Source organism: Carettochelys insculpta, chromosome 6, assembly GCF_033958435.1.
Source record: "Carettochelys insculpta isolate YL-2023 chromosome 6, ASM3395843v1, whole genome shotgun sequence".
NCBI classification, from domain to species: Eukaryota; Metazoa; Chordata; order Testudines; family Carettochelyidae; genus Carettochelys; species Carettochelys insculpta.
This window is the reverse complement of record NC_134142.1, coordinates 118,502,268-118,786,953: the sequence shown is the minus strand read 5'-3', so window position 1 is coordinate 118,786,953 and position 284,686 is coordinate 118,502,268. Positions and strand designations below refer to the sequence as shown.

At 53.9% G+C, this 284,686-nt stretch overlaps 2 protein-coding genes across 7 annotated transcripts; one reads left to right on the top strand and one right to left on the bottom strand.

Moving 5' to 3' along the window:
• The first annotated feature begins 87,894 nt into the window (after positions 1 to 87,894).
• Positions 87,895 to 242,945, top strand: SYT7 (synaptotagmin 7). 6 transcript variants are annotated; one of them, XM_074996028.1, is made up of 13 exons: positions 87,895 to 88,146; positions 166,979 to 167,082; positions 177,156 to 177,235; positions 183,375 to 183,506; positions 184,543 to 184,758; positions 189,568 to 189,936; positions 199,377 to 199,499; positions 209,311 to 209,446; positions 223,384 to 223,654; positions 226,017 to 226,186; positions 226,943 to 227,057; positions 227,527 to 227,726; positions 241,948 to 242,945. In XM_074996028.1, the coding sequence occupies exons 1-13, from the start codon at positions 88,116 to 88,118 to the stop codon at positions 242,050 to 242,052; spliced, it is 2,052 nt and encodes a 683-aa protein (XP_074852129.1). In that variant the 5' UTR covers positions 87,895 to 88,115; the 3' UTR covers positions 242,053 to 242,945. The 6 variants fall into 6 exon arrangements, with proteins under 6 accessions (XP_074852129.1, XP_074852127.1, XP_074852128.1 ...); XM_074996026.1 differs by lacking the exon at positions 199,377 to 199,499 and having other exon boundaries at positions 241,948 to 242,753; XM_074996027.1 differs by lacking the exon at positions 184,543 to 184,758 and having other exon boundaries at positions 241,948 to 242,752.
• A 24,073-nt stretch (positions 242,946 to 267,018) lies between these two features.
• LRRC10B (leucine rich repeat containing 10B) lies at positions 267,019 to 269,432 on the bottom strand. The gene has a single exon (XM_074996025.1). It carries the CDS (start codon positions 268,983 to 268,985, stop codon positions 268,107 to 268,109), a length of 879 nt encoding a protein of 292 aa, XP_074852126.1. The 5' UTR covers positions 268,986 to 269,432; the 3' UTR covers positions 267,019 to 268,106.
• Between the last annotated feature and the right edge of the window lie 15,254 nt (positions 269,433 to 284,686).

The window sequence follows — 284,686 nt, the reverse complement described above, 5'->3', positions numbered from 1 at the left end:
CTGGGTGTGGAACAGGGTTATTTTAACTGGAGTGTTTGCTGTTGTTTCTTGTGTGCTACAAGGCACTCTTTGGCTAAATAGAATAGCTCTTTTAATACATTAATGCCAAGGTAACATTCACATTTACTGTCCAGCACCACCTGCTGGAAAGCTATGTGGAATTTTCTTTCCTCCTGCGAATGCTGAAAAACAATTGTAAACTAGGTTATTGGCCTACTTCAAAAGCAAGGAGTGTAATTGCCATACACCTTCCATTTATGTCTGTGGCAGATATGCACTCATGGTGGCCTGTCCCTAGGAACAGCAGAGGAGTTTGTCCTTCATTTTGTCAGACCTCTGACTTGCTTGCTGATGCATAATAGTTCTTAAGGGAGGGGGACACTTAGAACCTGTGGAAAATCAATAGAATTGGGGTATCTAGTTCCCCATCTGTGCCTTTGAAGATCTTCCTCTTAATGCATATGGATTCTAGTATAACTCTATGAAATTTTTGAATAGCTGTTTCTGTCCTTGGTCCTTCCTATCCTTGTGCTTCTGTTTCTTAAAACAATCTCATTCCTGATATAAACAGAGGCACCTTTAGAGCACAGTTCTCCTCAGTCAGCCCTCTAATTAAATCTTGATCAGTCTAAATTTAGCATCTGAGATTCCTGTTGTGTGCCACCTGGAAAGTGCAGCCCATGGGAACCAGAATCATGCCCTCAGGATCTAGCCTGTTCTAGAAGCCCTGACTTTCCCAACAAGACTTAAAACAGTTGTAGGGGAGCTGCCTGTGGTCTGATCAGCAGTGCCAGGCAGCCCAGAATCTCTGTCATGGAATGCTCTAAACAAGGCAATTTCACAGATCATTTTGTTGGTGGCCCCAGAGCGAAGCCACCAATTTCAGCAGGTGGCCATTCTGACAATCTTTCCTAAGATATTTAATTAACCTTAGGAAAAACAAATAAATATGCACATATACATGTCCAAATCATTCTCATTTATTCATGTAGGTTTTTATTGTAGACTCAATAACAAAAAATGTACAATTGTCTCTATTCTTTATTAAACTTAAATAGAATAGAAACTAATACTGTGGTTTGACTGTTCTTGTGGGTGTAGTTGTTTCTTTTGCTTTTTTCTGTTGCTTCTCTTTAGACTTGCTAGCTAGTAAGTCTGTTTCTATGAAAAGTGGTTTTTATATGTTGTTCAAACTGCTTTCCCCTCCCCACCCAAATCACCACCCGAGATGCTGGGATTGCATGAAATGCCCATGGTGGACAAATTTGAAAAAAGCTGGACTACGCAGGCATTCTTCCTCCAGAATGCCTCCTGCACAGGGACTGGCAAAGGGGTGTAATGTACAGCTGCTTGCATCAGCTCTACCATGGGTCTGCAGCACCAGAATTTTCCTCTGGTCTCTTTGCATCAGGGCTAAGGTCAGGGACAAAGCCTATTGCAGAGTCTCACATGGCTTGTATATTTACCACCTGTAGCTGACATCATTCAGTGGCATTTCCCTGGGATTTCTAACTGCTGTGCTGTGGGTGTGTTTTCAGAGACACACAGCTGGGTTTGCAATTTAGTTTAAAAAAAAAAAACAATTTTACTCGAACAAATGTTCAGAAGCAGACATTATTACCCAAGGTTTTTGCCTCTGAACATCTGATTGGAGTGTAGCTCTACATGCTCAGACAGCGCATTCATTTAAAAACGGCCCTAGCTGGGGATTGTTGTCTCTACAGGTCCTTTTACGTGTGACAAGTAGAAAGCGACGTAACACCTGTTACTAGGGCTGCTAGGTACATTATCTTGTTAATGTCTCTAAAGCACTTTGCTTGAGAACAGAGTTGGGGAAGCTTCCTCTTCTTGAGGATCATATCTGTATACATTTTATATGTCCACACCAATGTTTCCTCTGAGTTTTTCATCTGTGTGTGGATTAAGTTTTGTTGTGTGCACTGCAGCATGTGTTGATGTGCACCATCAATAGAAACACATGCTGTGCGCAGCTGGGGGGCACTTTGCTTATCAGTTGGGGAGCATTTGAAACTCTCCCGGGTCAGCTGCCCACAGTTTACAGAGAATACTGATCCACACTGTACCCATACCCAATGCTGCAATTTCACAGCAGCAGCTTTATAGAGAATACTTGGTTCCAAACACAATGAATAGTAACAGAGAAATGGTCGTGTTAGTCTATATTCTATCAAAACGAAAAAGCCGTCCAGTAGCACTTTAAAGACTAACAAAATAATTGATTAGGTGGTGAGCTTTTGTGGGACAGACCCACTCCTTCAGACCACAGCCAGACCAGAACAGACTCAATATGTAAGGCACAGAGTGCCAAAAATAGTCATCAAGGTTGAACAAATCAGAAAAATTGTAATCAAGGTGGGCAAATCAGAAGAGAAGAGGGGCGGTAGGAGGGGGGGAAGTCAAGAGTCAGATAAAACAAAGTATGTAAAAGAGTCCTTATAAAGGGCTAGTATCAGAGAGGTGGCCATGTTAGTCTGTAGCTTTGAGAACAACAAGAAGTCTTGTGGCACCTTATAGACTCTGACAAAGGCTCACATCCCCCTGTCTGATTTGACTTGTTTTTTCCTCTTTTGATAAGTGCTGTTGATTCTGGGCCATTTCCACCTTGCTGAATAGACCTTATCAGCTCTGGCCCTCCCTCTTACTGGGACCCCATTCTTTAAATACTCCTCTGAAACCACCCCCACTCATGCATCTGATGAAGCAGGTCTTTGCCCTCAAAAGCTTATGCTCCAAAATATCTGTTAGCCTATAAGGTGCCACAAGAGTTCTTGTTATTCCATAAAGAGCTAGGTAATTGCCGTCCTTGTTTAAACCACATGTTAATGTGTCGAATTTGAATATAAAAGAGAGCTTGGCACTCTCTCTTTGTAGGCGATTCTTAAGATTCCTTTTCAGTAAAACACAGACTTTCAGGTCATTAACAGAATGGCCCACTCCATTAAAGTGCTGGCTGACAGGCTTGTGAGTTAAGAGCTTTTTGATGTCTGAGCTCTGTAACTTTGTTCTCACCCACAATTGGTTCCAAACACAAAATTGTTTCCCCACTGATATTGCTGGCTAACTATTCGTGCTGCTTTGTGTGAAGTATTCAGCATTTAGTTAAATAGATTGTCAGAGCTCCCAACCTGGGACATGCACAATGCCACAGGTCAGTCAGATATTTTCATACTGCATCCTCGATTTTCAAACTTGTTCACCTATTTCCAAACTTTTTTGACCAAGACCAATTTTCCCTATAACCTGCACTTGGTAATTCAGAACAATGCTTACTACTAAGAATTCTATACACATAAACAGATCTCTCAGCTGTTTTTCTATATCTGTGCCAAACAAATACTGAAGCCAAGTCTCGCAGACTTACTATAAATTCAGGCTGCGTTTTCCCCAAGTGCTGGCCAGCATCAGAGACGCTACCTTTTCCGCTATTTCTTGCAGGGGAATAGCAGACTGACTCTAATGAGAATATTAAACACAGTTTTGCTGGGTTTTTTTCTGTCCCGCTAATTCCTTTTAGCAGAACAAAGCACATTTTGTCTAAGACTCAGTGACAGGTGATCTTTCTTTCTTAGAGGCACTTTGATCTTGTGACTAACGGCCTGGAATGTGCTTCAGGTGATCTGCATTCAAGCCCTGGTTCTGCAGAAGACATCTTCTGTGACCTTGGGCAAGTCCCTTAGTCTCACTGTACCTCACTCTTCCATCTGCAAAATGGGGATACTGCTGTCTTCTTTCTGCCTGGTCTATTCAGAGCATAAACTGCTTCAGGATAGGGACTGGGTGTTGAAATGTGTACATACAGCACCTGGCACAATGAGCCCCCAAACTCACTTTGAATACTAATAGAAGCAATACAGTAGACCCTCGATTTGTGCAAGAATTACATTCCTGGGAAACCAGGCGAAATTTGAAATTCACACAAGTCGAGGGCAGTGAGGACTGCAGCTCAGCCCCAGCAGTCGCTGCTGCAACTGGGGGGGCAGGGGATCCCCCTATGAAGGGGGAAGAGAGGTAGTGGAGTAATTTGCTCTGCCAGCTCTCTTCTCCCTTCACAGGGGATTGCCTCCCCACATGACACAGTGGCTGCTCCCTGGGGCTGGAGATTCCTGGGATCCCCCTCCAGTCATGCAAATATGACATACATCACACATGTCGAATGTGCATATCTTCGGGGTTACTGTAATAACTGAAAGCAATATGGCTCTTTTCATCAGTGCTTAGAGCATTGGCCTTGTAAACCCAGGGTTGCGAGTACAATTCTTGAGGGGACCTCTCAAGGTTCTGGGGCAGGTTAGAGTTAAAAAAAAACCGTGGCAGATCCTGCTGTGAGCACAGGGGACTGGACTTGACCGCTCAAAGTCCAGTCCAGTTCTATGAGATATGTATGTACGTATTCTTGTTAAGTTACTATGGGCTCGGGACCCTAGGAGGACCCAGAGACTACGGTTACATGAGCGAGTTTTGCTGACAAAACTGGTGGAACGTCGACACACAAAATGTGTCAACACTTTGTTGACAAAACTCGGCACTTTCACTGGCAGCGTTCTGCCTCTCAGTCATGAGGCATAATGCTGTTGTCAACAGCTTCTGTCTACAAAAAAGAGTTGTGTGGATGCTTTTGGGGTTGGGGGTGGGGCCTCCTCTCAAGAGACAGAGCATCCAGAACAATGGGCAGCCCTGTTTGCTGTGTTTCCAGGTGCCTGTTTTGTCAAGACAGCAGCACGGCAGTCCAGCTGCTGTGTTGACAGAGTGGAGCGCTTGTCCGATTGGCCTTTCTTTGTGGCCGCATTCTGTTGACAGAAGTTTTGTCAAGAAATCGCTTCCAACAGTGACGTCTGTGAACAGCTTGATGTAGTGTAACCATAGCCAGATAGTACAAGTAATATGTTCTCTCCTAAAATCTATTTGTTTCTTTGATATTGTAACAAAACTGTTGCCAACTTTAGTGCCATGTGGTGTATTCTGCACTGGAGTAAAAGACCCACAAGCCACAGCTAGTCTGGTTCATAGGGGTCAGGCTGCTGGGCTAAAATTTGCTTTGCAGATGTTTGGGCCTGGCTCTGGGATTCTTCCTCCTTCCTGGGTCCCAGAGTTTAGTTTCTACCTTGAACCTCTACATAGCAATTTTACAGCCTGAGCACCCTGAATGTGAATCAGCTGCCCCAGGCCAGCTACACATGTTTAATTACTGTGTAGACAGATAGTTAAAATCCCAGACTCCCAAAAGTCATGTGATTGCACGAGACTCTCAGCTTCATTTTTAAGACAGCGTGACGACATCTACACTACACTAAGAAGAACTTCTTTAGAAAGAACGCATCCGCACACTAAAAACCAGATCAAAAGAGTCATCTGCTCTTTCGAAAGCGTGCATCCACACATCCCCTGCTCTTTTGAAAGCACGGGCCAGGGATGGAAAAATCAGGCGCCATGAGGGCTGCTGTTTCGAAAAAAAGGGCCCCCACAGAGCATCGACACACATTTTCTTTCTAAAGAAGCTTTTGAAAGAAGGCGCTCTTCCAGAAATGGGAGTGGAAGAGTTCTTTCAAAAGGAGTGCCGCTTTCGACAATGCTTTGTGTGTGTAAATGCTCTGCTGGATATTTAAAAAGAGCGCCTTCTTTCAACAAATATTTCAGAAAAACTTTCTAGTGTAGATGCAGCCTACGTGTCTATCCCTCAGGTTTGCAGTGAACAGCTTAAAAACATGAACGGTAAAGCCAATGATCACCCACAATTTATTTATTTTTTAAAGGGTCATGGTTTTATTAAAGCTAGCTGTTGGTGATACTGAAAACCCCTGTGACTTCATTAAAGCACCTGCCAAACTTACTACTGAAACACTCAATTTTCTTCCTCTGCTTTATTCCTGTCAGCTATTTACTATGTCTTCTTGTCATCCCCCCGCCTCCCCTTCCCCGCATCTTCTCCTTTATACCATCACCTTCATCTTCAACACTAAAGCATTGTTGGGAGTAATAGTTATAGCCAGAGATGAGACAGGTCATTAAACGGCGGCTTTATGACAGGGGGATGAATTCAGCTGACCTAGTCTCAAAGCTCCAGAAAACTCTTTCAGGCTTATTCAGCAGGAAATCACCCAGACAAACTCTAGCAAAGATATTAAGTCAAAAGAACTGACATAATCAGAAGACTCATTGGCTGATCAGAAATCCTAAGGACAGGGTTCTGTCACCTGCCAGTTTCTGATTACTCCTTAACTCTTTTTCACAGGCGTCACCACACACAGGCAAAATGTAACAGGTCTCCCCTACTTTGCCTATCTTGGTTCTCACTTTGGGAATTGTGGGTGGTATCAAAGAGGGTTCACAGAACCAGTTATTCCACTTTTCTACCTACAAAGTCTAAATTACTGCTGTGTCAGGTGGAGGAAAAGAACAAAATAAAAGCAATAAAAATAAAGTCTCTTTGGGAGAGTACAGTGTGTGTTACTCCTCTGTACCATGCAGCATCGGCTGTGCCATGTACATTTCCCAGAAGTGTAAAGGGGTAATGCACAAATGAAATCACCAGCTACATACACCTTGCAAAGGATGGCTTCTTGAGCATGCTTTATCAGCCTCTTGCAATCAGCCAAGCGTGATTAAGAGCATCAAGCAGAACCAGTGCGACTGGGAAATTCCTTACCGCTAAACACATTGCCACCCAGTCTTCCTTGGTGCTGGGGGAGGGCTATGTAGGAAGCTATTTTGCATTTATTTCTGGAGATTTGTTTATTGTGTCAAAAATAAAATAGTCACTGTATACCAAAATATTCTCAAATCAATAATTACTCGACTCCATCTCTTGTAATAGGCACCTTTCCCAAGGTCACTAATGGGTCCAGCAGGGCTGTTAATTATTGCCCCCTCCCCAGCATGTTAGTTATACGTAGCCCATCAAAACCACACCCCCAGAATCTTAACATCTAGGCAGCACATCCCAGGGGTAGGAAAAGGGGATGTTATGTTTCTATGTAAAGTATCTGAACAACAGTGACAAACGAGAAGGGCTCTGTGACAGCCAAACCCAGGAGGAGGAGGAGGAGGAGGAGAGAGAAAAGTGACAGAGGGTTTGACAGTCAAGCTCTGCTTTAGATGCCTAACCAAAGAGAAGAAAAGGACAAATTGTTGCTAAGCGAAATGGGACAGATGGTTGAAACAAACAACTTACTGACTCTGGAGGACTTAAAACTCTCCAGGAAAACAGGAGAAAAACCAGGCAACAAAGGAAAAATCCATAATTCTTGTTCCACTGTCTAAATGTCATGACAGATGGTTTCCAAGCATGCAAGGGTAAAAAGCAATCAGAGGGGAGACAGTTGGACTTAATACTCCAGCACACCTCTGGTTGTCTCTCTGTGCATCATCTTCCTCCCTTCCATTGACTTCTCTCCCTTTTCCTCCCACTCTTCTTCTCTTACTATATCACCATTACACTCTTTTCACCATTTTATCTCCTGTTTCCCAAACGGACCACGGCAAACACTACTGCCAGAGCCAGCTCACTGCCTCTTGAGCTGCTGTGTAGCATTTTCCTTTGCACTCTGTCAAGTATGCAAGTCACATTTGAGCTGTGTAATATCATGGCTCTGGGACGTGGAGCGGCTCGGTAACGTCAGCTCTGGAATTCAGAGTGTGGTTTCGGGATACAGTAGGACTGTTTGAGATGATGATTGGAATTCAGAGCGGCTGTAATACCATAGCTCTAGACATATTGTCCCTGTGGGGTGGGGTGGGGAATTCATTTACACCTCCTGCTGACATTTAAAGCCATCTGATCCTTTTGGCTTCTGTCCTCATGACAGTGCCAGGTCTTGCCTGGCTCAGAAGTCTCTGACTTGGAGAACTGTTTGCAGAAAAGCCAAGGGGTCCCTGAACCCTCTGCCTCAGAGCAAAGGGAATGAGTGAGAGGGCCAGGAAGGCTGGGGGTAGAACACCTGCCAAGAATTTGCCAAATCCATGCACAGCAATAAACAGTCTCTGAAGGAGGGAGCTGCAAAACTTCGCCAGCAGGGGAAGGCAGAGTTCCTAAAGCAAGATACACAACATCAGTGCAGTATCCAAAATCATCTTTGGACTGAGAGTTTTGTTTCGTTTTTCTGAAGCACAGTCTTGTGGATGGAGCATGAGAGTGGGTCAGGAAACCTGCACTCTCTCCCCAGCTCCACCACTGGCTTCCTGCATGACCTTGAGCCACCCACTTTTCCTCCTCTTCACACCCCAGCCTTTGTCTGTCTTGCCTGTTTAAATGATAAAGTTTCGCTGGCAGAGCGCTCTCAACACTGAAGAGATCTAGAAGATCTAAGCTCAAGTTTGGAAGGGGATCTGGAGGCAATGACCCCATTTCCTTCTTTCAGACCGCTTTAAAGGTTCCCTTGACACCAGATCCTTGGAGAAGCTTCCCCCAGGACCTTCAGAGATGACGCCAACATTGAGTGAATGCTTAAGTGATCAGCTCCAAGAGCTTTTGTTTCCACTGAAATAGCGAGCACGTGCCCAGGGGAGAATGCTGCATGGCAGTCGCTGAACTTTGGCCAGGTTACTCCACGGCAACAGAGAGCACTTGCTCTTGCCATCGGAGTGCTCTGGGGATAGTGCTGCATGGCACTCACATACTCCCTCACGCACAGGTCTAGGCTGTGTCAGAAGACGGTGCTATGAACATTTCTCCTTCATCAGGAACACCAGCCAGCAAGCCTGGGACCAGGTCAGTCGCTTCACAGGAACCGATCCCCTGATGCCCAATAAAGGGACAAAGCATCAAGGTGTTAAGCTTTTTCTACCGCAGCTGGTTGTGGAAGGCTCTGTTGGATCTGACACGTGGCCGGAGAGATTCACTGTCTCTCAGGCCAAGTTGGATGAGCTGGAGGTGGGGAAGGGGATTTGTCATCTTGTGAGGTGATGTGTATCAGGTCATTGCTGTAACATTATAGGGTGACAGCGGACACCAGGTGGTGTTACAAGGTTTGTTTAACTGGCTCTGTGGGCAGCTAGATCTTGGAGAAATATTTATTTTTGGTGCACTTTTCAGCAGCTGTGTGTGTCACCAGACCGACTCTTAGGTGCCCAGCTCCTGCTTACCAGACATACCTGCACCAGCAAACAAAAATGGTTACTGAAGTTGTCCATGCCATTACCTTGGCTGCCCATGTGCCGCTCTCATGGAGACACCTTGGTGGATCACAGGAGGAGGAGAAATCATGAGCAAGTCTTGTCATGTTATTTCCAGGCAGGAGCAAATTTCCCACCAAGCCCTTGTAGATAGCGAGAATATTGGAACTTCCTTTAAACTCTCGCTTTTTTCTTTGTGTTTAGCCATCAGAGCAGATCCGGCTCAGGTTCATGTGAGCTGGCGTGCAGCCAGGCACAGATTCTGCCTCCTGGCAAGTCAGCCAAGAGAGGTTTCCACAGAAGAAGTAGGCAGCAACCCACCTCTTCAAGGCTCTCAGGACAGCTGTAGGGCCAGATCCTCAGCTGGTGTATGTCAAAGGGCCAATGAGTGCGATATTTCTTGACTCGGGAGTTCTCCCACAGTTGTCTGGCCACCCACCAGTCAGATGGAGGTAGTGCTTCCTGCTCCTCTATGGGATGAGTCCCCCAATGGCACGTGGTGTCAGACTGGCAGAGGAGAGGTGTAATTTACACTGTCCTGCACCAGCCGCAATGAATCTGGCCTGACATCCCCGAGGGCTGGCTGCTTATTGCAGGACTCTGACTTTCAGCATGGCTAACGTCTGCCCCAGGATGCTTGTGTGTGTCTAGCTTCCCCCCTGCTTCCCAGCAGGGATGCAGATGCCTGTCTTTGGCATCCACTTTCTGCGGAAAGAACATGACTCGGAGACTCGTTTTTTCCACAGTGCGACCCACTTAAAGGCGCCAAGCGCTGGCCTGGCAATGGGTGCCTGGCCCAGGGCCACTTGGTTGCCAAGGAACCTCAGCTGCCTCCAGAACACAGAGGCTGTTACAAGGAGCTCAGCAGAGAACAAGACCCTTTGCTGGAGACTGCTGTGTTGACAGAAATCCAGGAGGAGACAAAGAGCGATGAGCTTCCCCGAGGGCTCAGAGCAGCAGACAAGCCAGATTATGGTGGCCATCCACCTCCTCGACCACCGCAATGCCGGCAACTGAGCACATTCCTCATCCTCACGTTGGGCTTTCTGGACATCCTGCGTAAGCCCTAGTGTATCGGAAGGGCCAGGCTGGTTTTCCAGACACACACGCACACGTGCCCTCCTTAGACTCTTTGCCCCTGACAGGGCTTTTCTGGGGCATCTTCATGGCACGGGACGGTATTGTCTTGACGGATGGATGGCAGAGCAGATAAAACAGTGCACCAAGTAGAGGGCAAGTGTGCGCTTCATATTTCACACGTACACCCCCTCCCCACCCCCCCACACATATGGGATGACTCAAGGGATTGGTAATAGGGCACAGAGCCTTCACCTAGCCCTGATTGGTAGTGACCAACATTCACAGCCGTCCGTTGGCTGTTCAACAGCTGACAGGAAACGTGGATGATCCTGGCCTAATTCACAACGGGCAGGCAACCCGCTGGCCCAGCTGGCTCCCTTGTTGGCTGCCAAAGATCACACAGGCCTGGAGACAATGTGCCCCGATCCACCATAGCTGCAGGATGGGAGGGCCGCCAGTGCTGGTCTGGAGACAGACAAAGAGCGCCTGTCTCCAGGGAGGCTCAGTCAGCCCCTTTCACAACCCTTTATTTGAAATCAGCACATCAATATTTTCAAAGTCTGCAGCAAGACAGTCTCTGCCCAGGCAGCCCACTGTGCAGACACAACTGCAGCTGCTCACTTGAGCCCTGCAACTCCCGTCTGCTGTGACCCAGATTAATTAGAGAGAGGTAAAAATGGGAACCTCCCATGTCAGAAGCAGCCAGCAGAGAACCAAATGCAGGGGAAGAGGGTAAACCTCAGTTCCTCACAAACCCAAGGCCTCAGCAGATGGCTTTCTTCCTTCTGCGTGCATCTCCTACGTGCTTTGTATGATGAACCCCATGCTGCTGTGTCTGGGCCCAGCCCTCCTTACCTAGGAGGGCTCCCCCTTTCCTGGGGGAACCCTGCTTAGCTAACCTCTCTAGTACAGTACTTTCCCACAATACCAATTGCTCAGGACACTGCAGCTGGAAGGTACATTCTTTCTCTGGAGTGATGAGCAATCAATTACCCACCGCCCCTTCTCTGACAAGCACTGCCTGGAGCTCCGCACTGGGGCTGCCAGCTGGCGGGAATTTGGCCCAGCAGTTCTGATTTTGACAAGGCCATCCTGCAAATGAGGACAGCAAGATGTTCCAGGCCTGATTTTCAAGAGCAGGTCCGCATAATTACTCATCCTATCCTGCCTGCCCCAGCCTGTGTGAAAATTATTGCAATCAGCCAGGCTAATCTGTATGCGCTTGGCCCGTTAAGCAGCTGCCTGGCCACTTGCAAAACTGGCGTGGCTGCATGAGTGGCCGGCTCATGGTTATCTGGGTAGCATGCTGTGTGGTTGTGACGCTGCGACATTGCTGGGTGCCTTCCGACAACCAATGTGGCTGCAGTGCCGTGCAATGGTCCTGCCTTGGGACAGAGCACAACACAATGCTGCAATGGCAAGTGGGTGCCACGCAGACCGTGGGGTCACTCAGATTGTTCCCCCAGGAGAGAGCCCCAAGTTCTTTGCTGTAGGAGGAATCTGGCAGTTACCGCTGAAGCTAAAATGGTTAGCAAGAGAAAGAGTGTGCACACACTGCCCCGGGGGTTGCTTGCACTGGTGCGTCTTGCATCCTTGAGTGGAAACTGGACCTACACCAGAGTCTCCTGGAAACTGGCCTGTCCTGGGCCTTGGGTTCCTTATCAGTGACACTGAGTTATTCAGCAGAACGGTCTGTGCCAGTTCCACTCCAGACCCTAGCTGCCAGTAATCCGCCTCCGCCTCCCGCTTCCTTTCCTTCTGTCCCTGCCCTTCTGCCCCTCCTGGACCGCTGCACAGCCAGCCGTAGCAGTGTCACGATCACCCTTTCCTGAGGGGTTAATCAAAAGGGGGACAGCCTGGGGCAGGAAGAACCCCATGCCTGGAGAACAGCCGGGTGTGCTGACTTTGCCCATGAGAGGGATGCCTTCACATCACTACGTATTGCTCCTGATAGGAGTCCTCTCAGCTAGGCCTGATTAAACCCTCCCCAACAGCATTGATCTGCTTTGTTCCCATTGGTAGAACCAACCCTTGCAAAGAAAGCTGCTGTATCTCTGGTGGGTTCCAGGATGCAGCATGGATCCCTAAACACTGGGGTTACAAGTGGATCCTGTCCACAAGGGCAAAACCAAAGGGTACTGTGTCAGCTGGGAGACAGCCGGCTGTACCATCCGCATAGCGGTAGTGCAGGGGGAAGGGGACCTTTCCTTGGTGTGGGAGAAGGTGACATGGTTGCAGAGGAGGTAGCAAAGGGAATGCCCAATGCAATGATCCTATAGGGGTTCAGACCCCTGAGAAGGAGAGAAAAGATGGTCCAGAGGCTAGAGGGACTGCTGCCCCCAATTTCCTGCTTCACTATAGACTGGCTCTGTGACCTTGGGCAAGCCACTTAGGCACAGATGCACTGGTGAGAGTTAGCCACCTTTGAGGAGCTGAGCCTTAGCCTCTGTGCCTCAGTTACCCCATCTGGATAATGGGTATACTAGGGCTACCCCATGCTTTTTTTGTGCCAGTACCTGCTTGGCAGCACCAGCCATAGGATTGACTATGGGGACAGGGAGCTGGCTGAGTATCGGTGCCCCTTTTTTTTTACAAAGAAAGCGCTGGTGCTGCCCTACTTCCCTGGGGTGGGGGAAAGCAGTTCTCAAAACTATAGACGAAGTGCAAGTCACCACAGGACCAGATCTTCTCCTTTCTGTGGTGTAAGCCAGTGCAGTTCTGCTGATGGAGCTATGCTGATTTATACGAGTTGGGGATCTGGCCTTTAGTACCAAGAGTAACTGGAGGTTATGAGATAAAGGTATCCTCTCCTAGCCTCTATATCAGCAACCTAATCAAACCCACCACCCTGCCAGTGCCCAGCGATAAGGGAAAGCTTTGCTGTTGGGCCAAACGGAAAATAGCTTTTCACTGTGATTAACTTATCACCTTCTCACAGTACCCAAGTACGTGTGTGGGAGGTAGTGGAGAAAGGAGGGCCTGGCACCCCAGGGGTGCAGGAGACCCTCTGGGCCCAGCTAGTTTCACCCAGCATTACTTGCAACCAATGCCAGCCCTGGAAGGAGAAAAAAGAAAGCAGCAAGGCTCAGTGCAAGGTTGACTCTCAGGGACATGGGAGGAGTTCCATGGAGGAGCCATGGAGGAGCATGTAAGCCTCTCCCTCCGGGAGAAGGGCGGAACCCTCTGAGAGACTGTAGCTAAGGGAGAATTAGGACTGTTGGGACGTGCCCCAAACATAAGGAACAGTAAAGTTCAGGGTCCCTTGGCCAGGGCCACAGGTAGCCTGCCTGCTGTCCCCACTCCGGCCTGCCTACCTGGCCATCTAGCCACTAGGCTACTGTGTCCAACTTCGGAACCACAGTCCACACCCTCACTACCAGATCCAATACTACCGTATGTAATGTATGCTGGCCTCTTGCAAAGGTCCACATAAAGCGGGCTGCTGAGATCAGAAAGTGAAGCATTCCAACACCAGGGAGTACCGGAGGGTGCTACACCCTTTTCACACTGCTCATTTGGGCCCATGCTGCCTTAGGGTATAACCAGATCTCTTTGTTACTTCCTCAGCCATATTATGCAGCTTTTCCTGCCACCTCCGAGGTGAGCCTGGCCTTCTTGTAGTGGTTATTTGACTCTTCTAGGCACGCTCTGATTTCACCACCCTGATGAGCCACTTTGTCTTTTCTTTTGGTGGAAGGTTTATATGAGATGTTCTCTCCCTGTAAGGACTGTGTTTCAGGAATGGATGATAACAAAACTAACACACATTGGCTACGTCTACACGTGAAGCCAACATCGAAATAGGCTATTTCGATGAATAACGTCTACACGTCCTCCAGGGCTGGCAACGTCGATGTTCAACTTCGATGTTGCGCGGCACCACATCGAAATAGGCGCTGCAAGGGTACATCTACACGCCAAAGTAGCACACATCGAAATAAGGGTGCCAGGCACAGCTGCAGACAGGGTCACAGGGCGGACTCACCAGCAAGCCGTCCCCTTAAAGGGCCCCTCCCAGACACAGTTGCACTAAACAACACAAGATACACAGAGCTGACAACTGGTTGCAGACCCTGTGCCTGCAGCATAGATCCCCAGCTGCCGCAGAAGCAGCCAGAAGCCCTGGGCTAAGGGCTGCTGCCCACGGTGACCATAGAGCCCCACAGGGGCTGGAGAGAGAGCATCTCTCAACCCCCCAGCTGATAGCCACCATGGAGGACCCAGCAATTTCGACGTTGCGGGACGCGGATCGTCTACACAGTCCCTACTTTGACGTTGAACGTCGAAGTAGGGCGCTATTCTGATCCCCTCATGAGGTTAGTGACTTCAACGTCTCGCCGCCTAACGTCGAAGTTAACTTCGAAATAGCGCCCGACGCGTGTAGCCGCGACGGGCGCTATTTCGAAGTTGGTGCCACTACTTCGAAGTAGCGTGCACGTGTAGACACAGCTATTCAGTGGCATCCAGCAGCCTGGTCAGGATCAGGGCCCCATTGTGTTAGGTGCTCCACACCCTCCTGGTCCCCGACGTTCCAGACAATGACAAACCCTCTCTAACTGGCAAGCGATAAGCTAGTTTCTGAGGCTACCCTACACACTGACATCCCGGCTGCCTTGCCTAGGTGCAGTGACGGGGCTGAGACAGTTAACTCAGTTTAGCTAATTTAGCTGCTAACGTGGGTGACCCAGATCTGCCAGTGCATTTTTGCTCTTGCTCTGTTGTCTGCTTAATCCATGGGACATTGGCTAAGTACACTGCCTTTCCATGGAAATGACTCAGCCTCAGCGCAGCAAATACTCCCCACAGGGCTCTGAGGCTGTAGACAACGGAGAATGCTGCTCACTGCCCTGCCCTGCTGCTCTCTCCATTGGCAGGGGGACCTTCCCCCTCCCATCTCCCTTCCATCTCCGGGCTTCTAATGGGTGTGGTGAAGGGACTGGGTCCCCTCATTTGCCCCCTCTCCTTTGGATAGCTGCACGCTGCTCAACCAGCTCCTCTGCTGGGCTCCCTCTCGCGGCTGCAGGTGGGGTGTACAGTTCAGCATTGCAGCCGGCAGGGAGCTCATGCCAGGCCTTGCTGCAGCCCCGGTGCTCCCCAAAAGCCACCCGCAGATGTCAGACCTCTCTCATTCCCCCACCGGCCCAGGGAAAAAGAATGTGGTTCACTGGCCCATGTAGTGGCACCTAGGCTCACACAGAGAAAGAGTGAGTTTCCTCTGTGGCCTTAGCTGAGCAGCAGCTGGCTTTTAGCTCAAAGTATTGCAGCTCCTGCATTAAGCTCCAGAGGTCCCAGGTTCAAGTCTGTTGTGGATGGTTGCACGGGGCAAACTCAAAGGACAGGGGCTGGGGAGGCTGGGCAGCTAGAGACAGAGCTTCTGGAGGCTATGACGTCAGACACAGCTGTTCCCCGGGCAGGTGGGGGAATGAATGAGGTCTGACATCACTTGCTAGGGACCGGAGCTGCTGGGGCAAAGGTCCGGGCCATCTGGCAGGACAATGCGGGGGTGGATCCTGTTCTTCCTTCCCGTCAGCGGGCAGGCAAGCAGAGAGGAGCAAAAGTGGCTGGGAAGCAGGGTCGGGACTTTGGCCTCTCTACTTTAACAAAAATCATCCAGCAAGCTCGGCAAAGCGAACCTGGTGGATCTAATCCCCCCTGTATAGCAGCAGTTGGGGCCTCTGCTTTCGGGAACGCTGACTTCCGTTTGGCCCCCTCCCGAAGCCAGGTGCATCACATCTGCATCCCAGGCACCATGCTGTCGGGGCAACGGGGGCTCTACCTGTTACAGGAGTGAGGCCAAAGTCCCTACGCTGCTTCCAGCCCTGCATTCTCCTGCTAGATGGCCCAGACCTCTGCCCCAGCTCTGGGTCTCCTGTGCCTCACTGTTCATACCAGGGGCACATACACACTTTCCTCAGGAGCTGCATTGCCAGGACACCCCCAGCCATCCGCCTCCTCAGGGGTGGAGGTTCTGGCTATGTCCACCAGTGGCTTTATGCAGGAACTGGAGCAGACTCAGGCAGGACTCACTTGTGGGGCGTCATGCCCCCAAGCCTCCCTTTTCAGCTCCCTGGGGGGGTTCCAGAAGGACTGTGGGGGGGGCATGCAAGAAACGCAGGAGCGGGAAAGGCAGCTGGGCCCCCCCAGCTGAGGCGGGGGAAAGGGAAGAGATTCAGGTAGAAAAACCTGGTGCTTCCAGCACTGTACCAGCAGCCTCAGCAGCGGGGGTTTGCTGCTGCTTTGTGAGGCCTGCCTCCCCGGGGATGGCACAGCTCACTTCCCCAGAGGTCAGTCCCTCTGGGGCCAGGTGGAGGAAGGAGGCAAGTGGGACGGGGTTCTATAAAAAGCTCCTCGCTGCTGCTTTTGTGTGATGCTGTATTGATTTTTCCGTGCGTCTCTGGAGTGGTTCTGTGAGGTAGAAGAGGCGGTGGGGGAGGCGGGGTGATCTCACCAGCACCGTGCCCGCTCCAGCCTCTGCTTCACCTGCCCTACGCTGGCTAGGGACACCTAGGATTTCACTGGCCAGCAGAGAACGCCTGCACTCAGCCTGCCTGGGAGGAGAGCCGTGTGGGGAGGAGGGACTCAGACCTTAGCAAGGCTCCTCCATGTCCAGCATCAGCAGCTGCTGCTTCTGCCTCAGTTTCTCCTCCATCTGGTCCCAGCTCTGCTGTGACCCAGCCTGGCTGGTAAATCACCTCCTTCAGGAATATAGCGGCAACTGGGCACCCAACAGCCCCCGCCCTTCCAAGTAGCTTCCCAGCCAGCTTTTTACACTCCACACAGCTGGAGAGGCCCCAGAATGGAGCTGGAAGGTCCCCTGGGGAAGGGGGCAGGTTAAGCTGCCACCTGTATTCTTTTTACCTCTTCTCGTTATTCTCTTCTCAATTACAGAGCTTGCCCAGTGGGGCGGGGTGGGGGAAATAATTGTCCAGTTTCAGATTGTTTCCCCTTTAGACTCAGCTTTTGCTAGCAAGAAGAACTGCCACCAGCCGAAGCGATTTTCCACTCTCCGCTCCTATCTTACGCACGCACGCCCTGCCGCCAGCCCGCGACTGCAGCCTGAAATCATATTTCATGCATTAAGTTAATGTCTTCCTGAAAGCAACCAGAAATCTTACCCAAGTGACGCAACCCAGGCAGGGTTATTTGGGGGCATAACTCAGTTTGCTTATAAAGTGGTCTGCCCTGGCCATGCAGTCGCAGGAAATGAACCTGTAGCTCAGGACGCATCCTCTGTCAGATCCCCAGCCACAGGGCAATGGGAGTCATGAGCAGCTGTGGTCATGAACCAGCTGCTGCCTTCGTTCTGATCTGCACTGGCTGGCTGGTTCTCCACACGGTGCTGGAGGTGGGTGCCTTGAGGCGTTATGCAATAGACGGCATGTTCCCAGTACGCACCCCAGCACCACCCTCTGAGTTTCACAAGCAGTAAAGCCAGCCCTAAAGCCTCCCCATTTTGGTTTTGCCCACAGGGCAGCACTGCAGTCTGGAAAGAGACAAAGCCTCTCTTTGCTGTGCAAGGTCTTGCTCACTGATCAGACTCTTTCCAGCCCACTGTTGCCTGGCTCCTGAACTGAGTGGGGTTGGGTGGGGGCTCTGCTTTGGCTTGCGGCCCTGTGCCTTTCCACCACCAGGTGCTGGAAGCCTTGGGGGCTGAGCATTTGCCATGTATTGTTTGATCTGAAGTGCATGGAGTGCCACCACGCAGCATCTGACAGCCATGGAGACCAACGTTCCCTCGCTTCTTTTCCCCTATGTGAGGTTTTTTTGCCATCCAGGTGCGGAATAAATTTGTATGTGCGCCAAGGCAGGTGTGAATGTGCACCACCAGTAGAAACAAACCAAACGAAACAAAACACCAAGCTGCAGGGTGGCATTTGAAACTCTCCTGCATGGCCACACAAGCACATGGCTTGCACAGAACACTGACGGAGACCAACAGCCTCTAACCCTTCCTCCTTCAGCCTTGGCAGTTCTGCAACAGGCTGACCCTGGTGACGTCCTCTATGGGCTGCTGGCAGCCAGGTCCGATCGGTGCTGCGATCAGGGCCGACGGCCGTATTGATGCCTCCAAACAGAGAAGAGGCTTTGGTAGCAAAAAGCCCTTGTGCCTCCCTATGTGCCCCATGGAGCTCAGCTGGGCTGCAGTGATGAATTCAGCCCAGTGGGCCTCTGCACTCCATGTAGAGGATACCTCTAGGTCTGCATGGGGAGTCTGGTCTCTCTGGCTTGTTCTATCTTGGCCTCTCTGCTGAGCCTGCCCAGGGAAGGGGCCCACCTGGTATCCATGTGGCACCATTGCTCTGATCGTCCCAGGGCATCGGCTCCTTAGGTCACCCTCTGTCTCAAGTCCCTGCTGCTCCCTGGACCTCATTGCCCTTGCCGACTGAGGCTGGTTCCTCAGAGCCACTGCTGGCAGCTCAGGTGAGGGCTGGGTATGCCAGGGAGACTACAAGCTCAGCTCTTAGAAAGGCAATGGCTCTGGGCAAGAGGAGGGTCTCAGCTGCCCCTATGGGGCTGTCCCTGAGAGTCCTGCCCACAGGTCCTGTGTGCAACGAGGTTGCCCAGTGTGTGTGGGGAGGGCGAGCATGTAAATAAAGGCTGTCTCGTATGCAGCTGCACAAGCGCGCTTGATGAACAGCTGCAGGGGACCCTGGCTTTGCATTTGGCAATAGTCTTTCCCCAGAGGTCGGCTCGGGTGTTTGCCCTCCCCACAGGCCAGACGCCAGCCTGGTGGCAATTTCTCCTGGGCCCAGAGGGACTTAGGCCGAGTCTGTTGGTCTCCTGTCACTTCTCCCTCCCAGCGATGCCAGGCTGTGAAGGGGAGCAGACCTTGGGGGTTCGGAGCTGGCATGGGGAGCTTCGCCTTAAAGACCCATCCCGCGGCTGGTCCCAGTGAGTCCTGAGGTATTTCTTGTGCTGTCCTGGTGTCTCTTCCCGTCCCCCTCTGGGGCTCATTGCCCACTTGTTCCCTCACAGCGAGGGCACAAGCACAGCACAGCAATGCCTGGCACAAGCAATGGCGAGGACCTGGGCAGAGCTCCTTCCCCAGGGAGAGGTGTCCGGGCGCCCCCCTCCTTTGCTAAGGGGGCACCAGCGGCAGTCCGAAGGAATTGGGGAGAAGGCCTGCGGGGCAACAGGGAGGGCCGGAGATGGTGTACATTGGCACAGCTCTGGAGGAGTCAACAAAGCGAAGCTGACTGGCACCAGCTGGGATCCGGCCCTTAGAGCCCTGTATTAAAATGGTTGGTCCCTTACAGTTTGGTTGCACTGTCACCCCTCACGGCATCCCCAGCCCTCACATGCCGGATGCGAGCTCACCCCCGCCTTCACACGGCCAGCCCCCTCCTGTTTGTCTCCAACACCCATCGTTCTCCTCTCCACCCCCTGCCAGCTCTCATGCCCCCTCGCACCCTGGGCAGTCAGGGTGTTGCATCCAGCGCTGGGCTGGCCATTGGCATGCGGGGTTGTGGGTGAGGGCTGCTTTAATCAGCCACTCGGGGCATCACCCCATTCAGTCACATTCCACATGTGGCACATTGCAGGTGGCCAGTCCTCCTGCTACGCCGCCTGGGGAAAGCCCCTCCAAACTCAGGCCTTCTCGCGGCAGACTGCAGTGACTCCGGCACCCCCATTCTTCACATTAGCTGCTGAGCTTGGCCAAGGAGAAGGAGCTCCTGGGCCAGGGACGGAAGCGCAGACAGATGCCCCTCTGAGAGGGGCTCCTTCCGTCAAGCCCATGGAGGGACTTCTGCAGGGCAGGAGTTGGGCAGAAGAGAGGTCACCTGTTGACTCCTGGGAAGGAGCCTGAGCCTGGATGGACATGGAACAGCCTGGGCCTGGCGGAGCAGGGCTGCAGCTGGCTCATTCTTCTGAAAGCCGTTTCTTTGCCCCAGGACTCAGCCGCCCCACCCAGATCTGGGTCCTCCCAAGTTCCACACCTCCCTGGACAGCCATTCCGCTGGCAGATCAGCCCCCTCGCTATCCGGCTGAGCCCCCGGGTCTCGCTTCCACTCCCCAGCGAGGCGGTAGGCTCCCTTCCAAGTGAGGCACGCCGGACCAGCCCGCAGGCGGCTGTGAGTGGTTCCCTGTCCTGCTGCACTGCGCTGCCCTGCCGGCATCTCTGGTGCTAGGCCCACACCCCAAGGATCCTGCGGGAATCAGTCCTGGGTCCTGTTGGTGGCAGCCGGAAGTTCCCTAATGTGCCCGCCAGAGGGAGCTTTCAGACTGTTCCTACCGCTCGGCGTAGCATCCTCAGTTCTGCCAGCCAAAGATGTGCTGGTACGGCTGCTGGTGCTCTCTCCCGGCTGCACTTTCAGGGGGTGCTGGCCATGCATGGCGCTGGGGCTACCTAAGGGCCTCTTTGGATCCCTTCACATGCATGGAAGGCGCAAGCAGAGCTCCCAGCAGAGGTGGCAGAGGGGGTCGCTCCCAGCAACAGGCGCGTGACAGACCTGCACTTTGTAGAGCTCTGGGCGAGGGGGCACCTGAAGGCTCAGTCCCGCGTTCCAGGTACTCACTCTAAAACCTCTCCCTCGCTAGGGTTGCCAGATTTTTGGAAAACTTATGCGGAACAGGCTGCCTGTACTGCATAAGATTTCCAAACACTGGGGTGGGGGTGGGTGGGCAGCCCTGTGGCTGGGAGCTGGCTGGGGTGTAGAACCCTGGCTGGTGGCACCAGCCACGGGACCCTGGGCAGGGAGCATGGTGGGGGGCCCACAGCCCCACAGCTGGAAGCCAGCTGGAGCATGGAACCCTCGCTGGCAGTGCCAGCCTCCCCAGACGGCGAGCCCCAGATTTCGATTGGCTGTCCTGCAGGACATTTTTGTGTAAATGCAGGGTGTGGGACTGTCGATTGAAATCCAGGACTGTCCTGCAGATTGCAGGACATCTGGCAACCCTATCCCTGTCCATCAAATTTCCATGTCTGATCATCATACACAGGCCTCCCTGGGATTTCCCTCCCAGCACTATTGCTTGCATTGCCATAGTGCAGAGTTTCCTAATTTTATTTGGCCACAGAACCCTTTCAAACTAAAAAGAATTTTGCAGAACCCCTAATAACAGTCATCTATGGAGCCGAAAAAGTGAACCCCAAATAAGTAAAGATAATAATAAACAAACGCTAACCAAGGTTGTGAGATCAACATTTAATTGACTTGCACATATTTAAAAACAAAAATCACATTTCATGTGTACAAAAAATAAAGCTCAAAAACTAAGATGCATTATATCGGCCATTTTCAGTGTGAAGAGTGATTCTTCTGCTCTCCTTGGCAAATTCTTTTTGTATTTGGTACAATACTGAAAAGTTGGATTTGCATGTCTGCTGCAGCATTCAGTCAATTTCTGTGTTTTGTTTTTCTTGCTGCGTAATTCGAGAACCCCAATATGACGGCGCATTATCGGATGCTTTCAGAATCAGGAGCGGCGTCAAACAAGGATGCATGCTTGCTCCGACATTGTTCGGGATCTTCTTCGCACTCCTCCTGAAGCATGCCTTTGGATCTTCAACAGAGGGCATCTTGCTGCACACAAGATCTGATGGGAAACTGTTTAACCTTGCAAGGCTGAAAGCTAAGTCTAAGGTGCAAGAAGTCCTCATCAGAGACATGCTGTTCGCAGATGATGCTGCTGTAGTGTCTCACACAGAAGACCAGCTTCAAAAACTGCTGGATCAGTTCTCCAAAGCATGCAAGGACTTTGGGCTTCCCATCAGCCTAAAGAAGACAAACGTACTCGGTCAGGATGTTGCTGAATCCCCATCAATCAGCATTGACAACTATACATTAGAGGTCGTCCACGAGTTCATTTACCTCGGGTCCACCATCACTGACACCCTGTCGTTGGACACTGAGCTAAATAGGAGGATTGGAAAAGCAGCCACAACTCTGTCCAGACTCAGCAAGAGAGTGTGGAATAACAACAAGCTGAACACTCACACCAAAATGCAAGTCTACAGAGCCTGCATCCTCAGCACCCTCCTTTATGGCAGCGAGACTTGGACCCTGTATGCGCGCCAGGAAAAGAGGCTGAATGTCTTCCACTTGCGCTGCCTCAGGCGCATCCTTGGAATATCATGGAAGGACAGAGTGACCAACACCGCCGTCCTCGAGCTGGAATCCCAACCATGCACACCCTCCTCAGGCAGCGTCGACTCCGCTGGCTTGGCCACGTCCACAGGATGAATGATGGAAGGATTCCAAAAGACATCCTGAATGGTGAGCTAGCCTCTGGCAAAAGACCTCCCGGATGCCCCCAGTTGCGCTACAAAGATGTCTGCAAGAGAGACCTCAGAGAGGTAGACATCGAGCTGGACAACTGGGAAGAACTAGCAGATGACCGCAGCAGATGGAGGCAGGGGTTACACAAGGCTCTTCAGAAGGGCGAGATGAAGATCAGACAGCTAGCAGAGGAGAAGCGAGCGCACAGAAAGCACAATAAGGACTTGCCAGACACCCACCACATCTGCAAGAGATGCAGCAAGGACTGTCACTCTCGTGTGGGTCTTCATAGTCACAACAGACGCTGTAAATGAAGTCCTCAATTGAAACTTTAAAGGGCGCGATCCACAGTCCATACAGACTGAAGGATGCCTACTACTACTACTACTAATTTGAGAACCTGCTCGTGCACAAGTATGTGCTGGCGAAGGTAACAACCGACGAACTGCACATCCTGACAAAGCTGAATATTCTTGATGTAAACCTCCCTGAAGTGACCCACGCTCCCTGCGAGTGAGTACGGGGATGTACGGTGGTATATAACAGACGATGGTACCACTGACTGCACGTGCAGGGCTGACTAGTGACATCATCGTCCCTCCTCTCTGGCTAAGCTGGCATGGCACAGGGACACTTATTGTGGCAAACAAATAAAAATTGTTTATGGTAAAATTCATAAATGCTTAAATATGAATTATTGTTTTAATTATAAAATGGTAGTACAATGGAGTTTTCTTGCGGAACCCTTATTATTTCCACTTCGCAGAACCCCAGGGTTCCACCGAACCCCAGTTGGGAAACATTGCCCTAGCACCTACTAGTATTAAGCAACAAAGTCTGGACCCTGCGGCAAACCCCTAGAGATCCTGGGGTTGGACCAGGGTGGAGTGACTGGGCTTGGCCCCTCTATCTTGCTCCTTTGTAGCAACAGAATATCAAGAGAAGCCTCAGCAGGGGATGACACCTCCTCCATAGAACTCAGCCAGGGCTCCTTCTGAATCAGCTCTGCCAGCAGAAGGTGAAAGGCGACAGCCTGATCACTAGATCCAGTGGGCATGAGGCTGTCCTGCTCATGCTCTCCATTCAGAAGCCACTTTGTACTGTTTGTGTGTTCCCAGTGAACCTGTCTACTGGCATTCATCTGCATCACTCTCCTAATATTGCTATGAGTCTCATGAGACTTTTCATTAGCCTTTTTAAACCCCAGCTTCTGGAGTAAGGTGATTCAGTGTGAAGCTCAGCTTCCCTCTTAAAAGCCAGGAAAAAGGACCCAACGTTTATTTTGTGACAAAAATCTCAGGACCTGGGGGCAGCTGCCTCCAGACATTCGACCTGAGCCTGGAACGTTGGACAGACAACACTGAGAGTCAGGCTGAGCACTCAGCCCATTCGATGCTCCTACACACAGAGTAACTAGCATGCTCACTCCCATCTCTGCCAGTGAGGTCCCTCACAAGACAGAGGCCTGGCTTGGAGCAGGCAGATGCATCTTTTGGCACCAAACTATTGCCATTGCTGCTCTCTGAGCACCAGTTCCCTACAACGGTGGGCTAAGCAAATGTCCTCTGTGACCCTCAAGACTGTGCTTATGGGACCTGCATTCAAAGCAGTTCCCAGGCTCAGTCCCTCAGGGCTCCTCAACTCACCCTTCTAGGGTGGGATCGGCCCTGCTTGGGATGTTACAGACCCCGCTCAGCCAGCCCAGGGGGGAAGAGAGCAAAGGGAGAGGCACAGAGAGGGGCGCACGTGAGCTAAGATGCGAAAGGAAGTAGAGTATATGGAGAATGAGGAGATAGTTCCATGCCCTGCCTGCCCCCCGCCACCCATATTTCAGGGCAGCTGAACCTCCGCTGCAACTACCCACCAGTTGCAGAGATACCCCCGATTCCTGGGCTTCAGTACTAAGCATGAAATGTCTTGAAATGTGGAGAACTAAGTTTTCATGAACATCCTTAAATCTGCCCTGACCGCTGCTATGCTCCACATGTCCCTGTCAGGTGTGGAGATGATGTAGAACAGCGCCTGTGTCAGGCATTTCAAATGTGTCTGAGCTCTATCGGCCGCATGTCTTACCCCTGCCCCCCACCATGGGCTCTGAGCCAGTCCTCGCCATGGGATGGGGAAGGGGATGAGTCTGTCCTGGAGGTGATGGTGCAGGCCACTGTCGTCTGCCACTAGAATCTGTACAATGGGCAGAATGCTAGGGCGGGAGCCACAGACTCTGCACTTCCATGGGCTTTTGACCAGACCAGCAATGGAAAGCTGGCTGGACCTGGGCCGGCCTCGCGCACAGAGAATGAAGGAGAGAAGAGAATGAAGGCTACGTCTACCCTACCCTGGAAGATTGAACTGCTCAGGGTCAATCTTCTAGGGTTTGCTTTTGTGTGTCTAATATGAATGTGCAAAATCGACCTCTTGGGGGTCGCAGTCGACCTCTGTACTCCTAACAGGTCAACGGGAAAAAGTCTCCCGTCGATCTTCTTCCCTATGGACAGCCAAGTTAGCCGAGTGCAGACAAGTCGATTTTAGCTATGCAATTGCCGTAGCTAGAATTGCGTATATGTGGGTGACTTACTTTGTTTAGTGTAGACATAGCCTAAGCCTAACCCAGAGTGTGCCTCTCTGTCTCCCTCTGGTGGTTGGTTTATGATTTGGCTGTTCTCTCCCCAGGATGAAGCTGGTCCTTTGGCAAAGCCATAGAAGTTAATTCTTTTCGTTCCAGAGGCCCTGGCTTGAGTCCCTGAGGCAGAAAGAGGCAAGGTCATTACCTAAGCACATGGTGTCTGTGTGCCACCTGGAGAAAGCAGGGAAGCGGGAGCAGGTTGGGGAGATAGACAGGTGTGAACCTCTCTGTTGGCAGGGCCCATGGAGTCGTGTCCATGCTTTCATTGCCCTGTGCTCATTTCCCTTGGGATTTAGTGCAATGCACGTATGTGGCACACTCAGGACATGGGAGAGTGGATGGTCCCAGCCTGAGGAGCCTCAGACCGGGGACAGCCAGACAGAAGGCTGGGGGGAGAACAACCAGAGGGATTTTCTCTTTGGGTCAACTTCATTTGCTAGAGGCAGCAGGGAAGAAGTGGGTCTCTGAGGGTCTAGTGGGGCAAGTGCCCACTACTGCAAAGAAAGGGTTAAGGCAGGCTGGAGGGAGCATGCGCAGCTCCCCCAGCCAATGAGTGAAAGGCTTCTGGCGGGAACCAATCAGAGGGCAACTTGCCAGAGTATATAAGGAGCTGCTCCAGGGAAGGGGCAGGATCAGTCCTGACTTAGAGCAGCACCTCAGTAGAGTGGAGCTAGGTAGGCTCGTGGGGCTAAGGAGAGGCTCCAGCCTGATGCCTGCCAGACTTCTGGCCCCAAAATAGAGACCTGGAAAGTATAAGGGGACCACAGGAGAAGTGGCCAAGGGAGCAAGGCAGTGAAGAGGAGAGAAGAGGAGGGCAGGATAAGGCTGCTGCCCTTGGGTCCCCGGGCCAGGACTCAGAGTAGTGGCAGGCCTGAGTCCCTCTCCTTGTACTGCACCTTGCCATGCCAGAATGGCTCTAATAGACAGTAGTCCCACCCTGAGGTGAGGGGCAGGACCATGGCTGCAGCAGGCCAGGGTGGTGGGTGGCCTGGATTGAAGCAGGAAAAAGAATCCTGCGGAAGGGGGTGAGGGACTAGTAGGGTGGATACTAGGTAGCAACGCAGGCCCAGAGAGGAGCTGGGGAAGGGAGCAGTGGTGGACAAAGCATCAGCCAGAAGGAGGCGCCCTGCTGAGGCAAACAAGCTAATTCCCAGATCAACCAGTAGGAGGCGCTGTGGCAGTGAGTTGACCCTGTTATGAGGGGGTGGTGAAGGGAAGAGTCGGGGGGGGGGGGTCTCCTGAATGAGCTGGGCGGAGGTATCATAACGTGCATGAGGAGGCCATGGAGCAGGCAGCAGAGGGCGACCGAGCAAAAGACAAGAGTCCAATACCTCCCACCTCAATCCCAATCTCACCCTGGGGTTGGGGCCAGTTATGGAGTTTCAGCAGGGCTGAATCGGGAGAATTGCTCCTGCAGGCAGTGCGACCCTTTGGGGAGGGACCTCTGGCTGCCAGTCCGGGGAGCCAGCTTGGCTCTGCCGCCAGCTCCTGTCCCCACCGGCAGGGTGGTAGCGAGAGCACCGTGTGGGATGGCCTGGGGCCATGCGGCTGTTGTCTGGTGCGTGGGCACCTCTCTGCAGAGCCGTGCGTTCCAGATCCACCGCGCTGCTTGGCAGGCGGAGGGAACGGGGCTAATTACCTTTGTCACCAGCCTCTCTCGCTACCTAAAGTGAACCAGCAGCGTATAATCTGTCCTGTCAGCCTGGAGTCTGGGCCCGGTGAGGAGCCCGCCCCCTGCACCCCCACATGCGTCTATTCACTGGGCTGCCAGGGCCCAATGCCGCTCGCTGACAACAAATATTACGCCAGGCAAGGAAGGCAAAAGTCGATCGGAGTCGGATGGGTGCGGTAGTTCGCAGGGGTAACTGTCCATTCCAAGGCAGGTCTGATGGAGATCAGTGGGCTCCCTGCAGCAGCAGCCCTTGCAGGGGGTGCACACAGGGATCTGCTATGGTCTGCCCTCAGCACCTTGGGGTGCAAGCCCACATGTATGGGCACCTGCAGGGCTCCTGACGGCCCTGCAAAAGGTTTCTGAGGAGTGGGAGAGCTCAAAAGAGACATCTAGGCGCCTCCTCAATGCTCTCTCCGATGCTCCTCAGCTGGCCCAGCCATCTGAACACCTGGGCTGCCGCTGCACTCCTGTACTGGTCAGGGAATGCAGACTTGAATTTTAGCTGCAGCCAAGTGTGGCTGCATGCCTGTTCCAAGGGCCTTCTAGCCCAAGGGAAGGCCAGGCTGGTTTCTTCCACCTCCCAAAGGAGGTACAAACACCAGCCCCAAGAGGCTCAGGTACCTTCCCTCTGAGCAGCTGGATAAAAAGAGGGCAGGGGATAAACACTCACAGAAGAAATGTGTTGACTCCTAAGGCTGCCCCCTATGGAGTGTTATGCAGCACCGTGGAAGTATCTCACGGTGTGTCTCCTCCCCACGGGAGCCCCAGCACTGCCACACTGTGGGGTACCCAGGAGATGGGGGTTACAGTGAGAACCCTGTAAATCCAGAGATAACTACATTCTGGCCACCGGGATCTGCACACGTGGAGGGGGATGCAGATATCCGTTGCTCCTTCTTGCCAACATGGATACCAATTTTGTACCTAGAATCTTGCAAACGCGCAAATACATGTTTTATTTCCCCCACTCCTTTCTGCAGGGGCCAGTTTTGTACCCACGCAGGGCTCTAGTTACACAGCCTCAGCACCACCCCCCTTGAGAGCCTTATGGAGCAGTCTTCCACCCCCCAGCAGTACCCCCTCGCAACACCCAGCACAGCATTGTCCTGTTGTGCTCTGGTCTCCTCCCTGACAGCCGGCCGGAGGAATTATCCTTCTGCAGCGCTGGGTCCCAGTTGGCTGTGTCTTCGGCGGGCAGGGAGGGGCCCTCCTGCAGCATTCAGCAGGGCGTGGGGAGGGAGCTGCCAGAGTCAGACAGCAGCCCGTCTCCCTGCCTCTGGGGGCGTCTGATTTCTGCCAAACCGTTCTAAATGCGGCTCGGGGCTCTGGGCCGGTGGGAGGATTTGCGTCAGCGGGTGACAGTTATAGCTGGGAGAGTGGCAAGGGGGGATCCTAGCATGGGAACCAGCTGCGGCTCCAGTCAGGTGTGGAGAAGGCTCCCGCTCCCGCCGGCTGGGGGCTGCAGTCCATGCTGCCTGCTGCATGATGCGAAGGGCAGGGAGTCCCATCCCTTCATGCAGAGGCTCCATTCCCTCTTAGCCCAACAAGTGTCCACCATCCCCTGCAAGGCCTGAGTTACCGCCTCGTTCTAGAAGGGAGGCTGCGAGGCAGGAGCCGGGAGGGTGGCAGGGTCTGCTTTGAGCGTGTGTCACGGAGTGCAAGGGTCACCGGGCCTTGCATTCCCCCCTCTGCAGGCAGCTGTGGCTCATTCAGCAGGTAAAACAGGTTTATTAAATGACAGGGACACAGTGCAGACCAGACTTATCAGCACCGAAACAGAAGTCGTCGGTACAATCCATCTTCGGGAGTGGGGGCCAGGCGGGGGCCCTCAAGCTGGGGCCCTGCGCCTTGTGGGGAGGGATAGCTCAGTGGCTTGAATATTGGCCTGCAAGCACAGGGCTGTGAGCTTGATCCTTTAGGGGCCACTTAGGGATCTGGGGCAAATAGATTTGGGGGTGGTGGGGGGTCCTTGGTCCTGCCAAGGAGGGAAGGTATTGGACTCAACGGCCTCCAGCAGTCCCTTCCAGCTCTGTGAGATGTGGAATTCCTTCCTCCTGCTCCAGCCAGATGAACCTGCCCACTTCCAATTCAAACCAGCCAGGCCCCTGCTTTGTCCTGTCTCCCAGGGAAGAAAGATGCCACCTGGTGGCCTAGCTTAGGAGGAGCAGAAGCCCCATTGTCTATGTGACAGAAGTCATCACACTGAAACTCCCATTACTGCTATGCCCTGATGCTGTGCTTAGGGAAACTGAGGTACCCACCTGCTGTCAATACGGGGCCTCAGGAAACACATGTAACAACCAGGAGAATAAAGTCCTCACACATGCCACTTCATCGCATCCAATTTCCAGCTCATGTCTGCGTCCCTCTGCTCCTGCTGGGGGGCTGCCAGACTTGTTCTAGAGCACTGGCTCTCCATCTTCCCAGATTGCTGCACCCCCTTCAGGAGTCTGATTTGTCTTGTGTAAACCTTGCCCCCCGCACGCCATGCCGAGTTACACCTCACCTCCAAGCTGCTTGCTTACACAAACAGATACAAATGTCCCAAAGCATCGCAGCACGCAAGTACTGAAAAATGGCTCCTGTCCTCATTTGTACCATATAATTATAAAATAAATCAATTGGAATATAAATATTGTACTTGCATTTCAGTGTGCCGTGTACAGAGCAGCATAAACAAATCAATGTCTATGAAATTGGAGTTTGTACTGACACTGCTAGTGATTTCTGTGTAGCCTGTGGCAAAACTAGGCAAATATCTAGCAGAGTTGACAGAAGACGGGGTCCATGTAGCCCTGCCTGAGAACCACTTCCCTAGACAAGTGGCTTTCCAGGTAGAATTTTCACACACATCCATCAGAACCCCAGTGATCACTGCTCTTAGGGACTGTCATGTGATTTGGGAAGTGGGGAATCCATTAGATACACCACCGAGATCTCCCAAGATGGTCCCTTACAAAGACTTCTGAGGATCCAGCTTTCCTGAGCCTAGACACAATGCAGAGCCTCTTCAGGGGGCTGCCCATGAGTTTATCTAACTGAGCTGGGCTTTGCCTTCAGTTCCACATAGACATATTGGATTTCCACTGTCCCATCGCCCCGTAGCTGGGGGTTGCCTTAGAACCTCATCCGCGACACGTACAATGTGGTGCCCACGTGCCCAGCTCATCCTGTCCTTCTGCTCCCAAAAAGTTCCCCTGGTGCACAGAGGTGCATAGAAATTTCAGGGCATCCTGGATCAGTCCCGCACATACAGCTTAACCCCACCCCAAGTGCCCAGAAATCCAGATCACTTTAGCCTGGAAAATACTCTGTGGTGGAGTTCCATACAGTTGTCCTGCACCTGTTTGAATCCTGGTGCTCCCAAAGACAGCCCCCATGGAGATACAGACTCTGAACGGGCAGATGGAAGGCCTGGATTCTACCTGCCTCTACCGCTGATTCCATGAGCTTTGTCAATTCAATCCCTCCGCGCCTCCAGTTCCCCACCTGCATAACAGGGTCAATGATTCATGCCCACCTTTGCAACTTATTAGCCAGAGCTAATCAGTAGCATCAGAGCCCCAGCTAACCCACAACAGAATGAGCTGAGTCTGTTCTAACCTCTGTTTCCAACCACTCAGATCTTTCTGAAACAGCAGCCCTTTGGGCCTGACATTTTCCAGCCTGGGCCATGTCCAAAGATTACATATTTTGCAGGGAGGAAGGCAGCAAAGGGGAAATGGCTTAGCAAAATTCTTGCAGCTGTTTGGGCTTAAGGAAAGCTTAGAGAAAAGGAATTTACTATGGTTGGTTGAAAATTCTGTCCAGAAAAATGGTTTTCAACAACACATTATTCATGGAAACTCTCTGCTCTCCACAAATAAATAAATAAATATTTCAGGGGAAAATACCCAAGGTCCCCAGAATCAAAATATCTTTTATCTGGATGTAAAGAACAAGAAGTCCTGTGGCACCTTATAGACTAACAGATATTTTGGAGCATAAGCTTTCATGGGCAGATGCATCTGACGAAGCAGGTCTTTGCCCACGAAAGCTTATGCTCCAAAATATCTGATAGTCTATAAGGTGCCACAGGACTTCTTGTTGTTTTTGAAGCTACAGACTAGCTTGGCTACCTCTGATACTTATCTGGCTATATTTCTGCTGTACCCCATAGGAGCTGTAGCTGGGTTGACTCATTTTGATCTGGGTGCTATACTCTGTATTTGGACTACATCTCCCATGAAGCACCATGGCCAGATACCCCCATGATGCAACCACCCTGCCTCATCACAAGGGGAGTTTGTAGTGCATCCTGGGATATGCAGTGTGAGGCCAGGATGCTGCAGTATAGGGGGGAATCAGAAGTCATGAACTATCCGAACTACAACTCCCATGAAGCAAGGCCCCAAAATTTCCAAATTGTTCCTTTTCAGTTTTCGGGGTAAACATTTTGATATTTGAACAGTCTTTGAAAAAACCTGATATTTTCTGGCTACTTTCTTTTTCCATTGTATTACAAAAAAGTTTTCATTACTTTAATTTCAGAAAGGAAATGGGAGGACAAAATGTGGGAGCAGTTACAGCTGAGGAAGACACTGGTAGCCCACAATAAATCAAGAAGCCTTTGTTGTCCTCCTGCCTGCTTGTTTGCTTCAGACAGAAAGCACTAGTTTCCTTAGAATTTGTACACATAGCTGTTGGACTTCCCTCATCTAAGACCTTTTGCCTTGACAGCTAAGTTACTAACAGATGTATTGTGCGCTATTGTCATTAGTTCTATTGGGCTGAAGCCAAGAGGCCTGAGTCAGGAAAGGGATCCTTGTGCTGGGTGCTGTACTCACACGACAACCCCTCACCCAGAGATCTGATCATCTACAAGAGACACAAACATTTTGATAGGAGTCACACCCTGCAGAGGTGGTATATAAAAAACATACACCAAAAAAAGGATTTAAAAAAAAAAACAACTAGGTACATTCGAGGAGGTTCGGTCCCTCAATGGCTATTAGCCAGGATGAGTAGGAATGGTGCCCTAGCCTCTGTTTGTCAGAGGCTGGAAATGGATGACAGGAGATGGCTCACTCAATGATTATCTGTTTTGCTCACTCCCTTTGGGGCATCTGCCACTGGCCACTGGCAGAAGACAGGACAGCAGTCTAGATGGACCTTGGGTCTGACCCAGGGTGGCTGTTCTTATGTTCCTAAGAAAAGCACTCCCCATCGGTCAGTGGTATATGCCCCAATACCTCACAGCCTTCAACGTATTTAGCTTCACAATGCCCTTATGGGGTACTATCTCCTTTCCTCAGACAGGGAACCCAAGCTCCTGCAGGGACCCAACAGCAGAGTCAGAGAGACCCCAGGTCTCCTTCGTCACAGGCTAGCACCCTCACTACTGGAGTAGCCGGCTCTCTGCAGAGCAAGCCCTTCAGAATCAATTTTGCTTTACGTGACAGGAAACAACGAAACACAAGTAAACCTGCGGTGGCAGGTGTGTGGGTGTGTGCGTAACATGTCACATCAGCTGTCTCGCAGAACACATCCTTGTCGGAAGCATAACTGTGCAGAACAGAAAGCCAACCTGTAGCAGTTCTGAAGCCGTCCGCACAGCACAACTTATTATAGGGGCAAATGCGTGCAATGGCACGTTCTGCCATGCAGGAGATGTGGACACCCTGTTGTTTTCCTCAGGTGCTATTAACTGTTTATTACGTTTTTAATAAAGGAGGAGTTGTTGATATTACTAAGACAAATGATGGTCTCGGACAAGAGCTGAGTTCCGTGGTGCTGCACAAGCATAACAAGAGACAGTCCTGGCCCTCCAAAATTCACATTCTCATCCAGACAGACATTCACCCTTTCTTAGAGAGCTGAAGGCCCTGCCCCCCAAGGGCTTCTGCTCTAGTTAGGCAAAGGGAGCATGAGGGGAGGGATAACTCAGTGGTTTGAGTGTGGGCCTGCTAAACCCAGATTGTGAGCTCAGCCCTTGAGGGAGCCATTTAGGGATTTGGGACAAATAAATTGAAAAAAAAATCTGTTAGGGATGGTGGTAGGTCTTGCTGTGCATGCAGGGGACTGGACTTGATGACCTCTGAAGGTCCCTTCCAATTCTATGAGGTAATTATATCTCCATATGTACTACTATTGCCAGAGGGAGAAATGAGTACAGGGAAAATCAGTCACTTCTCTACAGTCAGACAAGAAACAGGGGAGCAAGTGAAGCAATGAATCCCCAGCTTGTTTAACCACAAGGCCATCTTTCCCCCTGGAGAGGGGGTGAACAATCTCAGTAGGTGGGAGGCTTAGCATTTTTTTTTAACTGCAGGGCTAAGTGAGCTCTTCAGAGCCACCAAGTCCTTCCTCTGGAGCTGTCATCCACCTCTCTAATTTCACTGGACATGGTCTTCACTTTGGTTTCCATCAGGACAGGAGTATTTGGCCAGAATGGAGTCCTTGCAGGAACTGGAGGGAGCAGGAACCGGAGGGACCATATCTTAACCTGGCTGGCAGCCTCCTTTCCTGCCTCAGTGAAAACCTCCGCACTTATCAGGGAAGGTGGGGGTGAACACCTGACAGACAGGAGCGTGTACTTTAAATGAGTCCAATTTATCGATGTGCGACTGTATTTTTCCTCATGCTATTTTGCCTTGTTGTGTTCAGCTACAGAAAATGTGGAGAAGCAGACCTGTTCTCCACAGCTACTCCAAGCTGGTGTGTCTCAACCTTTCTTTATAAAGTATCCCTTTTTTAAAAAAAGTTATAAGTACCCCCAGATTCTCTCACGTATCCCAAAGGGTACATCTACCACCGGTTGTGAAACATGGTCCTAAAGTAATCTGAGGTTTGGAAACAAGAGCCATTCAGCCTTTCCAGATTACTGTCCCCTTTTCAGGCATCAGATTTGTTTTCCATAGCACCAAGTTACACCTCACCTAAAAACAACTGACTTACAAAAACATGCAAAATATCACAGAATGAAATGGAAAATATCTCTTGTTTCAATCTCTCCCCAGCCTGACTGGTTGCTCAGTTGTTTGTTCCTGGCCTTCCACTGTGTTTGCATCTCCCAGTTCCTCCTCCAAGCTTACAAGCAGCAAGTTTATATTCAGTAAGAGTTGCTGTGTTTTATGTATTTCAGTCTGGCACGGTCTGGCTGCTTGGGTGAAACTTCTTTGTAGTCTGGTTTTGTGCTATTCTTTCCCACATGATAGCAGACAGCCTTCTCAGTGCTAAGTCCAGCATCTAGTGCGTAGCTCAATTTTTGGCGAAGTTTTTTTCTCCTTTGCTTTTACAAGCCAGCACTGGTGAGCCTTGTTCGTGATGCCATCTAGAAGCAGGGCACGGTTTGTTAAGTATTTGCTTCCTTCATACCTGGTTGTAGAGAGAGTATATGCAGCATTGGTTGCAACAGCATCAGAAGGTGGGTTGTTGGGTGTTTCCACAAGCAGTTCTCTTCTGGAGAGTCCTAGTTTGGGACATGTGAAATATTAGCTAAAAGAACAGCAAATGTAGGATGGGTTTCTGTTCCAGACTTTGCTCTTTTAGAAGATGTGTGGAACAGCACTTAATAGTTTTAGGAGTGGTCTAATCAGGGGACCGTAGTTGTCCAATATATTTTTATGGCATAGAACAGTGCTTCTCTACCTTTTTTTTTATAAAGCACCCCTTTAAAAAATTATAAGTACCCCCAGACTTCTCACACATACCCCTAAGGGTACGCCTAGCACCGGTTGAGAAACACGTTCCTAAAGTAATCTGAGGTTTTGGAACAGGTGCCATTCAGCTTTTCCAGATTGCTGTACCCTTTTCAGGAGTCAGACTTGTTTTGCATATCACCAAGTTACACCCCACTTAAAAACTACTTACTTACAAAAACATGCAAAATATCACAGAAGAAATATCACAGAAGTCTACTACTGAAAACTTGCTGACTTTCTATCATCATATTATCAAATAAATGAATTGAAATAGAAATATTGTACTTACATTTCAGCCTAACACATATGAAGCTGTAGAAACAAGTCGCTGTTGGAATGAACTTTTAGATTGTACTGGCTTCACTAGCGTTTTTTATGTAGCCTGTTGTAAAACTGTACAAATATCTAGATGAGATGATGTATCCCCTGGAAGACCTCAGTGGTACCCCCAAGGGTACACTTACCCCTGGTTGAGAAACACTGCTTTAAGCTCCTCCACCAGCAAGTTATTGGGTTGCTAAAACCCTAGCCTAGTGCTTAGGAGGCCTAGGTTCCAGTCTTACCTGAGCCCCTCTGAAGTTACTTAGCCTGCCATTGCGAAGTCACTTGGTCTGCCTAAGCCTTGATCCCCCATCTGGGGATAATAAATCCCTCTCATCGACTTAGATTGTTAAAAAAGGAACAAAGACTGATTGTAATGATGACTCAGAGGAGTATCCGTGTTAGTCCATAGCTTCACGAACAACAAGTTGTCTTGTAGCACCTTAGAAACCAACACATTTATTTACTGGAAACGCCAGAAGATACCATTGCCCGCGCAACCAGAGTTCAGCCCTCTTGGGGCATTGTGATCCAGTATACAACTGCATGGTCACTAGAAGTTTTCACCCAGGAGCTCTGCCTCATTCAGGGCTGGGTGCAGCGGCTCCAGCGAGAACGGGGCTGCTTTGGAAGAGGAAATGCAGCAGCCGAAGGGACAGGACTTTTGTGACTTACTTCAGATTCCACAAGGCATCAAGCCCTGAGGGGACTCAGATCCAAGGCCCACCTGAACATCAAGCTCAAGAGAACTTGTCTGAAGGAAGTCAGAGGCGTTAGTAAAATAGCAGCTAGTGCCTGTCAGCATCTTCTGCCTGGCAGAGGTGGGGAATGTATGGCAGCTTTCACTTCTGGATAGCTGAGTACAATCTAGATGTGTCACACATCTGCGTGTGCTTTTTCTTAAGTAGCTTCCCAGAGGAACGCCAATAACTTGTAACCCAAAACAGCTGCACTTTTACTCAAGTAACTTTTTACTCAAGTAACTGCTGCCTGGGAAGGAGGAGGGCAAATCTGCACAGAAGAGAAAAGCAGCACAGTAGAGGACAGGGATCAGGAGTATTTACGAGGGCCAATGTTTGAGATCCAGGACACCATCTTTAGGAAGCTAAACCCAAGGTCTGTGTTCAGATGTGCTGGGCGCTCAGCTCCAGTGGAAGCCAGCAGGAGCTCAGCACCCAAGATCGTCAGCTCTTTTCTTTTGATACCCAAGGGGGATGCAGGCAGCTGATTTCAGGCAGCCAGTTATGGAAAATGATTCCCGCCTAAGTGAAACATCATCGAGTATTGTGGTGGTTAATTGGCTGACAGAGATTAAGGCCAGAAGGGACCAGGAAGTCATCTAGCCTGACCTGTGTAACACAGTCCGTGCAACGTCACCCGGCCGCTCCTGCCATGGAGGGATTGTTTTTTTCTCTGCTTTCTAAGAGCCTCTGTCGAGCCTGAGAGCTGATGGCCATATGGTGCTCCACGTGTGCTAAGCCGTGAGACGCAACAGAGATTGCTTGGGGAAAGGTAGGAGGAATTAAAAACCAAGGGGGGGAAAATTACTAGACGTCTGCTCCAGGCCCGAGGGGCTGGAGAAGAGAGAGAATGCCAGCATCCAGATGCAGCTCTCAAGATCCTCAAAACCTGCGTACCAAAAGCTCCTGCAGGGTTTTAAGTAGCCAGGTGTCTGGTGGGCAACATGGGCAGCCAATGGAGGACAGCTGAGCTGAGGATCTGGCAAGAGGCTCTGACATTAGGGCACCCCTCCTAGACCAGCTGGTGGAAGTCGGGAGACCGTCACTGTTCTAACCATTGCCGTTAAAGGCCCCTCTGCCACACAACAAGCTCACGCCGTGCAGCACAGCAAGAGGATGGGTTTCTCTGGAAGGCACTAGAGCCCAGGAGTGTTAAGTGAGCAGGATACCATGGGAAGAGGTGTCAGAGAGAGATGCCTGGAGTGTGGCACACAAGCAACCACCTGCCTAGGCTTCGCTCCCTGCAGGGAGCGGCATTCACTTCTGCTGGGCCATCTCTTGGCAGGGAAATGCCACAGCCACACCAGGCCCATGTGACCTTCACCCCACACGGAGTGCAGCACGGACCTCGATAAGCGTTCTCCTGCCATCCAGGTGCTCTGTCCCTGCAGCCTGGACTGGTCCCTATGCTGGCCAGAGCACTAGCACCCAGTCAGAGCGGCTTGAGTCTCCCCAGGGACAGGGGCTGCCCTACATCCCTGACTCATGGAGTTCCTGGAGAGATCTGCACAATTGCCATGGCAGAGGAGAACCCTGACCTCCCACCCCCCAACCTGCCACCTTTGTCCAGTCCCACCCTGAACACCCCGGCCATGGGAGACTGTGCCTGACTAAGGCAGCAGTAGTCAGCTGTCTGCTTGTGCCCAAAAGTTCCCTTTCTGCAGCTATCCCCCAGGAGGGAGCTGCGGCCACAGAGCAACACCGAACAGAGCCCAGAGCAGGGGTCCCAGCAGGGGAGTGGGTCACCTGGAGGACACAGCTTGTGCTGCACAACAGGAAACAGAAGGGCACTGGCCCACGGGAGCCTTTCCTTGCAAACACCCACCAGCGGTAGGTGGTTAGGTGGCTGCTTTGCTGTCCCAGTAGCTCAGACAAATCCTTTTGCAGCTCACACACCAAACACTCATTGCATCAGAGCAGTTCTGAGCCTAGCAGCCTTCCCACCAGCGCGGGAACCCAAGCTCCCTTTCTAGACCTTCTACTACGACAGACAGAAGTCCCACAACTCCTTGGGATTTTCCAGAGGCATTGCCCACTTCTCACATCTGCAAACAGCTGTGCCTCCTGTACAGCATGGAGTGGTGTAACCCAATCTTTCTCTACCTTTTTTTATACAGGCACGCCTACCTCCAGGTGAGAAATTGATTCTGAGGTCTTGAAACAAGTGCTATTCAACCTCTCCAGATTATCCCTTTGAGGAGTCGGCTTTGTTTTGTATAGCACCAAGTTACACCTCACTTAAAAGCTACTTACTTACAAAAACCTGCAAAATGTCACAGACCACTGCTGAAACTTGCTGACTTTCTACCACCTTATTATCAAAGAAATTAATTGGAACAGAAGTACTGCACTTTAATTTCTATGTAAGGTATACGAAGCAGTAGAAACAAGTCATTGTCTGAATGAACTTTTCGATTATGCTGACTTTACTAGTGGTTTTTTAAGGAACCTGTTGTAAAACTAGGCAAATATGTAGATGAACTGGTGTACCCCCAGGGTACATGTACCCCTGGATGAGAAACATTGGCTTAGCCCAGCGTCCTTAGCAGGGGCGCCCATCACTGACACAGTGAAGAAGCCTGAGTAATAGGAAAGTTTGTTTGTAATGTCCCAGTCTGATCTCTTCCGCGCTCCAGTGGCTGGGATAATGCACCAGTGCTCATTCCCCCTCCATCTCACAGTCCCAGCTGCATGGGAGAAACCTCTGGTGGCCTGCTGCCAGGTCAAGCAATCCTCCTGAAATGCACAGGGGCCTCACGGGATCAGCACAAACCTGAGGGCTCACGGACAGGGTGGTAGAGGAGCCTTCCTTGTGTAGTACCCAGAGGCACCGAGACCTCCTCTGGGGTGAGTGAAGTCACTGCTCTACAGCCTCCACTGAGAGACAGCTGGCATTTAGCTCAGGTGGTAGAGCCCAGGGCTTTAGCCCCTATAATCATAGGTTCAATCCCTGGTGCTGGCGACCCAGGTCTGTCAGTGTTACCATTGGTGCATTGGCTGGCAAGAAATGCTGGAAGGTCTGAGAAGCTTCCTCAGCCCAGGGAAGCATGTGTACCCAAAGGCACTGAGACCCCCTATGAGGGAGAGTGAAGTCTCTGCCCTACAGCTTTAGCTGAGAGCCAAAGTAGAGCATGGGGCTCTATGATTGCAGGTTCAGTCCCTGGTGCTGGTAACCTGGGTCTGTTGGCCTTACACTTGGTTGAGCCCTTAGTTCCTGAATGTTAACACCCCTCCCCAGGCATATACCAGTCAGAGCCCTTCTCCCTTAGGCAAGCCCAGATGAGGGAGCATGACAGCCTCATGAGTAAATATACCCCCAGCTCTGTGTGCCACTTGTGCTGCAGGCTCTCAGACCCAAGCAGAACCCCCTCAAGGTGAAAGCATGGGCGCAGCCGGTACTTGTGAGAGGCCCCAGGGGCTGGCTGTGAGCAGTTCTGCAGGGACCCCTTGCTCAGCCAGGAGCTGTTTTAATGGGGACGCAGTGAGAGCTCTGACACAGCTGAGCAGCCAGGGAGAGAGAATACAGAGCAAGGCAGGGCAAAGAGAAGGGAAGAGGCCCCAATGGGGAGATCAGTTTGACCGGAATGGGAGCTCACCTGCCCAGGGGTGAGGGACAGACCCTAGCCTGGCTCAGAGGAACAGGGGATGGGTTGAGAGGCCTGTCCTAGGAATCTGTGACTCCCAGACACCCATCATGGCAAGGGGGGAGGCAGGGCACTCCTTTCTGATCCCGCCACCGGTGCCAGTTCCTGGCTGCTGCACGGGGCTGTTGTTTCCAGCTGGCGGCTCGCCCCTGTCTCTTGCTGTTCCAGGACTCCGAGCCCTGCCTCTGTCTGCAGGGCCTTGGCGTGGTTGCAGCAGGGAGGCGGCGCGGCTGCCATTTCCCGGCCAGAGAAATTAGCCTATGCCCCAGCGTGGGTGGGCAGGACACTCATCCGCTTCCCTTGTTCCAGCTCTGGACCTTCCCCAGCGCCGGGCGGCAGAGGGAAGAATCGGATGTCGGAGGAAGTGGAGATGAGTCAGTGGCAGGGAGGCAGAAAGAACCTGAAGCCGGAGGGCAGTGGAGAGTGATGGGGAGGGGAAGCAGATCCATCCAGCCTGCTGTGAGCTTGAATTCCGGTCCCCTCTGGAGCCCAGGGGAACACAGCAGCACAAGGCATTAGGCGTGTGGCCCTGCCACCCTGAGCGAGCAGTGCCCCCAGTGCCCTTCCCATCATGCCGCAGGCAGCATGGACTGCGACACCCCCCCCCCAGCCGGCGGGAGCGGGAGCCTTCTCCATGCCTGACTGGAGCCGCAGCTGGTTCCCATGCTAGGATCCCCCCTTGCCACTCTCCCAGCTATAACTGTCACCCGCTGACGCAAATCCTCCCACCGGCCCAGAGCCCCGAGCCGCATTTAGAACAGTTTGGCAGAAATCAGACGCCCCCAGAGGCAGGGAGACGGGCTGCTGTCTGACTCCGGCAGCTCCCTCCCCACGCCCTGCTGAATGCTGCGGGAGGGCCCCCCCAGAGACACAGCCAACCGGGACCCAGCGCTGGAGAGGGAGAATTCCTCCGGCCGGCTGCCAGGGAGAGACCAGAGCACAATGGGACGGTGCTCTGCGTTGGGTGTCACAAGGGGGTGCTGCTGGGGTGGGAGGGGTGGCAGTGAGGTGTTGTAGCGCTGATTTGGGTTTGCCACAAGGCTGCAGTGCTGCAGGGTGCATGGCGGAGGCACAGTACCAGGCCCCTGCAATTGTTGCAGTGCTGCAGGCTGTGGCGCTGGGGAGCTGTAAGTGTCCTCTGGAGATGGGGCAGTGCTGCAGTGGAGGGCTGTGGTGCTGGGGAGTTGTACCCAACCCCTGGAGATGGGGCAGTGCTGGGGTGCAGTGCTGGGGAGCTGTACCTGTCCCCTGTGGATGGGGCAGTGCTGTAGTACTGGGGTGCAGTGCTGGGGAGCTGTACCTGGCCCCTGTGTGTGCGGCAGTGCTGCAGTGCTGGGGTGCAGTGGCAGGGAACTGCACCTGTCCCCTGTGGGTGTTGCAGTGCTGGGGTGCAATGCTAGGGAGCTGTACCTGTCCCCTGTGGGTGCGGCAGTGCTGCAGTGCTGGGGTGCAGTGGCAGGGAACTGCACCTGTCCCCTGTGGGTGTTGCAGTGCTGGGGTGCAGTGCTGGGGAGCTGTACCTGTCCCCTGTGGGTGCGGCAGTGTTGGGGTGCAGTGCTGGGGAGCTGTACCTGTCTCCTGTGTGTGGGGCAGTGCTGTAGTACTGGGGTGCAGTGCTGGGGAGCTGTCCCTGTCCCCTGTGAGTGCAGCAGTGCTGTAGTGCTGGGGTGCAGTGCTAGGGAACTGCACCTGTCCCCTGTGGGTGTTGCAGTGCTGGGGTGCAGTGCTAGGGAGCTGTACCTGTCCCCTGTGGGTGTTGCAGTGCTGGGGTGCAGTGCTGGGGAGCTGTACCTGTCCCCTGTGGGTGCGGCAGTGTTGGGGTGCAGTGCTGGGGAGCTGTACCTGTCTCCTGTGTGTGGGGCAGTGCTGTAGTACTGGGGTGCAGTGCTGGGGAGCTGTACCTGTCCCCTGTGGGTGTTGCAGTGCTGGGGAGCTGTACCTGTCCCCTGTGGGTGCGGCAGTGTTGGGGTGCAGTGCTGGGGAGCTGTACCTGTCTCCTGTGGGTGCAGCAGTGCTGTAGTGCTGGGGTGCAGTGCTGGGGAGCTGTACCAGTCCCCTGTGGGTGCAGCAGTGCTGTAGTGCTGGGTTGCCGTACCTGTCCCCTGTGGGTGCGGCAGTGTTGGGGTGCAGTGCTGGGGAGCTGTACCTGTCTCCTGTGTGTGGGGCAGTGCTGTAGTACTGGGGTGCAGTGCTGGGGAGCTGTCCCTGTCTCCTGTGAGTGCAGCAGTGCTGTAGTACTGGGGTGCAGCGCTAGGGAGCTGTACCTGTCCCCTGTGGGTGCAGCAGTGCTGTAGTGCTGGGTTGCCGTACCTGTCCCCTGTGGGTGCGGCAGTGCTGGGGAGCTGGAGCGAGGATGGGGTGTGTAGGGGCCAGTGACCACAGGCCTGAGCCCTCCCTTAAGGAAGCCTCTTGCAGCCCTTTCCTGGCACAGGGCGTTCCAGGACTCCGTCCAATCTGCACAGCCCAGCAGACAGAGCAGCCGAGTGATAGCAGGTTATTAAAGCTCTCTGAAGTGTCCCATTTCCCATTACAGCTCTGAGTGCAGAGTCATTACCATTTAATAACTGCTAATCCCCTCATTACCCGTTATCTCCACTCACTCAATCCGCAGCACCAGTGCCTACCACTGGGCCTCCCTCCTGCTGCTGGCAACAGCTGTCCTGAGCCCCAGCTCCCTGCCTGAGCCAGCCTGCTCATTTCCAGGCCCAAGGTCCTCCAGAGGGAGAACCGAGCCCCTTCCCTGACCTCCAGACTTGGTGCCCCACCCTGCCACTTGCCCTCCTCCCAGTTTTTATCTGTGCTGCTTGATCCCCAGTGGATGAACCCACATCTCCGGGTCTGGTCTCTACCTGTCCATTGGCTCCCCTGCATCTGCTATGCCCAGCCTGGGCGTCCTCTGCCAACCCGAGTGCGCTTGCGTGGCACCTCCTGCTAGCCTGTGGAGGAGCATGTTAAGAGAAGTGGGTTGTCACATCCGTCCCTGAGGTCAGCCTGTCCTGCAGAGCTCCCTCTCAAGCAGTCTCCCTTTAATGCTCCTTTCCCCTCTCTTCTGCCTGTTGCCAGGGCATGTGACAGCGTTTTCATCCGCTGGAAATAGGTCCCATCTCCTAATGTTTATGACATGACATGAGGGCGACTGCCTGGCTGAACCACACCCAGACTCTCTGCCCTGCTTTCCCTTTATCTCCTCCATCAGCGGTTAGGCTGAAGGAAGCTCTTAGCCAGCTTGGCCCAATCTCTAACAATCCCATGATGCTCAGTGGCTATTAGAAACCTTTCACCCAGGTGTTTACATGATTATGCTTTTTTGGCTTAGGCTAGATGTTGGGCTCAATGACCCAGCTAATTCCCTAACAGGGCCACCTTCTGGCCTTTAAATCACTTCACCACACCACCCCTCTCAGGACCTCCTGCCCACGTGCTCCAGTTACTAACTGCATTCCCGTGCCAGTGATGGGAGATTACCTTCTCTACATTCTTCAAAACCTCTCAGGTTCCCACTTCCATCTCAGCCTCCAGGGTCACATGTGCCATCGTCTTGGGGATCGTTCGATAACTAGTAGGACGTCTTCATGACACCCTCCTGTTTGTGAGCCCGTTGGTGGCTGATCAGCCCGATTCTGGAGCCACAGATCTGATCACAGAAGGGGCAGGTGCTGGTAGCTGTTGGAGGGGCGCGGGACGGTTTTTGATGCTCTTTTCTTCTTCTCCACCGCTCCTCGTCCGCCCTGCGGTGGGAATTCTCAGATCTACCACTCCCACGTGGATTACCGTTCCCTGGGGACAGCCTTGGGCAAGGCTCTCCGAAGGGTCAACACCAGTGCTGCACTTTTTCATGGGCGCCTTCAGCACGTCCTTATATCGCTTTTGCTGGCCCCCAACGCTCCTCTGTCCTTCCTCCGACTTGGAAAACAGAATCTGTTTCGGGAGGCGCTAATCGGACATCCAAACCATGTGACCAGGCCAACAAAGTTGTTGCTGAATGATAACGGCTTCAGTGCTGGTCATGCTCGACTCTTCCCAGACACGTGTGTTGGTGCGCCTGTCCTCCCAAGCCATATTGCGGATTCTCACGAGGCAGTGTTGATGGTGTTGCTCAAGTGCCCTCAAATGCCGCTTGTATGTTGTCCAGGTTTCACGTGGGTCCAGTAGCAGCGGAACCACCGCTGTGCGGTATACAGGGCCCTCGTCTTTTTGGAACGCAGAGCGCTCACATCCTGCGGGGAGGCGTTCGCGCTAGGGAGTGCCTTGGTGGAGGATGTGCGGTAGCTGTGAACTGTGGGCACACAGCGAGAGAGTAAAGGGGGTATCGCTGGTGGAAGGTGTTTGCTGTAGCAGAGGCCCAGCTAACTGTGGCAGAGTTCTAACCCCCTCTTCCATCAAGGGTGGAAATCACTTGTCAGTGACTTTCACTTCACCTGGGGACTCTCCATCTTCCCAAACATTGCCCTGCCTCCTTCCCATGCTTAATGAGCTGAGCCTTCGGAGCCGACAAGGGAACCCGCTGTCTACAAGGCTCCCCGCAGCCCTCCTCCTTCCCCATCTGCCACCTCCTCCCTCTCCCTCCCGCCTGATGTGCGTATCAGCTCCCTTTGTTCTCTTTGTCTCACCTCCCTGACATTGTCTCATTTGCCTCCCCCGATTTTGTCTGTACCTTTCCAACCCCTCTTCTCCTCCCACGGTTTGTTTCCTACGCAGCGCTTTCCTGGTTGCAGCTCATTTGCAGGGCTGCCTCGTGGGCCCCTGGGTTTTTTAATCTCCCTTGTATGTAACTTGGACTTAACTTTTAGGCTTTGGGGCGGTCTTCTCCGAAACATTTCCCTCCTAGCACTTGGGCTTATCCCCCACTGCCTCTGCTTTTCTCCCTGATTACTAGAGCTCTGCAAATCCGCGGATATCCACACCCACAGATATGGATGTGGATATCTGCAGCTCATTTTTGGGGTTATGGATGTGGATGCAGATGCAAATTTTGTATCCACGCAGGGCTCTACCAATGACAAAGTTTGCTGGGTGCAAACAGGTTGGTTCTGGGTCTTCTCTGTCAGCACAGAGTGATGGGACTAGACCAAGAAATTCACTGGGGGAGGGTTCTTAATCATTTTAGGTGGGGGGGGCGTCTGGGGCTCCCCACAGCTGTCCAGGCTCCCTGGGCAGTTCTTAGTTTGGCCCGGCTCTGGCTTCCCTGGTCAGTGTCAGGTGGAAGAGGAAGGGCAGGGGGCTGCAACCTGTCCTGGAAAATGGATGGGCCAAGTGGGCCAAGGCCCCACTGTCTCCCGCACCCCCTGCCATCCTGGCACTCCTGGCCTCAGGGAAATTTCATGTCACCGATGCCTTGTACACAGTAAATAACAGAGTTGCTACTAGCAGATCAGGCTTATGTACCCTATGTGGACTGGCCCAGGAGCTGCCTTCTCAGTGATAGACATGCCAGAAGCGTCTTCCATAAGACCCTTTAATGATCTAAATAGACAAGGGTTCAAATTTCGCCTCTCATTGTGCTTGGAAAGGACATGAAATCACCTTTAATCATGAGTCCATTTCCCTCACTTAATTGTTCTCCGACAGCAAAATAGCCTCTTGCCACTTCATTAATGTCCTTTGATTCTCTGCCTGAGAAGAAAGCTCCACAGCCAGTCCACATCTGGGGCAGAAGCCCGGTTTGCAACCCTCCATGTGCACGGCACATGTGATGGAGTAGACCAAAGACAAAGTCCACCTCAGGCAGCTGGGAGGCAGAACTGGGGGCAGCGGACTACGTGGGAAAAAAATGTTATTTCTCACTGAATCGAAGCTCCATTCAAAAGTAATCCACCCTCCAGGGGAGAGTGAAACTCAGATTAAAGCTGCTTAGCACCACAGCAGGGAAAATCCTGTTACTGGACCCAGTAAAACTCCCCAGCTTCCGGGGTTCAGAGCCAGACATCAAACTCAGGCCAGGTTCGTGGAGAATTTATGTGACTCTTTGAAAGGAACTCAGGCCAACTTCTGAGCAGAGTGCTGCTCTCAGCGTCAGCGGGAGGAGGGTTAGAGAGCAGCGTGAGCTGGACTCTGGGTCTGGATCCAAACTTGGCTGGCACGTATGAGGTGAGGTGGGGCTCGGGTTGGCTCCTGTGTGAATAAGCTGCTGTGCACGGAGGGAGCTGGATCCCAAGGCTATGTCTACACTGGCACTTGATTGGCAAAATTTTTGTCGTTCATTGGTGCTTAAAAGATTCCCCTGTGAATGACAAAGTTTTGCACAGCCAGGGAGAGTGAACGCTGCTTTGACAGCAGGCGTGCTCTGCTGCCAACCAGCGAAGCCCGCTCCTTGCGGGTGGAAATATTTGTTGATGAACATGCTGACAAACAGGGTTCACACACGCTGACTTTTAGTGACAGGGCTGCGTCGACGCCACTCAAGGCTAAAGGCTGCATAGTGTAGACAGGTCCTAAACCAGGCAAAGGCCAGCAGTTCCAGCACAGTTCTGCACAGAGCCGAGGGTTGGGTTGCTGGGAGGTGACACATCCCTGCCTGCCTTAAAACGAACCTTTGATCTCCTTCTGTCCTGGTGAATCAGATTTGCCAAGGCTGGCCCAAATCACTCAGGTCACCGTAACCCCAGAGGCACTGAGACCACTGACAAGGATGAATGAAGTCTCTGCTCTGTGGCCTTGGCTTTTAGCTCCCAGGGCAGAGCAGATGCCTCCTGCAGCTCACCTGGGTCCATTGGCCTTCCACCTGGAAGAGCAGAAGCTTCTTCTGAATGTCCCCAGCCTGAAGCAGGAAATCTCAGGAGAACAATGGGCCCTGAGAGCTTCCTGGCACTTTGTGCTGTGCTTGGAATGGCCCTTTTCTTGGTGGGATTCACCTTCCCACAGCTGGTCTTGGCTAAAGCCGGTGGGGGAGAGGGAGAATGAATCTGGAAGCACAGATGAAAGCAGGTGGGAGAAGAGGAACGTTACCTAATGTAAACAAAGTTCATGGAGGCTCCCAGTCAGTTCCACACGGGGTAAGGAGTATGACCACACAGCGTCCACCCTACCCGTGCACACAATATGCAGCAGTGCAGGGTACTAGGACATTTGGGGCACCAAATTGCCCCAAATTTCACAGTGTCCTAGATAGCTGCACATGGAGTGTTGCCGGCTCAGATGGACAGATCCATTCCCTGGCCAGCCCCTGCCCCCTGTGGGCTGCACTCAGCAGAGCCATTCCTAGAGGGCCCAGCACCCAGGATGACACTCCCCCATCCTGCCCCTTCCCACCCCTGCTCAACCCCATGTCACCCCTTCCCCTAAACCCCCACCCCTACTCCACCCCCACCCCATCTCTTCCCACCCTTGCTCTGCTCCCACCTTGCCCCTAAGTCCTCTGACCCCAACTAGCACAGGCGGGGGAATTACTGCTGTTGGACAGGAGATGGGCCCACACCCACACTCACCGGCAGTAGCCGGAAACAGAGCAACCCAGCCCCAGCTCGCTCTGTTCTGTCAGATCCCAGCCCTGTCACTCCAGTTCCTCCCGCCAGCGGGTGCAGAAGCAGCCCCAGCTCTGCTGCCTCCCAGCCCTCGCCACAGCTCTTTGTGGAGCAGCTACTCTAGGATTTACAAGCTGCTGAGGAAATGTGGGACCAAAACTGGAAATGTGGACAAGCTGCTGGGCAAAGGGCAGGGCTGGCTCCGGTTTTATCCAAAGCCATGGCCCAGCTTGACGCCTAACCTGATTCCTCATTTCTAATCATCTTCCTTGTGGCACCCCTGGGGTTGAGTAGTGTCTGTTCTCATAGAATCTTAGGGTGGGAAGAGACCTCAGGAGGTCGAGTCCGACCCCCTGCTGAAAGCAGAGCCAATCCCAACTAAATCATCCCAGCCACGGCCTTTGTCAAGCCCCACCGTAAAACCCTCCAGGGATGGAGATTCCGCCACCTCTCTAGGTAACCCATTCCAGTGCCTCACCACCCTCCTAGTGGAGCAGTTTTTCCTAATATCCAACTTACACCTCACGCATTGCAACTTCAGGCCAGTGCTCCTTGTTCTGCCATCTGTCCTTACTGGGAGCAGCCTTTCTCCATCCTATTTAGAACCCTGCCTCAGGTAGTTAAAGGCTGAGACTAAATCCCTCCCTCACTCTTCTCTTCTGCAAACAAAATAAGCCCAAATCCCTCAGCCTCTGCTCCAGCCCCCTAATCATTTTTGCAGCCCTCCGCTGGACTGTCTTTGATGCATCCACATCCTTTCTATAAAGAAGTGCCCAGACCTGGACCCAATACTGCAACAGGATTGAATCAGTAAGTTGTGGTTATTCGATGGCCTATATCCAGATGTGTTTATTCAGTAAGTTTCCTCCATTCGCTCTTTTTTAGGGCACACAGTCCCCTGGGCCATGCTTTTCCTTGTTGTTTCCTCCACTGTTTGCATGAAGAAACGGAGTGCCTCTCGGCATATGTCTACACTACACCCTAAACCCCAGCTCAGATCCAGGTTTGAATGCTCCCCTCCCACCCTCCAGGCACATATCTATGTGACTCAGGTTTGTAAGCACACAGGGAGATGGGTGTGTGATGGAGTGCAGGGGGCGTTGCATGTGTGAGAGTCAGGCTGGATAGGTATCAGAGAGGTAGCTGTGTTAGTCTGTATCTTCGACAACAACAAGAAGTCCTGTGGCACGTTATAGACTAACAGATTTTTTTGGAGCATCAGCTTTCGTGGGCAAAGATCCGCTTCATCAGATGGATCATATCCATTATATCCATCATATGCATCATATCCATCAGAGGCTGGATATGGGTGTGTGGCAGGCAGAGCAGCTCACAGTGGCTAAGGATGACCCCTGGAGCTGAAACCTAAGCTGGCAGGTAACACCCCTGTCCCTGAACAAAGAGCAGAGAGGAACTGAGCTGGGGTTTGAATCGGAAGCAGCAGTGAGAAGCTGAGGGGAGAGAGAGTTGGAAGGCAGCCAACCTGGCTAGAGGGGAAGCTACGCCCCAGATGGGGCACCCCTTGGGCTCCTCTCTCCAGGATGGATTGGAAGGACTGTCTCTGCCTGCTGTACTGACACCTCTGTGCTGAGCTGTGCCTCTGTCGACTAATAAATTTCCCATTCTACCTGCTGAGTGAGAGTCACTTCTTTCTGTGGACGGAGTGCAGTGCTTGGGGGCCCCTGAACCCCATCACAGGGTGACTAACCAAGGGTGAAAGGAACTTACTTTTCTTACAGGTGCTATTGTACTGCCCCACCCCGGCGGTCTCAGGGCAGAGGGTGGGTGGGGAGGTGCTGGAGTCAGGGCAGGGGCTGGAGGTGTTTCACAGCCGATCTCTAGCTGCAAAGATGGAAGTCCCCCACTACTGTAACTTCCTTTCTTCTGCTGACATTCTTGATATTTGCTTCATAACTGCACGCGCTTCCTCTAGTCCCTGCTTAGGGATTTGGACTACTAATGCAATATCTCAGGCACCATCTAAGCATTAATGCCCTCTTGCAGATAAGAAATCAAGTGCTCAAAAGTCAGGAAATGCAAAGTTAAGGTTGAAAGCTCGAGATTAACTCAGGCCTGGGCTGCTAATGCCATAAAAATAGATCTCTCTGTATGTCTCTGAAAAATGATCTGTCAAGTAGCACAATACATAATGCAAACTGGAATTCCTTCTGCGGCCTTAGAGGCAGTAAAATGCAGAGGATACAGGCTTCAGCCTAGAGCAATTTCTGGCATCTCTAATGCTGCACCTAGCCCAGGATAAATTGTTCCCCTAGTTCTTTGTGGGGCATTAAAGCTCCTATCTGCCCATGGGGTGATGCCCGGGGCAGAACAGGGGATGGGATCTGCCCTGAAATGGGCTGGTTTCCTGGCCTTTTATGCAGGGCTAAGGAAAGGCTGTGTGATTTTTCTACAGGCTTTTCAGTAGGACTGTGAAGTGCACAATGTCTCCTGCTAAGCCCCCTGTTAGCATCTGTGCTCTCTGACGGTAGCAGGTGGTTTGGGTCTGTCAGGACTCCTGAGCAGGGCAGAGTTTTCTCAGCAGGGGCAGGCTGTCCTGCGGCTGGCTGGGGGTCTCTGCTACAGACCATCAGAGAGGTCGCTGAGTTAGTCTGTATCAGCAAAAACAACAAGAAGTTCTGTGGCACCTTATAGACTAACAGATTTATTGGAGCCTAAGCTTTCGTGTGCAGCTGCATCTGACCAAGTGGGATTTAGTCCACAAAAGCTTAGGCTCCAATAAATCTATAAAACAAACCAACCGTCATGTAGCACCTTAAAGACGAACAAGATAATTTATTGGGTGATGAGCTTTTGTGGGGCAGACCCACTTCCTCAGATGTGGAGAAATGCAGTACAGCATCGATGGTTTTATAACACAGAGATTCAAAAAAACATTGGAGTAAAAACTGACAAATCAGCTACACAGAACCGAAGCGGGGAGGGGGAAGGGGAAGGTGGAGGGGAGTGAAATACTAAGTGTCCTGCTTGAGTTCCCTCCGAATATTTGATATTTGGAGGGATCTCAGGCAGGACACTTAGTATTTCTCTCCCCTCTACCTTCCCCTTAGTATTAAATATTTGGAGGGATCTCAGGCAGGACACGTTGTTTCGCTCCCCACCCTTTGCCCCCATTTCCGTCCTATGTAGCTGATTTGTCAGTTTTTATTTCAGTGTTTTATTGGGTCTCTGTTACAAACAGCCAGTGCTGTACTGCAGATCTCCCAAGCTGAAGAAGTGGGTCTGCCCCACGAAAGCCCAACACCTAATAAATCATTTTGTTAGTCTTTAAGGTGCTCCATGACAGCTGGTTTGCTTTTGTTAGCATACAGACTGACACGGCTACCTCGCTGTGACTAGCCAATAAATCTGTTAGTTGACCAGATGCCACAGGACTTCTCGTTGTTGCTACAGAACAGTGACAGCACCATGCACCATCTTTCTGCTCCCACGCTTTTCCCGTGGGCAAGGCTTGGCACAGCCAAGGGAAGGAACCTCTCCCTGCAGTGGGCAGCTGAAGTGGCACAAAAGGACACCACCTCTCCCCACGTTTGCACTGCTGGGGTGATGCCGGCTCCTGGCATTGCCGCAAATAGCAGGCGGGCTCATCTGACTCAGGCTGGCCCCTGCCAACGCTTTGCCAGCTCTGTGGGAGGGGAGGCCAATGGTAATTGACCGGCTACAGCATCTTGATTGCTTCATCTGTTGGCAGGGCCCGTAATAATGATTAAGGACCTTAACATTTAGAGTGTGTGTGTTCCATCCCTGTGCAAGAGAGAGGGGGGAAAACTCTTTCCTAGCTCAAGTACCAAGTGTAATAGAGATTTTTATCTCCAGTCCTGCTTTATTCTTTATTCCATTTCCTGCATCTCTTAGGCACCCAATAAAATGTTTGCTAAAGCAGGGCCATGCTCTCAGCTTGGACAATCAACGCAATGCCTGGGCCAGGCTCCAGCTGAACAAACCCACCTCGGTGGCAGGGACTGTCGGGATCTGAGAGCGCGGGCCGTTCCTGGCATTGGGACAACACCCGTGATCTTGCCACAGCTAAGGTATGGGGGCTGCAAAGGAGATGGTGGGGAGGCAGAGGAGTGAGGAGGATGCAGGATTAGAGGCCACGCGAGTCTTTTCATTGGGCCTTGGAGCTGGGCCTGAATGAAGCTGGTGGGAGTCAACAGCAGGCAGCAGAAGCTGGCACCACTCGGGGTGGGCCGTTCCAAGCCATGGTTGCTGTCTCGACTTGCCTTGTGAGCTTCTTATACGACCTATAATACCCTGAGGGCAGTGTTCCTTGTAAGCTGAGTGCATGGGGGCCACCCAGGAGAGAGCCAAGCACAGCCCAGCTGACTAGCCGAGCGCCCACAGCTGGCAGCGTTTCATTGGTGGTGCACACCCTGTATGCATCAGTGCACCTAACAAAATTTATTCCGCACACGGATAGAAACAATTAGAGAGAATGTTGCCTAAGGGGTTCGTTTGCCTTTTACCTGTGGCCTCAGCCCCTCGGCCTCCTCCTGCCAACCCTCCTCACCCCACTGTGCTGTTGCTTCTGCAGTGTCCATACATCCATGGGAATGCCGGAGCTTGGAGTCCTTCCTCCTCTCCTGCTGTAACTCGGGGAAGAGCGCGTTCCTTAGCGTCCTCCTCTTTCTCAAGCTGCCCTATGGCCACTCTCTGCTGCCCTCTGGTGGCCGCTGTACAGCAGGAGCAGGAGCAGGTATCTTGGGTGCAGTCTTCTCAGAACCTCAGCATGCTTCTCATTGTCCAGCTGAAGTTTGGCTGCTGGGCCTGGGAAAGGAAGAAAACAGCTGATGGGAGTATGGGTATGGGTGCCCCTGTGGTCCAAACCTCACATGCACACTCCGCTCCCACTGCCTGCTCCTGCCTAAGTAGGGGCATGCAGCAGAACTAACACAGCCAGAGGGTATCTTCCCCCGGGATAACAGAAAGACAGTTGCAATTCACGGTGGGAGGGATAAGGAGAAAATACTACCGGATTTACATGAGCACCATCCTAATCGGTCACTGTCAGAACAGGGAAACGGAGGCAGCCTCCAGCCTCAGGGTCCAGCAGAGACACTCTGCTGCCAAGGCCTGCTGCAAATCTACAGCTATCCTGTATCCCCAGGGTTTCTCCCCACCCACTGCACACCATGTCTCTGGGTGTGGGGGGAGTTGCCATTTCCCAGCTCCCCAGACTCTACCATTCAGTCTATGATGTCAGCTGATGCTTAAGGTCTGCAGGAGGTTCTGGGCCCTACTGAAAGCCCAAAGCTGAGGAGACGCAGTAGGAACTAAGCTGTGGATTGGAGGGTAAATATGATAGTGCGGGAAGCTGACTCCTTAAGTGGGGAGCCCAGGGCTATGTGGAGCTCCCCACACCCCACTGTTCCTGTACCTGTGCTCACTGGGTTCCTTGCCCACAGAATTTATGGGCACCACATGCCATCTCTTCCTTGTCTACATCGTTTCTTGGGTACACCAAAACTTTGAAAACACTCATATAAGGAAAATCCCATTCAAAAACCTTTGCTGTGCTGGCGTGAAGCTGGACAGTGTGTATCAGTAAGTGAAGGGTAAAAAAATTACTTATTGGGCCATAAAAACCCAGAAGAAAATCCAGTGTCCCCGAAACAAACCCGAGCCATAGACATGCAGGGAGTTTAGAGTGGAAAATTAAACTGCAGAGACAGCTTAAGACATGCAAACAATCTCCATTCTGCCCTTGCAGTATTATCCTGATTAAAGACAAGAACAGAGACATTGAGTCACTCTTATCCTTCCCTAATAAACGGTTTAAAGTCATCAGTGACTCCAGCCACTGGAATGATTTACTTTTAATTGTTCGGTGGCTCTGCAAAACCCAACTGCCTTTATGTCCACAAAGATAAAAGAAGAAAAAAAAATATATATAAACTGCCACTGAAATTAATGGCATACTGGAGGTCATTGTTCATTAAGACTTCATGTATCGCACATTATACGAGCATCCAGAAACTAAGCTATTTTTGCGACGGTTACTAAGCTCCTAGGCCCAGATCACAGTAGCTCTGGTACTTACAGGAAAAGAGCAAAGGTTAGTTTTGTTATAAAGTGCGACGTTTACAGCTGATGCTATACGGCAGGGCTGCACAAGGGCAGCCTTCTCTTCAAACAGAGTAATTCAGCAGCAGCCAGGCACAAGCTCGATGTCCTTAGGGAAAAAGATGACTTGGGACAGATCCAGAATCAACTGAAATCAATAGAAAAGCATCCGGTGATTTCAACAGGCTGTGGATGAGCTCCATCCGGAAGATGAGAGGTTGCCAGGAGTCCAGTCGCTAGCCCAGTCAACCGGCTTTTCCAAACTATATGCAGAGTCTGTTATAGCCTATCACAGCTCATTGACTTCAGCTGGAGCTCTTAGAAAATATCCTTGTTCCAGAGAGGCCTGAGCCTACCCCACAGTAGGTGTGAGAGTAATGGTTTGTAACGCCCAGGTATTGCTAAACAGTGAAGAAGAACCCCGGGGGGGGGGGGGGGGCCATGCCAGCTGACGTGGGTTTACAGGACTCTTTCACTGCATGTCGAAGTCCAGGCTGGGGCATACCCAGCAAGAAAACCACCCAAGTGGGCTAGCATGGGCCAGCCACCTGAGTGTAGTTGCTGTAAAGACATACCTTTGTGCTCGTGGTGGGAAAGGACCAAAGACCAACCGCTTAGAAATTGGGGCCAGACAAAATCCAGAGTTAAGATTATCTGGGGGCATTCACAGAGCACTGTCCTGTTTCCAAATGTGGGTGCTTGCCCATGTAACCTCATCTTTGAATTTATAATGAGCGGAGTCGTTTCTTAATAGAACTACTATGCTGCTTTCACTTTGTCACTGGTGTGTGCGCTCACAGTATGAACAAAGAATTATGCCTAGAGCTATTATTGCTTAGAAGTTATGCAGCACTCTTTCATCCATAGGTCTCAAAAGACTTTATGTACGAAGTTGGACTCACTAGTTCCATTTTACAGATGGGAAAACGGAGGCAGTAAGCGGCAGTGACCTGCCCAAGGTCACCCAGCAAATCAGGATACACAGATTAGCTAACTCCCAGTCCAGATGTCTATCAGACCTCTGTTCTGGTTCAGTCAGTTCTTTGAGGATTTGAACAAAGATTCCAGAGAGTCTAAACCATGAAGTCTATGACAGCGTAGCCCCCCTCCTCATATATCCTTATCCTTGTTGCATGCTGCATTCTAACCTGTCTCTTAGCCCTACATCAGTCTGTCCTTCACTACTTAAATGGATGGTGTGCTGGGAGGTGTTAACGGTGGTCACTAATTCCAGACCTGATAAAAGTTGGAAGGCGTAAGCAGCATCTACTCTCTTCTGTAATAAAGAGAACCTGAGACATAAGCCCTTGTATCAGAGGCTGGGGATGCGGCAGGCCTTGCTCAACGAATCGGACAAGAACAGAGCTGACATTGCAGAAGGACACATCCCTAAGAACTGCAGAGGACAGAGTACTGACGCAAACACATCCCTGTATCAAGTGGTCGCAGAACATCCCAATGATAAGGCTGGTTTAAAAAAAAATTCCCCAAAGGTAACAAGGACACACTGACCCCTTCTAAAAGATAAGGTCAGGATGACAGATGGTAATAGAAATGTTTTGACCGAGGCGAACTTAAAAGTTGTGCCCAACTTCTTTTCATCGGGGGCCATGCAGCAATTTTCTACGTGTTCCAGGGGCAAACACAAAATAGCCCCAAATCACAACCACCTAGCCGCAAGGCTTACACCCCTCACAGGCCCAAGATGCCACCCCCAACCCAGGATTAACTTACCCAGAACCTCCGCATGCTGCTACCCCCTGCTGCTCCTTCACCAGGCCGTCTCCTCTTCACCACAGCTGTGCAGTTCCCCCAGTCCTCCTACTTCCTCCATGAACATTGCAGCAGGGCAGCTCCCAGGGCCCTGCCGTGCTGAAAGAAAAGGACTCAATTTAATTGGTTTAATGGCTGGATCCCTACAGCTAGCCATTAAGCCAATTAATTTAAGCTCTACTCCAGTGTTTCCCAACCCATTTTATAAAGTGTCCCTTTAGAAAAAAAACAATTGTACATGCCCCAGTACCCACAGTTTTCAGGCATGCAAAATCCCCAGTCCCTCCTCCCCTCCTCCACAGCCAGCCTCCCCCACCCTCCCCAGCTTCCCACTTTAACCCAATCCTCCCTCCTATGCCTCAGAGCCAGGCACACCCAGTTTCTCCCCACCTCTTTAACCCAATCCCCCTTCCCCTCCTCCAGAGCCAGGCACCCCCACTCTATAATCCAGTGCTGGCGACTCACCGGAGCCGTCGCTGCCACCACCATCGCAGCTGCCATGCACTTCTCCCTCCAAGTGCTGGGGAGGGATGCATGCACAGAGCAGCGCACTGTGCTCCTGTGGCTCTGGGCATTTTATTGCTCAAAGAGCTGCATGCGACTCCAGCACATGTACCCCCTGCCAGGATGTACAGGAGCCGGAAGAGGAGTCAGGTGGCCGGGGCAGGAGCCACAAATGGCTTCTTAAAGAGCCACAGGTGGCTCAGCGCCACCCAGGCGCCTTTTAAAAATGGTGCCACTGCAACTCCACAGGCCAGAATCTGGCCTGTGGGCTGCAGGATGAACACACCTGTCCTAGACACAGAGAGAACACGTACATGCAGCTGAACATTCAAGCTAAATGAAGGTGCATTAAGTACCCTTTGTTTCATGATAGTTAAATCTATGGTAACCACTGCCCAAGGCCTGGACCAGCAAGGCCTGACTAGGAAGAGAAGACAGGTGGCCTGGGGGATTTCCATGGAGACTTGCGACAAATTCAGGCACTGGGCCATTGGTTTTGTTGCAGTTGTCTGTCTGCGGAAGCATGGAGAAAGCAAACAGAGTCAGTGTGAGCATGGCCATGGACGGAAGCCAAGAGAGACTTTCCTTTGGGCAGACAACTTACTTGGAAGACAGGCTTGGATTCTGGAGCAAGAAAACCCCTCGAGCACCGCAGACGCAAACAGGAGTTGAACTGGATTTTGCTTATGTTCATTGCACCAAAGAAATGCCCGACTCATCTCATCTGTGTCTCCTCCCAATGGAAAGCACCCAGCAAGGCCCAGGACACTTGCTAACCACATGCATTAAAGGAGTTAACAATGATTTTGATACCACCAGCACCTTACAGCCTCTCCCAATCTTTTCTGAGAACATCCTCAGTAAATTGTAGACTGGAGACTTCTCTCTCAGCATGCTGGTCATGTGTCTTATCCACCAGGTCCCTGCAATACCAACGAGGTTGTAATTGTCTTCATGCATGAGAAACTCAGATTCCTCCTGCACATTCCCCTTGATTCGCGAATCAGCATCATCAGCTCGGACAGATTTCACCCATTTCTTTCTTCACCCTGGCTCAGCATTTCCTTTATTAGTCATTGGACTGCTCTCCCACTTCCCTTAGAGACCTAGTTCTAGGCATTATATGCCTCCCTAATTGCATTCCCTTCTTACCGCTGAGCTTAACCAGCCTTGCTACCCACCCACCTCCCCCGGGGGATTGCAAGTGGAAGCTCCATCAGTACAGCACAAAAACCAAAGCTGCGTGAATTCAAATCCTCCCACCTCCATGCCAGGTCCAAAAACACAAGGCTCATCCCTCTTCTTTCTTCACTGCCACTTGTTAGAGGTAGTCTTATTGGAAAGATCCCCTGAGAAACTCTTTCCTTCTGTGTAGTTACCTCCACGTCGCCCATGAGCCTTTGTCCGCATACCGGTCTATGCTGCCACGCCCCAGAACTTTCCTGCGGTGCCTTCGGCTTTCCTCTGTGGCCCCGCTCTGGGAGGCCTGAACAGCTGTTGAACGCTCAATGACATTAGCTCATTAGCATCTGTTTCCAACAGAACCCGAGCTGCAGAGGAGGGGGATGATGGATCCATTAAATGCAGTGTTTATCTCTTCACAGCCACAGCTGCAGATGCAAGACAAAAATTACACCGGCTCCGCCACTAATGTCAATCAGCAGAACACCACTGAAGCCAGGCTGATGCACACCAGCCCAGGGTCTCAGGGCGATAGGTGTGGCATCTAAAAAGTTAATAGTCCTTGGGACGTCGTCCACATACCAGAGTTGTAGCTGAGATTAGCACCGATTTCACTGGTCTTGCTTGTTCCCCACACTCTGTGTAGTGAGACCTCCCAGATGGCCACTCTTTGGGCTTGATTGATGGGAGATGCCTCAGGCCCTGTCGGCACGTTGCCTGAGTACTGCAGGCCTTGTTGAGCAGTACAGATTTTCCCACTGCGCTGACACACAGGCAGAAGGGGGTGTGGCTGCATATGGTCGGGCTGTGAAAAAGCTCCTGCTGTGTGGGCATAACCCAGTGATGTTCAGCTGGGGGAAAATGCCAGGGTCATGTTTTTATAACGCAAACACAATTACTGTGGCGTAGACAGGGCCTGACATCAAGTCTGGAGCCTGGCCCTGCAGCTAGCACAACCATTTCATGCCTTTTCCCGAGCCCGTGTTCTACTTGAACTCTCCCCCAACCTCTCCTGTTTCCATGCTCCACGTCCTGTCTCCAGCCATGGCACAGACGGAGCTGAGAGGTGACACCAGGGGACACGGGATAGGAACATTCCCGATGTCTCTAATTCTCAGTGGCGTGAAAGCAACTTTCCTGCTACCCCCGCTGCCCTAGTGCAAGCAAGGAGAGCATTTCCTCGGGCGTTCAGCTGAGAGGCTGTAGTTATGGAGGCAGTTTCGTGGGGGCAAGCCACAAACCCAGAGAAAGATGACGAGCCGTCAAGGAGACCCATGTTGTCCTTTGAAGACACTGAACAACAAAGGCAGTTCTGGCCTGTGATGTTCAGTGGGGGAGCTACGGCATGAGATGAATGTTTCAGTGACCGACTCAAGGTGTTGCTTAAACAGAGCTCCAGTTCCCATCCATGGATCCCAGCTGCTTGAGCAGGCCACTTCTCGAAGGGGGTATATGGGTTACATGCTTCTGCCAGCATCACTCCTGCGCTCACGCAGCTCTAGAGCCCCCTGGCTGGGACTATAGAGAAAATGGCACCTGCCTACCCTCCCCTGTTGCCGCTGATCCCAGGGGAGCTCCAGGTGGCCCAGCCAGAGATCCGGGCTGCCCACTGGCATACACAAGGCAGCTGTGCCAGGGAGCAAGAACCTCCTAAGGCACTGACATGGACTAACTGGATCTTGGGGCCCAGAATCACTGGGAAAAGCAGGACCAGCTCATCCATTTGTACCTGGAGCAGATGGGCTAGGCCTTGGTCCATGTTGCTTACAGGCTGGACGGCACATAAGGGTAAGAAGTTGTTGCAGTAGAGCCTCCACGAAGTGAGGGAGAACTAGGGAAAGAATTGGTGCCTCCCAGGGACGTCTGGTCATCAAAGCTCCTCTGTGGCTGCTCTGGGGACAGGGCAGGTCATGCACCACCCCTTGGTTGAGGGCCAAAGGCACAGCTTAGCCCAGTTGCCTTTTAAAGGTGACTGCATAAAGCCACAGCAAGACTTAATGCCAATTGAGGGAGAGGAGTCCTCTGGGGCCAGCATTTTCAAACCTAGGTGCCGAAAATAAGGCACCTAAATCTGTATCTGTGAGTTCAGGGGCATCCCCCCACCAGCTCCCCACAATCAGCAGGGGTATAGAACTTCTTCAGAACCTGGGAGAGTTTCACCAGGCCCAGGTCATGCACGGGGAGCTCCTCCAGGTTTGCGGCGGTACAAACTGCACCCGCCAAAGCAGCCACTTTTATTTCTAACAGAGAGGGAGCTGGGCTTGTCTATATACTATCAAAACAAAAAAGCTGTCAAGTAGCACTCTAAAGACTAACACAGTAATTTGTTAGGTGGTGAGCTTTCATGGGACAGACCCACTTCTTCAGACCATGGCCATACCAGAACAGACTCAGTATTTAAGGCACAGAGAACCACAAATAGTAATCAAGGTGGACAAATCAGAAAAAAAATGATGAAGGTGAGCAAATCAGAGAGCAGACGGGTGGGGTGGGGTCAAGAATTAGATAAGCCAAGTTTGCAAAAGAGCCCCTATAATGACCCAGAAAATTCGCATCCCGGTTCAAACCATGTGTTAATGTGTCGAGTTTGAATACAAAAGAGAGTTCAGCAGCCTCTCTTTCCAAAGTAGTGTGAAAATTCCTCTTCAGTAAGACACAAACTCTTACGTCATTAACAGAATGGCCCACTCCACTAAAATGTCGGCTGAGCGGTTTGTGGATCAGGAGTGTTTTTATGTCTGTTTTGTGCCCATTAACTCTTTGAGGCTACGTCTACACGAGCAGCCAACATCGAAATAGCTTATTTCGATGTTGCGACATCGAAATAGTCTATTTCGATGAATAACGTCTACACGTCCTCCAGGGCCAGCAACGTCGATGTTCAACTTCGACGTTGCTCAGCCCAACATCGAAATAGGCGCAGCGAGGGAACGTCTACACGTCAAAGTAGCACACATCGAAATAGGGATGCCAGGCACAGCTGCAGACAGGGTCACAGGGCGGACTCAACAGCAAGCCGCTCCCTTAAAGGGCCCCTCCCAGACACAGCTGCACTAAACAACACAAGATACACAGAGCCGACAACTGGTTGCAGACCCTGTGCCTGCAGCATAGATCCCCAGCTGCCGCAGAAGCAGCCAGAAGCCCTGGGCTAAGGGCTGCTGCCCACGGTGACCATAGAGCCCCGCAGGGGCTGGAGAGAGAGCATTTCTCAACCCCCCAGCTGATGGCCACCATGGAGGACCCAGCAATTTCGACGTTGCGGGACGCGGATCGTCTACACGGTCCCTACTTCGATGTTGAACGTCGAAGTAGGGCGCTATTCCTATCTCCTCATGAGGTTAGCGACTTCGACGTCTCGCCGCCTAACGTCGAAGTTAACTTCGAAATAGCGCCCGATGCGTGTAGACGCGACGGGCGCTATTTCGAAGTTGGTGCCGCTACTTCGAAGTAGCGTGCACGTGTAGACGCGGCTTGAGAGAGTTTGAAGTCTGTCCAATATACAAAGCATCTCTGCGTTGTTGGCACACGGTGGCATATATGATGTTAGCTGAGGAACATGAGAATGTGCCCATGATTCTGTGACTAACCTGGTTAGGTCCAGTGATGGTATCCCCAGAATAGATATGTGGACAGAGCTGGCAGTGGGCTTTGTTGCAAGGAAAAGTCCCAGGACTGTTGCTTCTGCGGTACAGACTGTGGCTGTTGGTGAGAATCCTCATAAGGTTGGGAGGTTGTCTGTAGGAGGGAACAGGCCCGTCACCTAAGGCCTTCTGTAGTGTGGCATCCTGATTAAGGACAGGTTGTAAGTCTTTAATAATGTGTTGCAGTGGTTTGAGTTGGGGGCTGCAGGTGATGACCAGTGGTGTTCTGTTCTTGGCTTTTTTGGGCCTATCTTGGAGTAGCTGGTCTGTGGGTATGCGTGGGGCCCTGTTGATTTGTTTTTTTATTTCTCCTGGTGGGTAATTAAGGTTTATGAATATTTGGTAAAGATCTTGTAGTTTTTGGTCTCTGTCAGTAGGATCAGAGCAAATGTGATTGTACCTAAGGGCTTGACTGTAAACAATGGATCTAGTTATGTGTGCAGGATGGAAGCTAGAAGCGTGTAGGTAAGTATAGAAATCAGTGGGTTTCCGGTAGAGTGTGATACCTACCAGGCCATCCTTGATTTGTACTGTATGGTCCAGGAAATGTATCTTTCGCGTAGCGTAATCGAGGCATAAGTGGATGGTGGGGTGCAGATTGTTAAAGTCTCTGTGGAATTCTTCTAGAGTCTCTGTACCATGGGTCCAAATCATAAAGATGTCATCAATGTATGTTAAGTAGAAGAGAAGTAATAGGGGATGAGAGCTGACGAATCATTGTTCCGGGTCAGCCCTAAATATATTAGCATATTGTGGGGCCATGCGGGTGCCCATAGCAGTTTTCTGCTAATTTGGAGGTATAAATTGTCCCCAAATCAGAAATAATTGTGGGTGAGAACAAAGTTACAGAGGTCAGACACCAGATTGGCTGTGGTGACATCAGGGATGGTATTCCTGACCGATTGTAATCTGTCTTCGTGTGGAATATTAGTGTACAGAGCCTCTACATCCATGGTGGCAAGGATGATGTTGTCAGGAACTTTTCTGATGTTTTGTAATTTCCTCAGGAAGTCAGTGGTATCTTGGAGATAGCTGGGAGTGTTGGTGGCATAGGGTTTGAGGAGAGAGTCCACATAACTGGATAGTCCAGTGGTAAGGGTGCCAGTATCCGAAATGATAGGTCATCCGGGGTTCCCAGGTTTGTGGATTTTGGAAAGTAAATAGAATAATCCAGGATGGGGCTCTGATGGTGTTTTTGAGTGAATAGGGTCCCAAGTAGCAGCAGAGAGTTCCTTAAGTAGTTGTTGTAACTGCTTTTGGAATTCCGAAGTGGGATCAGAGGAGAGAGGTCTGCAAAATGTGGTGTTGGAGAGTTGTCTGGCTGCCTCCTGTTCATAGTCTGACTTATTCATGATGACAACAGCACCCCCTTTGTCAGCTGGTTTGATTACGATGTCTGGGTTATTTTTGAGACTCTGGACAGCATAGCGTTCAGCATAGTTGAGATTGTGTCTCATTTGGCATTGTTCATGTACAATGTCAGTCTGAGCACAGTTGCAGAAGCATTGTACATAGAAATCCAGACTTTCACTATGACCGTCAGGGGGAGTCCACATAGAGTTCTTTTTCTTTTGGTGTTGGTAGCGGGGGTCGAGAGAGTCAGACTGTTGTTCGTACTTTTTGTTCCTGTACATGTGTGGACTAGACCTATGTGTGGTTACCTGTCCCATATGGCAGTACCTAGGCCACTTCACAGAGAAAGAATAAGTATTTGCCACAGCCTAAGCTGACAGCCAGCTGACCTCTTGCTCAAGCTGTAGAGGCACCTGCACTAAGCTCCCGAGGTCCCAGGTTTGAGCCTGCCTGAGAGCATCTGAATCCATGTGGAGCTGGCATTCACTTCTGGTGCCCAGATGTGCAGTTTTGTGTCTATTTTAGGTACTTGTGTCTGAGAAGGCTGGCCTATGCCTCAGTTTCCCCATCTGGATCATGAGATCTGCCTCTGAGATTGAAAGCAAGGTGGAAAGGTTGGGGGGGGCGGGAGCGGGTGAATGGAGGGAAGGGATTATGTAGGGCATCCCAAGTGACAGGACAGACACCACTGGAAGGGAGGCAGAGGCTGAAATGTGAAACCATCTCCCTTAGACCAGCCGCTAACACCTGGGGAAGGCTGCAGTCTCCTGGAAAGCCACAATCTCAGTAATAAATATTCTTAGCTAAAATTACTCCCAGAGGGACTAGCATGTTTGTTAGCTGGGAGCAAAGGTGCCTAAACACTCGGAGCAGGCAGCGAGCGGAGGGGAGAAGACTGGGGAGGAGACAGCAGATGAATAAGGTAGCGGGAAAGGGAATGGAACCCTAGGGATGAAATAGACCGAAGTCTCCTTCCTGGGAGCTGCTGAGCATCTGAGGAGCATCAGTAGGGCTGAAGGCGCTGAGCTCGCAGGATCGGGCCCAGGGAAGAGACCGTCTCTGTCCTATTTAGGAGCAGAAGTGGTTCCAGATGCCCCGCGCTCACTTCAGCAGCAGCAGCTGAGTAGGGTGAGGAGTCACCCGTGGGCTGGGCCCCTCTGCTAACAGATCTCTCTGCCTCTGGGCTCCTGGGTATACGCTTGGCCTGGGTAGGATCTTCGGAGGCTGCGGCTGTGGGCAGGGGAAGGGGCACCAACACAGGCTAAGAGTGGAGCAGCTTTGTGCCCAAGGGCTTTGGGCACAGCCGTCGTTCAAAGGACTGACCATCTCCCTGGGAAGAACCATCGGGTGGCCTTCCAAGCACGTGAAGGCCTGTTGCAGACCGAGAAAGTGCTGCTAGAGCAGAGAGCTTGACTGTGAAGGCCTTGAGGCTGAGGGGACAACCTGGATGGCAGCAGCTGGAAGACACAGCTCTGCTCCTAAGTCCATCTCCAGCTCGGCTGGCGTGGTATCAGGTGGGTGCATGTCAGGCGGTGGGAAAAATGGCTCTTTGCCCATAATTCATCTGCCTCCTTCCACTCCCCATCTCCTGTTTTCATGTTAATTATAACTATGTTCCCCAGTTCGGTTTCTTTTGTTCATTTAATAACATTCTCTGCCTGGGAGAGGAGAAATAATGAATTTTTATGAAACGCGGAGCAGGGGCTGAGTGGGAGCCCAGTAGAAAGGCCCTGGAGCTCTTACATTGGCTTCATGCCCCTCTCAGCTAAGCAGAATATCCCAGCAGTGGTGGAGGAACTGAGCTTTCTTGGGGTAGGGTTGTTCATGGGAGGTACATCAGCGGCATAGGGCCAATATCACAACCTTTTCTCTCCAGCTCAGGCTTGTCTGCTTTTGCAGATGCTGACCACTTCCAAGGATGGATTCACACCAGTGAGACTGAGTTGGAGGTGCTGAGCCCCCTGCCCAGAAAGTACCACCCCAGAAAATCCAGCCCAGGGGCTACACAGAACCTGGCCAGACAGACTTGGACTGTGGGGCTGTGCCTCCAGCGGAGGCCTGATCAAAACACTTCTGCTTACATGCTGCCCTATGGAGTCCTGGTGTCTTGATTTCAGGAATAGCCCAGGAACCTGGATGTGAGCCTAAGAACCACTCAGGGCCCCGTGGCAGGGGAGTTACAAGCCTGTCCTGAGCTGGGTACGGAGGGGCAGCAGACCTGCAGAACTGTTGGTGCCCAGGACCTCCACCCTCCCCACAAGCCCACCGCCCAGCCTGCCTAGAGTCCTGGGAGGGAGTTTGGGTGGGGGTGCAGAAGGACGGTGGGCTCTGGGAGGGAATTTAGATGCAGGGAGGGTGAGGGCTCAGGCACAGACTCTGGGATGGAGTCTGGGCACAGGCTCTGGGTTGGGGCAGGTGGTGGGGGTGTGAGTTCTGGGAGACAGTTGAGGGGCTGGAAGGGGTGGAGGAGGGAGTGGGGCTGAGAGTGGGTGTGCAGGCTCTGGAAGGTGGGGTGATGGCCGTGCTGGCCCCCAGGCCACCCAGAGGCAGTGCTTGGAGATGCATTGGCAGCGGTGTGTGGCGGGGAGGTACAAAGGGTCAGAAACTGCACCAGCAGGGGAGGGGGAGTTGCAGGTGAGGCCAGAGGACAGACTGGGCCCCAGGCTTTGGAGGAGCTGGGCCTGAGCCAGGCATATTCCTTGTGCCCAAGCACCACAGGCCTACAGACCTCACTGCCCTTGCTGGTATGTACCTTCTAGCTGAACGAAGAGTATCATGTCTGGCCGTAAACACAAGCCAGGCTCACACTGGTCCATAACAGCCTGTGAAGTGCACGTACGGATAAGCCCGGAGCTACGTATGCACACTGAAAACGTCTCCCTAAAGTCTCTACAGGCAGAGTTGACAAAAAGGTGTGCGGTCACCTGCCTCTTTGCTGGCCTAGAAATCCAGCACTGTAAGCCAACAAAACGGAAGACCCATTTACACAAGAAGGGCCCTGCTGGGTCAAGTCCAAGGTCCAACTAGCCCGGTAACTTGCCTTCTGGTAGTGGTCAATGCCAGGTGCAGGTCCATCCCTACCAATGTGCAAAGCAGGCACCAAACATGGCACCATGAAATCTAAGACACTGGGGTGCCCTAGGCAGGTGCATGCTGCATTTTTGGCAGCTCCAGCTCCGGCAGCAACCCCCATCGATTAGCTGCCTCCCTGCATGGGTGATGCCCAGCAGGTTGTTCCTAGAAGGGCCCAGGCTAACCCCCTTCCCTCTCCACCTTTGCCCCACCTCTTCTGTCTCTGCTCTGGTTGCACCCCATCCCCATTGACCTCTGCCCCCAAGTGATCAGGCCTAGGGAGTTAGCAGGAGGCTGGCACTAGGGTGGGGCCTGCCCCACGTGTACCACCAGCCCGTGGCCATTAATGGACCCGTCCTCCATGAACTTATCTGGTTCCTTTCTCAGTCCTGTTATCACTTTGGCCTTCACAGCATCGCAGTCAGCTGGAGGGCGGAGGAGGAGTGAAAGCAATGGGAAGCAGCACATCAGAAGGCTAGCCTGTCCCTCAATACAAAAAATGAGCTTTGGGGCATACAAGGGCCTTTTCTCCTGCACCTAAGAGGAGAGAGGGGCTGCATGGGATCACAACCTGCTCTGCAGGAAACCTTGCAATGGACTCATGGGGTCACGTAAACTTCCTGAGACACACAGTTAGCCTGTCCAGGTTAGTGTCTCGCAAATGTGCTACAGTTTTGTTTTTTAAGTAAGTCTCTTGTTCCCGTCATCTTTACTCACCCTTCCCTGAACCTCTGTGAATCACCTTATCATTGTTCCTACTAGAAATGGAGCTCAGTGCTGTGCTACTAGACCAGGAGCTGAACCGCTCAAGCTGGTGTGTGCGCTGGTCCTGGGAGGACAGCAGAGCAGATGTTCTTGGGGGCGGTGGAGCTCACAGAGGCAGTTTCAAAGGGGCACAGGAAGTGCTGATTTGGCAACCTGCAAGGTGTAGTGAGGGCTGGCCTAGCCGATGGGAGAGGCTTGGGTGTCTAATAGCCTGATGATGTCAAGAAGCTGACACCCAGCTAAGCGGAAGGAAGGCTCCCTCGGGCTAGCGGCTGGGGTGACTCACTGGGTGAGATGGAGGTGAATGTGGAAATACAATATCAAGACAGCCATAACATCTCTCACACTACCTAGGTATCCGCTCTTGCCTCTGCTCGGCCATGCAGCCAGCCTCCCCTGCCCGCTGGGTACATTTTCAAACAAGCATCTTTACGCTTGCTCCCAGGCTGCCCTCATGCTTGGAGGCAGCTGTCTGTAACCATCCCCCAGGTCCCCTCGCCACGCTCCTCCAAAGCCACTCCTCACACCTTTCCTTTGCTGCAGTACCTACAAAACACCTAACAGTTAAGCTGCTGTTGTTGTTGCTGCACAGTCTGTCATGATGGCAGCTGTTATTGTTTCCTCATGCTCTCCTGTCTACCTGTGTCCATCTGTCACTTGTAATAAATGCAGGTTGTAAGCCTCAATGGGGTAGGGAATGTCTCCTGGTACTGTCTCTATATGGCATCTAGCAGAATGGGTTGCTGGCCCATAACTGGGGCTCCTTGCTACTGCTCCCATACAGACAATAAATATTTGGGCTCATTGAGAAAGGTGATTGTAGTCATGAAGACAAAGCCCAGATGTGGGAATGGTGGGAACTGGGAAGCTTAGGATGAGGCTGCCTCTAAGTTCAGCCTCAGACACACCACCTCACTAATAAATTAGAGCAAGTGGCCAAAATCAATTACGGGAGATGCAGTGAGAACAAACGCGACAGGGCTTGCGTGAGGAGGAGTATCCAATGCATGCAGCGAAGAGGGACCTGAGTGGTGAGGCAGCTGGCCTGGCAGCAAATGGACAGGATGACAAATGGCAAAACCAACAATACGATGCTCCTGTGTAAAAGGCTGGGCTGCTGGGGAGTCAGGTGGAAGAGAGGTTCATTCTACTCCACACAGGCAGGCTGCTGGCAGGAGCCTGCATGTGGTGTTTTGCTTTGGCTTTGAGGAGCTGAGAGCAGATCAGAGGAGGGTACGAAAAATCAAGGAAGTGCATAGGAAAGAAGTCCCCCGGGGCAAGGCTCAGAGAAAGTGGCACATTGAGCTGGCAAGAAACGAGGCAGGGCAGAGACCTGAGAGCTGGCTGTGAACACGTGAAAGGAACGATTGCCACCTGTAGAGCAAGAGGGAGCCAGCTCCAAGGCCAGGTGGGAGTGTTTAAGTTAAATGGCCAGAAAACCTTCCTGACTTCAAGATGAGTTCAGGCTGGAAACTATTCACATGGGAGCTCCCTCAAGAGACAGCCCCAGCCCTGCAGTATTCCCTGAGCTCTCTGTGCCCAAGAGGAACCTTGATGTCACAGTCACCCCCAGCACCATCTCCAGGAACCTCCAGGTCACAGTCCTCTCCAGCCCCACCCCTCAGAACGTCCACGTCTCTGTCCCCCCACCTGGGTTACAAAAGCAGGCTCTGTGACACAGGAGCAGGGGCGGTGGTTGGTTGGGGCAGGATTCCTGGCTTTGGAATAGGAAGGTTTGGGGACTTAGAAGTGACTGATCAGAGGTTGATCACTTCCCAGTCCCCTCCTTGTCCTTGTCTCCTCGCTCCCCTCTCAGGATAAAACCAGGCCCTGAAACCTCCCCTTGTCCCTTTAATGGTGGGGGCTGCAGAACAAGAACAAGACTCTTTCCACACCTCCTCCTGCACCCAATCACACAAGGTAGAGGAGCTCCTGCATCAAGAGTGGCTCCCTAAGGGCCATGCTGGGGGCTGCACTCAAGCCAGAGCCCTTCCTATTTTAATACCGTCCCTGACATTATGGAGCTGGAAGGGGGTGGCCCACGCCCTGGGAGGATGTACAGTCACCTCAGGCAGTGCAAAGAGAACATAATGTCTGGGATTGGTTATGATAAAGCAGGAAGCAGAAACAAATAATTTACCATTTGAAGTCTCCACTCTATGTCCTACATACTTACAAGGCCTTCACCTTCCCCCTCTCCCTCCCATGGGCCAGATCCTGCCTTATTTCTTGCTCTTCTCTGTTCTCACCACCTGCTCTTACACCTTCTTTGGTTATTCTCCATCTCATCTACCCTGCCCCCTCGGCCACTCTCCATGAAAGGGAAATAGAGCTCAAAGACTCCTGCCTAGTGCCTAAAACGGGCATTCCCACTCTATGGGTTGGGACCCAAACATGGATTGCGATTGGACTTTCTAAGGGTCACCGGCTGGGCTCTAAAGGAGCCATTTGCAGCCAATTGACTCCCCTTGGGCTCCCACTCCCTGCCCTGCGGTGCTGAAATGGAACTCAGTTTAATTGGTTTAACAGCTGGCATTAGGGATCCTGCCCTGAAACCAATTCAACTGCATCCCATGTAAGCCGGCTGCCCTGCTGCATGTGGGGGAAGGGAGTAGGAGGGCTGGGGAGGGAGACAGGCAGAGAAGGAGACGACCAAATGAAGGAATAGTGGGGGTCAGCAGAGACAGCTTGGAATCCCCTGGGAGGTAAGTGGGGGAGCCATGGTGGCTGACAGATTCAAGGCTGTGGACAGGTGGGGCAGAGGGGGCTGAGAGCCAGTCAGGGCTCCGCTCTGCAGCTGGCTCCAACTGCACTTCTGGGGGTCCCCCATGCCCACCCCTCTGCCTGGGATCTGGCAGCTGGTCTTGCCAGCCAGGGCTAAGCACCCCAGCTGGCTTCAAGCTGTAGGGCTGTGGGGGTTCCCCCACATCCCAGCCAGGGATCCTGCAGCTGGTGTTGCTGGCCAGGTCTCTGCACCCCAGGCAGGGGCCCAGCCCCAGTTTTTGGAAATCTTATGCGGGACAGGCAGGCCTGGCTGGGGATCCTGTGGGTGGGGCTGCCAGTCCCACACAAGTTTTCTGAAAATCTGGAAACCCTGTCTGAGAGGGGTTTAAGCTGGGGTGGGGGCGGGGGCAGAGGGTGTATTTTTCCCAGGGGAGAACCTCCTTTCTCCCCCCCGGTTTTGAATTGCCGTGGGTCACAAAGTCTTCCTGAATTGTCAAAATGGGTCCCCGTCTAGAAAAGTTTAGGAACCGCTGGCCTAGAGGGAGGATGGAATAGCAATGATCTGGGACCTGGTAACCTACTCAGCAAGTAAGTTTGCCAGCTGGCCACGGTTAGCCTGAAGCCTCCAGGAATTAAAGGTTAATTTTTAATTAAAAGAGTATGTCATGTGATGAAACCTCTGGGAACTCGTCCAGCCAGAACTGGTGACTTGTTTGGTCAGTTTACCATCAATTCCGTCATCACCCAGCCAATGGAGGCATATCTGTGTATTTTGTAAAGCCAGCAGGGGCTGTGGGAAGGACCCCCTCCTGCCACCCACACACACTTCTGGCTTTCCCCAACACTCACTCTCCCTCCTTGCATGGCACTGAGAGCTGTAGTCAAAAACATAACGTCCTGCTGCAGTCAGCCCCTCGTGTTCAAATACCTTAAAGGTGCTTTGCAAACGCAGATGCGGGGCGGAAGTTGGTTGCATTCTGAACCTTTAGGGTACACTCAGCTTTTCTTTGTAGGCTTCTCCTGCAACCACAAAGTCTGGAAACTTCCTGGCTTATTAATGAACACTCAAGCAACTCACAGTGATGTGGCTTAGGGGTTTGTTTTAGTATGACTGGCCGTTTCTGACAATTTCACTGTTGCAGGCCATCTTCCTGTAATGTACAGCTGGGAGCTCATCAGTGGTTGGCTGGGTAACCCACACACCTATATGTGAGTCACTGTCCCTTGAAGTGGCACATAGACCACTGCACAGAGGAAGAATGAGCGTCTGTGACAGCCTAAACTGAGAGCTAGCTGGCTTTTAGCTCAAGCGGTGATGCTCACACTAAGCTCCAGAGGATCCTGGTTTGAGTCTGCATGTGGGCAATTACAGCCGCATCCACCTGGGAAGTGAGAGGTGGTGTTGGTGGGAGTTAAGGTGGATGCAGAGTAGATAAAGATAATAGAGGCCTCCTGGGATTATTCCAAATGTTTCCCTTCACTTTGTCACAGTGGAAGGGGATGTGTGTCGTTCTCTCATCCATACACAGTCCCTGTGTAAGGCCGATGCACCCGGGTCATCAGCAGGAGTGAAGGAAAAGCTGACGATACATTGCTCCTGCGTCTCAACGTGAGGAAGCCCTTCAGGGCTAAAGCCCTGTGTGCTACCACATGAGCTAGAGGCCAGCTGGATCACAGCCAAGGCTGTAGAGCAGAGACCTCATTCTCCCTAGTCAGTGGTCTCAGTGCCTCTGGGGTTACACCTGGGTTGTTCCACCCTGGTGGTGGCTTGTGTTCTCCAAGCCTGTGCTAGGCCTGGTTTCCATGGGAACCCTGGCTGGTAAGCTGGGGGTTCTTCTCTGCAGCCTGGATTTTCATAGACCAAGCAAAGGTGCCTGGGGGGGTCGGGGGGAGCTGCAACATGCACACCCCACTGCCGCCCTCTAAAAAGGGTTCCAGCACCCTGATTCCAGAGATGGAGAAGACAAGGGCTCTGTTTCCCTTCACAGGGAGGAGGGTGTTGGAGCTCAGCTCTACAGAAGCTGCTGTTATTCTGTTGAGCCTCAGCTGAAGAACTCAGGCAGGGGTCAGCAACCTTTCCAAGGCAGAGTGCCAAAATTTGACCTTTTGACCGCAATGGATGATCCGAGTGTTGGGGATGCTTTTTAAAGTCACTGACAGTCCTACTTACAACAGCTTCATTAATAATTAAATGAAGGTGCAGAGCTTTACCCCGTAGGTGGTGATTGGTAGCATTAGCTGGCCTTTTGCTAGTCCACAGGCAACAGGGCTGTGACCGAGCTCCCAGCTGCATGGGGGAGGAGGGGCAGGGCTGAGCTCCTGCCTCATGCAACGATGAAAACTGGCTCTCATGCTGGGGTTGCTGACCCCTGGACTAAGGCTACAATCCTGAAAAGGGGGTCTGCATGCACAGATCATTCCTGGTGGGTCTCTGTGGCAGTTGGGCTCCTGTAGGACTGGGGCCACAGCAAGAGATGGGGTGAGCATCTCTGACTCAGTGCTTGAGCCAGGCTGGGGACTTTCCACACTTGACCTCCTGCTTCCTGCTGGGCAGAGGTGCATGGACCGTTGTGTTGTTTGTACTGTAATAAATCCAAGGGCTTCCTGTTTGTTGCTCCACTGCCTCTTGCATTTGCTCAGAACTTCGGAGTGACAGCTGAGGAAGGACTCAGATCCTCCTGCTTCCCAAACTCCTACCTCTTTAAGGAGCCACTTGCAGCTCTGAATGCTGCCGCCTCTGACTCTTTGTGGCTCTGGAGGCTCCTGCCGCTTAAACAAAAAAACTAAATTCAGTTGCCCGCTGTTAAAACAGCCTCTGGAGCTGAGCAGTCAGCTGTGGCAGGGAGCCCTGAAGAAGAAAGCTAGCAAGGCAGGGAACCTTCTGTGCTTCAGGTGGGGGAAGAACTAAGCTGATAGGAGAGCTGGGGGGGTGGGGGGAAGTGGCCGAGCCTGCCCCTGCTGGAGCCACACAGCCCTGCTGAGAAGGAGGAAGAGGCTGCAATGGGGAGCAGTGGAGGGTGGGGAGGTAGCGGCCATGGAGGACCTGAGCACAGTGAGGCAAATTAATCCTGGGGATGTGGGGAGCAGAGGCTGGGGCTGAGACAAGTTAATCCTGGGGATGGGGAGGCCTGTTTGGAGCTGAGAGGGGTTAAGCCTGGGGATGAGGGTGGGTTTGGGGCTCAGAGGGGTTAAGCCTGGGGAGGAGGAGGGCGGGTTTGCAGGATGGAGGCTAAAGCTTGGGGGTAGGAGGCAGATTTGGGGGTTGAGGCAGGTAAAGCCTGGATATGGGGGTAGCAACTTTGTAACTGGTACAAATCATCGTGTGGGGGCTGTTCTTAAAATAGGAGTGACACAGTACGGTTCGACGTTATTTGTTAAGGGCCATCTCCTATTCATGTGCATTGTGGCTCCTGAAGTATTAAGTTTGTAACTGAATTTGAAAAAAAAAATGACTCTTCTCGCAATTTCAGTTGCCGGCCCCTGCGCCAGAGGATGCTTCCTTGGCCTCCTTAGAAGCCAGGCTTTGCTGTCACCCCGCCAAGAGGGCCCTCTTATGGTGAGTCTCCTATCTGAGAGGTTCCCTTAGTGCGGGATAGTATAATTCCACAGCTTGACTTAACACTTGGGGCCTGAGTCTATTCTCACTGACAGCAATGTGAGCACCTAAGCCCCCGGAAAGGCGAATCAGGCTGTCACTGGGCCACCCATATTCTTTATGGAATATGCTTATGAATATGAAAATGCATAACTGGAAAATGCCTTATTGTAAAACATTTTGTATAAGATTTCATATGAAAAGTTGTAACCTGCTGAATGTGTTTATTCCGTTTGTGGGCATATATCATTCCAGTATTTGAAATTAGAGCTACGAAGCATAAACCTGTTTTACTAATGAAGACCTGGCCTTAGAGTGTTTATATTAGACCTGAAAGTCAATTTTAGACACAAAGTTCCAGCTATGAAAACTGCGAAGCTGGAATTGACATATCGAAGACTGAATTATCCGGCTGCCCACACAAAGGGAAATCTATGGAAGAAATTCTCCCATCCACCTTCCTTCCTCCTGGCGAGAATAAGAAGTACCACGGCTGACTATCAAGTCCTGAGGATTCGGCTTAATGTGTCCACACTAGATGCACTTAATTGAACCCCGGAAGATCAACCCTGAACGAGTCGATCTTCTGGTAAGTATAGGCGTACCCTAAATGAGGGGTCTTAAGGGTGTTTCAGAAACTTAATAGCTCCTGGAAAAGGACAATGATCTGTGACTGGGTTTATTTTTCTTAGAGACCTGTCCGTAAGAGGGGCTGAGTGTCTCCACAAAAGCCATGTGTTTAGGTCACCATGTTCTTGGTGCTTTTCCAGTGGAGGTGAAAGAGTTTAAGCTGAACACAAAGGATTCCTACCTTTGGCAAATGCTATGTAAAGGTGGGAAACAAAAAAATAGAGGCAGCTGCTGCTAGGAGTCAGGACACCCCACTTACCACTTGAGATGATTGCGGGAAACATCTAAGACCGAAGAGGAGGAGGGATCAATCCCAGGCTGGGAGGCTTTCCAACCTCTGAGAAATGATGTTTAGAACTACCCTTAGAATCATAAGAACATAAAAACAGCCACACGGGGTCAGACTAAGGGCCCATCTAGCCCAGTGTCCTGTCTTCCATCAGTGGCCAATGCCAGATGCCCCAGAGGGAGCAAACAGAACAGGTAATCACTGAGTGATCCCTCTCCTGTCATCCATTTCCAGCCTCTGACAAACAGACGCAAGGGATGCCATTCCCACCCGTGCTGGCTAATAAGTACTGATTCACCTAACCTTGATGAATTTATCTAATTCTGTTTTGAACCCTGATAAAGTCCTGATCTTCACAACATCCTCTGGCAAGGAGTTCCACAAGTTATATGTTGGGTGAAGAAAAACTTCCTTTTTCCTTGTTTTACACCTACCTATTAATTTCCTTTGGTGACCCAGAATTCTTATGTTGTGGCAACAAGTAAATAACTTTTCTGTGTTCACTTTCTCCACACCTGTCATGGTTTTACAGACCTCTATCATATCCCCCCCTTTAATCTACTCTTTTTCTAAGCTGAAAAGTCAGTCGTTTTAATCTCTTTTCATATGTCATCCATTCCAACCCCAGGCTTCTTTTTGTTGCTCTTCTCTAAACCTTTTCCGATGGTCAGGTACTGCATGCAACAGCTTTCCTACTCTTGGTACACACTAGTCAGGTAAGTCAATTGCAGGTACGCAATTCTAGCTATGGCAATTGCATAGCTAGATTGACTTATCTGCAATCGACTTACCTGGCTGTCTTCACAGTGGAAAGTCAATGGGAGAAACTCTACTCACAATATCAAGGTGTACGGGGGGGTTGGCTGCCAACCCCAGATAGTTCAATTTTTGCGCGTCTCTACCAAGCTCATGAAATTCAACTCCAGAAGATCAACCCTGACTAGGTTGATCTTCCGTGTAGTGTCGACAGACCCACAGTTACTAAGCACAATAGAACAAAACACACCAGGTAAGCCTTATACACTAAGGGTACGGTTAAGTCACAGTCGATCTTCTGGAGTTGGATTTCGGGCACCTGACAGCACACTGTTGAACTCTGTCATGGCCCAGCTCCCGCCATGGCTGGGATACTTAAGCTTCTTGCAATGTTTTTTATCCCCTAAGTAGTAGGAAATGGCTGATCGCCTCCTCATGTGAAAAATGAGGATAACTGACTTGCCCAAGGTCACCCAGCAAGGCTGTGACAGAGCAAAGGCTTGACCGTAGAGCTCTAAATTGTCTGTGAATGCCCTAACCACTGACCCACCCTTCCTCTCCAAGCAGCTAGCTGTGCTGTGGCTCCTGGCATCGTGCACGAGCTCAGCCCCAGCTCACAAAGTACCGCCGTACACCAGCATCCTCCAGCCTCTTTGGTGAGCCTGGTCTGTTCACTGTTCCACGCTGCTTCAGTCGTGTTCATGAGAGCGAAGAGACCTGTGAGCAGAATGCTTTGTGCAGACTCTGGCCCGGAAGAGGAGATTGACGCAAACGGCCAAGAGGCTCTGCATAGAAATGATTCCTATTTCCCCAGGAGTCTGAAGGAGGGAGAACAGCCTCGGAGAATGGTCCAGTTACTGGAGGCTTTCCGTCACTCTGCCAGTGTGGAGCTGTGGGGAGCAGGACGGAAGAGTTCGGAGGCCCTGCTGCTGGTGACAAGCAAGGGAGAGGCTGTTTAGATTCAGGTGCAGATGGAATCCTTCCCGTGGGGGTGGGGTGGGCAGTGTGACATTATTGGGTTGTAGAATGAATGGGCGAAACGTTGTGGCAATCACCATCACTGGTTTGCACCAAATCTTGTGCCGAGTGAGGTGTCTGTTGAAAACTTCATTGATTGATTCTGTTTATACTCTTCATACATTTGTGTCACTTTAACGTGTGGGCTTCTAAGTATGGACCGTCTGATTATATTAAAAATTTTAGTTTCTGGAAGAGCACAATAGGAGGCGTGGCAACCTATTGTGAAGGGTTCCTGGTCCTACAAAGCTGTACTGACAGAGAAAGGACCTTATCAGATCCAATCAACAGCTGAGGAATTTGTCTGTGAACGTGTAACTCAGTGGAGAGCCAACGACTGATTGCCTGAAAAGGACATGGACAGGTGACCTGTTCACGTGACAGGCTCCATGGCAGAAGTGCAGGGAGGAACAATGGGATCCCCCCCACATGTGCAAGGTGTACAAAGGGGACCCTGATGTTCCTCCATCTTTGTCTTCAGTCCAGCTCGCCAGTTCAGGAGCAACTCTGCTATGAACTGAGCCTGGAAGGATTGCTGACCCATCCCAACAAAGGATGTACTCCAAGGACTTTTAAGATAGCAGCTTATTGCACCACTGCTGCAAGCCTGCATCAAGAACTTTGTGACTGGTGCATGTAATTTGATTCCTTCAACAATTTCACTCTCACCCTATTTGTTCTCTTTATTTATAAATCTTTAGATTTTAGATTCTATAGGATGGGCACAGCGTGCTCTTTTGGGTGAGAGCTGAGGTACACATTGACCGGGGAATGTGGCTGGTCCTTTGGAACTGGAAGAACCTGTGTGCATTTGGTGAGATTGGTTTATATAACCTCTCACCTGTGTAAGGAGAGATCCTGGTTGTGGCACAAGGGCATTGCTTGTGTGACTTCTTGCTGGCCGGTTTTAGCAGAGTTGCTCTTTGTGACTGGTTTGGTGTGGATATAGTTGAGGACCCCCAGTCTTGGTTATAAGTAATCCTGTTTCATGCAATTTGCCCTGATTTGGCTCTCTCAACAGTGCTTGGGAAAACCTCCAGTATTACAGGGATAGCCTGGAGTTCTGTCCCCAAGGCTGCATCTGTGTGGTACAGCTGGGGCTCTCCGTGTCTGTGGGAAATCAGGGACTCGTTTACTACGGTTAGTGTAAAGAAGGATCAAAGTACTGAGCCAGTGCAGTAAAGCAAACACAGGCAAGATGGCAGATGGCAAGTGTTTCCTGGCAGCCTGAAGGCACTCCACAAGGTAATGAAAAACCTAAGTGCCTGAGCCAAAGGTCTGTGAAACCATGGGGGAGCGGGGGAGTTACATGGAGCTGAGAGCTGAAACTAACACAACTGAATAGTAGTTAGCAATGGAACTCTGGCCTGGCTGGAGTGTATCTATGTTCTGCATATGCTCAGTGCTGAGCGCAATGGGGCACCCAGGAGTTAAAACAATGCAAACAAGAGGCCCAGTTGCAGCCCTGCTTGCAAATGGAAGTTAGGTTGGAAGAAATCTGTAAACTGAGACTTGTTGTAATACACGTCCAAAGTTTATTTATCATCATGATGCAGAGAAATTGATGCTTAGAGAAGTTACAAAGCAGTGTTCACAAAATTTCATGGAAGACTATGTTCTGAGTCTTATTTTCTATGCCGCGAGGCAGTGCAAAGTGGATGTTGTCTGGGCTGCCAACATGGGAGGCAGCAAGATAGAGCTGTCCATGCGTGAAGTCAGGTTCCTGTAGTAGACACCAACTTTCTGTAGTGTCTGCTTCCCTGAGCTTTGTTGATGGTCATGGCAAATGTGAGCTAAACTGAGAATTGATGTCTCTGCCGCACAAATGGAAGCGTATTCTCTGCAGGTTGGAGTGTGATGCCTGGAAACAGTGCGATATGCTTTGTTCCTGCAGTACTTGCCTCCAGGAGCCATGCATTCACCACCTGATTTGCTAAGAGACGGGTGCCACTGCAGAGACCGTCATGTGGTGCTAAGATCCGTAACAGCGTGATCATCATCCCCGGTGGGAGACGTCAGGTGTTCTAGAACACTGAAGAATTTGGTAGAATCCTGTGGAGCTTTGCGGAATGTTGTAGAATTTTCCAGAATCTAGTAGAACTTTGCCCGGACAGACGCAGTGAAAATAACGTATATGATAATAGCAGACTGGGGCTGCCTACCTCAGGGCATAGCTTTGAACTTCTAACCTGGAGCTTTCCTAACACTGCTCTGTGATATCCCGCATAAGAGACTTATTTTCTAATGGTGCCACTGCAGTTGGCAAGACTCCACTCCTTGGTTCTCCAGATTTACCCGCCAGTCCCATAGGGACTGTACTGTCAGAGGTGGGAGGCCCTGGCAAACAGTCCCCAAAGTCAGGGCCCAGCTCTTTGCTCAAGGCGAGCTAATAGAAAGTTGTGTCTGGTGTAACAGGGCACTGCTTTGTAGCAGAACTGCCGCAGGAGGCAGCGGGTAACTCTGCTGTAAAGTGCTGTAGGGCTACAGCACGAGCCACCCAAAGCAAACAGCCCGTGTGAACACTGTGAGCTGGAAGGAAACATTTGATCCAAAGCCAACCTCAAACTCTATAGTCAGGTAAATACAGCGAGAGGACAACTTCTGCCATGAGCATGGTGACAGGGAAAGCTTGATTGATGCTCCTTCTGTCATGAAAATACATGCAGGGCGTTCACTCGCCCCCAGTTCAACTGATCCTACATAGGATGTGGTAATGAAAGCAAACCCCCTTATTAATGGGTTGGGACTGCAGCTCTCCCCATGGTCCCGTCCAGCACGTTGGTTCAATGGAGAGTGTGCTGTTCCCCCAGGCTTTATGCTGAGCCTGGCGCATGCTGGGGCAGCGAGGAGGGTGGCCATTGGTCAGCAGGACTCACACCATCACCTCGGAGGGCAGAGGATTTATATAGAGCCATAAAGGCCGGACTGTGTCCGTGTTTTGCAGGTGAAAGCTTAAAATTGCTGGAAGTCTTGGATCCACTGAGCCGTGCTCGGTCAGTGTGTTGGCTCCAGTCTGACCCCATCGCCCAATGGCTCGTCCCCTGTGTGACCAGCCCAGACCTCTGCTCTACTGAAGGACAGGCAGTGTTTGGTCCCAATGCTCAGGGAGGTCTGTGCACAGGGCCTGATCCAAAGACTTGTTGGGGTCTGGCCATTGACTTTAACGGGCTTTGGCTGTGGGCCTTGGTGTTTCCATGGGTGTCTGTCTCTGCACAAGACTGTGGCTCTGAGGGCAATTCTGCCAGTGTCCCTGTCTGGAAACTGGGGCCCTGGGCAGTGTGACCCACTGCCTTCTGTATCCCACCTCTTTGCCCAATCCGCACAGGACAGGAATCTCTCACAGTGCCTAGCTACCAGTCCTTCAGCCGTGAGGTGCAGCTTGCTCCCTTAGTGCTTGTGGCACTGGTTCACAGTCCCTGGTGACCACCATGCAACCAGTGACACGCACCATCACTTTGGGTCCTGCTTACTTCTGAGTCTGTCTCCTCCTGTGATCCCAGGCATTGGAGATCAGCCAATAAGCACCCGCTACCAGCCCTAGGACCAGAGAGCCAGGGGTTGATGGCAGGGAATTTTCCATGCAGTGGCCTGGGCCTCTGTGTCTTGTTTTTTCTGCCTTGGCCTGACCAAGCCAGGATCTAGCTATCTGCAGAGCTCTTCTAAGGTATGGGTAGAAGCTCCTTCTGGCGTGGGTGAGTTTCCAGTTGTCCTGCCTTGCTAGCTAGGCAGTTAGTGATTGTTTACAGGGCCTGGGGCAGTATGTGTGTGCTGTAAGTGATGTGGTTTTAATTACACGCAGGTTGAGGGACTGTCTGATTGCAGAGCTTTATACCCGGAACTAACTAATTGGATGGGTGAGCGTGTTCCCAGGGGTGGTAACGCACCTGGCCTGCTCGCTTCCCCACACCAGCCTGCTAAATCCTGCTATACACAACCCACCTCATCTCCAACACAACATCCCAGCATCAGAGGCAGCTGCTGCTCCGCCCCTCAGAACGCACACACAGCTTCTCATGCAAGTTACATAACTCGTAATGCCATTTAGTTGCTTGACCAGTTTTGTCCTCCGTCTCATGTTTACACAAAAGGACAACCAACACGCTGCATGGCTGGGCTGCCGTTGTACTCCTGTCATCTGAGGAGGGCCCTGCTGCCGCAGTATGGGTGTAACCTAGCTAACCTCACATGGCGCTTACGCAGAACAGGGGATGCCCTGAGACAAGGCTGGGGTGAGGTCAGGAAGCTGGGAACAGCAGAGCAGAATGGCTCGTTGGGCCTGTCACCCTTGTGGGAAAGATGATCTTGTGGTTAGAGCACTGGAGCAGGGCTTTCCAGGGCTGGGTGCAGCCCTGCCGCAGCCTCCCTGTGCTGGTCTTGGACAAGTTACTTAATTTCTCTCTCGGTACCTGCTCCGTGCAAAGGAGATAATAATACTCCCTTTGCCTCTTTCCATCCAACTTTTCGGGGCAGGGAAGCTGTGTTCCCTCCATATTTTTCCATCCATGGGCAGGATAAAATTTACACGCATCAAGGCAGGTGCAGATGTTCACCACCTGTAGAAGGACAAGCTAGTGGCTGTGCGCACTCTGCTGATCAGCCAGGTGGCACTTGAATCTCTCCTGGGTGGCTGCCCAGGAGCTCAGCTTAGAGGGAACACTGTGTACACATGGCACCCAGTGTGCTGAGCTCCTCGTTTTGGACGGGATCTCAGTGATGTAAGCAGGAATTTTCTACAATATTATGAATGAAATACCTGGAGGTGACCGACGTGGTTTGGGATTGCTGCCCAGTCAGGATAGAAGGGATCAAATGTGCTCTGGGGCTGACTGGGAGTCACTAGGGGCTTGTGTCAGGGAACTGTCTCAGGTGATATGAATGGGGTGTTAAAGACTGGCTGAAACTAACCCATATCGAAGGGGACTCCAGAAAGACAAAGAGAACCCCAAGGACTGAGCAGCTGAGACTGGGAAATTCAGGCACGTGTAACATGTGAACTCTGTGCGGGTCTGCAGCAGGGAGACGGTGCAGCAGGAGGTGAGAGGGATAGGGTAAGTGGTGGCCTTGACAGAGACACAACTGCTCTCACTGGGACTGACACAGAGCAACAGAGCCAAAATGGAATCTCTATCAGCTGGGCTGGCTGGCGCCCTCACACTGGCCAGTCTGAGCTCTGTCTTGCCCTTTGCTCCTGTGCCTTCACCCAAGGACTTCCTGATGCTGTGTTGCCTAATATACGCTACTCTGGGAAGAGTCGAACATGACCAGCTTTGAAACCGTTATCATTCATCAGCAACTTCATTGGACTGGCCATGTGGTTTGGACGTCTGCTCAGCACCTCCCAAAACAGATTCTGTTTTCTGAGCTGGAGGAAGGACAGAGGAGCGTTGGGGGCCAGCGGAAGTGATATGAGGATGCTCTGAAAGTGCGCATGAAAAAGTGCAGCAACGGTGTTCACACTTGGGAGAACTTTGCCCAAGGCTGTCCCCAGCGGAGAGCGGCAATCCGGGAGGGCTGGTGCCGTCTGAGAGGCCCCACCACAGTGGCAACGAGCAGAGGTGGAGGAGAAGAAGAAAAGAGCATGAAAAACTGCCCCGCGCCCCTCCAACACCTACCAGCACCTCCCCATTCTGTGGTGACACCTGCGGCTGCAGGATGGGGCTGATCAGCCGCCAACGGACTCACAAATAGGAGGGTGACATGCAGACGCCTGTCTTGTTATTGCGTGACCGCCAGCACAAGACTCCAGGGGTAGCCAATAGGCAGACTGTGGGCCAGTCGGGCCACCAGTCTGGCACCGGGCAGGGGAGCGGTAGCTCAGTGGTTTGAGCACTGGCCTGCCCAGGTCAGAGTAGTGAGTCCAGTCCTGGAGGGGGCCATTTGGGGATCTGTTAGTGATGGTGCTAGGCCCTGCTGTGAGTGCAGGGGCTGGACTCAACGACCTTTCATGGTCCCTTCTAGTTCTATGAGACAGGTGCACCTCCATGTTACTATTTACTCATCAATATTGTTGTTTTATAAACAGATCTTCTCCCCAAAGACTGGACCTTGACCAAGTAGCACGGACCTTGGCAAAAAAAATGCCCTGACTGCCCCTGCCCTCAAAGCTCAGTCTCTCTGAGGTGCTGAGGCCATGTGAAGGTGGAGTGGGACTCCTGAAGGGGTACGGTCAACAGCCTGTTCGAACGCCAGCGCATAGCCCAGATGTGCAGGCGCTCCCGTAAGCCAAGTGAATAGTGATAGCACCATACACAATAATTAGTCCATCCTAATGAGTGCCTGGTTACAACCCACTCTTGTTAAAGTTGCAAAAAGAGTTTTCACTCTAACCCCCCATTTTAGCCACTTATGCGCTGAAAAATTTTTGGATTGTTTCTTTGAGTCCAAAGATTAATTTTTATCCAAGGCTTGAGCCAAACAAGCACCCGCGCGGGGACTTCTGTCCGAGGAGGTCGACGTGCTTCAGAAACCTCGGAAAATTCAGAGCTCAGCCTGTATGATCGCTGGTCTACAGGCAAGGCAGGGAGGAGACTTATCCACAGAGTCACAGTCAGTCTGTGACTCCTCCAGTCAGCTGCCTGAGCCAGCAGCTGTGCTCTCTTTAGTTATAGTTTGGGTTCCTTTTTCCTTGTGGCGCTTGACCTCCCCCTCGAAGTGTACTTAATAATGATCATTAACAGGGTCATCATCACTCACGCAGCACTTTGCATCTCAGACTCACTGTACAAACCTTTGGGTACACAGCTCCAGCCTTACAATCCACTTTGCAGCAGCCGAAAGGTGTTGCTTGTGGTAGTTCACAGGCCAATGCTCAAACCACCAAGCTATTCCTCCCCAGGGTGATGTGGGGCTTGTCCTTTAGCCACACAGGCATCATGTAATGAAGACCCAATATTGTGCCCCAACTTCCTCTGGACTTAGGGGCTCTTGTGATAAACCTAGAGAACAACTGTAGCCTTTCTGTATTTGCATAATTCAAGGGAGACCCACTGACTAGAATAAAATCCAATGCGATGAAGTTGGAGCTGGATAAATTCAGACTGCAAGTAAGGGGTGAAGCATTAAAAATGAGCAATAATCAACCTCTAGAACAGATTGGCAAGGAATGTGACAGGTGCTCTGTCCCATGCAGGCTTTGAAGCAAGGCTGGGTAGCTGTTTACATGGTACGGTGCAGCTGAATCCCAAGTTACTGACACTGATATTTGGTGAACTTCTATGGTCTGTGTAATGCTGGTCAGGCCATTCTAGCCTTATAATCCACGAAATTGGGAGAACAGAAGGAGAGAATGGGAAGTTAAGATGCTTGAAAGGGAAGGAACTCAGATTCTCAAGCAGACATAATTGCTGGGAAAGGACCTAGGAGTCATGCTGTTATCTTTAGTTTGTTAATATTTTAATTAGTCCATCCCAATGAGTGCCTGATTACAACTCACTCTTGTTAAAGTCGCAAAAAGAGTTTTCATTCTAACCCCCTATTTTAGCCACTTACGCACTGAAAAATTTTTGGATTGTTTCTTTGAGTCCAAAGATTCATTTTTATCCAAGGCTTGAGCCAAACAAAACAAAGATTCCACCGCGTCTGAGCGATAGAAGAATGAAACGATTCACCCGTTCCCCAGCTGTGCAAAAGTTTAATGTATGGGGATTGTAAATTGCAGGGAAGTAAACTTTATGGAAAAGCAGCGCACAGCTGTCTCCTGAAAGAAATTCATTATGATTTTGTCCACATCTGGGTGTTTGGAAATCACATATTGCACTTTCACTGTAGTTTTTTTACTAGACTCGTTAAAGGCACAACAAAGAAAAGGCACAACAAAGAAAAGAGGTGCTGCTGCGATGAGAGATGATTAGGCTATCAAATGTCTACAGCTGTGCACCTGGTTACGAGATGCAGGGGTTGGGATGTGTGGTTTGGAATACCAGAGGGAAGCTAGGGGGTCAGCCCTTCTGGGGGAGGTTGGAAAAGAAGACGTGTATTTCAGTCTTACTATTTATTAGACGATAGAGCTAAGAGGCCCCATGGTGCTAGGTGGTATATTAGATGTATAGTATAGGTACAGTCTTAGGGGTATAGTAACCCTGTTACAAAGAGTTCGTATTCTAAACAGTCAAGACAGACACAAGGGGTGGGATGAGGGGGCAATAAAGCCCCAGAGACACTTGCCCCAAGGCCAGGTCTACGCTAAGGGGAAAAATCAGTTTAAGATACACAACTCCCACTACAGAACTCTCACAGCTGGAGGTGAAGTATCATAGAATTTTTGGGCTGGAAGGGACATCAGGAGGTCGTTCAGTTCAGCCTCCTGCCCACAGCAGGGCCAACCCCAACTAAATCATCCCGGCCAGGACTTTTCCTAGATAGATTTTTTTTCCTTCTGGCCCCAGAGCGGGAGGTCAACTCTTCCTTTAATTTCCCTTTGCTCCTCGTGACTTCAAGGAGTAGCAGGGTCGACAGCAGAGACCCAATCATTCGATTTAGTGCTGCCCCACCAGCTGCGCTAATCAAAAACCCTGGACGATGGATTGCCATCGTGTTGATCTTCCAGGAAGTGTAGATGTTTCCCCAGGTCCTCCAGTAGTGGTAGAGCTGGGGAATCAAACCTAGTGCTCTTTCCCTTAAGGCCATAGCTACTGAACCAGACGGACTCTCTCTTTGGGTCGAGAGTAAGGGTAATAGGGATGGAAACACCCTGCATTAGGAGAGACCTCTGGGTTCCTCGGCTGCTGCTCATTCTCTATCTGTGTAAGTGGTCTCTTCTATAGCCTTAGCTGAGAGCCACCTGGACAAAGCCACTAAGCTCTAGAGGTCTGAGGTGCGATTCTGCCTGTGGGTGGTCACACAGGCCCCTGTTGTCCAGCCCCCTCCGAGGCTGCAGAGCCAGTGGCATGACCAACACAGCAATGCCTTGATTCTCCCCCCGGCTAAGCACTCTTCCTGGGGGAGGGACAGATGTGGCAGCAGCCCTCGCAGCCTGTTGCAAAGGAGGCGCCCCCAGAACATGCTCACTCTGCCTCTTTCTCACTGGTTTTCTTTGGACCCAACCCAAAGCTCTTTGGGGAGAGGTGTGAGGGTGACCGAGAGAACCTCTGGAGCTAAAAGCACAAGCTGCTGTTGCTGGAGGAAAGGATCTCCCGCTGGGCCTATCAGCCACTGTAGCTTGGGCCCAGACCCAGAGCACGCAGTGGGCTACAGATGGCCTGATTTTCCTTTGTGTAGGGAAACAGCACCAGCGGCATAGGTTGATACAGGTTCACCCACTTTCAGGGCACAGGCCAAACACAATGCATAGATCCGCTTCCACCTTCCCCTGCTTATTTACCGCTCGCCTGCAAATGCCTCTGCTTGGGCTTGCACCAGTAGGGAACAGTTTGAGGCCAGGTGAAGGTCACAAGGGCAGCCACAGTACTTCAGAGTCATCTGTGCCTGTCCCCATCTCCTGCCATTAAATCTTGCCACCCACTCGGCCCCGATCACCGGTAAGTAGATTGGATCTAAGACATTAAACAGGGCGTGGGCAGAGTCCTGGGGGGGAAGGTGGCTTTGCTGTGTCCAGAAGCAGGGGGCTGAGACACCAAGTTTTGGGTGAGAGACACCTGCACAAGGCTTGGGAGCAGTGTGTGTGGTGTGTCTGGTGGATTTCAGAGCTGGCCCAGGGAACATGCTGGAGGGTGGCAGGGAGGGAGAAGGGTGAGGCAGACAGCTAGGGGCAGTGAAAGGGAAAGCTCTAAACTGGAGGCACAGGGGGGTGGTACATCGGCAGCAGAAGGAGCTGTGGATGGAGAGTGGGATTGCACACCCAAGGTGGGGAGGACCAACGGTTGAGGTGCTTGAGTGGGACTCAAGTGCGTGGAGGTCAGCCCTCACCTCTGACACAGACTCTCTATGTAACCTTGGGCAGGTCACCTGAGGCTGGATTGCCACCAGAATCCAACACATCTTTAGACCCTGAACCACGGGTCAAATTATCCAAAGCGCTCAGCCCCAGCAGAGATGCTGCTGGGCAGATATTGATCCGAGCCCGGCGCCCAGCCTGCTGAGTGCCCAGGCTGCTTCATTTGGTGCATAAATGGGAGCCGAGCTCTCTGGATGGCAGGTCCCCACCCATGAAAGAGGAGTACTAACCTTTTCTGATGGCTTCCTATTTTAGCCTGCAGGGCTTTTAGGGCAGGAGCTGAGTGGAGTGCTAACCACACCTGCAGACCCGAATCTCCACCTTGCAGCATCCTTGTGACCTGGGCGCAGTGAGGGCATGATGGTGCTCTGAGTCACTACACCCACTCCGCACCCGTGAAAATGCCCATGCAGGGTGCAAAGCAGTGGAGTGTGTATTGGGTGGGAGTGAGGGTTATGGAGCTTCTGTGCCTGGGGGGTGTGGCATTTTCTAGCCTGCTGAAGAGCATGTGGGAAGTGCCTTTAGAAAGTGGAGTACAGCAGCGATTTGCTGCCAAGAATTTAATTAGAGGCTCTCACAGAAAGGTTCACCCCCCCCACACACACACTCTGTCTTCAATCAACCCCATGTGCCAGGGGCGTGGGAGCTCTCAGAGGAAGGGCGAGGGACGTGTTTGCTTTCCCCATTTAAACCAGACCTCTTTTGTGGCCCCAGAGAAGTGGGTATAAGGAATAGGCAAACAAACTTGGCTGAGTGCACTTGCTGGAAATGTGTGCCTTGGGTCCTGAGAAGTGGGCTGTTTACTGAGATGCCAGCCCAGTGTTTAACTTGTACAGGTTGAACCTCTCTCGTCTGGCACCCTTGGTACCGGACCAGTGGTGGATGAGAAAATTCGCTGGACCAAGGGAGGTCAATGTCTAGCACATTACCAACACTTTCGCAGTTTACTGGGCTTGTAGAGGGCATTTAGGGGTAAATTACAGCTAAATAACAGCACAGAACACTGAGAGCCAGGACAGGTGGCTATAAACAAAGTTTATGGGACCATGGGAAACTTGGCCACACCCACAAGAAGCACTCCTCCAGCTAGCTAAAACCATGCTGGATTACAGTTGTTGCTGGATGACAGAGTTCTGGAGTAGAGAGGTTCAACCTGTACCCAGAGGTGCTGTGGACCAGGGACTTGCCAGTTCCAAGCTCTTTCCCGTTATCCTTTTCCCACATAGGAGAAAAAAGGCTGGTTATTTAGGCCTGGTCTCAACACAGGTTTTGTCCCACTGTGACTGTTTTAGTTAGCAGAGTGATTTTTGTTCCAGGGTACAGCATGGACAGGTGTGCTGGTAGAAGGGTGTCTGATCCTGGTACAGTTTATTCCCCTTCCACGGTAGAAATAAACCACGCTGCTATCAGGCTCTGACATGCAGATATTGCTGTCCACATGAGGTGGGGGTCTGTACTGATATCACTACGCTGGGGTGGTTAGAACAGCACAGCCTTAATTGAGAGCCAGCATGAATGTCGATCTCTTCCGAAGAAGAAACCTCTCAGTGCTTTAACCCAAGCCAGGCATACAGCACAAATAAGGGACCAAGGCAAGCAGGGAATGGAGCAGACCCGTCCATGGGACACTGCCTTTGGTGCACCTGGCACTGTTCCAGCTCCTCCTGTGGGGGTCCAGGGAGCAGCCCCCCCAAGTCCCAGCTACTCACTGCCAGGAGGGCGTTGCCCTCTTTGCTAGAGCCACAGGGGAGCTGAGACCATTGTGGGCCCTGCCAGGAATGTACGCCGAGCCTGCTATATGCACGCATGCACCTCGGCTTGTACGTCTTTGTGTCTCTAGGTCCGTTGCTGTGCTTGGGGCTTCTGGCTCTCAGAGCGTGAGCCTGCACCACTTGAGTGAAGAGACCCAGCTCAAGTGAGGGCTGGAGAAGGTTCGTCAGCCTGGGGCCCAGGGGCTGAGAAGCACCGTGCAGCATGGCTGGGACACACGCTTGTGCAGCTGGGTACATGTGGGTTGACGTGCATGGCTGGGACACACGCTTGTGCAGCTGGGTACATGTGGGTTGACGTGCATGGCTGGGACACACACTTGTGCAGCTGGTTACATGTGAGTTGATGTGCATGGCTGGGACACACGCTTGTGCAGCTGGTTACATGTGGGTTGACGTGCATGGCTGGGACACATGCTTGTGCAGCTGGGTACATGTGGGTTGATGTGCATGGCTGGGACACACGCTTGTGCAGCTGGTTACATGTGGGTTGATGTGCATGGCTGGGACACATGCTTGTACATGTGGATTGACATGCATGGCTGGGACACACACCTGTGCAGCTGGGTACATGTGGGTTGATGTGCATGGCTGGGACACACACCTGTGCAGCTGGGTACATGTGGGTTGATGTGCATGAGGCTGCACCTTAGGCACATTGGCAGGGCCCGTTAAGGCACCTTCGGCTGAGACCATTTTTATGGCACTTCGTGCATCTCTGATGCCTCTCGAAGGGAAAGATGTGCCTCTCAGAGAGCCTTGCACAAAGCCCCAGAGAGGGGCCTGTCTGGCGGGGCTGCTGCAGGGCTGTCGTGAGCTCCCCAGGCCTCCTGTGCCATACAGTCAAAGGCTATGGAGACCTCTGGCAGCCCTCACCAGTCTGGAGGGCAGTGCACAAGAGCCAGGGAAGAGGGAGGCTCAGGAAAGAGCAGCCTTCTGCAATGGGCACTTCTCTGCCTTCGTTCCTGCCCAGACTTGCTGGGCTCTCCCTGGCAGGGACGTGGCTGAAGGATGGGCCTGGCTCATTTCCTTCTGGGGAGGAAAGGACCCATCGCTTCCTGTCTGGAGATCCTCTGTCCCCTTGCAGATGGCTCTCAGACACATCCAGCCTGGCCCAGAAATCCAGCCCTGGCTTCACCTGTGCCAATGTGGGCTAAGAAAGTCCCTGCTCGTGTCCACACTAGAAGACGGTGGCCTTTGTGAATTTACCAGCAGGAAAAAAACTCCAAAACCATAGCTGGATTTCCAGCCCCTGGAGTGGTCTCTGGGTGCCCTTCACCAGGACTGGAACCATTTCTGTGCCCACAGGGTAGGCTCTGGGCACGGGTGACTTGTGGTGGCACTCAGGAGCTGCACAGCCCCCCTATGTACCTGCCAAAATTTTACTTGTGAAATGGGGCGCCCCGCATGGTGATTAGCTCTCTGAGTGGCCCTCCCAGCACCCCCCATCCCCCTGCCAGTCTCTGAGGTTCCCCAGGAGAAGAACTGGGGCTGGATCTCTGTGCCCATGGGGTTGGCTTTGGGTGCCCCTGAGGAGCAGGGCTGGTGCTGGATCTCTGGGTGCCTGCAGGATGGGACCTGAATGCCCAGGGAGAAGAACCAGAGATAGATTTCTGTGTCCCTGGGGAGGGCTCTGGGTGCTGGGCAGAGGGGCCAGAGCTGGATCACAGTGCCTGGGTAGAGGGGACAGGTTCAGACCTCTGGGTGACAGTGGAGAGGGGTTGGGGCTGGATCGCTGGATGCTGGGCAGAGGGGCAGAGCCGGATCTCTGGGTGCCCAAGAAGAGGGGCAGAGCCGGATCTGGGTGCCTGGGGAGAGGACAGAGCCGGATCTCTGGGTGCCGGGGAGAGGGGCCGGGGCCGGATCTCTGGGTGCCGGGGAGAGGGGCCGGGGCCGGATCTCTGGGTGCCGGGGAGAGGGGCAGAGCCGGATCTGGGTGCCTGGGGAGAGGGGCCGGGGCCGGATCTCTGGGTGCCGGGGAGAGGGGCCGGGGCCGGATCTCTGGGTGCCGGGGAGAGGGGCAGAGCCGGATCTGGGTGCCTGGGGAGAGGGGCCGGGGCCGGATCTCTGGGTGCCCGGGGAGAGGGGCTGGGGCCGGATCTCTGGGTGCCGGGGAGCGGGGCTGGGGCCCGGGGTACGCCGGACTCCGGTCCACGCTGCCCACTCGGCCCGGCCAGGCGCGGCGCTGCGCTACCCTCGGCCTCCAGCAGGGGGCAGTGGCGCGCCGCTCACACCCGCGGGCGCGCGCGGCAGGGCGGGCGCGCGCCGGAGCCTGGCATGCCCCAGTGTGGACGTGAGTCGCTCGGCGGAGCCCCTCGCAGCCGCAGCCCGCCCGGCTCGCCCCACATGCCGGCGCCCGGCCGCTCCGGGGCCCGGCTCCCCGCCGCCTGCGGCTGAGCTCCGCCCGCTGCTCCCGGCCCGCCGTGGGGAGCGTACAAAGCCCGCCGCCCGCGGGAGCGCCTGGCCCGGGAGGAGCCCGCGGCCGCCGGGAGGGACCATGTACGTGGACCCGGAGGCTGCCGGCAAAGGTAGGAGGCGCCCGCGCGCGCTGTCCAGCGCCGAGCACCGGAGCCCAGTCCCAGCGCCGGTGCTGCCGCCCGCCTTTGCTGGAGCCCGGCGGGCGGCGGGGCTGGGCATGCCCGGGGGCCGGCTCCCTCCCCGGCCGCTCTGCCGCGCTCGCCCCGGGGCTGCCCTGGCGGGGCGGGGGAACTTCTCGGGGCCCGACCCGGGGAACCGAGACCGGCCACGGCCGCGAGATGCGGCTCCCGCTGCCCCTGTTCCGCCTCCGGCAGCTTCCCTAACCCCTCCACTGCCCCATTCCCCCCCCACCACCACTGCCCCTATTCCCCCCTCCCACTGCTCCATCCCTCCCACTGCCCCTATTCCCCCCTCCCACTGCCCCATCCCTCGCACTGCCCCTATTCCCCCCCGCCACTGCCCCATCCCTCGCACTGCCCCTATTCCCCCCCGCCACTGCCCCATCCCTCCCACTGCCCCATTCCCCCCCGCCACTGCCCCATCCCTCCCACTGCCCCATTCCCCCCCAGCCACAGCCCCATCCCTCCCACTGCCCCTATTCCTCTCCTCCCACTGCCCCATCCCTCCCACTGCCCCATTCCCCCCCCCAGCTACTGCCCCATCCCTCCCACTGCCCCTATTCCCCTCCTCCCACTGCCCATATTCCCCCCGCCACTGCCCCATCCCTCCCACTGCCCCCATTCCTCCCCACCACTGCCCCATCCCTCCCACTGCCCCCATTCCTCCCCACCACTGCCCCATCCCTCCCACTGCCCCTATTCCTCTCCTCCCACTGCCCCATCCCTCCCACTGCCCCTATTCCTCTCCTCCCACTGCCCCATCCCTCTCACTGCCCCATTCCCCCCCGCCACTGCCCCATCCCTCTCACTGCCCCATTCCCCTGCAGCCACTGCCCCATCCCTCCCACTGCCCCATTCCCCCCCGCCACTGCCCCATCCCTGCTACTGCCCCTATTCCCCACCACCACCACTGCCCCATCCCTCCTACTGCTCCTCTTCCTCCCCCCCCCATCCCTCCTCCAGCCGCTGTGCTCTGCCCCATCCCCCCACTGCCCCATCCCTCCTTCCTCCCCCTCTCCTTTCTCCTTTTCCCTGGTCCATCCCTCCCATCCCTTCACAGTCTCTCTCCAGCCCATCACTGCTTCCACCTCCTCCTTGCCCTGCTCTGCTCCAGCTCCCCTTCCTCCTCTGCCCCCCATCCTCCTCCTGCCTGGCCCCCCACCCCCTCCCCTTCCTCCTCAGCCCCCCCCCCGTCCTCCTTCTCCTGCCTGGCCCCCCCTTCCTCCCCTGCCCCCCCATTCTCCTCCTCCTTCCTGGCCCCCCACCCCCTCCCCTTCCTCCTCTGCCCCCCGTCCTCCTTCTCCTGCCTGTCCCCCCCATTCTCTCCCCTGCCCCCCCCATTCTCCTCCTCCTGCCTGGTCTCCCCTGCCTGCTCCGCTTCCTCTTCTGCCACGGTCCTCCCCTTCTGGTCCCTGCTCTCCCTCCTGTCCTCTCTTTGCCCCTGTCCCCTCCCGGTTCCTCGCTGCCCCTTTTTTCCTTCCCTCTGTCATGGCTGCACCCCCCCCAGCTTTGCACAACCCCCCCTTCCCTGTGCTCCCCTCTTGGGTGTTCCGCTCCCATGTCCTCCTGCCTCGGCGCCGCTCACCCATCTCCCCAGCCCTTGTCTGCTCCTCACACCGCTGTCCCCTCTCCTGCCCCCGAGCCGCCCCTCCTTTCTCCATCCCCTGCCTCTCCTTCCCCGGACTGGGGCCTTGTTGGAGTTCCCCAGGCAGGAGTTACGGTAGTTTGGGGTGTGTGTGTGGTGGGAGTGTTGCTGCCGCTCATTTCAAATGAGTCACCACCCTGCAGAGCTGCCTGAGCAGTGGCACCTGCTATTCCTGGAAGAAATCAACACAACACAAGCACAACATTCCCGAGTCACTGAGCCCGTTTGAGAGCAGCAGGCAGCCCGGAGTGTGGGGGAGGAGAACCTCTCCATCTGGCTGGCTCTGGGGGGGCCTACTGAGGCAGAGCCTCCCCCCCCCACAGCCTCAGTCTTACCCTCTGCGGCTGGGGATTTCGGGAGGCACTTCATTGATATCGTGTGTGCGGGGAGCTGCTGGCTCACTACCCAGGAATCTGAGACACGCAACGGGCTAGGGCTTGTGCCTCTGGGCAGCAGGGTGTGTTGCCAGTGTGAAGGAAGGGGCATTGTCTCCCACAGCATGGCTGGCTGCAGCCTGGTGTTACCTGCAGGGTCTGATGGCCGCAGTGGGTCATAGTGGTGGGCTGCCCGGGGCAGAAGAAGGGGCTGTTTTCCTGAGACTTGGGGAGATGCAAGAGATGGCTGGCGTTAGGTAGCAGCTTTGTCTTCAGCAGCTAGGGTCAGATTTTCCAAGTGGTCATGAGTCTGCTTGAAGTAGATGCTCGGGCGTTGGTTAATCGGACCTGTAGGAAGTGGCAGACCCGGAAAGTTGGTACATCTAGTCCGCTCTTTTGTATGTCAGTGGTTCTCAAGCCAGGAGCCGCCGCCCCTTGGGAGCCCTAAGCAGATTTCAGGATGTCTGCCAAGCATGGTTGGCATTAAGCTCTGCTGGACCCAGGGCAGAAAGCCAGCGCCCTACCAGGTAGGACTGCAGCCTGGGATCCTGTGTTCTAGCACATGGGGCTGACGCTGAAGCCTGAGCCATTTAGTTTCTTGGTGTCCCCCTGTAGCATGGGGGCCCAGGAAGATACCCTGATTCTTACCCCTTAACAAGGTTGTCATCCTGTTGTGTGCAACCAGCGCCAGTCCACATGGTCCCTCAACTGAGCAAGTACGGAATAACCTGCCCTCTAGCTGCCTTGGATGCTTTACTTGTCCCCCACTACCCGGCTATCTGAGCACCTCATTGTCTTTAACGTATTTGTGCTCCCTTCACCCCAGGAGGTAGATAATGTGTTGTGGCTCTGAGAGCAAGTGACTTGCCCAGGGTCCATAAGAAGTCTGTGTCAGAACAGTCAGTGACCCAAGATCTCCTGACTGCTGGCTAGTGCCCTGACCTCTGAACCATTCTTCCTAAAACCCTCACTTAGTCTGACTGTGTCCTGGACAGGAGAGTTTATATCCCTGCCTAACTTCTGCCATTGTTTTTTATAACCTTGTCTGGCGCTCTCGTTAGCGGTGTGGTCATGCACTCCCTTAGTGACTCCTGCTAACCACCGGCCGTGGCGATGCCTCGCGGCGAGGAGTTCCGCTGGTGAATCAGGTGTCATGTGAAACAGCATTTCTGCTCATTTTAAAATTCACTGGCCCCCATTCTGTGCCGGGGCGAATGGCAGCCCCTGATCTACCTCCTCTGTGCCAGCCACAGTTCCCTGTACCTCAATCACTCATCATTCTCCTTCTTATCCAGCTCCTCTCTCCCCAGGCCCAGTGTCTGCAGTCTCTCTTCCTATGGGAGTCTCCCAGGTCTCTAATCAGTCTTGTTCTAGGCCTTCGGAGGCAGCGTCCCAGCCCGGCACGCCGTATTCGCAATGAACATCCCATTGTTCTGCACGCCAGCATTACAATAGCCTGTGCAACTCTCCCTCGCCGGCCTTGGGGACCCTCGCGTGCGGATTGCTTCTCCCACTCCTGCATGCTGAGCAGGGGCTCCATTGTGCTCCCCACCACGTTGCCTGTGGCTCTCTCCTGAGTGGACAATTAAAGTCCAGCCCGGCACTATGTGAGTAGCTCTTGCTGGGGGCTGTTTCCTGGCCCCTACCAGGAGCTTGAACCCATCCCTCCACCCCGTCTCACACATCGGCCCTCTGCCTGCGTCTGCCCCACAGAGGAGTCCCGGTACCAGTGTTTGCCCCTGGGTGAGGCAGCTTCAGCCAGAACTGTTCTCAGCTCAGAGTCTGCCTTGCCATGGGGACAGCTCGTGGCAGGGGCTGGGAGTGAGCCCTCACCACATTACAGGGGATCCCTGGGCTCCTCCCCACCCCAGGCCGTGTGTGTGACCCTATTCCAGCGCTCCCTGGCTGCACCATCGAGGATCCTTCTCCTACCCTGTGGCCTTGGGGCGACCATGGGCTCACCCTGCTTGCATTGGTCCTCCCAACATTCGGAATGGGCAAAGCCCCTTGCACCCAATACAATCCCACCCAGACACCCGCTGTCACCATGATCCTGCCCTGCTGCCCCCCTTCCACTCGGGACCCCGAATTTCCCAGTGCGTTACGGGTGACTGTCCCAGGCATCACGGCTGGATGACTGGCACTGCCTGATGCATGTATCATCCCAGTGTGCTCACGTGTACCTGCCGCTCCATGCCAGAGGGACAGCCCCACCCTGGTCCATCTCCCCTCCTGCCCTGGGGAAGGGTAGATTTCTGGGATGCAGAGATGCCAGGCAGAATGGAATGGCTGCCTTAGAGTGGGGTTGGAGGAGGGGAGGGAAAGCCAGCCAGGGACAATAATAAGGCAGACTGGATTTCCCCCCTCAGGCGCAGGACAAATATGGGTTATTCGGAGCGGCCTTGATCCTGCTAAGAGCAACTCCTGGGGGTGCTGAGTAGCCACAGGTTCTGCTGAGGTCCCCGTGAGCCAGCTCTGTGTGATGTGTCTCTCCATTGTGTGGCCTGGAAGGAGGCCAGACGGATATAGAAGCTGTGATGGCAGGTGTGGCTTCCTCAGACGCAAGTTCAGGCAGAGCACCAAGAAATCCAGCGCCTCACGGGCTGGCAGGACAGGCCTGAGTCACCCGCCGTACTTCCTGGAGCACCTCTATGCTGCCGGGGCAACCCCTAGATGCATGTTCACAGCCTGCATCCAGGGACGTGCCCAGCCACATGCCGACTCTGAGGGCCTGGTTCTGTGGAGCCAGCGGTGTTCATTTCTCTGCGGCTGCTGCTGCTCCTGCTCTTGCTGTGGTAGCGCTCAGACCAGGTCCTCCTCCAACCCACGGCCTCTCATGCTGGTCTCTCTGCGTAGAAAGGTGCCACCTTCCCCTCTGCATTTGTTCCATGCTCCAGCTTGGTACCAGGGGACACTTTGGTGCAGCAGCAGAATCTGCTGGCTCAGGTGTGATTAAAACCAAGGTGCTGATTGCTTGTGTGTGTTAAAGACCACCTGGCGGATCCCCTATATCCTGGTCAGACTCCCCGGCATTTGCTTATTTCTTGCAAAAATGAAGTCCTGTTCCATTATCAAGTAGGACCAGGACTACCCTTTGTTTCCCAGTGCAAATGTGTGTATCATTGATGTATGCTGCCGAACAGCCGTTGCGCCTCTCTCCAGAGGTGGCTGCATTTCAGTGGTCTAGGATGCAATCAGCCTTGTGAGAAATTTGTGAAGGGTAATTCTTTCCGACTTGTAGAATACTTCCGGACCTTTGGAGGAAAGATGCTTTATAGCCCAGGGCAGCAGCATTCATTATTACCTAGTTGTAAACAACCCACAGCCTGGTTAAACAATGGGAAGAGCTGGGAGCTGTTATTAGGGGAGAGAGTCGAGGGTGAAAAGAAACATTACAGGTGTAATTGAAATTGAGAACAAATTGCTGGTTACCTTACCAGAGAGCTTTTCCAGAGGCCAAGAGTGGGAGTGAAGGCTCTTGCTCTGACTGACTGTGGCAAGGGAGAAAGCCAGGAGGTGCTCATGGTTTTGTGAGATTTGGGGTAGAACTGGCCTAGCACAGGAGAGATGCAGGGCAGGATGGAGGGGCATGGGAGGGCAGAACTGGCCTAGCAGGGGGAGCTGTGGGGCAGGATGAAGGGGCACTGGTGAGGGGGTAGAACTGGCTTAGCGGGGACAGAGGCAGGGGCAAGCGGATGTACCAGATGTGCTGGACCAAGGCCGTGCTGCAGGGCAGGTCGGAGGGGCACAGCACAGCCAGAGGCGCAAACCTGATGGAGCGGGGAGATGGGCTGAGTGGCCCCTTTGCCACATGATACTGAGCTGCCCCCGGGAGATGCACGTCCTGTAGCACAGCTGAGGGCTTGGTCTCTTGGAAAAGGCAGGTCAGTCTTCATCATCAAGGGTGCGGCGTTTCTTGCTCTGGCGTGAGATTTCTTCCCCAGGAGCCTCTGAGTAAGATCTGTCCATCCATCTGCCCATCCCTCCCTATGTAATGAAGCTCCTAAACGTTCATCTCCACCCGGCCCATGGGGTGCGACTACCCACTAGTGTGCCTTCTCTTTTTTTCCCCATCCGTGGGCAGAATAAATTTTGTTACGTGCACAGAATCCCATGTGGATGTGCACCACCTATAGAAACACATGCTGCCCGCTGTGGGCGCTCTCTGGTCACCCAAGTGCTCTGCTTACAGGGGTCACCGCTGGCCACCTCCTGGTGCCTGGCAGGACGAGAATTTCTGATGCTTCCGGGAAGGCAAGTGCAGGGGCGGTTTGATAATGGCCATCCCACTTCACGATGTGAGTACTTTCGGGGGGGCAGAGCAGCACCCCGCTCCATCCCCACATGGCAGAGCCCTCTGCACCCCTGGGGCAGCCCTTTCTGCTGCTGCTTTTGTGCCTGGGCTCCTCTGATCACCAGCTGTGCTGACAGAACGGAGCAGCCTGAGTGATGGCCCCTTAGGCCATGGTGAATAAATAACCAAGCGCCTGCTGCTTTCTCAGGGCAGGGGCAGGAGCTCCTGGATGTGGGATGAAAAGGGCTGCGTGTCTGAGCGGCAGGTGTGGGGACGGCAGGGCAGGGGCGCGCAAGGGAAGGTGACTCCCCCGGGCTCTGGGTTTGGAGACAAAAGCTGGGCTGGTTAAAAATAAGATGAAATAACATCTAAAAGGTTGTAGCCTGGGGCCCTGGTACAGCCAGCACAATGGGCCCTGAACTTCCAGGAGCAGAACAGCTGGGAGGGCAGGGGAGGTGTACGCTGGCTGGGGACAGTCGCCAGCGGAGAGACAGGTGAAGGGCGAGGTGCTCAGCCAGGCCACTGGCGCTGAGTGGCTGGAAGGGCCAAAGAACCACGTCCACCTTCGCTTGCCTGGCACTGCTCCTCCGCAGACGTGCATCCGAGTTCCCCGCTCTGCCAGGTTTGCGCCTCTGGCTGTGCTGTGCCCCTCCGACCTGCCCTGCAGCATGGCCCTGGTCTGGTACATCTGCCTCCACCTACCTCGCCAAAGCCCCAAATCCAGCCCCGTGGCATCCTCTGCTCCTGAGGTCCCAGCTTCGTCTGCCGCTTCCCTCAGTGCAACCCTGTATTATCCACTGGGGGTGCAGCCCTGGGTATTCCTAGAGCTCTGCCAGTGCCCTTCTGGTCCTGCCCTCCATCTCTCCCCTCCTAGGCCAGTTCTGCCCCTCAGCTCCCCCTGCTAGGCCAGTTCTTCTCCCCCAAAGCCCCTCCATCCTGCCCTGCGACTCTCTTTCCATGTGGCCCAGGGCCCCTCCAACACAGAGACTGTGCTGACTCTTGCCCACTCCCATGGCAGTGGTTTGCAGGCCAATGAAAACAAGACTCCCGGGCTCATTTTTCTTGGGACCAGGTTCACATTGTGTGAAACTGTTGCATCACGAGCTCCCTCCCTCCTCCTCCCACTGGCCTCCTGCTGGCTTTTCTTTCTCTTCATCCCCTTCCTTCCCCGCCTACTCACTGTAAAATTTCCCCTGGCTTGCTCTCTGGGGCTGAAGCGTGCCAGAATAGCTCCTGTGCCCAGGGAGGGGTGGAGAGAGACAACCCCCCCCGCCCTGCGCATACACCTAGCAGTGACAGGTGAGATCAGGTTCCTACCATTAAACCTGCTTTGGCTGCGGCTGCAGGAATGGGGTCTGGCACCAAGGCGTCCTTTGGAGCCCTGGCCCAGCCCAGAGGGCGCACGGCCAGCCCCAGTTTTGGTTTTCAGGTGCGGAGGAGGGCGCCCCCTCTCCAGCTGGGAACGGCGAGTATGGCTGGAGCTTGGGGCTCATTTCCGTGCTCTGGTCTCGCCGCCTTCAGTCTGCCGGGGGAGAGTGAAGGAAATGAAGACAGATGTAGATAATACCGCTGCCACCCCAAGCCCCTGGGGGCTCTGCTGCAATATGTATTCTGGATGAATTCAGCAGGGGATGGGATTTCGGAGAGCAGGCGGCAGGGCTGGCAGTCAAGGGCTGTGTTCCAAAGGCAGAGAGCTGGGTGGCTTGAAAACCTGTCCCTTGGCTCTGCAGGACAAGGCCCCTTCCCTGGCAGTGGGGGAAGGGGGGTTAAATGTAGGTGTGGGGATACCTGGGGGCAGATGCCGTGGCAGGTCCAATCCGTGGGACCTTCTCTTCCAGTCAGTGGTACACTCTAACATCCCGTCAACCTCCTTGCCCCACCCAGCCTGGCTTCCTAGATGTTTAGGGCCAGAAGGGAGCATGATGGCCACCTAATCTGACCTGCAGAATCACAGTTAAGTGACAGCCACAGCTCTCATCTGCCTCTCTGGATCTCTCTCCCAGGAGAGAGGTGGGAATTGAACCCGGGGGTCCTGGTTTCTTTTCGCCACCTTAGCCAGTAGAGAACTCTCTGCAGGCTCCCACTCCACTGGTCACCCCTAGGGACTGGGCCTGAGTGTGTGGGGCTCAGGGGCTGGTAGCAGAGCCCCTGGCTGTGGCGACACCCTGCTTTGCCCAGCAGGTGGATGAGAGGGGATTTGTTAGACTGTAGGATCCTGTGGCACTGCTGGGGGTGGGACAGACTGTGGGGTTGCCCTGTGGGGTGCACATGCGTACGAGCGGGTGTGAGGTGGTGCCGGGGGCAGGAGGAGATGCTGGAACCGATGAGAAGAGATGAACTTCCTGGAGCCATCACCCCCACACACCCTTCCTCCAAGGGAGCTCTGGGTGGGTGGGGACAGAACAGGCACGGGGATTAAAAGAAGCCATGGGCAGTACAGGGGGGTCAAGGAGCACCAGGGCTCCTTCCTCCACGTCTCCCATCAGACGAACTCCATGTTCCGCTCTTCTCATCCTGCCATCCTTCCCGTCTCTTCACCGCCACCCTCTCTGTCCACCTCCCCACCAGCCCCTCGTGTCTGTCGCTTCTTCCTGAGCTGGCCTCCGTTTGCTCACACATGTCCCCTGTCTGCCTTCCTCCTTCCCCTCTCTCCGTCTTCCTCCGTGCTTATCACCATGGCATCTGAGTACCTCTCGTCCCCCCTCTGAAGTCCCCCGCCCCGCAGCCCGTCTGTCTCATTGTCCCTCGTTGGGGAGGTCAGGAAGCCAGCCAGACGGACACCCAGGTGAGGTGGCCGCGGATGATGCAGGATGAGAAGGAGGGAGACAGGAAGGCGCGGGAGGGAGAGGTCACCTTGTGTGGAGCTAATGAGGCTGGAAAGGGAAGTGGCCAGCCTCACAAGAGGAGAGCTCGGGGCGGCTGGCTGAGGCCAGGGGACTGAACTGCCCTGAGGCTACACCAGCTCTGGGGTGGACAGATGGGATCTGACACTTCATTGCCCCGTAACCCCCTTCTGACTACATCAATGACCACATGACTCCAGGAGTGGGGGACCAAAGCGTGAGCCTGTGCGAGCCCTGCTGCTCCAAGCAGGGGGGCCGTAGCCATAGCCTGAGTCTCCGTGCCCTGGGTGGGGGAGCCAGAGAGAAGCTCAATGGCTTCAGCCCAGGTAATCTGCCTATAACCTGACCCCCGTTACCCAGGGCTGAAGCCCTAGGCCTGCCACCCTGGGTGGTGAGACTCAGGGTTCAGCTTGTGCCTAGAGCAGTGGGACTCGGGCGCGGTCTTTAGGCCTGGGCCCCAGCAAGTCTAACACCAGCCCTGGTGACTCCATTACAACTGGGTCCCAGCCCACTTTGGGGTGGGAGCCACAGTTTGAGAATGGCTGGCGTAGGGACGCTCTGAAGCGGTGGGGCAGTGTAACAGGGTGGCTTGCCCTTTAAGGGCTAGAGGCCCAGGCCCGCCAGTCCTAGTTCCTAAGAAAGCACATCTCATCGGGGTCAGTCGCTCCCCTGGAAGGGTGGATGGCAGCTGCAAAGACAGATACACGGGGAAGCCCAGACGGGTGCTTGGATGTGGCTGGGAGCAAGGCGGTTCCAGCGGAGGCGCCTGGGGCTGGAGACGGCAACCAAAAGAGCAAGAAGGACCATTTTTTCAAATTCGGTAAAACACTCAGTAATTCGCGCGCTGTGATGCATGCGAATAGGGGACGGTCTTTAACCGATAGCGGCAAACTGCGCTTTTTGTTGCCCCTGTTCTAAGAAGCGCGCACACAACGTGATACACGTTTACTGCAGGGTGCTGGCAAACTTTTTGCACATTCGGGTTCCTCACACTTTACGTGTGTCCCTGCAGAGTGTCACTGTCTTCCTGACTTTCGCTCCTGAGCACACTTTAATCATGCCCGTTTTACTTCACATTTAATATCAGTTTTCCTTCTTAGCGTGCGCGTTGCCCTTCACAGCAGGAATGCCGCAAGCTTCCTTCGCCTTTGCAAAATCAAGGCTTTATTAGCAACATGATCAAAACACAGATATGGTATCACTTCCCACAATGCACTGCACCGGGGCTTGTGGGCTCGAGGGTTCCAAGCCGGGACTTGGGCCTGCATTGCACTGCAAACCTAGTTTTGCGCTTGCTGGACCTGGCCCTTGAACTGTGCTAACGCATCCACGCTCAGGTCAGCAGCTTGAGCTGCGTCCACACCCGCACCTGAATTGCAGGGGGACTCCAGCCCTGACCGACCCCATTAGCAAGGACCTAGGACCTGGCTCGGGAGGGCTTGCTGGCCCACAGCAGGATGAATGAACGGAAGGGACAGAGAAAGGGAAGGGCTCCAACCTGAGTTACAGCCTGGGTTGAGTGTGCAGTGGGGATGTGCCGGGATATGCCACATACTCCCCTGCCAAGACTGTGCCTTTTTCCAGGTTTGGGACCAGGGTAGGAGTTCGGCTTTTTTCTGGGTAATGGGGTACTGATAGTCTATTTTGAGGGCAGAGATCTGAGGCACGGAGAAGGTGTGGGATGTCTGGGGTGAAAACTATCTAGCGCATGGAGGTTAGGTCCGTCAGTGGCTATTAGCCAGGATGGTAGGGATGATGTCTGTAGCCTCTCTTTGTCAGAGGCTGGAATTGGGTGACGGGGAGCGATGGCTTGATGATGACCTGCTCTGTTCACGCCCTCTGGGGCATCTGGCATTGGCCTCTGTTGGAAGACAGGACACTGGGCTAGATGGACCTTCGGTCTGACCCAGCGTGGCCGTTCTTATGGCTAGAGGCACAGACCAGCCTGGGTCCAAGCTGAGGTGGGCCCTTTCCGCAGGTGGGGCTGTGGGGGCACAGTGCAGGCTGGTCCCTGGATCTGGGAGCGGAGGAACGCGTGTGATACTGATGGGTGAGGGTCCCCCCCATCTGACGAAGCGGGTCTTTGCCCACGAAAGCTGATGCTCCAATATATCTGTTAGTCTATAAGGTGCCCCAGGACTTCTTGTTGTTCTCGAAGATACAGACTAACATGGCCCCCTCTCCGAATCTATGGGAGACTCCCTGTGCCCAGCCCGAGCGGTCGTTGTGTAGCTGTGAAATGAGTCGTGGTTTGGGAAGGTCCCTGCCGGGGTGGTGAACAGGGCTCTTAGCAGGCGGTGTAGAGATGGAGGGATGAGGTGATCAAGGGGCCGGGTGAACACATCAGAACAAGCGCCCCTTCACTGTGGCTTACAGCACCCTCTGCTGGGAGAGGCTGGTACTGGCGTAGCGCCTGGGTCACTTTCTCCCCTCTTCTCTCCCGGGCGTGTTGCTTTTTGGCCGGCTTCCCCTGCCGCTCAGTCACGGCAGCCAAGTGGGGGTAATAGAAGGCCCAGGCCCAGAGTAGAACAGTGATTCCAGATGGTGGTCTGGCTTCCTCTCCTCTCTCCCAGCCCTCACGCAGAAGCAGCTGCCCCGGCAGGGAGCTGGAATGCCAGTGCCAGCCTGGAACCGAAACGCCACCCGGTGGCATAAACAGGCTGCCAGCTGGGGCAGATGGAGGCTGCGCCAAATGTTTGGGGGGAGGGCAGGCCGCAGAAGCAGCTCTTGCCGCGTGGGTCACCGATTCCACCAGCCTCGCTCCCCCTGTCCGTGCCGGATCCAGCCCCCCGCCAGGGACCTGTGCCCAGCACCAGCAGGGGACGGAGATGGTACAAGCCAAACAAGCTTCCCTGCTGGCTTGCAGCCTCCCGGCTCAGCTCTGTGCAGAGCTGGGAATGAGCAGAGCTGGCACTGCCGCCAGGGCGAGGGTCCATCCTCCTCCCTTTGTTCCTGGGACACTGGAGAGAGAGCCCCTGCTGTCAGACCCAGGCAGCTCCCTCTCTCCCCACACCCTCCCCCTGGCTGACGCTGCCCCAGGTTTGCAGCAGGGGCCGATCTCTTTGGGCTCTTTCAGCAGAGGGCACTGAGCCTATGAGAATCACAGTGACTAGGTGAGGCCTTAAAGCCTATCTGGGTGTTTCCCCCTCCCGTGCACATCCCGATTGGCAGTGGGCTGGGGGAGGGAGTGAGCGGGACGGGGGCGAAAGATACCAGTGCTCCTCTGATTTGTCCCACCCCTTAGCAGAATGCATTCTGGTGTGTGCACCAGTGTGGAGGTGATGCCTTCGTACCAGGGCATGGAACAGAATTTATGTGGCAGGGGGAGAGGGGCAAGGCAAGGGGTTCAGAGTGTGGGAGCGGGCTCGGGCCTGGGGCAGGGGGTTGGGTGCAGGAGTGTGAGGGCTCCAGCTGAGGGTGCAGGCTATGGAGTGGGGCTGGGGATGAGGTGTTTGGGGTATGGAGGGGCTCCATGTCTGGGAAGGGGCTCAGGGCTGTGGGTTGGGGTGCAGGAGGGGGTGCGGGTTGGGATGCAGGGGAGTGTGGGATCAGGGCTGGGGTGCAGGGGGAAGTATGGGGCGTGGGTTGGGGTGCGGGAGGGAGTATGGGGTGTGGGCTGTGGGTTGGGGTTCCAGAGGAGGTATGGGGTCTGGGCTGGAGGTGAGGGCTTTGGGATGCAGGATGGTGTTCAGGGCTGGGGATCTCAAGGAGGGCCAGGAGGTTGGACCTCGGGCTTACCTGGGCAACTTCCTGCTGGGTATGGCAAGGAGGGGCCCCTTTCCCCTGCCCTCAGCAGCTGGGTGCTGCATGTGTTAGTGAGCTGGCGGAATCCATTTGCTCTGGTAGCTGCTTCTGGCCAAGTCCAATCCTCCTCCTGTTTTAGGCCAAAGAGTCTCACAGCTGGGGCAAAAGGACAAGTCAGTACGGATGATGCAGCTTCTGGCATTCTCATGTACGGCTGAGCTGCTGGAGATATCTCAGCAAAGCTCCCAATATTCACCATCGTCTTAACCATGCAGAGACCTGGCAGACTCTGGCTAGGGCTGGACTGGAGCAATTCATGTAGCCAAGAAGTGATTAAGTAGGAGGCATTGGCGGCCCGGGAGTTCTGCGAGAGCCATGAAATAGCCCTTCACGTGCACACATCACAGATCCGAGCACGAGGAGTGTGGCAGGGAGAGAAGGGCCACGGCTGGGCTACTTGTTGCGTTCCAGTTATTCCCGCCTGCAAAAATGTCTCCTAGCAGAATGTTCGAGGCAGATTTATGTTAGAGCAGCCCTAAGGCAGCTCTAGCTTTTGTCAAGGGCTAAGGACATTTCACATGTGCCCCCCCCCTTTACCTTTTGTGGAGCATAACTCGGCTGAAAAGGTGAGCAGGAGTGGAATGGGAGGAGGCCACCTGGCCCTACAGAAAGTAGGAAAGGGCCATAGCTCACAAGTCAAGAGGGGAGGTGCCCCTACAGGAACAACCATCAGTCCAAATCTGGATTCAGAGCTGCCTCGTTCTGGGCCCCGCAGATGCTGCTGCAGGCCGCGTTACGGCCGAGAGTTCGGCACACCTCCCTCATTGCATACAGATGTGTTACACAGCATTGGAAATCAATGCCTGGGCTTGCATAGACCTTGCCAGCGAGGAGGGTTAGAGGAGCCGGCTAGCCTCAGCAGAGCAGCGTATGGAGCAGAGACTCTTGCGTGGAAGCACCTGATCCGGACCCGCCTTCACATTGACCAAAGCTCCAGTGCGATCAGATCTATTTCTGGTCTGCTTTTTTCTATTTCTTTTGCTTTGGGCTGGGTGCTCCCGTCAGCGACAGACATGAATGAGGCGAGCCCCGAGAGGCGAGGTCAGCTTGCTGCTCAGCATGTGACTCAGTGGGAAATCCTAGCCAGCCACAGCGTTTTTACAGTAGTCTTGACTGTATGCGCAACCCTGGGTCTGGCCATGTTGTTACAGCCTGTAGTGTCAGTGTAACTCATCTGACACTGCACCGGCCCGCATGAAGGACTGTAATAGCATGACGGGTCTGTAACAATATCACCTCATTCTTAGCTAGCACATTGCATCACTAGATGGCTAAGTGCTTAACAAAGGGCAAGATCGTTATCTCCATTTTACAGGTGGGGAAACTGAGGCACGGAGCAGCCAAAGTGACACGCCTGTGGTCACCTAGCAGGCCAGTGGCAGAGCCAGGGATAGATCCAAGCTCCCCTGAGTCCCAGTCCGGTGCCGCATACTCTAAGCCATGCAGCGACCACTTTCCGTCCCAGGTGTATTACACCAACGATACCAGCCCCCAAAGCACCTCTCTCAAATCAGATGCATCCTTCAGGCTCTCATTTAGGTGCCTTAGTGGGAGCTGAGCTGTTCTGAAACCTCGGCCTTGTTGTGGGTGCTGAGCCCTTGAAATCTGGCCTTGAGCTCTTTGTGAATCTGGCGCCATTGTCTGCAGAGTCGTCTTCCAAACTGCGCCTATTACTGTGCTCACATGCCAGAGCACTGGGAATCGTGACCGTCTGTTATCTCCCTTCCTGCTCTAGGCATGCGGCTGCAAACCCAGGTGGAGGAGAGGAAGGGGCAGTAACTGAGTGCCCAGTAGGGTGTAATGGGGGGAGACCGCGTAGCTGGGGATCTGTGAGTGGGGGGCAGCGAATTGGCCTGGGATCCAGGGAGGATGCCAGAGGACTGTGCTGTTCTGTGCCTGGGGGCGGGTATGGGAGGTCGGGAGTGCAGTGGGGAGGAGCCCAGCTCTGCTGATGACAGACGGGATGGGAGCCAGGCTGGGGGAGCATGTGTCTGGGCTGTGGTGGCGCTGCACCTGCCCAGCCGCAGCCACTGCCAGCCCAGCTGCCGGTCTGCCCCAGCTGCGAGGTATTTGCTCCCTGGCTGGGCACCTGCCTCTGCTCCAGCCCCGACCCATGCCCAGGTGTTTCTCTGCAGAAGTGGCAAGCGAGGGCCTCAGTCCTTGCTGAACACCTCTGTTGGCTGAGCCCATCTCCTGAGACAAGGAGCTGTGTCATCTCAAACATGTGCCAAGCCCCCTGCCAGCAGCGCTCTGTGGCTTGGGATCCCCTCAGCCTGGCCCAAACCAGAAGACTGGTGGTGGGGTGGCCTGGAGGCTCATGCCTCAGGCTAGTTCCCCAAGCACTCCTGTCTGACCCTCACAGGGGGGAGTGGAGGGTCCCTGGCTGCTGCACACGAGTAGCTTCTGCTCCAGCTTTGTCACTGTCAGTGTGAGACCAGGACCACTCCCTGCCTCAGTTTCCCCATCCAGTTACTCTATCACCCTCACAGAACTCCTGTCACCCGTTGTGCCTCTTCTGCACCTTGTGACCACCCCTTGTGTGGTGTCCCTGTGCCCGCAGGAATACAGCGCTGCTCTCCCACAAGCACAGGCACCCACACCAGCGTTCTCTGTATGCTGGGCCCTTGGGCAGCCACTCAGGTAAGATTCCAGTGCTGCCCAGCTGATTTGCACAGCGCCCACAGCCAGGTTTGTGTTTCCTGGTGGTGCACTTGCCTCGGCACACAGAATAAAATTTACCCCGCACAGGGGCGGAAAAGATTAGAGGGAACATTGACTTGGACCTACGCCATCTCCCTTCTCTGCCCACAGCCACATGCAAACTCGAATGTGTGGGGAATCAGTCCCACCCCCTTTGCCTCTTCTTAGCTGGGAGGCTTTCTCCCAGCGCTCTTGGAGATCCCTGGTGGGACTGTGCCCCAGGCTACTCAAGTGTTGCTATGCTCTGGTAAATGGGGCGCAGGGTGCGTGACCTTGGGGTGGCTGGTCCTACCCGAAGCCTTGCTACCCCAGAGCATTCCTTCTGGACGGAGCCTTGGGCGGCATGGCATGGGGGGCCAGTCTCTGTGGGCCTTTCTGAACACTTTCTCGCTCTGTCCCCGAGGTTGTGGTTGAACCTGACGCATGCTCCCAGCGGTGCTGTGTACTAGGGACGGTTGCAGCTTGGTGAGGAAAGCACTGTGGTGGGGAGCGGGCTGTCTTCTTGGCTGCAGCTGCAGGCACCGGTCGTGCGGCTCGCCGACCACGTGGTGCCAGCTCGGTGCCGGCTGCGGGAGAGGAAACCGGGCGCCGATTTCATCCTCACCGTTCCTGCCTGATTCTGGTGATGTCAAAGCTTCCCCCGGTGCCTCCAAGGACGGTCACTGACTCGGCCTGGCCTCTCAGAGCCTGCTAGCTGACAGCGAAAGGGGCCCGGGCTGCTCAGAGCCTCGGCTGTGACCCTGAGCCAGAGCAACGCTCTGCCAAACCCTTCTGTGGTTTGCTTAAGTGCAAACTAAAAGGCACCGCAGATTGAGGGGAGGGGGGCGTGGGGGGTAGCCTGACGTCAGGCTCTCTCCTGATGGGCGGTGTGGCTGGATCACAAGGTGTCCTTGTGTTGTGACGGGTAATTGTGCTGGGCGTGGGATGCAGCAAAGGAGCCTCTCCCCCAGCCAAAGCAGCCTCGCCCGGGCACCTCCTGTTATGGAAGGGGGGAACGTGGCTGGCTCATTAGCATCACTGAGGGGGATATGAGAGAGCGTTGTGCATGGGGATGGGGATGGGGCTGCATGGACATGCTGAGAGCGTAACCGAGTGGAGCCCTGGAAGGTTTTTGGCAGCTGGGTCAGGAGACAGCTTGAGCAGCTGCTCTTCCTCCTCCCTCCTCTCACTCTCCCCACTCTCTTCGCTGCTGACCTGGCTCGGTTTTCCCAGGCTCTGTGCGTCCCTTCTCTGCTCTCTGCTGGCCCTGCACTAGCCCCTCCTGTGCTGTGTTTTCTCTTCCTTTCCGTTCTGGAGCTTGTGATTTCCCCCTCCACTTGCTTCCCTTGTGAGCCCACCTTCAGTCCTCGCCCCTCTGCCTGGGATAGGACGTCGGTCCCACACCAGGGAGGGCCCATTCTGGTGCTGGCTGCCCTCCACTGAGGGCTAAGTGGGAAAGCCCATTCCAGCCCCCAGGAAGGTCAGTGCGCTGGGGTGCCCCCTGCACAAGTGCTTGTGAGTAGAGCATGTGTGTGCCTGGGACTGCTGCCCTGTCCCCTCGTGGGTGTGAAATGACCTGGGTCCTCAGTGGAAGTGACCCAGAGGGACTTGCTGGAATGGATTCTGGGCTTCCCATGGGCCTGCCAGCTGCTCTGTCAGCCGGCCTCGTCCCGTTGCTTCCTCCACAGGTGCTCAGATCCTGGCGGGGGCTGCAGTGTTCCCTTCAGAGATCCATTTCCTGGGCTGGCTCCTGCATTGCAGGGGTCACTGCCCTGCCTAGAATCCACCAAGTCTCCTGCTGGGCCAGCCTGCTTGCAGGGGTCTTCCCCAGCCTGGCCTGGATCACAGTGGCCTGGGGTGAGCCTCCCTTCCCTTCAGGCTCTGGGACAGCGAGTTAGCAGCCTAGCATGTGCAGCAGCTGCCAGCAGAAAGATCTCCATGTGGGAGGATATGCCCCAGGAGTGGGATGGGGCCGCCTGGGTTGGGATCGCTCCCATGCGGCTGCTTAGAAATACTCTCCTGAGCGCTCTCATTTTGTATGTGTGACTGAGCTGTGTATAGAGCTGGGCTAGGTGCGTGCGTCTGTGTTGTTTTGCCCAGGTGTCGAAGTTCACGATGTATGTACTGGTGTCTGGGTGTACTATGCCCGTCTGTGTCTACAGATGGGTGCTCCTTTAGGCAGGCGGAGATGAGTGTGTGTGTGGGAGTGTGTTGGTTGGTGTAATTGTAGGGGAGTTTTTCGGAGCGGCTGTGTACATACTAGGAACATGGAGGGGTCGGAGGCTGTGTAGCTATGTATAGATATCACACAGCGGTGTGTGAGGCTGTATTTGAGCACTGGGCGTCTTTTGTAAGATTGTGGTTTTCTATCAAAAACGAGAAGTCCTGTGGAACCTTATAGACGAACAGATATTTTGAAGCATCAGCTTTCGTGGGCAAAGACCGGCTTCATCAGATGCATGAGTGGGGGGTTTCAGTGGAGGGTATAAAGAGGGGGTCTCAGTCAAGGGGAGGGCCAGAGCTGACACAGTCTATTCAGTCAGGGTCAGCGTGGCCCAATATCAGCCGTTCATGTGGAGTGGTGAACATCAAGAGCGGAGAAGTCAACTCAGTTCAGTCGGGGGCTGCGGGGGGGAGAGGATGTGGCCCTGTATCAGTAGCTAATGTACAGATAATGGTCCATTTCCACCCTGACTGTACTGACCTTGTCAGCCCTGGCCCTCCCCTTGACTGAGACTCCCTCTTTAAATCCTCCTCTGAACCCCCTCCACTTGTGCATCTGACGAAGCGGGTTTTTGTCCACGAAAGCTGATGCTCCAAAATATCTGTTAGTCCATAAGGTGCCCTAGGACTTCTTGTTGTTTTTGACAGCACAGACTAACTCGGTGACCTCTCCGATACTTGTTTTCTCTATGTATACAATGACTGCCCTCTCTGGATAGGTGCGCTGTATGGGGGTGTAGGTTGTGTTACATCTGTCTATAGGCTGGCTTGTGTAGCTCTCGGGGGGGATGTCTGGCCTGGTGGTATGTAAACACTGGTTTGTAGGTGGGTGTGTTTGTGCATTGGGTAGGTGGCGTAGGGTTGCGTTGCTGTGGATGACTATGCAATGTGTGCCAGGTCAGGGTGTTTATGAGCTGGCAGTAAGTAAACATGGTGTGGCTGAGCTCAGGGGAGCCATGGGATCTGCAAACACCACTGTGTATTGATTTATGTTTCTTTGGGTGTCTCAGCAAAGTCAATAGACAGCAGCCTGGGCCTTGGCTCCCATGTCCCTGGGCGGCTGACTGTGCAGCAGGTTTGTGTGCAGCCGGGGCTTGGGTAACCTTGGCCCAGCCAGGTGCCCAGCCAGAGGAGGATGTTTGGAAACCACCCCGATGATGGCAAATCCACAGGGCGTTGGGTGGCACCTTAACGACTCGGTTTTATTATGCCATAAACTTTTGTGAGCATGTGCAGTCGCAGCCGCCTCGGGCTGTTGTCCTGACAGGCCTGCTAGCAGGATGCCATGAGAGAAACCCCAGGGTGGGCTGCTGCTCAAGTCACTCTGGAGTCACTGCACTGGCGTGAGTGGTGCTGTGAAAAGTGCTGCAGCAGGTGTGACAAAATGGGGTGAGTGAAGATTTTATTCCCCTGGTTAGGTTGCACGTGTTTCCTGCAGTAACCCGAGGCGTGTGCCTCAGTTTCCCTAGGCACAGCATCAGGGCAATGGTGTTTCGGTGCGCTGATTTCTCACAATGGCAGGCAATGGCTCTCCAGGCTCTTTGTAACCTAGGCAACCAGGTGACACCTTTCTTCCTCAGGAAACAGGACAGAGGAGGGCCCTGGCTGGTTTGTATTGGATTGGACAGTTGAGTGGGGCAGGCTCATCTAGCTGGAGAGGAAGGACCAGGGCCCTGGCCTGGGGACCCCTCTGGGCCCCGCTCTGCAAGATGGATTGTACTGACTGCCTATGGTTCCTGTGCTGACAAGTCAGTCCTACACTGTGCCCCGTCGACTAATAACCCTTCTGTTCTCCCTGCTGAATGAGAGTCACGCTTGACTGCTGATGGGGTGCAGGGCCTGGTCACCCCCACACTCTGTGACGGCAGAAGAGTCAAGCCTGATGGCCTGTATCGGAGCAAAGACTTGGCGATGGATCAATCACAGCACATCAGCTGCTTGCCCTGTAGGGTCTCAGTCAGGCAGTCACCCGCTGATATAAGGGGAGGGGAAGATTCCTGCGTCCAGCCCTCTGGTCAATGGGATTTGCTTAGTCACTGGTAACCCTGTCCCATACAGAGACTGGGCGCTGACGGGCGCAGTGGGATGGGTAATCTAGACATGGGTGTCTTGGGGGTGGGTGTCGTAAGGGTGCGGAGAGCTGCCGGAGGAGGGGGCATTGGGAACCAGTCTCGCACCAGCAGTGGGGTGCTCGGGTGGCAGGGACACGTGATGGGAGCTGTCCCGGGGTACGGAGGGGAAACGGGGGGGCAGGGAGATTTCCTGGTGCCCCTGCCGAGGCGAGCGGCAAATCCCGGGTCGCAGCAGGGAAGTGGCTTAGGCTGAGAGTCACTGGGGTGCTGGGCCGGCCAGAGGCTTTTGTGCCATGAAGGGGCTGTTGCAGCAACATGAGAGCCTTAACCCTGCTGGGCAGCGCCGTCTTGCCTGGTCAGCCCCGGCAAGGGGGAGACAAATGAGCCACGTCTACTTACCCCCCCAGCAGACATGCCTCGGCACGGGGAACATGATCACCGGGAGCACCATCCAGCCCGGGCTGCTCTCGCCTGCGGCGGCGTGAGCTGGCCCGGCTTTCTCCCTCCGCCGCGGCTGTCGAGTGGAGCTGCCTGGCCTGCCCTGGCCTGATCTCTGGCGTGCTCCGGACCCCAGTCCTCGCAGCTGGACGTGACCTCACGCCGCTGAGCTGCCGTGCGCCCTCGTGTCTCTCGCACTCGAGTGCTCACCCCGTGCCGGGCCTGTGGCCTCCGTTGGGACCTGCTGTGGCTCATTGACCTGTAAACAGCTGCCAGCGAGCAGCAGAGCCTGTGCAGGGGTAGGGCGGGACAGCGGTGCCTGGCAAAGGGATCTTAAGCACCTCTGTCCCTGCAGCCACCTCTCTCTGCTCCCTTAGGGGCCTGAAATGCACAGATGTGTCTGGGGGGAGGGAGGCACAGAGATATGTGCAGAGGAGGAAGGAATGGATGGGTGGGCAGGGCCTTTCTGTGCCTCAGTTTCCCCTCCTGCCTTTTGTCCATGCCTCAGTTTCTCCCCTCTGCCCTTTGTGCCTCAGTTTCCCCTCCTACCCTGTTTTTCCTCTGGTCCACCTACATTGTCAGCTCTGCGTGGCAGGGGTTGTCTCTCCCTGTGTGTTTATACAGCACCTTGTACCATGCGGCCCTGACCTCAGTTGGAGCCAGACACTATCCTACTAAAGAATGGCAGCAGCCTAGTCCCCCAGCCATGGGCTGAGGCGCTGCTGTGGTTCAGACACAGGCGGCAGAGGGCCCCTTGCGGAATCAAACTCCACCATTGCCTTAAGCCCAGGGGGTTTTGCTGGCACTCCCCCACCCAAGCTGTGCTGACCCTGAGGTCGGACAAGCTGACCATAATCATGAATAAATCAGTCACACGGTGCGCCTGGTGTACTTTGCCTCCGTAGCTCTCAGCATGCCGTGACTCAGGCACCGGGGACCCCGTGGCTGTTACTGTCAAGTGACCCTCTGGTGTCTGTCACGGTGGGATTCCTGTAGGCAACTGTGGTGGTCGCAGCTGAGCCAGCGCCTGGGGTGAGGCCCGGGAGCTGCCAGGGAGGCTCAGGGAGAATGAGGACAAGTGGCCAAGCCCCTGTGATTGATTAGGTGATCTCTTGTGGGAGAGGTATGGAGGGGACCTGCCCCGTCGCAGCATCCGTCCCTCCATCCGTGTGGCGGTTGAGGGGGAAGAGATAAGAGGCACCGGGGATGGCTGGCTGCCCACCCCCATGCTGTACTCAATAGGCTTAAATCCCCCTGGTTAAATGCTATTACATGGGTTTAAAAGCAGATTTTTTTTATTGCCAAATCCAGCGTGTCTGGATGCAGGGGGGCAGCCCAGGGCTCTTGCTGTAAGTTTATGACTCTCTCTCCTTCGCTTCCATTTACCGTAACAGCCACCTGCCCTAATTAGCCCCTTCCTCTCCCGGAAGAGAAACCTGAGCCAGGCAGTGAGTACAGTGGATGCGGCCCTGTTAGCTGGGTTGAAGCCGGGCCCCAGATGCGTGGCCTGGCGTTCAGAGATGCTGAGCAGCGAGTACCTTCCGTTCAGAGCAGAGCTGCAAGGCTCTCGGCACTTCTGAGCCCACTCGTTTCCTTGGGAGACCAAAAGTGTGCAGGGCCCGACTTGAGCTCAAGAGTGATGCCCTTGGGGACTCCAAGTCCCAGCGTTAGACAGTGCTGGACCCAGGCTGGGAACCCAGGAGTCCTGCCTCCCTGCTGTGCAAGCCTTGCTCCATTGAGTCCCGCTTCCGGCGGAGTTCTGGGCCCACGTTCCACCAGACCCCCTGCAGGTGAGCTGAACCTGTGCTCCAGACTCTTCCAATCGGCGTGCGACCGCACGGCCCTTCCTGGCCCCAGACGTTGGTCCTGAGCAGCAGGCAGTGCTGAGCGGCTTAGGGCTGGTGGCTGGCACCTGAGCTCCCTGCGAGGCAAGCGAAGGTGGTAGGGTTGCCAGCTCTCCGAGGGCAGAAAACCCAACGTCCCCACCCTGCCCCTCCACTCGCTCCCTGCCCCCTCCCTCCGTTGCTTGCTGTCCCACCCTCTCTCACTCGCTCATCACCGGGCTGGGGCAGGGGGTTGGGGTGCAGAAGGTTCTGGTATTGAATTTCGGTGTGGGAGAGGGCTTCAGTCTGGGGCCAAGGGGTTAAGGGTGCAGGCGCTGGGGGAATGTTGGGGTGTGGGAGGGGGCTCAGGGCTGGGATAAGAGATTGGGGTGTGGGAGAGGGTGCAGGATACAGGTTGGGCAGCGCTTATTTCAAGCAGCTCCTGGGAGCGGCCGGCCTGCCCAACTCCTAGGGCGGCACAGCCAGACAGCTTCAACTATGGCCATTGTCTGCGGGCACTGCCCCCACAGCTCCCATTGGTTGCAGTTCCCAGCCAATGGCAGCTGTGGAGCCGACAGCACACAGCTCCTCCCTGGTGTCCCGTAACGACTACAGGGATATGCTGCTCCGACCAAGAGCTGCTCAGACCTAAGACAGGGAGGGAGCCCGTCAGCCCCACTGCGACGTGCTGGCTGGACTTTTAATGGCGAAAACCAGGCACCTCACATCCCTAGAAGGTGACCACAAGCTGCTTCCGAGGGGCAGGAGTGGCTGGCCCCAGGTTACCTTGCTTCTCTCTCCTCTCCCTGGTGCCTATGGCATGGGGCCATGCACCATCAGTGTCTGTCCATGGGAACGGTCCCCCTGGGTGGGCATGGGCTGCTGGAGAGGTCAGCAGATTGTTGCTTGTCGCACGTGTAATAAGTCTCTGCAACCATTGGTCGTGCGCTGCTGTCGCATCTGACGTTGACAGGCACGTAGGTAACCACAGCTCGGCGGAGGGCACCAGTGCCACCTGCCAGCCCTGGCCCTTGTCCTCATGGGCTGTGACTGACTCAGGTGTTCAGGGGCTCTGGGCAGCCATGTGTCACTGCAAGTTCCCTGTTCCGAGCTGCAGGGAAGCCGGCTTAGGTGATGAATAGGCTGCTGGCTACAACAGAACCCATCGGCAACGGGGTAGACCTGCGCCACTTGTACCACCGGCGCACGTAGATGTTCGGAGCACATGCACACGCACACCGCCTCTGCTCCAGTTGCACCTCCAGTACACATAGGTGTGCGATGCACGTACACACCCACATCTGAACCTCCTGGGCTCGTAGGTGTGCAGTGCACACTTGTGTGGATGTGTGTCCCTGCATCACAACACAGACACGCAGGGGCATTGCCTAGAGGAAGGTGCATAAAACTACAGGCACTTGTACGAATTTTTCCAGACTCTCCAGCTGGCTGAGTCTAAGCTGCCTGAGTACCTGTCCCCTGGCACCAAGGTGGCCACTGAGATCAGCTCTCCTGTCCTCTCCCTAGATCTGAACGTCAGCAAAGGGCCTTTGACTTGGAAATCTGTTTCCCCTGTTGGTCTCGCAGAACTCAGGTCTGTTGACCTTCGAGGCGCAGTGTAAAGACCATCTGTTTGTAGAGGCTTTTGCTGGATGGGAGACAGTGGGGTGTAGCAGGCTGGCGTCTCTTTGGATTTAGTCTGACGTCAGGCAGCTAATTTTGTATTGTTTAAGTAACACATCCACATGCATAAAAAAAGCCCTTGTAAAGGGTAGGGTTTAATACAACCAAACCAAGCACCTACCCTTGTACACCCGCCTGGACATTGCTGTTACAGGCAGTCACACAAGCTCTTAGGCAGACATTCACACACCCATACAAACAGTCACACCCATGCCTGAGGCCCTACCACATTCAAAGCCCGGAAACAGATGTCCTAGACCGTGAAACCTGCTGTGGGAAATGGGTCCTCTGTGCACTTGTACCGTACCCATTTCACAGGGCCAACCAGCATTATGCAAATGGGGGCCCTGACCCAAAAGTGGCTTGTGGGGCCAGGTTGGGGATTTGCAAGGTTATTCTAGAGGGGTAGTGATACAGCCACCCTTCTGCGCTACCGTCAGAGCTGGATAGCCAGAGAGCAGGAGCTGCTGGCAAGAGGATCCCACCAGCAGCCATGCAGAAGTAAAGGTGGACTTACTGTGATTCTCCCTACAATAATCTTACACACACACACGTGATTCCCCTACAATAACCTTACACACACACACACACACACACACACACCTGTGATTCCCCTACAGTAACCTCGCACGCACACACTACTGTGATTTCCCTACAATAACCTTACACACACATACCCACCCACCCACCTGCACCAGCACCAGCCGCCCTACAGTTACAACACTGTGACATTTAAATGTAAGTATCTGAGATCATAAAATTGATGATTTTGTCAATCTTATGAGCGTGAAATTGATCCTGAACGACCATGAACTGGGTAGGGCCTGGCCTGTGCCCAGAGTGGTCTAGGTATATCTCTGTGGTGTTTCAGGCGCGCTCACATGTCAGCCTGGCACAGGGTGAAACACTCTCCTAATCACTTGGTGTCATCACTGCCTCCATCCTGCCTTTCTCTGCCCCCCCCCCCACTCCAGCCTTTTGCGTGGCAGGTGAGCACAGCCCCTTCTCTGTGTGTGGAAGAGGAGTGACTCTGAGGACAGCAGGAGGTTGTGGAAGCACAGAGGGGTGACAGGGAGAGCAGTGTCCCTCACTGTCTCTTGTCCCCGCTTGCACTGTTATATCTCACCTGTCTGAGCCCCCGGGTGGCGGTGGGGGGCTGGCCAGGGGCAGCTGTTCTCTGGCAGGTGGCCAGGTCAGAGGTGAGCTGAGAGGGGTAGCAGCAAGTGATGGTGTTGGGCTGGGTCCCTGTGTGGCAGGGTCCTTGTGGCCCAGGCCTGGGCTGGGGCTGATCCAAATGCTTTTGTGTGGTGGGATTTGTTTGCCAAAGAACTTGAGAAGCATCTTTCAGGCCCCACCCCACGTCTGCATCCTCAGGCACCTCGTTTCTGCTGCCGGGGCGTCCCCTTGGCAGTGGTGGTTGGGAAGGGAGAGTGTAGCTGCCAATCACAGGGGCCTTCTGGGTCAAGAGGATGGAACAGGCCACCACCCCGAGTGTAGTCACCATGGAGACAAGCAGGAGAAGACTGTGCATTGGGTGTAGCCGCTGGTTGAGGCTCCTTCACAGGCCGTAACCAGAACCTCCGGTCCACTCTGTTCAGTGGGCATCAGTCACTGCTAAAGCTTCACCCTCCAGGACTTCATAAGGTGCCTTGCACAGCTTCCAGATCTAAGTCCCAGCCAGCCCCATGCTCCTCTGGCTTTCTCCAGCATGGCACGAGCTCCGGCAATGCCCAAGGGAAGGCTGGGGTTGGGGCGTGGCTGGTCTCTCCACAAGGGCAGATGTGTCCCATCCCAAAGGAGTGCCCCGGCCCGGGTGAAGTTCCTGCAGGGACCCTGAGGTCCTCCCCGCAGTGCCCACGGGCAGCGGTTAAGTTTGCTGGCCTTGATTTGCTACCGCCTCATCTCTTGCGCTGGGCAAATTCCGTTTCCATGGAGATAGCGGCTCAGGATCTTATGAATTCTGACAACTCTGTGATCGTCCCAGGTGGCTCGTGGCTGGAGACACGGAAGGGGCGTGATGGAGGGAGGGGGTCAGCATTGGACTGCGACAACTGACGGTTGGGGGAAGACCAGTTTCACGCTTGGGGGGGAGAGTGGGTGCCAGGGGGCAGCTGCCCCAGGGCGTGGCGGTTCGGAGGCCACGGCAGTTGGTTTGCGTAGCCCCATTAAATCGCGGCTGGAATGTCGTGCCATGGCGCAGAGCACTGAGAGCTGGAGGGAGCTCCCGGCGTGGCGCCCTCCCAGCGGTACAGAGGGCTGGCTGCCCTCGGCGCTCACCCTTTCCTGGAGCATGGAGCTGCCCCCTGCTGCCCCACACCTTGCGCAGGGGCCCGTGGAGGCTGTCAGCTTTATGCTTCAAGGAGGGTTCCCATTGTGCTCTACTCTGAGAAGCGTGTTTGGTCCTTCTCTGGGCGTGTGCACCCTGTGTGTGCGTGTGTGTGTGCGTGCACGTGCATCCATGTGTGTGTGCATGTGTGTGTGCATACCTGTGTGCATGCATGGGTGTGCATATGTGTGTGCACGTCTGCGTGCGTGGGTGTGCGCGCGCACGTGTGCATACATGAGTGTGCATGTGTACACACAAGTGTGCGTGTGTGCATGAGTGTGCATGCGCACGTGTGTGCATGTGTGGGTGTGCGGGTGTGCGCACATGTACAGTAAGCCCTCAGTAGAACAGACGAATGGGGGAAGGGGTGTCCATTAATGCCAAAAGTCTGTTATCTCCAAATGGCTACACTGTGTGACAATGCACTCACCTTCCAGCCCATCACTCACTCCTGTCGTCTTCCCTTCCCCCCTCCTGCCCCACTGATCCCCTCACACCTCCATCTCCCTCTCCCAATTACCGGGAGAGGAGCTGCACACCAGCCAGCTCCTTCCCCCTCCCGCGGCTCTTGGTGCGCTCAGCGCTGCAGCCCCGGCGGCCCCAGCCGCTCCAGCTCCAGCTCCTCCAGCCGCTCCAGCCCCGGCGGCTTCAGTGGCACCAGCTCTAAGGGCCCATGAGAAGGAGAGGAAGGCCAGCAGTCACGGCTGCGATGTGGGGTAAATGTACAAGCATGAGTTCGGTCAGGGGAGCCGCTCGGCGTTCGCTTACAGCAGGAGCCTCTGAAGGGGCTGTGGAGACAATGGCCTGGGACTTAGTTTCTCTTGGAGACGCCATGTTGTATCATTACTCGTTGCCGAGCGTTCCAGGCTGGGGGGAACCCTGCAGACCCTGCCGGGTTCCAAGCATCCACGTTTACGAGGGGACCCCAGCCCAGCACCCTGGCTGTGACCAGATGCTGCTGCTCTGCCAGGTCCTGCTGGCTCGGCAGGGAGGCCTCATAGATGCGACGGGCTCCTACCCAAGTCGGACACGCTGCTCTGGCTCAGCCCAGCCTGGCCTAGCTGCTGCAAGGAGCTGAGGCTGAAGCCAAGGGGGCCAGGAAGCTCAGGGGAGGCCCTGCCGGAGTTCAGGGCTGGCCGCGTTGGAGGCATCTTGCAAGGAACAGCTCCCAGCTCCTCCGTTCTCCTGAAAGGAGGTGGGAGGGGCTAGGGCTCATTCTGTCCCTGAACCAAACAAGGCGCAGGCTGTATTTGAAGGGTCCGCAGCTCCAGCAGGCTCTTTAGTGTCGGGCATGGACCTGGCCCCTGCTGCATGCTGCCTGGAGTTGTCCCACGGCCGCTGCTCTGTGCTGCAGGCTTTTCTTTCTCCAGGGTCTGTCGGGAGCAGCGTTGCGGGGAGGTGCTGATAGCGGTGGGGAGTTCACTCCTCAGCCCAGCCCGTTCTCTCCTCTCCCGCCCGTGCCCAGGGCTGGTTTGCGCCGGGGTGGTGTGTGAGGCCTGGAGCTGCGAGGAGCCCCAGGGCAGGGCTTTGCACATGGGGAAGAGAGTCTGGCTGACACAGCCGGCTGCTTATGAGCGTGCAGAGGTGTGAAAGGTGCACGGTCCCAGCTTTCCCCCTGCAGCTGTCAAATATCAGATTGGGAGAAGGCTGGCAAATGGGGAGGAGGAATTAGAGGCCTAGTGCCAGGCCACAAGCATCTGTGAACCTCCTGCCTCATCCTGCACTGAGAGACAGCCCAGTCCGCTCTCCTGTATTGCATCCCACAGGAACCCCCAGTGCTGAGACACGGCCCCGTCCCTTCTGCAGTATCCCACCCCCGGGACGCTCCAGCTCTCAGACACAAGAGGTGACATTTGGCTTCACAAACATAGAGCTGTCGCCCTACTCTGAGCAGGTGTCTCTGGTGTAGCCTTCCAAAGGCACTTTGCATTGCAAGACACTCCTGCGTTCCTTTGTCGGTAAGCCAGTGTCCACACCGGTGGTCTTTGGAGCAAGTGGGAACTGTGACCACTGCGGCTGGTCCTCCATCCACCCGCCCTGTGAAGCAGCAGGATACAGTGCACTGCACTTCCAATCGATAACCCTTATAGGCAAGGAAAAGGATCCGAGAGCCCCCAAATTTCTGCACATTTGAGTTCAATATCAGCCCAAAATAGAGCCCTGCAGGGTTCCCGCATTGTGCATCCATTGGATAGCCTCGTCCATTTCAGAGCCATTGCTGCTCATCCTCAGCCTGTCGCTGGCATCTCTTTGATGTCCTCCAGAATTAGATTCAGTGTTTTGCCCTTGCGGCTTCATGGGAGGTTGTTCCTTTTGTCCAGCAATCTTTCTGCTAGTTCTTGATCTTTGGAAGAGCGGGCTAGAAAGAGCCTTGCAGTTTCACTCTTCTGCGTCACAGCCATTGCATAGTTTGTCTCTTGGCTTACAATGACTCATGTGTCTCCTCGTTTCTAGTCCTGCTTTGGGATGACTGAGTCAAAAACCGCCCAGGGCCAGCCTGCCTTTTTCTCAGGTCTTTGAAGAAAGTTAGTTGGCGTGGAGTGAAGTTTCAGCGCGTAGACCTCTAGCATTTTAGCTTTGGGAAGGCTTTGATCACTTCTTTCTTAGAACACAGCTAGCGTGGAGCAGTCGGTGCTTTTTTCAGTTCTCCCTGGGATTGGTTTTATTCGAGCGTCTTGCCACTGGTGTTATTTCCAACTGGGGATGGCTATGTCGGTGAGGGCTGTGTTTAGCCCTTTAGGTTTGCGTTTGGTCAGCTAGTGCTTTGGGAGAGAAATAGATCAGTGGTAAGAGCACTGGCCTTGTAACCCTGGGTTGCGAGTTCATTCCTTGAGGGGGTCTTTCAAGGGTTTGAAGCAGATTACATTTAAGAGAAAGTTGACATCGATGGTGTTAAGTCCTGCCATGAGGGAAGGGGACTGGACTTGATGACCTCTTGAGGTCCCTTTCAGCTCTACAATAGTGATGCTCAGCCTGAAGTGTGTGTTGTTTGGGTTGAGATGGTAACAGAATAGCAATCAGCTGAGGGGATTGCCCTAGTTCTGCTCTCCAGCTGGTGCTGGAAGAATATTTGAACACGCTCAGCACTGGTTGATGGAACTGAAAAGGGCTGGGTCTCCTCCAGGTTCCTGTCCTGTTAGGCAAAGTCTGGATTCAGCCTTTGTTTCTGCAGGGCAGAATGAGTCAACATAAACCACCAAAGAGTTCCTACTGTAGTTTTTCAGTGGGCCGTATTGACCTAGTGTTTTCTTTACAGTGTAAAGCTTTTGCAGCCAGGCTGAAGCTCCCTGATGCCCTCATTATGCAGCCCAGGAATCTATAATTTAGAACGTGTTCCGTTTCCATGGCTCTTGGTTGAAGTTGTAGCTTGTTTTGGTTCTTTTTCTGAGCAGTTGTAAACTCAGCCCTCTTCTTAGCGGACCTGGAGAGCCCACATGTCATGGTAGGTTTCTACAAAGTAAGACATTCTTGGGGAAGCCATCTGGGGAGGAGGAACGTTTGACCAGGTCACCTGCATGGAACAGGCATGTGCAGGGCCGAGCCACAGCTGGAGGAAATGGGTGTCCCTGGAGTGTCAATGATTTATGCTGGCCGAGGACCAGGTTGGTGGGAATTTGGGGACTGCTCCAGCCTGGTAGATTGTTGATGTGCATCGTGAGAACATCTGGGCTCCGAGTCCATCCAGTCCTTGCTCCTCTTTATTGTGTAACGGCCTCTGCCTGGAGGACTGATTGCCCTGGTGTCCCCCATTCCAATGTAATGCTGCTTTGCACTCGCTTGTTCTCTCTCCTGCACTCAGGGTCAGCGCATGGTGCAAGGTGACAGGGAGTCCAATGGGCCACTGCATGCCTGCATTTCTCCTCCGGCCGGCGGACTCATGCACGACTTGAACTCGGTCTTAAGTCCCCCACCCCCTTCCATTCCATCGCAGTTCACGGTTCAGCCGTGGGGGCCAGAAACAATGTTCCCTCTAATATTTTCGATCGATGGGTGAAATAAATTTTATGTGCTCGAAGGCATGTGCTGTGTGCATCACCAATAGAAACACAAGCTTTGGGGGGCTGTGGACGCTCTGCTAATCAGCTGGGCACTGCCTGGACCTCTCCTGGGAGCTGCCTAAGTGCTCAGCTTGCAGGGAACCCTGGCCAGAGAGAACCCAAAGCCCATAAAGCAGACAACAAATATCTTTGGCCTTTTGCATGTTCCTTCCGTCATTGTTAATGAGGATCCGTGAGGCAGAGATGCGTTCGGGGCTCCTTGCTCCGGCATGGTGCTGGTTGGACTCCCTTGCGACAGGCCATCGTTGCTCAGAGGTTGCGTTGTTCTTTTCTGAGAAAGCAACGTACAGTACTTGTTGGCTGGTAGCGCAGGTACCCCCAGCTGTGGCTCTCTGCCGCGGCATGTTTTATTAGGAGTGTTGTAGCACACAGAGGCCCCACTTGGAATGAGGAACTCAGGAGGCTCGGGGCTCTATTCTACAACGCAGGAGTACAAGGCAGGCCCAGTTTTGGAGAGCTCAGAGTATAAATAGACAAAGGAAGGTCTATTATCTCCATTTCACAGAAGGGCTCTGAAGCCTAGCACTGAATTGCTGGGGCTTACAACATAGGCATTCTTTCACCAAAGCATTTTACCACTAGATGACAGAGGGAGACTTCTGAATTGGCATTCATTTACAATTTTAACACCTTTCACCTTGGCCTGAATAGAGATCTTAACTGGCTTATGAATTACAAGGGCAATTTCCCCACCCCTGATGTGCATAGGAATGAGACATGTCCTATTTAATTTGCTTCATTAACTGGTCGTACTAGTGGCAGGTACTTCTTCCCTTCCCCCCACACCTCTACTGCTCCCTGTTATGTAAACTTTGGATTCTGGTTTTCCTCTCCATTTCCATCTGAGGAAAGCTCATGACTTCATAAATGTATTAGCCTCTAAGGAGCCACTGGACTGCCTGTTATTTGGGGGTTACACAGATAGTCTATAGCAGATCCAGGAAATGAGCCTCAAGTCCAAGCCTAGTGCTTTTAAACCCAATGTTCCCCGGGAAGCAGTAGCTCAGAAAGCTTGAATGGGGCTTTCTAGCTGTTGGGTTTTAACAGCACAAGGAACGCTTCCTGCCAACTCCCGAGTTCAACCATCAGAAGTCAGCTCCTCCCAGAATCATGGAATTAAAGAGACAGGAGAGGCCTTTATCCTTTGCCTTCTGGGTTCTGAAATTTTGGGTCACACTTACATCAGATCTTCCAGCTTTTCTCTACAGCCACCCAGGTTAAAAACTTACTTGTGTTTCTAACCAGGAATGAAGAGTCTCCCCTAATCACGTCACCAGGAGGGTGGTGAAGCACTGGAATGCGTTGCCTAGGGAGGTGGTGGAATCTCCATCCCTAGAAGTTTTTAAGTCCCAGCTTGACATAGTCCTGGGTGGGATGACTTAGTTGGGGTTGATCCTGCTGGGGGCAGGAGGCTGGACTTGATGACCTCTTGAGGTCCCTTCTGGCTCTGTGATTCTATGATTCTGTGTCTCCAGGAGCTGAGACTTGACGAAGGACATGAAAAACTATGACACTCTCTGGAGAGTACAGGCAGTACTGTCTGCTCTAGGCCTCCTCTGTCTGTCGGCCTGAGTTTCTGCAGGTCTCTGGAGTATTTTAGGGCTCCCCTGGGTTTTCAGTGGTGTTGCTGTTTTCTCTGAGCATGTGGTTTTGTTCTCCAGTTAGTTTGCCAGCCTGGATTCCTCTCCAGATATGTCCAGCCTGCCTGGCCAGTTTGCTGTCCTTTGCGCTGGGCATACAGCCTCACTAGGCCTGCCAGATGCAACTTGATTTGGTAACAGCTGCTCGGCCCTGTGGTGTGGGAATGTTTATAGTTCCAAACAGAGTCAGGAGAACTGCAGAGCACTTCCTTGTACCCACGCACAGACCCTATTCGTGCACCTATGCAGGGTGCCAGGCGCACATGCAAATGCCTGCAGAGGGTGGGCAAGGGGCGGTGAGTGCCTGGGGGTGGATCAGCCCAGGTGTATGGATGCCCAGTGAGGGTCATGCCAATGCCTGGGGGTACCCCTCCAAGTGTGCATGGGGACCTGGCAGGGGTATGCGTCTCCTGATTGCATGCATTTGCATCACATGCCTGCAGAAAAACTGGTGTAGCAGCAGTGGCAGAGCAGCCTGTGATTGTGTGCTTTCAGGCGTGGGCTGCAGTGCACGATTGTGCGTGTGTGTTCGCACACACGTTTTTGTGTTTTGCTCCCTGGGAGAAGTGAGACCTGTTGGGGAGCTCCAGAGGCTGCCTGGGTGTCTGCCCCAGGGACCTGGAGAATAGGGCTGTTGAAGGAGCCCAGGGACAAGGGTCTTGGCTATGGGGGAAGTGCCCCAACCCCATGTGATTCCAGAAACACGTATGCTTTCAGCTCTAGCTTGCTGACGAGGGGACGCCCTGGGTCCATTTCACTCCAAGCTGTGAGAGGCACCTCCGCCTTCACTCTTACAGCACTTGTGTGTTTCTGTGGGTCACCCCAAAGAGGAGATCCCAGTTTCCCTTTGAAAGGGGCTGGAGAGCTTTGGAACCCAGTATGGGAGCAGCAGCATCTGGGCATGGATGATGGAGCAGGTTGCTCATTCCTGAGGGGAGCCATGTGGTCTGGAACCTGGAAGACGTAGCAAATTGCTGGGGACTTGGAGAAGCAGATGGTCTGGAGCCAGGAAGATGGAGCAGGTGGCTCAGGCCTGAGGGAAGCAGATGCTCTGGAGCCGGGATGACTGAGCAGATAGCTGCCCCCTGCACCTCTGGCATTTGGAGACTACTGTCCTTAAAGGGCCCAGTGGGGCTCTCATGAGTTCAGGTGACCCTTGGGCTCTCTGATGCTTTGTGAATTCTCATTGTCCCTGTGCAGGCTGCCACAGCAGCTGGCACCACCGCCCACCCCTGTTCCCACACCCCCTGCTTCCTCCAGGGACAGAGATGGTGGCGTAGGAAGGGGGTTCAGACTGTGTGTGGAGTGAGGATCCCAGTGAGCCACACACAGCTCAGCCAGCCCGGTGGAGGAAACAGAGGTCTCTGCTCCCCAGCCCTAGCGCCCCTGTCATCCATCCAGGCGGGTGCGGAGCTGGAGCAGGGCTGACATTACAGTTCATTTCTCCTGATTGATTGGGTGCAAGGCCCTGTCAGAGCCAACTACCCGAAATGACATCAGACGACCGCCGCGCAAGCTGGTAGCCAGACAAGCGGGGTCCCTCCGGGCTGCAGGACTGGCCGTCCCTCATGTGTGCTCAGCTCTAGCTGTGCCGGCTGATCAAAGAGATTTATGGAGAGTCAGCGGAGGGCTGGGGCCGGGAGAACAAACGAGCCCGGTGTATATCGTGTGCTCGGCTCCGTCCTCGCATGCGCTGCCACCAGCCAGAAGCGATTACCAGCCGCCAGAAAAAGCCTGGGCTGACGAGAGGAGCAGCTTGGTAAATGAATCACGGCATCCGTCAGAGCCACTCCTCGCGTGCAGCTAACGGGCATGGCTCTGGCCGGGGAGTCCTGGGGCCCGGCACAGGGAAAGGAGCTGTGGGCTGTAGAGGCAGGTAGGACTATGTCCCCATGGAGAGTCGCATGGACCTGACACCTGCCTCCATCTTGCACCTCATGGGAGAGCCACCCAGACCTGCCACCCCTTCTCCTCTCCCGTCACCTTTGCATCCTCCCTGGCGCCCTTGGTTTGATCCAGACTAAGAGAACCGATGACGGACTCCCTGACCTTGGAATTCAAGGTTCGGGTGTGGCTGCATGGCCCTGCCTACCGAACAAATGGCCCAGCTCTCTTGTGGGACCTGCTGCCATCCTCTGGGGCCCCCATTCCCTCTGAACAATGGCCTCCCGGAGTGCTTCAACCCGGCCAGCACGGGCCTCGCCCTGGGGCTAGAGGAGAGCCGCTCTGACCCTGAGGAGGAGGAGGCTGTTGCTGTGCCTGGCGGCAAGAGGAAGACCTGCTCGCATGCACCAGGCTTGTCTCCCACGTGCTGTCCCGCTGGCCTTGTGGGGCTGAGGTGCACAGAACACAGCTGCCACCACTATAGTCCATAGCTGGACCTTCTGGCCAGACCTGCCGAAGGGGGACGCTGCGGTCGTGCCAGCAATAAGCATCCATGCACATCCATTGGGGGCCATTGCCAGACCTTGAGCAGCTTCGGCCTTTGCTGTTCCTACAGGGCCCAGCCTGCCTTCTCCCCATGCGCCTCTCCTAGCTCCCTCTCCCCGGGGGGTTGTCCGGCATGTACATCCCCTTTCCCGCTTGCCTCCTGTCCTGGACTCCTCCCCAGCCCCCTCCCCTCTCTTGGCTGTTGTCCCGGTCTCTGGCTGAGGTGGCGTGTTAGGGCCTGTGCTTTCGGGCTGCAGTAGTTATTGTTTGTCATGTCCCAATGCTGAGCGAGCAGCGGAGCCGAGGCGGCGTCTGTCTGCCAGCAGCCGTCTTTGGGCTCGCAGCTCTCTTGTCACCCGCGGCCCTCGCTTTTCCAGCTGAGCCCCTCTCCGGGGCTTTGCTGACAGGCAGGGGACCCAGTCACTGCCTGTTCCCCATCCAGCCCTTTAACGAGGGCTGCATCACCCCGGGACCTGCCTCTCCCGAGCTTCTGTGCAGCTGTTTCCAGTGCTCCAGGGGCATCCTGTGGCTCTACTGATGGCTGGATGGGGGGCACTCGCCTGGCTGGGAGTGGGGCGCTGACAGCACGGGGCTCTGCTGGGAGAGTAAGGGTGGGACGGTCTCCCCGGCACCGGTGGGGCAGCCCCAGGGGGGTGAAGCTGGAGGGCTGAACTCAGTCCTAGTGTGAAGCCGCCGATGCCAGGATAGAGGTGGCCTGTCGCCTTTTGGCAGTTTGGCTCTCTCCCTAGCTCCTTCCTGCCCTGTCCCTCCACATCCCCCCTGCAGCACCATGTCTCTCTCCTACATGCCTCGCAGTGGCAGCCCCCGCTACACACACTCCAGCCCCTCAGATCCCACGCCAGCCAGCCTCAGGTGGGTCAGCCTTGGAAAGGCCCTGAAGAGAAACAGTGTGCGCTGAGCAGGGTTGGGGGTCAGTGCGAACCTGGCTCTGTTACCTCCCGCCTTGGTGTCTGGTCCTGCCCCACTTCCGCAGGCAGCGAATGAGGCTCTGGGCTGCTGGCATGTGCTCCATCTCGTTCTTGCTTTCCTTCCCAGGGCAGCTGGGTCTCCTGTTAGGAGCCAGTGGCCATCCTGGGCAGTGGTCCCTGCTGCCTTGTCAGCGGTACTTGGTCTGGTCACCAGGCCTCACCTCTCGTCAGCCCACTGGTGCAGAGGGGCTCTGGCACCTCCAAGTTGCCTGTTGCCTTGGGCCTCCAGGTGGCCGAGGCTGTCTCTGGCCCAGCTCCTGTTGTCACCCGGTGACACTGCGGTGGGAAGGGTTGCAGGCTCAGCACAGGGGACGTGGCAGCAAGAGCCAGAGGCGCACAGGCTTGTACCGTGCCAACACCATGCAGACCTGGGAGCTGGTGGAACTGGTAGTGCCGGGGCCTACCCAGGGGCAGGGCCAGGGCCAGGCAGGATGCAGCCTTGACCCCCTGTCTGCCCATCTGTTGCCAGTGTGTCACTTCACCTGCTCCCTGCCCTGTGCCAGGCAGGGCTGAGTGGGCCCCTGCCACTTCCAAGCCCCCACCCCCGCCCCAGAGACCTGTTCTGTCCCCCCAGGGCAGGGTGAGATGCTGGCTGCTCTGTTGGTTCCCTTCTCCATCCCTTCCCCTGCTCCTCCCTCCATTCCTTGCACAGCTCATTGCCCAGGGAACAGAGCAGGGCATCTCTCCTGCACGGCACTGGTGGGAGGTCGGCCTGTGGGCTGAGCATAAGCAGTTTCTCTGGCTAATTAACAAGTGCTAATTGCCTGGAAAAATTCATTTAGAACCCGCCTGAAAACTGCAACTGAAACCTCGCCGCTGTCAAGAGCGATGCGCTTGGGAAAGTAGGACAGCACTGGACGCGGGGTGGGCTCTGGGCACGGAGCCTGAGCTCAGCTCGGGGCCCAAGAGTTTGGGGCCAGGATTGGCCTAGTGGTTACAGCAGTTAGCAGGCACTGAGGAAAACTGGGTTCAGTGTCCAGCCCAGCCTGACCTCACCAGGGTGGCCTTACTAGCCTTGGGGAGGTGCTCAGCTACCAGGGCCAGAGACACTGGGCTACCCTCATTGGTTTGCCCTGGCTGCCACCTTCCTCCAGGAGTGAGGGCCCTCAGCTGCCTGAGGGAGGTGGGAGCTAGTGGCTGGATTACAGCACAGTGAGGGTTCACTGCCATTGACTCTCTGGCCGACTTGGTGCCTCAGTTTCCCCACCTGCCAAGCAGGGGTGCTACGACATTAGCAAGCCCTTTGCTACCCTGGGCTTTGCATGGTGCTTCTCCAGTGCCAAAGGCACAGAGTGCAGGAGGCTCCCCCTGGGCGCTGGCAGTCTAGAGGCCAGGACACAAAGTTGTGCTGGTTGGAGGGTGACGACCAGCCTGTTCCTTCCGCGCCAGCCAGGTTGGTGTGGCTGGCACCTGCCAAGTGCTAAGCAGGGATGGGAGAGAGTGAACCAGCTCCCCCGGGAATTCAGCTCTGGAGTTCATCAGGTCCTGCACTGGGCTGAATAGAGCCACCTGCCCTCCCCACCGGCCCAGGCAGCGCCCTTCCCCCCACCTCTCCTCCCCCCCAGCCCAGGCAGCGCCCTTCCCCCCACACCTCCTTCCCCAGCCCCGATGGTGGCCTTCCCCCCCAACCCCCTTGGCTTTGACCACCCATCCCTGTCCTGGGCACCCCTCGGTGAGGGCTTTGCTTTTAGGACCTTTGTGTTCTTTGGGCCCTGTTCAGTGTCTCTGCTACCGAGCCCCTGCTGCAGTCCCTGGCCCCCATCTGGGGCTGTCTGGGTGGTGGGAGGTGGGCCCATGAGCACCTGCTGCTCCTTGGGGGTGCGAGGCAACAAGCGGATGCTTCCAGGGCTAACTATGAGCGCCCGAAGCACACCAGGCAGCCTGCAGGGGAGAGGGCCCTGCCCAGGATAGGCCAGCGTCAGCCAGGGCAGGCTGGGAGGGGACTCCAGCTGCAGCCCCCTTCCCTGACACCTGCCCTGGGGCTCAAGGCCCCATGGTAAGAAGTGCCGGGCTCAGCCTGCATCCTGGATGGTCCCAGGCTGTGGGATCAGTGGCAGGCAGTGGGCCGAGGCCACCCCCCCTTCCAGTCACAATTAGGAAGAAGCGGGGCCGATATGGGGTGTGACAGGAACCTGCTGGGGACAGCACAGGAGCAGGCGCGTGGGGCAGGGAGAACAGGAGCCCTGCTGCGGCAAGGGGAAGTTCAAGAGAGAGCTGAGGGGTGTCACCTTCCTGCCCCCCAGACTGTCGAAGCAAAACCACCTGTGCCCCCAGGGTCCAGCCCCCCGTGACACCTGAATCTGCCCACCACAGTGTTGTCATGTGTCTTCTCCCTCATGCGGATGGGACCAGGCCCAGGATCCCCTCATCTGCCGTGTGCACTGCGCTGAAAGCAGGGCCTTGGCTCCTGAAATATGTGGTGTAGGGGGTGTGTTTGTGTTTGCCGGGGTGTGTGTGTGTGTGTGAGAGAGAGAGAGAGGGAGAGCAATCAGGTGTGGGCGCAGGCCCTGTGTTAGCATGAATGAATGTGGGGGGAACCAAGGGGTGGGTGTGAGGGAGAGAGAGAGAGGATGGACACATTCCTTTAGTCACTAGGGTATAAGAGCCATGAAATTAAGAAGCCGAGAACAGCAATAATCGGTTCCATCACACCAAGCCGATCCCCCCCACGAACTGTTAAACATACGGCAGCAGCTGAGGAGCTGCTTTTCAACAGCCTGACATCAGTCGTCCTGCTTGACAGGCTGATTTCGGGGGTGGGGGTGGGGGGGGTGCGGCTGCCCGTTCTGAGGCAGTTGTGTGGCAGCCATGTGTGGTGTGTGCCACAGAGCAGGCCCGGGGCGGGATTCTCCTGCTGCTTGTGCCTTAACCTAGCACTGAGGATGTAAGTCTTGGTGCTTTGGCCTCTGCAGTGGGCTCTTTGAATGTCCTCTGTAAAGTGTGATGGGGCCTTTCTCCCTCACTCAGCCCTGCCTCAAATGGCCTCTGGTTTGCCCCAGCCTGAGGGAGTCACTGTCAGTCCTCTCACGCCAGGCTGGGAATAGATGGGTGCTGCCTCTCCCAGGTCTCCCCATCACATCTAAGCAGGGAGGGGGTGGCCCCTTGCTCAATGGGAAGAGCTGGTGGCACCTCACCTCTGCTCACAGCCCGTTGTGCCAGGCTGTGTAGGGACACATCTGGGGCTCAGTCCCTGCCCCGCAAGGATTCAGGCTCCAATCCTCCCAGGCATTTTGGTACCTAACTCCCAAGGGGCTCAGGCACTAGATATCTTTGAGGGTCTGGGCTCGAGAGTCTGAAGAGGCAGAGGGTAGGCCAAAGGAAGCAATCATAGGATGCTAGAAATGGAAGGGACTTCAAGAGATCATCAAGTCCGGTCCCCCTGCCCTCACGGCAGGACCAAACACCACCTAGACCATCCCTGACAGATGTCTGTCTAATCGGCTCTCAAATATCTCCTGTGATGGAGATTCCACAACCTCCCTAGGCAGTTTATTCCAGTGTTTAACCACCCTCACAATTAGGAAGTTTTTCTTAATGTCCAAACTAAACCTGCCTTGCTGCAGTTTAAGCCCATTGCTTAATTATTTCCCTTTTACAAGTGAAGAAAAGAAACATGATGTTACTTGCCAAGACCTGAAACCTGGTCCCCAGTGTACGGTTGGGGAGCCAGTTTTGCTCTATAAGCAGTTGAAGAGCAGCTAGTTTGGCTCACTCCTTGAGTGGAGGGGTAGAGGATAGTTCTACCCATTGCTGCCCTGCCCTGTGGCTGTGTGCCTCAGTTTCCCTCTTCATAAAATGGATGTAAGGAACCTTCCCTTGTAAAGTATTAATCAGAGCTGGAGCTGCCTGAGGTGTGGAACGGAAATGCCATGCACTGTCCTTGCCCACTGACTGGTGACTGGCCAGCCAGCCAGCAAAGGACTAGACTTCATCTGTTTTAGCCCCACAGTCGGGGTAGGCCTTGAGCCTCCACTCACGTCGATGGAAAAACTCCCTTTGGCTTCAAGGAGTTTGGGATCAGGCCCCTGTTCAGCCAGGCAGACTGACTAGCCATCAGCACCATGGACAGCTCTCCTGGGCCCTTGGCAACAGGTGGACATGGGGAGTAACAGGACAGAACAGCCTCAAACTCTGCAGGCGTAAACCCCAGATAGCTGTATCAGCCCTGACACCCACATCTGAGCTGGGAACCCAGGGAGCCAGTGAACAGGGTCATCTTGGCTTCAGCCTCGTGAGAACACTGAAAATGGCATTGAGCCAGTGCATGCACACCCAGCAAACAGCTAAAGGCTAAAATCACTGTGAGGTTCCGCCTTGGCGAGTCTTACCCTGGGGGCTTTTAGCCTTACAGGTGCCCTGGATTCCCCCAGCGGGAGCCATGTCTGTCATGGCCCTGCTGTAAGGAATTCAAGGACTGCCCCGGCATATGGGCTGTGAGCATTCCAAAGAGCTGTTTATTCCATTGCCAGCAGTGGCCTGTCGTGCCTTTTGCTTGCTAATGTGTACCCTGTGAAACTGGAGTAGCAGGGAGTAGTAAGCTTCATAATCGGCGCTGTGTTGAAGTGAATCCAACTGTCCTGTCCGTCCGTAGCCCTGCGCATTGACAGGGAGGTCCCTGCCCTGAAGCACCTTCTGTGGAAGTGAGGCAGGGAGTGGGGGTTGGAGGGGGTTAGGGGAGCAGTGGGGCAGGGTGTGGAGATGGGCTTCAGGTCACTCCTGCCTCTTGGCCCCAGCCAGTTCCCCGGCCTGGGAGCTGATAGACCATCCAGGTTTGTGAACTGGGGCTGGTCGGGGGAGGAGAGCAGCGCTAGAGGGCCTGTGGGGTGCAGGGGCTGCAGGCGTGGCTAGCTTGGTTACCCAGGGCAGCTGACCTGCTCCCTGGGGACAATGATAGCCTTGCTGGGGCCATAAGAAAGTGAAGATGTTTGAGAGGAAAACTTGTGGCCACAGTTGGTTCAAGCTGCAGTTTGGGTGTCGGGGTGTAGGGTCTTGGGGGTGGCTGGGGGGGTCTTTTCGGGCCTGTGAGGGGCTAGGGGTCTGCTGGGGTGTTGTGGGGGGCCACTGCTGGGGCATGTGGGAGGCTGGGGGTCTGCTAGGACATGGGGGGGCTTCTGGGTTGGAGGGCAGTGTGGCCTGTAAGCTATGAACTTGTGCAGCTGCTCAGGAGAGAGTCACACGCTGCCCCAGGTGATTAACTGGGGTTTGTGTTTCTATTGGTGGTGCCCATTTGCACATGCCTCAGTGGAGGTTAAAAAAATTATTCTGCCCGTGGATGGAAAAGGTTTGTCGGAGGGAGCATTAGTGCAGGTGGGGGAGCGGGGGATGAGACCGAGGGACTGTGTGGCAGGTTGGTGGGGCCTCAGGAGGTGTGGGCAGCTGGGGGTGTGTGGGGGCATGCAGGTGGCTGGAGGACATACAGGGGGGTGTGGGTGGCAGGGGGTGTTCGGGGGGCTGGGGGATGTGGGTAGCTGGGGTGTGTGCATGGGAGTGTGGGCGGCTGGGAGTCACTCTTGTTCTGTAACTGACTGGATGTCGAGCTGGCGGGAGTCTGCTCTCCAAAAGGGGCGGGGTCCCTTGGATTTACCTGCCAATATTCCTTGACTCCCGGGGGGTGGTAGGGTGGGGGGGGCTCTGAGCCCCTGTTCCCTGGAGCCAGTCCTAGCTCAGAGACCCCTGGCAGTTCTGGGCACAGGGGCGGCGGGCTTGGCATCACAGGAACGCACCATCCCAGCCTGGCAGAAGACTCTAGCACCTCCCCCCGACTTCCTCCGAGGCCTCACCAACCTCATTTCCAAGTGCAGCTGCGGAAGGCAAAGCCCTGGAGTCTGTACCGGAGCCACAGCCACTCGGCACGCCTGGCCTGGGCTGGGCCAACTGGGCAAAGTGCAGGTTCCATCTGCCTGCAGCTACAGGAGGCCTTGGCACAAGTGATTCCATTGCCGAAGGGCCCGTGTTCAGGCCCCCGTCCTGGCCAGGGTGTGTATGGAATAGGCAGCTGCTGGCTGTGCATGCAGGGTGCCCCTCTTGCTGGTGCTGGGATTTACAGTGAGGTAGGGCCAGCTGTGGCCTTGCTGTGCTATGCACTGGGCCAGCGTACAGTCTCTTTCTGAAGCTTGATCTTGCCAGCCGAGCTCGGACTAGTAGCTGTCGCAGAAAGGCTCATTATGTTTGGGAAGAGTAAGGAGTACTTGTGCGAGCCAGGCTCTGTGGATCTGGGTTGCGTAAGGTTCTCCTCAAATTACCTTGTAGCAGCAATGTGTCGTGTTGGTCTGAGCCTGGGGATCAGTGAGCCCGGCAAATTTCAAGGAGATCTGTTCAGACAGCTGTGAGTGTGCAGCGTGCTGAAAGCAAGCCCTGCTCAGCCCTTCCAGATAATCACCCTGGCTCTCTCCTATGCCGGGGCAGGCTGAGTTTCAGACAGGGAGCGTGGTGGGGCTGTCAGCCTGGATGTGCGTTGCCGCCTCCCATGGATATTTGGTTTTCAAATGAAGTCCTGAGTGTATTCATAATGTGCGTTTGCTGGGCTAAGCGCTAGCCCCAGTGCGACGCTTGGAACAGCTGTCAAGCATGCACTTGATCTTGCAGTGCTAGTTCAGCCTTGCAATCCTGGCGGGAGAGTGGAGCAGCGCAGGCGGGAGAGTGGAGCAGCGCAGGCGGGAGAGTGGAGTGGCACAGGCGGGAGAATGGAACAGCCCAGGCACACACCTACTCACGAGGCTTTAGGGTAGCAGTGTGGCCAGCACTGAGTCCAGAAATGGGACCGCTTGCCTAGGGCTGGCCTATCACCTGGTTATGTAGCCCAATGAAGTGGCAGGCCAAGAATCCAGCTGGGACTCTGAGCCTTGTATCCCCTTACTCCAAGGTGGGCATGCTCTGTGCTAGACCCTCTGCCACCACAGTTGACTTTGCCCCTTCCCTGGTTAGCGGGTTGGGTGGAAGTGGCTCTACCCTCTCTTCTCCCCTCCCTTCCCTTCCCCCTAGCCCTGGGGCAGGCTCAGCACTGCTGGATTCCCAAGTGCAGCAGGGCTCGTGATTCAGCTTGCATCTCTCTGTGCCTCTGATCCTGCCTCTGATGGAGGGGCCTAACCTTTTCCTTCACTCCCACCCTTTGTCTCCCTTGTCCATTGAGATCGATGTTCACTGTGCCCTGGGGGGACTTGCCAGCCCAAATCATGAGCCTGCTGTACAAGCCACACACTGGATTCCCGGTTAACTCCGTGGGTGGTGGGTTGGTTTGGCCTTGGCTTCAGGAAGCCCCAGGGGAAGGGAGCACGCTGCGCCCTCGAGCCACGAGAGTCACAGCCAAGGGGGGGTCGGACTGTGGCGTTTTGATGGAATGGAGAGCACCACTAAAAGGTCCGTGGCAAAATCCCCCTCCGTAGCTGTTAGCCACGAGTGCAGGGGACTTGCTAGGCCGCTCCAGTCTCATGGGATAAGCAGGAGACACTGGTGATGTGTCGGTGGTAAGCTTGAGGCTCTGAAAGGAATCGAGTTGCCTGTTCAGATCCATGCTGAGGCGCTTGAACCTTGACCAAACTTCTCTCCAGCACCCTCCTTATTGCAGAGGTGACAGGCTATGGAGTCTGCTACAGTAGGTGCCACACAGAAATGAATGGTGTGGCTTGTGGGGAAGACCCTGTGCCGAGAGTCAGGAGATCTGAGTTAATGCCCTGCTCTGCCACTGCCTGCCTGGGTCACCCTGGGCATGTTACTTCAGTTCCCAGGTGTGTAACAGGGACAATGCTTGTCTTATTAAGTTGTAAACACTCCAGGGCAACAGTGCCTGACACAACAGGGCCCTGCTGTCAGCTGGAAGTGTCCGGGCACCCTGTTACACAAACAGTTGTGCTGAAGATCATGGCATGAATCAGTCACAGGACTCACAGGAAATCCTGGGTTATCACGGTCTTCTACAAACAAGCCAGGCCAAGGAGTTTGAGACAGGGCTGAGGCTGGGTGACTGGTGGGTGTGGTTAATGCACCTGGTTGGAGAGCAGCTGGGCCTTGTCTGGAGGTCAGGGAGGGTTAGTTGTCTGAAGGGCAAGCCAGCTGCTGTGCTCCAGGGGGTTGCTAAGTTCAGCAGCAGAGGCTTTCGTTCTGCTCGAGCATGGCAGTAGGTGGATAGACAAGGTGCAGGGTCAGAGTAGGTAGTGGGCAGGACCAAGCTTGGCAAGATGGAGTCTGGGCAAGTTGGAAGACTGTCTTGGGTGGAAGGAGCTTGTTCTCAGCAGGTCCGGGCAGTGACAGACCTAAAGGACTGGTTGCTCTGACAAGTGGGGTGCCAGTCAGCAGGCTGCTGCTTGTCATCTGATCCTGCTGAGTCAGAGGGTGTAGCCTCCAGTGGTGGGGTTCCCTTGCCTGATCTTGGGAGACGGGAGCATAGGGAGTAAAGCCCCTGCAGTCCTGTGGCCCCTGGTGTATGAGAAGAGCCAGGAATGGCTTTCTTGGAGGATCTGCACAGGTGGGAAGTGGTCAAGGTGTTGTGGTTGGAGACCTTGGAGTGACCTACGAGCATCTATCACAGAGAACCTCAGCGAAGGCCATTCTGAGGGATGAAGCCAAGATGCCTTCACTTTGGTAGGGAGCCCTTGAGATTTTGGATGCAGAGGGACTTGGCTTGATTTCTTCTTGGAACAGCTTCTTCCTAAGCAGGAACAATCCTTCTTTGGAGCTTTGCTGCTTGGATCCCTTTCTGCAGCGAACAGACCTTGCCTCTCATTTTTCATCTCTTGCCAGACTGCACTTAGGATGAAACTGGCCCTGGCAAGGGCTAGAGACAGAACTGAAATCCTGCTTAAACCCCCACCTGTGCACAGAGCTCCACATCGTTCCTTAGCTGAGCTGGGGCTCTAAGGTTTTTTGTTCTGTATCTGTTATTCGTTTATTGCTCTGGCCGTTGGCTGAACCAGCACTTTTCTGCGGAGGAAGGCTCAGATGCGAGCTGATAACTTTCCAAACTTTCTACCTCTCTGGCTTGACTTCTCTTCCTTCTCAACCCAGAGGGAACATTAACAGCAAGGAGTCCTGGGGCACCTTATAGACTAACAGATTTTTTGGAGCATCAGCTTTCGTGGGCAAAGACCCGCTTCGTCCGATGTAACATTAGTGTTTTTGGTGTGCGAAAAGTTGGAAGAAAAACCCAGCCTTGTCTTTTTGAGCTGGTGATGTTCAAATCCCCCATCCCTCATCACAGGGGGAGGTGTCAGAATCTTGCTTGAGATGCATTTTCTTTTCTCCCTCCCTTGCTCTTGAAATATAAAGGAGGTCAAACCGATAGAAGCACGTGCGTCGAGGTGAACAGAGCTGCTGTGGCTGTTGCAAGGGATGGGGGGATTTTGGAGCTCACAGAAGGAATTTGAGGCCAGCTCGCTGGCTGGCATAACTAGCCTGCCGTTTCAATGCAGATCCAGCCTGGCTAAGGATCTGGCCATACGCTCCCTGGAGTGACATTGAGTCCCTTTGTATTTGTTAATCTCTGGGGGACTAAGTGCACTCGACTGATGAGTCAAAAGATGGTTTTTCTGCCTGCCAGCCCTGCAGAGCTCAGCCTGGCAGCAGAGCACTTTTGTGCTCCTGACATCAGTCGGCAGGGCTCTGCTGTCAGAACTTTGCTGATGAACGCCAGATGCTTTGATGCTGGGCAAATGCAAACCAGATTGCCACTTGCTGTTCCGCGGCCCTGCCCACGGCATGCTGAGGCCCTTGCGCCCACCTGCCTTCGCTTGAAGACAGGAGGATGACTTCAGTGGCAGGTGCTTAAAGGCTGGCAGGTTTGGCGTTAAAGGGACTAAGCCAGCTCCCAGTGAACTCCAGGGGCGTCTCTCCAGTTCTGTCAGCGAGCAATGGGTCAGGCACTGGCTGGGAGCAAAAGCTCCTTTGGGGCTGTAAAGTGACATGTCCCAGCATAAATTCTGCCCTCCCTTAGGCTGGTGTAAAAGAGGAGTCGCTCAGCTGACGTCCGGGGACCCCTCCCCACCTGCGTGCAGGACAGCAGGATCTGGTCTCCTGGGGTTAGCTTGGTTCTGTGCCCAAAAGCAGCTCATGGGCTCCCTGTGTGTAATGGGGTTCAGGGGTCCCCAGGCCCTGCACCCCATCCACAGCCTGAAGTGACTCTCACTCAGCAGGTGGAAGAGGTTTATTAGGCTGCTGAGATGCAGCATGGAACAGAGTTGTCAGCACAGCAATCAGAAGGGTTCTGTCTGATCCATGTTGGGGGCAGGAGATCCCCCAAAGGGAAACCCAGACCTGAAGCCCCTGGCTCTACCCAGCCTGCCTTTGTTCCTCTCCAGCCTCCCCAACCCAAACTGCCCGCCTCTAATTCAAAACCAGCTGGGCTGCTCCCCCCTCTTTGTTTGGGGACAAAGGTGTTACTGGACAGTTTAGGTTATAGCCAGCAGGGGGTCATCCACAGCCTCTGTGAGCTGCTCAGCCTCTCCTCTCTCTCTCTCTCTCTCTCTCTCTCACACACACACACCTGCTCTTGCAGTGATCTCCACACAGCCAGAGCCCTGCCCCCAGCAGGTTGCCCCTTTGAACTCAGTGGGTCTCCATGCAGCAGCGGGGACCCATCCCTGCCAAGCTCTGTGCAGAATCGGGGCCTTCATTACTGGTACTGCTGCTCTTGCCCAAGGCATAACAGACTCCCTCTCACTTGGCTTTGTGGCTCGGCAGGGCTCACAGAGCAGTAAGGCTGTATTATCGGCCCTGACCCTGGGACCGAGTACAAAGCAGCCCGGATGAGAGTCACGTTTCAGAGCAGAAGCCCATGCGGGTTTTCCAGAGCAACCTCACTTCCTCAGTCTTGGTGTGGCAGGGCGCACTGCTGCAGGGTCATTCCTCCCCTCATCATGCATCCCTCTCCAGGTCCCTTCCCACCCTGGGTGTCTGGAACTCTCTGATTAACCTTGAGCTGAGAAATGCAGCACACCAATATCGCACCTTTTCAAATGTGCAGATGACTAACGCTCGTCTCCCTCGGGCACAATGGCCACTTTTTGCCTTGGAGCCATCCCCTTTCTGTTTGGCACCTAGGGCTGGATTTATTGTGCTCTGTTTGTATGGCAGGCTGAACCCTCTGGAAGGGGGAAGGACAGATGCTATAGAAACTGCAGTTCTATTGTTGTTTGATGTGTTTGTTTAGCTTCGAGGGGGCCCAGAATGACACGATCACATGGTCCCTGCTCCAAGGGACTATCAGTGGAAGTAGACCAAGGAGCAGGCAATAGAAACCAGCCACAGCATTCAGTGGGTGGCCAGAGAACAGAGTGGATGTGGAGTTGGGCAAATTGCCTTGCAGGGGAAGGGGCCAGGGGTGGGAAGGGTTGAATTTTTCAAAATCCTTTGGTTGTATAAATCCACATTAAGAGGCCAGAAGGGCTCCTGCTCAAGCCCTGGCCTGCAATGGAGGTCGTCTGGGCTGGGGTCCTTGTTGTTTGGTGAAACCAATGTAGACCCCAGTGGGGCTTGGCTGAGTCCAGTTTGATGGCTCCATTCACTTCAGATAAAGCGGGTGACAGTTTTAAGCTAAACCCCAATAAGCCCCTTGGAAGTGCAGTGCTAGCTGGGCCTGGCTGCACATCACTTTAAAGTGCAACTTTCCCATGTACCTCAGTTCCCCATCTGCACCATGCGGTGATAGTCCTGCCTCCCACCCACCCTATGTCTGTTGAGAAGGTAAAACTGGAAGGGCAGGAGGGGATGGCTCCCACCTGTCATCTGTAGTTCCCGGTACTATAGGGCCGTGATCTCGGCTGGATCAAGGGCTGTCTCTCACTCTGTGTGTGAGCAGCACCTGGCGCAACAGGGCCCTAATCTCACAGACTCAAAGAACACTAGAACTGGAAGGGAACCTCAAGAGGTCACCTAGTCCAGTCCCCCTGCCCTCACAGCAGGCCCAAGCCTGTCTAGCTCATCCCTGACAGATGTTTGTCTAACCTGCTCTGAAGTATCTCCAGTGATGGTGATTCCACAACCTCCCTCGGCCAGACAAAGGCTGTGTCAGGAGTGGGATATGAGCCCAGGCCTCCCTTCGGAGACCAGAGCACCCAGTTGAGGGAAAGACCATCTCAGCTGGCTCACGGGCTGTCTGTTGCTTTGTGCTTGGGCAGCACCTGGCAGTGGAGGGCCCTGAGCTGCACTGGGGCAAGAACTGTCCCTCACAATGTGTTTGTACAGCACCAAGCACAATTGCAGACCAATCTCTGGGGCAGTCCTGGCCAGAGGATGTTGTGAAGACCAGGACTTTAACAGGGTTCAGCAAAGAACGAGACAACTTTGTTGAGATTAGGTCCATCAATGGCTGTTAGCCAGGATGGGTAGGAATGGTGTCCCTAGCCTCTGTTTGTCAAAGGCTGGAAGTGGATGACAGGAGAGGGCTCACTTAGTGATAATTTGTTCTGTTCACACCCTCTGGGGCATTGGGAGACAGGACACCGGGCTCAATGGACCTTTGGTCTGACCCAGCCTGGCCATTCTTATGCTCTCTCTTGTGGCATCTTGGCACTGAGTACAGATGTAACTAATACCCCAGCCGGTGGATGAACTCTGTCAGGCTACCTGAGAGACAGTGTTTGAAGATGGGATTAAATGGGCAGGGAGTTCCCAACTATACAGCCTAGTTTTATGGACAGGATCTGCTCTTTTGGGTTCCCTGTGGGGCTGTGTATATCAACTGGGTCACGTGCTGCTCTCTGGTGAACTGCCCCATGGTCAAGTGGGTAAGAGCATCATGAGACCCAGGAGAGCCGGAGCTTGTTCCCACCTCTTCCTCTGAACTGGGACAAGCCCCTTTGCTGCTGTTTGCCGCTCTTTGGGACAGGGGCTGTCTCTGGGGCCCTGATCTCAGAGGGGACCTCGAGGTGTGGCCAGAGGGATTTCCTCGCTGTGTCAGCTCATGTACCCCGTGCGATCATGCAGCAGAAGGAGGCCACTGAGGCATTACATCTCCTGAGAGGAGTGTGGATCCAAGCCCCAACACAGTGGGGATGCAGCTCAGGGAAAGGGCGGGTACAGGGAGGGCAATGACAAATTCAGACTGAAATTAAAATGGTTCAGCCAGGAGGGGAAGTGACTGTTCCATTCTCAGTCAAGATAGGCCATTCTTCTAACAGCTCTGCTCTGGGGATGGTTTGGGGGCAGGTCTCCAGCCTGTTTTCTACAGGGAGTTTCACTAGATGGTCACTGTGGCCCCTCTGGCTTTGGACTCTATGAACCTATTGATCCAATATGCCCAGCTCTGCGGTGAGTGGTATCATTCAGCTCACCTAATCCTCAGCTTCAGCATCTCACTGCAAAATCACGCCCACTTCAGCCAGCCTCGAGCATGCTCCAGCTGCACGCTCTGTCCGTGCTGTCACTAGCACTCAGAGCTCTGCTGGCTCCCCCTTGGTCGAGAACTCAGCTCCATTGTACGGTGCTCCAGAGGGAGTTTGCATGAGATCAGCACCTTGGAGAGAGGCCATGTTCTCCCCCCAGCCCCTTGGGAGCTGGTCTCACTGGCTGTGCTGGCAGGCTGTTGGCTGAACAACCCTTTCGGCAGCTTTATCTGCTTTCGGGTTATAAATGTTTGAAATGAAGGGCTGCTCCCAATTCCCTTCTAGGCAACAGTTGCTAAGTGTGTTTTACACAAAGACTTGTTATTACTGATGCAATCGAGGCTTTTTCTCTTTTGTGCTTTCCTTGGCACGTGTTGGTGGGAAAACTGGCAAGGAGGTACCCAGACACAGCACATCAGTCTGCTAAGGAGCCCCGACGCTTACCTGACACACTGGGGATCCATTGTGTTCTGCTGCTACAGGTTGAACCTGTCTCGTCCAGCACCCTTGGGACCTGACCAGTGTCAAACAAAAGAATTTGCCAGACCACAGGAGGTCAATATGTCTAGCACATCACCAACACTTCCACTGCTTACTGGGCTCTTAGAAGACACATGGGGGTAAATTACAGCTAAATAACAACACACACCACTGAGAGGCAGGACTGATGGCTGGAAACAAACTTTATGGGCCCCTGGGAAACTTGGCCACACCCAGTGATCATCCGGCTAGCTAAAATCATGCTGGTTATGGATGGTGCGGGATGAGACCGTGTCAGACTAGACAGGTTCAACCTGTACTTTGAAAAACAAACAAATCCTCTCTGTCCAGTTGCCTCTCCCAGGCTGAGCTGTGTCTCTGGCACCTGAATGCCCAGTAAATTCCTTTCTCTTCCCTCCCCTACCTCCCTACCCTCTCCAGCAGCTGATCCCGCACTTGTGCAGACAATTGCAGCTTCTGCTTGTTAATACCGCACATGCCGGGAGGTGAAGGGAACTCATGGCTACGTCCCCTGCCCTCCTTTATCCCAGGGGGTGGTTGGCTTTGTGGTGGGTTTTGATTCCTGTTGGGCCCTCTCTCTGACTTGTGGGATTGTCTGCAGCCTTCAAAAGCACCCACCAATTCCAGCCAGAAGCCCCAGTGAATGCTTGCTCGGTTGGCTTGCATCTCACCTCCCTGCCTGCACCGAATCTCAACGCTGCTTTTCTATTAGCGATTGCTGTGTTCTTCCAGTTCTTCCCCTCCAGCCCGGACGTGGCTGACAGTTTCATTGACGGCTGCTCATTAGGGCTATTAAAAATTCGCTTCTCTTTTTTTCCCCCCAATGATATGCAGCGTCTTTTGGCATCTGATTTATGCTGGGTTTTCCGAGGTGGTCGTTTTCCTGTCCATTGAGGAGTTAGTGATACGGAGATGAATTATGGGGCTGCACGGTTGAGGGAGCAGCACGAAAAAAGCAGCCAGGCAGATTAGCCACCGATATCTGCCAGGCCGACTGGAAAAGGGAGTGGGATGTTGTTTGCATGGCCTAATACAGTTCTCTGGACATGCCAATTAAAGAGCTGAACCTTGGAACACAGATAGGCTGAGGGAGATAAAAAGATGGTGATGAAAGAAGAGAGACGTGGTGCTTCCGTCCCCTAGAGCCGGTGCACAAAAGCTGCACCTCGTTATCGTGGGTCAGTTGGGATGTAAAGCACGTGCTCCAGCCAGTGCAGCCTTGTCCCAGAAAGACTGGTGCTTGCTGCAGCAACACAGCACGGCCTGGGTTGGTGCAGGATCTTTGATGTTGTTCAAAAATAAATCATGTTTCTCAAATAAGACATGAGGAAAGAATCCTTGATTGTAAGGCTGGGTGTGAGGTGAGGTCGGGAGACAAGTGAAGAGGCTGTTGAGCATTGTAAAGCAGAGAGTGAGGTGCCCCCCCATCTCTCCCTCCAGCCCCCCCCCCGGTACTGGATCATGCTGGCTTTTTGTCTGAAAGATACCAACCCAGGGAGGGACGCCAAGCCGATGGCACTGAGGCCCTGGTGCTCTGCAGTACTGGGGTCTCACTATCCTCAGGAGACTCTGATGAAGAGAGTTAGGCTAAATCCCACTGGGCACAAGGAGTGGCCTTTCATGGGGAAACTGAGGCACTGGACTGCAGCATGACTCCCTCGGGGCCACACAGTGACTGAGTGGCAGAGACAAGTCCAGAACAAAGGTCGGCTCCTAGTCTGGGTCTTTGTCAGGCTATCTTCTTCTTCTCAGCGTTGCTGGCAGTCAGTCTCTCTGTTCCAGGCCTCCAGGCACTGCTCCATCGGTGGTAGAGAGCTGGTCTCTGTCTGGGCTGGGTCCCACAGCACTGCCTTCCTGCTTTTTTGGGCCAACGGGGCTGGTCTGCTGCTCTGGGTCCTCAGGAAGGCATCTCCTGCTGTGTCAAAGACCCAGAACAATAGGAGACCAGCTCCCTGTCCTGGAGCTGTCAGAGGCTGGTTCTTGGAAGCCTGTCACATCAGGTGATCAAGGAACAGCCTCCCGCAGCTTCAGGCACAGGCAGCTGGTTGCTGTCCATGCTGGGCTCTGGGAATGGGGCTATCCCTAGGCCAGACCCATGGAGCTAAATTCTTTTGTTCTGACAGCCTCAGAATGGGCCTCCCACAGCTTCAGGCCCAGGGAGCTGATCCTCTTCCCCGAAATCACCTTGTCAGGAAGCAAGCTGGCTAAAGCACAGGAGTGCTGCTGTGGCCTTCTCCCCATTGCGCCGGTGGCAGGGGATGGCATGGGCCAAGCATAACTCTCTCTCCTTGACAAACACCGACTCCCTCTCTAAAGCGCCTCTGGATTGCAGCTGGTCCACCATTCAGGGCTTGCGTGAGTCTCTCCAGCTTAGGCCTGGAGGAAACCAGGAATTCTGGCTTGTGAACAGCATCAGGGTTTCATTGTCCGTGAGGGTAACCAGGATAGCCAAGAGCCCAGTGTCCAGGCCCACAGCTGGGACCTGGGAGACACCGATTCAGATCTTGGCTTTGAATCTTGGCGTGGCCGGACTCCAGCCGAGTGACCGGTGTGGGGTTCCTCTCTCTCCATCTGGGGGGAGACCAGAGATTCCCTCCTGGTCCCCAAGCCCCTTCCCAAGGAAAGCCTCCTCTGACACAATCATTTCTTGGACCAGTTTGGGGTTAGACAAATGGTCGTTTTCTGCCAAAACTGTTTCACCACAAAATTCCCCCCTGGGTCTCCCCAGTTTGTGCCTGTCCTCCCACCTGTTAGCTGGAGGTGCCTCATGGAACACTGGGTGTGGAAGCAAGATGGCCCTTCTGCTTCTCTCCTGCAGCCCTCTTGGCAGGCAGCTCTGTCGCCCAGGGTCACAGGGACCTCTGTACACAGCTCCAGGAGCTCTCAGCTCTGCTGGTCTTGGCACATCCCCCAGCCTACACCTTGCTTTCCTGCCTATTCAACCACTGGCAGTGCTGGAAGTGCTGCTCCCTGCCTCGGTTTTCCGAGGACAGCCCACGTGCTGCTGGAGAGGGGAGGTGGTGCTTCCACCTGGGAGCCTGTTTTAAAAATCCCTGCCTTTTTGTGTCTCTTTTCAAATGTCACCACGGCCCATGCGATAATGGCAGGGAAGGGAGGCAGCACAGCAGCTGCCAGAGGCATTAGGGGAGCAGACAGGAACCATTGTCTCCATTTGGTACCCATCAGCTGAGCCTTGTTTCAAAATGTCACCGACGGGCTTGGCTTTCTCGCTTCTTTCTCCTGTCTCTTGGCTTCCCTTTGTCCCCTTCGAAGGCAGGCGGAGCAGATCTCAGGAATCAATTGAGGGACATTCTGCCTCTGCCAAGCACCACGCTGCTCTGGAAAGGGGCTGTCGGGACTGGTTCTGTCTGCCAGAGCTGCAGCCCAGCCCGCGACTGAGCAGGGTGCAGCATCTGGCATGTGCCTGCAAGCTCACTTTCCAGGGCTTCTAAGCCACTCTGCTTTGGCAAGTGCAGCAGGGCCCTAGCAGGACAAAAGCCACCATCTCCTCCGTCCTGGGGCGTGTGATGGGGTATGGTGGGCTGCTACCAGCAGGGGCTATGACAGTCATTTTGCTAGGGGCTTAGGTGGGCTCTGCTACCACAGCGGGACTGAGGGCTTCAAGAGTGGCTAGAGGATGGGGTGCTCAGAGAGCTTTGCCAGAGAGAAGACTCACCACTGAAAGGCGGAGGCCTGCAGGCAGGTTAGCAGCAGGGGGAGCTCTCCTGGGGTGGACGCGGGTCTCTGCTGTAGCAGAGAGGGAAGACCATTTCTCCTGGACTGAGCGTGCGGATTAATCCTATGTATTGTGGTAGGGCCGACGGACCAATGACAAGCAGGGCCCCGTTGTGCCGGTGGCTGTATAGTGGGAAATGCTCCCTGCCCTGAAGCACTTACTACCTAAACAGGCAAGGCAGACGTCCATCTGGGGGGGGAGCTGGCATTGGACCACAGTGTCTCTTTGGTACCAGCAGGGGGCACTCGCAGCTGACCATCTCCTTGGCCAGCAGCAGGGACTGAACCAGCCACCTCCAGAGCTAAACAGCACGAGCTGCACCACTGGAGTGGATGGGCCAGAGCTCCCTGGCAGTGGCTGCAGCGAACTCCTGTCCTCTGTGGGTCAGGGCGGAGTGGGGGCCTGTCAGCTGGATTCCCTCTCAGCTGCTTGAAGTGGGTTGTGGAGGCAGGAGCGAGGAGGCACAGCAAGGCCCGGCCAGAATGTTGTTTTCTTCGCAAGCGGCTTGACAGCTACCGCTGCCAATTCTCTCACAGCTCCGCAGCCTCTAATCCAAGCAGCTGTGTCTCGGTCTCTCCTGTGTCCCATGGGGCCTGCGCTCCTCCCTCCCCTCACCCCGTGGCTCACTAGAGCAGGGACAAATCCCTCGTGGGTGAAGCAGGGGCGGAGGGCGAGGGCTGGATGCAGAACAGGGCAGGCGGTTGTGGGTGAGCGTGCTGGCGTTGGGGAAGGATGCAATGGCTAAGCCCTGTGCCCCAGGGAGGCCGCAGTGGTTGTCACCCTCCAGGATGCAGAAATCCCAGCCAGACCCTGCCCTCGCTTGACAAAGCGGGGGAAAGTCAAGTGCGCTGATGGGAGTCCTGGAGGGTTTGCTGTGCTTTCATGATGGCTTTGAACCAAGGGGAGGCACTGGCGCCTGGGGCTGAGATGGTCAAAGAAACCTCCTGGAGCCAAGCTCCTGACTCTGTTCTCTACTCTGAGTATCTCAGCCCCAAAAGCAACACCCGCTAAGCCCTGAGGCGCTGGGGATCCACTTGGACCCCACAGGCTGATCCTCACCTTCAGGTGATGGTGCCCCAGCAGAGCCATCAGAGGCCTGTCTTGTCAGCGCAGCAGGCCTCAGAGAAGACACGGCTTCCGGTTCTGCTCAGGCTGGAGAGAGACTCCAGGCCCCAGCTCCTGCGGTCAGGTGCACACGCCCAAATCTCAGGCCTTCCTGTGAGCCGTTCTGGCGCCGAGCCCAGAGTGCCATGAAGGAGCCCCGCATCCCTCAGCTATTTCTGGGTAAAGCTCCGATGGCTTTTAAGCTCACCTCATGACTTTTGTGGGCCCGGCTCATGAGGCTAGAGGCCGTGGGCTTGGCATTGGCAATGCTGACCTAGGCCAGGGCCCCCTCATGTGCAACACAAACACCATCTGACCCAGGTAATCCATGGCCCTCACCTTCTTCTGCCGGGTGGTTACTTTCGGTGCCCACCAGCTGACGCTATATCCAGCCCAGTGTCTGTGTCGCCATGTGGAGAGCCCCTGCTGTGGGGATAGGGGCTAATCAACACTGTTGTCTGCTACCTAGGCTGGACACAGCAACCGGCTCCCACGGGGCTAGAGTGAGTGTGGTAGCCATGTTAGCCCGACCTGGTGGGGCCAGAGAGATCGGTAAAGCAGATGCTCATTGCCACTAGCTGCTAGGTGGAGAGGGGAGCCTGCAGCGGGGTGTGCGGGGGACGGGGTTGTCCCTCCGGGGCAGGGATTTCAGTTCCACGCCAGATGCCACGGACTGATAGGATGGGCTCTCAGCTCTCCCTGGCTCTGCTGTCCCCCATTCGTGAGCAGCATCTGCCGCAGCCATCCCTGGGCTCTGGGCAAACCGTCAGCTTTTGTCACACCGTGTTCCGCCAGCTCTGCCAGCGATGGAGCTGCACTGTGTGCCAGGAAATTAGGTGCACGCTCTCAGCCCCCCGCAAGGGAGCACAGATCTCTGCTCCCCACCAGCAGGCTGTGGGACAGGGCTGGGGGTCACTAGAAACCCCTTGGCATCCCTTCTCCCAGGGCACAGTACTTGGTTATGTCCTCCTCTAGGGGGTGTCCCTTGGAGATGGGCTGGTGCAGCAGGATCTGGATTGGGAAGCAGGGTTGGGATGTTCAGAGCCCTGGGGCAGTCTGGGCCCATGGCAGGATTGAGGGGGAGGCTCGGGGCACATCCAGGAGGTTTCACTAGGTAAGCGTGTGCAGCGGCGTGGGACTAGGCACAGCAGGGAGGCAGGTTCATGGCGAACTGGGGTGGAAGGTCTCAGATTCCAAGGCCGTCAAGGCGTCTGGGCTCAGAGCCTGTCCAAGAGGGGGGTTCGGAGGAATCGGGGTACTCCCCAAATTCCTGCCTCTGGGAAGTTGAACCTAGGGCCTGTCAGGGAGCTGGGCTCAGCGGGAGTCAGAGGTCAGGGGAGGCGAAGGGCTATGGGCCTAGCAGGCACTGTAGTGCTGAGAGGGACAGCCAGGAGGTGGGTAGCTGCAGGCTGCCCCCAGGGCATAGTCCTGCTTACCCAGCAGTGCTGTTTGCCTTTTGATGCTTCAGCCCTGCTCGTGGGCTACGTTCGTCTCTGTGATTTACTGTTCATTGCCAAGCCTCATTAAAGATTCAGGCTCGCAAGGTGAGAGTGTGATGAAAGAGCTGTTCTTCCCCATCCTTCCCCTCCTGCTTCCTGCCTCCCTCAGAGCATCACCACAGCCAGGGGAGCAGAGCCTTCAGGTCTCCGAGAGTGCCAGAAACGGCATGTAGCCGCACGCATCCTGCCCCAGTCCTGCGTGTGGGATCCAGCCCCACATGCCCTGCCCAAGGCCTGCACACCCCGCCCAGCCCAGCACGCCCTGCCCAAGGCCTGCATACACCATCCAGCCCTGCACGCCCCATCCCTCCCTGTACGCCCTGCTTGAGGTCTAGCATTCCCCATCCAGCTTGCTCACAGGCATACGGCAGTGTTGCAGAATACACCGCCTTGGCCAGCTAAGCCAGACTGGTTAGAGAGAGGGAAGGAAGCCTGACGGGAGAAGGAATAAGGTGGGGAAGGAAAGAGATTTGTGGAGGAAAACCGTCTCATCCCAAGTATCAGAGGGGTAGCCGTGTTAGTCTGGATCTGTAGAGCAACGAAGGGTCCTGTGGCACCTTATAGACTAACAGAAAAGTTTAGAGCATGAGCTTTCGTGAGTTAACTCATCTGAAGAAGTGAGTTAACTCACGAAAGCTCATGCTCTAAACTTTTCTGTTAGTCTGTAAGGTGCCACAGGACCCTTCGTTGCTCTACGTCTCATCCCAGGTGCTGCTGGGATTCAGCCAGAGATGGTGGAGTTGGCAAGGTCGTGGGTGCCTCTGTGTGGCCAGGCTGGTCAGGCCACATCAGGAGCAGGCTGAGGAAGGCCCAGGGCACAGGAGATAGTGGAGGGGACAGCCTGGTTGGTACAGCTTGCTTGTATGAGGCAGTTTCTTTCTCCAAGCCCCAGTCTTTTGGGGAACCAGACAGCGAGCAATGGTTGACACATCCCTCGTTACTATGTCCACCGCTTCGGCCTCCTTCCAACACACTGGTGTCACTTTGTTTCTGGCCCCGCATGGTTCTTGTTGACGAGCCACGATCTTCACTCTGTCCCTGAGGTCCAGGAGGCCATTTTGTTTGGACAATCAGCCTGTCATTCGCCCTTTGCACCTTTTCCCATCAACCTTTGTAGCGAGAGGGTCTATGGCATATTATACACTTTCACTCACTTCCTACAGTTGAACTCATAATTATAAGCTCATCTGTCACCCCAACGAACCCCCTCCACCCCCCAGGCCCTGCCAAAGGCCACACGTCTTCATCCAAGCCCTTGAGCATCATCAGTGCATAACCATTTCCCTTCCCCCCACACACTGGGTCATGAACCACTGGCCTGTTACAACCTGTCTGGAATCACCTGGCCCCCACCCTCAGCGTACCAGTCTCCCAGTGCCACGTGACCAGCCCCCTGCCATATGCTCTGCCCTATGGCCAGCTTTCCCAAAGTGTCCCTGGTCTAGGGTTGCCATATTTGAACTGTCCACTACCAGTAACGTACTCTGTGGTCCAGATTCAGCCTGACTGAGCTGATTATTTTGGCTTTAGTGGGAAACGCCTGTCTCTACCAGAGCTGCCTCTGTGTCCAGGCTTTGTTGATGCACCCAACAAAGTGGGTCTTTGCCCACAAAAGCTGATGCTCCAATATCTGTTAGTCTGTGAGGTGCCACAGGATTTCTCGTTGTTTTTGGGGATACTGACTAACCGAGCTGCCCCCTCTCATACATGCTGAATGAGATGTTTTACTTACCTTTCCCTCCTCCCTTGGGATGTATATGAGCATTACTTGATTGGCCTGGGATTGGATGTGATATTTGATGCTTCTGGAGACCATGCTTGCCGAGAGACCTGAGAACTCTGCAAAGGTTAGCAGCTCACAGGGGCTGTTTGCTGTCCAGAATGTCAGTAGATCAGCTGCAGTTGGGAGGCTGTTGTCCTTTACGTGGGTCTGACTTTTCCTCCCAGCACCTGCCTCTATCCAGAAGAGAAGAGCAGAGAAAAGATGAGATTAAACAGGACAGAAGGAGACAGAAGCATCCAGGGCGTAATGGAAGGGGCGTGGGAGGTTGCTCTTCTGCAGAGGGTTATTAATAAAAGCTGCGTCTGTGGTCTAGGAATAGCTCCTCTGTTGTGGTGACACAGCGACAGAGTCATTAGTGTAATTCGTGGAGGTCCCGAGAGGCTGCCCCCTCGGGCCAGCGCTGGAGACATGGTGACACATTGGTTCAGGGAGATCAGCACAGACTACAGGAAGCTCCAGGGAGAAGGCGGACAAGCCGTGGACAGCTCTGTGTGTGTCACGACAAATCAGCTCCTGGGTCTTGGCATCCCAGGAGGACATGAGAATAAGAGAACGTTGAGAGGACAACAGCCAACTCCTGGCAGAAGAGTGTTTGCAAAGAGAAACATGACAGTGTTCCACAACGCATGTGCTCCCGCCACCTAGCTGTACAGCCCCAAGCTGCACCGGCCCCCAGCCATAGGGGCCCAGGCAGCTCCTGCCCCACTCCAGTGCCACTCCCGCCACCCAGCCGTACGGGCCCAATCCATGTGAGTCTCCTAACAGGAGAACACAGGCAGGACTGGGAGCCAAGACCCTCTTGTGCCCAGGGTTGGACTTTGGCTGTAGCCTGGTGCTGCCCCATGGACGCGGTGGGGCGGAGGAGTTCCAGGTACCCTGCCTGGCACTGCAGGAGCAGGCTAAAGGGAGAGGTCTGGCGCCAGTGCCCATAGGGAGTGGGGCAGAGCTGTGCGCTAATCAGCGGCCATGCGAAATGAGAGCAAGCGCTGCACGATTAACCCCAGACCGTAGCCTCGCTGTGGGGCCCCAGAGGCTCACGCGCTCTATCCAGGTGGGTTGGTGCTTCCGCCGTGATGGGGACCAGCACTGCTGAGGGCAGCGCCGGTGCCTGGAGAATGAGCCCCTCTGGTATCGGGGGGTGCAGCAGGCTGGGCAGTGGTGAGGCAGCGTCCGTGACCGCTAGGCAATGGGGTGGGGCACACAGAGGGTTAGCGCCGTACCCGGGTGCCGGCCAGGCTGCGCCGTGTGACCTCAGTTGCCTACGTAGGGGTCTTCTCCTCAGAACAGCCGTCCCGGGAGGTGAGGCGGAGCCCCTCTTGTTCTGGGCCCTGCCAGTTCCTCAGGAGGGGTGGCTTGTGTCACTGGGGCGCCATCAGCTGCACGAGCTGCAGGTGAGGGCAGGTGGCCAGATGTCTGTGCTAACAGAGCTGTGCACAGACACATCCTTAGTGCAGCTGCAGCCTCCGCACGGGCTGGTCTCTCGGACCAAGATGGCCGCCCAGGAGGCTGCGGCCCTCGCGCTGCCGAAGACATTGAATGAGCATGGAAATCAGTGCTCCAGCCCTCTCCACCCTGCAGTTCTGCCGTCAAAGGGCCGACCGTGCTCGGCCTGCTGCCTAGCCTCGCAAGCTGGCGGCTGGGCTTAGAAATGCCTTGACTTCCTCGAGTGCCAGGTTCAAGCCCTGCTGGGGATACGGCAGCTTTTCATTGGTAGATAAACTAAGGACACCTGAGGTGGTTTCTGCTCTGCACTGAAAAGCCTGTGGCCTTGTTATGGAAGAGGTGGGCCTCGCCCCCAGCCCGGTCCACCCCTTCACTGGACTGGTGCACTGCTATGAGGCAGGGCTGGGTTATGCCCCTCACTTCATGGCTGGGAAACTGAGGCCCAGAGGGGGGCAGTGACTTGTCTCTGGTCACACAAGCAGCGTACAGCAGGGCAGCGAGCTGACCCCAGGTCTCCTAAAGCAAAGGCTGGTGCGCTAACCCAGTGCTGCTCAACTGGTGTGCCATGGTGCTGAGTGATCCTCAGAGCCGTGGGCTGGGAGTGCCGACCGCCACTCTGCACACGCCCCCCACCTCTTGGTGGGAGAAGCAACAAGAAGCTGCAAAAGAAGCTGGCGGTGGCAGCTCTGGAGCAGCGAAGGCGTTGAGTTAGAGTGGAGGTGGGGCCTGGGGGTGCCTGGCTGTGGGGGAGGGGAGGGGGATTGGGCTGGAGCAGGGGGTTGGGGGTGCGTGGCTGTGGGGGAGGGGAGGGGGATTGGGTTGGAGCAGGGGGTTGGGGGTGTGTGGCTGTGGGGGAGGGGAGGGGGATTGGGTTGGAGCAGGGGGCTGGGGGTGCCTGGCTGTGGGGGGGGGAGGGGAGGGGGATTGGGCTGGAGCAGGGGGTTGGGGGTGCCTGGCTGTGGGGTAGGGGAGGGAGATTGGGCTGGAGCAGGGGGCTGGGGGTGCGTGGCTGTGAGGGAGGGGAGGGGGATTGGGCTGGAGCAGGGGGTTGGGGGTGCCTGGCTGTGGGGTAGGGGAGGGAGATTGGGCTGGAGCAGGAGGTTGGGGGTGCCTGGCTGTGAGGGAGGGAAGGGGGATTGGGTTGGAGCAGGGGGCTGGGGGTGCGTGGCTGTGGGGGAGGGGAGGGGGATTGGGTTGGAGCAGGGGGTTGGGGGTGCGTGGCTGTGGGGGAGGGGAGGGGGATTAGGTTGGAGCAGGGGGTTGGGGGTGCGTGGCTGTGGGGGAGGGGAGGGGGATTGGGTTGGAGCAGGGGGCCTGGCTCTGGGGGAAATGGAGGGGATTGGGCTGTGTATGTTGGGTGCGTCGTGTAATGATAAGAAGTGCTGAAGTGTGCCATGAGGTGAGAAAGGTTGCTGAGCACAGCTCTAACCACCAGGCCTTTGTCTCCTGGGCTGGAGGGAGGGTGCAGCCACCAGCACTGGTGATGTCGACATTGTAAACCATGCAGGCCTGGAGCCACCGAGAGCCGTTCCGTCATCTCCACAGGCTCGGGTCAGGCCCTTTGTGAGGGCTCTGTGGACACGTAAAGCAGAAGATCCTCGTTCATAGTCCGGGACAGCCTCTTCTGCAGCCCCACAGGACCCAGGCCCAGGCCGCTACCCCATGATGCTCTGCAGCCGTTCCATAGAGGCATCCCTGGGGCGCTGGTCAGGCGGCTTGCGACGGAAGCAGGTGACTGCCCCGGGGCTGGAAGGGCTGTGCTACCTCATGGCGGGGGGGCCCAGCTCTGGTACTCTCCCATTTATGCTCCGCCACACGAGGGCGGATCACGCTTACCTTGTCACTGGGATGTAGGGGCAGGCACAGCCACTGGCCCAGCTGTCCCGAGTTACAGACGCAGCTGATCCCTGAGGGCATTACGTTAAACTATGGAACAAGGGTGGCTGGTGAATGAGCCATCAGCGATTATTGGACATTTACATTGCGGGGCAGCCTAGACGCCCTGCTGAGGACAGGGGTGCTTGTTTGCCAGGCATTGTACAAACCCCGCATTATGAGGTGGTGTCAAGTGGCCCCTACCAAGACGGGGGCCTCACCCCATGTGGTGCTCTGCAAGCACCTGGGGAAGGACAGTCCCTGCCCTTCAGAGCCTACGGGGGATAGAGAAACCGAAGCAATCTGGCTCATGCATGGACATGCAGCGCATCAGTGGCAGAGCTGGGAATGGCGTTCAGCTCTCCTGGCTCCCAGCCTGTTCCTCTGTCTGCCAGGCCAGGATGGCAAAGGTAAATCTGGCCCCTGGACGATTCCGTCCAGCCCCTGAACCCATCTGCCTCCTTGCCCGCCTGCAGACCTGCTCTCTGACGTGGGGGCCTGTGGATGATGTGACCTCGCACACACTGGCTGCCTAAGGTCATGGAATCATAGAACACTAGAACTGGAAAGGGACCTCAAGAGGTCATCAAGTCCAGTCCCTGCCCTCATGGCAGAACCAAGCAGCATCTAGACTGCCCCTGGTAGACATATGTCTAACCTGCTCTGAAATATCTCCAGAGAGGAGTTTCCACAACCTCCCAAGGCAATTTGTTCCAGCGTTTAACCATCCTGGCAGTTAGGAGGATTTTCCTTAATGCACAACCTCAACCTCTCTTGCTGCAGTTTAAGGTCATTACTCCTTGTCCTATGACCAGACGCCAAGGAGAACAATTTTTCTCCCTCCTCCTCGTAACACCCTTTTAGGTACTTGAAAGCTGTAATCATGTCGCCTCTCAGCCTTCTCTTTTCTAAACTAAACAATCCCAATTCCTTTAATTTTCTCTCACCGGTCATATTTTCTAGACCTTTAATCATTCTAGTCGCTCTTCTCTGGATCCTCTCCAATTTCTCCAGATCTTTTGTGCAATGTGGTGCCCAGAACTGGACACAATACCCCAGCTGAGGCCTAATCAGCGCAGAGTAGAGCGCTGCATGGAGGGTGCCAGTGCGGGGAGCACATATTTCTCTGAGTGGCCCCAAAAATGCCCCATGCAGCCATGTCCAGCCTGTGGCCGTGAAGAGTTTGGGCCTCCCTGCCTGTGGCTGTCGTTAGGAAGAGCTGGTCCCTGCCCCACAGCTCTGACATGGATGAGCAAATCCCACAAGCTGTTTCCAAGCCACCGCATTTCCTTCTGCCTGTATCGTATACCCTCCCCATCGGTTTCGTGGCCTGCCCATCCCATGGGAGATGGTGCACAGGCCTATGCAAGGGACTTCTCATGGGTGTGTGTGCAGAGTTTTCACCATTGCCCTTCTCCTTTCTTGGCTAACTAGCTCTCGGGCCTGTGTCTCAGTTCCCCTGGGCTCCAGGAGCCTTTATCTGGGGCAAACACACCATGAGAATCTGGCCTGCCTGTGAGGGCTTTGCCCAGTCCTGCAGCCAGTTCCCTGTCCTCCAGCAGAGAGGACATGGCCAAAGCACAGGGCTCTTCTCTGCTTCCCAGCAGCCAAGGCAGACAGCAGATACATTAAAGCAGCCCAGAGGCTGCTATAATTTACACTGGGAAGGGGCCAGCAGGGTCCTTGGGCAGCTGCCAAATACAGGGAGCCAGATTCTCAGCTAGGGTAAATTGTCTTGGCGCCATGGACTCCAGTGGAGCTACACCAGTGGAGGATTTTGGCCCAACACAGAGTGGCTTGGAGACTTAAGTCTCCCCCAGCCCTGCCCCACTGAGCACCAGACACTCAGCAGTTGTTTCAGGCTGCTTCTGTGGACCCTCCTTGTGCTGCTCCCCCTCTTCTGCCCCTTTTCCTGCTGCGGGCTTCTGAGCTGAGGTGCCCAGGACCAGAAGAAGCACTGGTCAGAGTCATGCCCCTGCTCTATATAATGGTATTCTCCTGGTTCTATATTTGCTCTGTTATGCCTTGGCCTCAGTGTGACACTGTTGCAAAAAAAGGCAAACATGGTTCTGGGATGCATTAACAGGAGTGTTGAGAGCAAGAAACAGGAAGTCATTCCTCTGCTCTGTTCTGCACTGATGGGTCCTCAGTTGGAGTATCATGTCCAGTTCTGGGCATCACACCTCAAGAGGGATGTGGAGAAATTGGAGAAGGTCCAGAGAAGACCAACAAGAATGATTAAAGGTCTAGAGAACATGAGCTGAGGGGAAAGACTGAAAGAACTGGGCTTGTTTAGTTTAGAAGAGAAGACTCAGAGGGGACATGGTGGTGGTTTCCAAGTATCTAAAAGAGGGTTACAAGGAGGAGGGACAAAAATTGTTCTCCTTGGCAGCTGAGGATGGGACAAGGAGCAATGACCTTAAACTGCAGTAAGGGATGTTTAGGTTGGACATTAGGAAAAAATTCCTAACTGTCAGGCTGGTTAAACACAGCAATAAATTGCCTAGGCAGGTTGCGGAAGCTCCATCACAGGAGCTATTTAAGAGCAAGTTGGACAGACACCTAGCAGAGATGATGGTGCTTGGTCCTGCTGTGAGGGCAGGAGACTGAACTCGATGACCTTGAGGTCCCTTCTCATTCTAGTGTTCTACGAGTCAGTGTTAACACTGTGCCTAGCACATTTTTTTTCGCCCATTCCCAACCCCACCAGCTGCCTCTTTGCTTTCAGCAGCAGGCTGCACTGAGCGGTCTGCTGCGACACCCCGGCCTCTGTCCGGCGGGGTTATAAGTAATTCAGAACTCGTCCGGGTGTGAGTGGTTTTCAATCATCCCTTCCAAAGGGCATTGCTTTGCACTTGTCGAGCAGGAATTTGGCCTGCTCCGTTGTTGGGCAATTACATTATTCTCTTTATTCCCCACGGAGAGTGGGCAGCCCTCCGAAGTCTGCTAGCCGAAAGTGCTCTGTGCCATCAGCAGGATTGGCTGCCTTAATATTCAGCTCCCGTTCCAAGTCATTAATAATCCTCCCGAACGCCGGTCCTCGTCTTGTTCCGTGGGGGCACGCTGCCCTGAATTCCAGCTTGCTACACTGCGTGTGACGGCAGAGCACCGCAGGCCCTGCCCTCGGCGGGTCATTAGCCGTGTGGTTTGTAGCTCCGATCGCTCTGTGTTAAGGTGTGAGCCTTAACCGCTAGAGCTGAAACACCTGCCTCGGTCAGCGTGGCTGGTCACGGGCTCATCGGGTAGGTCATGGTCCAACCAAGACTAGGTGCTGCACAGACCCAGACTGGCCTGCTGAGCAGGCAGAGGAATAGCGATGATCTCCTTTGGAAAGGTGGGAAGCTTTAGGCACAGAGGGATTGAGTGACATGATGGGAGTTGGGGTTGTGACTGGAAGCAGTGGTTTGGGGTGCAGGAGCTGGGTGGAGTATTGAGGCGCAGGAAGGGTTTGTGACCTGGGGAGGGGTTTAGGGTACAGGAGGGGGTTTAGGGGCAGGGAGAGGGGTTGGGTACAGGAAAGAGTTGTGACCCGGCGCAGGGGGTTGGGGTGCAGTGGTTGGATGGCAGTTGGGTGCAGGAGGGGGTTGTGACCCAGGGCTGGGTGAGGTATTGAGGTGCAGGAGGGGTTTGTGACCTGGGGAGGGGGTTATGGTACAGGAGGGGGTGCAGGGGCTGGGAGAGGGATTGGGTACAGGAAAGGACTGTGACCCGGGGCAGGGTGTTGGGGTACAGGGCTGGGTGAGGTATTGAGGTTCAGGAGGGGTTTGTGACCTGGGGAGAGGGTTAGGGTACAGGAGGGGGTGCAGGGGCTGGGAGAGGGGTTGAGTACAGGAAAGGGTTGTGACCCAGGGCAGGAGGTTGGGGTGCAGGGGCTGGGTGGGGTATAGGTGCAGGAGAAGGTTATGGCCTGGGGCAGGAGGTTGAGTGCAGGGAAGAGATCCAGGCAGGGGGTTGGGGTGCAGGGTTTGGATGTGGGTTGGGTGCAGGAGGGGGTTGTGACCCAGGGCAGGAGGTTGGGGTGCAGGGGCTGAGTGGGGTACAGGTGCAGGAGAAGGTTATGACCTGGGACAGGAGGTTGGGTGCGGGAAGGCCATAATATGCCCTTCCCTGGACTTAAGCCTTTGGAAGGCCCTGGCAGGTTACTGGCCCAGCAGCCAGGCTGGCTTGTCCCAAGCCCCTGGGTACTTTAATCACAGTACTCCCCTTGTCCCAGCTTGTTGTCCTGAGGCAGCACAAAATGTATTCCTGAATCCAGGAATTTCACCGCAGACATTGATGAAAGGACTGTGGAACTGGTGCTCTAAGAATAACCTGCTCCCACCCTGAAGTAATAAATATCTCCCTGCCAGCTGAGCCCCAGGGGAAGGCATCTGGGAGAGTTCGGGCACACCAATGCAGCACACAGGACCCAGCTGGCCTTCACCAGGCAGCCAAAGCTTGACAAACTCAGGTGGGACCCGTGCAGATTTTTCACCCAGGAGTTGGGACATGAGGCCACAGGCCTTAAATCCAGAGGAGAGCCTCTGCTGTCTTCAGCCCGGTGCAACAGGTGTGAGGTTGGAATCGCTGGTGGAACTCCCTGGCCTCTGCGACGCAGCTGTCAGATTTGAAGTTCTGGCCAGTCCACGGTGGAGTGTAAACAGGTGCATCAGCGGGCAAGCATGTGGGACTGCAGCAGGGCAGGCCAGTCAGCTGAGGGCCAGGAGGCTCTGGGCCAGAAAGCCCTGGTAATCAGCCTTGCCATCCCTGTGGTGAGTTGTCCAGACACCCCCTTGCACCCCCCCCCATGCTTTATGGAAAATGGGTTATGACTACAGATAGGTACAACTTGGAAATGTTTTGGACAAAAGAGACTTGTGACCTATCATTTTTAATGTTGTAACCCACTGGCTCTGTAAAACCTATTTTTGCACGTGTCATTGTTGTAATGGAAGTTGTAAGAGCCGTCTGCATATTCGTATTCCAAATGTCGGTCTCTGTGAAGACCTCATTGGGAGGTGTGGCTTCCCTATTGTGAGAGGATGGCTAGAAGTACTTAGACAGCTTAATGGGTGTCAGTCCACATCTGAGGAACTTGTCTGTAAACATCCAGTCCAGCAGACAGGCAATAGCTGATCGCCTACAAAGGACTTGGACAGGTGACCCCGTCATGTGACAGGCTCCATATTGGAATGTATTGATACACTAAGAGAGCATGGCCCTGCAGTACGCCAACATTTTAGGGCTGACTTGGGACAACGCTTCCTCAGCTCTTGTCCCCTAGCGTCCTTCTTTTACTTGCACTACACTGAGGACATCTTCATCATCTGGCCCCATGGGAAGGAGGCTCTTGAAGAGTTCCACCATGATTTCAACAGTTTCCACCCCACCAGCAACCTCAGCCTGGACCAGTCCACACAAGAGAGCCAAGTCCTGGACACTACTGTGCAAATAAGTGATGGTCATACAAACACCACCCTATACTGGAAACCTACAGACCTATATGCTTACATACACGCCTCCAGCTTCCATCCAGGGCGCACCACACAATCCATTGTATACAGCCAGGCACTAAGGTACAACTGCATTTGCTCCAGGCCCTCAGACAGAGACAAGCACCTTCAAGACCTTTACCAAGCTTTCCTGAAACTACAATACCCACCTAACGAAGTGAAGAAACAGATTGACAGAGCCAGACGGGTACCCAGAAGCCAAGACAGGCTCAACAATGAAAACAAGAGAATGTCACTGGCCATCACATACAGCCCCCAGTTAAATCCTCTCCAGTGCATCATCAGTGATCTACAACCCATCCTGGACAATGATCCTCCACTCTCACAGACCTTGGGAGGCAGGCCTATCCTCGCCTACAGACAGCCTGCCAACCTTAAACAAATTCTCACCAGCAACTATAGACTACACCACAATAACTCTAAACCTGGAACCAATCCCTGCAACAAACCTTGGTGCCAACTCTGCTCACTTATGTATACCAGCGATATCATCACAGGACCTAACCACATCAACCACACCATCAGAGGCTCTTTCACCTGCACATCTACTAATATAATATGTGCAATCATGTGCCAGCAATGCCCCACTGCAATTTACATTGGCCAAGCTGGACAGCCTCTACGTAAAAGAATAAATGAACATAAGTCAGATATCAGAAACGCTAACATACAAAAACCTGTAGGAGAGCACTTCAGTCTCCCTGGACACTCAGTAACAGATTTAAAAGTAGCAGTGGTACAACAAAAAATTTCAAAAGTAAACTCCAAAGAATGACTTCAGAGCTGCAATTCATTTGCAAATTGGACTCCATCAATCAAGGATTGAACAGAGGCTGGGAGTGGTTGGCCCATTGCAAAAGCAGTTTCTCTTCTCTTGATGTTCACTCCTCCACATGAACTACTGATAATGGGCCACATCCTCCCTGACTGAACTGACTTGATTTCTCCTCTCTTGATGTTCACAGCTCCAGATGAACTGCTGATAATGGGTTCCATCCTCTGTGACAGAACAGACCTTGTCAGCTCTGGCCCTCCCCTTGACTGAAACTCCCTCTTTATACCCTCTTCTGAAACCCCCGCCCCACCACTCATGCATCTGACGAAGCAGGTCTTTGCCCATGAAAACTGATGCTCCAAATTATGTTAGTCTATAAGGTGCCACAAGACTTCTTGTTTTTTAAGAGAGTGATGGAATTCCCTCCACAGGAGAAAGGTATAAAAGGACACTGGAAGTTCCTCCATCTTTGGTCTCCAGCCTGCTCTGTTTTTGCTTGAGCCTCCCTTGATAATTGCCTTACACATCCTAAGGAAAACAGAGAACTCTCCTGGAGGCTCCAGGTCAGGATAAGATCATTTCTGACCTGAAGATTTCATCTGATAGAAAACCAGCTGTTTTGTGTGAGATCTCACAAATAACTAGATTTTTAAGGGAAGAGTATTAGCTATACATTTTCACTTTTATTTATTCAGTGACTCGTTTTGTTCTGCTTGTTCTTATCTATAACATCTTAAATCCTACTGTTTTGCTCACTAAAAACTCTTTTGTATATAATGAAGCCCAGTATAAACTGTTATTACCTGGGGAGGGCTACCACTGGGCACATCTCCCTTTCACTGATAAAACGGGCCTGATCTAATGAGCCCCCCACCTGTGCAAATCTTTTGCACAGAGAGAGACAAATTTGTTTGGGGTCTTGATCCCTCCAGGGGATTGACTCCTTGGGTTCTGTGCCCTAGAGCTGCATCCTCCCAGAGCTGGGGTTAAAAAGTGTTGGCATAGCTCTGTGGGATGGCAGTAACCCCAACTCTGGGCCTTGGGTGGAGGAGACCAGAGGATTTGACTCGTCAGGACATGGTGGTGGGGGAGCCTGAGAGAGCAAGAAGGTGGGGGTCAGTGACATGATCAACACAGGAGAGAACATCCCAAGGGGTCTTCTGTCACCTCACCCCATTGTGTTGTGTGGGACCGAAGTGGAAGTGGTGGAGAGCTGGCTGGAGAAGGTAGCAGAGGGCTCAAGGAAGTAGGGGGAGCACACGACTGGCAGAGGGTGGAAGACCAGGAGTGGCTGCCCAGGAAGGGGCAGAGAGCAGCCCAGAGGAGCCCAGGAGGTTCTGAGGAGGGAGTTGGAAAGGCCCCTGGGCAGGGGAAAACTGAGCCCAGAGGGTGGGCTGCAGAATTCCTGAATCAGAGCAGACAGACCCCCGAAGAAGCTGGGGCTGAGCTGTGGTGGAGATTAAACCAAAGACTTTGAGTGGCACATGTTTCAGACGTGGCTGCCCTGGGTGAGGCAGATGTTTGTTAAGAGAAGAAAGTCAGCGCAGCCAGCCACTTCTGTGGCAAGACGAGGCTGAAAGCTCATGGCGGGAAACTGAGGCAGAGTGCCACAGCTCTGGGGCTTGCTGTAAGGGATGGTGAATCTTGGGTCCAGGACCTTGACTGCAGGGGAGTGACGTAGAGTGTAGCGATGGAATTTGTCCCTCTGCGTGGTTTGCAAACATGGGCACCTCAGGACTTTAGCCCAGCTCCTGCTGGCACTCGGGCACCTCAGCCAGGCCTTTCAGCCCCTGGCAAATACTGCTGATACACACTCCCAACCCCCAGGATTGCCCCCGTCCTGTCTTTAGTAAACTTTCCCCTCTTCCCAACACTGCTGCATCGATCTCCAGCTTGTGAATGCCACCATCATCCTGTTTAGAGCGGGCCCCAGGGGCTGGCTGTCCTCCAGCACGTTGCAAGAGGGCCTGGCTTGAGTGAGAAATAACACCTTTTTGTGAGCGTCTCAGCCACTCTGTTCCTCAGCTCCTTACGTGCCTGGCAACAAACTCCAGCCGCTCCTCTTGATTTATCAATGGCTTGGGGGGGTCGGGGGGGGCATTTCCCTTTGCAGCTCCTGTTTTTGCACCTCAGGAAGAGCAGCCCCCTTCAGCTGGAGGTTGTGCCACTGTCCCTCCACACAGCAGCGTCTCCTGGTGAAACTCCCTGTGGGGAGACGCAAATGTGCGGAGACAAATCTGTCACCAGGGAAGATATTTGTCAGCTCTTTTTTTCTAGGGCTCAGCTCGCTCAGAACTCAGGTTTATTTATAACTCCAAGCCTTGTGGGAGGAGGGCAACTACTGACACAACTTTCACCTGCGTCGAGCAGCTTGGCAATCTGAGCCAAGTCAGTGCAGGTAGATGAATAGATTTTTCAGCCTGGAAAGACCATCTTGTCTGTCTGCCTTTGAGCCTCAGACCACAGAACATTCCCGAGAGATTCCAACATCTGGCTCATAACCGCTGGGCAAGCTGCAGCATGTCTTGAACCTAATATCGATGTAAAGATTGTGTGAATGGTAGCGAATTCCCCACCCCTCAGAAGGCTGAGCCAATGGTTGCTTACACCATTTCCAAAGTGCCTTTACCATAGAGCAGTGGTTCCCATCCTTTCCACTAGGGTGGACCCCCATCACACCCTATGATGGGATGGACTGAGCCCCAATGCCTCCCACAGGAGACCCTATTCCTTGCCACACCCCCATCCCAGTGAAAGGAGCAGAAAAGGGGTCCTCCAGGCAGGATAGGGTGTCTGTCTCTGCAGCCAATCAGGACCCATCAGGCTGATATAAAAGAAGTTTCAGGTCTAGGGCCCAGCAGTTCCTCACAGGAGCTTGAACTAGGCAGGTTTGTTGACTGACTGGGAGACCAGCAGCACTATGGACAGCTCTGAGCGTGAGCTAAACTTAGGTTTGGGTGGGGCCCAAGTCCAGCAGCCAAAGACTGGCCACAAGCCTCGTACGAGAACCAGCAGCCTTGCGGACGGGGCTAGTCAGATCCCTAAAGAGCCTCAGAACCTTAAAGACGACCAGGCAAGGGCCTTACGCGGCACAGCTTTGCCGCAGAGAGGTGGTCACAGGTGGGTGGACCTCGTTACACCCCCAATACTGATCGTGGTCAAAGCCAGTTCTAGCCCTGGTGCATAAAATGAAAAAGGAAACCACAACGCTGATATTTGGACAGTGGTTAATAAAGTTATTGGAAGACATTTAATTTCAAATACTAATGGATTGTAATTTTGCGATTTATTTAAAACTTACTTTCTATAATCACTTTTCTTTCTCTATTATTTTTTCACAGACTCCCTGCACAATAGGGTCCGTGGACCCAAGGTTGGGAACCACTGGCCGAGGGTCACTAGTTGTCCTGATTTTATAGGGTCATCCCAATATTCGGGGGTTTCTCTTGTTTATTATAGGCATGTGACCTCCCACCCCATCCAGATTTTTCATAGTTCTACCTGTTGACCGTACTTGAATCTTCACATCCACTGGCTGTGATACCCAAATACAGCCCAGAGCGACAAGAGCTGTCTGTGACACTGCTGGTTGTGTGCACCAGGGAAAGTCACTTCAACCTCTCTCTGCCTCTGGTTCCACATCTATAAAATGGGGAGAGTAATTCTCCCCATCGGGGCTGGTAGGCTCAAATAAGGCCTCTAGGCAGCATTCTAGGAAGGTGCCGTCTGTCCCTGGGTGAATGTTTCCTTCCGTTAAAAGACAGTGTGTTGCTAAAGCTCCCCCTCACCTTAGATGAGTTGGAAGAAACATTTCTTTGGGAGGAAAGCTGAGAGCATTTGCAGAGCAGTGCAGCCTGTGGGCCCCTGCTGTGTGCACCAGAGCCAGATCTGTGATCAGTCCTTTTGTGCAGTTAGCCGGTGCCTTTCGCTAAGCACCTCACAGCACAGGAAGTCTCATCGGGGAGATGGAGCAAGTGGAAGTGTAATAGAGGTCACTCATTCCCAACTGAAATACTGCCACTGGGGGCGGTGAGAAAGGGCAGCTGTTTCTCATCAGTGTTCCTGCATGCTTGGGCAGCCGCTCGGGAGAGATTGAAATACTGCCCAGCTGAAGAGCAGAGCGCCCGCTGCTAGTTATTTTGTTTCACCTGGTGGTGCACATTTACACCTTCCCTGGTGCACATAAAAATGTATTCTGCACATGGATGGGAAAAATAGAGGTACCGTTACTCAGCAGCCTACCACCATGAAAGCCAGGAGATAGAAAAAACTCTTCTATGATCCTGGCGGGTCTTGACTCCCAACATATTTTAGGGGGTCATTAATACCCCTCTATTTCTTTATGGCTAGATGGGGACAGAGGAGGGCAGGCCTGAAACTTTTTGGCTACATCTACATGGGCAGCCTCTGTCAACAAAACTGGGCATCTACACAGGTACACAGTTACCGCACTCTGAGAGTTTGTTGACAAAACTCAGCTGTCCAGTGGGCAGGGTTATACCTCTCTCTGATCAGATGCAACACCTTTGCTGACAGTGTTTAGTCGAAGAGTGCCTGTGTAGACAGTTCTGTCAACGGAGAGGGCTTCTGGTTCCCTGGGCAGCCCTGTTTGAAGAGCTTCTGGTCACCCCTTCTGTTGAGAGGGCCAGGTGGCTGCTCTATCGACAGAGCGGCTTGCTCTTTAGAGCTGCTTTTGTGTGTAGATGCTATCTATTGACAGAGGTACTGCCGAGGTTTCTCTGTTGACGATACCCTCTGTCAACAGAGGCTGCCCAGGTAGATGAAGCACTTGTGTTGTAGCCTAAGGTCCTGGTACGGAAAAAGGTTGGGAACCTCTGTTGCAGATGGTTGTAACTGCAAGTGTAACCCACACACCTGGGTGCAAGTCACAGTCCCATGTAGTGGCACCTAGACCACTCACATGGAGAAGGAATGAGTCCCCTGTACGGACTTTGCTGAGAAGCAGCTGGCTTTTAGCTCAAACTATAGTGGTTCCTGCACTAAGCTCTTGAGGTCTCAGGTTCAAGTCCACCTGTGGGTGTTTACAGAAGGAAACAGAGTTCTTTTCTCTACATTCCTATCCTGTGCTCTTCATAGTGTCCAGATACCTTCCAGCTGGGTGTTAGGCAGTGGGACCAAACTTTTGCATTGGCCTTTCCTCAGAGGCAGGACTGTGTGCGGCAGAGTGTCGAGTATGGTGGTGGGAAGTTTCCATGCACATGTTACTCTGTATTTATGTCAAAGAAGGCAAAGTCAAAGGGGGCACCTGGCGTTTGAAGCAGAAGGTGGGAGACGTTTGTGCATGTCCTTTGTTCCTAGGAGGGTCCATTCCACAGGCTGGGATGAAAGCTCTGTCTCTTGCCCAGAGGAGCTTCCCCCTGAGTGGGGAGGGTTTGGTTGGCTTTGAAATCTGGCCAGGACCTAGGGGCTGCCTAGGAATACACCAGGCGGAGGAGCTCTGTGACCTCAGGAGACCAGGATAACGGGACCTTTACTCCTCCAGCTGATTTCACCCTCAGAAGTCCCTGCGGCTGCCTCAGAAATGGGTTTGTCCCAGGATCTCTAGCAACACAGGTTCCCCCGCACCATGCCGGGGCTCCAGATCCGGACACACTGCAAGATGGACAAATCATGTTCTGTATCGCCCCCAGCACCACCTCTGGCAGCTGGCTGCTGCTCCCTGGGGCCTGTCTGGCTCCACTTCGGAATGTGACTGTCTCAGGGCTCCTAATGAGGTGTTGACCCCATTCAGCCTGGCTTTACCTGGGAGAGACAACCGGCCCACCGGGCCAGGCCTCATATTCCTAGTCTTTTCGTCTGGCCACGGAGGTGTGATGCAGCAGGTGGAGGTGGGAGGGAGAACACCTGCTTTGCAAGCAGAGAACACATGGATACACCCAGTGGCTCTGCATATCTCCTTGCAGGCCTGCCTGCCACGCTACCTTATTGGGCGTCTCAGCCCCAGCCTGCTCTGGAATCTGGCCTGGCCCTAGGAAGTCTGCCACATCCCCACCAGGCCGCCAGCCCTGGACCTGACGACTTGCAGGGGCTGGGGCAAGGGAGTTTTGGCTCTGTGTTATTGAGCCCATCCCCCTTTGTGTTCTCAACATTGAGCTGAAGGCGGCAAGGGGGCGTAGGAGCAAGACTCCAGCTCAGTGCTTGATATGAGGCTCTGAGGAGCCTCTGTCTGCTCTGCCGATCGTCCCCTGCATGAGAGAGGGGCTGCAGAAAGGTCTGGCTCCCCCACCCGTGCTGAGCATGATAAGCAGGAGCGGACTTTCCTGTCTCGCCACTGCCTTGGCAGACAAATTACACCGGCGTCTCCTGTGCTGCAGCCAGCTCCCCTCCCTCTCAGGGCCGAGGCTTGTGGTTTGCAGCCTGCATCTCTGGATGGGTGTGAGGCAGTGGCCTGGAGAATGAGGCAGGAGCAAGGGTGAAGCCTCCCGGATGCGACTGACCCCCATAGACACCCCCAGCTAATAGGAGGTGTCAGATGGAGCCTGAGACAGAGCTCGAAGGTGGGGGTGCAGCTGGTCTCCTGTCAGAGCCAGGAGCAAAGCTGATGTCTGGCTGTCCCTTGGCAGCCAGCCCCTCCAAGTGACATGCGTAGGGAGCCATGAATTATTAATAGACTATTATTACAGAGATTAATTATTCATTAGCATTGATTATTATTTATGCAGCACCTCAAGTGTGCGTTATTAGGCCACAGGATGACCTCCGGAGAAAGTGCTCAGGGCACCTCAAAGCAGGACAAAGCAGGGCCAGCAGCCTGCAAGGGGCAAGCCTCTACGGGGCAGGAGGGGCATGTGCTTCTCTGCCCTGCCCTGGAACCCACAGTCAGCCCAGAAGCTCAGCTTCCATCAGCAGGAGCTTTCACTGCGTTGGCGCTGCCCAGGTTAGCCTGGGCATTGGACATTGGCGGGAGGTACCATAGCAGGGGGTTATGCCTGTAACACTCTCTGTTTGACATCCTCCCACGCAGAGATCTGGGCCTGGTCTGGGTCACTTACAGGTGCCCAGCTGGGGTTCTTTTGTGGTTTGCTTGTTGCAGGAGCTGGGCTCCCAAGGAAAGTGTTGATGCCCAGGCTTCAGAATAGGGTACAGAGCCTTCCATGCCTGAGTCCCTGCTTCTGGCCAGGCTGAGACTTATTGTAGGTCAGGGTCGCAGTAAGCATGTCACTAAGGGCACCGTGCCAACTGGCACCTGTATTGGGAGAGATGGGTCAGAGATTCTGCCCTCCCGCCTGTCCCTGTTGGAGCTGGTCCTGCTCCAAGGGGCCAGCAGGGGAGTTTGTGTTGCTGTGCCATGCCTGGAGGAGAGAAATGTCTCACTTGGGCCTGGGTGTCCTTCCAGCGTCTTATCCTGCCCTGCCTCTACTAGCAGAGGTTTCTGAAAAGGGAAGCAATAAGGGAGATAATCGCATGGTTCAGGAGACAGGGAGAATCCGGCTTTCAGGCTTGAGTAAACAGAGGTGACTCATTCCCCAAAGCCAAGGAGCAGGGAGAGCCCAGACAGCGCAGCCAATAATCAGGCCCATTTGCAACGAGATTGGAGTGACACAGCGCAGATGCCATGGCAGGCCTCCCCCGCGACGGGTTGTCACTTAGGGAAATGCACCGTGACCAGAATGAAATTAAACAGACCAATCCCCACCTGGTGTGTAGCCGTAAAACTAGAGGTGATTCACTTAGCAGCACTGGGTCTCTAGCTGGCTGTGCTGTGTCCAGCAATACTGGATTTCACGCACTTCCCCTGAATAGACTGCTGTGTGCCAACTGGACCATAACGCGGGGTTGACCCTAGCCCCAGGCCATTAGAGGGGAGCTCCTTGAAACATGGGGGAATCAGGTTCCCAGTTCTTGTGGGTAGCTGGCTCCTTCTCCTTGTGTGTCAGCTGCTAAGTTGCAACTTAAAACCTAAAAGTACACGAAATACTTTCTAGATGCAACACTTCCATGTGAATAAGGGTCTGATCCCCAGGGGGTCCAGACAGGCAGAGCCAGGAGGTGGCCAGTGGGAGGGAGTGGCTTTCCGTGATCTTTACTCGTTTGGGGAGTGCCCAGGAAAATCTTCCACGGCTAGAATTTGACTCCTCTCATGGTATGTTAGTATCAGCACTGGTGTAACTGCAGAGATGCTTAATGTTCATATACACATCCAGCTCTCTGGGGTGCCTGTCATGCTTTTGTCCTTCCTGATTTCTTGTGCCAAGGAGTTCAACTGGTTAATTACACTTTGTGTGGAAAGGTATTTACTAATGTTAGCTTCAGCTGTCTTTGTCTTTTACCTGAATTGAATCTTCCCTTGTCAAGGCAAGTGAGAGCACTGACATTATTTTATCTGTGTTATTCATCCTTTCATAGACCTTTGTATTCACCTCCTTGCTAAACCAAACCCTCCTAATCCTAATTGATAGATCTGAAGAAGTGGGTCTGTCCCACGAAAGCTCATCACCTAATGAATCATTTTGTTAGTTTTTAAAGTGCTATGTGGCTGCTGTTTTGTTTTCTTACTAATCCTGGTAGTGCACATGGAAGTTCTTCCATGCATCCAATCTTTTTCATCCTCCTCCGGATCACTTCTGTTTCAGTGATATCCCTTTCGAAGGCTGTATGATGTTGTATTGTCTTGGTGATGGATGGCTCAGAACAAGGTGATAGATCACCCAGAGGGACATGCGATATTCCTGGGGAGGACCCATTGCTGATTTAGAGAATGATGTCGGAATAGCTGCACTTTCTACTGTTGTTTTTGTTTATCCCTTTCCTGCTTAAACATCTTGTTTGCAATTCTGCTGGCCAGCCACTCTGCCCTGAGAGGTTTCTGTTGAAACGGCTGCGGTGGCACTCTGTCTTTTTTCTGAGTGGTTATGGTTAATTTAGAGCTCATCATGGGATAGGAGTAGTTCAAAATGTTCCTTCCAACATGCATTATCCTGCACTTACCTTGGCTGAATTTCATAGCCTGCTGCCTTGTACTCATCTCCTACATTCACTGAGCCCTTGCTTATGGCTTTTGCTAGTACTCACTCCATTAAATCAGGGCTGTGGTAGCTGCAGATTTTGCCACTTCCCTTTTCAGCCAGATGTCCTACCAAACGGCTGGGCCATTGAAGCGCACCACCGTTAGTTGTGTCAGAATTGTGCGTGCCCTTTACTTTCTGTCTTTAACCCAGTTTCTAAGCCAGGACAGAAGTTTCTCTCATGCTGCAGTGACTTAATTTCCTTACCTCCCATGATGCACTTGGTCACAACTCTTTTGAAGGCCCTTCCATGCTACATCAGTCATTCTCAATCCTTTCCAGTCTCTCCTGTCTAGCCAGCCTCCTCTTCCTATTTAGAAATAGTGGAAGGGCAGGCTGACTGCAGCACTCAGCTACCTACTGACAACACTCACGTTGTCAGGCTGGGAATCTCTGCATGTATTTGTTGGTTTCTTTAGAGAGACCCAGAATTCAAGCTGCCCAGAGATGAACTGCTGCCATTGTACGTTGTCAGCCACCACGTCCCAGTAGGCTGACCCATTGGAAAACAAACAGATGAAATGATGGCAGGTATCTGCCCCGTGCTGCCTTGGGTGCAATGCACAGGGTCTGGTTTGAAGAGGGTCTCTTCCACTGCAATGGGATCTACTCTGTGCCCCATACCTGGAGAGGATGTTTGGCTACAGCAGGGGTTAGCAACTGTTCTGAGGTGGAGTGCCAGTCAGGGGTGGTCTAGATCAGGGGTCAGCAACCCCCAGCAGGGGTTCCAAGAGTGGTACACGAGTCGATTTTCATCGGCACACGAGACGGGAGTTCAGCCCCGCTCACCTGCACCCAGGCAGCCTGGAGCTTGCTCAAAGCCCTGCTGCCTATGGATTAACAAAAGACCAGCTAATGCAACCAGCCACCACCTCAATGGTAAAGCTCGGCATCTTAATTTATTTGTGAATGAGGCTGGTCCAGATGGTGCTTCAACAAGCCACGCACCCAAGTGTGGTTCACTGCCCCATGTAGTGGCTTCTAGACCCCTTACAGAGAAAAAGAATGAGTCTCCTCTACGGCCTTAGCTGAGAGCCAGCTGGCTTTTAGCTCAAACTACAGAGCAGGGATCAGTGACCTTTCCAAAGCAGAGCGCTGAAATTTGACCTTTTTGACCTCTATGTATTGTCTGAGTGTCAGGGATACTTTTTAAAGTCACTAACAGTCCTACTTACAACAGCTTCATTAATTAAATTAAGGGTGCAGCACTCTACTGTTAAGGTGGTGACCTTTTGTTAATCCACAGGGGATGTGGCATTGAACAAGCTCTTGACTGCACGAGAGAGAAGGGGCAGGGCTGAGCTCCGCCTCCTGTGCCGGTGAAGATCGGCTCATGTGCACTCTTGGTACCTGTGCTAGGGGTTGCTGACCCCTGGGCTGCAGTGTCGTGTGAGATCTATGAAGAAGCAGGGCCTGTCTTGGCCTGACACTGGTTGTGCTGTATTGGGCTGTGTGTAATTGAGACTGCAAACACCCTGGACAGGGACTGTTCACAGAGAGCATGCTTGGAGCACCCATCACGCTGGGATTTAGACTGCAGTGCAGGTGCCACTGCAATACCCTAGGTTTGGTTCCATGGCTCTGAGCTGCAGAATGCACTCTGTTTGGGTTAGACTGGCCCAAGTCTCATTGCTGGGCATCCCGTGTTGCACCATACCTGGGCGAGGGTGGGCAGCTCCCCTGCCAGCTGTTCCACGCCACTCCCTCTGACTGGACCTGGGTGCAGGATCTCGCTGTCGGCTGTTCCACGCCACTCCCTCTGACTGGATATGGGTGCAGGATCTCGCTGTCGGCTGTTCCATGCCACTCCCTCTGACTGGACATGGGTGCAGGATCTCGCTGTCGGCTGTTCCATGCCACTCCCTCTGACTGGACATGGGTGCAGGATCTCGCTGTCGGCTGTTCCATGCCGCTCCCAATGACTGGGTGAGGGCAGGGGGATCTCACTGTCGGCTGTTCCATGCCACTCCCTTCAATTGGGTGAGGTCGGGGATCTCACTGCCACCTGTTCCATGCCACTCCCTCTGACTGGGTGAGAGCAGGGGGATCTCGCTGTCGGCTGTTCCATGCCACTCCCTTCAATTGGGTGAGGTCGGGGATCTCACTGCCGGCTGTTCCATGCCACTCCCTCTGACTGGGTGAGAGCAGGGGGATCTCGCTGTCGGCTGTTCCATGCCACTCCCTCTGACTGGGTGAGAGCAGGGGGATCTCGCTGTCGGCTGTTCCATGCCACTCCCTTCAATTGGGTGAGGTCGGGGATCTCACTGCCGGCTGTTCCATGCCACTCCCTCTGACTGGGTGAGGGCAGGGGGATCTCGCGGTTGGCTGTTCCATGCCGCTCCCTCTGACTGGGTGAGGGCAGGGGGATCTCGCTGTCGGCTGTTCCACACCACTCCCTTCAATTGGGTGAGGTCGGGAGATCTCGCTGCCACCTGTTCCATGCCATTCCCTCCAGTAGGATGGGAGGGTCTCAGTGCTGGCTGTCCCATGCCACTCCCTCCGTCTGGGCAAGGGGATCTTGCTGTCAGTTGTCTCCTGCAGTGCCTGCCTCTGGATGCATGGCTGGGTAGGTGTTTGGTGTGACACCTTATGCTTTGAAGCCCAGCACATGGCCCCCAGGGGGGCAGAGTGGAGTGGGCGCCGCAGTGGGACATGAGCTCTGGTGTCGGAGTTTGAATGCTGCAAGATGAGGCAGGTCCATGTGCTCCTGTGCATGGCAGGTGACCTGTCCAGTCTGATCAACCCTGTGGCCACGGCCATCCTCTGTGGCCTGCCCTGCTGTTCCCTGCACCTGTGCCTGGGACAGCCCTAGTGGGTTGTCCCTCCCTTGCTCGCCCTGTTCTGCCTGCTCTCCCACTCGCCAAGGGGCCTGAACTTGTGGTTTCCTCTCCCCAGGGGTGCCCTCCCGTGATGTCATCCTGGTCTCAGCCATCATCACCGTCAGCCTTAGCGTCACCATCGTCCTGTGTGGGATCTGCCAGTGGTGCCAGCGCAAACTGGTGAGTGCTCTAACTTGGTGGCGGGGTCCTGCTGCCTGAGGGCAGTCTGGGTTAGGAGCTGGGGGCGGGGCAAAGCCACCCCAAGCAGGGATGGAACACAGCACACTTGTCACAGTAACACTGCGGACTTAAGCCCCCGCTTAGGGGATAGCACAGGTGGCCGGTGTTCAGGGAAAGCAGCGTGAGAGGCAGGGCAGGGAGACCAGCCCAGGCATGCCCAGAGCAAAGGCACCAGGCCAGCAGGGATAGGAGCAGACATCCAGGGTCGGGGCTCAGCCAGAGCAGAGCAGGATCTGGCAGAGCCACAGGTTGAAAACGGAGAGGGTGTCTGAGGGCACTTTTGACTGAGCAGTGCAACGCCCCAGAGTGAGACTTCACAGTCCTGGTGATTCCTCACCCATAATGGGAGGAACCCAGCCCAGCGCAGCCCCTCTTGTGTGCCAAGGGTGTGACTGTCCCCCTCGGGGACACCCCGCCCCACCTTCCACCTGGGTTGATCAAAGGGCAGTGTGGCTCCCTGCCAACCTCAGTTGCTGCAGCTTCCTTCACCTCTGAACCACAGCACAGCCAGAAGGGTCACTGCTCCCTGCAGAATGTGGGGCAGCCCCTAATAGAATTGCTCCCAGCCCCAGGTGCCCCACCCATCTGATCTGGGCTTGCACTTCTGTCCCACTCTCCATGGAGGAGACAGGGACTCCTGGCTTTGCATCCTCCTCACACCTCAGGCAGCCCAGGCCTTCCCTTCCACATTGCCTCACACACGTACCCAAGGAGGAGGGTGATCCCATCCAGCCACTTCCTTACTCCTGCAAAGTCTGACACAGCTGCCTGCTGATGGAGTCAGGGCTCTCACTGGTTCAGGATCTGGATCTGAAGAGTCTAAGACTCTGCTCTCAGTCCGCCCTCGCACTCACCCAAGACCGCGCAGAGCTCTCTTCCCCATTACAAAGCAGGAAGTGAGGCTGGGAGGTGCTGTTTGGGTAAGTTATACCTTTGGGACTATCTTCAGACACTGAGAGACACTGTGCTGTGGTGGAGGATGGCCGAGGGTCCTGGGGCAGAGTAAAGGTGATTGTCAGAAAGTTAACCCCGCTGTTTAAAAAAAAACCTTCTAACTTTCTCCTAATGATATTTTAAAGGGTGTTTTATTCTAATTTAATTCTGTTTTAACAAAACAATCTGTGGAAATAAGAGGTTTCATTTGGACGTAGGCTGATGCTCCTCTTTATGCCTCTCGAAACGATGAAGGCCTGATTTGCCGCCTTACAGTTCCCATCTCTAAGACAGCACTTGCCTTCTGAAAAGTAGTAGCTCTTCCCTTCACCCCTGATTGGGGTAGCTGGTGTTTCATTAATTTGGTGGCTCAGCAAGATCCTTTACATATTAATTCATTTAGATTGTTAATTAAAGAGCACAGTGACAAAATGTAACTTCCCTAACAGCAGCCCTCCTCACTTTTTCCAGCAGAAAGAAAGTTGCTCGTTATGGAAATTAACCACAGCCCAATAAATGTAATGGCACACATGGAGTGTCGGGGATCAGGGACAAATTGGGGTCTGAGCATGGGAGATAAGACGTTCCCTCTTCTCTGTAAACAAAATGGCACGTGATTTGAATAGGGGAGTGGGGGGATACTGAGAGCTCAGCTTGAGGCATGAGAGGAACTGGGGAATGGGACAGAAGAGTTTAATTGGGGTGCACAATGAGCTATAGATGGAGATGCAATGGGGTTCGCAGTGAGAGGCAGAAGAGAGGTAGTTTGTGGTTCGCAGAAGGAGGCTAGTTGGGGTGTCAGGAACAGGGGGATGGGCAGTCAGTTGGGGCTCCCAGGAGGGATCAGTCGAGGTGCCACCTCTTGGTGTGTGGGTGACCTGGTCCCTGGAGTCCCATCCCACAGTGTCACCATGAGAGGTGTTTGCTGAGTGAGGCTCCGTGGTGGCGGCTGCAGCTTTTATTTTGCTTCTTCGAAGATGCGATAATTAAATGTTTGGGTGAAAACGTTGCATGCCTCATGGAGGGAAGTTTTCAAAATAAATCTCTCTCTTGGTGATGCATGGTAATGAGCTGGCCCCTCTCCTGCTCTGCTCTCGCTCAGTGTTGAGCAGCACGGGGAGAAGCAGCCTGCACGGCTCAATCCCCTATGGCACTAGTGAACGGACACTGCCCTGCTGCCACCGTCCCTGCCTAGCCACACTGCCACCTCGCCCCTGCCCGGCCAAATTTCCCAGCATGCCTTGCAGCCTCCGTAGGACCCAGTTCTCCCAGGCACTGTCCTGTCCAGGATTCAGTAGCATGTTCCGTTTCCCTGCTTCACTGAAGCGTCTCAGGGGTCCAGCTGGGATTGCAAAGTGGGTCAGTGCTTAGAAGGCGGTGCTCTTTGATATATTTTTTTCACGCTCCAAACAGCAAACACCGCACTAGAAATAACCGCGCTTCAGCAGGCCGGGAGAGAGAGACGCAGGGCGCCCGTGCCAATTAAATAGCACCTCCTTAGAATGGGCTTTAGGAGACACCATCTGCCTCTCCAGGGGAACGTTCCCAGGATCGTCTGCCTGGCGCCTGCACCTTTACACACATGGGCAGCTCCCCTTCCCCAGCCCTCCAGCAGGTACCCATGGAGCTCCACCCTGGCATGTGTCTCCTAGGCTGCTGGCTCCCTCCCAGGCAGCGAGACACCCCTCCCACATCCGGATCCAGGCTTTTTGGTGTGCCGTGATTTATGGCTGGGGCGAGCGGGCGTATGGAATGTCGAGGGGGCTGAGGATGTTTACATTCACAAACAAGGGAGTTAAGCGGCGATCCTGCCACATTAATAAGTAAAGCCCTGAGGCCGGGAGCCAAATTAATAAACCAGGCAGCCTGGGAGGAAGTGAGATGAATTGAAGAGCTCCCCGTACAGCCATAGCTGGGCCTGGGGCCAGGTTCAAGAACACTTCAGCCAGCCACGCAAGAGAAACGAGGACTTGCTGGGAGGGGCAGGACTTCCTGGGCCGCTGCTTGGGGCAGCTCTCCAGGCTGCCAGAGATGTAGCAAGTGAGCAGAGGAAGGCAGCTCGGTGGCTGGCTCACTAGGGCCAGGGAGGAGTGGTGACAGCTGATGTCGGGGAGTGGGGCTTCCTTGTGCTGAAGGCGCAGCTGCTGTTCCCCCTCCCGACACCTTGCCTGCCTGACACGTGGCCAGGTCCCAATACCCAGCTCGGTGCCTTAGAAAGTGGGAGAGTTCTGCCCAATAAAGCACGGCAGGGCCAGGTCTGTGTCCAGCCAGTGCCAGGCCAGAGTGGCTGGGCTGGACACTGAGGACAGAGGAGAAATCCTTTCCCGAGGTCACAGAGCCACAGCTCCTAGCAGGCCCCCGGGTAGGCCTAAGACACCTGCCCTGTTGAGGAGCGTCTCTGTGCACTCCCCAGCCATCCCCGTATCTTCCTGTCTCTCCTGAGTCAGTTACCCCCCTCTGCCGGCCTCCTGCCTATCCGCCCGCCCTCTCCCAGCCAGACGCAGAGCGCACTGCCCGGTTGGCAGCAAACAATCCAATGGAGAGGCAGGAGGAGGTGGGCCAGCTGAGAAGCATCTCTGCATTGTAGCATTAGCAGAACCTAACCCCTTGCTCCCCTCCCACACCTGGCCTACTCAGAGTCCTGTGTGGCTAAAGAGAAAGAGCCCTGGCAGGTCCACCAGCTTCTCCCAGGCTAACGAGCATGAAGCGACCGCGTGCTGGGAGCCTCCCACGGGGAGCAGGAGCAGGAGCAGGAGCAGCAGCTGCTGAGGAGGGAAGGTTGCAGCAGCCACAGTCCGTCTGTGTGCAAGGCAGCATGGAATGCTAACGAACCCGGCTGCTCTTCCGGCGGCCTGTGCTTAGCAGCAAAAGCAAGAAGCTGAAACCTTCTCGCCTCCCTGCATGCAGCTGAAACACCGCCGGCCACCCCCTTCTGCCATGCTGGCTCGTCAGGGAGGCTGGAACAGAGGCACTGTGAGGCTTCCTGGCCAGTTGGCTGGCTGGCTACTCTACCCATAGCATCCAGGCCAGGGGATCGCCCTGCTGTTCCACAGCACAGCCCCAGTTCTCACCCTGAGAAGGTCTCAGGGTCACACCCCCCCCCCACCTTGCCCACAGGTCGATTCAAACCTGGGACCTCTGGAGCTTAGTGTGGGAGCTGCTATAGTCTGAGCTAAAACCCAGCTGGCTCTCAGCTGAGGATGGAGAGGAGACTCCTTTGTTCTCTGTGTAAGTGGTCTCAGTGTCATGACGTGAGATAGTGAAACACACCCAGGTGTGTGGGTTACACAAGGGCCCTATGGCAACACCAGCCTCCCCACCATGCAGCAGCAAGGCCTGTGCTTCTGGCTTCAGGTAATGCCACCGAAGATGGAGGATGAGGAGCCGGCAGCATTACCCAATGGCCCTTGCACAAATGCTCCCCAGGTGGCCATTGGTATCGCTCCTGTTGTGTTTCCTGCAGTGCCCTCAGCTGGGAGCAGCTGGCAAGGTGGTAGCTGGGTGCACCTTCTGCAGCCAGCAACCCCCACTCCCTGCAGTGCCCCCTGCTGGGTGAGGCAGGACCTGACGTGCCCAGGACAGGGCTCCAGGGTTACTGTGTTCTTCCTCCTGTGACTTGTGCTGGGTCTCCCTGTGCTTTCTGTGGCTGATTCGGCCAGCTGTGAGTCATGCTGGCCCGGTGGCAGGGTCTGCTGAGTCAGGCAGCGTGTACCAGGCTGACACTGCCAAGGGCAGGGTAGCTAGTGCACAGTGGTCCTTCAGATTCAGCACCCTCCATGCCCCAGAGGTGAGCTCACAGCCCCACACCCACCCTGCCCAAGGGCAGGACACAGGTGTCATTTCCCCGCTCCTGGAAGAGGCACTGGGTGTGGAAAGGACGGGGCGGGGAGGCAGGAGCCAAGGAGAGGGGTGGGAGGAAAGGGAGGAGGGTGGCCTGGGGGTGGGGAGCCCTTTTCCTGCCCTGGTGGCCGAGTGTGGGAAATCAGGTTGCCATCTTGCCCTATGGTTCTGGCGAGCTCCAAGGCAGATGCCAGGGAGCAGTGTTGGGAGTGGGCAGTCACAGAGCAGGTCTAGAGCCCTCTGGGCAAAGACCCGTCTGTCTCTCTTCCTGCTGCCTTAGGCTGCTGATGCCTCCTGTTGGGCTTGTGGAGGCTGAGCCCAGGGGTTGGTGTAATGTGTCTGGCAGTGGGCTGCGCTAAGATTGCACAGGGACGAAAGCTAGAGAGGGCTGTGGGGTCTGCCCCTGTCCAGCAGCTTGCCCCCAGATTCCCCTAGCAGCCCAGTCCTGGACAGAGAAGCTGGAGGTCACCATAGAGCATACCCTGTTGGCGAGCCTGAGGGGTGAGTGCCCCCCACCCCCACTGGCCAGTCCCGCATGTGAGCGTGCACTCTGGTAAGGAGGGTGCTGCACGAGGCTGCCCCGAGGGGAGGCATGAGGGAAGCTGAGCCTTTTTTCCTGGGGACCTAGGCTCCCACCCTCAGAGGTGCTCACCCCTCTCCAGGGCCTGCCAGAGTGACACCCAGTGGCCTCAGACCTTGGCAGATGGAGCAGTCAGTTTTTTGGCCAAGTCGACCCTCTGGGCAATGTACTTCCACAACACAATGGCCCAGAGCCCCGGTGGGTGCTGAAGCATTGGAGGCGTGAGCTGCTCCCCCAGCTTCCCTCAGCATGTGGCTGTCTGGGTCACCACAGTGCCAGGGAGCTGCCTGCTACCAGCCTGCATGGTGCGACAGGCGTGGCACCAGCCTGCTCCTCCCGCGCCATCCGCGGCACCCTGTTGTGGCTGGCCTGGGAGAGGTAGGTGAGTCAGGCCAGGCAGGAAAGGCCCAGAAGTGCAGGAGGAAGGTGAGGAGTGACATGGCCTCATCTCCCGCACATTTTCAACACCTGGCCCATGGACTGCAACGACTGAAGGGCTGAGTCGCATTTTTCGCACTGCACACTGAGTCGCATTTTTCTTTGACCTCCCCCAAAGCCTCATCCCTTCATAGCCAAGGCAGCCAGTTATCCCCGTACCACCCACCCCAAATCAATTGCCCACAATGCATGCTTCACCCCAGCTCTCAGGGATGTACTGTCCTGGTTTAATCCTGTTGGGCTGGTCATTTGGTCCCTGGATGGCTCATGGGAGAGCAAGGAGCCATGAGGGAATCTCTGTTCCTGATTGCACCATCCCAGGGGCACAGACCAGGACCTCATCTTGTACTCTGCTCCAGCCCCAGCTGTGGTGTCAGGCTGGCACAGTACATGCTATTCAGCATGGCCTGGAACGAACTGCTCTGATGGCTGAGATAGCAGCCTCCTTGGGGAGGCACATTTTGACCAATGGAGCTCACTGGAGGCCAGGCTGCCAGGCCTCCCCTACCCCCTTCGCACCTGAACAGTTCTGCTAATGGATGCTGCGGATGCTGCAACCTGCTCTGGCAGAGTCTGTGCCCTTCTAGGCCCCACGTGATATAACAACAAGGCTTACTTGGGCCCATGGAACATGAGAGAGTCTCAGGACTGTTTCCCTGTGCTTTGGGCCACTCCAGCCATGTCTTTAACCTCCTCTGACCTGGACCTTTTGGACAGTGGCGCTCAGAGCTCCCATGGGCTGCACCTGGATTGCTGGCCGCCTTTTTGAGCTACAGTAGCTGGGCTGAGGGCATGTGGCAGCCTTGGGAACAGATTAAACCCACTCTGGTTGGCTCATGAAGGTGACAAAGTCTCCAAGATATGCTGCTAGCAAAGATAGACACTCACCTGCTGCACCTTATACTCTGCCAGCATCCACAGAGCACTGGAGATCCTGAATACAGCCACACGCTGGCAGAAGTTACCAGCTCAGCTGGGTTCTCCAAAGTTCCAACACTGGCGGAGACTGACTCCCGAGTTAACTACCTGGCCTTCTCGGGAGCATTCAAGGATGTGTGTGCGCTTGTGGAGGGCCCTGGGAGTTTCTAGGCCAAGCGATTTCTAGAGCGCTGCCTTCCCCAGAGCTAGTTAGGAGAAAAACGTCTCCCTTTGCAACCCTTGTGTGTGTCTCAGCAACCTCCAGAAATCCCTCCTCTGCCAGAAGACCACTCAGGAGAAAGTGGGAGCAGAATGGGGGTGTTTCTGTGGGGCACAGAGGGAGAACAAGGGCAGTGTAGGAAGGATGTGAAAACCAAACCACAACCAATTTATGGAGTCGCTGCGCAGCTTTATCTCCAGAAATGAGCCTCTTTCCCCCGCGGGGAGCATTTCTCGTGGTGATTAACAGATTAATTGTGATCCTCCACAGTCTTTTTCCTTAACGTGTGGGCAAATTATCCCCAACTCATCCCAGCTACCATGTCAGTGAGCGGTGTTTGTGAGCAGCTGTACTGAGACTGTGAAGTGAAGGGCCACAATCTACCAAGCCCACAAGCATACTGGCCTTACCCCACTCTGTCGCCCCTCCCTCAGTTCTAACCCTGATGGCCTCATGCGTACATCAGCTGCTGGGCCATGCCACCACCCTGCCCTGATCCCAATCCTAATTCTCTTCTGCTACTTATTCCCCGCCTTGACCTCCATCCAAATTCTCTCCTACCTCTAACATGTTATTTTGCTCTATCTGTGTTCCCAGCCTCAGCTCCTTTCCTCCCCTCATCCCCCAGCCCTATGGCTGTCTAGTTTTCTCCCATCCTTCCCACTCCCCCCCTCCATCCAGAGCCCTCCCATATATCTGCTGCTCTCTCTTCACCTTGGCACCTTTCCTGCAGGGGAGGCTTAAAAATGTCCCAGCTGCATCTCAGTTTGCTTCGGTGGGTTCTCCCCGGAGGTGTGAGGGGAGGGGCCCTTTTCTCTGCACCTGTGTGTGACAGCGTCCTCCACTAACTGTTCGCTAATCAGCATTAATTGTGCTCTCATCTGCCCTGGAATTGCACAGCACGTTGAACCTGCCATCTGAAATCACTACCGAGTGGCCTTGTTATCAAGCCCCAATTAGGAACAAATGCACACTTCATTATCTTGTGACATGGGCAATTTTTTTTTTGGTGCCTGTGAACTTAATTAATTAAAGTTCAATTAATCCTAAAATTACCTGTTCCCCCACTGCTGCAGCTGCAATGGGGCAGCAGGGAGGAAGACAGTGCTCGGAGGCTGACTTTGGCTTGCCTTCTTTAAGCAGAGGCAGCCGTGGGAGTGCATGCAGGGGGAGAGGTGCATCTTACCAGACCAACTCCTTAGAGGAGCTCCATTGTGGTGGCCAAGCAACAAGCATTCTGGGACGTGCCTTTCCCATGGTGCTCTCTGCCTGTTTCACATGTCTAGGGAAACACACCATTGAGGCTGAGAGTTTGACCAGTTTTAGGATTTTTTACAAACAAAATCAGGTGGACGGTGTCAGTGAATGACGAGCCAGAAGCCACAAAAGAGCAAAAACTCATTCAGGACGTACCTGACAATCTGGGAGATGAGAGTTAATTTTGGCGTCATCCAGCAAACTCCCCCACAGATTCTACATCCATCTTTAGCTGCACGTTCCCCTTGCCTGCAGATATGGGGCTGGTGGAGCTGGCAGCTGGGAAAACTGTGGCTGGTCTCAGGAGCAGCCTGCTGGTTCAAGACATCGGTGTTAAATAGACATTATTTGCGGGGGAGTTTGGGCATTTAAGGCCCGTGCTCTTGTTTCTTTTCCCTGATTAGATGAACGCTTTAGAGTAAGAGCTGTGGGGACAGGGTTGCCTTGTGTTTGGGGCACTTGGCTAGGCTGTTTGGGCCCTAGGGTCAGTTCTTAGCTCTGCCCCCATTCCTTGTGGGACCTTGGGAAAGTCACTTGGCTACCATCATGGGAGCCAAGAAAGTGCAGTAAACCCTCAATTTACAGGGAGGATGCATCTTGGGCAACTTCTGCGTAAATCAAATTTTGCATAAATTTGGGGTTGGGGAGATATCCTTGGAATTCCCCAAGCTGGGGGAAGCGGGCAGCTGGAGCAGTGGCTCCAGCCAGCGGCTTCAGCTCTCCCTGCGGGTGGATGCCACACTAGGGCCAGGTTCGGGCGCCTCCTGCTCCAGCCACCGGCCATGCAGAGGGGCCGTGGCACCCCTGCTCTCCCCCTGCCATGGCACAGCTTGGCCCCGGGTTTGCTTGGACAGCGGCTGCTCCAGCCGCTGTGCGGCTTGGCACCAGTCAGCTGCAGCCATTCCTGGCCCCTCTGCTCCCGGGCGTTGCAGTGCTGGGCAGCTGCAAGGCAAGAGCTGCCTCCTAAGGAGCCCCTGAGCCAGCTGGCAGTGCAGGGGGTAAGCGGCGAGGCGGGTACAAGAAAGTAGGGTCCTCTCAGCTTTGACTCACGTTAATATAAAAACGCATTAGTCAAGACCATGCAAAGCGAGGGTCTGCTGTGTTCATGTTGTAATCCCACTCTGCGCCGGATGTCTAGGGAGAAAACTGCTCTGCAGTGAATGAAAACTCGGAGCTGGATTGTTCTGGCACCCGGGGATCACCGTGGACATGGGCCTCAAAAACATTTAACAAATCCCAGAGGTTTGGTGAGTGTTGGAGTGAGCTTGGGCCCAAAACTCCGGACTGAAAGCTCATTGCTCCTCACGCTACTAGTGACAGCAGAATTGAGAAGCCTCCGGCAGAGATCTGGGCCCCAGCCTGCGACATCATCAGCAGGGTGCCTGTTCAAGGGGCAGGTGCTCCTCAGTCCTGAGAATGAGAGCCCAAAACACAGGGGCTAAGGGAGGGATAAGTTTTGCTTGGCATTATCCTGGTAGTCTCTTGGGCTTTGGCCCCTGATTGCGCCTGTGAGGCAGGGTCTTCTCCACCTGAGCTGTTCGTGTGCCACGCCGCTCCTTCCATACGCCGGTCAGCCCTGGCTGGGGCATGCAGACAGGGATTTACCAGACATGCCACACTGGCCTAACTCTGCTGCCACAGGCCCCACCATGAACAAGCTCCATAGAAAGGGCCAGTTTCTGACACCCCCCCAGGGCTGCGTGTGTGCCCCTGAGCAGGGACAGGCAGTGCGGGGGCAGTGATGCCAGCAGCCAGCCCCGGGTGTCTTCTGCTGTCAAGCAGAGCCTGCCCCCACGCTCCTGATGTAGCTCGCTTCTTTTCCCACAGGGCAAACGGTATAAAAATTCCCTGGAGACAGTGGGGACCCCGGACTCCAGCCGAGGGCGCAGCGAAAAGAAAACCATCAAGTAGGTGCCACAGGACGGTGCGGGAAGGGATGAAAGCCTCAGGTGCTGTCCTGGCCTATAGTGTCTGCTCCATGCCGCTTCCCTGGAGCTGTGAATTCCCAGTTCTCAAATAGCCACACGTCCCCACACCCAGTGGCACCCCCATACTGCTTCTGCACCCCTGCAACTCCCACCCAGCCCCACACACTGCGCGCCCCACCCCCCACCCACTGTCTGTGCACCTCAACCCCCACCCACTGCGCTCCACACACCCCACACACTGTCTGTGCACCTCAGCTCCCACCCAGCCCCACACTGCGACCCACCCCCCTCCCCCCACCCACTGTCTGTGCACCTCAACCCCCACACAGCCCCACATACCCCACCCACTGTCTGTGCACCTCAGCTCCCACCCAGCCCCACACTGCGACCCACCCCCCTCCCCCCACCCACTGTCTGTGCACCTCAACCCCCACACAGCCCCACATACCCCACCCACTGTCTGTGCACCTCAGCTCCCACCCAGCCCCACACTGCGACCCACCCCCCTCCCCCCACCCACTGTCTGTGCACCTCAACCCCCACACAGCCCCACATACCCCACCCACTGTCTGTGCACCTCAGCTCCCACCCAGCCCCACACACTGCGCTCCACACACCCCACCCACTGTCTGTGCACCTCAGCTCCCACCCAGCCCCACACTGCGCTCCACACACCCCACCCCCACCCACTGTCTGTGCACCTCAACTCCCACCCAGCCCCACACTGCGACCCACCCCCCTCCCCCCACCCACTGTCTGTGCACCTCAGCTCCCACCCAGCCCCACACTGTGCTCCACACACCCCACCCCCACCCACTGTCTGTGCACCTCAACTCCCACCCAGCCCCACACTGCGCTCCACACTCCCAACCCCCACCCAGCCCCACACTGCGACCCACCCCCCTCCCCCCACCCACTGTCTGTGCACCTCAGCTCCCACCCAGCCCCACACTGTGCTCCACACACCCCACCCCCACCCACTGTCTGTGCACCTCAACTCCCACCCAGCCCCACACTGCGCTCCACACTCCCCACCCCCACCCAGTGTCTGTGCACCTCAACCCCCACCCAGCCCCACACTGCGACCCACCCCCCTCCCCCCACCCACTGTCTGTGCACCTCAGCTCCCACCCAGCCCCACACTGCGCTCCACACACCCCACCCCCACCCAGTGTCTGTGCACCTCAACTCCCACCCAGCCCCACACACTGCGCTCCACACACCCCACCCCCACCCAGTGTCTGTGCACCTCAACTCCCACCCAGCCCCACACACTGCGCTCCACACACCCCACGCCCACCCAGCCTCCTCACCCCTGCAACATCCCCACATCCCACACACCTCTGCAACTCTCTGTCCCCACAAACCCATGACAATCCACCGGCACCCGCACGTTCCCTCACACTGCACCCTTCACCCTGCCTCCACACAGCCATGATGGTCCACCAACATCCGCAGGTTCCCACGCAGCACCACGCACACCCTACCCCCACCCAGTCATGACAGTCCCGCACCTGTACATCCCCATACCTTGTGCCCCGTATACCTTGTCACACAGCCTTAACCCCAGCCATATGTCCTGCCCCATACACTGCCACACCTCCTTTACCCCACCTCCACTTCCCCAGACACCCACACTCACCCCCCACATTCTGAACATCCCCACGCCGCTATACCTTCAAATGTCCCCCGCCTTTGCACCCCAATGCTCACCAGACCATTGCCTACACTCCTGTGCCCCCGGACTGTCCCATCCCACCTCCCCACAACTCCTGTACCCTCGATTACTCCCTCACTGAGAGACTACCCACACCTTTGCATCCCAAAATACTTCTTCTGACTCCGTCCCCACACACACCCCTGTACCCCCAAACAAAGCAACCTATCAGTGCACCCCCCAGACTCCCTCCCCCCTCACCGTGTGCACACACATCTCCCCAGAGGCACGCAGCTGCCTGATCCCCCACGCCCTCTTGCCTCGTCCCTGGCTCAGACACCTCCCTGACACACACAGCACCCCCACACCAATCAGACCCCTGTCCCAGGTTGCCCCACTGCCTCGTGTGCCCCCACCCATGACCCACAAACAGTTCTCCCTGCCTCCAGCACACCGCAGTCTAAACACTCCAGGGCTGCTCCCCGCTCGACAGACCTGAGGGAGACCAGAGCCTGCCGAAGCCAGATCCAGATGCTGTGTCTCCCTTCCCTCCCCAGGCAGCACCTTCCGGGGAGCCGAGAAAACAGTCCCCTGGGTTGTGAATGCTCAGAGCTCTGTCTCCCCAGGGCGGGCAAAGCCAGGGCATCGGTTCCCTCATGCCAGGCTTGTTGCCATGGTGGCAGGGCTTGGTGAGGGTGTTAGGCCGTCATGGTGCATCATGCCTACGTGGGCTGCTGTGGGCAGGTCATCACCAACCGGGGTCTGCTGTAAAAGACCCAGATCCTGCAGCAGCTGGTTCCCCTGGTGCTTCCTTCTGCCGTGCTCTCCACAGGATGGTCAAGGCCCATGGGGCCAGGGATCCCAGCTGCTCTCCACATTAACAGCCACTGGGGAGCCAACTGAATCTGTGCTCCCAGGCCCACCCCAGCCCACCAGCTGCACCTCCTGCTGCAGAACCAACCCTGCTGGGATTTATCCTTCTCTAGTCACAGCTCAGTACCCAGCAGTCCCCTCTGCCCCACAGAGGGAGAGGGAGGTGCCTCAGGGTCCCCTCTGCCCCATAGAAAGCGAAGGTGTTGTCTCAGGGGCCTCTGTGTCCCATAAAGGGAGAGACATATCAGGGTCACCTCTGCCCCAAGGCAGGGAAGGAGGTGCCTCAGGCTCTCCTCTGCCTCACAGGAGAAGGAGACATCTCAGGGCCCCCTCTGCCCCACAGGGGAAGGGGAGATACCTCAGGTCCCCACAGGGTGCAGAGGGGAGGGACACCTCAGGTGCTCTCTGTGTTCACTCTGCTGTCTCCTTGATGTTTCTGCCCACTCTCATGCCAAGGGTTGTAATCCCAGGGTGTGCTGTGGGAGGACATGAGCCACAGCCAGGACCTTTTTCAGCACCTAGCCTGCCTGGGCTGCTCACTGACTCCTCTTTGTTCAGAGGCCAAGGCGGGATCTGAAGGCAGAGACGCTCTCCTCCCAAGGGGGCAGCGCCCACACGCACTCTGGGAAGGGCATGCGGCCAAGGGCTCTCATGCGTGACTGGGCTGTGTACTCTGCAGGGCTCTTAGGACATGTGCACATGGGTAAAAAAAGGATGTGAAGGGCTGGTGATGGGCCTGGCGAGCTGCAATCTCATGCAATGGGGCCAGGCCCACTGGGGCAGTAAGACGGGCCCTCAGGGGAATTGGGCCCCATGACTATGGCTGGGTCCCAGGTGGCTCCTCCCCACACACACCCAGATAGCAATATTGCTCAGCACTCTGCCTCTACCCCCACTGCCCTGGAAACCTGGCATCCCCTTCTGCAGGGCCTCTGCAGCTTGCCAGGAGGGGCCAGTCCCAGGAGGAGAGCTGGGTGGAGGTCTGATGCACCGTCCCTGTTGGATGAGCCTCTGTTGCCTTTCTGAGGAGCAGCCTTGCAGACCTTACATTGTGCCAGGCTCTTTCCACCTGCTGTGACCCGGCCTGCCCCTCCACGGCCCAGCCAGTGGTGCTCTGGCTGCTGGATCAAGCGTGTGTGCACACGATCCCTGGGAGCAGAGGTCTTCTCTAGTATTGCTCCAAGACTGGCAGTGCCTGTCATCATGTGAGCCAGGGGACCCTGGGCAACATGTCCCCTTCACACAGTGCCCACAGGGTGACCCATTGCATGCTCCAGGCTTGGCTGATGTCACTGACGCCGCTGATGAGTGAAGTGATGAAAGAGGAGGTCCATGATGAGTCGCAGAGGAGTGGTGTGGGGCTGCCCTCTGAGGAGAGGAGTCACTTGGGAGGCAAAGAGCTAGCCTGAGACATGCCAGCCTCCGCCCCAGCTGCTCCACCTGCTCTCTCTGAGGGGATCTGTCCGCTCCCGGTGGGTACGCCACCCACTCCAGACTCTCCGCCCTCTCTCCTCGGGACCCGAAAGCTGCCACTTCCCAGAAGCCTGCCACCAGTGACCGGCACCAGTGACAAAAGAGACTCTCCAGAGAGCTCAGCCTCCGATGCCCAACCAGCTGGCCCATGCTGAGGGAGAGAGCTGCAAATAAGAGAGCCTTTGTCTTTTTCTCTCTCTCTCCCCTCCACCCCTTCTCTCTTTCTCTCCTTACACCCCTCCTTCCCATCCTCCCTCCCCTGCCCTTTCTTGTTCCGCCCCCGCCCCTGTCCCTCTCCGGCTTGAGAGTGAGCCTGGCACTCCAAGGCAAAAAGGCAGTGGCCTGCGGGGGCACGCGGGGCCCCCTTTCTTAGGCCTTTCATCTCTCTCTGTTTGGAGAGGCCGTTTCATGCCGGGCCTGCAAGAGGATTGGAAGAATTAATGAGGGGAGCCGGGGCTGCATGGAGGCACGCTGCTTGCTCGGGGCCTTTGAAGTCTCTGATGAATTTGCTGCAATGCCACTTAACTTCAAAGGTGCGGCTTGTCGAATTCCACATACTCCTGGTCGAGCACTGGGAAGCCCCTGGCGTCTCTCTGATGTCAGGAGGTGATGGTTAGAGATGGCTTGTCTCTCATCTGTCCGTGGCTGAGGTGACCTAGTTAGAGGCTGAGGAAATGCATAGACAGGCCGTCGCCATGCCTGCCTGGCCTGTGGCGAAATCACACTCCCTGCCTACTGCAGCACCAACAAGTGGAGATTCACCTTGTCCTGCACGAAGGGGTCAATCGATGAGCGCAAGAGGGTTTCCCTTGGCACAGGTTTACTGGGAGAGGAGGGTCTCCTGTCTGGAGCAGGGTATCCTCTGTCCTGGCTCCTCCAGGGAGGAGTTACGCCTCTGGAGCAGGTGTCAGTAGCTCTGCGTCCTGCTTGCACCTCAGTAGCTCTGGACCAGGGAGGGGGCCTCACATCTGGAGCAGGGTGTTAGCTCTGGTTCTCCAACTCTGCTGTATTAATACGCGTCCTGGTGATGGACAGTGGAAAACAGACAGGGAATAAGGACCCTCTGCTGGAATCATCTGCCACCCCTCTCCAGTTTTCAGTAGCTGGTTACAATACATTCCCTGGGTCCCTGCCCTCTTGGCTTTCTCCAGCCAATCCCAAAATGGTGGCTGAGCCAGTCTGAGTGTAGTCCTGACCCAGTGTCCCACAGCAGCCAGCTTAGGAGAGCCTGATGGACCATCACCTTATCTTGACTCCCAATCTTATCCAATGCTCTTAAAATCTTTTCACCTTCCTCCTCCCCTGCCAAATCCGGCTGCCTCATTTCCCCCTCATCTGAAGGGGGCATTCCCCACCGCACGCTGACCTTCAGGGTCTCGGAAGACCTCCGTCATTCCCCAAGACTGGCAATTTCTGCTGTCATCTCAGGGCTGGTGGGGGCTCCGCTTTCCACTGCGCCATTGCCAGCTCTCAGGATTATACTGTGAGTCTGGAGCTGCTGCGCTGGTTTCCTGACAACCCCAGCTCTCGGGCTCGCGAGTCTGTGAGACGCTCTACTTCTGCGATAACCCAGCCCTCCTGGTTGCCGGGAAGGTTTGAGAGTGTGACCACCCTGTAACACTCCCGGATCGCCTCGATTTTAGGCCAGTCTCCTGATCTGGGGGGCCTGCCTGCTGCCTCCTGAAGGCCTGGAGCCAGAAGTTCTGCCATCGTCCCAGGAGCAGGGTGCTTGGGAGGTGCCTGACAAGACCTACCCGGCGGCCATGCCCAGCGGACTCTCTTTTAACCTACACGCCATCTCTCTCTCTCTCTCCTACCAGCTTCTGGAGGCGCCTGCTCCTGTCTTTCTGCAGCTCGTCCTCCCTTTGTCCCCAGTCCATCCTCCCTCCGTATGTGCGTGGGTGTGTATGTGCGTGGCAGGCCCAGGCTGTGGCTTTTCTTCCGCAGGAGGAGATGGCGCTGCTCTTCCTTCTAACCTGGCTTCTCTCTGGTTTTTTGGGGGAGGGCGGAGGTTGATTTTATTTTATTTTTTCTCCTTCCTCTCCCCTCGCAGGAATTCAGATTCTCTCTCTTGTATTTCCCTTTTCTTTCTCCCCTCTTCTCCGGCCGATGTAGTGATCTAGACAGAGACTTTTGGAATAACAATGACAACACAGTGCAGCAGAAATGGAGCTCCTACCCTCCCAAGGAGTTTATACTAAACATTTCACCTTACGCCCCATACGGTGATCCACGACTTTCCCTCAAGTGAGTCTTTCGTTACCTGGTTTGATCATGTGTAGTGAGTATATGCGCAACCTGCCGCCCTCCCTTCCTCTTCGTCCTCCTCCCCTTCACCTTCCTTCTACTCCTCTTTGCTCCACGTCTTCTCCCCACACACTCCACCCCCATGGGCAGATGGCCATGGAGACGAGCAACCCCCTCCTGCCGTTCCCCTCCCTGCTTTATTTCAGTGGTTCCCAACTGCTGGCTCAGGTGCTGGTACCGGTTCCCTGGGCTCACCCCCTCGCTCCCTCTGGCTCCTTGGTGGCCTTTCCCACAGCCCCGCTGCATGGGGACCTGTTGCCCCGCTGCTGGCTGCCCCACTTTGGGGCCCCAAGCTCCGGGGCAGGCTAGAGCACAGCCCACCAAACAGGAAGCAGCGGTGGGCATCAGCTGGCACAGCCGTAGCCTTGGAAGCTTGGCATTGATTCGGCCGAGGTTCAGCTCAGGCCCCCGCACCTGCTCCACCAGTACGGCTGCCCCAGTGGGCTGGGAACCACTTCCCTAAACGACTCACTAAGAGAGGCAAGCGCCCCCCTCCTGCTGCCCCAGGCCCCCTCGGCTCTCCCTCCCCCACCCCGCGCCCCCCTTCTCTGCAGCACAGGATGGGGTTGCGCGTTTGGGTTCCCCCTCAGCGTGTACTCTGCATTTGCACTGTGTGGTGGTGACTGGTGCTGGTAAGCTCTCACTAACATGGCTTTTCTCTCCCTCTGCCTGTACTGGTGCCTCTCCTAACAGTTTTCTCCATCGTTTAACCCCTCCTTGTCTATGGGATAACGTAACTTTGCTGCCATCATGCGCTCACCACCGAGCCGGGGCCGCCTGTTGTTTTCTTCTCTCCTCTCCCTGTCGCCGAAGGTTCCCCCTCAGCCCTTTCTTTTGCAGTGCTGATGTCTCTCTTTCTCTCTGTGTCTGTCTGTCCCTTGTCTGTCCGTCTTTCTCTTTCTCTCTCTCTTTTTCTCCCCACACGTCTGGCCGCCTCCCTGCCACCCCCCACCCTGGCGGGCCTGGCCCACCCCAGTGGCTCTCTGCTCTCAGGCGCTAAGTTGGCCGCCTCGTCTGCTTCGGGGTTGGCGGGGGAGCGAGAAGGACGGCTGGGGGAGAAGCAGCAGCTCCGAGAGGACGGCATGAAGAGCAGCGTCTCTGCCCACAGCGAGCCCAGCAATGGGAAGGCGGGGAGAGGCCGATGGCACACGGTGCAGAGCCACCTAGCCGCAGGGAAGCTCAGCCTATCCAAGTGAGTGCGAGCGCTTCACAGGCCTGGCCCGGCCCGGCCCCAGAAGGCACAGCAGCGTGGGGTCGGGCGAGTAGCCTGTTGTTCAAGGGGACTATTCCCCCCCAGCGGGATCAGGCCAGAGGTCCAGGAGATGTGGGGCGTGTGAAGGGATTACCTCGCCCAGTGGGATCGAACAGGACAGTCTGGTGGATGGCAGGAAACACATTACCGCCTGTTAAGGATTTAACCCCTGTAGGTGGTGAGATGCCCCTCAACCCTTGGCTCAGCATCACTGTCATTATCTCCACTGCAGTAGCATCCCGGTCATCACCCAGAGCTCTGGTGGAGGCCAGTCTGACAGTCATCTGTCAGCAATGGTCTAGAGACACTTGGTCCTGCCTCGGCTAAGGGAGGATGGACTAGATGGTCTCTCAAGGTCCCTTCCAGCCCTCTATTTCTGTGATTGTGCTGGGCACTGGATAACCAGCAAAGACAGTCTCTGCCCCGAAGAGCTTATAAGCCAGATAGAAGACTACTAACAGCAGGTGGCTCTAGACAGTTTGAAGGAGTACAACGAGGTGGCTTTGTGGATGTTTATGGGGAGCTTCTCCCAGGCGTGGGGCCAGTCTGGGAGAGCACATGAAGGGGTTTGTTGGAACATTTAGCAAGTGGGTGAGGGAGACACGCGCCACCAGCAAAGCAGAGGGGAAGCCGGTGTCTTGGCAGCATTGGAGAGAGGTTGGGTAGGAAGGGGCTAGACCCAAGAGGGCAAGTGACAAGTTGTTTGTGTTTGATGTGGTGGAGGAGGAGCCAGCAAAGCCCCAGCAGGAGAGGAGAGAAAAGGTGAAAGTCGACAAGCCTGGAAAATGATCTTGGCAACCTTGTTTTGAATGGCCCGAAAGTGGGACAGGGCCTACATTTGTCAAGGCCAGAGAAAGGAGGTCGTCCAGGTGGGATGGTTGTGGATGAGACTGTTAGCTCTGTGGATGGAAAGGGAAGGCCGTACCTTGGAGATGGTGAGCAGGAAGATGTTTAGACCCCTCCTGGACATGAGGATCTAGAGAAAGGGCCGAGGCAAAGATGAGGCGTAGATTGCAGACCTGTGCAACAGGAAGGGTGTGGGGCTTTCTGTGGCAACTGAAATAGGAGGGTGAGAGGTGGCCTTACGGAGCCTGAGGGAGAGATGAATTAATTTAATCTCCAAACACCAGGGACCCATCCCCATGCCACTATTGCTAGCTTGCCGGTCCCCCCCAGCTGGCAGAGCTGCACCCTCTGTGGTGGAGCAGGACTCCCACTCCCATCCTGTGGATGTTCTTGAGTCAGTTAATCCTTTGGACATTGCCTCCTACATGGGTCTTCTATGGGCCTGAAACGGAGATTGCCTGCCCAGTGCTCAGTCGGTCTGAATCAAGGCCTTCTTGGGGCTCCATGCCAGAAGCAGGGGGAGATTTACAGGTGCCCAGCAAGATGGGTGTCATGTTTCTGCAAGAATCGGAGGCGTGAGAGAAGTGGTGAGTGAGCGAGGGAGGGAGAGGGCAGCTCAGCTGGCCTTTCTCCACCTTCCATGCTTAGTACTAAGCCGAGGGGGCTGTGGTAACTAGTTAGCTGATTGCCTCAATGGGTGAACACTCCAATATGGAGTCAATGCTTTGTGTAGTGGAACAGCTTGTACCCCTCCTTGGGCCATTCCACTGATATCTTTCGAGGCAGGTACACAGAAGGGGTAGGGGCATTAGTGAATTTCCAGACCAAGGGTCAGCAACCCCCAGCTCCGGTGCCAAGAGTGGCACATGAGCTGATTTTCATTGGCATACGAGGCAGGAGCTCAGCTCTGCTCCTCCTCCTCCAGGCAGCCAGGAGCTTGCTCAAAGCCAGGTCACTTGTGGATTCACAAAAGACCAGCTAATGTCACCAACCACCACCTCAATGGTAAACCTCTGCCTCTTTATTTATTTATAAATGAAGCTGTTGCAAGCAGGACTATGAGTGACTTTGAAAAGTATCGCTGGCACTCAGGCTGTACATAGAGGTCAAAAGGTCAAATTTCAGCGCTCCACCTTGGAAAGGTTGCTGACCCCTGTTCTAGACTGTCCTGTCTTTGCGTAGTCATGAATTTCTCCTTGGTTTTGTCTTTACTGCTTTTCTAAATACCACGTCCCAATTTTAAAGCTTTCTAGCAGAAGGAACTGATCTGCTCTACTGACCTGGTTGTATCTTAATGAAGTTCCTTTTGTCCGGGAATGACACAGCTGTTGCTGTAGCTGACATCTGTGGCCTGGTGAGGGGGCTCTCCGTTGCATTGTCTGTCTGGAGGAGGTCAACCCTCACTGGCTTGCACCATAGGAACAGCAATATCCTGGGGGCTGGAGTAGATACTAGCAGACGCCAGAGCGCCAGGTGTGCTTGGTGCCAGGTTCGTACAGTCCCTTCTGCATCAGAAGCAGCTCCCATGCGTCAGTTACCACTGATAGAAATTTATATATTCCTCTGGCGCAGGGCCTAGAGCAGCCAATTTTAGTTTCCTGTGACTGAGAGGTTGTAAATTGGACAAATTTAGGATTTGATAGAAAACTGAAATGAGGTCGCCAAGCACAGAAGCGAAGGCAGCGACTGGGAAAGGCCCATCTCTGCTTCACGCCAGGCAGCACGGGGGCTGCAGTGGGGGACTTGCTCCTTCTGAATCATGTTTCCCCCAGGAACCCACAAATATACGCCGAGCCAGAGGCAAGGCCGACTGGGTCATGCGCTCTCCAGGGTTCCGGGGTGTCTGAGCTTGACTCTCAGATTATTCAGGTCTTCACTTTTTCTCCCTCCCTTTACTCTTTCTTGATCTCTCTCTTTCTCGGTCTCTTTTTTTTTTCTTCTTTTCTCTTCTCTCTTGCCCTCTCGCCTGTCTTCTCTCTGCGTGATGCACGAAGGCGCAGCTTCCCCATTACGTTTCAGCCATAACTGCAGCCCCAACCTACATGGAAATTGCACAGTGTTTTTCTGCTGCTGCCCAAAGTGATTCCCCCAGGGTCTGGTGGGGACATACGCCATGGAGGTGGCATCTACTGCTACTGTAGCTGGGCTGCTCTGTTTCCTTTGTACTCTTGGGAGCCAAGCAGGGTCTTGGGTTTGAAGTGACAGTCAGGCTGGAGGGTGACTCCCTGGCCTCAGCCCAGCTGGCTGCTACGGGGCATCTCAGCCGAAGGCATGAGCTCGTGGCAGTAGTAGAGCTGGGGCACAAAGAGGTTAGTTGGGCACCTGGCCACATGCTTCTCTGTTCAGCCACACGTTTAGCAGCCTTCGTTGACTGTCAAGCTGCGTGCCCAGCTGTGTGCTCTGCATGTGTGCTCATGTGACAGCTGCATGCTCAGCAACAGGTTGAGTCCAATATCAAGAGAAGTGCTCACTCTCACGCCCAGCTGTATGCTCAGCTTGGGCTCCATTGTGGCTTCACCAGGGGCTCCCTTGCACTCCCAGCTGGGCCACTCACCCATCCATCATCTGCCCAGCTGTGTGCTGCTTTGCATGCTCAGTCTTGCCTGGCTGTGCTTCACCCTGCCTGTGGCAGTGCTTTCAGTCATGTGTCCTCTCATGTGCTGACTGTGTTTAGCCATGTGTCCTGGCAGAAGTCTGTGTAGCTGTGGGATCGCTCATGGGGCTGGCTGCATGGTTAACTAGTTGTACCATTGTTGCATCTTCTAGCCAGGTGCTCTGTCCTGGGCCAGCCCATGTGCTCCATAGCTCATGCCCAGCTGAGCCCGCAGCCTGGGGCTTAGTCATTCATAGCCACCTGGGCAGTTGGCTGTAATTTTTCAGCTGTTCCATTGGCTCTTTCCACCAAGGTTCAACCACTGCAAAGGTCAGATCGCGACCTGGCAGTTGTCCCTTGGAGTCAGCGAGGCAGACCTGATTTACCCCAGCTGAGCAGCTGGCCCTTGAATGCAGAGTCATCCTGAAAGCTAAACAAACATAGATGCAAGAGACAATGGATTATTTTCCAGAAAGTTGGAGTCCTGAGGCTTTCACCTCATGGCTGGGTTCTGAGCTGCCTGCCACTTGGCACTGACCCATCCCCAGCAAGTATGTGGCGGGATGGCGGAAGGGGCAGCCAGTCCGATGCAGTCATGGTTCTCCAGGCGTGCGCCAGGCCTGAGATTGCTGCTGGGCCCCATGGCTTGCGCTTAGTACACTTGAGGGACTCCTGTGATGTTTGAACTCAGCAGCTGAGTGCCTGGGAATGGACCTTTTTCACCGGGGGGCGGGCGGGGGAGTGTGCTTCAGCCCTGCCACCCCACCAGCTTGGCCCAGTCCTAGGAATAGGGAGAGCCCACAACTTCACAGCCCTGTTTGGGGCCTGAGTGGGTGCCTGGGTGCAGCCAATGGTGAGAGGGGTGTTTCCCACATGACGGGAAGCAGCGCAGACCCTGGGGGGGTTTGCCTTCACACAGCAGCCTAATTAGCTCAGAAAGGAGGTCGTCCGGCTGCCGAGAAGGCGCCAACTTCCCATGAGCGGAGCAGGAAAGGAACAGGGACGGCGGCATCTCCAATGCTGCTTCACAGGACACAGACACGCCAAGCCCTTGAAGACCGGACGGAGTCCGGGAGACGTGCAGTGGGGCAGACAGGCAAGATGGCCGAGGGGCAGGGAGCTGGTGCCTCTGGGAAGGCAGAGACGGGGCCAAGACATAGATGTATGGATGGCTGGTTCCAGAGGGCCCTGGCTGAGAGCGCACCACGCTGGGGCATCTTCTCTCTAACTCTCTTCTTTTGCTTCCTCCAATTTTGCCCCTTCACCTTCTTCTCCTTTCTTTCCTCTCCTTTGCCCTCCCCCTCCCTAAGTTTCGAGGACTCCACCATGTCCACAGCCACTACCCTTGAGTATATCCCCACCTCAGCAGGAGACCCGAAATGCCAGCGCCCCCGCACGCTGATGCGCCAGCAGAGCCTCCAACAGCCGCTTAGCCAGCATCAGAAAAGCAACCACAGCCAGCCCACCACCAGCCAGAGCCTGGGGCACCTACAGTCTCACTCCAGCTCCTCCTCCAGCGGCGGCAACCCCCGGGGCTACCGCGGTGGCCAGACGCGGCAGGGGGTCTCGGCTGGCTCCAAGCACCGGCCTGCTGGCGGCCGGAGCCGCTCCAATCCCGGGAGCTGGGACCACATGGTGGGGCAGATTCGCAACCGAGGCTTGGATGTGAAGTCCTTCCTGTAAGTTCTCTCTCTCTTCTCTCCCTCTCTCGTGTGTTTCACCTGCTCCTTTGCTAGCCAGTGGCAGGTGCCCAGTGCCTTGCTGGGCATGGAATCCTCCTCTCTCATGGGCAGTGCCGCCTGCTCTCGTGCTGCTCTGATGCTTATTTGCCAGTGACTGAGGGCAGCTGCTACCCTGCACGGATCCCTGGCTGCACGCTCATGAGACACTGAGGAAGAGGAGGGGATCACTCCCCTTTTTCTCCCTCCAGGAGCATCTTGGGAAAGGTTCCCTTCCTCCATCTCGTCTCCCATCCATTCCACCCCTTCTGTTTAGTGCCCGTGGCTTAGCTCCAAATAGCCAGTACAGCCGAATGCCTCCTGTCAGGTTGGCAGCCATGGCTCCAAGGGAAATCTTGGGTCAGACTTCCCTTGCTTCAAGGAACCAGTAAGTCCTATCCACTTGCAGGGGCACCCCTGATTATCCCCCAAAGCTGGAGAACAGGCCCTTTTCATCTGTCTCGGCAGGGCTGCTGAATCCAGGCTCCACCCCCCACCCCCCCAAACACTTGGGGCATATCAGTTTGGCCCCTGTACCCTGCAGCTAGAGAATGGGCTCAACTAAGACCTGGGCTCAGACCCATGACACCCCTCTAGAGGCAGCTGTGGACAGCGAAGAATCTAGCCTTTGGGAGGCTCAGAGATGGGGGTGGTCTCTCTGTACCACTGGGAAACCGACATTCCCTCAGTAAAGGAGATGCCTGTCTGTTCTCTCTCCCAAAGGTTGTCTCTGCTTGTTTATTCCTGATAGCCCAGCCTGTCAGCCCTAGAGCTTCCGCTGCTGTGATCCCTAAATGCAGCTCTGTCACAGCACTTTGAGGCATGTGATCTGTCATCAGTGGCAAATGCATCTCCCGTCAGTGATGGCTTTTACATGCCCAGTGCTGAGGGCTGAGCTGAGTCCTTCACTGTCAGTCTCGCTCTGTGTGTGATGGTCTCACTTACCTTCTGCGGCCAGGGCCCTCCCCTGCCCATCCTCTCCCAAGCTGCTTCGCTCTTCTGGGCAGTCTTCCTCCAGCTGGGCCCCTGCACAACAGGAACTACCGTTTAACTAACCTGTAGGGCCAGATGCTTTGCTGGTGTAAACTGTTGTAATGCCCTTGGAGTGAATGGGACAGATCCCCAACTGGTGCAAGCTAGCACTGCTCCCATGCCTCAGTGGTGGGTAGGAAGGATGGCCTAGGGGGCTAGGACCCTGGATTGGACAAATTCCCTGCATGACCATGGGCAGCCCCGTGACATGGGGATAACACTTCCTATCCTCAGAGAAGCGGTGTGAGACTAGAGCTCCTTAGTGAGCAGGCAGTGTTCAGAGGCTGGGTGTGTAATCCCATAGGTTAGGAGCTACCCTGGCTGATGCTACCTGAAGCTCTGACTCATGGCAGGGAATCTGCCTTACCAGATGGAGGGCCTGGAGTATCAGCTTTAATTCAGCCAGATAAGAGATCCTTGAATGGAAGATGCACACTCATGGTGATCAGCATCTGCAGGGTTAACTTGTTATTAATCTGCCCGTGGCGTGGCTGTTCACGCTCAGCCCTTGTGCCTCCTGGCCTTAGCCTTAAAGATGTTCACAGCAAACTCCATTTGCCTGCTTCCTGATTTATAAATGAATCTCATTAGCCCTTCCGAGGATTATAGACCTCTCTGTTTGCACAGCTTCATTTGCTTATTCCAGCCTTAATTGGTTGAAAAAAGTACCCCCAGAAAGAGACAGAGCTGAGTAGCTCTATTGCTTTTGCCATCTGAGGAGCCATTGCCATTTAGTTCCATTACTTCCAAAAAACCATTAACTTTGTTTTTTCATCTTGTTTACCATCAAACTCCTGCTCCTCCGCATTTTAATGCACATGCATTTATTAACCTCGGGAGGCCCGCGGGAGGCTCCACTAACGAGGCTGCATCATCTGCGCAAACCATCCTGGGATCTGGGTGAAAACGCCCTTTTCTAAAGAGGGAGTCAGGTCTTTAAATAGCAAGATGAGCCTACCAATATGCCCAACTTCCCCCCACCCCACACACACACTCAGCAGGCTGGAGCAGAGTGAGTTATTCTGGTAGATATGCAGAGCACAGAAATAACAGCCTAGTATTACCTTTCCATGCAGGTGGTTTATGCGGTTGACCTGTGGATGAGTTGTCCCAGGGGAATGGGGGACGGGGGGTTGATGAGATCGGGAATGGGAGAGAGTGGAAGCTTGGTAAATCTCTAGGAAGTTGTGGCACAGGGATAGGAGATTCCTCACTTTCTATCTCAGGGAAGGGGCGAGCCTCATCCACTTCCCAGTGTGACCCAGCACGTGCTTCTAGCCCTTGAAGGGCCCAGGACAGCAGCTTTGCATCTGGGGCAGGTTCAGGTGTATGAGTGCTAGTCTGGGTTCTTTCGGGGCTCTCTCTGAACTCAGAAGAGCCAGGCTCATGCCTGCTAAAGCATTTGGATTTGCCAGCTGAGGGACACAAAATATAGTCCCAAATCTCTATAGCTTTCCTAAAAGCAGGAGATGCAGCAGCCTGGTGTGCCAGGAAGGTGCAGCTGGAACTTGGTTGGGAGGATGTTCACATCTCACCAGGTGCAATGCAGCCATCTCCAGCTCACTAAAACAGCCTGCACTGGGCCAGCCTGGATTCCCTGCGTCTACGTGCAGAGATGAGGGCTTGCTTTAGCTGGTCCAGGTTTCTCTGTTGCTTTCTCACTCCACTTGGGTCTGGGGGCTCCTCACTCTTTCTTTGGGGTGCGGGAGCACTCTGTATAGTGGGAGTGCCGAGAGCTCCTGAACCAACCTTTAAACCCAGGGGACGTGATAACATCTCTAATTCCGTCACCTTCCTGTCAGTTGCAGTCTATTTATGGCAGTGGTGTCCAATAGGAATTCAAAGATCGCCACACCCGTGGTTGTCGTCCTTCCATATTCGCCACATTAGTCACACTCCCACCCCCCCGGCCCTCCCCCTGCCCCAGAGCCAGACACCCCCAGACACCCGCTTCTCATTCAATGTCAGCGACTCACCAGAGTGGAGCCACCGCCAGAGATTCTGCTGCTCGGGTGGCTGCCAGGCACTTCTCCCCCCAGCAAGCTGTGAGGCCTGTGCATGGAGCAGGTGGACGGCACATTTAAAGGCTACAAGAGCTGCTTGCAGCTCAGGAGCTGCGTTCGCCACACTGCCGTGTCCTATTAGCCACATGTGGCGAGTGGCAAATGTATTGGACACGGTGGCGGCAGAAGAAACCCATCCAGACATTGCAGGTGCATGCATCACATGACCTTCCCTAGCTCCTCCCCTATCAATCATTCATAGCCCCTCCCATTCAGTCTGGCCCCATGTGACCTTCCCACTGTCTGAGCCCTGTCTGACCTCTCCTTCCCTCTACCACTCTGTCTGGTCTTTCTCGCAGCCTGTGCGATCTTCCTCAGTCCTCTCCCGCAGCTGAGTTGCCTTCCATTCATACATGCCTGGTGGGGACGTGTGAAATCGAGCTATCAGGGGTCGATGGTTGACCCCTGTACTCAATCTCATGAGGAGTAAAGGAGGTCGACAGGAGAGTTTCTCCCGTTAACCTTCCTCGGTGAGGACAGCCAAGTAAGTTGATTGTAGATAAGTCGATTACAGCGATGCAATTGCCATAGCTGGAATTATGTAGCTACAATCGACTTTAAGGTCTAGTGTAGACCTGTCCTCAGGGCTGCAAGGGCCTGAATGCTCTCAGTGCCTAATGACTTTGAGAAGGGACTTGAGACCACCTGGTAAATCTCCTTAGGTCCTGGCCAGACTGGGACCATAGAGTGACAGTGGGGATCAAAGTCCTTCCCTGGCTTGGAAGTTCAACTCCCTCCCCACAGAGTTTCTAAGCAGCTCCTTAACGAGTTCTGTCTGCACTGGCTTCTAACATATAGCATCAGATTGAGCCTGATGGCAGAGGGCTGTTTGCAGCATAGAGAGGGAAATGTTTAGCACCTGGGCCTCCTTTCAGTCCAGACGAACTGACACCACCCTGAGGACCACATGGACATTGTCCCAGCCTTGGGGAGGTTCCTGCAAAGACCATCTCTTCTACCTCTTGCAGCAGGGAAGGGTGTGCTCCCAGGACATTAATAATAATAAGTCCATACACTACATTAGCATCTTCCAACCCACATTTACAAAGTGCTCCAAGGTACCAGGCTTCCTCCGATTAGATGAGAAGCCCTAGAAATCAGTCAGTAAGGGAGCACTGCCTAGTGCAAGGATCGGCAACCAGAATAGCAAGAAGAGCCATTTTTTCGAATTTGGTAAAAAAAAAAAAAACTCAATAATTCAAGTGCCGCAGTGCATGTGAGTACGAGATGGTCCTTAATAAATAATGGCAAGCAATACTTCTTGTAACCCCTATTTTGAGAACAGGACCCACACAATGATTGGGAACACGATACATGTTTACTGCAGGACGGTCACAAACTTTTTACATCTTCTGTTTCCTCGCGCTTTACATGTGTGTGTTTGTACCGCTGTCTGCCTGACTTTCACTTCCAAGCCCACTTTAATTTTGCCAATTTTACTTCACATTTAATGCCAGGTTTTTTCGTTAAAATGGGTGTTGCCCTTCACAGCAGGAATGCCCCAAACTTCCTTTTCCCTTTCAAAATCAAGGCTTTATTAGCAGCACGATCAAAACACAGATACAGCATCATCTCCCACAATGCACTGCGCATATTAAAGGGAGAGTTAGCCAATGTTTTGAGATCCCATATCGTTTGCTATTTAGATACGAGTTGTTCATTATTGGGCTTTTGGATGTTCACCGTTTATTGAAAATAATCATGAGGTTTTTTTCGTTTTTGTTTTTGTTTTTACTTTGCAATTACACAATCCTTAAAGAGCTGCATGTGGCTGCAGGTTGCAGACCCCTGGCCTAGTAGTTAAAGCAGTCAGGCGGATTGGGTTGTAGCCCCAGCTTTGGCAGTGGGCATTATAAGCCAGAGGAGGCTGTGCCTCCTCACACTGGTGTTAAGTGTCTAACCCCCACTGAAACCAATGAGAGTTAGGCACCTAAACACATTTTGAGCAGGGCTAGCAAGGCCATGTTGCCTGGAGAAGACACTGCCTTACCCAGTGTGAGTGAGTAGTGCAGCTGATGAACAGGCTGTTGGGGAAGGCCCCCTTTTCCGCCTCCTTTCTCCCCCATTGGAGCCCAGAGCACATACAGGCCGAGCTCAGCAATGTGGTCCCAGCTCCAGGCGGGCAGTGCAGTCCCAGCACCCCCAGCCCTAATGAACACTGCCCCCAGACTCCCTGCCCCAGTTCCCCTTCCCTTCCTGCTCTTCTGGGGCAGGCAGTCTGGGGGCAGTGTTCATAAGGGCTGGGGGTGCTGGGACTGCACTGCTCGCCTGGAGCTGGGACCACATCACTGAGCTCAGCCTGTATGTGCTCTGGGCTCCAATGGGGGAGAAAGGGGGCCTTCCCCAACAGCCTGTTCCTCAGCTGCACTACTCACTCATACTGGGTAAGGCAGTGTCTGCTCCAGGCAACATGGCCTTGCTAGCCCTGCTCAAAATGTGTTTTGGTGCCTAACTCTCATTGGTTTCAGTGGGGGTTAGACACCTAAATAGATGACACCTACGCCTTAGCCACTTGTCCAAGGCCTCTCCATGAGTCAGTGGTCAAGCTGGGACTTGGGATGGCCTGATTCCTACTCTGTACTTACCGGCTGCGCAGTGTTCCTTCGCTGAGGAACAGCACCCCAGCTAGCTGTAATACAGGTGCATTTAGAGGTGCAAGGAGCCAGAGGAGGCTGGTTCTACCCTGGCTCCATCCCTCGTGTCCTGCTGTTTGCCCTGAGCTCTCCTGCTGCCGGGGCTGGCCTTTCCTACCTTGCACAATGACTGTCTGATCTCAGCCATCATCCACACCGCCATTTCAAACCCAATGACCCAGTGCCCCTGCCCAGAGCACTCTGGCACCTTTTGGAGCTCGCCGAGAGTGGGGAGTTCAGAGATGTGAAAGCTCCGGCAAGGCGTTCTCGTCAGCTGCACCTGCATGTCGGAGCGGCTGCATCAAACTGCAGCAGCAAAAGCAGGGCACTTGAACCGGGGTCAGGAGGCTGCTCGCTGTCCCCACAACCTAGAACAGCCCAGGGCCTGCCCAATGCTGCCCAGCGACAAAGGTCAAAGAGTCCGTCTCGTGCTGAATTGAAAGCCCTTGTGCCCACAGCGGCAGGGGGGGAGTGTCAGGGGGAGCTGACGCTCGTGCGGAAAGCCCTGCTTCTGCGTAAGAGAATGTTTCTGTTCACGTAGCCCTTATGTGGCTTGAGCTGGGGAAGCAAAAGACCAAGCCAGCCCTGGGAATGCCTTTGACCGCAGTGGAGTTAAAGCAGGAGAAACCTGGGCCCTTTCCCCTCACACCAAACCTGCCCTTTCACACCAGCTCTCCAGAGGTTCCCCCCTTTGACGCCCCCTCTCCTTCAGATCTAGCTCCTTCTACTCACTGCCTCCCATGGCAGCCTGCTTGCCTCTTAGGTTTGGACTACACTAGGCATGTAAGTCTATGGCAGATACATAATTGTAGCTACGCACAGCTCAAATCGACTTCCCTGGCCATTCTCAGTAAAGAAGGTCGGGGGGGGGTGTTCTTCTGTTGACTTCCCTGACACCTCACAATAGCGAGGGGTACCGGGATCAACTGCGGACCCCGATAGGTCAATTTCGTGCGGCTCCACCAGGCATGCAAAATTGAACCCTGGAAGATCAACCCTGAGCCAAACTACCCACACTGCTAGGCCAATTTCTGCTGCAAGCTTCCATATCCACTTGCATCATGCTTAATCTCCAGACCCAGCCTGCTGCCACAGCACCCACCTCTGATCATTCTCGAGTACCCACTCTCCAATAGCCACCTTATTCCAGTGCTATCCACCTGCAGCACCAGCCTGGGTGCCCAGCTGCAGTAAAGCCAGCTTGCCTTCAATAACCAGCATCACGAGGGCCTCCTCTGCTAGAAACAACATCCCTGCACCCAAGCACCCTGCCTGCCACTGTCCCCAAGGGCAGCTGCCCAGTGCAGAGCTGTCGTCAGGGCCCATGCCTCAAATACAGACAAGGAATTTTTGCAAACTTTTCATTAAATGATGCTCCTTAGGGCTGAGAAGTGAGAGAGAGAAAAATCATCCCAGGATGGGGTGATTTTGCAAAAAGTTGTCACCTGAAATGAATGTGTCTTGGAAACCATGTGACTGGAGGTTTTAGCATCCTGGGTCAGAGTCTTGGGCTGTCTGCCGTGGTATCTTCCCTCTGTTGTGGCCAATACAGGCAGTCCCTGACTTACAAACACATTGACTTATAACCATTTGTACTTATGACCAACCTCCAGATTATCCCCCCCACGCACCTCAGCTCACCTCCGCCAGCAGGGGGCTCTAGCTGCACACATGGGGCTCCCCTCCAACCCCTGCAGACCCAGCTCCAACCCCTGTGCCCCAACCCACCCGCATACCTGGGGCTTGACCTCCCCCCACACTGCCCCAACCCCCGCAGACCCAGACCCAACCTCCCCAACTCCCATGTGGCCCCAGATCACACCTCCCCGCGCAGCTGGCTCAGCACTCATGGGGCTCCAACCTGCCCCCTGCTCAAGCATCCCACCCCGGTGTACCCCCGTTCAACCCCTCCCCAGCCTGGCTCAACCCCCCTGCCGCCCCCACGGCCATGGCTCAGCCACCCATGCATGGGGCTCCGACTTCAACCCATCCCTGGGGCTCTGGCTCCCAGCCCCCAGCAGGGCTCCAACCCCCTCTGCTCAAACACCTCACCCCAGTTCACCCCCCTTTCAACGCCCCCCCTCCCGCCCAGCTCAACTCCTTCTTCCCATGGCCCTAGCTCACACACACACACCCCCACGTGGGGCTTTGGCTGTCAGCCGCTGCCAGCATGCGCAGGGGCTCTATCCCCCGCTGCCAGCTCAACCCACCCTTGCCCCGGTTCACCCCATTCAATCTCCCACCTCTGCCCGGCTCAACCCCCCGATCCCTGGTTGACCCCCCCACAGCATGCTTGGAGCTCCAGCTGTCAGCTGCTGTGAGGCTCTACCCCCCACCACCAGCTTACCCTCCCTGCCCTAGTTCACCCCGTTCAATGCCCCCCAATCCCCCCACAGCCCCGGCTCACACTCCCTGGTATGTAGGGCTCTGGCTTCAACCTGTGCCCAGGGCTCCCAACCCCCGGTGTGCAGGGCTGCAGCTCCAACCCCTCTACCCACCACCCCTGCAGCCCTGCCTCCAACCCCCTGGCTGGGCTCAACCCCCACCCCAACCCTCTGGTGCCCAGCTCTAACCCCCTGCAAGCCCCAGCTCAACTTCACCCTCCCACAACCCCTGCCACCCTAACCCGCCCTCGGCTTAAACCCCCTGCCCCCCTCCCAGAGCCCCAAACCGTCCCCCTGAGCCCTCCCTGACACATGAAATTAAAGGTATTTGAGGGATTACAGCGTAAGGGTATTTCCAACTTACGACCAAATTGAGTGCAACCGGGTGTTCTGAACATAACCCGTGAGTGAGCTGGGGACTATCTGTACATGATAATTTGAAAGATGGTTCAGATCCTCCCGAAGTCAAAGGGAGATTTTCTGGAGTTGGCCCAGGATGCACTTTGGCAACTTGTTAGTGTGACACTAAAATACTAGCTCACCTTCCTCCACATGCCAGCTGTGCTTCAGTCGTCAGCAAGCCCCAGCTATCAAACCACCCAGGATCAATTTGCACTGCACCCCATAACTCTTTAATTTCAAAGCAAGGGGTGCCTGCCATAGCCAGAGCAATGTGAGTTTAATGCCCTTCCTTCCCACGATGCCCAGCTTCTCTCACCAGTCACATCGATCTTCCATCCCTGTTCACATGCCTTCACTGCCATCTTTCCATCTCTGCTAACCTCCGTCCCTGACACAGTTACCACTCCATGACTCAAAGGAGAGAGACACCATGGCTGATGGACAGGGAACTGCCCTGGAGGCGGCCTCTCTGTTGAGAGGCAATCCACACTAGAGAAGGGGCTGAGGTGCCCTGCTTGAGACTGGCAATCTTTTCCGGAGTTCTGGGTTCCCCAAGTTCCTCTTCCCTGCAGAAAAATGGCAGCATGGCTAGCTGGCTTTACCCTTGATCTCCATGTCCAGAAAGGTGCCAGATGAATATGCCACCTTGGGGAGATTCTCTCTCTCCAACAAACTACTCTGCCCTCCATGTTACCTCCAACAGGGGAGTCCATGGCTCTATAGTGTAGGTATTTATCCAACCTCACGTAGCCCAGCACTCTGTGTTGTGGTTCTAAGATGCTGTTTTCCTCTGAGTTTTGCATCTTATGCTTTTCTCCTCTCTCTCTCTCTTTCCTTTCTGCTTCCTGCTCTGCTCTGCTCTCCATGTCCGGCTCTCGCCTGAGCAGGGAAGGCCGGATGGTGGTGTTATCCCTGGTTCTGGGACTCTCGGAACAGGACGACTTTGCCAATATACCTGATCTGCAAACCGCTGGGAACCAGCAGGCGCAGAACTCTCAGGGGGACAAGAGGTATGAGGAAGGGAGAGGGTGCTTCAGCAGCAGCTGCAGAAGAGAGGACCCACCGAGGGTCGGAGGAGGCGGGTGGCAGCTCCCACTGCCGGGGAGAGTGGAAGGTTGGCACAGCAGGAGGAGGGGAATGACAAGCCGCCCAAGGACTGGGCACAATGCTGTCTCAAAGCCATGTGGCAGGCTCCCTTCTCTTTCCCTAGCACCTACTCCTGGTGTTTATGTCCCTGTTGGTGCGGGGGGTGGGGGCACTGGGTCTGGGGCAAAAAATAAATCGTCCTCACCCTCCTTCCTTCCTTCCTTCCTTCCTTCCTTCCCTTCCATGACCTCTTCTGCCCCATTCACCTCCATGTCGCATCCCCTCCCCTCTCTTCTTAGGGGTGTTGGGGAGCAGGGTGGTGGCCAGACCTTCCTGCCTTTGAGCATCCTCATCCTGCTTAGCCAAAGGTGATGGGAATGGAAATGAGAAGAGCGATGGAGGAGGGGTGGAGTTGAAAAGATCCAGGGAAGAGGGGAGAACAAGGCGGGCAGAACAAAGAGGGACAAATCCTCAGGGCAATTTAGGGCCTGATGGGCTCATTAGTCCAGGGTTTGGCAAGCTCCCGAGGCTCTGTTCCTTGGTGCATCATCGGACAGTATTTGTTGTGGTCCATCAGCAGTAAGAGAGGACATGACCTGCCTTCATTCATTCCCTGGTGCCCCATTCCCTGGAGAACAATGCTCTCCATGACTGGAGTCCCAGGCCTGTACGTTAAGGGAGCTTCACCAGGTAGCTTCCACCCTGTGCTGACTTAACTCCACAGGGTTGGCTGGCACCAGGGCGGGGAGGCACGTACTGCAGGGAGGGTGAGGAAGAGTCAGTAGAGAGAGAAGTTATTGCTCTCGAGTTTTCCCACTCAGTCACCCATATTTGCACATTAGACCCAGGGAGGTGACAGCCTCTCTGCTGTTCGCTGCCAAACACAACTCCTGTACTGGTACGTACGTAGCCCCGGGCCAGCATGCAGCTGCTGAGCTGGATCTGAGAAGTGCCTTTGTGTCCCAGCAGCCCAGTGTTTCTTCCTGGGGCCAAGGTTTCCCTTCCGATGGCTGCCAGCAGCATGGCCGCAGAGAAGTGTGACCTGATCCGTGTGTTAATTACCTGGTGCTGTCAGGCAGCTGCTTTCACCCCTCCTGACTGCCGCGCCCTGGCTTCCAGTAGCCTCTATTCTTCTGGGCCCCACGCTGGCTCCCAGCCAGTATGGGAAGAGGAGGCAGGGGTTGCAGTGGGGCAAAATGGAGGGCAGACTGGGGGAAGCCTGAGGATAGGACAAGGAGCAATGGGCTTAAACTGCAACAAGGGAGATTTAAATTAAACATTAGCAAAAACCTCCTAAGTGTCAGGGTGGTTGAATGCTGGAATAAGGTACCTAGGGAGGTTGTGGAATCTCCATCGCTGGAGATATTTAAGAGAAGGTTAGACAGACACCTGTCAGGGATGGTCTAGATGGTGCTGGGTCCTGCCAAGAGGGCAGAGAATTGGACTCAATGACCTCTCAAGGTCCCTTCCAGTTCTAGTGTTCTATTATTCTAAGCCTCCCCACAGCCTACAGGCTCACGTCCCCATCGCCCCTTTCCTCAGGCTGCTCCAAGCGCTCTCCCATCCCCAGTAACACCAGCCTTTCTTCTCACAATCCCAAACAGCCTCTCTCACGACAGCCTCTGCCGGGGAGCCCTGGCTCCCCCCACCCCAGCTCCCTCCTTCAGAGGTGGCGGGGCACTGCCCCATCTCCCTTCAGATTCGCTCCCACTTCTGGGGAGGAGATTTTTCCCCTGCCAGTGCAAGGAACATCCCGGGTAGGCAGCTGCACAAGCACCTAGGCAGCCCTGACACTGGTGGAGTGACTGGGTGTTTAAGGGCAGTGAGCTCCAGGGGGCAGAATCTCTTCTCACACTTGACCATTGCAGCCCCCTGAACTGTTCCGGAGTCACTGCAGATTCACCCCAGTGCAGGATGGGCGGCAGGCCCAGGCCCCCATCCGTGAGGAGGTATTATTTTTACACTGTCTTCGGGTCTGATCACCACTTGCGTAGACATAATTGCCCAAGCTCTGAGCCAGCGAGCGTGGTACACCTAGCAGTGAAGCTGCAGCACTGGCTAGTCGCCTGAGTACGTACTCACACTGGCTGGACTTCACACGCTGCTGCGGCTTCTCAGCTCTTGGTAGCCCAGCTGGCTAGATCTCAGCTTTCTCCGCTGTGTCTCCGCATGCTGCACTCACCCCCCCTGCCTGCAGCGTAGCTATGCCCCCTGGGAGTTTTGTGGAGCACGCCTGCGCTGCAGGGGCGCTAGACTCAGCGGTGAATCTGGCATCGGAGCCTTGCTTTTTGGGCTGTTCCAACGTCCTGGTCAGGAAACTGGGGGGCGTAGGGTGGGGGAGACACCCCCAGATCTTTCCATTACCTAAGCCACGTGGCCAGCCAATCTGTCACGTCCCTGTGCCCTTCTGCTGCCACCCCCCAGCCCAGGCTGCTTCCCCTGCCAGCTTCCGGCAGGTCCATGACCATCCTCGTGGGTGGGTGGGGGGCGTGATGTGACAGCCGTGAACCCCCATCTCCTGGATGGTGCTGTGCCGTCTCGTGCCCTTGCTGGGATCAGGAGGGGAGGAGGCCGGGCTGGGGGGGAGGCAGAGGCCTCGCGCCGCTCCAAGTGTGTGTTAAATTCCATCTCTAGCAGCGAGGAGGTGTGAAGAAGGCAGGAGCCGGTTCCACATGATCAGTGTGTTAATTAGCTGGCACCGTTCTCACCCGCACACTATTTATACCTCGCTGTGGTTATATTTCACTACATATTTTAGCACTTCCAATTTGATCATCTAATTGCACAGTCTGTCCCCCTCTGACGCGCTAGAGGCAGGGGTGGGCTGAGCATGGCCTGCTGAGACTGACGCACCGCCCCCCCCCGAGAGAGCGCCCCCTGCTGGCACAGCTCACTTCTGCACCCGCTGACCTGGCGGCTGATCTCCCCGCATGAGCCGGGCTGGAGAGAGCGCCCCCAGCTGGTAGTGTTCTATACCATCCATGCTGGTCCTATGAAACTACCCGGCCTCCTGCCCTCTCCTCGTGACCTGGGGAGGGCACCACCGCGTGGTGGTGCTAGGGACGCAAGTCCCTCCTCCACAGCCTGAGGACTCATGAATTCATTCACGGCTTCGTTTGAGGGAAGGTTTCCATGATCACACATGCTCCCGCTTCCCAGCAGACAAAGACAGGCCCATAGTGAGGCACGCATGGGAGCAACTCTGCAGGAGCTAACTGACACGGGGACAGGTCCTCTTAGCCCAGAACGAACGTGGCAGTGAGTGTGAGTGTGTAAATCCTCATACCCAGTCCAGTGGTTGTACAGAGATTCTCCTCAGCAGTGTAGCAGACTCTGCTACTGGCCTTAAACCATTGCCTTTACTGTATAACACTGACAGAGCTGGGTCGTCAGCAGGAGAGAATGAACCTGCAACTTCAGGGGCTAAAGCACTGTGCTCTACCACACGAGCTAAAACTGGCTGGCTCTCAGCCAAGGCTGTAGAGCAGAGACCTTGATCTCCCTCGTACATGGTCTCAGTGCTGCTGGGGTTACACTGGAAGACTTTTACATGACGTGGCTTCCCCTTGGTGCCCAGCAGCTTGGGACTGTGCTTGCAGTCATCCAGCCTGAGGCAAGAGAGGTGGACAGAGATAACTCCAGTAGAGGCCTCCTGCCCTTTATGTACAGCAAGGATTGGCCCTGAGCCTAAGCAGCCTGCCCTAGAACCTCAGTCTCTTGTCACAGATGATGAGGTCCATTCGGTGGCCAGCTCTAATTCCCTAGATCTTGCTCAGTGGCAAGTTCTCAGCACTGGTAAGCTCCAAGGACCAGTGAATTTGGGGTGCCCACACCTAGAAAAGGGGGCTCATTTCTGAGAGATATGCACATACCGGTACCCTGACCACATCCTGCCAGGCCTAGGCCTCTGCTGCAGGCTCCTCTAAGCACAGACAGTTGCCTTTGGTTTTGCCATGGTAGTTAGCAAGCAGGGGGCATGTTCCTGGCCTCCTGTGTGAAGGGGGAAGGCTGCAGCCTTAGGCCCAGCTGGAACAGGGCCCACTTCCATGTTAGAAAGACCCTGCCTGGTCCTAATAGAGACCCTGTCATTCACCCAAACAAAGAGCTGCAGAGGGGTCGTTGGGCAGAGGTGGCTGGGCCCCGTCTAGTCAGCCTGAAACGCTGGCTGCCTGGGCCTGTCTCCCCTCCCCTGTGTAGGGGGGGCATGGGGAGACTGGGAGCTGGTTTTCTTGGGAAGGAGATCAAACTGTCCATGCCCTACAGCCTTCTCTTTCCCTGCAGCAAATGCGCTTTATCTCCCACTCCTTCCCTCCCCCTCACTTTCTCTCCGTATTCACCCTCTGATAGGCTCAAGCACCCCACCATTCTCAGCCTCATCTCACAGCCTGTTTCTCTCAATCTTCCTAGGGATCCCATTTCACCCACCCTTCTTGCTACCCTCTCCACACACCCCCAACCAGTGTTCCCTGTAAGCTGAGTGCTTGGGCGGCCGCCCAGGAGAGATTCAGGTGCCTCCCAGCTGATTAGCAGAGTGCCCACAGCCGGCAGCATGTCTTCTATTGGTGGTGCACATCCGCACACGCCTTGGTGCACATTAAATTTATTCTGCACATGGATGGGGAAAAAAATAGCAAAAACAATGCTACTAACCCCAGGCTCTTATTCTTCCCATATCCCATCAGCCTGACATCAGTCTTGGGCAGGATAATGGAATGGCTGATACAGGACTAGATTAATAAAAACCGAAGGAGGATAATATAAATTCATGCCAGTCAACACGGATTGATGGGAAAATAGAACCTGTCAAACTAACTGGATATCTTTTTTTGAGGAGATTACAAGTTTGGTTGATGAAGGTAATAGTGTTGGTGTAATAGACACACAATTCTTTCAGGCATTTGCTTTGGTACCACATGACAGATTAAACAAAAGGAACAATATAAAATTAACATGGCACATATTCAGTGGAGTAAAACAGGGAATGATCTTTGAACAGTTGTCTTTCTAATGGAGTCCCGCAGGGACTGATTCTTGGCCCTGTGCTGTTAAATAGATTTATTACTGACCCAGAATAAAATCAAACCCTTGTTGATAAAGTTAGCAGATGACACAAAAATTGGGAGAGTGGTAGATAATGAAGAGACAGGTCACTGATGCAGAGCAATCTGGATCTCTGGGTAAGCTGTGGGCAAGCAGACATTATGTGTTTTACTATGTAATGCAAAGGTGTACAGCTAGGAGCAAAGGACATAGGCCATATTTATGGAAGCAGGACTCTCCCCTGGGAAGCAGTGTCTCTGAAAAAAGATGGTGGATCAGCTGAACATGAGCTCCCAGTGCCACGCTGTGTCCAGAAGGGCTAAAGCAATCCTTGGATGCATAAACAGGGAACTCTCGAGTAGGAACAGAGACGCTATGCTACCTTTGGCACTGGTGGGGCTGCTGCTGGCATGTTGTGTCCAGTTCTGGTGTGCACAGTTCAAGCAGGATGTTATAAATTAGACGGTTCAGAAAAGAGCTACGAGAATGATCAAAAGATTAGAACCCGTGCTTTGCAGTGCCAGACTCAAGAAACTCAATTTATTAGTTTAACAAAAAAAAAGTAGGTGGGGGCAGCCAGGAGTGAGCCATTATAACCTATTAGTACCTACATGGAAACAAGTATTTAGTAATTGGCTCTTCAGTCTAGCAAAGAAAGAGATAGCATGAGCCAATGGCTGGAAGCTGTAGCTAGACAAACGGAGACTGAACTAAGGAGTGACATTTTAATGAAGAGCTATTGGAACTATTTACATAGAGTCTTGGTGGAGGTTCCAGCACTGACAGCAAGATGGGGTATGTTAGTAAAAGCTCTGCTCTCGGACTTATTTTGGGGCAGTTCTGTGATCCCCCTGGTCTTTTCTGGCCTTGGAATTGACTACAATGATTGCTCCATGTTCCCCCTGCTTCCAGCCCCTAGCTGCTGCTCCTCCAACACCCTTGTCTCTCTCCTTGTCCCCTCCATCCCTAGCTCTGGTTCACCCTCACATTCCACCTCCCACTCTGTTCCTCCCGTCCCAGCTCCCCCAGCAAACTCCTTGTCCCTCCAGTCTTGGTGGGCTATAGGTAGAGGTAGCTTATGGAGGCCAGCTTGGTGGGAGGGGTAGATTCTGAGGGCTACTGAGGCTTGTGGGTCTGCTGCAGGCCCCGTCTCCCTCTGTCTCCCATTACCCCCTATCCCAGCACTCCTGTTCACAGTGGCTCTGTGCTGTATCACATTGTAATGTCTCCTCCTTTCCTTTCTCTGCTTCTTCCTTCCAGCCCTGCTGCTGCTGCTGCTGCTGTTGCTCAGCTCTGTCCCCCATCTCAGCCCCGGTGGCACCAGTCCTGTCGGTGTGGTGGTTGCATTTTGTTTACTAATCTCTCTGTCTCCTTCTCTCCCCTCATGCTTTCTCCCCATTTTCCGTTCCCTCAGGAGGCAGGCTCAGCCCCGTGGTGGAAGATGCTGCTCTTCCCTTGTCTCTCCCTCACTCTCTCTTGCTGTTCTCTGAATTCTGCTGGTGCTAACCATTTCCCAGATAGCTTTGCAGCTGCGTCGGTGCACTGGGATTGACAAAATACCTTTGAATAGTTCACACCTCCAGCTATCAATCACACACTTTCTCTCTTTCTTTGTTTTTAACATGACTTTACCTCTCCAGCTATTTCAGTCTCTTTCTTTAGCTCTGTGTGTGTGTGTGCGCGTGCATGTCAGTCACTCTGTCTACAAGTTATCAGTGTGTCTGGATCTGTGTGTATGTCATTCAGTGTGTCAATGCATCTCAGGCGATGTGTGTGTGTGTTTACAACCATCTCTGTGTGTCATCGTGTCTAGATCTGCTTGTGAGTGTATCAGTGTGCCTGGATCTATGTGCGAAAGAAAAATTGTGTGGATGCCACTGTTTGGCAGACTTAGGTGTCACTGTCTGTGAGTGTGTCAGCAGATATCTATGTCTGAGTCTGTGTTTCTTTGAGGTGCTGTGTGCTTTTGTTTTCTGTCTCTGCACGTGGCGAGTGGGGTGGGGAAATGGGCGCCCTGTGTATCTTGGTGTGTGTTTCCCTGCATGTCAGTGTCTCTATGTGTGTCTCCCAGGGTGCCTGTGTGTGTCTCACTGTCCTGGTGTGCCTGTGTCTCCCAGTGTGTCTGCCTCGCCATTGATGGGTTTTTCGTGTACGTGCAGCAGCATGTGGGCCTGTATGTTTCTCTGTGCTTTTTCCAGTGTTCTACTCCCTCAACGCCTGCACCCTCTCCCCTTGGATGGTTCCTTTCTCCCAACCCTATGTGCTTCGTCTCCTTTGGCAGCATCTGCGCTGGGGCTGCTGCAGCCAAATCCCCCAACACTGCTGTTTGCTGCACCTAGCGACCCAGCTGCCATCACAGATGGGCCAATGAATTGCTAGGCTGGGACAGCATAGCTGAGATCTCCCATATGTGAATGAGCACCATACCGTGGAGGGCCTGAATGTCTCAAGCTAGGGACATGGCGCTGTCGTTCAGTCAGGACAAGGGGGAAATGCAGCGAAGTCCTCTCCTTTGCGTCTTTATGGGATGGGTTAGTCCCTGCTCAGGGATTTACGGGGCCCTACACAGTCCTATTAAACCAGTGCCCCCATGCCCACGGCAGTCCTGGGTTGGGGGCGGGCATGTGAATTTTTTTGGAGATGTGATTTCATAATTTTCAGCAAAACACTAATGAAATATTGTAAAGCAAATTTTAAACTAAGGACCTGTAAACTACCACAGGAAATTGAGTACACACACACACACACACACACACACACACACACACACACACACACACACACACACCCCTGGGGTTGGCAAATGACCGTTAGATGGCTTCATTACCTCTTGAACAGCTCTTTCACGGGTTCGATGTTCTGTTAATGTGCCTGGCAGGCTTTTGCAGTTGCAAGTTAACTAGCTCCTCTCTGAAGGAAGCAGAGCCTCAGGATATGGATAGGAAGAGGTGGTTGGGTAGTTAAAACTGAGTCAGGGGCCCAAACTTTGAGTGCCCTACACAGCTGTGTATGCTGCCTAAGGGTAAGGTTGGCCCTGTTCCTGCTAAGGTATCGGGGTGGATCTGGCTTCCTAGATGTCTGGGGAAGATGTCTTGACTGACCCAGCCCTGCTCCCTGCGCTGTGCCAAAAAGGCCCAGTGGACACACACAGCCTGGACTTGGCTGCTGGGAGGGAGGAATTGTCCTTTAGCATGTGCACTTTGTCCAGCTTCTAGGGGAGAAAGAGGGAAAACTGGGCCTGGGAAGAAAACAGCTGGAGAGGAGAGAGAGATGCTGGCAATCCAGCACCTTTACTGAACAGCCTCCTGGACCTACTGGGATCCGACCTGTCCCAAGTATGGGCAGGGGAGCCATGGGGAGGAGCGGGAGGCCCTGCTGACAGGCACTGAGTGAGGTCTGTCTGCCTGTGGGAGACCATCAGGCTCTCTCCTAGAGGGGTGGTGCAACTCGCAGCTGGCGTGGCAGGGTGCTGAGGAAAGGAGGCATAACCAGGCAGCTTTCCCCAGCACCATACAGGAGAGCCACCTGCACACCAGGAATTGCAATGGGATGTCACATGGGGGTTGTGGGGCTGCCACAGCATCGTTGCTGGGTTACAGACCATAAGGTGGGGGTTACAGGCCCTAGTGGGGCTGCCAGGACTAGCCTGGTGAATTGAGGACCATAATGAGGGGGGGAGAGGAATACAGGCCCTAGTGTGTGTCGGGGGGAGCAGTTTTACACACCCTAGTAAGGGGTTGGGGACAGATCCAGTGGGGGGTGGGGGCAGGCCCTAGTGGGTCTACCAGGACCTGGCTGCTAGGTTACAGACCACAGTGGGGCTGCCAGGACCTGGTTGCTAGGTTACAAGCCCTAGTGGAGGGAGGGATACAGGCCCCAGTTGGGGATGGTACAGACCCCGGATGGGGGGAGGTACAAGCACCAGTGGGGCTGCCAGGGCTGAAGTCACAGCTGTGGTGCAGCTGCCCTTGTGCTACCCTGTCCACTCTGGGGGAGTTTGTGCCATGGCCGCCAGCTGCAGAACTGACGTCCTGTAGCAGCCGGCACGCAGGTTCCTCCAGGTGCTCGCCTTGTGCCGGGGCTGGCAGACAATTCATCTGTCAGGCCAGCGCCTGCCTGGCAGAGAAAGCAAACAACAGCAGCTGCCTCTCTGGGAGCGGGAGTGTGTGTGTTCACAGAGGTTAATGGGCTTTGAAGCAGGGGAGGTGTCAGCAGAAAGAAGCAGAAGCAATAGCTCCAGCTCTGCCTCCACTCCCCCATCTCTCCCAGTCAAAGACACGAGGGCCTGCAGTGCCATTGGATGATACCTGGCCACTACTGACGGGATGGGGAGTACCGGGAGCTGAGAAGACATAAGGGCCAGAGCCATAAAGAGGCCTGAACAAAGGAGCTCAGCATCAGGCTGAGGCCAAGAGTGAGGGGGATGGATGGGTGCCCCTCTGAGGGCATGCCTGGCTGCAGCTGTCAGGAGTCACATTGGTGAGGGGAACTATCTCACGACCAGGTGTGTGAGGAGTCCCCCAGTGACATGAGGGATACATGGGAATGTCTGAGGTGATGCAGAGGGAGATCCCCTCTTAGCATCAGGATATATCTAGGATGGAGAGCAATGGAGCTGCATTGGCATGGCCTGACCCATGGCTTGGATGTGGCACCACACCCCCCTTTCTCTTACATATGCTCCTCTTTCCCTAGGTTGCCACCTGGAGGCAAGATGGTGAACACGGCCCCTGTGCCTGGGCAGACTCAGCATGATGAGTCTGATCGTAAAACAGAGCCTCGCTCGTCCGTCTCAGACCTGGTGAACTCCCTGACCAGTGAGATGCTAATGGTGAGTGCATGCTGGGGCCCTGTGCCTTTCACTTGGAGACACCTCTCCTCCTGGCTAAACTGCCCTATGCCTAATACGCTTGCTCCACTCTCTACAGCCAGCACTGCTAACCCATTTCTGCAGCCTACTTCCATCTCCACTGAAAACCAGCCACAGTGGGTCCACTTGTGCCCTTGACTGCAGGGTTCAACAGGTGACACTCCAAGGACCACCTGGGAACGTTAAGGCTCAGGATTCGGTGGGGCATGTGACGCCCAGGGATCAGGGGCAATTGTCAAGACATTCTTTGAAGGCTACCAAACCCCACAGGGATGACGGGCAAGTTGTTTGAGGTGCCAGCTGTGTTCTGAGCTGTTCCCAAAGTGGTCCAGACTTCCGCTCTTTAGCAAGGCAACAAGCAGGTTGTTCCAGATTCCTGCCTCATTCCAGGATCAGGGAAACATTCTAGACTCTCAATATGTGGCTGCTGGGCAGATTGTTCTCGGCTCATGCATCATCCAGGCAGTTATCGAGACGTTCTAGGCTCCCAGTTCCTTTGGGAGAGGCAGACAGGTCTTTCCAGGCTCTTATTTCATTCAAGGGCCAGTGCTGAGATGTTCTAGGGTCCCAGCTCTGTTGGGGGTGTTGTTCCAGGCTCACATTTGGTTGGGAGACCTCCATCAGGATGTGCCAAGCTGCAATGCCTTTCAGGAAGGGGTTTTATTTGCCGTCACAATTGATGGAGCTAATGTCATGCCAAGAATACTCCGTACCATGAGTGCTCTTCCCATGCATTCGAGAATCACAAGATTCAGCCAGCGAATTTAGACATCATCTCCCTAAATCATGAAATGGGCTAAAGAAATCAGGAGGTTTCAAAGTATTGTGTTTGAGCGTCTTTTTCATTTCTTGCCTGGCTTTGGAGCATTCGGGGGTCACCTTTTCAATCTGTTCTGTGCCACCAAAGCAGGAAACTTGCTTTGTTTTTTAAATGAAAGCTGAGTGTCGTAAAAGGCCCTGACATCAGGAGCTGGGGCTTTGAGAAACACTCCAAGACACTCACTGAAGTTTGCAGCCCTGAGACCTGGGGAGTCACCAGCAGTCCATGCAGACAGAGGAGTGAGACAAAGGAGCTGACCTTTCAGATGCACAGAGGAAATTATGCCTCTTGGGAAGATACCAATGCTTTGTGCGGGGAGAATCTGAAGCAGGGATATTCACTGGAAAGCCTGGGCAGAGGCTGGGGATGGAGGTGAGACAGGACCCTTGATTTAGGACCTTGCAATGCCATTTATATTTCAGGGTAGCCACCGTCTGTGGAAGAGGACAGTGAGAATGGGAACCTGCCTGCTAGGGCCATGCTAAGCAGAGAGGTGCAATAGGGATTGCTGTGCAGGGCGAGAACAGGGCCTATCCAAAGGCTATTGAAGTCACCCAGAGACTCATTGGACTTGGGACTGGGCCCTAGAGCAGCTCAAGCCGTTTCTCTGTTCTGGCCCCTGATTTTGAGTGCCCAGTTAGAGACCTGGAGGCTTCTAAACTCAATGGCTGTTTGTGAGAAATAGGGCCTACAGGATACAGCTTGGACAAGAGAGAGCTTGGGGGAGCCAGGCTCTGAATAGTACCAAGCTGAAGGGAAGGCAGCGTAACAACAGAAAGGAAGGGTTGTGAGTGAGGGCTGACTTGGGACCTCAGAGAGTTGCATTCAGTTCCTACCTCCACCAGAGACTTAGGTAACTCATTCTGTCTCCCTGCCATCTGCGGAAGGGGAGATCCTTCCTTTGTTCTGGGACTAGTTTGATTGTAAACATCGTAGAGTAGGGACAGGGTAGGGCCCTGATCTCAGATGGGACAAGGATTGTCTTGTGTGTTTGTGCAGCTCCTGTCACATGGGTCCCTCATCTCCACCAGGCAGGGATGGTCTCTTGCAACTGTGTGCAGTGCTGGCACACAGGGGCCCTGATCTTAGCTGGGTAGGGACTCTCCCTTGCTGTCTGTGTGCAGTGCTGGCTCACTGGCGCCCAATCTCAGGTAGGCAGGGACTGTGTCTTGCTGCTGTGTACAGTGCTGGTTCATTGGTGTCCTGATCTCAGCCAGACAGGGACTCTCCCTGGCTGACTGTATGCCATGCTGGCACACAGGGGCCCTGATCTCAGCTGGGCAGGGATTGTCTCTTGCTATCTATGTGCAGTGTTGGCACACAGGGGGCAGGGTGGGGTGGCCCAGGTATAGGGGAGTAAACAGTGGGGTGAAGATGAGCCTCAGCCATGAAGCTGAAGGTCAAGGACTGTTTCCCGACTGGAGCTGTGAGGCAGGAGGTAGAGCTGTTGCTCGCACTGTGTAGGGCAGCCAGGCTAGGACATGGAGATCAGAGTTTGTGGGAGTCCTGCACTGGGCAGAGGGGACCCAGGGGGCTTTTCTGCTTGTGTTTAAGGGGGAACAGATGAGAAGGGCACCCAGCCCATTGCCCTGCTCAGGTGGGAATCACACACAGCTGGGTCTTTCCCTGGGTGACCTTGGGCCGAGTGACCCTGTTGCTGGGCGCTAAAGAGAGATGGGCCCAAACCCTGGTCCAGGCACCTGGATCCCACTGTGGATTCCCCCTTTGGAGTGATCTGTATGGGGGGGCAGCGCCCTGCCCTCATTGGATCCTGATTTTGAAGCATTCAAGCCAGTGGGAGCTTTGCCACAGGCATCAGTGGGCCCAGGATCAGGGCTGGAGGGATGGCACCAGCCTGGCAGCACAAAGGCAGTGTCCCCCACCGCACCCCTGCACCTGCCCTAACTCACAACCTGGCTCATCTCCCTGCAGGATCCTCCGGCTCGCCTGGCTGGCTTTGTAGTATCCTGTGGCGCCCCCTTGTGGCCTAGCTGGGCAGAGCTGTGCCACTCACTGAGCACCCACTCTCTGAACTGGGGGGGCACAGAGATATCTGTGGGGTGACCCAGAAAGCACCTCACGCCCCCTCCATTCCAGCACAAAAGCACAGTGTGTCCTGCTGCCACAAGCAGCGGCCTCTTTCCCTGTGTGCCTCCCCACTTCCTACCCTCCCCTGCCCCCTTCACTGGACATGCTCTATGTCTCCTGTACCTCTCTCCATTCCCCAACTCCTGTGCCCTGGCCCCTCCTGCACTCTCCCGTCCCTGCCCTCTCCCTCCACTCTCTCTCTCCATCCACCTTCCTTACCTGCCCATTTCCTCCCTTCCCCTCCCCTTCTCCCTCCTGTCCCACCTGCGGCCTCTCCTCTGGCCCCTGCCTCTCCCCTTATGCCCTCCTGGCCTCTCCTCCACTCCCCTTCTCTATTCCTCCTGCCCCTCTCGCTCCATTTCCCTCCTCCTCCCCATGCTGTTCTTCCAGCCCCTGCCCCAATCTCTGCTTCCCCCTCCCTCTCAGGCAGGCTCCTTCCCCCCAGCAGGCAGCTCACTAATCCCCTGGGCCTGGCCCCTATTCTGCCAGCCCCTGCCCTCCATCCCCTGCTCCCCCACCCTCAGCCTGTCTCTCTGGACCGGGTGGCTGAGCTGCCAGGCCTGCAAAGGGGAGGGAAGCTGCTCTGGACCAGGCTGTAGGATGGCAGCACCCTGCTCCCTCCAGCCCCCCCACACCTTCTCACACCTTGGGGTGCCTCGTCCAGAGATGAGCAGAACTGCCAGCCTAACACACAGACACCGAGAGAGCCAGGCCTGGCCCTACACCCACATACACCAAGAGCCATTGCTCAGTGTGTTACCCCTCCCCTGGTGCCCCTGCCAGGCAGGGGAGGAGTGTGTTACAGCAGGACACAGCCCATCGACTCAAGCTGTGCAAGTCATGAACAAGGCATTGCCCCATAGCACCTGGGCTTGGACTTCCACACACACAACAAACATCCCCATAGAAAAGGGCTGGGCAAAATATGGCCCATGGGCTGGATCCAACCATGGATGCAGCAGGGAGCCTCAGGCAGGCTCCCTGCCCGTCCCATCCACTGCACACTGCTCAGAAAAGCAGCTCCAGGGCCCTTCTGTTGTTCAATAGCTGCCAGCCTGGGAGAGAGGGTAGAGGCTTCAAATGCTGCCCCCACACCCAGCACAATCCCATTGGCTGAATTCTGACCAATGGGAGCTTCCTGTTTGAAGCATCCCTTTTCCTCCCCTCAGGCTCCCAGCTATTCACAGACTCACATGCCCCTGGCATGGCTGGGCTGGCAGGGAACCTGCCTGAGAAATCAGCTGGACTGCTGGCCAGGAAATGCCCAGTGAAAGCTCACAGCCAGACCCTGCCCCTGGTACTCCAGATCCTCCTGCCCCTCCCCATGCATCTCCCCCCCCCCCCCCACAAATCCCACATAGCCCATATATTCTGCCCCTCCTCCTGCACCCAGACTCCCTCACAGACCATGCACCCCAGTTCCCTACCCCAGGTCACAACCCCTCCTTCACCCAAACTCCTGGAAGTCTCCTTCATCCCAATCCCTTCCCCCAAGCTCCCTTCTGCACCCAACCTTCACCCCAGATCCTGCGCCTCCTCCATTAATATCATGGAAGAATATGGCTCATGATCACTTTCCAAATTTTTGGAGTGCTGCCCATCAAAAATGACTGTTCCCCCACATCATAGACTTGCCATACCTAGCAAGAGCCCAGTCTGAGCCACCACTGATGAAAGCACATCTCTGAGGAAGCCCACAGTGCTGGCACCATACAGGAATAGACAGGGCACTGCTGATGGGAAGCTCACAATGCTGGAGTCCATGAGGGGATAGACAGGGTTTGTGGGGTCCTGGCCGGGATAGACCCACCCCCATCTCTGGCCAACACAAGGTTGGTTCCTGCAGCGTGTTCTCCAGGGCTCCGTCTAGTGCACTTTCAACTGACCCCAGAGAATCGGCATTTATTCGCCCTTAGGAGACTTTCACTGCTTATCAGGGTCCACCCCATGGCTTTTGCCCAACCCCATTTTGAACACTTTCCTCCCTCACTCAAAACCACATTCCTCAGCGTCTCTTAGACAGTTGTGTGTGCCACTAGCAGAGACTTATGTGGGGGAGACAAGGAAGTGGAATGTAATAACCCCAGCTAGAATTTGAACAGGATGCTGGAGCTAACAATACTGTGCAGCATCTCAAACAATCTGTATTGTTTCCCCAAACACATCACCCAGCTACATAACATGATTGCAGAGAGGGAGAACAGCAGAAGGATAGGGAACACTTAATTGTTTTGCCACTCATCTTCCTGCTTTTTCCCAAGGAAGCAGGAGGTGCTGGGCCAGATTCTCAGCAGGCCTCCATCAGTGTTGAGACAGACCAGCTGAGAATTTGGCTCAATAGTTTTTAAAGGCAGATTCAGAGTCAGTCCTTCCATACAGGCAGGGCATCGAAACTCTTAAAGGCAGCGCAGCCTGAGTTTTCCCATCTCACTGCTACTCAGTGTCTGTTTCTGTGCCATTCTCAGTGGGTGGCTTGAGGAAGGGCAGAATGAGAGGGGCCTTGTGGCTTTGAAATGGTCCTGGAATCCCAAAGTGTAGATTCTTTACCCTGAGCAACTGGCTTCCAAGGTTGCTGGTGGAACATGAGCTAATGACCTGACAATGTCCAAACAACCCAGTGGGTGTCCCCAAGCAGCCTGGCGGGCTGCCCTCTGAGTAATTCCAGGAAGGACCTACACAGTGACCTGCCCAAGCATCCCAAGGGATCTGCTGATGCATGCCATCAGAGGTGTAATTTGAGAGTGCTCGTGAGAGACACCCAGAAAAGCTGAAGCAGCCCTACTTGCCGCCTCCATGTCCAGCTCCTGGAAGAGCGTGATGCTGGGGATGTGAACAGTGGGGACTTACCCAGTGTTCCCTGCTTCTGAGCTGAGCGGACAGGCAGGGGAATTTCCACCTCGGAGCACCAACTCAGAATTCAACGCAGAATGAAGAGACAGAAATCTTTCACTTGAGACACACTGAAAAAACCTTATGGAAATGCCTTTCCCTGGGACTTTAATGTTACACTGTAACAGTTGAAATGATGCCATCACCGTGAAAAGCTTCAGTAATCTCCCCTTGTAAATTCAACAGACAAGATGCATTCCTACAAAACAGTTTCGTGTCACTGGGTCAGTGTTTTCCATGGGAAAGCTGCTCCACACATTGTGTTTTGACCAGCTCTGCTTCCAAGGGTGTCTACTCTTGGTTGCAGTCCAGGTAGACCTAACCAAGGTGGTGGCAATCTAGCCAGCGCATCCGTGAGCAGTGAACCTGCAGTAACATGAGCAGGACCAGCCTGCCTACACTCTTGGGTAATTACTTGTGGGGCTAGCCTGGGATGAAGCGTATGCTCCAGCAGCTCTACTGCTCCAGCACTCAGATCGTTTTAAACGGGCTCGGGTATGTCTGCTTGAGCTGCAGTCGCACTGATTCCAATGCAAACATACCCTTGTGTCTCTAATGCACTAGCGTGTGGTGGTGGGGAGTGTCCAGGGGGGTCCCTAATGTACTGCTGTGGCTGGGTGGGGGGGGGTCCATCCATCCAACAGCTCTCTAAGCCCTGCTGTGGGGGGCAGGGAGAGGGCAGGACAGGCTCCGAAGGAGATGGCTGCTGTGCTGCCCCGAGCACTGCCGGAATACAGGGCCAGTGTCCTGGGCCCCAGGGAGCACCAACAATGTGCAACCAGGAAGGGGTTGAGATCCAGCCTTAGAGGTGAGTGTCCGGGGAGACAGTGTATGTCCCCTGGAGTAAGTGAAACCACAAATGTGGAGCTGAGTCAGAGAGTCAGTGAACAAGGCTGTCAAAGACAGATGCTCCATGGAAAGGGCCTGCGGGGTGTTGGGTGGTCTGGTGTTTGGAGCATGTGGGGATGAGAGTGGAGCAGAGGAGATACCCACCCTTTCCGCCTTTTCTCAGCAGTTCTTGCACTGGCACCAGCCGTTATCATCCACTCCCATTCGCTTGTGCTTGTACCTTTATTTAGGGGTGTTGAAGAGCTTCAGCCCAGCTTGAGGTTTGAGCATTTAGATGTCTCTGACCACCTCCCTGATAGATGGCACCATCTGTAAATCCCTCCCAGTGGAGAGCCGGGTGTTTATTCCTCTTTCTCCTCATTCAGCCTTCTCTGTCTCATGCACTCAGGCCATACGTGCCCCTGCATTAGCCACTGTGTGCGTGAGAGTCCCATGCTCTGCCAGTCTCCAGTGCCTCCATTGTGCCAAGTTGAGGAGGCCAAACTATCTGGGGGCTGTCCGCAGTGAGACGCAGCCTGGGCTGGCAGACTGGTTCTAGGGAGATGGCTGCAGTGATGTGACAGGCAGGCTGTCAGGAAGGATCTGGCTAATTGGAGCTCCCAACCCCAGGAAGGCGAGTGCGTGGAGTGGAGCCAGGAGCTGTCTGAGGCGACACCGGCGACAGCGAGAGAAAGGCTGATCCCTGCTGACAGCTGCCTGGATAGCAAGGAAGCCACAGGCTGGGAATCCAGCAGAGATTGTCTACATCTAGTGGGAAGAGTTTTGCTCCCTGGTGCCCTGCAGAGGTGTCCCCACTAGGGACAGAGGGGAGCACCAGAGAGTGCTACAAGCACGGAGGCTTCTGGAAAGGAAGGAGCCAGTCAGGCCCTGGCCAGACACAAAGGAAATTGTTCCTTCCTCATGGGTGTGTGCGTGCCCCTCTTTCCATGCTGTGTATCTGGGAGAGTCGGCCAGGAGTGAACGGCCAGCCCTAAGGCCCATCAAAGTCTCTAGGATGAAGGGATTTGTTCTCTGTGAAGCCTGTGACAGGAACGAGACCTGGATTTCCTGCTTCAGAGCCAGGCATGTGCCTACAGGGACATAAGGGCCATATGGAAGGCCCTCACCATCAGCACTTGAGGAGACAAGGTATCTCAGTGCATGGTGATGTGCTGCTGAATTAATCAGAGCTGCTCCTGGACCTTGCTTCAGTCAGAACCATGGCCTGAGGTTTCCCCGGTGCCCTCTTCCCCACCCCTCTGGAACCCCCTAGCCTCTCGCAGAGGTGGCTAGCTGAGCTGAGCGCTATGCAGAAGGCAGAGTGGCCTGGCTCGAAGGGTCCTGCAGTGCCCGTTTCTGCTGGGAGTGCTCTGTCTGCTCTCCAAATTCCCCTTGCAGATACGATGTCAGGTGATTTCTCCTCAGGGCACTCACGGGGGACAGGATGGCACAAACAGTGCACACACCTGTACAACTACATGCCAATCAGTTCTCACTCTGCCTGTTCCCTGGGGACTCCCTGGGAAAGCCCTCCACAGCTGCTTTCGGCCACCTGCTCTTGTGCTGATAAAGTGGCTTGCAAATGGCAGCCTCTCTCCCCATAAGGGAGCAGAGGCATGTGCTTCCCTCCTAGGGCCTTCATCCCCTCTCTTCCCTCTTGTCCTGTTCTTCAAGTGCAGCCATGGCCAGCTCTCCCTGAGCCACAAGCCATAGCACAAGGGGTCTGCTCTGTCTGAGTGACTCAGGCTCCCACAGCATCCAGAGAAGCCAGAGGAGAGAAGGGGCTTTCGTCATTAATGGAAAAAGAGTGCAGAGTCACCAGCACCCACAAGGCCTCTCTGTTCAGCTAGGACGGGAAACAGAGAAACCTGGACAGGATGACTACAGCCAAGCTGCCTCATTCCACCCCAGCCCTGCCATAGCTCCTCATTTGCTGGAACTACAGACTCTGCTTCCTGCTAACTGACACCGCCAGTTCCAGGCTGACCATGTCCTGTTGCCAGTTCCTGTCCTCAGCCTTCTTCTGGTCCCTGGACTCCTTTGCTCTGGTTTCTGACTGCTCCGGCTGTAATCATAGACTAGGCTTTTTTGGATTTTGACTCAACATTGGCCTTTGGCTTCAGCTCCTGTTTCCTGTCCCTCCCAGCACCGATTTTCAGCTCTAAAATGTGGCTCCTGACCTGCCCATTGGCCTCTGGTTCCTAAGCACCGTGCTGACCCCAGCCTGCCCCCTCTTAGTCACTGGCTCCAGCACAGCTGTGGAAGTCTCATCACTTTAGTCCTTTCAGAACCATTTTGTCCTTTAGAAACTAGTGCAAAGCACTATTAGATGCCCTGAAGGGGAGTCTCCTGTGTGGGAAAAAAGATGATTTAATGGGTCTGTTCCAGCTGTGACTCGTACCACATAAGAATCTAGCTTCTAATATCTTGGTCTGACCTTCATCTTCTGTAGTGTCAGGCTGTTGCTCTGAGACCCATGCAGAAAGCTATGGGACATTGAATGTTAAATGCATAAGGCATCTGGGAGATCAGAGGGTTTAGGAACAGAGTTATTTCTCATTCTTGGAGAGGTTATTTGAGCTGACCAGGCTGTCACCATTCAGGGCATAGACAGGGCCCCTTGCTTGTGAAATACCTCCTGCCAACACACAAATGTGTCCCAGACAGGGCCCATTCCTGCCCTAAAGCACTAGGATGGCACAGGCTAAGAAACGTTTAAGTCTGCTGTATCGTAATGCTGGCATGAATAGAGGTCACCAGCATAACAACCTGAATGTCAGCTTAACTTCTGAGCCAGGAAGGATAAAGGAGCAAATAATTAAGGAATCCATCTGCTGGAAGATAACAAGGTGATAAGTAACAATCAGCATGAATCTGTTAAGAACAAAGCATATCAAACCAACCTGATAACTTTCTTTGACAGGATAACAAGCCTTGTGGATGGGGGGAAGTGGAAGATGTGGCATACCTAGACTTCAATAAAGCATTTGCTACAGTCTTACACGACCTTCCAGGGAAATACAGTGTAAATGGGGCTACTGTAAGGTGGGTACATGACTGGTTGGACAGCTAATTCATACCTATGCTGGAAGGGCATAACAAGTGGAGTTCCACAGGGCTCAGTTTGGGATCGGTTCTGTTCAGTATCTTCATCAGTGAGTTAGACAAAGGCGTAGAGCACACGCTTATAAAGTTTGCGGATGATACCAAGCTGAGAGGGGTTGCAAGTGCTTTGGAGGGTAGGGTTATAATTCAGAATGATCTGGACAATCTGGTGAAATGATGTGAAGTAAACTGGACGAGGTTCAGTAAGGACAAATGCGGAGTACTCCACTTAGGAAGGAACAATCAGTTTCATGCGTACAAAATAGGAAGTAGCTATGCAGGAAGAAGTACTGCAGAAAGGGATCTAAGGGCCAGAGAGGGCCACAAGCTAAATATGAGTCAACAGACTGACACTGTTGCAAAACAAACGTGATTCTGGGATGCATTAATAGGAGTGTTGTAAGCAAGACACAAGGAGTAATTCTTCTGCTCTACTCTATGCTGATTAGGCCTCAGCTGGAGTATTGTGTCCAGTTCTGGGCACCACATTTCAGGAAGGATTTGGAGAGGTCTAGAGAAGAGCAACAAACATGATGGCCATCAACAGGGCATTCAGTGGACACTTTTCAAACAGATAGAGGACATTGATTTTGCTGACAGTGTCACCCTCCTTTCACATCAACATGAAAGCATGGAAGAAAAGGTCTCAATGCTAGATAAAAATGCCTTGATAACTGGACTGAGCATTAACAAGGGAAGGACCAAGACAATGAGGATCAACCAGTCCAACAACAACACCATCACATTGGGAGGGGATGACCTGGAAGATGTGGAGCAGTTCACCTTCTTGGGGAGTATTGTGGGCAGAGACAGAGGAGCTTTGGAACAGAGCAGGACAAGAACCACTTGATGCTCAAATCAAGAGAAGAAACTGGGGATGGCGAGACCACACTCTCAGAAAACCATCATCCAGGAGAGTCCGCCAAGCTATCAAATGGAATCCACAAGGAAAACTCAAAAGGGGACAACTGTGGACAATGTGGAGGAGATCTACTGAGACTGAAGGACAACAACTGGGGTACTCCAGAAGTTTTCTCCTGAGGCAGAGTGAAGTGGAGGAGACTTGTAGATGACCTTTGCTCCACTCCGAGTACAAGTGTTTAAGTCAAGTAAGGCATTGGCTGGGCTGTTCTGGTCAGTGACTACAGGGAAGACCCATTCCAGGTACAAGCACCTGCTCTCTCCTGCCTGCCCAGACCCCAGCTCTGGGTCATGGGCAGGGATGCAAGCAGAGTTGCTGTACTGCACAGGCCCATAGTCCAAACCACTATCTGGGCCACTCAGGATCAAAGAGCCTGTGCTTCAGCCAGATAGGCTGGACTGGTACAGTGTACGCCCTGGATGTGGAGAGGCAAGTCAGTGACTGTTGGCCTTTTCAACCTTTCAAGTGTTTGTTTGGATTTGGCTTTCACCCCGGTCTAGGGTTTTGTTTTTGTTTAAACCACAACATCCTTTTAAGACTCTAGAAATGATTAATGTGTATTTTAAACCTTCACTCCAATTTAAGGGAGCTTTTCGTCATGGAGTATGGAGAGATCTGGGGAGCCATACAGTATCTTGTGAAAGTAGAGAGGTGATCGTTCCCCCGCACGCCACCAGGGGGAGGCCTTGCAGCAACTAAGATCGTATTAATTACCAGTGCCTTAACAGGAGCAGTAAAACAGGGCGAGTAGGAAGTGGAGCGTGGGAGCTGGGTGACTTGGAAGGCCTCCCATCTAAGAAGAGCAATGCATGCGTGTTGTAAAGAAATGCAGGGAGCAGGGTGGCACAGCCCTCTGTGCCAGCAGCAGAGCGGAGATAATAGGGAAGGATTGGAGTTTAACAAGAAGCAAGGGACCTGCGCACAGGGAGAGCGCATTTAGATGTGGTGTCTGCTGATGCTCTGCCAGCTCTGGAGCAAGGCTGGGAGTCCCATCACTGGAAGTGCTGACAAAAAGCCAGATGAGCGAGGCAGATCAAGCAGACAGATGGCCTGCGAGCACCATTCCTGCTAGCAACTGGTCCTGAAGAAGCAAGGGCCTTTCGGAGAGGCCTCTGAGAAGCAGGCGGTGCTGACCACAGGGACCATGAGCCAGGGCAGAGGCCAAGTAGGGTGAATTGCTGGCTTGCAAGTTGACTCCAAATGTGATGAGAGCAATCAGAGAGCTTATGCACATGCTACTGTTGCTAGCCAGGCAGGTCTATCCTTTAGCTCAAAGGATCGAAGCCTGTGCTTTTTGTACAAACAGGCCGGGGTTCAAAACCACTGGCAGCCTTAAAGGACTCATGTGCCGTGTTTCCGCAGCACCCGTCCCTAGCAGGCCCCACCTGCCCTTAGCTCTGTGCCAGTTCTTCCCTGTCTCCAGCCTCAGCAGATGTGCCTCTGCTGGTGACAGCAGCGGAGAGGGGCTGTGCTACCACTTGGCTGCCAGCAGCTCCATCTCTGGGGCAGGCAGTGTGATGGGGCCTGGGCGGAATGCTCCAAGGGCTCTCATACCATCTGGGGCTGGCCTCACATTGCAGGGGCAATGGGTTGCCTGTCTCCAGGCCCACCTCCCAGAGGTGGCCGGCCCAGCCAGCTCTTGTGCCTTCGCTATGCCTGGCAGTGCTCACCCTCTCTCAGGTCAGGGATGGATTTTGCTTGTTGTTTGTGGAGATCACAGGGCTGGAGGCTGGGGTGGAATGCTAGCCTGGTGCTGCAGAGCTGTCCAGACACACAAAGGGGTCCAAAAGAAACTCACCACCTTTTGTGACCAAAGGCACCTTCTCTACTCCCCAGCCAGCGCCTGGCCCCATCAGAGCCCAGGGGGATTATGCTGATTATCAGGAAGAGTAAAGGCTTGCCCCTGAGAACTTGACCCTGCATGCCTTACAGTCACTGACTGTACCTCTCACCCTCCCTTGGCTGGCTCAGCTGCTGATTGAACCTGGTCTGGGCACATGAGCTTCTACTCATTGAGCTGATGGACCAGCTGTGCCATCTGGAAACTGCAGCTGCTGCCTAAGAGACCTCTGTGGGGAACCACCACAGGCAGGTACGCCGCCCAGGCTGTGCTTGTGCATTATGCACACATCAGGGCTGCGGGATCAGGCCCTGCTCATGTAAGCAATATTGTAACATTTCTCAGAGGCAGCTGGAAACCAGCCTCATCCCTGCCAGTGACGGAGCTACCGCTGCCATCCCCACAGCCCAGGAGCCTCCATCCCCCCATCTCTCTACAGCTTTACGCTCTGCCCTGACTGGAGGAGCCTCTTGGGTCTGCAGAGTCCTGAGGTGTCTGATAGGGAGAAATCAGCTCACTAGGCACCTCTTCTGGTCCTATCTTGAGGAGGGAAGGAGGGAGAGGGAACGGGGGAAGGGCAGCTCCAGGGGGAGATATGTAATGTAAAATTCCATTTTAGTTCTATCTCATTTAGGGTAATGTTGTAATTTAGGACAATGTTCTAATAGTTTCTCACTGCTTACACTGCCTGTATGCTAATGAAAGCACCCTGTTGTGTGAATGAGGAATGTGTGTGATAAGTGCAAGCCCATCGCCAGATATCCTAGGCACTGGGAGGGATGCATATCCTCATTAAAACGCGAGAAGGAGGCATATTGATGACTCTGAAGGAGGAAGCAGACAGTACCAATGAGGACAAGACAGCAGTGATTGAAACCAGCCTGATGGGACAATGGATGAGGACAACATAAGGAAACACTGAGAAACTTGAGAAAACAAGCATTCTCAGACACAAAATCCACTGACCCCAATGCACGAAAACTGCTGTAAGGGGGCTGCTCTGGTACAGACTTTGGGTTCATCTGCCACTTCCACTACGATCTCAGGCCGGGCTGAAAGGAACCTGGTCCCAGTCCATCCTCATATTTTATTAGCTTTGCCAACTAATTGAAAGCGAGCAACAGAGTGGTAACTATAACATCAACTGGCGAGAGAGAGAGAGAGCATATGCTAACTGCTTTTCTACTGTTTTTCTTCTCAGTTAACACAGTGTATTGACTGTTCCCCAAGAAAGATCCTGTGTGCTTCTTATAGGTAAAGTAGATGTTCAGAAACTCAACACAAATCATAGGTGGTCTGATGATGTGATGTGTAGATCTCTGGGTTTCTCCCTGGCGATGGTGCTTACCCCAGATGCTGAGCTCTCCAAGCTGACTCTATTCTCTATTCCCCTCGGCTCCACCCAGCTCTCCCCAGGCTCCGAGGACGACGAGGGACATGACAGCTCCAGCCGGGAGAACCTAGGTCGAATCCAGTTCAGCGTTGGCTACAACTTCCAGGAATCCACCCTGACTGTCAAGATCATGAAGGCTCAGGAGCTGCCAGCCAAGGACTTCAGCGGCACCAGTGACCCTTTCGTCAAGATCTATCTGCTGCCCGATAAAAAGCACAAGCTGGAGACCAAAGTGAAGCGGAAGAATTTGAACCCACACTGGAATGAGACCTTTCTCTTTGAAGGTAGGTGGGGTACAGCAAATGAGGCATGAGCTGGGAGCAAATCCCGTCTCAGCCACTAACACTAGCAAATCAGAGGTGCTTCAGGACCCTCTCTTTATCACGGGGCTAACATGTAGTACCTCCCAGATGCTCAGATACTATACTGAACACCCAGAGCAGTGGTGGGCAACCACATTTGGCCTATTGGGATTCTATGTATGGCCCACCAGACATTTTATTTACCATTGCCCATGCACAGGATTGCCTGATTCTGTTGGTTTCCATACCACTAGTTATTTTTCCTACCAGTATTATGAAAGTGACACACACATAATGCAAGGGCATGGAGATACGCATACATATCTCATAGAGCTGGAAGGGACCTCAAGAGGTCACTGAGTCCAGTCCCCTGCCCTCACCATCCCTGGACCTATCACCATCCCTGACAGATTTTTTGTTTGTTTTTAATCTCACTTGTCCCAGCCCCTTGAAAGGGCCCCCCTCAAAGACTGAACTCACAACCAGGGGTTTACAAGGCCAATGCATGTGAAGTGAGGTGTGTGCTGACTGAATACATTGACTGTGAGAGCCATACAGTCCCTCTGCATCCAGTCAACATGCTGCTACGGTTCAATTGGCACAGTTCATACCTGCAAATTCTAGGTATGCAAGCACAGTTAGCAAAACTACCCTGTCTCTTGAGAGCAACTTAGTTACTAAGTCTCCAACTTAGAGATATTGGGGACCCACACATGGCCCACCCAATAGCCTAGGTTGCCCGTTGCTAACTTAGGCTACGTCTACACGTGCAGCCAACATCGAAATAGTCTATTTCGATGAATAACATCTACACGTCCTCCAGGGCCGGCAACGTCGATGTTCAACTTCGACGTTGCTCAGCCCAACATCGAAATAGGCGCAGCGAGGGAACGTCTACACGTCAAAGTAGCACACATCGAAATAGGGATGCCAGGCACAGCTGCAGACAGGGTCACAGGGCGGACTCAACAGCAAGCTGCTCCCTTAAAGGGCCCCTCCCAGACACAGTTGCACTAAACAACACAAGATACACAGAGCTGACAACTGGTTGCAGACCCTGTCCCTGCAGCATGGATCCCCAGCTGCCGCAGCAGCAGCCAGAAGCCCTGGGCTAAGGGCTGCTGCCCACGGTGACCATAGAGCCCCGCAGGGGCTGGAGAGAGAGCGTCTCTCAACCCCCCAGCTGATGGCCGCCATGGAGGACCCCGCAATTTCGACGTTGCGGGACGCGGATCGTCTACACGGTCCCTACTTCGACGTTGAACGTCGAAGTAGGGCGCTATTCCTATCTCCTCATGAGGTTAGCGACTTCGACGTCTCGCCGCCTAACGTCAAAGTTAACTTCGAAATAGCGCCCGACGCGTGTAGACGCGACGGGCGCTATTTCGAAGTTGGTGCCGCTACTTCGAAGTAGCGTGCACGTGTAGACGCAGCTTTAGAGAGACAAGAGTCCAAATCCCTGTAGGAAGCAGGGCTTACCAGACTGGAGCACAAATTAAGCCATCTACACTAGTGTCCTTGCTCCTGCTAGTCTGATCCCTCCACACAAATGTTCTCCCCACCATGCTGGATCCAAGTCAGAATCAGTTTGCACCATTTTCCCCATTCCTACCTCCCCACACCAAACCACTGGCCTGTCTGGGTCCTGCCTCCTTGTCCCTCAGGCATGGGATTTTGCAACCTAGCCTCCTCAGCTGCCCCAGTGGATGATCAGCTCCATGATCCCCTCTCCTGCCTCTCCATACTGAACCACGGGTCACACTAGGCCAGTATAACACCTCAGCTCTGGCCCATTTGTTCCACTCTCTCAGCTTTGGCTACACCGTATCAGACCATCCTGCCTGCTGCTTGATAAGCTCAAACCTTTGATATCGACCCTCCTGACAGATCAGATCGCACCATTGTGGGTCCAGCTTTCAGTGAACAGTCAATACCGGATAACTCCCAGAAAGACACAAACACCTTCACAGACAATCATGATGTACCCAGACAGTTGTGCAATGATGTTTCTGAAGGGTGGAATTCCTTCCTCATCCTGGCAGTGACCAAACAGTGTCCTGAAGCATGAGGGTTGATTACTTGTAACCATAAATATGAGGAGAAACCATAAAATTACCATAAAAATAGCATGTTTCATTCCACCAAGTGTCCGTTCTCCATTGATAGTTTGCTCCCAGCAGCATACATCAGACAGTATGGGCAAGGAGATGTGTGCCAGCATTGGTCTCTTGTTTGAACACCAATGGGGTTTTTGCAGGCATATGGATCTGGAATGGCTCTGCCAGACTGAGTCACGCTACCACGTTCCTGGGTAGCCAGCTCCCCACTTTGGTCTCCTTGGCAGGTTTCCCATACGAGAAGGTGGTACAGAGGGTGCTGTATCTCCAGGTTCTGGACTATGACCGTTTCAGTCGCAATGACCCCATTGGAGAGGTGTCCATTCCTCTCAACAAGGTGGACCTGACCCAGATGCAGACGTTCTGGAAGGAGCTCAAACCCTGCAGCGACGGGAGTGTAAGGCCTTTGCTTTGTATTCAGAGAGAGGCTTAGCCAGTGTGTAATGGTCTGGCATAGTGCATGTGGCCGCCAGCTGGTCTCAGTAACTAGAAGAGCCTATTACTAGTGCTCCCAGGGGACATCCTGGAGCTGCCACAGCAAGGGCCTTAGGACATCCCTGAGATACCTAGGGGGACAAAGCACTATCCCACCAGCATTCCTAGAAGCTGGGATCAGAACCGTTTTTTCTGGTCTATGCTGTGCTGGAGGTCAGACATGGTGACCAGAGTGTTTCCTTCTAGCCCTAAAATCTATGAATCCCTGATGGTCCCATGAATCCAATACCTGTGCAAGAGGCAGTATTGACAGCCCTGGAGACCACAGCTTCTCTTTACCCTGCATCTGAAGGCCACCGGCAGCCGAGAAGGTCATTAAGGCCCAAAGCACCCTGCAGAGGACACCATGCCAGCAGAAAGCAATTCTCAGCCATGGCTGGAGCCGACTGCAGACTGCCACCAGCCGTGGGATACTTTCACTGGTCCATGTGGATGTGAATTTGTTCCCAGTAGTGGTGCTAGTTGAAGCTATGCTACAGAGTCCTTCCCACCACTAGGCAGCCAGCTTCTTTGTGCGGTGGAGAAGTAAAGTATGTCACAGCCTAAATACCTCTGAAGGTGGCTTCTGTGGGTGGAGCTGCCCAGGTTCTCCGGTAGAGCAAGGCTGGTTGGTGTGCAGGGAGTTCTGCCTGTCTCTAACAACCTCTCCTCTCTACAGGGAAGTCGGGGAGAACTCCTCCTGTCCCTGTGCTACAACCCTTCTGCAAACTCCATCATTGTGAATATCATCAAAGCACGGAATCTGAAAGCCATGGATATCGGCGGGACATCAGGTACTGGAGTTCAGGGCCCTTCTTCCGGACCAAGCTAGTGGCCCTGGCAGGGGACATTTGCCCCAGCTTAGCAAAGTGCAGGATAATTGCAGTCTATTCTTCCTCACCTTGGGCCCCTCTGCCTGTCCTCAGGGAGGAACTAGTCCAGAGCTCCGTCCAACACCAGGGAGAGTCCCCTTTTGTTTTCCCCAGGGAACAGTCAGCTCTCAGTCTCTTCTGTCCCACTCTGGGAGGGACACAAGAGTTGCCCTGTCATGTCCTAGCTCCCCAGACTCCCCAGGACATCCGGCAGCAAGATGGGTGGCAGCCCACAGGCCTCTCTCACCTGGACTGAGCAGGTGGCTGCAGGCCACCATCTGAGAGAGAGGGCCCTGGAGTGGGAGGCAGGAAGCCTCAGGGCAAGCAAAGGTGAGGCAGAAGGAACCCCGCTCTGGCCTAAGAGCCCTGTGCCCTCTCCTCTCCATTGCAGACCCCTACGTGAAGGTGTGGCTGATGTATAAAGACAAGAGGGTGGAAAAGAAGAAGACGGTAGTCATGAAGCGGTGCTTGAACCCCATCTTCAACGAGTCCTTCATCTTCGACATCCCCACCGAGAAGCTGCGAGAGACTACCATCATCATCACCGTCATGGACAAGGACAGGCTGAGCCGGAATGATGTCATTGGCAAGGTGGGTTCCCTGCTGGGCAGACCCCAGGCCCAGGCCACAGCTCTCCTGGGCCTGTGCGATGGTGGAGCAAGTCAGAGGCAACAGGAAAGTGGCTGGGATGGGGCTATGGGAAGGGGATGGGGCTGGGATGGGGATGGGATGGGGTTATGGGAAGCCAAGGCTGGGTTTCACTAGCGTGCCAGCACAGCGCTCAGAGGGACGCACCCCGGCCATTTTGTATTCCCACCTCCAGACAGGGAGAGGGCTTTAAACCGTGAAGTGCTTCTGTTTAAAATGCCATTTCCAGCACCCACCATTGCCATAGGCCAAGGGCTCACAGCGTTGCCACACACATGCACATAGGCTGCAAATGTGCACTACAGGCCTAGGCCCCCAGCCCATACCATTGACAGGCCATGAGGGCAGCTGGTCCAAACATGCCATGAGTATAAATAATGGGATAGTCTGGGAGGCTGTGTCAAGCAGGACCCTGCGGGGTCTGTGCTGGCTTCAGCCCTGGCCAGTGTTTCTACTAACCCCAGCAGAGGGAGGGGAGACCCAGCCAAAGCAGAGAGGAGTGGCTCGGAGCCCGGGACACACTGGAAACCCCGTCCCTGCTGGGCCATGCTGGGGTGGTGCTGATGCTTCACAGAGCAGGGCTTCACGTCCCTGAGTGTGCCTGAGGTAGCACTTACGAAGCACATTCACTCACCCATCAGCACAAAGCTGCTAGGTCAGCAATGGGCTGGAACTGTCTGGGCAGGTGTAAATAAACAATGTAAAAGTATCAGAGAGGTAGTAGTGTTAGTCTGTATCTTCAAAAACAACAAGCAGTCCTGTGGTACCTTATGGACTAACATATTTTGGAGCATAAGCTTTCATGAGCAAAGACCCATTTAATCAGATGCATGAGTGGGAGGGGGCAGTTTCAGAGGAGGATTTAAAGAGGGGGTCTCAGTAAAGGGGAGGGCCAGAGCTGACAAGGTCTATTCAGTCAGGGTGGAAATGGCCCATCATTGGCAGTTAATGTGGCGTTCTGAACATCAAGAGAGGAGAAAACAAGTCAGTTCATCAAGGAGGATGTGGTCCATTGTCAGATGCTAATGTGGAGGTGTGAACATCAAGAGCTGAGAAACTGCTTTTGTAATGGGCCAACCACTCCCACTCTCTGTTCAGTCCTTGGCTGATGGAGTCAAATTTGCAAATGAAATGCAGCTCAGAAATTTCTCTTTGCATTTTATTTTCGAAGTTTTTCTGTTGTAGGACTGCTACTTTTAAACCTGGCACTGAGTGTCCAGGCAGATTGAAGTGTTCTCCTACAGGTTTTTGTATTGTACTGTTCCTGATGTCTGATTTGTCCATTTATTCTTTTATGTAGAGACTGTCCAGTTTGGCCAATGTAAATTGCAGTGGGGCATTGCTGGCACATGATGGCATATGTTATATTAGTAAATATGCAGGTGAAAGAGCTCCTGATGGTATGGTTGACGTTAGGTCCTGTGATGGTATCGCTGGTGTAGGTATGTGAGCAGAGCTGGCAGCGAGGTTTGTTGCAGGGATTGGTTCCAGGTTTAGAGTTACTGTGTTGCAGTTTATAGTTGCTGGTGAAAGAGATGCATGGAGGGCAGGGGCAGGCAATTGCCTGGCCTTTGTGACGCAGGGAGGAGCTATAACAGAGAACAGGTTGGACACACCCAGGAGTGGGACTCAGTCCCAAAGGATGTGTTATTCCAGGCCCTCCATTGTGTGCATACAGAAATGCATATGCAATTGCAATCAACCAGGATTGAGTGTGCACATGGCTGGTTGTATGTCAACACCACACACATGCACACACATGCCTGAATCTGTCCCCCCTCTCTCCCACGGCTGTGGTAATGGCCTGCCTGAATTAGGCTGGCAGTGGCAATTATGCCTCTAAGGGCTTTGACCTGATTGACTGTTATCAGGCAGAGCCAAGACAAACAACCAATGGTGGTGTTATTTCCTCCCTATCGTTAATGACATACGACCCTGATCCCTCCAACCCCAGACCAACACTGACTTGCCCTGCAGGCTCTCACTCTTGGCTGCTGTTGCCAGGGGCAGTGGATATTGAAGTCAGGGGAAAGCTGAGCTCCCATTTGTCTCTGCACCACTTCTTCCTCTGCCAAGTGGGAAAGCTACACCTGGCCATAGTGACCCTCAGGCCCTGATCTCCCCAGCTCATTTGTCCACCAGCTTCTCCCCCTCTGCATTTGCTCTGGATGATTCGGGCATCAGAGGCAAATCTGGTGAATTTCATCTTCCCCTAGCCTGTCAGGGAGCATTGCAAGTTATGGGAGTCTTGGCACTGTCTCCTGAGGTTCCCTCCCTTGATACTGCTCCCCACTCAGAGGTCTCCCCTGTTACAGTTACTCTGCTCCCTGGTCAACAGCCAGCTACAAATACAAGCAACAAGTGATTGATCTGCTTGGCCTCTTTCCAATGCCTGTGTCTTGTAGGGGTCTTTTAGGGTATCTCTGGGGCTTGGGGATCCACAGTCCTTGAAATGTCCCTCTCTGAAAGTTAGTGTATGAACACCACTGTGTCACTGAAGGCTGAGCAGCCCAGGGAGATAGGGCTCTCTTCCTATCTCCAGCCTGCATTAGTTCATCTGCACCAGGATATAGTCTCAGTTGCCTTCATGCCATCTAGTCATGGATTTCATAGTGTGTTCCTCATGCAGTCTAGAGAGGCAAATATAGGTACAGACCTAGAGCTAGATCAGGACATCAGCATAACAGTAGAATCCCCTACCTTAGACCATGCATATCCTGCCAAGAAGCCACATCTGAAGAATATTGGAGACAACCCTTAGATGTGGAGAACACTGCATGTTATCACTGTACAACCTGTTGAGTATCCACCCAGAGATACTATACCAACTGGGACAACTCCATAAGACACAATGGGTACCAGTCCGGCACATTCCCAGTGTTACTCTGCTAATCACATCAGTGAGGCAGTAGCATCCCACAATCTTCAGTAGTCACATATTCCCATAGACTTGACGCTACCATCCAGTACAGCTCTGTATTTGCAAAGCTGAGTAAATCATCCTTAGCACGAGCGAGGGGATTCTTGGTACTGCATCCTCAGCTGGATCTGGACAGCAGTTTCATTGGCCAATCACTGTTACCAGTACTGATTCTAGAATCTTGGCCACACATCTTGTGCCCTTCCCTGCTGTGTTAGGATTTCACCAGCAGAAGAGTCACCACTTTCTTTACACCAATTCAAGAACAGCTGCCTCCAGTTAGGACAGCTGAACTGCATCACGACAGTGAGTTGCACCCCTCCCCAACACTGCAAAGGAAACACAAGGAGTCAACCTCCATCTGGCAGCACAGAGCCCAGCTATTGCAGTGCACAGTTCCAAACTTGCAAATGGCCCAAAAGCCTATGGGAAAGCGAAGGTGATTGAGAGGCTAAGCCGTAGGAATAATGCCCACATAATGGAGCTCTGGTAAACTGATCAGTCTAAAGTCTTGTCCTCCCTGAGCAAGAAGAAGTAGACCACCTTCCACCACTCCCCAGATAAACTATTTAAATGTTCATTTGAGGTTAGCACCTATGAAAGGTGCTAGTGTGACAGCCCTCAAGTGGGGACATGTGCTGTTAATCCCCAGCACAGAGCATGAGTCAGGCCCATCATCATCCAGGCAGATCCCAAAGGATCTGATTCCTTGCACATTAGGCATCACTCACAGAGATCCCTAGTCAGGTCCTTAAGGTGGTCAGGTTGGGTGTTCCATGCACGTGCGCGAAGGGCGGTCATATTGCCCCGCTGAAGCATTTGGTGCCCACTGGATTGCCAGGTGTGTAGCAGCATTCCTGGATGAACACACTTCATTCATTGATCTTCCATCCTGATGAGATGTCTGTACTCAGAAACCCACCGAACCCAACCCAGTGCTGATGGAGACAGTTGAGCTGTGAATATCCTCACTGCTGATCTTCTCCTGCCACTTGGTAGGAACAACTGACGAAGACAACCCTGTCCCCCATCTCTGACTTGACATGGCACCATTCAAGCCTCAGCCTCTCTTTTGAGACTGTCATCAAGGGGGTGCTGAATTCATGGCATAGAGGCATATTCACGGGGAAGTGGGCCAAGACTACTGAATTCATTTCACTCTAACAACCGAAGATGCCAGAGGGGAACCTACGAACCTAAATTTAAACTGGTGTCCTGGAGGCAAAATGCCTCATAGTCCAGTGCCCACCCGTTGAGCCCCTCCGGATAACTCTGTTAACAAAAATGAAGTTCATCACTTCATTAAAACACAAGGGGAAACAACTCCGCTTGCAGCAGCCTAGCTTCAGCATCGCAGGCTCTCGCTCTTCCCTACAGCCACATATTGCTCCCATCAGCCTGTGCCAATGAGAATCCACCGCAGCCTCCCAGGACGCCTTGCTGACTCTGGAGCGGCTGGGGATTATGAATACGAGTCGTGTTTTGCATATGGGTGAGTGGAGCCTCCCCAACAGCCTACTCCATACTACAGGCAATCCTCGAACAAACCCCAGAAGTCACCTGAATTCTGGGGAATGTGGGATCTGGCACTAAACTCTACAATCAGCCCACCTGCTGTCTCAGCTCCTCCTTTTAGCTTCTGACTTGACATGATCCAAGACATGCTGAGACAGGGTCCTTCCACAACCTCCCTAGATAGTTTAGTCCAGTGTTTAGCCATCTCGACAGTTCGGTAGATTTTCCTAATGTCCAACCTAAACCTCCCTTGCTGCAATTTAAGCCCATTGCTCCTTGTCCTATCCTCAGAGGCCAAGGAGAACAATTTTTCAGCCAGCCCCCGTGTCTAATCAATCTCTCTACCTGAACTTTTCTACTACACTTGTCCCTGCAGCATGCTGCAGACCTGGCTTTCAGGTGAACTTGAATCTAATAAAACTCCATTTAGAGAGAGAAAATGAACAGCTCAGTGCTCTGCAGTTCCAGGTAGAGCATAGTCTCCACCAACAATAAAGCTGCCCTAAGGAGGAGAAATATGATCCGATGACTTTTACTAAGGATAATAGTTCCATTGGCTTTAACGGGGCTGCAGGTGGGAGTAATCAGGCCCAGTCAGAGGATTCTACGTTGGCTGTAGCACCTTCTGATCTTACATCAGACACTCATCGTGCCCAGAAGTGTAGCCAAAGAAGAGGTTAACAGCCTTGAGTTAGATGCTCAACAGGCATACGTCAGCTGAGCACCACTGACTTCAGTGAAGCTACATCCAATTTATAGCCGCTGGGGATCTGGCCCATTGACTCAAGTGCAATGATGCTGATTTACACCAGCTGGAGAAGAATCTGGTTCACTGATTCACATGGCGATACAGCCAATTTACACCTGCTGGGGAGCTGGCCCCTTATTTGAAGGGCAAAATTACAGGCAGTAATTACAAAAAATAAACCTGTTGTAAATCTGATTTACACTAAGTATCTATAACTCTCCCCCCATTAGTGTAATGATGATAAATTGACATGATAATCTCATTATTATTACTGCATGCTGCAGGGAGTCAATTATTCCCTCATGCCGGGCTGCAATAAAACAAACACCATGTATATTAAATTAAAAGCAGAACATAAAGCGGCATTAAGAAGCTGAGAGTTTAAGCACAAAGCGAGAGGATGGCTGGTTGTGTTGGCTTTGGCCTTAGCAGCTGTACGTTCAGTTCGTGACTCTGCCATAGGCCTAGGGCATGACCAATCACCTCACCTTTCATGCGCTTAGTTTTCCATGCATCTGAGAAGGGTAACGATTTTCTCTTATTCATCATCTGTCCAGGGTATAAATGCTTTGGGGTGGGGCTGTCTCTCATTAGATGTGGGTGCAGTGCCTAGCACAGCCTGTTTGGAGTGTCTAGGCGCTATCATGATAGTGACGCAAGTAGACTTTTGATCTGAGCGCCCACATTTTGTCTCCCTCTGTACTGATGCTGCTTAGTGATCATCAGTGCCACCGAGGCTGGATTCTCATCCAAGGTTTGCAGCAATATTAACTCAGTTACCTTGCACATACACTGTCGTCATAGGTTGCATTTTCCGAAGTGCCTGTGTGATGCCAGCCATTTGATCAACTACTCTCCAGTCATTCAAGACTGCCAGCCATTTGATCAACTACCCTCCAGTCATTCAAGACCCTCCAAGCCCCATGCTGGGCTGCTTAGTGCCCGTGGGTAGGCTGGCAATTTGAGCTGGAGTGCAATTCTGAGCTTGCATAAATATACCCACACTAGCTCCAATGTGGCTAGTGTGCTCAAAACAGATTGTAGGCCCCAGCGGCACAAGCTGTGTGCAGGGCTAGCCCCAGCAAGTATATACCCACATCTCAGACAGGGTCCAACTGACCCTTCCCGCCACTTGTGCCTACCATGGCTACACTTCTATTTTTAGCATGCTGACTCGATCCTCACTAACCTGAGCATGACTCCTTGAACTGGGCACTACACCTCCCAGCTTCAGTGTAGACACTCTTATAGAAGAGGTGCCTCTTTCTTAAAAGAAAGTCTTCTCTTTTCTAAACTAAACAAGCCCAGTTCTTTTAGTCTTCCCTCATAGCTCATGTTCTCTAGACTTTTAATCATTCTTGTTGCTCTTATCTGGACCTTCTCCAATTTCTCCACATCTTTCTTGAAATGTGGTACCCAGAACTGGACACAGTCCTCCAGCTGAGGCCTAACCACCGCTGGGTAGAGCGGAAGAATGACTCCCCATGTCTTGCTCTCAACATACCTGTTAACGCAGCCCAGAATCCTGTTTGCTTTTTTTGCAACAGCATCACGCTGTTGACTCATATTTGGCTTATGATTCACTATGACCCCTAAATCCCCATCCACAGTACTCCTTCCTAGACAGTCGCTTCCCATTCTGTATGTATGAAGCTGATTGTCCCTTCCCAAGTGGAGCACTTTGCATTTGTCCTTATTAAACTTCACCCTGTTTACCTCAGACCATTTCTGCAGTTTGTCCAGATCATTTAGAATTCTGACCCCATCCTCCAAAGCAACTGCAACCCCCTCCCAGCTTGGTATCATCTGCAAACGTAGCAAGCGTACTCTGTATGCCAAGATCTAAACCGTTGATGAAGAAAGTGAATAGAACCTAACTACTTTGCTTCTCTCACTTTAAATTGTGTCTCCTGCTAAAGAGGTTCAAGCCCTTCCAGTTCTCAGTTGTGCTGTGCACACTGACATTGCAGGCCTCCACATGGACTCTTGGACTCTGTCTACAGTGCAGGGTTTTTAGAAATAACTTACTTCCACATTCGAACCTCGAAAAAAGTTTTCTCACAAGAGCACTCCCACTGCAAGAGCAGGTCGAAATTGCATGTTTGCACTAGAGAGCCCAATTTCAAAATAAGAGCAGTGATGGGATGCCTCCCTGGAGGGCAATTAAGTCATAATTACCTCTGCTGTGTACACACTGAGTCAATTTCAAAACTGAAAGGGATGGTGGGGGTTAGCAAAAGCTGCTTGCATGGAGTTACTATTTCGAGTTAAATGCCCTGTTATTCCAGAATAACAGGCTTTGCAGTGTGCACACAAGGGGCTTTTTTTCTGGAAAAAGGGTTTTTTTTTCTGCCAAAACAGTGTAGACAAGCCCTTAAAGTTCACAGCCACCATGCCCAGCTCATGAGCCAGGAGCGGCTTTGGCTAGCTACCAGAAGTGTTGCAAGCTCTACCAAGTATCTGGAAACTCAGCTAGGGCCTAACTGTCTCCAGCATCATTCCACAAAAACAGTGCTTGGGAACAGAGGGGAGCATTTGGCCAGTGCAAGAGGCAGATGGGCTCCAGCTCGCTCTCCTGTACCTGTGAAACTCTTCCAGGCCTTGGGGAACAAGGTCTGTTGCGCCCAAACAAGCCATTTCCAGTCATTCTTCTAATGAGCACCATGGTTTAGAGACCAGGCAATGGTTGTAAATCAGCATAGTCTGGTGAGCTCAGCAGAGCTCCACTGATGTACACCAGCTGAACAGCTGACTCAGGGCTGTTAGAAAGGGGAAAAAAAGAAGTTTTTTTCCTCCTCTCTTCTAAGTCAAAAATAGACCATTTGATTATGCATCAAGTTTTCAGAAAAGCTCCCTAGATTTTGCTCTAGTGACAGGCAGGCTGATAAGGGAGAGACAGATGAACCTCCTACCTTATCTCGAGAAGTCCTGCACTTCCAGGCAGATAGCACTTGCCTGAGACGCTCACCATGACCCTCAGCATAGCCCCACCTCCATCTAGAAGCAAAGGCCACCGCCTGCTGAACCGCTTCCATCATAGGTTCTCAGGCTTAGTAGGAACAGTTTAGCCTCCTGTCCCAACCGGAGCTCATCTCCCCTCGCAGGAGGTGTCTCTGTAGTGGATCTGGGCAGATAGCGCCACGCTTGTGTGAGTCACTCCCACCTGCAGTACCGCTTAGGAGTGGCTTTTCGTGCCACCAAGGGAAAACTTCTCAAGTCTACTGGCCACATAGGTGCTCTGCTTCCAGTCCCACCAGCTCTGCTCTTCCCCCTGCAGGCTAGCACTTAGCACACCCCTGACCTCACCAGCTGGGCGCAGTGTGCAGGCTCTGGGTGGTGCTGGCAGCCTGTGGAGTGGAGGAGATCAGATTTGTTGCCACATTGAGCCCTGATGGGTTTCAGCTCTCTTATCTGGTTACCCTCGTCCCTGCGTCCTCCACCCACCTGCGGTGTACATCAGCCTGCTGCCTCTGTGGAAGCAGTGCATCCTGTCCAACAGCAAACCCCTCCTGGCCTCAGTTATACTGAGGCTGCCTCAGGAAAGGTTCATCCCTTCATCCCCTTCCCTGCGGACATATCCCTGATGCCCGCTGCAAAGGGTATGGGAGTCTTGCCTCCCCAGTCAGCTGCCTCCCGCTCTGCAGGATCCCAGGCACATACTCCCTCTGGCTGCCAGTTATGATATTAACAGCTCTACACACAGAAATAATATCATTCCTCACCAGCATATCTGCAGGTGTGGCCTGGCGACCCCCAGCCTCAAAGTACCTTTTAAACCTCCCCCCTCCCCCAGCCAGGGGTTTGGATTCCCCCAAGCAAACAGCTTTACCCTCTCCCCTGGGAGCGCATCAGACTCCCTAATCACATCCTCCTCTGCCCCTTTGCCCCATCCACTTTCTTAGTAATTGCACATTTTATAAACATATCTCTGTGACTCAGCTGACATTTGCTGAGGTTTCTCAACTGTAGACGATAAACCTTAGGGGAACTGAAATGTTTTCAGTATGGCTCCCTGGGATTGATTGTAAGCCAAGGCTTGCTCCGGATCCATATCATTAAGCACATGTAAGGCTTTACCAGACTGCTTGAGAAGCAGGACGGTCATTTTCTGTGCATCAGGACTCTGCTGTATGCTGTGTATCCTCTCAGAGGTAATCAGCTGTTCCTCTTGCGTTACCTGCCCTTGCAGCCTGGACATCACTTTCCACAGTTGGCTGATCTCTGGGGGCATTGCTCCTGGACTGAGGCCCATATTTTATAATTCCCATGCTCTGAGCTCGTGCTCTCCCACTCCCTGCTTTGTCTTCCACTGCCATCAGTCTCCAATGGGCAGCTTCCTGGTCTGCCCTCTCTCTTGCAGACTTTCTTCTCCATCCACCTCTGGCATTCTCACCCCTCTTCCAATTTCACTAATGCCAACCTGACCATCTGGGAAGAAGTGGGACTGTTCTTAACTGTTTGTCTGAATTCTCTGTGCTTCAGTGTCCTCTGTGTGCGTGATAGTTACAGAGACTCGCAGAGGGCAGGTGTGACTGCCTGGGCTCAGACAGTGGCCAGTATCCTGGCAGCTGATCACCAGTGGTGTTGAAGAACAAAGCCGGGGCGGAGACCAGGTGATCTGTAAGAGACAAAGGCTAGAAGAGGGGTGTGACAGGGCTGCTGGAAGCTGGTCAGTTTGTGGATGGGGAACTACAGAGGAGAGAGCCCCAAGCTGTTCCTAACTTCTAGCTGTCTAAGATCTGTTCTATGCTGTGTTCTCAAAATCTAAGAAACCCTTCTGGTTTCCATTGCTGACTGCAGACATGGGGTGCATGGTCTCTTTGGGGGCATATGAGGCTTCCCCAGGTGCCCCATTCAGGGGGACTCTCTGCAGAGAGCTCTGGGCATGAACAGGGGCACTGGACACTCCAAGGTCCGACTCAGGAAGCACTGAAGCCAAGGAGTCCTGCCCTGGTGAGAGTGCACTGATGGGAGACATGCTCCCCCAGAGTCCTGTCTGATGTCAGCCAGAGCAATCCCAGAACACTGAACCTGTGACTCCATGACACCATCTCCAGCCAAAGGCTGCTTTATGGAAGGCTGTGCCAGGCTGGCTCCCTCATTGCTGGGAGTCACACCCACACCTGCTTTTCCATTTATTCATTCCTGAGGGATCTAGCCACGCTCTGTACAATGTAGGACATAAGAACATCCATACTAGGTCAGACCAAGGGTCCGTCAAGCCCAGTGTCCTTCTAACAGTGGCCAATGGCAGGTGTCCTAGAAGAATGAACAGAACGGACAATCATCAAGTCATGCCTCCCTATCACCCATCCCCAGCTTCTGACAAAGAGAGGCTAGGGACACCATTCCCACACATCTTGGCTAATGGCCATAGATGGACCTATGCTCCATGAATTTATCCAGCTCCTTTGTGAACCCTGTTAAAGTCCTGATCTTCACAATATCCTGTGGCAAGGAGTTCCACAGGTTGACTGTGCGTTGTGTGAAGAGGTACTTCCTTTTGTTTGTTTTAAACCAATCTATTAATTTCATTTGGTGACCTCCTACTTGTTGTGTTGTGGGAACAAGTAATTTACTTTCTCAAGATCAGTCACGATTTTATACACCTCTATCATGTCCCCCCCCCTTAATCTTCTCTTTTCTGGTCTTTTTAATCTCTCCTTGTATGGCAGCTGTTCCAAATCCCTAATCATTTTTGTTGCCCTTTTCTGAACTTTTTCCAGTGCCAAGATATCTTTTTTTTAGATGAGGCAACCACATCTGCACACCATGTTCAAGATGTAGGCGTCCCATGGATTTATAAAGAGGCATTAAGATATTCTCTGTCTTATTCTCTACCCCTTTCCTAATGATTCCTAACATCCTGTTTGCTTTTCTGACTGCTGCTGCACATTAAGTGGATGTTTTCAGAGAACTCACCACAATGACTCCAAGAGCTCTCTCTTGAGTGATAACAGCTAATTTAGTCCCCATCATAGTGTACAAGTATCAGAGAGGCCATCGTGTTAGTCTGTGTCTTCAAAAACAACAAGGGGTCCTGTGGCACCCTATAGCCTAACAGATATTTTGGAGCATCAGCTTTCGTGGGCAAAGACCTGCTTTGTCAGATGCATCTGTCGAAGGGGGTCTCTGCCAACGAATGCTGATGCTCCAAAATATCTGTCCATTATAATGTATGTACACTTGGGATTATATCTTCCAATATACATTACTTTGCATTTATCAACATTAACTTACTTTGTTCCATGAGCATAAACCTTTTTCCCACCGCATTTTTCCCAGCAGCAGCTAATCCTCACCGGGCACACAGCTGGTCTGCCATGCAGTCCATTTGCAATGTGTTTTGTGGCTGCTGTGCGCTATGTTTTGTTCTTTGGCCCTCTCCCAAAATAAACAGAACCCAAGAAAATGTCACCTTTCCTCTTGTCTCTTAACTGTGTTCTCTTCCAGCCTTTAAGGTTGGTCTGTCAATATAGATTGTACACCCCTGAACTGCTGCTGGCTCACAAACAGAATACCCCTTTTCTTTCTCTGATATGGTCACGGATGTTTGTCGCAGTTCAGCGTTTAGAAGTTTCATTAACTTCAGCTCAGTCCTCATGGTCCTCTGATCACAGTCTTTCCTTGGTGTTCTTTTATCTTTGTTATTGCATCAGGCTGTGTCTGCCGCAGGCTGCAAATGCTTCGTCAATGGATGTTCCTTGTTCTCAGTGCTGATAGAGTCACTCCTACCTGCCGTGAGAGGTTTCACCCCCAGCAGCTTTGGAACCCAGTTCAGGTTGAACCTGTCTAATCTGGCACCCTCAGGACCTGACTGGTGCTGGAGAAGAGAATTTGCCAGTCCACGGGAGGTCAATATTGTCTAACACGTTACCAACATTTTCACTGCTTACTGGGCTCTTAGGGGACACGTTGGGGTAAATTACAGCTAAATAACAGCACAGAACACTGACAGCCAGGACTGGGGGCTGGAAACAAACTTTATGGGACCACAGGAAACTTGGCCACCTCCCTGCTAAGGGGTCATCAGGCTAACCAAAATCATGCCACAATACAGAGGTTGCCAGACAAGAGAGGTTCAACCTGTAATCTAAAAGTGACATAACACCACAGATATTTCCCATCTGACTACAAGGCCAGCTGCTCAGTTTTGAGTGGGGCAGTTCTTTTTTGGCTGGTTTGTCCCCTGGTTGGTACTGAGACTAAACCGGGGGTGGTTTTGTCTGTTATCAGAGGAAGGGCACCGTTTTGAAGAGTGCACAACTCCAGCTCCCAATAGTGTGACTTTGCATGCCTGCTTATACCAGCCGGTGTGGGTCACAGCCATTCCCAGAAGTACCAGAATGCCTGGGATTCAGGAAATGCAAAAGTGACCACCCTATCCACAAATGTCCTGCAATAACCATGATAACTAGCTTGTGCTTAGCTTATGGACTCCACAAGATTGAAATACCAGAGGATGGTTGGACACAGATAGTATACTTGCCTGGGCAAGTCTGTGCCAAAAGCTAGGTAGGTAGATCCAGAGTGGTCCAGTAGGCAGGGCTAGATTGAGAGAGAGCCATTTCATCACTACGGGAAATTTGTGGAGAAAGTTCCAAGCAATGGAGCAAAGAATTTGAAAGAAACTTGCAGAGGAAAATTGACAAGTATGTTCCAAGCAACTGCAGCCCGAAGTTGAAAATAGATTGCCTTCCACAACTTCAACCACAGCTCTGCTGCTGGCAACATCATAATAACTTCTGATTGAATAATTACCAGGATAGCATACCTTAACTCAAGCTATGAAATCCTGTTACTCTGAGTGACAGTCACAAGGCTCCATTAGTGCATCTGTAACATGTCTTGGCTGTCAGTTTGCAGGAGGGTTGACAGGCACACTTTCTATGTAGTTGTATAGATAAAAATAACCCAGCCCATGCGGAGGGGTTTTCACTCACTTGCATTGCCTTGTAGCTAATTCTGACGCCTCCATCAAATTTGCTTTGGGGGGTGGGTGCAGAAAATCGGCTGATGGTGTTACAAGAGAGCCATGGAACAGGGCTGTGATCTTGGTCCGGATGGGAGGCCCAAAGGGATTGGGTTGAAATGTAGTGGCCAGCAATGCATGCCCCAAAGAGATCTGGTGGCTAAATTGCAAAGCCTCTCTGCTCTTGCCCAACTGCCTGGAATGGGCTGGCCTGTGCCTTGTTGCCAGTGGCTAGCAATGCAGAGGAGGTGTTGTATTAGTGACACAGCCTCGCATCCCACAGATTGTCTCTCTCCTTTGGAGCGTGGGTCACCTCCAGACAGCCAGAGCATCTCCAGGACACCCTCCTTGCTGCTGCAAACCCATGAGCCACCTCCTCTCCCATTCACCAGTAAGCCTGTGTAGCCAGCTGGTCTTCTCTCCCAGCCAACCGCCTCCCTTCTCTGGGCATGCTGCTCTTGCTGGCTCATCAGGCTCGCTACAACAAAGGCAGGGCACTTGCTGGGGGAACAAGAATGGGGAGGCAGGTCCAAGGGTGGGAACCATAGAACATAAGGTGTTAAGAGGGAGGATGACAAGGGAATAAGACGGAGCATGCAGGGAGAAGGACAATGAGAGGAGAGATGCAACCATGGGCGGAGACACAAAGGTGAGGAAGGGGAACCAAACAGGACCTACCTAGTGTCAGTGGTGGAGTCTCTGGAACGGGAAGTCTTTAAACCATTGTTTGAGGGCAGCGGTGACTCAGCCCTAGGTTAGGGGTCTACGACAGGAGTGGGTGGGTGAGGTTCTGTGGTCTGCAATACGCAGGTCAGAGTAGATGATCATGCTGGTCCCTCCTGCCTCCAAGTCTCTGAGCTGGAATCCAGTGAGCTGACACGAACGGAGGCGATGAGGTCAGAGCATGAGGAAGGGGTTGGGAGAGGGTGGTGCAGAAGATCAGAGTGCACTGTGGCCCGGGCACAGCCGTGGGTTAAATCAATGATCTCCTGGGTTTCTCTCCTTGTAGATTTACTTGTCCTGGAAGAGTGGCCCCGGGGAGGTGAAGCACTGGAAGGATATGATCGCTCATCCCCGGCAGGCCGTGGCACAGTGGCACCAGCTGAAGGCCTGAGCGGCAGCAGCTCAGGATTCTCTCTGAGTTTCACCGCTCCAAGTCCACATTTATTGGCCATGCTCTCACTACTTTATGCACAACAGAGGCACTCGGGGCTCCCCCTAGGGGACGCGCTCGGGGCTGATGAGGAGCTGAGGGACTGAAGTTGGCGACGTTTCCAAACTCTGGGAAGCGGCATCGGCTGCCCGCTGTGTCCACTGGGCACCCAGCACCAACGGGGGCACCTTTCGTGCCCGACTTCCTGCTTTCGCCTGTCCTTCTGACTCGCGGCGCCGCGAGAGCGAGGCCGGCCTTCTAGGCGGGAAGGAGCCCCGACGCTGGTTTGTTGTGGGCCTGGGGGGCGGGGAAGAAGCGTTGGTACGACTGGCTCTGTGGGGCGGTGAGAGGAGGAAGCACTGCTGCCACACGACACTTCCTACGAGTTCTTCCAGCCCAAGGCCCGGTGGTAGCACTGCCCCGAGGAAGCCAGCATCCCCTGGGGGCGCGTGCCGGTAAGGGAGACGCCCTCCAGCTCCTTGAGGTCGTTTCTTTTTAATTCAATAAAACTTGTAAGAGTAATAAGAATAATATAAGCACTAGCGGCCAGCATCCCGGCCCGGCCCGGGGTGGGGGAGCCGCGCCACTGTGCGTTTGCTGTGTGTGCGCAGAAGCGTGCTGTGTCCCGTGTTCGCGTGTGGGCTGCTCACGGCTCGCTCGCTCGCTCGCTCTCTCTGCCCTGCCTTGGAAGCAGCCCCGGGTCCCTTGGGACAGCGGTGGCTCCGATGCAGGAGATGGGATTTTACTTGTCTGCGGGGTGGGGTTTAAAGGAACTGATGCCCCATGGGGAGGTGGAAGGAGCTGCCCACCAGGCAGCGGCTCCCCTCCTGTGGCACACGGGATCGGAAGCCACAACAGACGCAGCAGTAGCCAAACCGGGCTCAGCTTTAGGGCTAATGGGATCTGGAGTCCCCCTTTACCTCCCTGTCAGTGGTGAGCGCCCCATCCCCCTGCACAAGGAGAGAACGCCCCCAAGCACCTCCCAAGCACTGCCATACACCCAGACATACGGGCCCCCAAGTGCCCCCCCTCCAGCACCCAGCCCTCCCACCCTGACACTGAACCCCCCACCATACACAGCCCACCCAGCCCCCACCCTGACACCAACCCCCCCACCATACACAGCCCATCCATCCCCCACCCTGACACTGAACCCCCCCCACCATACACAGCCCACCCAGCCCCCACCCCAACACTGAACCCCCCCCACCATACACAGCCCACCCAGCCCCCACCCCGACACCAACCCCCCCACCATACACAGCCCACACAGCCCCCACCCTGACACCAACCCCCCCACCATACACAGCCCACCCAGCCCCCACCCTGACACTGAACCCCCCCACCATACACAGCCCACCCAGCCCCCACCCTGACACTGAACCCCCCCCACCATACACAGCCTACCCAGCCCCCACCCCGACACCAACCCCCACCACCATACACAGCCCACACAGCCCCCACCCTGACACCAACCCCCCCACCATACACAGCCCACCCAGCCCCCACCCTGACACCGACCCCCCCACCATACACAGCCCACACAGCCCCCACCCTGACACTGAACCCCCCCACCATACACAGCCCACCCAGCCCCCACCCTGACACTGAACCCCCCCCACCATACACAGCCCACCCAGCCCCCACCCTGACACCAACCCCCCCACCATACAGAGCCCACCCAGCCCCCACCCTGACACTGAACCCCCCCCACCATACACAGCCCACCCAGCCCCCACCCTGACACTGAACCCCCCCACCATACACAGCCCACCCAGCCCACCCACCCTGACACCGACCCCCCCACCATACACAACCCACCCATCCCCCCACCTGACACTGAACCCCCCCACCATGCACAGCCCACCCATCCCCCACACTGACACCAAACCCCCCCCACCATACACAGCCCACCCATCCCCCACACTGACACCGACCCCCCCCACCATACACAGCCCACCCAGCCCCCACACCCTGACACCAACCCCCCAAACACAGCCCACCCAGCCCTCCAGCGCCCATCCCCCAGGCCTAAGAGGTGCTCTCAGTGCAGATCCCCCCCTTGCTGTCACCCTCTAGCTGTGGGGCTGGGTGTGGCCCCCTGTCGCCTCAGGCCAGTGGTAATGGTGCCCCGAGAGAGGGGCTCCTGCGCGGTGGGCCGCTCCCTGGGGCCTGGCCCCAAGCAAAGGCGCTTTACCTCGCCCACACAATAGGCCGTGGGGGGGCGGGGCCCAGACTGGCCCAGCTCTGACTGCACCAGTGCTGCTGCTGCACTTGCAGTGCCCAGCTGGGCAAGGCAGGACCTGGCATAGCTGGAGTACCCCATGGCCTGCAGCCACCCCCCCACCCCCCACCCCAAGTGGCCCTGCCTGCTGGTCCCTCAGCCCCAGAGCTCTGAGAGGCCCAGGCCTCTCAGCGGCCCCTTAGCCGGGGTTGTCACCCTCCTGGCCCACCAGGCCCGAGGCAGAGGGTGTCACACCTCGCGCTAAGGGTCCCTGCCGAGAGCTGCTTGGAAGCGGCTCAGCTGGCCTGCAAGCCCGGGCTGGCACTGAGCTGTGGGCCCAGGAGCCCTTGAACAGCCGCTTAACTCAGGCCAGGGCAAAGAGCCTGCCTCTAAGTCCTGCACCTCTTGTAGTGCAGGGACTGGAGCCAGAGCTGGGGACCTGCAGAGAGCAAACCCGAGGGGCTGCACAGCTGCAAGGCCCCACCAGGGGGCTCTGCAGGGCCGCAGGCAGAGCGGGGCTGGGGCTGGGGCTGGGGCTGGGGCTGGGGCTCTATTGAAGTTACTGGCCAGACCCGTGGGGCTGGTCCTGCATTCACCCCAGCAGAAACACAGCGCTCAGGCCCTGGACTAACGGAAGGGCAGGCGGCTGGCCGCCTCACCTCACCTCGCCAGCCTCATGTCACTGGCTGCCCCTCACCCCCAGCCATGCCACTTGCTTGGGGGGGGGCGGGGCACACAGTGGTTCTCCACCTCAGTGCAGCCCCTCTCAAGTCACCATAGCACGGGGCTGCAGCTTGCTGGCACTGGGTCACGCTGCCCCCCCCCCCGCCCCCCCCGCAAGGCAGCTGGGTGGGTACCGAGGCCTGTGCATGTGCAGATGGCTCCTGAGTAGGGCACATGGCTAGATACACCAGTGCTGTGCATGCTAGGCAGGCGGGTGGCAGCCTTTGGGGTGGGTGCCAAGACTGCTGGCTGGGTGGAGGGGGTTAAGGGGTACAGGCCTGGGATAGCTAGAGGGAGAGGGTGTCAGGCCTGGCGCTGGGATTGCCAGGTGCATGCATGCATGCATGCATAGGAGGCTGCAGGGGCAGCTGGGTGGAGGGTTGAGTAGGGCCTGGGGTGGTTACTGGGTGAGGGGATGGCATGCTAGGGGGAGTGCTGGGGTGTCTGGGTGCCAGATGGATGTGCAGGTATTGGCGTAGGTACTAGAGCACCAGGAGAGTGTCGGGGTGCAGCCAGGAGCCGGGGGGGGCACCCCCAGAGCATGGTGCACTGCCTCTAGTCATGTCCAGGCTGCCTTGCTGCAGCCTCACTGCCCTCTTGCCTGGCCAGGGGTGGAGTCACTTGTGCCCATTGTCCTGCTGGCCAACAGCGTCCAGTCAGTTTCCCAGGGCATGGAGGGGCTAGGACACAGCTGGAGCGGGTGGGACACTGTGGCCATCACTGGGTGAGCTCGCATGGCTGAGCTACAGGGCCAGGTGCATCCCATCCATGGCCTTGCTAGGACCGTGCACATGCTGTCCTCGTGACACGGCCAGGCTCATTGGCCTCGCACGCTAATCGTCCCTTTGCCGGGTGCCCTCACTGAGCAGCTTGTGGCAGGACCACTTGAGTGTTGTGTAGAGGCCAGGGCCTGGCTTGGGTCCATAGAGGCTGCGTGAGACTTGCTGACTGATGCATTCCTAGCGATGCCCAATGGTCAGGTAGCACCGTGGTCCCTGTAGCACTGCCAGCAGCCTTTGGCACTGAGGCCCTGCAGTGCCGGGTGACACGCGCACCCGGCTTGGTGCCTGTGCAGGGCTGCGGGTGTTGAGCAGTGGCTTTACTGCCCATAGGCATGGCCATGTGTGACACTGACATCATTACGGCCGTGGCTGGTAGGGCGCTGGCCCCACTGAGTGGTAGGTAGGGTAGGTTGTTCCTACCCTTTATCAGCACAGCTCCAATTTGGTGGGGCTGTCAGACCTCCCACCGCGCCTGCATTTTCAGGCATCACTGGCAGCGTTGACATTGCCCCCCTCTGGTACAACAAGGTGCCCATCGCCCCTGGCCAGTGACCATTCTTCAGGCACTGATAGCCTCCAGCCTGGATTGCTGCAATGGGAGTGCATCCAGGCTGTAGCACTGGTGCAACACTGGCTCCTTAGCCGTGTCAGGCACAGTGCAAATGCTACGCCTAATCGTCCCCAGGTGCCAGTAGAGCCCCCATGAGCTGCCAGGTGTGAGTCAAGGCATCAACAGTAACCTGCAAACCCCAGCGTGACTCAGGGCCTTGCGCCCTGCGAGCCCACCTGGCTACGTGATGGCCTGCTCAGTGGTAGGTCAGTCATGCACTCACACAGAGGGGCATTCGCAGGGCAGGCTCACCACACGCCTGCTTACAGCCAGCCAGCCAACGGAGCCCAAGGCTCGTGACCTGGCAGGCATGAGATACGCACCACCTATTCTCTCAGCCCTGCCCCAAGTGGGGTGAGCAATAGGCTCACGACTGCACGGTGCCTCTTCGCTAGGGCATAAGCAATATAAAAGGGAGGGGAGGGTGGCTTGGGGATTTGCGCACTGGCCTGCTAAACCCGTGCTTATGAATTGAATCCTTGAGGGGGCCATTTAGGGATCTGGGGCAAATAGATTTAGAAAAAGAAACTGTCAGGGATGGTGATGGGTCCTGCCAAGAGGGCAGGGGACTGGACTGGACTGGATGACCGCTGACGGTCCCATCCAGCTCTTTGAGGTGGGTCTTTGGTTGATGCAGTCACTCTGTTAGGAAGTTTTTTTGAGATGCTGTGCAGACACCTAGCGAGCTGTGATAGCTAATTTATGATGGGTGCGGGGAGAAGGCCCCTGGGTTCCTCAGAAAGGCTTAGGCTCCCCAGGAGGGGATGGGTGGACTTTTGGCTCTTTCTTCGTTCCTCTGCTTTGTGGTATCACTTCTCAGCCGAGCCCAGAGGTGCTGCTGATCGCTGCACGTATTGCTTGGCAGGGGCCACGGGAAGGCAAGCCCATGTTAGACGGCAGAGAGAGCGAGCGTGGGGGGGTGAGCCAGCATTTAGCCATCTGCACTCATTTGGTGCAACCGTTACTGAATTACTACCGAAATAAAAACCAAACTCAGGCTGATGTGGTGGGGGGGGGCGACAGCGTCTTTTTATTTTTGTGCCCCACCCACACAGCTCGCAGCTAATGAGATGCAAAGAAATATTCCAGAGGGATGCTTTTGGCAAAGGGAGGCTGTCGCCCCATCATAAATGGCAACAGCTGCAGCAGCCCATGGCGGCATTTGAGCTGCGCTGTGGCGATGGGGATGGTTTTTCTCCTCCACCCTCTCCCTGAGCTGCCAGCAAAGCCAGAGCTGGGGCTCCTCCGACTGCGGCATGCTTGCACGTCAGCCAAAGCCCCTAGGGTGCACTATTTCTTAGCCGGCCGTCGCAGTCCAGTGGGTCACCACCGGCATCAGCTCCTCACAGTTAATCAGTGTGTAACTAGTCATCGCAGTCACACATGGGTGTTTGAGCTCCACGGATCGCACAACGGAACCATTTGCAACAGGACAACAAACAAAGAAAGAAGCTTTGTGGTGTGAACTTTTGCTGCACCTGTGCTCAAAGGGCGACTGTTCTCCTGGCTCACTGGCCACTGACTGAACATGCCCTAATTGCAGGTGAGACAGCCCTCAGGCAGCAGCGTGAGCAGCACTGGGCTTCTGGACTCAAGGGATGAGGGAGGTTTGATAAGGCCACCTGCATCGTGCCTGTGACAGCCCAGGCTGCGGGTAGCCATGGCTACAGTTCCCATGGCTCACCTTGGCATTGTGGCTGATGCTGGGCAGCGGAAGAACCAGAGGGACAACTGTGCAACCCCAGCCAGTTTCCCTTGGGAAAGCCTAAATTTGTCACTTGTGGAGGCATTGAGGTGAGGCCAGCCCTGTGGTCCTTTGCGCTGGCCACGGGGAGCTGCCCTCTGACCGCCTGCTCCCTGGCACCTTCTGCCCCCACTCCCACTGCCTGACTTGGGGTTTGTCTCCCAAAAGCCTCAGTGGAACCAATGCTGTTTTGCCCACCACTCCAGTCAACCGACCCCAGGACAGTTGGGACTGGACATGAGGCCACGTGAGTCCTTGCCCCAGCGCCACAAGACTCCCTGTCCTCAGGCGAATGGGTGCACCTCAGTGAGACTCTGTTTCTTCTTTGCTAAAGCAGGGTCTAGGCCTACTTCCAGCCCCGGCTGAATTCCTGATGTGCTGGAAGCTCTGGGCTAGCCAAGGGCAGGGGTCACGATCCTGCTGGAAGTCTGGGTCCCCACTCCTGCATTAACAGCCATGTGACAAACATACATCGCTAATGCGGTGTGGAGCCAGAAGCCATGAAAGGAACCCGCTCATGCCTCAGACGAAAGCTTTGCCTGCGATGAAGCTTCCTCTTGAACGTGCTGGACAAGCTTGACAGAAACAATCATTGTAAGACTGTTCGTATTTAAAGACTGACAACCCGGGTGGAGGAGGTGAAGCTCGGCCAGTCTGGTTTCACGCCGCCGGCCCAGCAACAGGGGCACTCCCTGGCTGATAATAAGCAGGGTAGTGGAGAGCCAATAGTTGCCATTCAGTGACTTGGGAGGCAGCATGTCTAGTGATTAGTGCAGTGAGGCCATGACGCCAGGACGTCTGGCGCTAGCCTTGACTTTGCTCCTGCCTCACTACCGCATGACTTTGGGCAAGCCACTGACCTGCATCATGCCTCAGTTTCCTCATTTGTAAAATGGGGCTAATAATCGTACGTCCCTACCTCGTTGGGGTGGGGGGGGGGGCGGGGAAGTTGTGAGGCTTCATCAACCAGAACCAGCTTTGAATCCCCACAGTCGCCTGGAGCCACAAGAAGCCCCGTCGATGTCAGTGGCATTTGTGGGAGCACGAGGTGCTTCCTGAACACAGAGCCACCCTCTGGGGCAAGCACTTTGAGATTCTTCGATGAAAGGTGCTAGCGCCATGCAAAGTCCTACTTTCTTTATGCACCCGCCTTCCTGTGGGGTTAACAGCTGGGGTGAACCTGCCCCCCTTCCCCAGCCATGGTTCCTTTTGTACGGCTGGAGTGCCCGGTGCTGCGTGGTCCTTTTTAACTCAAGAGCGCGTGGCTGTATCTTGTCCAGGTAGCTCTTCTTCATGTGCCGACCACCCACCCCCCGCATCTGACTGGTGTGTGACATGCAGGAAAAGGATTCGACCGTGGACATCTTTGCTCACGGCAATGGCAGCAGCTGGGTTAGACGCTGCCGCCGCCTCCTTTCTAGCGCGTTTGGGTTGAAGAGCTGATAAAGTCATGGCATTGCCGTCGTTTTATAATAGAAACCAAGGGAGGAAACACACCAAAAATTATATATAGTGATAGCTAGATAGGGACACAAAATAACCCAACTATTAGCCAGCGTGAGTTCATCATCTCCGATGTTTCCGAGCTAGGAGTGTTTTCTTTGAAGAACCATATTTTTGGAGACCTGGCCCCCTCGTTTTGTGGAGGCGGCCTCTCTTCTGAGTAATAAAGAATAGCAAATGACTCGGGTTTCAGCAGTCTCTCTGGCTCACTGGCAGTGTGACGCCGGGAACGCGGGAGGGCCACTGCCTCGAGGAGGGGGTGAGTCATGCAGAGCTGCCACTAGGGAACACGAGGTGGGAGAAAGCGGCAGAAGGAGCGATCCCCACTCGGAAATCCAGGACTCAGTGGATCCACTCCCTGCCCTCATCCTTGTGAGGCCTTGGTGAGCTGGCTGACTCCCCTTCCCTCCCACTGGACTGCCCAGGCTCCCAGACAGCAGTGCTCTGCCAGGCACCCTGCAGCTGGGAGCCAGGCCTCTGCTCCCTGTCTGCTGCTCCATATCGGCTCACTTCCTGCCAAATACCCACTCCCCCTGGGCCCCTGCTCCCTGCTGCCAGCATAACCTGCCCCGCTCCGACCCCTGCGCCTCACCTCTCACCGCCCCCCCAATCCCCTGCTCCTCACCTCCCACACCCCCACCCATTCCCCTTGCTCCTCACCTCCCACACGCACCCCCCGGGCCCCTGCTCCTCACCTCCCACACGCACCCCCCGGGCCCCTGCTCCTCACCTCCCACACGCACCCCCCGGGCCCCTGCTCCTCACCTCCCACACACCCCCCCCGGGCCCCTGCTCCTCACCTCCCACACACCCCCCCCGGGCCCCTGCTCCTCACTTCCCACACGCACCCCCCGGGCCCCTGCTCCTCACCTCCCACACACCCCCCCCGGGCCCCTGCTCCTCACCTCCCACACACCCCCCCCGGGCCCCTGCTCCTCACCTCCCACACGCACCCCCCGGGCCCCTGCTCCTCACCTCCCACACGCACCCCCCGGGCCCCTGCTCCTCACCTCCCACACACCCCCCCCGGGCCCCTGCTCCTCACCTCCCACACACCCCCCCCGGGCCCCTGCTCCTCACCTCCCACATGCACCCCCCGGGCCCCTGCTCCTCACCTCCCACACACCCCCCCCGGGCCCCTGCTCCTCACCTCCCACACGCACCCCCCGGGCCCCTGCTCCTCACCTCCCACACACCCCCCCCGGGCCCCTGCTCCTCACCTCCCACACGCACCCCCCGGGCCCCTGCTCCTCACCTCCCACACGCACCCCCCGGGCCCCTGCTCCTCACCTCCCACACCCCCCCCCGGGCCCCTGCTCCTCACCTCCCACACCCCCCCCCTGGGCCCCTGCTCCTCACCTCCCACATAGCCCCCCGGGCCCCTGCTCCTCACCTCCCACACCCCCCCCCGGGCCCCTGCTCCTCACCTCCCACACACCCCCACCCATTCCCCTTGCTCCTCACTTCCCACATACTCCCCCCCGAGGGGTGCTGCTCCTGACCTCCCACATACCTGCTCACCCTGGGCCTCCGCTCCATACCAGCCCCTCACATAACCTGCTCCCCATTTCCCTGGGCCTCTGCTCCACACCGCCCACACAGCCGCCCCAAAAGCCTCCGCTCCTGCCTCCCAGGTACTCACCTGCCAATGTGCTGCTAGTCCCCAGCCTTGGCAGAACCGGTCCTGTCAGACCTCCCAACCTCCTGAGCCATAGCAGGAGGTACGGGGGCCCTGGAGGCAGAGGGAAAGCGTTGGGGACAGTGGCAGTACCCCTGTTGCAAGAAGCAGGAGGCTTTTGAAGCCCAAGTGAGGGGTTTGGGTGTCAGGACAGAGTGTGGGTGGGGAGCGGCTGGATTGCCCAGCTCTGCCCAGGGCCTGTGTGCTTTGGGTGCTCTGTCGCACAGCCCTGGCCGTGGTGAAGAAATGAAAGGAAAGCGAAGCGGAGCGAGAGGCCGGCAACTCCAGGATATCCCAGCAACAGAAGTGCAATGCCGAGGAGGGTGGAGTCCAGGACAGGGCAGGGCCTGGGGGAGCACAAGCAGGAGCTGCCAAGGGAGGCAGCCAGGTTCTCCCCCCACCTGGGCTGTCACTGTGCCAAGTCTTGCATTTACACTGAAGGATGTAGGGCTGACTGGGATGGATGTGCCCCTGCCCATCCCCTCAGCAACCACCCCAGCTCATTTCCTGAATAACGGGGGGCACCCACCCCACATGCTCAGCAAAGCCCCCTCCCTGACACCCCCCCCCACAGCACAGGGCTTGGTGCTACACTCTGGCCCACCCTGCACTGCGCAGCCCCTGACTGTGCCACAGAAAGGGCTCCTCTGGGCCGCAGAGCGACTCACCATTCTGTCCCCACAGGGGCACCTGCTCGACAAGGAGCAGATGGCAGTGGCAGCAGGCGGCTGCCAACTGGGCCCTTTCCGAGGGTACTTCAAACACGCCCTTGCATCAGAACTGACTGGCTCCATGGCAGTTTCCACCACTGGGGATAGGTCTGGCTTCCCAGCACTGTCAAAGGACTGGCAAGCCGGGAGCTGCCCAGAAAGGAGCAGAGCTCAGGAAACCTCATAGAACCAACGGTCCTGGGTCCCCCGAGCAGAAAGTGCTGCAGCCGTGGGGCTGGCGAAAGACCCGGTGAGGGTGTCACAGTATTAAGCAGCCCTCTAAACTTGGGGTTCTCAGTGCCCACACCGAGCAGCTGCAGAAGTGGGTAAGACGAAAGCTAATAAACGCGTTAGTCTTTAAGGTGCTGGGGACGGCGTGTGATTTGTGAGGCTGCAGATGAACGCGGCTGCCCCTCTGAGACAATAAGAAAGGGTCATTATGGTTCAGAGGGAAAGATATGCGAGGCCCAGATCAAACCTAGTTTAGTTGGATTGTCTGAAGAAGAGCAAGGAGTGTCACCAAGGCCCCGACCAGCCCATTGTCGGCTGCACAGACAGTGAGGAAATGATGCTGCCAGAGCCAGGGCTTTCTCCAGACCTGCGGGAGTCTGGAAAGCCCAGCTCAGAACACTGACTGCTGCAATGGAAGGGGGGCGTGAACGAAGCCCATCCAGGCAAGGAAGGGCTGTGTGCAGTCACTGGCAAGGCCCCAGTCCTGAAGGGACTCAAGCAAGTCCCCCAGTCCTTAACCACCTCCCTCCCCCTGGCCCCAGGCACAGAATGTGCAGGAAGGAGACCAAATTATGCCACGTGCAAAAAAAATCCATTGCTTTGCACAGATCTGCAGCCCTCAGCTACGCAGATCCAGGCCCATCAGTAAACGGCAGGTGACAAGGGCAGGGTGTGGAGAAGGGTGAGCTTTCGATGCTGCAGGCCCAACAAGTCGCGTTTCAAGCTGAGCCTCCGCCGCGCTCTCGTTAGGCACCGACACTCAGGCTGGGAAGCAGACACCCCTCCCCACACCGGCCCTGCACCTTTAAAATCCCAACACCCATGTGCCAAGACACATCCCTCAGGCGGGAAAGGTGATGGCTTGCTGTGATGGGCCCAGGACAACAGCTGCAGGGCTTATGGGTTTTATTGACACTGCAGGGTAGCTAAAGCACTTTTCTGCTTGGTTTTTCCCGTTAGAAATTCAGGCGTAAGCCAGGAACACACCCCGGTGAGTGGAAATCTAGTAACATGGCAGCCCTCACAAGAGCCCAGGGAGTGAAAGCTGAGCAAGCTCCTGAACCAAATACCACCAGTGTTGTTCCATTGACCTCACAGGGACCTTGGCTCGGGCTCTCAGGGAGAGGTGAAGGAGGGACTTTGAGCAACAACGTTTCAGTCTTTCAGGTTGGTCCGGTTGTTCTTAACGCCCATGTCCGGTTGACATGGCGGAGAGGAGGACTTGGTTAAAGCCCAAGCACCTTCTTCCCTTTGATTAGGGCATAAGGCTGAGGCGCACGGCATAAGTGTACAAGACCAGCATTGGCTCTCCTGATACGTTATTTAGCCCTGTGAAGAAGCAGAAAAGGGCCTCAGTCTGAAATCCAGTAACTCCTTCACAGGTCATTTAATGGCTCAGGGGAACTAGAAAGCGGATTGAAAAATGCCACCGTAAGCCTGCTATAATCTCTCAGCCACCAGTTAAGGGCCAGGACACAGGTTTAGAGCTCAACACAGATTTGTTGGCATCTGCTCAGCACAGGGTGGCACTGGGGACCTGATTTCTGCTCCCTGATTTTCAGAGTGCATCTGTATCTCTCTTTGCCTGGGATGGACCACTCTAACCTACACCAGCTGAGCACAGCAACCCTGGCTCCTGCCCCCTGCCCCCGCCAACCCTAACTCACTCCCTACACTGTGGGCTGTGGGAACAGGGAGGTCTGTTACCCTGCATCAGAGGGACTCTCAGCTGATGAGATCCGGTGGGTGGCTTCCTAGCCCTTGAATGTACTGCTCTGGGGCTCTTTGGAGCTCCAGCTAAGGTTACACACCCGTTGTTCTCGGAGGACGATGCAAGCGTTTTCAAGAATTGAATATTCCTCTTGTCTTGATGCAGCAGCCACCCCATCATAGAATCAGGGAACTGGAAAGAACCCCTAGAGCTCATCGAGTCCTGCCCCCTGCCCTCACTGCAGGACTAGGCGCCCATCTAGACTAGTGGTTCCCAGCCTTTCCAGTACCACGGCACACTTGAATGAGACAAACACTTCCATGGCACACCCTCTTTTTCCAGCTGAATCGATGGCTTGTAGACAGACGGTATCCCTCCCCGCCAGCCCGCTGGAGCCAGGACGCAGCTTTTAAAGTATGTCCCAGCTCCAACAGGCGCTTGCCCTCTCCCTTTGCCACAGCAGGGAGCAGGCAGCCTTGCTTCTTGAGCTGAGCTGGCGAGGGGACATCAATTTCCCCCTACCCTGGACCTGCACACAGCTGTGGCGAGGGGAACCTGATGACATTTCATGGCACGCTTGGACAGTTCTCAGGGCACACGGGCGTGGCGGGACACTGTGCGGAACCCACTGATCTAGACCATCCCTGACAGACGTCTGTCTGACCTGTTCAAGGCTAATGCGGCTCGTGAGGCCAGCAAACGTTAGGTCTGCGCAGCGCACTGCCCGATCACCAAGCCAGGAGGAGCAGTCGCACTTCAGAACAGTGCAGCGGGGCCTGGGGTACTGAGCAGCACATTCAACACACACTGAAGGGAATTCAAAGAGAAGCCGCAGCACTGACCAAGAGCGGGAAGAGGAGAGGGTACAACAGTCAAGCTAAGAGCATCTAAGGGAGGGACAGGGAAGCTCTTTACAAGTCTAGGAGGAAATAGGTGCCAAAAAAGGGAGAGAAATTATCAGAGGCTAACACGCAAGGCTGAGGGTTAAGGATGTTAATTAAAAGTAGATGGGGGCTGGAAATCAGGAAAAGCTCCCCTACAGTGCGCTGGATGTGGCCTCCATGAAAGAGCAGACTCCCCAGCGAAACGGGTGCCCCCTGCGTCTCTCTGAAAAGTCGCGCTGGTGAATGTACAGTAGAGACAATTGTGCAGAGGCCCTGGGGGTTGGGCTCGCTGATCTAAGGCAAGAGGGTAAAGAAACGGTTGATTCTTAGAACGGGTATAACTTGTCTGGCTTTCCAGCCACAATGCAGTTGACAAGGTGGCCAAGGACACATGTCCTTTACAGACACCAGACAGCCCTGGCTATTGAAAAGCTTGTCATTCCCCTAGGGCTAAAAGGTGCCCATTAATCATGCGTTACCACATGGAGAGGGGAGCAGCTGTCTCCCAGCAGCTTGTCCGAAGAATGTGTTGTGCCAGGTCCTGGGGCTCAGGTAGGTTTTACCTGGGCTGGAGAAACAAAAAGGAGGCAGTCTTTTCTTCAGCTCTGGACAAGGCCTCCTTGTAGCCAAGCCCTGGAAGACACTTTCACCAGCCCCAGGACACTCTTTGAGAGATGTTTCCACTGCCGTGAGAATGTGTTAGAGGGTGGATTTGCTTTTCTCTTCCCCTCTAATAAACCAGGGTCTCACTGCTCACCTGACTCTGTTGTTTGCTAATAGATTTCATCATGGCTCATTGGCACACCAATAAAGCACCACTTGCAAATGGCAGTCACCAGCAGGGACTGGCCCACACAAGTAAAACAGGGATTGTCGCTAGCAGCACAGAAGCTACAAACAAGTCATCTACAAAATATCATTTACCAGTTAGAGAAGAAGCCACAACTCAGCCTATCTGGACCCTCAAGAAGCTTCATAACGTCCACATTTGGGCAGACTTTGAAGTCAGTGAGTCAGCTCTTCAGCTGGTGTAGATCCGGATGGCTCTGCTGGGTATCTGACACCGACCCTAAGTAGCTGGATGTGATGCCAAATTCAACTGTCAATTCAACTGTCTGAAGAATCAAGGTGACTATTTTCGTCTAATTTTGACCAGTACAAATTCCTTTGTCACCTTTTGGCATCACTTCAGCACAAGAGAAATTCCAGTACCAGACTGGTGAGACACATGAAAACCTCAGCAGAGCTGCCCTCACTGTTGATGTCATCTAAATAGATGGGCAATGCTCTGGAAATCACATGACGAAGGGGCATATCTTAGGTGCATGAAATTGTGGTTGTTGCCTTGCAGCAGGTGAGGTCAAACTCACAGCACTACAGAATCATAGAATCCTAGGGCTGAAGAAAGGGGGCTGAAGGAAGAGACCTCAGGAGGCTATCAAGTCCAGCCCCCTGCCTAAAGCAGGATCAACCCCAACTAAATCATCCCAGACAGGACTTTGTCAAGCCGGGACTTAAAAACTTCTAGGGATGGAGATTCTACTACCTCTCTAGGTAACACATTCCAGTGCTTCACCACCCTCCCTCGCTGAAATAGTTTTTCCAATATCCAACCTAGACCTCCACCACTGTAACTTGCTCCGTGTTCTGCTATCCGACACTACGGAGAACAGCCCAGCTTCATCCTCTTCAGAACCCTCTTTCAGGAAGTTAAACAATCAAGAACAAGGAAGTAGGAACCATCACAGGACTGTTGTTCAGAGCTAGAAACAATACTTGGTCTGTTTATCCTGCCCACTTTTGTCCCACATTTGTCTGAAATCAGCACACCACCATGACAGCCCCTGGTAGGAGGCAATCTGTTAATGTAAATTAAACCAACACAGTATCTACACTTCAGCTCGGAACAAGTTTTACTTTCCAGGGTAAAAAGGTCTCTGAAAACAGAATACACTCACACTCAAAGATATCAGACAAGAATTAGGTCCAGTGCTTCCGGCCATTGATTCAAAAGAACAGCCGATGCTACAACCTGATGCATTTAACAGTGAACTTATTCTGCTTCACCAGAATGGCCACCCTTTAATTATGCAACAAATTTTTTCACTCCAATATTATGCAAACAGCAAAGGAGCGACAGGCAATCGTATTTGGCTCCAAGCACTTTCATCGATATATGTATTGATCCCCACGTTAGAAATAAATCCAGCCAGGAATGATTTCGATCAATTCTGAAATAACCAATCACTGCAGGAGTCTCCAATGGCAGATTCAACAGCCTCATCCATGGAGAGAGAGGCTTGTTGACCAGCTGTTAAAAACTCAAAGATCCATCACTGATAATACCAGTGAAAGAATGAACACACAAGACCAGGGCTCCCTGTAAGCTGAGCACTTGGGCAGCCACCCAGGAGAGAGTCAGGTGCTGCCCAGCTGACCAAGAAAGTACCCATAATGCCCACAGCAGGCAACATGTGTTTCCATTGGTGGTACACATTTGCACGTGTCTTGAGGCACATAACAAAATGTATTCTGCCCATGGAGAGAAAAAATTAGAGGGAACCCGATGAAGGACCAAATGGGAAATGATGAAGTGGCAGGTTCTTGGGGCCGCAGGTTGGAATGCAAAGTGAGGACCAGTGAAAAAGAGCCACATAGAAAGGCTGACTCTCAGCAGTTCAACCTCGCCTTCTATGCCCCACGCTCCCCTAGAAAGCAGCCGTGCCGGGAAATGCCTCGCTTGTGTGCTAAGTCTTCTTTGGTGGACCGGGCAGAGGAGACCTCTTGGGCCAACAGTTGGAAAGGCACCACACCAAGATACTGTGGAATACTCTGGATCACCCACTCTAGCCAATGAACTTCCCAGTGGCCATGACCTTTTATTCCCTGGTCTTTGAGGTCAGCAGACAAGCGAGAGCTTTCTCTCTTAAATCACTTCACACCCAAGTATTCACACAGCATTAATAGTGGACAGCCACAAGGGAACGCTCAAGGAGCTGTGGCACCATCGTCAGATACAACAGCCCATCATGCACAAAATATAGTACCTAAAAGGTTGTCATGTGGAGGAGAGAGAAAAAATGTTCTGTTTAGCCTGTGAGGCTAGGACAAGAAGCAAGGGGTTTAACTTGCAGCAAGAGAGGTTTAGGTTGGACATTAAGAAAAACTTCCTCTAAGATTGGTTAAGCACTGCAATAAATTGCCTAGGGAGGCTGAAGGATTTTTGTTGTCAGAGATACTTAAAAGCAGGTTAGACAAGCACCAGTCAGAGACGGTCTAGATGGTGCTTGGTCCTGCCCTGAGTGCAGGAGACTGGACTAGATGACCTCTCAAGGTCTTGTCCAGTTCTACTTTTCAATGACTGTACGTGTGTATTGGTGTCAAGAGAAAAATCCAGAGGAGAGAAAACTCAAAGTCACTAACTAACAAGACTAACTTCAGCATCAAGGAGCTGTAACAACCTCAGAGAAGTGTCTCATTGTTGCACCCACAGATGGATGCTCTATAGAGGACATATGTCTAAGGCCCTGAGGGCACCACTGGTGCAGGCAGTCAGTCTTTGCCTAGGTTCTCTGCAAGGAACAGTAGCAGACAGCCAGTCTTTGCCTAGGTTCTCTGCAAGGAGTGGTAGCATAGGGATCAGTACCTATGGTCATGGCCACCTTTGAATACCGAGTGAAAGAAAGAACAAAAGAAGCCAGCAAAAGATAGAGCGCTAAAGGAGTGCAACCCTGCTGAAGCACCACCACAAGCCAGGATAAACAGGCCAGAGTTGGCAAGTTCCCAGGCAGTGCTTTGGCTGAAAACAGTCTGAAAATAATTGGCTTTTGAACTCTGAGGACTGGGAGCAGACCACACACTGCAGGAGGGGGCAGCAAGAGTTCCCTACACCTCAGCACTTCACAGCTGAGGCTATTCTGACTTTGTCCCGTGCAGGCAGCATGAACCCAAGAGTGGCAATCCACTGAGGTGGGTTATTCAGCTGAACCAGCTGTTTTATGTGCCCTGAAGCTCTCCAAATGGGTTCATGGGCTTGGAGACTTCAAGGTCAAAAAGGACCATCACAATCATCTGATCTGTCTGCGTGCTACAGAACCACAGGCCACGGATTCTGCAGGCCACAGAACCTCAAGCCAGTCCTGCAGTAGGACCCTAACCTCTGGCTGGTGGGCATGCAGAAAGGTAAACAAAGACACTTTGGTCTACTCCTTTGGTTAGATGCATTTCAGCAAGTTGGCCATCTTGTTCAATATGCTTTTTAGCAAATGGGCCAGTGTTACCTCAAGGAATGCCACAAGATTATAGTACATCAGTGACAGTTGTATGTTTGCTGCTTGTGTGAAACAACACACTATATGAATCATCATTATCATCATCATCATCATCAACAACCATGGGCTCAGCATTCGTTGGTGTCTGAAGCCTCTCTCACTATTTCCTTACATCTTTCCCTGTCCAGTGCAGAGTGGCTTCGTTTCTGTAGACTAGCTCCACACCAATCTACTACATCATCTATCCATTCTCTGTGGGGTCTGCCTCTTCTTTATGAATGTTGTGTGTTATTATACTAGCTTCTTAGAACTAGAAACTCTGAACACCATTGAAAGTACCACAAACTGAGGGACATACCGCTAGACACAGAACCCCTGAAAAGGTTATCTGAGACAGTGCCTTTTAGTATTCCTCAGAGGAATCTGCACACTTTGCCAGTGCACGAGGCTGTGAATATAGGACAGATAATCTGTGCTACCCACAAAGCCACAGTCTCACTGAGGGAGAGACAGAACATGTACAGCCTGTAGCTGAGGTTAATGGCCAAGGCTTCTTCCTCAACTTCTATTAGGAGTCACTTCGTGACTTTCAAATACGATTCTACTCTGACAAAGCGACACTATCCAAATGGCATCAAATGACTTTCTATATCTGTCCAGGCTCAGTGATTCCAGATGCAATGTGCTCCGTATACCAGTAAAATGAAGCCCACCCTGAAAACTCACCCTGGGCTCTGCAAATGAAATTGAATTATCTCCCTCTTCTCCATCACTGCCAGCTAGTGAAGTTCTGTGGGACAACGTATGACCCTTGTTGACATCTCTGCAGCCCCCTTTCTTCAGATTATGCCCTCAATGACAACAGTGAAGCTCCTTCACCTTCAGAGGCGATGCGTATGTGTAAATGACTGGAAATGGGGCTATGTCTGTGCTGCAATCAGGAGGTGTGAGTGTAGCGTGTGAAGACAGAACTGAATGAGCTTTGGTTTAGCGCAAGTAACGAAAGCAGGAAAGCTACAGCAGCGCAGGCAGCTGCCTGGGCTATTCCCACCTGCCCAGGATTCTGGGTACATACTGAGCTGCCTTCCATTCTTCAGCAGATGCAAAGCACTTGCTATCTGAGTAGGCTATCTTTGCTCTAGCTCCATTAAAGCTGGGCTGGGTAACTCTACACAAGCTGTAATTACACCCCTGACTATAGCGCGGACAGACCCTTGGTAGACAATTCTGCCGGTCTGCACAAGGAATATAATCTGGCTCACTCCTCTGGAGATGTGCTAGCACGGCAGGGCTAAGAGGCGTGAAAAACAGCACAGAGGCATTCTTCCCAATAAAGAGATTAAATATTATTATTTTAATGTGCCCCCAAACATGCTGGGACTCTGAACACAGGGAGCAGATCTGCTGAGAAACCCCCTGCCGATTTTGCAGAATCACTTTCCAGAGTGGAGTCACACTTCAAATCACCCATCCAGGTGACAACACACTTTTCTTGGCATGCAGAAAGAGTCTGAACCTGCTGCTAAGGATCCCTAACCTGCATGAGCAAACCAAAAGCTGACAAAAAGCCCCGAGCTGGTGTCCCCAGACCTTGCAACTCTGATTTTAAACACACTTTGTGACTCCCTATGACAACCCATCCTGTGCCAGCCACAGCAATATTACCTACTAGAAGAATAAACACCTCAGCCCAGAGAGAAACAGTACCAAATATGGACAAAGACTGAAACCCAAGAAAGTTAGGGATTGTCTGTCGCCTACTATGACCGCTGGACGTAGGTGCATTGTTGCCCTGACACACTGATATAGCTCAAGTGTAGGTTGCAAGCCTGAACCTCAGTTGGGGTAAATTGGTGTAGCTGCATTGATTTCAATGGAAGTAGGCAAAATGATACCTTCTGGGGATCAGGTCTTGAATACGCTTGGAGGGTTTCAGTGTGAAGAGTGGAACGGCCACGCAAAACTGAGTGGTATTTCTCTTCTGGATGATTGGCCCAAACACTTACACATGAAAAGGGTTCTCTGAAGGGAGAGGTAACAAAATGTGCTGTGCCCTTCTGCAGTGAACCTACTAGTTTGTTTATCCTAACCCTTTCCAAATCAAGCCCTTCTAAAGAGAGACTTCCTCTCTACTCGGCTGCCTTCTGTTTGCAGCCGGCAGGAGCAGATGGAAACAGAAGCCTGCTCCTAACAATTGTGATTCAAACAAGACACAAAACAGTGCACCCTGAATATCAGAGAATATGCTGCTTATGTACATGCAAATGTTAAGCTATATATTGTGACCCAGAACTGCACACATGCCAGAGCCATATCTGCATACAGGGCTAGGGCTGTAAAGTCTCACGTGGATTACTGTGGCGTCAGATTAGCTCACAGCCAGACCGGCAAATGCTCTCCCAGAACCCAGGCCCAGTTCCGAGCCCTGTGCAGATGCAACTGCTGTGCCTAGAATCAACCTCCCAGATTGGATCCTGTTCCTGTTGTGGACCTTTGCCAGCTAACGCCCTCCAAGGGAGTGAAAAATAGGCAGACTAATGCCACAAGGGAAGCACAGTGCAGGCAGCCAGATGGAAGGAGCCTGGAGGGAAGTCAGACTCCTGGGGGTAGCATGGGGCAGTCAGGTGGAAGAACAGCAGAAGTAAAGGCCCTCCCAAAAAGCAAGGCAGGGAGGCAAACTGTTATTTCAGCATCCAAATGTCTTCCCATGGGACAACCACAAAAATGTGGCTTTCTAGGAATTTGTCATTCTGTTGTATACTGGGACCAATCAGCTTCTCAAAGTGATAGTGGGGATAAAAACAATTCAGATCTCCTGCTTCAAAAAGCATAAGCACCTACTCCTGGAACTAAGAATCTCCCTTGGCTATCAGCAGTGAAACGCCTCTGGCATACAGAAAAGCACTTTCGATTTTATTCAGTAGACAGCAGCAGTGTGGGTACATGCCATTCTCTATACAGGCAGGTGACCCATTCATACAGAGAGGTGTGAATTATGCTATTTTTATTACCACAGCATTTTTCATCCTAAAGGACTTCAGACCCTTTAAACCAGCACTAGTCATTAGGCAGTCTGTGAATCAAGTCCCGACCACCAGACACTTGGAACAGACTATAAAATCTTTGCATTTACTTATTATCATTATTGTTACTGAGATGCGAAAAATGTTCCTCTGGAGTCTGGGCTTTGACTATACTTGACCAAGAAAATTAGATCTTAACAAAAAAAATAATTGCATCCCCCTGCTATAAACATATGGACAGCAACACTGAACAGAGCCCACTTTTGAGGTGAAAGATGGGATCCAGCCCATTCTAGAAAAGGGACTCTGAACCTTTCCAGACTACTGTTCCCTTTCAGGAGTCTGATCTGTCATGCATACTCCTAGTTTCTCCTCACTTAAAAAGTACTTACTTGCAAAATCAGACATAAACAGGCACAAGTACACAGCAGTCTGCTAGTGAAAAATTGCTGACTTCCTTATTTTTACTGAATAATTACAAAATAAATCAATTGGATATAAATATTGTATTTATAGCTCACTGTACAGTATATGGGGCAGTAGACACAAATCATGGTATGAAATTTTAGTTAGTACTGACTTTGCTAGTGCATTTTACGTAGCATGTTGTAAAACTAGGCAAATAACTAGCTGAGTTGATGTACCCCTTGGAAGACCTCTGCGTACATCCAGGAGTACACGTACCTCTGGTTGAGAACAACTAACTGTTCTAGAGTACAAGAGAGTAGGGGAAAAATTCTAATCTTATAAAAATGTCTGGGAGCCTTACTGTCCATATAGAACAGACTGGACCATTCCAGCTAATGCCTGGTCCTAATTTATCGCTCTCAGAATAAAGGCTAAAGCTATGTTTACACTACACTAAGAAAGTCAACTGCAAATACACAATTCTAGGTACGCCAATTGCGTAGCTAAAATCGACGCATCTGCACTCAGCTAACTTGGCTCTCTATGCAGGGGAAGGTCGATGGGAGAGTTTCTCCCCTTGACCTCCCTTACTCCTCATGGCTCACTAGGAGTACAGGGGTCAACTGAGAGGTCGATTTTGCACATCTGTACTAGATTTACGAAATCAAACTGAAGAAGTTCAACCCTGAGTGGATCGATCTTCTGAGGTAGTGTAGACCTGCCCTAACTCACCCCAGCTGGAACGTAAATTTATGGGCAGCACAGCTGTGTCATACCTGATACGTAGACAACAAAACCAACCTAGATGACACACTAGACTTTGACCTCCTGGATCTCGATACAATTCTGGAACTTCACAGCTCACAAACATTGCGTATCCCAGAGTGCACTTGATTTTCATTTGCATACTGTAGTCTTACTGGATACTGTTAATGCTCATTGAAACTGAGCTTTTTTATTCTGCAGGAAATTCCAACATTTCAAAATCTGATTTTGCACTACACCAACTATGCTGCTTATATTCATACAAACCCTATGATATCCACTGTGACAATGAAATCTGGTGGAAAAAATAGCTTCAGGGTAGACAAAATATTTCAGATTGTAACTTTTTAAAAAGTTTATATGTTACTGACATAAAATAAATTTTGCAATAAAAAGTAATTTCAACATTTAAAAGCAAAATGTTCCATTTCTATACGGTTAAAATTTCACACTGACCTTACTGAGAGTTCATTAGAACTTCTATTTCTTAGGAGCATTTTGTCAAAGTCTGCATGCACCCACAGAAAATTCTGAATTTAACAAAACAGGATTTTCTGACAGAAAAACATTCTCAGAAAAAATTTTTTGACCAGCTCTAGTTAAAACATCTCGCAACGCTCATTGTTTTTCAAACCAAAAATATAACCCTTTGGTCTGAAGTCTTTGGACTGTTACACAGAAAATATGCTGTTCCAGCAAGTAACTCGTGTAACTCACTGCTGCAGGATAGTATGGAGGGAAAGAGTTCAGGCAGATCCACAGGTTCTTACACTTCACTGAAAGCTGATCACAGGAACCATTATCTCCCCCATCTGTTTGCTATGATATGACACAATTAGGTGTTCTATGGGAGGAAGCATAGTGGCTACCACAAGAGACAGGCAGGGTACTAAACTAGAGAGACTATGGGTTTGTTATACTAGAATAAGGAGGAAGATATTGGCTCAGTTGATCTCTGATCTGTTCTGGTGCCTCAAAAAGGTAAAATACCAGATGAGACAGACTCACTGCTCCAGACTTGTCTTTGAAGGACTATGAGACCTTCTCCCATCCTGGCTGGAGCAGGTCAGTAGAAATTCACTCCCACTCCCAAAGCGGCAGTCGGATTTGGACTTCATGCTCAGCAAAGCTAAGGATTAAGATAATCAGGGCCAGCCAGCCTTCAGCACAAGCAATGTTTCTGTGGGTGCCTGTATCCTTGCTACACATACACCAGATTCCTGCGCTGACTCAGCAACTCAGTCCAATGTCTCCCTCTGGCAGAAGGGAGGGAGGTAACTGGTTTCACAATCTGCCCTCCCCCAGCCTGGCACCCTCCTCCTGACTTCCGGTGTTACTATAAGACACAGCAAAGGAAATAATTTCAAACTGTTCCCTTAAACTCTCTCATAAACCATTTGAAGTGGATCAAGAGAAAGAGCAGAACAGTGACTCTTACCAGGAGGAAGAGGGGAATAAATTAGCTACTCCATTCAAGCAACGCTCCCAATCTCGACATACAAAACACCTCTAAGAGGGACAAGAATCCCACCACCAAGTTCACTGGAATGTGGAAAATCACCAGTAAAAAGCCCTTCTCAGGCAGCAGTTTAGCTTCAGTGTGCCCAGTTTAGTAAGCCCACGTGTGTGCTAAGCCTGAGGCGGGCATGCCCCAGTGCACAGAGCTGCCAGGGCAGGCAGCAGTGCGCTGAGAGACGCGAGCCGAGTCATGATACACCCTAGCTCACAAAGCGGGGTGGGGAGCGGGGGCAGGAGAACTCTGGAGCTCAGCACAGCACAGTCCTTTGAAATACAACGGCCGAGGAAGCACTGGGGCTGGAACTGTCCGGCATTCTCTCTCCCACCCTCCTTCATTGTGATAGCACAATTCAATAGCACTGCACTTTCAGCCAGTCTCTGTCACCCGCCCGGTGCCTGCCCCCCCGCCTGACCTTCCAGCTTCTCTGCTCATGACTTTGTGGCCTATCGCCATGGGCACATGGGTGCGGTGGCACATCCTCGAGAGCTTTTCAAGCGAGGTGGGAGTGAGAGAGAGAGAGAACACCGCCGGAACGGAGACAGAGAGAGCACAGCTCAGAATGGGAGACCCCATGGCACAGACAGAACAATAGGGAGTGAGGATGCGGTTCTCAGGGGCACATGGACCAGCTCTAGGACCAAGACTATGCAGTCTGGGCCACCCCTACTCACAGAGGCCAGTTCAGCCCTCAGAGCAAAAATGATGCAGAGAGAGGGACAGAGTACTGAGCGACGCGGAGTCGTACTGTTCCTGTTATCAAGCTTTGGTACTGTAACCCTCACCCAAGGCACCTGAATCTGTCACAGAGACGCCTGCTAGTGCAGCACCTAGGCCCTGTCCGCACAGCCTACAAAAGACCAAAAGTCAGGGGCTTACAGCCTCCAAAGCAAATTAACATGTTGCTGTACAGACACCCACAGAACAGAGCAATCCATACTTTGGCCTGGCTACTGGAAGTGGCACAGACGTTTAAAATTCTCTGGCTGTCTGCAGTCCACTAATAAAGCCACTGATAGATCTTTATCGATGGGGACTCTGGAGTACAGAAATCAGTACACAAGCTGCACTGAAGGCGACAAAACCACTGCTAAAATCACCCTCCACTCTTACACAGTGAGCATCCTCCCACCTTCTTCCAGACACTGCAGGAAGCCCTAAAAAGAAAAGTATGCCGGCTACTGGAAAGAGAACATCAGCAACACAAACAGCAAGATCACTCTAGATCCCTTCACACTGTTCGGCTCCCCTCCCATCTACCGGTCAATTCATAAAATAGAGCTGCACCCTCGCTCGAGTATTGAAATAGTGAACCCAAAACAAAAATGGAAACCAGGACACATTCCACTAGAAACCAAAGGATGGGCAATTGTGTAACTCAGTGTGTTGGGAAAGCCAGAAATTGACAGCACTTTTTATTCTGCTGCACAAGATCCAAAGGAAGACAAGAGACCATTCCAAGTGATCGGAAAGAGCAAGACTCTTTGCAGATAAGTAAAGAAGAAAAATGACAAATTTGAGCCAAAGGAAAAAGACAGGGAAAATATCTTAATGCTACTTAACCCCCAGCCGGCAAATCCACAATAGAGCTTAATAAAAAGTGGGCACATGGTATAAAACCCAGTTATTCATCTAAAACCCCAACAAAGGCAAAGAGACTTCACGAGGTGTCTTAACTTTGGCACCACTGGTATACTTTGTCACGCCAGGAAAGTTGATGAGAGTGAACAAGGCCCAGGAAGGTGTGGAGGGGAAGAGAGGAAGAAAGGAAGGGAGAAAGAGCTACAGAGGGGAGGATTAAGAGAGAGATGGAGAGGAGAGAAGGAGAATTGATCTAGCTGCAAGTGAGGGAGGAGTAGCAGAGGCGTCACTGGTGAGAGCAGCAAGGGGAGGGATGGAGGAAAACGAGGAAGAGGGCACAGAAAACAGCACAGTTCAGAGACATACAAGAGGGAGGAAACAGGATTCCCCAAAAGGTTAAAAATAACACAGATGCCTGAGAACCCAGTCTCTTTCCCCAGGACATATCATTCTGTTTACAACAGCTTTCCAAAGAAATCACCCTGGCTGCTTCCTTCTCCTGGAGCAGCCTCCCTGAGAATCCACTTGGGAGCCACTTTCTCTCACCACCAGATTTTCTCAGTTTTCTCTTTTTTATTGCTCAGATTTGGTACAAATCTAGCCCGCAGCAGGAAGGGACAATGAGCCTTCCCCCCTTCCCCACCCCCAGAGGAAAGGGTGAGTAGGAGAGTCCTGCTCCTGCCACCCCACTGCCCCAGACACACACGGTCCTGGTGGCCCAATTCATACCAGCTCTTGCTTCTGTGCCCATTTAAGGGAATGGAAAGTCCAGGCAGCCTGCAAAGCAGCACACGGGGCTTCTGTTCCCACCATACAAAGAGTGGAGGCAAAAACCCTTTCCGGGCCAGAGCGCAAGCTCTGCGCACAAACAAGGTTTTCCTATCAGCTTCTTTTCAAAGCTGACAGCTGGAAGGAGCAGCCTGAGGACATTTCTCTCCGAGTCTAATTCCAGTAGCAGAATAGGAATCTCTGGGATGGGGAAAGCTTTTCTGTTCGTACTCGAACCTTGTAGCCCTCCAGGATGTGGAGTCCAGGGGGATTAAAACCCCCACCAAATCCAGCAGCATGGCTTTTTCCTATCTTGCATCTGAGTCCTGTGGCAATGGACCAGATGGTTAGGAGCAGGGATCACTCATAGGTACCTAACCAAACAGCCACAGATTGTCACATTTAAGTCCTCTCAAGTCCAGGCTTCCACTGCAGGCTGGCTGTTCTGAAAAGGCCAACTCTTTTCAATGCCCTTCTCAAACAGGGACCATCCTCCCACAGAGCTGGTCCAATCCGATTATCCTACACAACAGCATTGTGATTCCCCCTGCCAACCCCCGTGTCCTGTGGCTCTGCAGGATGCCTCAGGGGTGCAGTGACTGCCCAGCACTCCTGCAGATAGACGGTCATCCCCTTTGCTGCCTGTGGTTTCAGCAAGGAGACAGCGACCCCTTTGATTCATGGTCTTCCTGTCTCTTGCAAGAGGATAGCGACTCCCTGGACTGGTAGTTGCCCATGGCCCTCATTGGGAGACTGTGGTCCCCCCACAGCCAGAGATGGTCCATGCAAAATCTCACCCCTGGCAGCGCAGAAGCGGATCCACCAGCCCACCAACGTCCACCAGATTTTCTGAGCGGCAACCATGTTGTTGTAATGCCCATGCTCATGTCTCTTCTGGGGAGCATTCCAAGGCACAGAAGCTGCCCTCAGCGTCCTCTAGCAGAGAGGAGTCATTCCTCAGGGTGCCTTGCATGGCTTCAGAGCCATTCTCCTGTTCATCCTGCTCCCGGACATTCTGGAGACGTTCTTCCCTGGCCTCCATCAGCTCCTGAGCCCCATCACCCACCAGGGTAACAGTATCAGCCACATTGGGAGGTGCTTTAACTGGATTATGGTCATAGGAAAAGAGCCGTAACCCCTTCAGGTGGGCCAGGTCTGGGAAGTCAACAATCTTGTTGCGGTCCAGGTCGAGGATATGGAGCTGGGACATGCGGAGCAGCGGCTGTGGGAACTCCTCAAAGCGATTCCCATACAGCCAGAGACCTCGGAGGCCAGCCATACGTGGCAAGCTCCCTGGCAGGGCCCGGAGGCGATTGTCACCCATCTGCAAGGACTGCAGGGCAGGCATTTGGAGCAAGGCCCGAGGGAAATGGTACAGGTAATTGTTCTCGATCCACAGGCAGCGCAGAGTCTGGAGCTGGGCAAATTCTGCAGGGAGGGCAAAGAGGCGGTTGCTGCCCAGGTAGAGGCGGGTGAGACGAGGCAGGCGGCATAGTGCCTCGGGCACCGCCTCCAGCTTGTTGAAATCCAGCGCCAGGATGCGCAACTCTCGCAATCCCTCGATCTCCTCAGGCAACTCCCGCAACCCCGTGCCACTGATGTAGAGCTTCTGCAGGCTGCCCAGGGCACACACTGGGCCTGGCAGCCGCTTCAGATGCCGCCCGGTCAGTTCCAGTGTCTGATCCCCACCACTCAGCTGCTCCTCCGCACCCGATGGCAGCCGCTCCTCCTTGCCTGAGGACCCTGCGCTGCCCATTCTCATAGCCCAGGGCTGCTGGGAGAACAAGAGCCGCCGCCTCCAGCGGGGCAGCCCACTGGGGACATGACAACCAGCTAACCTGGTGCCCCCCCAGTTGGCCTCCTGGGACTAAGACCAGAGCTCCCCTGGGGTCCCCCCTCTCGGGGCTGGGACTGGGGCCCTCTGGAGCCTCTCCCGCCAGGGCTGGGACTGGCGCCCCCTGACTGTCTCCCGGCACCAGGCCAAGAGCCCCTGGCACGCCCCAGCAGCCTCCCGGCCCTGGGGCCGGTGCCCCCGGATCAGCCTCCCGGGGCCAGGGCCAGCGCCGCCGGGGTCGCCCTGCCAGGGCCGGGCCGGTGCCCCAGGGTCGCCCTGCCGCGGCTAGCACCCTGCCCCTACCCGGGAGCGGCCTCCCCCCGCGTGGTGCCGGCCCTGGCGCTCCGCGGCCCCCGGTGCCTCCCGGCCTCTCGCTCCGGGGCTCCCGGCTCGGTCTGAGCTCGGCTCCCACACACCCGGCGCCTAGCGACTCGTCGCCATAGAAACCCCCACGCGGGACGGCCCGCCTATGGCGGAGCCGCTCGGGCCGGCGGGGGCGGGCTGTCCCCAAGACCCCGCCCCCCAGGACACGCCCACTCCCGAGGCCACTGCTGTGGATCCGGCTGGGCGCCCGGCGTGACGCGCCCGCACCTGACAGGGGTCGCTCGCGTTCGCAGCCATCGCACAGCCCGAGCCCGCCACGGCCTACAGGGGCGCAGCTGGGCACGGCTCCCGCCAGCCCAGCTCCACGGAAGGGCTCCGAGCTGCTGGTGCACCACCAGATGACCCCCTCACCACACAACCGCCTCTCCAGCTACAGCCACCCCACAATCTGTTCTGCAACTACAACCACCCCACAACCCTCTCCCCACCTACAGCCACCACCCGCACCCCTCCTGAGCTACACCCACCACACAACCGCCTCTCCAGCTACAGCCACCCCACAATCTGTTCTGCCACTACAACCACCCCACAACCCTCTCCCCACCTACAGCCACCACCCACACCCCTCCTGAGCTACACCCACCACACAACTGCCTCTCCAGCTACAGCCACCACACAGACACCTCCTAGCTATTGCCACCACAGAAGCTTCCCCCAAGCTACACCCACCACACAAACCCCTCCTGAGCTACACTCACCACACAATCCCCTCCCCAGTTACAGCCACCATGCAGCCACCTCACAGCTACAGCCACCACACAACCGCCTCTCCAGCTACAGCCACCCCACAATCTGTTCTGCCACTACAACCACCCCACAACCCTCTCCACACCTACAGCCACCACCCACACCCCTCCTGAGCTACACCCACCACACAACTGCCTCTCCAGCTACAGCCACCACACAGACACCTCCTAGCTATTGCCACCACAGAAGCTTCCCCCAAGCTACACCCACCACACAAACCCCTCCTGAGCTACACTCACCACACAATCCCCTCCCCAGTTACAGCCACCATGCAGCCACCTCACAGCTACAGCCACCACACAACCGCCTCTCCAGCTACAGCCACCCCACAATCTGTTCTGCCACTACAACCACCCCACAACCCTCTCCACACCTACAGCCACCACCCACACCCCTCCTGAGCTACACCCACCACACAACTGCCTCTCCAGCTACAGCCACCACACAGACACCTCCTAGCTATTGCCACCACAGAAGCTTCCCCCAAGCTACACCCACCACACAAACCCCTCCTGAGCTACACTCACCACACAATCCCCTCCCCAGTTACAGCCACCATGCAGCCACCTCACAGCTACAGCCACCACACAATCCCCTCCCCAGTTACAGGAGCCACACAACCCCTTCCCCAGCTACAGCCACCACACAACCCCCTCCCCAGTTACAGGAGCCACACAACCCCTTCCCCAGCTACAGCCACCACACAATCTGTGCTGCAGTTATAGCCACCCCCAACTACAACCACTACACAACCTCATCTGCAGCTACACTGACTCCATTTCTCTCCAACAGCCACCACACATACTCCTTCCCACCTACACTAAGAAACTCACCTTCCCTCCTACAGCCACAACACAACACCCCTCTCCAGCTACACTGAGACTCCCTTTCCCTCCCACAGCCACCACACAGGTCCCTCCCCAGCTGAAGACACCACACAGCCCCCTCTCCAACTACACTGACACCTCTTCCCTTCCAAAGCCACCACACAACCTTCTCCCTAGCTACACTGAGAAACTCCTCTTCCCTCATATGGCCACAACACCCCAGTTAGCCACCTCACAACTCTCCTTCCCTCCTACAGCCACCACACAACTCCCACTCCAGCTGCACTGAGAGACTCCCCTTCCCTCCCACAGCCACCAGAAAACCTCCTTGCCAGCTACACTCAAAGACTCCCCTTCCCTCCTGCTGTAGATACACATCCTCCGCTCCCCAGCTTCAGTAAGGAACTCCCCAGCAACAGCCACCTGCAACCCCTACCACAACTCTGCTGAGGGAATCCCATCATCTCCTACAGCCAGTCACTTTACAATCCCCTCCCCAACTCCTCTGAGTTACTTTCCCTCCCCACCAATAGCAACTGCACAACCCCCTTGCTGGCCTATATTGAGAGACTCCCCTTTCTAAGGACAGGCATCACACAACCCCACTCCCACTGTATTGATGCACTCCCCCTCCACACACCCCTAGCCACCGCACAACCCCCATCTCAGCTACACTGATAGACTCCCCCTTGTTGTACACACCTTAGAACCCCCTGGGTACTACCAACACCAGCAAACTTACCTCTGCTACATCTCATGCATTCACGTTTCTACAACTTCCTCACAAGCACACTCTCCCCTCCACACACACACAACAGAGAGTCTTCTGGTTAGCCAAAGCAGGCAGAAGATCTCTTTGGCTACTCTTATTTGTGTAACAGGAAGTAGGGGGGAGCACACCAAGACTGTCACTGCCCTGACTGCTTGGCAAGCACCACTACAGATGTCACTGCCTCAGAAAGCCTTATTTTTCCTACTAACACTACCTGGGGTACCATCTTCCCCAGATGTCACTGAAGCCAGATTTCTTTTCTCCAGGTTTCTTCAGATACATCTGCTGCATCAGTGGCTGTGGTGATATAGAGCTGGATGTCATTGACCTTTTGGCATACGAACTCATGGGATCTCGATCTCCTCAGACCAGTCCTTTCTCTTTCATATGACAACCCCCTGGGCACAGCACAAACCACACCAATAATCCCTGCTCATGCAGCCAGGACTACATACCAGGACCCATCCAATCCTTACTTTTCACACCGTCAGCCAACACACACAAGCAGCACTACACCAGTCCTGTCTTCTCCTTCCATCTAATCCATCTCCTGTGCTCACATTGAACCAGCAACCCAACCAGCTTTCCTGACACCCACAAACTCACTCCTCCTCACAAATGCTACAAAGATCCTCTCCCAACCTCCAACCCCTTCTCATACACTCAACCAGACTAATTATGTAGGCTGGCACAGAAGCAGACCCTCCTAACCAGCTCATGTGATTTGGATTAGGTGGCACCTGAGCAAGGTCTCCCAGACTGCTGTTATGGCTTGGATTGGGCTGGTTCCTGGAAATACCTTTGATCAAGAGAGTCATCACTCAATCAGTTTATCCTAAGGCATTTTGCCAACCAGAAACACCAACTCAGGAGTGGAATTATCTTCATAGCTCAGGGGTGGGCAAATTTTTTGGCCTGAGGGTCACATCTGAACAGGCAAATTGGTCGGGCCATAAATTCTCATCGGTCCAACTCCTCCCAGTGGCTGATTTACCAGATTAGCCACTGGGCACAAAGGACATGCCCAGGGTACAAACCAACTGCAGAGCCCTAGAAAAATGGGCACCTCCATGCTGCCACCAACTTTACCGCCTTCTGTCGACCAGCTATTTCAGATGTTCCCTGGCCTTCAAACCCGCTCCCCAGCTGGAGTAGCAGTTGGAGTGTGGCAAGTCCCCGACTGTACTCCCCAGTAGAAGCCTGAGCACCGAATGAAAAGGTCTGACAGGTGGGCTGCAGTTTATCCACCCCTCATAGCTGCATCTTGTACAGTGGTGAGCACAGGGCTGGTGATCAAATAAATAATAAACCCTTTTATCTCCCTCGCTACAGAAATTTCTTGATACCAAAGAAGAATCAGGCTTGTGTCCCAGTTCTTGATTTGGGGATGGTGGAGGGGGAGGTATTTTTGTTTGTTACCCATGGGCCTGGTAGGTTTGTTGTGAGTTTCTGTGAGAAGCTGGAATGAGAATTGTGCTGACAAGAGTTTATTGATCTCCTAGCGGAGTGATCCCATTAGCCCAGAGATTACCAGAGGTCACAGAAGCTGCCATTACTGTCCCTCTGTCCTCCTCATTTCATCTCATTCATTTTCAATCAAATTACACTGAACACAACATTCCCCCATATGTGGTGCACCGTGTATCTTTTCAGTATCCTCTTCCATCCACTTAATGCAGCTCACAAGAGATCCACATGCCACATGTTTGACCTCCTGTGTCCAGCAACAAACTCCTGAGGCACATACACATGCATGCTGACATCACGCACGTTCATACACACAGACGCTTGCTGCACGTGCTTAAGTATGCAGATGTGTACACCATCTTAACTCACTTTCATGTATCTGGGCATATGCACACACTAGTATACATAAATGAATGATACTAGTGCATAAATACGCCCACATAAAGAACACACAAACACAACACTATTGCATGCAAACACAAAACACACTGAATTTGCATCCATGCGGTTCATGCTATATATATATGGAAATCATCAAAATGCTAAAATGTTCCTGCACGCACACTCACCTGTCCCCCAAATACAGAATAAACATAGTATGCACATACAGTATTTGTGCACAAATATGCACATGTAAAGAACACACATCCATGTGCAAATACAAACACACTGAATTTATCAGTCATCCAGACTCAAGATATGCCATACATGAATACTTAATTCACCTGCATGCCCAAACACAGAAAACTCATACACATTCACACACAACCATGCGTGCCTAAATTTTCACAGTAAACACATGCATGCACTTCTGTTCTATGCACTGTGATAGCTAGAGGCTTACACATATCAGATAACTGTGCATACACCAACATGTATGTATGTGTATATTAAGTGACAGTCCATAAACTACAATGTCACCCAAGCAGGTTTCTTTTAGAGACTCAGTCATGCTTTTCCCTTTTGAAATACTGGGTTCTGAATGCCTTATATTAACCCTTGCGTTAACTGCATCCTGAGAGTACATATTCAGTGACTTTTAAATTATCAGGTCCTGTTTGCTTCCCTATACCTAGGTTCTGCTCATGGAAACTTTTGTAGTACCTCATCTTTTGACATTCCTAAATCTTCTTTTCTCCAGAAGCAACCAATTAAGCCACCATTTCTCTTCCTCCCCACAGTTCAGCTACTTTGATTCAGTATGAGAGCTTCTGATCTGTTCTCCTCCTATTTTCCTGCCCTTCTCCCTGTGGCTGGCGTTGAGGTCCTACTCTTCTACAGGAGAAGACAGCCATATCCACTCGCACCACTCCCAACAGCCTCATTCTCAGATTAGAACACGAGTTTAACAACCCCAGAGGGCTCTAAAGTACCATGTGGAGATTGCGCCATCACAGAAGAGGATCATAATCTGCGCTATGACTCTGATCTGGTACCACAGATCCCAATCTCGACCCCTATTTTTGGACATCTCATCCCACCAAGACGAAAGATACAATTATCACTCAGTGGCTGTGTATCTCTTATTGCCTCTTACACATCCCTCCAAGTTTTGTGCCTAGCCATTCTCCTGCCTTAGCGTAGGTCAGCACTACAGTGGAAGGTCAAATTAAAGTATGCAATTCTAGCAACGTTAATTCCACAGCTAGAGTCGACGTACCTTAAGTCAGGCTTCTGCACCATCTCCGCTGGGAAGTCAATAGGTGCAGTCCCGTTGACTTCCCTTACTACTAACCAGGGGGCAGGAGTACCAGTGCTGACACAGGCACTCTGTAAATTCATCTTAGTGCATCCCTGCTAGGTGTGCTAAATGGAACTCCGGAAGATTGACTGTGACAGGGTCAATTTTCCCTGTAGTGAAGATGTACCCAAAATTCCCTCTTCAAACCAGCTGTGTGATCCAGAAAACCTTCCCTGGGGAGAATGATACTCACACAGCCCTCCAGTGGCTGGTATCCAAATGACAGTCTCCTATAGATTGCATGTGGGAGACCTTACTCAGGCAAAATTCCCACGGATGTCAACAGGAGTTTGCCAGCCTGTACTAAGGGCCCCAGTCAATGGCTTGTGGGCGTGGGGAGGTGGAATTGCTCAAATAAGGAGGGAGTGTATGTGTGTCATCAGTTTAGTCCTGCGCTGCAACTACAGATTGGGCAATCCAGGGTCACATGTTCTGGTAGCGGGAGCTCAGACTCCAGGTCCCATCATGTCTCATTGCACAGAACCTCTGTGCTAACAGTGAGCTAAGAACATGAGCAGAGCATGTTAGATTAGATAAAATAATCAGAGGTCCCTTTCCAGCACTGCCAGTAGGAGGAACACACCAAAGAGATCAGAATTCACGCTTCAGGGTGCAGGGGATGCTGTTTGCAGTTTTCTAGTAAAAAAAAAAAAAGATTGGCCAGGCAGCTACTCAACCCCCTTTCACAAGCCTGGGTCAGACAGCCCCTCAGCAAGGACACAATTTCGGGAGGGTGGCAGGGCAGCAGCCAGATGTATCAGGATGCTGCTTACTCAGCGTCTGACTCCCTCATCAGGGAGTGAGGGGAAAGTACCCGGCTCGGATACATGCCACGTACTCGGCTCGGATACATGCCGCATACTCCTGGCCAGTGAGGGGACGGGCCAGAGGAGTAATTCACACAATCTGTTCACTTTCCCCTCGCTCCCTGACAGTCAGGGGAACAGGAAGAAGAGCAAGCAGCCTCCCAGTACGTAGAGCTGCTGCTCCCCTGCCCTCCTGAAATGTCGTCCTTGCCCCTCACTCCTTTTACTCCCTTCATGCCCCTTTATTGCCTTAAGCTAGGTGAGGTCAGCCCCTAACACTCCCCATTCCCCTGGGTCAGCCCAACATTCTGCATCACCGAGAAAAATATCAGCGGCCTGTTTGATCCATCTCTCCCGACATGTTACCCTATCACCCAGGGACTGATCAGGAGGCAAGAGCTGCTGCTGTACAGGAAGGGCCCAAGAACAGCACTGCACAGCCACTAAACAACCTGTAACACAACTAGGAGCTTCAGAACTGTTCACTGTTTTCGAATGCCCCAGGGGCTGATTTCCAATCTCTGAGCTCTGCTACCATTATTCATACTACTGATGCACCCAAAGATACTGACCAAGGTCAGGTCCCATAGTAAAAGGTTCTGCTCAGATGCAGTGTTGGAGCTGGTACCTGCCCTAAAGGGTGCCCAGTCTGCTTGGACAAAGGAAGGCTCATGATCCCCATCTACACGTGGGAAATGAGGCCCACAGAAATGCAGTGACCTGTCCAAGGTCCCATGTTTCTGGGACAGAGCTAAGAATTGAACCCAGATCTTCCACTGCCTCAGCTTCCAGCTCAGCCTTCCTTCCAGTGTCTTCCTTGGGGACATTGAACACTTCTGTAACCCAGGCCCCGATCATCTCAGCCTTTATTTTTTAACACAGCAATGAAAGCCAAGGGAGGAGGAGGAGGAGGAGTCTCGCCAGCAGCCCCTTGCTGAAGGATTCAGTGCACAAATCCAAGTGCAGGCGAGGACTGGAGCAGCAAGTGTGCAGCATCTTCTCCCAGGCTCACTCATGTGAGCCTCTGCATTGCCTGCGTGCATGTGTGAGGTGGGAATCAAGCTTGTTTTTAGTGGTGAGAAACACCAAGCTGCACTTATGCACAGTACAGGGCTGTCATGCACAAGCCCTGAATCTCACGCAGGCAAGTCTGGGGGCATGTCAGACACACACATGCATGTGTGTGCACAGCCACAACTCGCACACAGCTTCTGAACCTGTGGTGTGGGGGGCACTGTCCTCCCAGGCAACGTGGGACAGTTGTCCATTGACTTCAGCGGGAATTGGAGCAGGCCCTTACTCCAGGCAACGGCTGTGCCTGACAGCTGATCGGCCTCCTTCACACACTCCCTGCAAGGGGTGTCTCGCCCCAGTCCTTGCCCGCTCTCCCCTTATCCCCAGTCACTCCATGGCTCTGTCCCCACGCTAGTTATTTTGGTACTAACTCCTCCTCAGTCCTTTAAATATCCGTTGTCATGAGTAACGCTGGCTTTGAATGAGTCTCACTCCAGATGGTTGTAAAGGTAACAGTTTTTTTTTTCCCCCAAGAGCTATGTACAGCCCTATCTGTCTTCTGAGATTAAATCAACAACCAGCATACGTTTCAGCTCCACACCCATATGCTCTCTTCATGCTAGCGCTCTGCTGGTGCTCTGAACAGCCGTGAAATGGCAGTGCATTACCTAAGGCATCGTCATTCACTGGGATCACCTGCTGTGTACAGGCGTAGGCACAAACATGCAAAAATGCCTGGGATTCACACAGACACGCACATGCGGAGTCAGATCCAGACCCACTGCTCGTTCAGACACAGCTGCAAACAGCGCAGGGAGTTCCCTTTCGGGAAAGTACGGTTAATCCAGGTGGCAAAATGTAATCCCACATCAGTGGTGTCCAAAAGAAATTGAATGGATAGACACATGCCCCCCCAGCAAGCCAGACACCTCCCTCTGCAGCCAGGCAATGCCTTCCTCCCTCGAGATTACTCACCAGAGCCACCACCACGCAGCTGGAGCCACCGCCGGGCGAGCAGCACGCAGCTGGAGTTGCACCACACAAACTGCACTGCCCTGCGGACGGAGTCACAGCCGCACAGGCCCAGAGGAGTCTGCGGCTCAGAGCCACCTCCGACACTATCACCACGTGCTTGTCCCACCAAGTGGTGAGACACGTGCGTGGAGCAGTGAGCGGGGTGCCCCATGTGTGCAGCTCTCCTGAACCACATTCGCCACCTCCCACTCTCCTGTCTGTCACATGTGGTGAACAGGGCGCGTATTGGACACCGTGGCCATGGATAGATAGTCAATAGGAAGGAGAAGCCCAGCAGGCAGTAAGGCAAAAAGATCCAGAGTTTTAAGGGACAGCACATTAGATGTGATAGGACTGCAAAAATTAACAGATCATCTGTGCTATCCAGGCAAAGATAGGGTAAGTATACACAGCAAAGTTATTCCGAAAGAACTAGCCTAGTGTCTACACAATGCAACTGCTATTTCAAAATAGAGGCTGACTTATTTTGAAATTGGTAAACCTCATTGCACAGGGGATATTGCCTCTGTTGAAACAGCTATTTCAAAATAGGGACTGTTAAGGCAGGGAATAGCACCTATTTCAAAATAAGCCACAGTGAATCCAATGACTCTGTTTCAAAATAGGCTGTATGTGAGTAGAAGCTGTATTTCTCAATAGCTAAGTGGTTTTTCAAAATGCTTGTCGTGTGTAGCAGCTTTATTTTGAAATCAGCTATTCCAAAAGTGTTTATTTTGAAATAAGGCTGCTGTGTAGATATATGCATAGTGGAGCACTCACCAAACTGGCACTCGGGAGGTGGTTCTGCCACTGGCCCACTGGAGGATCTTGGACAAGTCTGTGCTTCGGTTTCCCCCTGTGAAAACCGGGGCTAATTCATCCAACTTCCTATCATGGTCTTTGTAAGGACAGAGAGGTCAGTTTAGGGTCCCATGTCACCAGAGGCTGAAGGGGGGGTCAGAAGAGCATAATAAAAAGAACCAGCAGGCCTAGAGGGGCTGATTTATGAGGAGAGATTGAAGAAGTGAACTCTGTCCTGCCTGGAGGGCAGTGGGAGATGTGACTGTCTGGCAGTCCCTTCACAGCACATCAAGCTGATGGAGGATGGAAGGATTCCAGGGAGACTGGGAAAGGTCTGCGGGTGACAGAAAGGGAGGGGAAGTGGAAGTTATGGAGGGAGAGGAAATTTAGGCTGCCTACCAGGAAAATGTTCCCAGCAGTGCGATCCTTCAGAGGCCAGTCCCTTGGGACTCGGTTCTTGTGGGGAAGGATCTACCCCGGGGTTGTGCTGGAGAGGGTACAACCAATGGAATCAACAGGAGTTACCCATCTCTGCACACACTGCAAACATGAGGCAGGCCACAATACACCCCCCACCCTCCCAGTTTCCTTTAGTATCAAATGTTACAAGGCTCCATGTGAGCTGGAGCCAGAGAAGCTCCGGGATGTAGCAGGGTTGCTGGGCAAAGCTACAACCCCCAGCCAGCTTCTGCTCTGCAGTGCATCTGTGGGAGATCAACTGTTGGCACACGCAGGTGTGCTGGAAACCTTATCTTCAGCAGGTAGTGTTACCTGCAACATGAAGCCAACTTATCTGGTATCACTGATAGCTCCTGGAATTGTCTAGGTCAGAGGGCCCATACCAGCTCATGAAACATGCATTAGAAAAGGAACCTTCCCTCCAGAGAGAAGCTGGAAAGAGGGAGATATCATGTTTGGGGGCAGAAATGGAGACCGATGGCAGGAGTGGGGCAGGTGTGCATTACAGCCCCAAGGAGCCAAACAGTCATTACTACACCCAACAGGGGAAAAAGCCTTATGTATCGTTATCACCCCATACAGGGAGATCCCCTGGTGCATGCGTGCCTCATGCCAAGCTGGGACACTGGAGCTCCTGCTTTGTGTGTACCCTCATGCCACACTGGGAGTAGGTTGTCTCCCCTTGCTGCATGTGAGCCCCACACTGTATGGTAGGTTACGCAGTATGGGCAAAGCCCCTGTTACCTGCACATCACCCCATGCTGGGGGCAGGTGAACTGGAACGTGCTGTGGGTGTGAGAATGCAGCTGCCAGCTGCTTGGGATGAGCAGGGAAGCCATTGCTCAGTAGGCAGAATCATTACATGCCCCGGGTGTAGCTGCGCAGTATGACAGGCCCAGGAGGAAACACAGTGGCGTCACACTGTAAATTAACAAGCACCAGCTGGCAAATGCAGAGACAATTCCAGCCCATCACTCTGCTCTTCCTCCTCCCCCACAAAGGCACCACCCTGGTGCAGCTTGGCCAAGGATGCTCCTTTCAGGGCACAAGGAAAAGCTCAGCCACTGTTTCCTAAGGCATGTGCATGAGCAGGATGGTTGTTACCACTCTGCTGGGCCCTGGAGCCAGACAGTGTCACCAGCCCAGCTGCCTCCACCACTGCAAGCTGCATTCAGACTGAGCTGTGAAAGAGAAACAGTCAGGCAGAGGGAGACCCCACTCAGCAAACGCAGAAGGACTCAGCTGGAGGCAGTGCAGGGCCCTGGATTTAGGGCTGGAGAGCAGACATTGCGTGACAACACCCCTGGCAGGTGGGGAACAAGGAGATATTAGCGTGACTGAGCTGTTCTGGTTCACACCGAGCAGATACTTGCAGGGCCAGTTGGCCCCTGGTCTGCAGACCTCAGCAGCCTCCTTTGCTGCTGTAAACAAGCCTTGTTCCATTGATGCTGATGATTAATAGCTAAATCCAGGCAACCCTGAGGCCTGTGAAAGCTACAAATCCCCTGGGAGACCAGCCCCAGGCCCCACGGTGATAGCCAAGACTCTGAGGTGATCTGGGTAGCCCAGGGGGTTGCAGTACATGTCTGTCTGTTAACCATTCACAGCTGCACACTCAGGGCCCAGCTTCTCTTCCTGAAGGCCTGACCCTTTGTGGTACCAGGCACCAATATTCTCCATAAACTGTGCATCTGTGCAGCCACTCAGGTGAGATGCATATATCATTTTTGTGCTTGGAGATATGAACCTGAGTTGTGTGTGTTGTGTTTCCAATGGTAGTTCCTGGAGTAACACCCACAAAACAAACCAAGCAATCAGTCCTGTAGCACCTTAAAGGGTAACCATTTTATTTATTAGGTACTGAACTTTCGTGGGTAAGACCCACTTGTTCAGATTATAGAGAAGAATTTAGAAATTAGAGAACTATAAAACAGGGAGGGGGAGTTCTGCTCCATAATCTGATGAAGTGGGTCTTATCCACAAAAGCTCCTTGCCTAATGAATAAAAAGGTTAGTCTTTAAGGTGCTACAGGACTGCTTGCTTTGTTTTATGAAGAGATATATACACATTTCATAGAGCTGAAGAGACCTTGAGAGGTCATTGAGTCCAGTCTCCTGCACTCACAGCAGGATTTACAAACATCCCTGACAGATTTTTTTTTTTTTAAATCTAACCTATCCCAGACCCTTGAAAGGCCTCCTCAAGACTCACAACCCTGGGTCCACAAAGCCAATGTGCTAACCTCTGAGCTATACAAACCAGCATGGCTGCTACTCTGACACAACCCACAGAACAGCTAGCCAGCCTCTCTGGGAAAGGCTATTCAGGTTGATTGACTCATCAAGAAACTTTCAATGAACAATGAAGTGCGGGAGGTGCCCAGCTACACAGAATGGACTTCCCTGGACACCTTCAATCTGGAATGTGGGCCATGATGTCCACCTGCAAAGAACTGAGCCATGCGTGGACATGTGACTTGCCTCTGGAGCTCCAAAGCCCATCTTGTTGTTGTACTCTTACACAGCAAGGACAATGGGAACCCCTCCACATGTCCAAGGATATTTAACACACACTGGAGGGGCCTCCAGTTTGTCTTCAGTCCTGCTTCTCATCTCTGGAGGATCGTGCTATGAAATCAGGCTTGGAACAAAGGACCCATCCGGATGTACTCCAGAGTGCTGATGGAAGCCAGCAGTTTATTCCATCTGTTCTACAAGCCTGCACCAAGAACTTTGCAGTTGGTGTATTTAATTTGATTCACAGAATCACAGAATCATAGGGCTGGAAGGGACCTCAGGAGGTCATCTAGTCCAGCCCCCTGCTTTAAGCAGGATCAACCCCTACTAAGTCATCCCAGCCAGGACCTTGTCCAGCTGGGACTTAAAAACCTCAAGGGATGGAGAATCCACCACCTCTCTAGGCAATGCATTCCAATGCTTCACCACCCACCTGGTGAAGAAGTTTTTCCTAATATCTAAACTAAACCTTTCCCTCTTCAACTTCTGACCATTACTCCTTGTTCTGCCATCTGACACCACTGAGAACAGTTTCTCACCCTCCTTTTTAGAGCTCCCCTTCAGGAAGTTGAAGGCTGCTATTAAATCACCTTTAAGTCTTCTCTTCTGTAAACTAAACAAGCCCAAATCCCTCAGCCTATCCTCATAGGTCTTGTGCTCCAGACCCTTAATCATTTTTGTTGCCCTTCGCTGAAGCTGCTCTAGCAAATCCACATCCTTTTTATACTGGGGGGCCCAAAACTGGACACAATATTCCAGATGTGGCCTCACCAGTGCCAAATAAAGAGGAATAACTACTTCCCGAGATCTGCTTGAAATGCTCCTCCTAATGCACCCCAGTATGCCGTTACCTTTCTTGGCTACAAGGGCACACTGTTTACTCATATCCAGCCTTTCATCCACCATAACCCCTGGGTCCCTTTCCATCGTACTGCTGCTGAGCCAGTCAGTCCCCAGCCTGTAACAATGTTTGGGATTCTACTGCCCCAGGTGCAGGACTCTACGCTCCTCCTTATTGAACCGCATCAGATTTCTTTTGGCCCAGTCCTCCAATTTATCAAGGTCACTCTGGATTCTCTCTCTACCCTCCCACGTATCTACCTCTCCCCTAGTTTTGTGTCATCCACAAACTTGCTGAGGGTGCAACCCAGTCCCTCATCCACGTCATTAATAAAGATGTTGAATAGCACCGGCCCCAGAACCGAGCCTTGCAGCACTCCGCGTGAAACAGACCGCCATCCAGATATTGAGCCATTGACCACTACCCGTTGGGCCCAACCATCAAGCCAGCTTTCTATCCATCTTATAGTCCAAGGATCCAATCCATATTTTCTTAACTTATGGACAAGAATGTTGTGGGAGACCGTACCAAAAGCCTTGCTGAAGTCAAGGTATATCACATCCACTGACTTCCTCACGTCCACAGAGCTTGTTACGTCATCATAGAAGCTGATCAGATTGGTGAGGCAGGACTTGCCCCTGGTGAATCCACGTTGGCTACTTTTGACCACTTTCCCCTCTTCCAAGTGCTTTAAAATGGATTCCTTGAGGATTCCCTCCATTATTTTCCCAGGGATTGAGGTAAGGCTGATGGGTCTATAGTTCCCTGGATTGTCCTTCTTTCCTTTTTTAAAGATGGGCACTACATTTACCTTCTTCCAGTCATCCGGTATCTCCCCTGATCTCCAAGAGTCTTCAAGGATAATGGCCAAAGGTTCAGCAATGACCTCTGCCAATTCCCTCAGTACACTGGGGTGCATTAAATCCAGACCCATGGACTTGTGCACATCTAGCTTTTCTAGATAGCTCAGAACTTGTTCCTTCCCCACAGATAGCTGCCCTCCACCTTCCCACACTGCATCATCTAGGACCATCATAGGGAAGTTGACTTTGTCTGTGAAGACTGAGGCAAAAAAAGCATTGAGTACTTCAGCTTTTCCTGCATCATCTGTCACTAGGTTACCTCCCTCATCCACTAATGGCCCCACACCTTTTCTGATAACCTGTTTATTGTTCACATGCCTGTAGAAACCCTTCTTATTACTCTTCTCATCCCTTGCCAGCTGCAGTTCCAATTGTGCTTCCACTTTCCTGATTACTGCCCGGCATTCTCCAGCCGTATGTTTATACTCCTCCTTAGTCAACTGTCCTCATTTCCATTTCTTGTATGCATCCTTTTTGAATTTAAGCTGGCTAAGGATTTCCCTGTTAAGCCAAGCTGGTTGCCTACCACGTTTGCATTTCTTACTACGCAGTGGGATTGTTTGTTCCTGTGCCTTCAATAAGACTTCTTTAAAATACTTCCAGTTCTCTTGAACTCTTTTCCCCTTCATCTTCGTTTCCCAAGGGATCCTGCTCATCTGGTCTCTTAGGGAGTCAAAGTCTGCTCTTCTGAAATCAAGGGTCTGTATGTTACTGCTCACCCTTCTTCCTTTCGTCCGGATCCTGAAATCTATGATCTCATGGTCACTGCAGCCCAGGTTCCCCCCAACTTCTATTTCTTCTACTAGTTCTTCCCTGTTTGAGTTAATTCCTTTAACAATTCTGACTTTCTCCTTTCATTTCTATAAATACACCTTCAGATTTTAGATTCAGAAAGATCAGCCATTCATGTGACTTTGGGGTAAAATCTGAATTATAAACTGACTTGGGAAAATTACTGGTCCTTTGGGATGAGAAGAACCTTTTTACTTGGGGGGACTGGTTTTCATAACTTCTCCTTTGTATATGGGGGCATACAAGCAGTGGCACAGGAGAACTGGAGCAGCTTGTATGGCTTCTTGTCAGCCAGGCTAGGAAAGACAAATGCTCTTTGTGACTGGTTTGATGTGCATTGTAGGGAGGTCCCCCAGTCTTGGGCTGTACATAGCCCTGTCTCTAAGCAATTTGCCCTGAATTGATACACTCGGCAGTGTCCTCCAGCAACCCCCATTCCAAATGGAAGGGCAGGGGCCAGGAATAGTCTGGCAGCCAGAGCAGGTAAGGGGCTGATGGACACAGGGGTGTGCCAGCAGGGAGCATGGCAGCCACTCCATGCTGGTGCTGGGAGAGGGCTGCACTCGCACTGATGCCAGGAGGCAC

What these genes read in the sequence shown, in the direction of transcription:
- SYT7 (XM_074996028.1), top strand. Translation starts at nt 88,116, where the DNA reads ATGTACGTGGACCCGGAGGCTGCCGGCAAAG. An exon ending in TTGGATGTGAAGTCCTTCCT is followed by an intron (nt 189,937 to 199,376) that starts GTAAGTTCTCTC and finishes TCGCCTGAGCAG; the next exon opens with GGAAGGCCGGATGGTGGTGT. An exon ending in TGACCAGTGAGATGCTAATG is followed by an intron (nt 209,447 to 223,383) that starts GTGAGTGCATGC and finishes GGCTCCACCCAG; the next exon opens with CTCTCCCCAGGCTCCGAGGA.
- LRRC10B (XM_074996025.1), bottom strand. Translation starts at nt 268,985, where the DNA reads ATGAGAATGGGCAGCGCAGGGTCCTCAGGCAAGGAGGAGCGGCTGCCA.